This window comes from Fundulus heteroclitus, chromosome 21 (assembly GCF_011125445.2).
Source record: "Fundulus heteroclitus isolate FHET01 chromosome 21, MU-UCD_Fhet_4.1, whole genome shotgun sequence".
NCBI classification, from domain to species: Eukaryota; Metazoa; Chordata; class Actinopteri; order Cyprinodontiformes; family Fundulidae; genus Fundulus; species Fundulus heteroclitus.
The window spans coordinates 10283229-10510579 of record NC_046381.1 but is presented as its reverse complement, the minus strand read 5'-3'; the positions used below and the strand labels follow the sequence as shown (position 1 = coordinate 10510579).

At 40.1% G+C, this 227351-nt stretch overlaps 8 protein-coding genes across 11 annotated transcripts in view; 4 read left to right on the top strand and 4 right to left on the bottom strand.

Moving 5' to 3' along the window:
• Positions 1-9726: 9726 nt before the first annotated feature.
• Positions 9727-146086, top strand: plxdc2 (plexin domain containing 2). The gene is made up of 14 exons (XM_036125709.1): positions 9727-10272; positions 60827-61050; positions 78323-78469; positions 84458-84527; positions 96412-96534; positions 108961-109079; positions 110952-111051; positions 117362-117457; positions 117591-117672; positions 128257-128317; positions 128675-128828; positions 136473-136511; positions 139039-139205; positions 140311-146086. Exons 1-14 carry the CDS (start codon positions 10185-10187, stop codon positions 140428-140430), a joined length of 1590 nt encoding a protein of 529 aa, XP_035981602.1. The 5' UTR covers positions 9727-10184; the 3' UTR covers positions 140431-146086.
• Positions 146087-151960: 5874 nt separating this feature from the next.
• Positions 151961-160069, bottom strand: gimap4 (GTPase IMAP family member 4). 2 transcript variants are annotated; one of them, XM_012853173.3, is made up of 3 exons: positions 159916-160067; positions 154716-155474; positions 151961-152660 (listed from the first exon to the last, which is right to left on the bottom strand). In XM_012853173.3, exons 1-3 carry the CDS (start codon positions 159944-159946, stop codon positions 152656-152658), a joined length of 795 nt encoding a protein of 264 aa, XP_012708627.2. In that variant the 5' UTR covers positions 159947-160067; the 3' UTR covers positions 151961-152655. The 2 variants fall into 2 exon arrangements, with proteins under 2 accessions (XP_012708627.2, XP_021166616.2); XM_021310941.2 differs by lacking the exon at positions 151961-152660 and having other exon boundaries at positions 154708-155474; positions 159916-160069.
• A 1680-nt stretch (positions 160070-161749) lies between these two features.
• On the bottom strand, positions 161750-169310 carry chmp4c (charged multivesicular body protein 4C). The gene is made up of 5 exons (XM_012853175.3): positions 168930-169310; positions 165857-166034; positions 163906-164014; positions 163657-163783; positions 161750-161821 (listed from the first exon to the last, which is right to left on the bottom strand). Exons 1-5 carry the CDS (start codon positions 169147-169149, stop codon positions 161760-161762), a joined length of 696 nt encoding a protein of 231 aa, XP_012708629.2. The 5' UTR covers positions 169150-169310; the 3' UTR covers positions 161750-161759.
• A 1839-nt stretch (positions 169311-171149) lies between these two features.
• zfand1 (zinc finger, AN1-type domain 1) lies at positions 171150-176336 on the top strand. The gene is made up of 8 exons (XM_012853176.3): positions 171150-171269; positions 171633-171675; positions 172659-172698; positions 172903-173030; positions 173151-173242; positions 173575-173693; positions 174733-174888; positions 176102-176336. Exons 1-8 carry the CDS (start codon positions 171215-171217, stop codon positions 176276-176278), a joined length of 810 nt encoding a protein of 269 aa, XP_012708630.2. The 5' UTR covers positions 171150-171214; the 3' UTR covers positions 176279-176336.
• Positions 176337-180006: 3670 nt separating this feature from the next.
• Positions 180007-188547, top strand: maf1b (MAF1 homolog, negative regulator of RNA polymerase III b). Its single transcript, XM_012853177.3, has 8 exons — positions 180007-180580; positions 180841-180929; positions 185329-185460; positions 185553-185715; positions 185801-185922; positions 186003-186122; positions 186511-186603; positions 186717-188547. The coding sequence occupies exons 2-8, from the start codon at positions 180847-180849 to the stop codon at positions 186739-186741; spliced, it is 738 nt and encodes a 245-aa protein (XP_012708631.2). The 5' UTR covers positions 180007-180580; positions 180841-180846; the 3' UTR covers positions 186742-188547.
• A 1456-nt stretch (positions 188548-190003) lies between these two features.
• arl8 (ADP-ribosylation factor-like 8) lies at positions 190004-201719 on the bottom strand. Its single transcript, XM_036125783.1, has 6 exons — positions 201353-201719; positions 196473-196533; positions 196204-196351; positions 194217-194300; positions 193968-194119; positions 190004-191304 (listed from the first exon to the last, which is right to left on the bottom strand). Exons 1-6 carry the CDS (start codon positions 201396-201398, stop codon positions 191256-191258), a joined length of 540 nt encoding a protein of 179 aa, XP_035981676.1. The 5' UTR covers positions 201399-201719; the 3' UTR covers positions 190004-191255.
• A 3425-nt stretch (positions 201720-205144) lies between these two features.
• Positions 205145-214365, top strand: nsun6 (NOP2/Sun RNA methyltransferase 6). Of its 3 annotated transcripts, none has more exons than XM_012853178.3 (12): positions 205145-205216; positions 205555-205656; positions 207071-207226; positions 207303-207400; positions 207561-207667; positions 207891-208044; positions 209346-209427; positions 209588-209707; positions 211864-212008; positions 212097-212242; positions 213880-214005; positions 214084-214365. In XM_012853178.3, exons 2-12 carry the CDS (start codon positions 205582-205584, stop codon positions 214261-214263), a joined length of 1389 nt encoding a protein of 462 aa, XP_012708632.2. In that variant the 5' UTR covers positions 205145-205216; positions 205555-205581; the 3' UTR covers positions 214264-214365. The 3 variants fall into 3 exon arrangements, with proteins under 3 accessions (XP_012708632.2, XP_035980772.1, XP_021166619.2); XM_036124879.1 differs by having other exon boundaries at positions 205169-205216; positions 207306-207400; XM_021310944.2 differs by lacking the exon at positions 205145-205216 and adding an exon at positions 205304-205474.
• Positions 214366-215089: 724 nt separating this feature from the next.
• cacnb2a (calcium channel, voltage-dependent, beta 2a) overlaps positions 215090-227351 on the bottom strand; it is a gene marked incomplete in the record, with an annotated part of 79240 nt that continues 66978 nt past the window's right edge. Inside the window, 7 exon segments of the mRNA XM_036124878.1 lie at positions 215090-218787; positions 220740-220922; positions 221456-221551; positions 222423-222574; positions 224331-224440; positions 227069-227127; positions 227228-227308. Of these exon segments, the coding sequence (XP_035980771.1) occupies positions 218026-218787; positions 220740-220922; positions 221456-221551; positions 222423-222574; positions 224331-224440; positions 227069-227127; positions 227228-227308 (1443 nt within the window).

The following is a 227351-nucleotide window of genomic DNA, read 5'->3' as shown; positions in this document are numbered from 1 at the left end:
TTGGTCTCAGCCTGACCGAACCCTGCTTTAAACATCTCCCCAACTTTATCCCAGACTTCCCAACTGTCTTCACGGTGCTATTTGTTCACTAATGTTCTCCAACCGACCTCAGAGGCCTTTACAGAACACTTTTATTTATAATGAAATTAAATGACACAAATATTTGCTTGGTATGTAACTTATGAAAGCAGTTTGAAAGCAGAAAGAGAGGACTTAATACATATGGATGCCACAGTTTTATTTAAAAAAAGAATAATTAAACTATGTATTTTTGCCTTGTACTTTAAAGTTATGCACTACTTTGTGTTGGACCGTCATCAAGACCCGATAAAATATTTTTAAGTGGGTTTTTATCAAATTTTCAGCATAAGGATATTTACGTATATCACGGTCTTTGAAGAATTTATTTCCGCCTTAAGATATAATACGTTTGAGCGATAATGTATGGCTCTAAATCTGCTGCCACAAACACATTTCACACTTTTTGTTCCACAACAAGTAAAGCTGATAGAAGTTGTTGTTTTTGACGGCTTCTCAATCACTGCAGAGCCTCCGTTTAGTGTCCTCCAGTTTGATGAAAATGAACAACGCCAGGCCGCCGAAATAAAAAATTTAACCCAGTGAAAGACATTTGCTGCCAAGCCGCGGAGTTCTGCCACTGAAAAACAACAGCTCAGCCGTTTTTCAGCCTCTCCATCAGTTTTTTTTTTTTCTTTTCCCCCCACCTGACAACAATCAAACATGCACACACAAACATCAGCACCTTCCACTTGTCATGCACCGCAGAGCTTGCCTGACTGAAAACCTGCAGCTATCTGTGTTTCTGACCCGGGAAAACTCTCTCTGGTAGCTTCGTTGTTCATGCGGCTGAATGGCTCAAAGGGGAGCCGATGATCGGCGCGAGCTTTTGTTCCCGAAGCGACATCAGTCAGCTTTTTTTCCCTTTGCGGCTATTGTGACAGTTGTGCTCATCGCCGGGCTCAGTCCAGCTAAAGGTCACCGTGTGGTTTGTGCGCGCACCGCTGCACAGAGACGTCTCTGTAATGAAAAAGCGCCTGTAAAGTTCATCTGTGACCACCTTCAGGGACCTTAACGTGGAAATAAGAGTTTACTTATGTATTTGTCAACATCCGTCGCTTAATCCTCTCTTGGCTGAGTACAGTACAGTTTCCCCTCTGGACTGAGGCGCAGCCCAGACAAATGCCAGTGAAAGTTAATCTTTTTTTTTTTTTTTTTTTAGCCTTTCAGTCTCAGCAGAAAGCACAATATCTGCTTCACCTCTGTTTTCATCTAGCAGGATGCTGTTTTCTGCCCATCCACTGAGTTTACACGTCATCAACTTGACAAAGACAGAGGAAGGAGAGCGGTCAACAGTTTCTGATTGAATGTGCTGTGATTTTGGTGGCTACATTTTTTTTTTACCATTGTGCTTACAAAGATTTATTTTTGATGGGTGGCAAATGTCAACTTAAGTTCTGAATAAATCTCTAATTTTAATTATTTGTGCCTTTATTCCCATCCAAGAGACAATTTGGCCAATTATACGTTCAGATATTATTGACTTTGTGACATTTCTTCAGATGCACAAATTCAATGCCTGACCTGTTACTCCTGGATATTTTCTGCTAAATTCTTAGATTACTTAAACATGTTTCTATCTGGCTTAGAGGTTTGCAATTCAGATAACCTTTTGTACTGAAGAAAGACTATTAAAAAGTATGCTTAACAGTATTGGGGAATCTCCCAAAATCACTGAATTCAGGTTTTCTGATCATTTATACCATGTGTATAAAGTCCAGCCCCTAGCCATGAAGACCCCTAATTAAACCATAATAACTATAATTAACTTCCTGATGCTAGCTATTATTTATAGGAGCAATTGAACAATATTTTATTTGCAGTAAACTGAGTATAACACAAAAAAAATGCTTTAAACAACTATACAAGGCAAGCATGAAATGTTCACATAAAGGGTACAAATAGATACATAGTCGTTACAAAACTTCTTGTGACTGATGGGTCCGTGTCATACCTGAAAATATCCGGTTAAAAACAGCAAAATCCCAAAGCACTGATATTATCAACACTTATATGGGGAAAATGGACACCTTTGTCTGTAAACAACTGATGTACTTTTAAATCTGTTCTGTGACAATTCAACCGCTCCCAGGACCTCCAAGCCAGCAGGGGGCGAAAGTAGTTACAAAATTCTCTGCCAAAGATTGCAATGGTTTTTTTTTCTACAAGGAGCGTCATCCTTTAATTCTGCAGTGAAAAATCGCACAGGGTGCTTCTACAAGCATTTGTGAAGGAAAGTGCCGCCCTTAGCAGCTCGATGAATTCCAGCTGTGTTAGGAGGTCATCTGTGCAATAAGTCCAGTCGTGAAATTTCCTCGCTGCTAAAACTTCCACAGCCAGCTGTGGGGAACAAAAGCAACTCATTTATGAAGTGGTGGACCATATAAAATAAGGAGTGGTGCATTACAGTTTAATTCCTGTGAAAGGAACCTTCTCTTCTCCAAGTTGTGTGAGAGCAAGTTGAAGTTTTCCTGTACCAACTTGATTATGCACCAGTGCGCAAGCCAAGGGCCATAAAGACGTGGCTCAACGAGATAAAACATCATTGGGGATTAATTAGAGTGGATATTTTGAGCCAGCATCATGTCCAACATCAAGGTCTGACATCCTATTAAAACCTCTGTTTAAAAAAATTTAATGTCATCACAGTTAATGTGTGTGCACAGGCAAGTGTCAAATCAGATCACAGGTTTGATTTAGAAATAATCAGTGAAGGGAAAGTCAACAAAGTACTTAGCTCCCATAAGAACTAGATGTAAGGGTGCTTATAATTTTGATTCAATGCTCATCAAAAGGCATTCAGACATGTTAGTTGCTCCTATTACACACTCGATTAATCTCTCAATTAAACAAAGTATTTTTCCTAATGAATTGTAACGGGCAATTGTCACTCCCATCAATAAATCTGGAGATTTTCATGAAGCCACTAACTGCAGACCTATAAGTATATTACCAATAATATCAAAAATTGCAGAGAAAATAATATTTTAACTAATGATAGAACATCCTACACTGCAAAAAGGGAACTAAAAGTAGGTACAATTTTCTTAAAATTTGTATATTTTCCTTTGATTCAAGCAGCTAAATAAGACTATTTGCCAATGGAACGAGTATTTTTACCCCTAAAATAAGATAATTAGACAATCCTGCACTTCAAGTAAGATGATGGAGACGAGTTGTTCTTATTTTAAGTGCAAAAATCTTATTCCATTGGCAAATAGTCTTATTTACCTGCTCAAATCAAGGAAAATATACTCATTTCAAGAGGATTTTACTTACTTTTAGTTCCCTTTTTGCAGTGTAACTTTAGCAGCACTGGGCTGCACCCTTTGCAATTCGGGTTCAGGAATAACTATTCTACTGAAACAGCAACCGTGTATCTGATTGAGCAAATTAAATCACGACTCAACAGAGGGGGAGTTATTGGTGCTGTTTTTTTTATTTAAGTAAAGCATTTGATTTAGTTAATCATAAGATTTGAGTTTCTAAACTTGTTCATTTTAATTTCTCTGCAAAAACACTGGCCTGGGTAACCTCATATATGTCATATAGAGAACAGTGTGTTAAAGTAAAGGATCTCTGGACCGGTTATCTTGAATGTACAATTGGTGTATCTCAAGGCTCTGTGCTAGGCCCTTTATTTTTCAGTTTATACATCAATGACCTACCAGAGCACTGTGATGATATACAAATACAACTATACGCTGATGACACAATGTTGTACAGACATGCTAAAAGTGTGCCATTAGCAGCTGAAAAATGGATAGTGTGATGGAATGGCTTGCCTAGTCTTGTCTAAGTTTGAACATTAACAAGACAAAGGGACTTTTCTTTTCTAAAACAAAGGTAAATGCTCAGTGTCAGACATTTTCATCAGGGATGAAAGGGTTGACATGGTATCAAAATTTTAATATCTTGGAGTGAAATTAGACAGTCATCTTGTTTTTAAAAGGTATATCCAGAACATGAACAAAAACATCAAGTATAACTTGATAAACTTTAGGCATATTAGGCCCTGTCTTTGGTTTGCGGTAGCTGACATATTTTTGTATGCTCTAATATTTTCCCACCTGCCCTACTGTGTCACCCGTTGGGGACAGGCTGGTGAATCCACAATCAGACCTTTAGAGTCAATGTACAAGCAAGTTTTAAAAGTCCTTGATAGACAGCCATTCCAGTAACATCACTGCAGAATTTTGCAAAAATATTGCTTTATATATTGGAAAATTCTAGGCTTTTTTCAAACCCTAGTCTGACTTATAAGATATTAAATGGCCTGGCTCCAGCCTGCTTACTGGACTTTGTTTGTCGCTCTGTACGCTCAAAAAGATGCACTTGAGTAGCTTCTCCAGACGACTGTATCGTACTCTTTCACTCCTTAACATTTGGTCAGTCTGCATTTTTGGTAAAGGGCACGGCACAGTGGAACAGACTTCCTGTTAATATCAAAAGCTATGCTTCTATAAGAAACTTTCAAAATAAGCTAAAACTACTAAAAGCTCTCTCAGCACTGTAACCATTATTTTTTTCTGTCCATGGTACTGGTTTTGTGTATGTATGAATGATTTTTTGAGTGAACTGATATTGTAAGTGATGGGTGAGAGTCATAGTGAACTTCTGTATGTTTGCTGTTTTATCTGTTGAAATTGGCAGGGAGTTAATATGAATTGTGCCCTGCCAGAGGGACTCCAGATGCAAACTAGCCTTTGACTAACTCTGGTACAATGCATCAAATTATAACATTTATGTTTCAATTGGACATGGTCCCTTTTTAAATAAATAAAGTAAAAAATAAAATACTTTTGCAGTATATTTATGTTTAATAATCAGTCTGGTTCCGGGGTATGCAACATATGAGCCTCTTAAGGTTGTCCACAGTGGCTCTTAATAAACTTGGCCCAAAATGATAAATAGTGGAGCAATGTTTTTAAATAAGAAAAACTAATTTTAGTAGAATTTCTACCACAGAGTGAAACTAATGACTTGATCTGCTTTTTTATTCCCCTAATTGTTTTTATATTAACCCACTGTGTGGGTTTTGCATTTAAGAAATTGCATTTATTTATTTTTTTAATGTAAAGATTTGATGTCTTTATTCTAAAAACCTATAAATAGAACTAAAATTGCAGGTCTTTCTTTTAAATGTATGAACAAGCCAGTACAGTGGGATTCTATAAAAGGAAAAGGTTTATCTGAGGCAGTCAGACATAACTGCGTTGATCTGCAGCATGCAATGCCAATTATCTGTTGGTTGGTCCAGGTGACTCCTTTCATGCACTTTTATGTCATTAATGTTTTATCTATGCCATGCAGAAGGGATATGCTTTGTGCATATAATTGCAATGTGGAACGCTGCACTGGGTTTTGGGATTATAAATGCAAATTAAAACTATAAAATTGATTTTGAATGATAAATAACATAAGGACTGAACGGTTTTGCTTTCTCCTAAAATATGAAGTAACTGTCAGATCATTTTCAAGCAGCATCAGAAGCATTTGTGGAAATTTTATTTTAGCTGTATGTTGGGTATAAAAGAGGGAAACTATAAATTGTAGTCGTTGGCTGTGGATATCTAACTTGCTTGGATGCTTTTTTTGTCACGTGGAATCCCTCAATGCTCATTCGGTCGGCAAATGAAACCAGTAAACTAGTAGCAGTCATAGGGAGGAGTATGAGAGTGAGGTAAAGGGCAAACACCACCATTAAGGGCTTGTTTAACCGGCTGCAGAGAGGCCTTCATCCCTGATGTTCATCCAGGTTCCAGCTCGGCTGAATAAACCTGTGCAGCAGAGTTTCCACTGAACGCCAAGCTGAATGTTTTCAGGTCTTGTTAATGTCACTTGAAGACGGAAAGGGCAATAATGTGCAATGCTTTAATGGAAAGACGAAGACAGACTGCAGCTTGTTTTCCTTCAGGGGTGTTTTTTTATTCCCTCTTTTTTTACGTTTTGGTGTCCGACACACCACACGGCCTCTTTGTTCACTGTTTATTAATTGGCTAGGCATTGAAAACACTTCAGTGACAAAATCCGGCTAACTGGATTCAACTTAGTGGAAAGTCTTACACCTGCCAGCACCGTCCAAGCCAAAGGACTCAAGTTTTTTTTTCATGGCGACATCTGCAATGTTTTGCGGCTTTTTAATCCCTCCCTCCAGGGAGGATAGAGTGTTGTTAGATCAGTAGCCAAGCTAAAGTTCACAAATCTGTGAATGATTGTGCTTAATGTTGGAGCTGAGAGGTTCCAAGGACACCTTCCAGGGATGCAGAATGCTTCATCATCTACAGATGATATCCTGGGCTCGTTCTGTGGGAGATCTGCAACAATTTGACGACAGATGGTGACTCTGTGGGTCAGAACGTCTTGCTTAAAGCTCTAGAAAGAGTGTGAAGTCTTAAAAGCTGACGTAGAAAGAAAAGGATGCAGCTCTCTGGCTGTAAGTTTAGGGCATTCATCCTGCTGTATGATGAATCACCTTTGTCTCGATAAAGTATCTGGTTTCCCGTTTGCCCCGTATTTAGCTCCACCCATCAACTCTGACCATATTTACCAACTCTGTTTCAGTGCGGGGATGCTGTATGAAACATTTTATTTTGTTTCCATTTCATTTAACCATTATTTAACCAGATCAGATTATCGATTACTTGTTCTCACTTGCAACAAACGGTGATGGACGATACAGTGTTCATTATCCACACATTGTGTTTTGCATGAAGCCAAAACGTTCGCTTTTTATCCCATCTGGCCGGAGTCCGGTCTTCCATCATTTCCTGTAGCAAACGTCAAGTTGAACCCCTCATGGTTACGTTCTTGCCACTCTTCAGCAGTCGTATTTCCATAGCGCACAACAAGCAATGGTCCAGTCAAGAGATTGAGTGGCTGAATCTCTGTAGCTCCTCCAGAGATACCGTCAGCCTCTTAACTGCTTCTCAGATGGATGTTCTCCTTTGCCCAGCGTTTTAGATGGTTGGCCATCTTTTGGAAGGTTTGTTGCTACACTATCTCCTTTCTGTTTTCAGACGATGGAATAGAATTTGCTCTGTGAGACCTTCACAGAACTGATGCATTTATGCTGAGATGAAATTACAGGTGGATTCTGTCTATAGTCTACTACTGAAGGCCTTTGGTTCCACTAGATTTCATTTTTGACATATTAGATTAAATGGCACTGAATACAAAAACACTGCCATACCTTTCAGTCATCTACTATTAAATAAAAACACTTTCAAAAACACGTCTTGACTTTAATTTTGTGTCAGTTTGTTGCATTAAATCGCTCTCCGGGAACTGCTGACGTTTTCTCTGGGTACATGCACCGCTGTGGCTCCAGATCCAAAAGAGATGAGATGTCAAAGAACGGTTCCTGTTTTATGCGAAGAGACAGATTAGACCGTGGCCAGCAGCTGTCAGCAGGTCTCTGAGACGTATGATTATGAATAATCATGGTAATGTCTTCCAAAGTCCCCTCAGTGGAGAAGTTACTGTAATTCCTCTCAAAACAACTGCTCACTTCTCCTTTTCCTAAGGGTTACCATAAAAAGAAGCATAATCAGAAATGCTGTTTGTAGAAATGACAAATCTAGACATTTAATGTTATTTATTGATTTTCCTCGAATGTCTTTGCTCAAGAACTGAGGCATTCACGAAACCCTTTAATTTCATGTCTGTACATAATCCTTTAGTAAAAAGCTTAAAGAGTAGATACCAGCAAATTGCATAATTTTATGCAAGAACTTCCTTTCTTCAAACAACTTTTCCATTACTGTGATGAAGCTCCTCGACTTCCCGCAGCGAGTGTCTTAATTTGAGCAAGCATGTGGTCAAAGTCATTGTTCCTGTGCAGACGTCCCGCTAAGCAATAAAGACGATAGACTGCGGTGAGCCGTTTCACGTGACTAGACAGAAACCAAAGGATCTTTCATGAGAGGTTTACAAATCCCCCTGTTTACTGTCTGTTGATGACAGAAACTGAATTTGATAAGATCTTTTGTCTTCCTGAGGACAACCTGCATGTATATGGACATTATTTACCCCGCAATATATTTCCTCAGTTTTTGTTTTGTTTGTGGTCAAACTTCAATGTTTCACAACATCAGACTCATTTTATTTCTAAGAAAAGGATAACCTGAGTAAATACAAAACAGCAGAATGATTTAACTGTGATTAATTGCGTGGTTGTTTAAATTTACTGGACATACTCGAGGCTGATTACTGTCAAACCTGTAGGATTTAGAAATGACTTGAACTGAACCTCCCTGCTACCTAAAGTGGGCTTTAAAAGTTGATTTGAAGAATAAAAAGCAACTAATCATAGAAATTCAAGACCAGATGAGAAAAACAAAGTCATCTATATCTAGCAGTACGGAAAGCGTTAAAAAACCCTATTTAGAGCTTTTGCAATACAGTGAACCACAGAGAAGCATTATACACCAGACTCTCATACTACCACCGCCATGTTTAGCTGTTGGGATTGTCTTCTCAAAGAACCGCTAACGGTTTTATCCCAAATGTGATAGGACGTGGACATTTCAAATAGTCACACTTTTGCCTCGTCAGTCCACCAAATATTTTCCGAAAGGATTGTGAAGGTCTTTTGGCCTTTGTGTTCTTTTCGTTGAGCTGTGGTTTTCAACCTCGAGCTCCCCTCGTCAAGGCAAATTGAAACATGAAGCCTTTAAATGTTCTTCTGGTTTAATTTGTGACCTCCTGAATGAGACTTTGAGGTGCTCTTGGCAGGCTTCTCCTGGGAAGGTTCATTACTGTTTCTCGTTTTCTCTGTGCGTGGCCAATGGCTCCCACTGTGGTCCACTGGAGTCTTTGAAATGTCTTTGCAACTCTCTCCAGACCGATGCATGTCAATGACTGTCTGCCTCATCTGTCATCGAATATCTCTAGACATGGCATGAAACAATGCTGTATGCAATCCTTAAGGCCTACTTTCTAGTGTTAGGCAGGTTTTACAAGTGTTTTTTTTTTTTTTAGGTCTGGCACAAATCAAGGCAGGTAATGGCGTACTTGGAGAATGTGGTTAATCCCAGTTAAATATGTAAGTGGCCACACACTTTCTTGCGGCGCTGTAGATGAACTTCTTCACCACAAAGCGCATATTAGGATTAAGGCCTCGATGCTGCAAGACTATGAAAGTGTCGAAAAGGGAAACAGTTTTACGACGATTAAAAATGGAAATGGCATTTTTGCATTTAATAAAACTTCAATAAGCAATGTATTTTGAATTTTCTATTCATTGTGCCGCCAAGTTTTCCAATAAAAGCTTTGGATGAAAATAGATTAAATTAATCATGTTGCACCTGAAGAGGGCGTTCTACCTAACCTTTAATTTTCACCAAAGGTACAAGATGTCTGAAGACCCCTTATCATAAAAACGAACTTGAAAAATAAGAAGAGGAACCACACAGAAAGCTTTTCTTCAGAAAGCTGTAACCTTCAGTCAGAGGTGTCTTTTGACTTTAGACTTCAGACAGCTTTATTTGTCATTCTGCATGCACAAAGTGCGTACAGAACAGAACGAAATTTCGTTTGCATACAGCTTGAAAAATCACAATAAATTACACTAATTTTCAGGACAAAATTTCTAATAATTTCTGCAATTATTAGAAATGTGTTTGTAAAACATAACAGCACGCGTTTGTCTCTCATGAAAGCTGATTGGAAGGTGGATGAAAGCCATTGGCTCTGAGGAGCTGATGACGGTGGAAGCGCACCGTGTTCTCCAGGAGCGCCTGCTTCAGCTTCTCACTGCACCGAGCAGCTGCCTGGGACCACAGACCGCACCATGTGGAGCTGAGCGGCACCTTTTTTAACACGCTTTGCGCTTCCTCTTTACCCAGATATCGTTAGCTCTGGATCAATTCAGAGCGCGTCCCAGGAGCGCGCAGCGCACATTTGGAGACAAGGAGGGGACAAAAAAACAAACAAAACAACAGAGTTGAGCGCTGCGCAGGCAGGTCTTCGCTCTTTAAAAAAGCAGCAGGCAGGCTGCTGGAGAGTTATATAGGCTGTGGGTGCAGGAGCGAAAACGGACTCCGTTGGAGGAAAATAAAGACAAGCAGCGGGATAAAGGGAGAGGAAAAAATCCCAACTTGGATATGGCCGCAGTGAAGATGTCCAGGCTTCTCGTGGGAGTTGTTTTATTGTTGCTCTGCGTGTGGAATATCCAAGCGGAGGTCGGTGACGGTAAGCGAGCCCTCAGCCTTTTACTCAGACCTGTTTGTCCGGACCAGCGCTCGTCAGGGAGGAAGAGATGATCAAATGATAGGGAGGCTGGTGGAAAGTGGATCTGTTGCAGCAGGGACCCTCTTGTTTGCCAGACTTCAATAACATGTGTGCAGGGAAAAAAATCCCTCAGGCTGCTGTTGCTTTATTTTTAGGAATCATTAAACTAAAAAAAAAAAAAAGGCTTTTGTGACCTACAAACTTTCATCTTGCATCAAAGACTCTGTCCTCATCCTAATTTCATAATTGCTCTTAGTGCATTTAATTTCTTCCCTTTGCAACACATATAGTTTGACCTGATTGGATGAACAGTATTATCAGTGGTTTATTTTTTAGGTATATGGGCGGTTGCCCCAGGTGGCATTAAAAATGGGTTGGCTCACACGCGCAATATATATATATATATATATATATATATATATATATATATATATATATATATATATATGAGAGACAGAGAGAGAGGGCACTGTCTGGTGCACTTTGAACAGGTTTTCTATTTTGTTTATGTTTGTGCAGTTATCTTAGAGTTAGTGCCGCCCCCCACATGCTGTTGAGATAAGGGGGACTATTAAATGTGCTTTGTGCTGGAGATGCGCTGCGTTTGAATCATCGAGTGGTTTGCAGAAGAAGCAGCTTGTCTATATGGCACAATTTATGCATGAACTGCCACTCAGTACCATACAGTGACAGAGCTTTTCTTTCTGCACCCCAACCCGAAGTTGCTGTATCCATAGTTGCAGTTATCTTACAAACAGTCTGCATGTCCACGTGCTTCCCATGAATTATTATCTTTTTACTATAACCTTTTTGCAAATTCTTCTGCGATGCAAGCTTGCACAGAACCATAGCTTGACTGTGAATATGGGTTGCTCCATACCTCCCATAAGGCGGAGCTAAAGACAATGCCTAGGAGTCAGAAAGTCTTGTTTGTGTATCTCTTTCAGGCTTTGATGAGTTGCAGTATTTATTTATTATTACCAGCATCTTTTCTTTCAAGCCCCTTTTTAAATGCTTGTCACCGACTCCTGGCTCCACCCTCCAACAATACCAGCATCACAAATCTAAGTAAAAAAAAAATAGATTTACAGTATTATGAAATAATGGAAATACAATTTTGCAGAGGGTTAATAAAGCATGTTCTAACCAATCAAACAAGCAGCATAAAAACAGCATTAAAGCTCATGTGTTCCTTTTTGAATTGTTTCACCCTTATCCACGTCATCATACAGGTACTACTTTAGTGATTTAATGATTATGCATGTCTGGCAGTATTGTGGTCAGGGTCTGACTAGTTAAACGGAACCATTTTCTGTCACACATGATGTTTGGATAGCCTTTACCTTCAGTAAACAAAGTCAGCGCTTCAAACCTGCTTTTCCAATGTACTCATCTTTGGTGGAACATTTAGTTTCATAATCTGGAATAGACAACAAAAGCAGAAGAACTCTGTAAGGATCTGTGAGGAAAATTTGCGGCTTATCGCACAAAATACGGTTGCGGCGCTTCCTCTCCCAGTGCACGTTCTCTCCCTCACAGGAACCACAGATCCACTGTGAAGAACGGAGGCTTGCAGACACCAGAAGTTCCCCAGCTATCTAAGATCTTAATGGGATGATAAGTTTGAGTCGGTATGGATTTTGCTCACACAGGCGAGCTCTTGTTGTTTTATTCCAGATAGCGGTCAGGGAAATTCTCTTCCTCTGACAGGGACTGCAGATTAAGCTCCCATGTGTGCGATGGCATGCCTCAGGGATGTGCAGGAATGTTTTGCAGATGCTCACACATGTGCATTTTATTTTATTTTTTTTGCACACGCAGTTGCAGATTAAAGATGTTTTTTGGCAATTATGAACAGGAGGAAATCCCCGCCGCATCAACATTCGCCGAAATAGAATCCTCTCCTGGGTGAGCCGGACGTATTTGTATGTAGGACAGTATTTTTAGACGCGGCGGCGGAGGTGCTCCCCTCTTCGTTTGAATGACCTTAACCCCTGCGCAGCTGGATCGAGGAGCTCCCTGTCCTCGCTCAGATTGGCCCTCGTTAATAGTGCGCAAAATAACTTTCCCAAAATCAGCCGCTCCGCAAAGGAGGATTTAATGCACCACTCAATCCCAGAAAGATTTCAGACCCTTGGAAAAGTGTCCCAGCAGCTCCGGCAGAGCCTAAGATGTGAGGAGTGGCTGAAGAATTCATTTCCCCTCCTTGCGTTTATTAGTCAGATGAACTAAAACGAACATCTGGGTAAAATTACACAACATCCTGTGAGCTTAGTGTATCCTATTTTTCAGGTTCCGCGCTATGCTCAGCGGTGGCACTCTCACAAAATCGGGGCCGTCTTTTTTTTTTGGGTCAGTTTGCCTTCCCCTGAATGAAAAAAAAAAAAAGCGATGTTCCACTACAATCTGGAGAGTTGTCTGCCCATTCGATATGAGTGGAGAGCATGGGCTCCTTTAACGATGCGGTTTGATGTTAAGAGGTCTGTGTTGGCGGCTGTTAATGTGCAAAGGCTGCGGCTCCATGTGGAATTTCCTTCTCCACACGCTGGAGGAGGCTGAAAGAGGTTGTAGGCCGGCCTCAGACTGCAGCAGCGTGGACGTCTCCAGCTCAGTCGCTCTGTTCTTCATCCATCATGCTGCCAGGAGCTGCCTCTGCAGGCATACGAGCACATGCTCAGGCACATGGATAGTGTTTACTGCGGGCAAACGTAGCTCTATAATGAGGGCTCTAACGAATGACGTTATTGGCCTCTGTTGTGTGTAAGGCTGGGTCTAATTGGGCTTAATTAAAACAGCAAATATTACGTCTGCTTTAAAAATAATATAACATGTTGATTTTTACAGTTAGAACAATGATGTCTGTATGTTAGAAGTTTATCAAATTTGACAAAAAATGTTAAACTTCTAAAAAAAAAAATTTAAAGGTACACAAGTATTCATACCCATGGCTTAATATTTTTGCCGAAGCATCTTTGGCAGCAATAAAAATCTTGAATCTTCTTGGTTATGTCTCTACAGTCTTGGCACACCTGTTTTGGGGTATTTTCTCTCATTCTTTTCAGATCCTCTGTGGCTCTGTCAGGCTGGATGAACAGTGTAGGTAGACAACCATTTTAGGTATTTTTGTAGAGATTGCAATTGGACTTAAATCCAGGCTCTGGCTTGGCCTCTTAAGGACATTCACAGATTGTTCCTTTGTTACCTTAGCTGTACGTCAAAGTTGTGCTGAAAGATAGAAAGTTGCTTTACCTCTACCCAGCCCAGTTACTGTTGCTAAAATTACAATATCCCCATGGCATGATGCTGCCACCACCCTGTTTGACAGGATTGTGATAGCAGTTGATGAGCGGTGCTTGTTTTTGTCGAGACTCAAAGCATTCAATTTGGTTTCATCCAACCAGTTAATCTTTTCTGTCTTAGTAAGTCTTAGTGATTAGTGAAGGAGTTCATTTTTGGTTTTCTGCAGAAGTAGACCTTCTGGATGGTTCACAAGGGTCTCTGGGATTCTGCCCCTTAGTAACTATTTGGTTCCCGGTAACCTCTGACCATTGCTCTACCTTCTAGATCAATCAGTTCGGTCAGGCGGGAGGAAGGTCTTGGTTCCCAACATCTGCCATTTCCAAATAATGGAGACCTTGATGCTGGTTGAGATGGTCTTAATTGCCAAAATGTTTTTTTGTACCCTTCCCCAGGTTTGTGTTTTGACACAATCTGGCCCTCGGAGGTGTAAAAGTAATTAAACCTTTGATTCTGCTGTGAAATGAACTATGAATCAACCTTATATAGGTGCCATTTTAAATGACCAATTGAACTTGCCACATGGTCTCCAGTAAAGTTGCAGAAGCATCCCAACGATAAATAAAACTCAAATGAAATGTCATTGCAAGGGCTGTAAAAACCTATGTATCTGTTATAATTTAGAAAAAGTAAACTACTCCACTTGGATTTAGAATAAGTTTGTAACATGATAATATATCTTCATACCGGTGGCCAATTCTTTTGTAGACCTGTGTTAGACAAAAAGCTGAATAATATTTTTATATGTTCACAAACTGTAAAACAAAAACTAAGGACAGGATATTGGAAACTGGACAGTAACCACATCTGGGTGGCCAGACATATTTAATGTTTTACACTCTTAAACATCCATTTTCTGTGCTCACTTAAGGGGTTTGTCCAGGCTTCATCCCACAGGGCGCTGTTGAAAGGTTATGGGCAGCTAATATCTTACCTCAGAAAACTTTCTTGGCGTCGCCAATTGTTAATAAATCCAGATTAGCTGGTTCTGGAGGCTAAAGCTAACGGGTACCCTTAGTGATCCCAAGACCAAACCAGAGTTCTGCCAATTTATAACACCCCCAATCTATAAAAAAAAGTCAAAGCTGTCTATGTAAGCGATATTTTATGAACCCTTAACTGTCATTGTATTTTTACTAGAATATTTACAGGAAAACTGTTGATTATTTAACATAAGACATGGAAGTTGGAGGTGGTACGCCACCCATGCTCTTCCTGTTTGAAACATACACTGAAAACAGAACAAATAGAAGTGGGAAATTAATGAAATACTTTATCATTGAGACCACACCTGTGATTTACTGTAAAACTATAAAATAACTGATGTTATGCAAACCTCAAGTATAACAGCAGGGATAGGATTTTTTTTTTTTTTTTTTTTTTATATTTTCCCGCTGTTGTTCCTATTAGAGCATCAATTAATGAGTATTTTTAAAAATACAATTGTGGGCTGCTATAAAGTACTATTACACTGCTTTATGTAACTGGTGCATTCAATGCTGTAAAATGCAGCACAATAGTGATAAAATATGGTCAAAGTTTGTTGATCTTAAGATTCTAACTGGTAAAAAGTTTTGCAACCTTTGCAGATTGCATTAAATTAGTGATGTAAATCACCATTAATGCGATATGGAAAGCTGGGTAACGGTTCATAAAACAGTTTTTGTTAACCATAAACTGAAATTTTTCGTTCTGGAGTTGTTTTATGATGGCACAAATCTGACTTTCTTCGCTTGTATAAACAGCATGACCCATGTTTCACCTGTGCTGTCTTCAAAGAGCTGGATGTTGCTGTCAGTGTGCAGCCGCCTCTCACCCAGGCTGATAGCCTCCTGTCTCACATGGGCTGTATTTACCTCAGCACACAGCTCACTGCCTTTTCTAACAAACAGCCAAAGAGTCATAAAAAGAAAGTACCTAGCACACTCACCATGAAAGCTTCCCGTAATAGTGATTCTCTTGCACGCTAGCAGACATCACATATAGTGCCTTAACGCCAGTCGTCTCAAACTCAAACACACAAGGCTCGGTGTCCTGCAGCTTTTAGATGCGTTCCTTGCCCTACAAACCTGAATCAAATGGCTAAGCTACCTCACTAGCATGAGTCACGCTCTGGTAATGAGCTCATAGTGGAGTCAGGTGTGTTGAAGCATAGGAGCATCTAAGGCTACGTTCACACTGCAGGGAAATGCGACCCAAATCCGGATATTTGCTCCTCGATGAAAGGGAACAGGAGCCAACAGAGAGTACCACAAAGTAGGGAAATCCAAAAAGAAGTGACAACAGGCAATGCAGTCCAAAACCCCACTGGAAGTCTCCTCTCACTACGGCTGTCAACAATCTGGCAGTGAGCGACGGCTGAAGTCCTGCATGTAAAGGCAGCAGCACAGGTGGACGGGATGAAGGTAAACGAGCTGCCACAGGTGCAGCGCCTCACACTAATGAGCAGAGGGTTGTGCGCAGCCAGCCGGCCCAAATGATGACCGATCACAGGGAAAACAGGGAACAGAACAGAACAGGAAATAAAATGTTGGCGCCATCTCACCAGAACACCCTTTTCACACCCAGGTTTGTCCTGATTTTGTCCAGCGAAATCCTAATAAAATATATAAAAGTTAGGTTTATACCAGGATAAAATGTGAAAAAGTTTAAGGGGTATGAACGCTTTTGTAAGTCTATGCAGCTTTTTTTTTTTGAGCTGGTCTTAAGGCCTCTTGGAATTCCCTCCTCCTCATTCTTCTCTCCCCCCCTGGCTGCTATTTTTCTGACATTGCACATTTTAGAGTAACAGAATGAGTTAGCTTTCTTATTGGCCCTCTAAATGACCTGCTGAATGGAGCTGCCATGAATGAATGAAAAGGGGGGTTGAGGTTTTTTTTTTTTTTTTAAAGATGGTGAGAGACAAGGAGGGGCAGCAGTGGCGGTGAGGTTTATTGTGCCGCCCTGTATGCGGCGGCAGCGGGCCGTCCCGTATCATCCTCCCCCCCGATCCTCTCTCAGCAGCACCAGGTTCCTGCATTCGTCACGCTTTGCCCTTGTCGCTCATTTCCCCGCCCCTTTCGGTTCGGGAAAAAGCTCAGCCCGACAGCTTTGGAGAGCTGAAGCACCACATCGGGTTCAATAGGCTGAGAGACAAAGAGCAAAGAGGCCACTAGTTAATGAAGCCCAACGTATTTAAGCCCTTCTTTAGGCTTTTTCTCTCTCTCTCTCTCTCTCTCTTGGTGTTCTCTTCAGTTTAAAAGCTGTCGCTATACTCTGTCTGGGTTGCGACTTCTTTGAGGTGGTAGTCATCACTCTGGCACCTTTTCTTTGTTGAGATTTGTTTGGTACAATCAGAACAGCTGAGTTATGTTCAGAATCAGCGGAGGAGCTTTGGAACAGTCGGGGGAACAAGGCTCGTGATGGATAAAGCAGCGCGGATGTTGAAGTTTGCGGTTCAGTAAATAGCTGACAGGCATTTTTTCCTCCCATAACAAACATCCTGCTTTGACTCAGATGACTGTAAAGCTGTCAGCAGGCCAAAGTCAGGCAGTTATCTGCTGTTCTTGTCGACTCCACTAAAATAAGCCGCAATATCGGGAAAACTAGATTATCAACTAAGAAGCGGAAATGTCTGGGGAGAGGTAAATTGTTTAACTATTAGAGGAGTAAAGTTTGATGAAAAGGATTATAAAATCGACATTTTTCCTTGTTATATGACTTTGACTGTGGAGAAAGATACAATTATCGTGCAATATTAACAGAATTCAAAGTGCCTTTCAAAACTATTAATGGGTCTATATCATGCAACTTTTGAGCTTTTATCTATGTTATGATGCTATTTCTTCATCAAATTCATGCCCAAAGTGGTATTTTTATAGGTTCATGCATGTTTGAGTAATTCTGGTGAATTTTGTTCTCTGAGCAGCAGCCGCTCCCTGTCCTGGAAAATGAATTGTTCATTACTGGTCTACTGGAGCGGTCATTACTCGCTTCCTCCAGGAAGCACCTACCTTGACCACGCTGCTACTGCCCAGTAAACAACACCAATGACCGGTGATATGAGGCTGAGCGCGATCATTTCTGCTCAAAGTTGAGACGAAGTGGCTCTTTTAGCATCTGATCTGCACAGCAGCTGCTGTTTTTTTATACTGTACTGCTGCGGCTCGAGGGCGACCCCACGTGGGGAAAGGCGGCATCACAGTGAAGGCAATCCTCTTTTTGCCACATTGGAAAAACAGCACCAGAAAACAACTAATATTTCATAACAAATGAATAGTCCGTAGTGTCCAAGGTAATGTTTCATCACAGATAGGCCTGTAGTTGACTTTAGGATTAAATATGGCACCTTTTGAAGCCTCTGAACGTCTTCACCATTTGACATGTTAAGACCTCAAGAGATAAACCAACGCTAGCGCCAATCTGTGAAGTGGAAGGAATATTATGCATTGTTTTTCTTTTTTTTTTCTTTTTTTTTTTTTTTTTTTTTTTTTTTTTTTTTTTTTTTTATGCATTGTTTTTCAATTCAATACAATTTTATTTATATAGCGCCAATTCATGAAACATTCAATTCAATTCAATAAAATTTTATTTATATAGCGCCAATTCATAAAACATGTCATCTCAAGGCACTTTACAAAGTCAAATTCAATCATATTATACAGATTGGTCAAAAATTTCCTATGTAAGGGAACCAGTGGATTGCTTCAAAGTCCCGACAAGAAGCATTCACTCCTGAAGAAGCGTTGAGCTACAGGGAGAGTCGTCTGCATTGTCCATGGCTTTGCAGCAATCCCTCATGCTGAGCAAGCGTGAAGCGACAGTGGAAAGAAAAACTCCACATTAACGGGAAGGAAAACCTCCAGCAGAACCGGGCTCAGTAGGAACAGTCATCTGCCTCGACCGACTGGGGGTTACAGAAGACAGAGCAGAGACATAAGACAGACAAAAAAGCACAGAAGCACACATCAATCCAGTAATCTGTTCTACATTGGTAATAGCGGATGATCTGTCTTCCCTGTCATCTCAATTCTTTTTGAATTGAGAGAGCTTCCTGGATAAGAAGCGAAACGTCTTCAAACTACGGAAAACAAGCCCAGTTGCTTTGTTTTTTAATTTTTTTTGGAATGACCATGACCTGGATGACTGAGAATCTTCACCAGCATGTCATCTCAAGGCACTTTCCAAAGTCAAATTTGGTCAGATTATACAGATTGGTCAAAAATAGTTGGTTGCATCAAGTCTTGACAAGCAGCATTCACTCCTCCCGAAGAAGCGTAGAGCCACAGGGAGAGTCGTCGGCATTGTCCATGGCTTTGCAGCAATCCCTCATACCGAGCAAGCATGAAGCGACAATTTGTTTTAGGAATGGAAAACTGCCCTGAATTTGTATCCAGCCTTTACTCTGACACCCCAAAATAAAACCTAGTGCGACCAACTGCTTTCAGTCCACCTGTGTGCAAAGCAGAAAACATCCCCTTGCTTACACCATCCCCAAAGCTGGACATGGCGGTGGCCTCGTCATGCCGAGGAGGAGCCTTTCCTCACTAGGGACAGGGAGCTGCAGAGTATTTGAGACAGGAGCTGAGGTTAACCCTCCAGTAGGACAACGACCCTGGATACGCAGCCAGGGCTTCTGTGGGACGGTTTAGATCGCAGCATCTTCTGGCTTTAGAATGTGCCAGTAGAAGTCCAGACCTAAATCCAACGCATGTTGACACTTAGTGATGTTGACATGTTTTGCAAAGAAAGGGAGTCGACAAGACAGTTACCGAGAAATAGCAACTTTTTAGACTTTTATCTGTAATAAAAAAAAAAATTAAAACCTTGTATTCTTTTATTTCCAATGTACAGTTAAGCTCTGTGTTATTAAAAAAAAACATCCTAATGAAATACATTGTAGTTTGTAGCTGTAGTGTAATAAATTTAGGTTCAAGAGGTACTTTATACAGTTCATGATTTACAATACAAATGGTGAATAGACTGAATTTATATAGTCTTACTGACAGAAAGCACGCCACACCACACTGACACTCATGTGCAGCGGTGCAAATCCTATTGATTTGCACTGCTGACTGTTTATTCACAGTACCAATTTTTTACATATACATCTGCAATACCGTACTTTAACCGTAATATGCAATTACCTTCCACTGCACTTTAATTTAAATAGCTTCTGTCCAAACTTTATTTATACATTTTATAGTAATAGCCACCTGTATATTATGCTCACAATGCTGCCTATAGTAATAGCCATCTGTACATATATTCATAGTACATGTAAACTGTTATAATAACAATCATCTGTATATTATGCTATTGTACATATCTGTAAAACTCTATTTATAGTAATATCCACCTGTATATTATATTCGGTACATATCCAGCTGTAAATTTAGTTTACAATACTAGTTATCTATGTATTATACTGATAGGACAAATCTATCAGTAAAATTCTGTTAATAATAGTATCCATCTCTATATTTATTCAGTAAAAAACAATGTCCTGTACTTATGGAACCATTGTTTATCCTGCACTTGCTGCTATGGCACTTCTGGTTAGACCTAAACTGCATTTCGTTGCCTTGTACCTGTACCTGTGTAATGACAATAAAGTTGACTCTAATCTAATCTAATCTAATCTAAATGTGCAGACATTCATACACAGAAACTCAGAAGATTAGGAAACCATGGGTTAGGTGCCTTTCTTAGGCAAAAGTGACAGGGAAAAGCTGGAATCAAACCCACAACCTTCCAAATGCAAGACAACTACTCCAACTGAGAGACAGTCACTTTTTCCCTTCCCTGAAGCGTGAACCATTTTTCACTTTGTCTTTACTTTCTGGCACTTTGTTGGTGTTTTTACAAGAAAGTGAGGTTTGTTTTACGGGCCACCAGAGACAGAGGACGCAGAGATCATATTTGTCAGTGGAGTTATAGGTCAGATATTTACTACCGGGTCCAGAACTGGACAAATCCTGCCGTGTGCTGAGCACAACAAGTCATCCAAGAGCAGCAACATGCCAGCAGAAACCTGTCCTGAAGTAAAAGAGCTGCTTGAGTAACTGTGGATGTTTTATGATTGTGGGCTAATAAATGAGTGTGTGTGGGATTCTTCTGACATCTGGGAGGTAGCGTGGTTCTCCTGCTCAGCTGCTTCGCTTTGGTCACACTGAAGCTGCTCTCAACTGCTCTCAGTTGCCCACTTTGGGGTTTGTTGCAAAGACGCACCGATTTGAGTTTTGAGGCCAGTTTGAATGACTGATTTTACTGCTATTGCTTAGGTACAAAAAACCAAAAAATCAATATATTTATTTGCTGCCATGTTGGAGTGAGCAGTCATTATTTATGTTAGGACCATAAGGGATTTGTCAGGATATATATATATATATATATATATATATATATATATATATATATATATATATATATATAGTAGTCATGTCAAACAAGGTTTAACCGATTTTAATTAAAAGATAAAATTAGGGGTGCACAATATCAAGCAAATATATAATTATGACACTATTGCTAAAAATTGCAATAATAAAATTAATTGTGTTTAACCCATGGTTTTCCTACTCTTCTTCACCATGACATAATGTCCTCTAACCTGACTCTAGCCATATGGATTTTGTTCCGCCTAGCTCCACTTACATCCATCTGTTTAAATGTCCTCACCTCCCCCATGAATCTAAAGTATCTCAACATCTGAAAATATAAGTAAGGTTTTGGCATTAGGTGCAGTTAGAGTCTGTCTAACTGGTTAAATATATTATCTTTATGCAATGTCTGAATGCACGATACTTAAAATACAGCATTCTGCCAAATAAAAATTGTGTCCAAGCAGTTCTTGGCGTTGCCATATTGCCTTAACTAACATTGCACTGGAGATTCTGCTCTGATATAATGTGCAGCTCTAGACAAATGCATTTTGGGTTTACCTTCAAGGAATCTTTATGATACTATATTAGTGATTATCATAGTTAACAAATAGACCTTTACTTTAACTAAGAGATTTATAAAGGAGAAATCTATCATGGTCCGGTTCTGTGCAAAAGGCTACAGCAAACCCAATCTTTTGCTATAAGCTCGGTCCTTTTATATTTTTGCTGAATCAGGTCCAGGTCAGTGCGTTCCATCAGAAATCTGCAGAATCTCCCATATGTATGTGGGTATTTGACTTTTCATAATAGGGTGGTACTGGTTATGAAAGGTTAGAGAGCAGTTGCTCTTTGTTTTCGTTAATTGCATGTTTCACACTAGTCAGTTGGAAATCTTGTTGTGTCTGGTAGAGCTGCATCAAGCCAGAACCTGAACGTTTATTAGTCTCCTTCATTGTCTCGTGGGAAAAATAGGAGATTTACTGTTCGTTGGCTACTGCACACATCTGACTAACAGCACTCTTCAAAAAGGTGTGGAAAGGAGAGCGCTGCTCTGCTTTCTATAAATCTGAGGGACCTGCCCTCTCTCTGGCATATTATTGAAAGGGCTCCAAACCTCAGGAATGATATGACAGAACATATTTTAATATCCTTGAAATAAGGACCCAGACCGCTTCCAGGAATTACTTGATTATATTCTTATATTCTAGTATTAGTAACTTGGAGCCGGCACAGTTCCCAGCGATATATGTCTGCTGCAGTTATATTCATTTTGTCTGGACCACATATATTTAAAACACGCAGCATTGTTAGTGAAAGATAGATGTTAACAGCAATGTATCTTCATTTATCAAAATATAATATTTTATTCCTCTAAAGTAAATGTTTCCTTATCAACATCTTTCATTTGATACATGTCAACTGTTGCAAATATTTACATTCCCGCATTCAGCACATTTCTTTTGAGACTCTCTTTCCAATATGGGATTTCCTTGGGCGGGTCAGTTGTCTTATGAAGTTAACCCAGTTTAAGTTAATACCATTGTTATTGTCACAGGTTCCCCTTTTGAGCCCTTTTTTGAGCCAGCAGGCTGAGAACCTTTGGACCTTGGTTTTAAGGTTTAACATTTTTCCTAGGTTTAGCTGATTTTATGCTCACGCAGGATGTCCTTTATGATTAAATCGATTGAATAAAAGTCTTAGAGGGGGGGTTGAATATCTGTGCATGCCCGACACACACCAGTTAGCGGCTGGTATTTAAAAACAAAGACTTCACGGTCACGCTGCTGAATTATAGTGGTTGCCTGACCTAAAAAAGTCGGCGTCTTGTCATTCTGCTGATTTATGGGTCCCTGTTCACTGAAACATCTCGGAAAACTAACGACATGAAGCAATGATGGTTAGTTAGTTATTAATAGCACAGCTGTTTGAGCATGCTTGAGGTCGCTTTCTTTTGTGTGACTGAGGTCCAAAGCATTTAGAGATGCTTAGTAAAAACGACACCATTTTAAATCCAATAAAATGGGGAAATCGTCTTTAATTGAAGTCGCGTAACAAGCCCAGTTGCTCTGCAGATTGACACTTGATGGTTTTTTGTTCTCTTTGCTCCTACACCAAAGGACAGCAAAACTTCTAAAGATTTGGTTCACAAACTGAAGTTTAAAGCAGCAGATCCTAAAGGATGAACAAAGTGCTGACATGCATTGCTATCATGGCCAGTTGAGAGCAGTGTTACAGGCTGTCTGGGTATGTTAGATAAGGTGTTTTGATGGTAGAGGAGTCATCCAGCCCACCCTGCAGCAGGCTTTGCGTTCCAAGAACAGCAGCAGCAGCGGGGAATTGGCTTTGTCCCACTAAAGCAAGTCTCTCTGGGTTGACGGCATACTTCTACATGCCTCACACTGTTCTCACACTTGGTCTCTCTGTTTGCCTGTCTGCGAGTCCCCGCGCGGTAATTTTCACTCCCGCCGTCAGATAATCGACAAGAGCCAGGGCGGTACATGAAGGAAGTCTAGATTGAAATTTGGTGCGAGAGTCCCATTTTTAGTCTTCCATGTTCAGATTTCTCAGATCAGTGAAAATATTTCAAGCTCTCTCGCAAGCTGAGCGAAAAGGAAACCGTGAAGAGCACGATAGCAGCTCTGATTGGCCTATCCCACTATGGTATACACATGGCATGTCTTCACTAACTGTTTCACCATATGGTGTTACATCTGTCCTGTACACCTGAAGTAAAAACAAATCTGGTAGATGGCAAAAACAAAAAGAAACTCTTTGCATAAGTGTGCAGACCCTTAAGTTAATCCTCAGTGGAAGTGCTGTTTAAAATTTAGTGTTATTTGACAGGAGTCGATCAGCATACAATATCTTACCTTGACAATATTTGCCCACTCTACCATGAAATGCTCTCGAAAGCTATCAGATTGCAAGAACTTTTTCTTGTCTATAGCCATCTTTAGTGGAAACAACAGATTATCTGTTAGATTTAGGCCCCCTCCACACAGAAACCAGATCAGATGACTCCACATATGTAATTTGTCATTTAGGCAGTGCGTATCTACTGATTCGCCGTTTTGGGAGACCGTAAATGCTTATTTATGAAAAACGGGTCAGAGAATGGATGCATTTGCAATATGCCAGTTTCGTGTTGCCGTATGTCTGTGTAAGCCATGTCTTTTCTGAAACAATGTCACAGCTTCACCTCTTTCCGTAACCTGCATGCACCTTACTCACGAATAACAGAGATAGCGCCATCCGGTGTTGCGTTCATGCTGAGGCAAATATTGGATTTAATCAGCATAAAGACCAACATAAAGATGACATTGAACATGCCATGTTTCTTAGTTTACTTCACATGAGTTGTCTGTGCAAGCCTGGTGTTTTATTGCATGTTGCTGTGGCACGGTCACAGCGCCACCTACTGGCCCGGCATACCCACTACAGTGTTTTCAGTGGGCATACGAAAATTTACTGTGTTCCAGTGGCGGCTGGTGAAAAAAAATCTTGGTGGGCTGGCCAATAGATTTCCCTGCCTAACCCTGTACATGCATTGAAATTAAAAGTCGGAAAATTACTACAATTCCACAATAAGCATTTAATTAGTAAAAAAAAAAACATTGTTCACAAAGGATTATTTTGGTGTTTTTGTCTTATTAATCCTTTTCACAGACTCATACCAGAGGGTTTGCATACATTGTACATGTACGTATATTATTAGAAAATGAACGTTTACGTCTTGACTTAAATATATATCCTAATTTTTTATTTATATAATGATTTAAGTAGAACAATGACTAGTGCAAAATTAAGTTGTATTTACCGGAGCTGAAGTGTAGACTGCAAATTCTGTCGTGGTATGATGGCTCCCACAGTCGATTGTGATTGTCTGCCTGCGTCCTTTTCATTGAAATTATCCATTTCTTTCTTCTTTCTCCGTCCTTCGGTAAACGAAAGAAACGTACATCCGACGATTTGGAATGCCTCTGTGTGCAACCGGGAGCACAACAAGTCGTAGGCATTGTTTAGATTCCAAAAATGAACTAAAAGTACGCTCTAATTTAACCGTTTTGTCACGCTGGTAAGCGAAAACAGTACTGTTTTTGCCTACCAGTGGGACCCGGATGTAGCGCAGATGTAGCTCGTGACGTCACGTGTGAAGTGCACCTATCACTGTGTAGCAGGGACAAAGACTCCAGGAGCCCCAAAGCCCTTCATTTTGGCGATGCTGATTGGCCAAATATTTATAAATTTTCCCTAGCAACAGTATACGATTGGTTATTTCACTACACTTGTAGGGCGCCTTGAGTGACAGCCCCAAAAGTGTAGAAGAAGAGAAATGATACGTTCTGTTGGTGGAAATGCACTGTTAAATGATAGCGTCAATTAGTAGAAGTGTTTTAATAATTCTTATTAAATGTAGCCACGTACTATTAAGTAAAAACTGACATTAATAATACTTTTAAAATCTATATATATTTTGACTTTTCCCCTCCACACTAGGGAGGGCAGCGCCCGAGCGCCCCCTATGGGCCAGCCGCCACTGCTGTGTTCATCTTTGTATGAACGGGGCCTCAGTTCTGGCTAATGGCTAGGCCTTTCTAAAAAAAATCTTGTTTGGATGTCTGCTGGGACTCACTGTGATGAAATCCTTCTATATCCTTAGTCTTCTAGCTGACACCTAAAGGCTTTTTAGGTGAAAACTGTATGGCATTTTAAACAATTCCCAAATCCACTCTGGCAAAAACAGTACAGCGATCCACCCCAGCCGCTGATCATCTTTCATCTTTCCAAGGCTCTTTTGACAGTTTATCTTTGGAGATGTACTCCAAGTCATGATGGCCTCCTTGCCATCACCATAATCTTTAGTTTCCTCCTCAGAGTCCATATCAGATTCAAGTCAGGACTCTGTCTGGGCTTGTCTAAATTGTTAGTATTACTTCCGGTCAAAATGAAAGATTACTTTAAACCTAAATCCAGGGGTAGCATTATCTTCAGATGACATTTTCTTTTTCCTGTTGCCTGCAAACCAAAAATATAGACATCAGTTTCATTTAAGAGACATTATGATATCTGTATGTGTAACATCATGCTAACAACGCTACTTTCTATTTCCTTCCTTTACTTCTATGTTTGCTCATGCACTGCTTTGCTTCTATTTTCAGATACCTTGATTGTAAAACTGGAACGTCTTTATACTAGCTTTTAACTTTTAGCTGAATGCTTTTTTAGAAAAGCTGTAAAAAGTCACAGACATGCTGTTGGAAAAAGTACTCTGAAGTTTGCTAAATTTGCAGTGAGTCTGCAATGTTTGAGAGCTGTTAGCAGCACTAGCAATTAGCTAAAATATAAAGATGAGAGTTTTATTGGGTTCTGCTGATGTATTTTCTTCTCTTTGAGGAAACAGATTTATTTTCTGTCTTGGCAATCAGGCTCAACCCCTTTTAGTTTGTTTTATTAGCCTACTTATCATGTTATTAGCATTCTCAGCCCAAAAGCCGTCAACTACAGCTATATTTGCAACTGGTTGCTTCACCCTGTGAAAGAAAGCTCCCATTGCAATGATTAGCCTGTTAATGTTGCACACAGTTCTCAGACAATGTTTGTTGAGCAGTGCCAGGTTCCTCCGGGGCAGACATTGATGTGTTTTTCGCTGCTGTAGGTCCAACTTGGCTGCTTTTGTTGCTTTGCCCGGAAAGTGTCCCGGCGTCCTCTGTCCACATCTCTCTCATTCCCCAGCAAACTCATCCTGACAAAAGAACGTGACCGCCCCGAGGCGACTGCTTTCAGAGAGCCGAGCACACTGCAAGCTGCCACTGATTGGGGCCAGAGCAAATTTCGGGCGAAATGAAAAGTTTAGAGCCACCAGGGGTTTTCTGTCTGCGGAAGCAGGAAGTTTAACGCCAGCATCAAAGATGTTTTCTCTTTGCCACCTTGCATCCACGGACAGAGGAAATCTTTAGGTTGTGACAACTCCCTACGATGTCCTTCTCAAATAAACACGTTCCTCTTCGTACTTGTCGGCTTGCTTTGGTGTAGACAATAGACATATTTCAATTTGTGCAACACAAAAACAGAAAGAAGCGCACAATAGCTGAGACATGTCGGCTTTGCTGTAGCGTCTTACACAACTGGGCACGGTTTGTCACTGTGCTGGCTGGATAAAGAATAATCACCATTGTCCTTTTTGTTGCTAATTTCCTGCTCAAATTAGTCACAAGGATTTAAAGGAGGATTTAACAGCTCCACATCTGCCAAGCTGGTCATCATCGCATCATCCCTCAGGAATCAGAGCTGCCAGGAATGGGAGGATAAAGACCTCTTCTGAGAAAACGGCCGAGGTTTCTGGAGGTCAGGGGCAGACTTTTGTTTAGAGCACAAACTCTTGGATGAGTTTGTACCAGCTGTTCTCCCAACTTTGCTCTTCGCTCACGGTGAAGCTGTAAACAGGACGCCGCGAGGCTGGTCGAGTGCAGTAGGAGTCGGTTGCATCACTTTTCCATCATTTTTTTCCCTGTAATTTCATCATTTTTGCACCATTTATTCGTGGCAGGTGGAAAACAAACCCTAAACAAGGAAACAAGTTTTTTCCACGGTATCCGTTTAGTGAACGTATTGAAGTCAAAAACTTTTGAGCTTCAGACTTTCAGGATACAGATGTTAATAACAATCAAATCATTCAGACCAAATCCTCACCAGTTCGATGTAGCTGTCTACACTTCACAACTTACTTACAATTTAAAGTCAAGGATGCCAAATTTGAAAGAAAATAAGCATACATCAGAGCTGTTTAAAACGTGTTTAAATACAGTTATAAAGTATTTGCATCCCTTGAATGTTTCTCCATATTTTATCATGTTACAAGTAAAACATTATTGGGATTTTTATATGATAGACCAACACAAAATAGATTATAACTGAAGTGGAGGGAAATAGTGGGGTTTGCATTTGTATTCAACACCCTGAGTTAATATTTTGTAGAACCAATGGTCAGAGCAGTTACACCTGCAAATATTTTGGGGTATAGCTCTATCAGCTTTGCACATCTAAAGACTCACATTTTGTGCCCTATTCCTCTTTTACAAATCGCTCAAGCTCAATCAGATTGGACGGAGAGAATAAGTGAAACACGTTTGAAATCGTTCTCGATTTGATTCAGGTAGGCTCACTATTGAACTTGATGTGTTGTTGAAAAACTTTCCATTATAGCTCTGTCAGGAGTTGTGGTGCTGGAAGGTGGAACCTCCTCCTCAGTCTCAAATTAATTTACGGCCTCTTATGGTTTTGGCTAGGATTTTTCTGTGTTTAGCCATCTATCCTCAGGAGGTCAATCTTCCTGTCAGCTCTGTCTGGCTTTCCTGTCCCTGCTGAAGAAAGGCCACCATCGCGTTTAACAGTCAGGATGGTTTGTTAGGTTTTCATCAAACACATTTTGCATCTATAGTCCAAAATCCTGTTTTCACCATGGTTTTATTGTTAACGCTTTGTATAGATTTGTATAGTACACAACTAACGCCTCCTGCATGAACAGAATCTCCCACCTGAGCTGTGCATTTGTGCAGCTCCTCCAGAGCTACCAATGGCTTCATGGCTCCTTCTTTGATTAAACCTTTCCTTTGGGAAATTAATTGTTTTATCTGGAAAAAGTTAATATTTTTTCCCTGAACTGTGTTTTATCAGATTACATTTTATAAAATATATGGAACTCTGTGGATCTAAGATGAAAAACAAGAGGTATGGATATTTTTTTGCAAGGCAGTTTATACACATGTTTTTGATAAAAAATAGCTTTACAAACCAAAACTTCAACTAAAGAAGGAAGACATAAGGCATAAAAATCAGATTCTGGTTAAACTTGTCATAGGTGTTCACGTTTCTGCCGCTTTGCCCATGATGGCTTGCAGAGAGCCATTCCCAGAGCTCTGCACAGAAATAGGAACAAAGGCTCGCTTTGAGCCTCTGCAGCGATGGATTGCAAGGTGTACGAGACGTCCTTTGTGAGCCTGCAGTGTAAAAGGAAAAGACCGAGCAGCAGTTCTCGTTTTCTGCCCAGGTAACAATAAACTAAGGTCTTAATTGTGTTTTCTCCCAGAAGTCCTAAGGAAGCTTGCATGACGATATCAGCAGAAGTATGGGGTGTGGTGTGTGCACATATTTTAGGATTCAGAAGGCAACAACAGATCTTTAAAAAGAAAATATAAAAGCAACAGCAGATCAGAGTTTGCGGTCTGGTTGTTTGCGCGACAAACTAAATCTGTGCAAGTCTTGGTCTGAATGCTTTAGTAGATAGCAGTCTTTGTTGTGGCTATTGGGGGATGAATCTGCTTCAGAGTGTTTTGCATTTTCTTCACAACCCTTTTTCTCTCTCTCTCTCTCTCTCTCTCGCAAAAATGACAGTTTGGGTGCAGGATGAGAAAGTGGGAGGGCATCGCACAATCGTTTCCTTCCCTTTTTTCTCTCGTTTTTAAGCGTGTCATGTTTAGTCAATGAGTGTCACTGAAAATGAACGCTTTTGTGATCTGGGCCAATTCTGCTGAAGTACTTTGTCATCTCTCCAGGACTCCCGAGCTTCAGCAGAACGTGAAAAAACAACGTTTGTTATGGATTCAGAGGACGTATCATGTAGCTGTAATTGACTCTCGGTGAAATACTTTTGTCTGCTTCGCCTGAGAACTTCTCAGTTACATGTCAAGGAAATTAGAGTGAGCGGTTTCATACTGAACGTGAGAACCATTTCAAAGAATAATGGTGTTCCCTAAATAAAAACTTTGATGTTTATTAAACCAGCCAGTGTTAAATAGTAGAAAAAAATACCTTCAGGGTAAATAAAGTACAAAAGGACCAGAGATGCTAAAAATGCCACTGGACAAAAACCAAGGTCACATTTTTCCTTCCTTGTGACCTCCTATCCCTCTTTTTGACTTAATTGTGTGCTTTTCGTCTTTCGACATATACCTCCGTTTATTGTGTTCATTCTTCCTTCCCCCGTCTGCATTTTATGTTCTTTAATCTTTACCTCCTTTCCTTTTGTACTTCCTATACCTTCCCTGTTTTTCCCCCTTTCTACTTTCTTGTGACTTTCCTTACTTTGTTTCTTATTATTGTTCTTCCATCTTCCCTTTCTTGTGGTTTACCTCCCTTCCATCTGTCTTTTCTTAATCCTTCCTGTCCTATCTCCATTCCTTCCAAACACAGGTTCTCAATTTGATCCCTACAAGTAATAATAATAATAATAATAATAATAATAATAATAATAATAATAATAATAATAATAATAATAATAATATCAACAGTCATGGCTTTCACTGGGCCATTGTAATACTTGAATTTTCTCTGAATGGATCCTTTGTAGCTTTGATTGTAGGTTTATTTATGCCGTCCTGCTCTGAGGTGAGCCTCTAACAGGCCTTATTTCACCACCGCTCCATATTTAGCTCCAGCCATCCTTCCCATAAGCTCTGACCAGCTTCCTTGTTGCTACTAAAAAAAAAAAGAATATCTCTGCATCATTTTGCTGCCATGTTTCACTGTGCGTATGGTGCATTCAGGATGACCTTCAGTTCTACTTTTCATTCACTGAACATGTTCTATTTTGGTCTTTTCTGATCAAAGCACCTACTTGTTTGCCGTCTCCCCTACATAGGTTGTAAAACTGAAAACAGACCCTTTAATAAGAATAATAGTTTCTTCTTGCATCTTTTTCATAAAAGCCAAATTTTCAGGGTTTTTTTAAGAGAATTCGGCAAAATTACGTCCACCCCGAAGGCGATATCAGCGAAAACTTTTGTCTTAACTTGAGGAAATTCAGATATTGATTGAATGTGTGCCAGGCTCCGTATTCCCCTGAAGGTCTCAAGTGCCAGACAGCGCAGCGCAGATTTACTGTGTATCATTGCAGCTGGGACCTGTTTTCGACTAACCCAACTTCATCATACAATATTTATTTTAGCCATAAATAAGAAGTCATAGCTAGATCTGTTTTGATATGTGCCAAGCAATAAATATTCCTCGTCTTTTGTTTTGGAGTGATAAAAGGGAAGATCTGCTTCTCAGCAAAAACTGGAGGTCACATGTGATATTAGTTTCCCCCTGAGAGCTGCCAAACCGCTGATTTATGCTTGAAGTTGCTAAACGTGAATGCACATTCTGTATTTTATGGTTTTTGTTATGTGTTTTTTGTTTTTTTTTCTCAAACTAAGCAAAATATGCCTGCCTTCATTTTTATAGCCTCTATTTATAGCAGTCGCCCAAATATCGACAGTTTTCCTGCAAAGCTCATACAAAGGCAACCGCAACAGTGGTTGTGACAGATTTTTTTCCCCCCCTGCAGATGTCACCATGAAAGCTTTTGTGGTCACTGTAAAGCTACATGGGCAATAAATTACAAGATTATTTGGCACGGTTTGGTTATTAGACAGAAATAACATCTCGTATCTGAAAATGTGTCGCACAAAAAAACACGTACCTGAAAAATACTTTCTGAATAACATCTGGGCGTTTTTATGGCTTCTGCCTGGAAGCTTCTTTTGTCTGAGCAGGTGTAGAGCAACACGCTGCATCAGGTTACGCCATCTCTTTACATACTGTGTCGTATGTAAACATTGTCTCTGGCCACGGTGAACGTGACCGTATGGGATGAATTGGAGGGTTTATGGAAAGCTCTGGGGGATATGTGCTTGTGTTGTCTGAGTGCAGGTGTGCTTATAAAGCGCATGCAAATAGTAGTTGTGTGTCATTTGCATGTCTATGTGAAGCTTTAAAAACATCGGGTTAATTTTGAGCTCCTTCTAGTCAGAATTTCTCATATACAAGAATGTGGTCTGAAGTCAGGTCTGCAAAAGAATTAATGTGCCTTGAATTTTCCTCCAAGTTTTTTCTACATCTTTGTGCAGCTCTCCTATTTCTTCTTTTTTGGGAGATTTGGTATTTATTTATGTATTGAACAGGCTTGCAAGTAACCATAACACACACACTGAAAGTCAAACTTATTTGCCCGGTCAAAGAAGTGGGTAGAAGCGTAAACTTAGATTATCCCCCTGCCCCCTTATTCCTACATAATATACACCCTGGCTTTTTGTTTTCTATACAAATTCTTATAATAATTTATGAAATTATGAAGTATGATGTGGAGTGATTGGGTGTCAAGTAGAAGTTTGGCTTTATTGAGGACAAGGCCGTGTTTTGTTTTGTCTAAGTATTGGATGTGGGGTTTCCAGTTAACTTTGTCATCAGTATTTACACCAAGTAGTTTATGTTCCTGCACTCTACGCCACTAACCTGCATCCTTGTGTCATTATTCAATTTATAATTTACAAATATCATACAATTTGTTTTGGTTAGAGATAATTTGTTATTTTTAAACCATAATATTAATTACTTTAATTACCAACAGCCCATTTAAATTGTGTCCGGTACAGAAATAATAATGTCATCTGCAAATAGTGCAGACTTCAATCTCTCTGAGACATTAGAAATTTATCTTGTTTAGATGCCAAAGAAATAACTACAAAATCCTAACCCTGCTGCCTGAGCAATGACAGGTTATTTTCATGAAAACGTGTACCTCCTTTGTTCCTCATCAAATGTTCTGTCATATCTATTTTTTTTTATAATCTCCCAGATCTCATTGCTTGTCCTACGCAGTTCCTAATAATCATCTCTCTTTGTGCCCTAGTTTTTAATATGTGTGAGCTGAGTAATGGACTCCCTGGTGTTGTCCTGGGCCCTGGTTGTATGATCCCAATGATTGCCAGAGCAATCCTTCATCTGCTGTCAGTCCAGCAGGTTAAATTTCCTTAAATCAATAGTGAAGAAAATGGAAATTAGTTGATCATATACTAAGAATTGTACATTTGGCATTTTATTGGAATTAAACTAATTGTTAAGGTGAGGGAAACAGTGGGGATAATAATGAACAATTTGATTTACATGAAGTGAAAAATTTGCCTCTGTCCATTCTAACCTCAGTAACCCTAACCACGACCTCTCCACCCTCTTTATATTATTGCTGCACCTGAAGTAGGACTAGCAGGACTTTAAGTTTAGTTCAGAGCTGGACTGAATAAAGTTTATCATATTACTCACGCTGGCCCAAGTCATCTTGTTCAAAAATAGTCCAAGCTTGACCTTATAACCTTTCATTGGAAGTACAAGAAGACTCGACTCAAACAGATTTACTCTGCAGCTCCTTTTGGGGAATAAGTAGCTAAATTTAACAGATCTTAATTACATGATAAATATAAATATGGAAGTCCAGTTAGTCACAAAGATTTCCAAAGCTGGGGTTACACAGTCATATGCAGTCCCTTGCAAAAGTATGCACACCCTTTGGCTTTTTACCTATTGTGTGAAATTAATAAAACATGAAAAAAGGACTCTGAGGTGAATACTTTTGTAATGCACTGTATGTTGGTGTATCTAAAAATATATTTAGGTAGCATCCGACATGCTAAGGTAACTGAATCAGTGCTGAAAGAACAACTGAACAAGTTAGCATCTGATGTAGAAAAGTTATTAACTCGTCATTTCTATGATGTTGTGTTGATTTTACATAAACATTGTAGTGGTGGCACATATGTGCAGAATTGTTGCTACTACTCATGTTTTTTGACATATCAAAAATCTGCCTGGCTTTGCTGCAGATAATATTACATTTGCTGCAATATCCAATGTTTTTTGCTGGACTGTTATTTACCTGACACTATACTCCCAAGAAATGCAAAGTAGATAGCGATGTACAATAATTGTGTGACTGGGATATAGTCTCTGTTCAGTCAATGCACATAACACTTTAACATTTCTGTACCTTTATATAAACTCTAAAATAGAGCTAAAAGGGTAATTTTGCCTCTTCAGGTACAAAAGAAGTGAAGAAAACTAATTTCTGGGAAAGCAATTTCCTCTTGAAACAAATGAGTTGTGTGGTTAAGGTTGGTATTTTATTTCAAACCTGTCAGATTAATTAAAGGTCAAAACTAGAGCTTTTTCATCAAAACGTTACATTTTTCAAAAAATAATACATCCGCAGAACGTCTAGAGTGGTGCAGAATAAAAGCACTAATTTTAATGAAAAATAAATATATAGTATATAAATATTTTTTTTTATTAACGGGTCCAAAATATATGAAAATATTAACTTCCGATTATGAAGCCAAAATTGCAGAAAAAGGATTCTGCACCAATAGGAATAGTAGGTTGAAGTCACGTGAGATGGAGTTCAGTTGTTGCCAGATCGTAGTAGCTCCGTGAAATTAATTCTCTGCATTTATCCATCCTAGCGATCTAAACATGTTTTACACAAAAATTGTTATGGTGAATTACATGTGTTATCTAGAAACACTGAAAGGCTTATGATTTGATAATTAGTATACAACAAAAGACTCCTCGTTTGACATTTTTCTTCCCCTTACCACCTCCGCTGTTTGGCTGACCTAGCAACCGGCTGGCAAACAGCACAATTAAAGGTTGGAACAAGAGTGGGCGAGCACAAGTGCGCCACCCACTGGCCGGGAGGGGTTGAACTTGTAGGTATCTCCTTTAACATTTCTACTACATATGTACATCTACAGCTGGTCAGAGTAGAAATGTGGTATTTTTTAGTCGTTTTTTCTTCAGTTAACATTTGAGAAAAAGAACGGACTATTCTGATTATTCCGGTCAGATTGTACAGAAGGCACAGAAATTTGGTAGCACTTACTTACAAATTTGAGAGCAGTTACACTCGATGTTTTGTCTCAACTGTTGTAATATTGCTTTACTAATCTGTCACAAAATGAGTTCATGAGATCAAATACACGAAAGCTTCTGATATTGCTGAGTAAGAGGTACATAATTATATAACTTCCAGTCTAGATAAAATGATTTTTTTCTCCTCAGTTTGTGATGAAGTTGAACTGCTTGAATGAAAACGTCAAAAGGAATTAGATTAAATCTTAACAGGATTAGCTCATGAGCTTGAGTTACGTACAAATGTTTACTTTGTGTTTCCAGGCCTCCTCTGCAGAAATTAAGCAAATGCAACCAGGCAACCTACACAACTGCTCTCAGGATGAAAAAGCAACAACCAAATCCATTTATGCCGACTTTTCTTTTAACATGAAATCAGTAAAACTTGGTTTTCAGTTTTTTGTCCTGACAGAGCGTGCAACAGTTATTTCTTTTTTGTTTACTTGAAAATTCTTCTTAAACTTCACAGTTTTCCACCAACTATCCACATTTCCTATGAAGTCTGTTTACACACTCTAATTGAAGATTGTTATAAGGCATCAGTTGAGTTGGTTCAGCACATGTCTCCAATCTATATAGTTCAGTAAAATCTTGTTTAATCCTTTTTTATTAAAATCCCTTTCCTACTGTCCCTCAGAGCCGAGCTGGGGAACCAGAACAGCATCGTACCTGCAGAACTCCAGACTGAAAGATGCTACAACTGGGCACATGTGAATGCAACTTGATGCTCTGTATCTGATAAAACTGCCAGAGTACTGGCTGCTTAATGTTTGTGTAGTTTTTAAAAAAAATAGCGCCTTTAGGAAATGTTTCAGGCAATGTCTTAATTTTCACTTTTTGTGCTCCAGCCTGAACATGCCCACATGCCTCTGGTTGGATCTCTCTGCGCTTTTTCCTTGGAGTATTTATGCCTAGTGGCAGACCTGCAGTGACAGGTTCTTGCTGAGACATGACAGGAGGCACACTGAGGATACAATCATGTTGACAGGAAGGTAATGAAAGGCCCCCGACACTCTGATTGTCCCACTCAGACCCGGGATTGATGGGCAGAGGTAATTGGACCTTGTATCTTAAGGGTGGCTGTCTTGATAGAGCAGCATCACTAAGATGATTGTTGTTATGGGTTGGGGTCACTTATCATTTGCACAGAAGTCGGTCCTAGAATTTGGTAACGGCACATTATTTCCCCCCATCGTTCTTTTTGAGTAAGCTTGTCAGTATCATGCAACAGCTCCCTCCACATTCCTTGGCAAACTCCGTTAAAGAGTCTTTTGAATTCCTCTTTCATTGCAGCAGCGTGACCTCACATTGAACTTCAGAGAAATCAAACTTTAATTTGAGGGGGAGGAAAAATCACATTCAGAAATAACCTAATCATAAAATCACCTCTGCCCCCAGTTTTGCCGATTGCAATAAGATAAATGCAGTGGAAGCGTTTTGTACCTTCATAATTTTCTGTTTTAGAATGTCTAGGAACTTAAAATCAGTAACATAGCTTCTTGAATAAATATGATGGGACACAGAAGCCATTCTTCAAAATTTGAACGACAATTGAAAATGCCAGGCTTGCTATAAGCAGGTAGAGGATTAATATATGATGGGGGACAGTCTTTTATTCTGATCAAAATATAACCACACACGAGCTTGACCCTGTTTGTTGGAAGCTGTTTTGGGATTTACATTTTATTTAAAAGCATGACAGTTGCCAGGTTCTTATTTTTTAGCCTAAAAGTGTTTACCTTGTGTAAAATAAATGAGTTGGCTGTGGATGACATTTGAAAAGTTTAAGATTTTTATATTAGGATTGACAGTTTATTAAATAAAACTTTACAAATACTGCAAATGAATAATCCAAATTAATAATCCTGAATAAGGTAAATCTTTATCTTTATAAGTAAATGGCTGCAAAAAAAGAACAACTCACCTCTTGCCAGGTCTCTCTTGAAAAAGAGATTCTGAATCTCAATGAGATCTACCGGGATAAATAAAGGTTACATACATAACTTTATTTACTGTCAGATTAAAGTTTAAAACAAGGGAAACTTAAAACAAAGCAAACCAGAAACATGCAGTGTGCATTTGCATTCTTCTCCCCTGAATCAACCCTTTGTCAAACCACCATCTGGTGCAACTATACCTGCAAGTCGGGGTTTACCGCTATCAGCTTTCCACATCTATACACTGAATTTTTAGCTCATTCTTCTTTCCAAAACAGACCAAGTTCAGACACATTTCATGGAAATCTGTAAACATTAATTAAATTGTGCCAAAAACTCTTAAATTGGATTTAAATCTGTCCTTTGCTGGGTCGTTCTGACACGTATATGCTTTGATCTAAATCCTTTCATTGTAGCTCTGGCTGTATGTTTGTTGTTCTGCCACACAGACCATATATCCATTGCTTTTTCCTTTCGTCGTCTTTCGTTTTGTCATAGATAAACAGAAACCGTTGCAACAACAGCCCACGCTTCACATCCTACACTGTTGTCGAGAATGCTGAACTTCCTACAGTTGGCTTGTTTAAGCCTGACCCTTATTTTTCCCTCACTTCTCCCATTTCTCCTTTTCTGCACATTTGAAGGTTTTAGTTTGTCACCAAACATTCTTTCTTAGCCCTTGAAAACTTCTGCGATGTTATGCAGGGATACTTTATGTTGTTATTTTTGTTTCACTGAACATTAGTGCTACATGCAAAATCTGAAACTGGAAAATGTGTTTTTTCTTTTAGCAGTTTGCATTGCTGCACAATGGCACAGCTGGTAGCACTGTTTACTTAGAGCAAAAGGGTCCTGAGTTCAAATCCCAGCCTGAGTTCTTTCTGCATGAAGTTTGCATGTTCTCCCTGTGCATGTATTGGTTCTCTCTGGGTACTCTGCCTTATTGCACAGCCAGTCCAAAAACATGAGACCAGATAGGTCAACTTGTCTCTCCTGGATAAGTGGTTATAGATGATGGATGGAAAATGTTGCAGCTATAAAAAAAAGTTACTTAATAGATTCAAGATTTATTTTTGCAAACTTGAGATGTCCAGCTAAGAGGCTGAAACGTCTGATTTTACCTTTTCTTTTGTAAATTAATTTAAACTTTCTGAAGCTCACTTTACACTGATAAACATGTAGATAATGCCTTCAGCCCTGATATTTGTGTTAAGGTATCTTCTGCTAAAACAATAAAAGCATAATAAAAAGGCCTTCATCAATGTTTGGGCATTATCTAGGTGCTTTTCTGCACTTGAAGTAACATGAATTTGCTGTCATATGGACTAAATGGCTTTCTTTGATCTACTTTCGCTCATAATGTGATAAAAACAGACAGATGCACAAATCAACAAGATTCTTCAGGGTTCCTGCGTAGTCTTGAAAACTGTGGACTCGGCTTTTGTCACAATCCAAGCCAGGAATTAGTTTAACGGTGTCTTTGTGTCGGGATGTACTTGCTCAGTTTTCTTAGTGGACTCCGATTAACCTTTTTTTCCAGAGGTCCTAACAGCAGTATTTGTTGACCTCACTTTTTGTTTTAGGTAGACAGAGCAAATTACCACGTAAGGCTGGGAAATATGACACATTTGTTTACATTCTGTTTATGTCCGAGTTTTGAAAGAGCAAAAACTGAAACTTGAAATGAGTTCCCTCTTTTTAAAGTGTTTGGCAATACAAAGAAAGCTGTGTGTTACTAAGGAAGAGCTTGAAGGCTGAATTTGTACACCTCTCCACAGACAATTGATTTAGTCTTCTAGAAGACACATTTAACACATTAAATTAGTAATCTCCAGATCCTAACCCACATACTAGATCATGATCGCACATATGGCTTCATCAATCTCAGTAAAAACACAGAATTATGAAGCTTTGCTGCAATATTGGTTATACTGTAGTTGTCTCTATGGGCTCAAGAAAAGTTTCCTTATGCAGTTTTACACAGAGCTAGTCGTGTGAAGTCCTGGGACATGTGCTGCATCTAGAAATATACTTTAATTGGCCTACAGACGTGAAAGGCACATGGAAACTCTCCCATCCAAAACAATATCCCCTCTGCAGGTTTATCAGGTATTCTTTGGCTCTTCTGTTTGATGACACCCAATCTAATGTACTGCACTGCAAAAAGGGAACTAAAAGTAAGTACAATTTTCTTGAATACTGTATTTTTCCTTGATTTGAACAGCTAAATTGGACTATTTGCCAATGGGATGAGTAGTTTTACCCCTAAAATTAGATATACTGCACTTGAAACTAAGATGATGGAGATGAATTGTTCCTATTTTCAGTGCAAAAATCTTATTCCATTGGCTAATAGTCTTATTTACCTGCTCAAATCAAGGAAAAATACACAACTTTTTAAAGAAAATTTTACTTACTTTTCCCTTTTTGAAGTGTGAATCGCCTTTAACTGAATCCCTCTTCAGGATCGTGTTGTTTTTTTCTCCTTTCACTCCAATAAATAGCTTTGATTCCTACTTCTTTCATAACAGCTTTTGTGTCAGAGAATGAAGGTTGGCCAAGCAGAGTATAGCAAGCTCAATTCCAATTTCTATATTGGCTACGTTTGGAGAAGGACCACGCTAGACTGCTGCTTATCTGTTGTGCCTCTGCCAGCCTGAGATGGTATGCTAATGCAGCAATTATTTCCCTGTCTAACTAATGTCCTTGGCTTTCTTTTCAAAAGACAGATTTGCTCTTCAGGTGTTCTCGATATGGTTGAATGATTGCTGAAATCGCAGCCTGAATGGGTATCATTATAATCGTATGACATTGACAAATTTTTATTGGCTCACCTCTAAGAATTGGAAATAATAATAAAAAAGATGAGCGCTGGTGCCTCATGTTGTGAACTGTATGCCCTAGAGTTACTGAATATATGCTTTTTTTTTTTTTTTTACCTGCCTCTAGCACTTTCTCTCTTCTCCTGCAAGTCAAGTGGTGTGAAGTCGCTGCACGTACAGTAGTTTTCTAGCTACAGCAGCCTAGAAAGAGTGACTCAATCCAACCTTCAACCCTTCAGGCCCTCCTTTCCTCTATTTGCTCAGCTTATTCTTTGTACCGCCTTATCTCAACCCACAGTAAACTTTTCAAAGCACACGTGGATATTATGTTGTGTATCCGCCCTGTCTTGACACTTCAGATGTAAATGCTTCAGTGGGATTTTGTTCATACCTGCTCTAAAGCAAAACCATGTCTGCTCTACTTGATGATTCTAAAATATTCAATCAGGTTGTTGCTGCAGGTTTTTTTTCTCTTTTTTTTCATGTTTTATTCACCACTTCTTGGTGTTTGTTTGCAGGTATTTCAGAGAAGTGCTCAAAACCAAGCTTTAGCTGATGATCGTTGCTCTAAGTTCCCACCTTGAACTAGAAGTTAAGATGAGAAATGCGTTCAGAGAGAAAATATTTAAGCAAAGTGTTGTTCTCCCATCGGAATACCGACATGAAACCTGGAAAACTCTTTAAAAACCTGCTTTATGTATTGAAAGCTAGTTTCGCTACAACACTGCCGATGAAGTGAGGGATACATTTTGTTTTTTTACTACTGTCATGATGTTAAAGTCTTCTCTGTTTTCTTTATTTGGTTTCCCAGTTCATTCCTGTGCTCTTTGTGTGTATCTGGGTTTTTGCGTATTTTCTATCTGTTCCATTTAGGCTTTCTCCCTCTGCAATCCGGCTCATTCAGTTCACCTGCTGCTCATTATCCCTTTAATGCCACTCACCTGTTTTCCGGTTGGTCTCTTTCTGTTTGTTTCTCTCCTGCCCAAGTCTGTGGTTTTACCCTTGATCCATGCCTCATTCTCTGTAAGTTGTGCTTTTGGTTCATTAAATAATTCAATTCACCATGCTGTCTGCACTTTGGTCCTGCTACACTTTCAGATTTTTATTCGTAGCAGGTAAACTTGTACTTCTATTTAAAAAACAAATACTATCAAATAATCTCTATAACGCTGAATTCTACAGACGTACCAACAAGTTTTTTTGTTTGCCAAATTTCTGTAGACTTATTACCTGATGGTAGAGCAGTCAATGGAAAACAAGGTTTTACCATTATTTTAAAACAAAGATCAGATAATTCAAGTTTGTCAGAGTCTTTAGCTAGGGTGACCAAACCTCTTTATCTGCCTAGACATGTACCCTTTTGACAGTTTTGATCCTTTCCACAAGACCAACCAATTCAATTTTATTTATATAGCGCCAATTCATGAAAGATAGCATCTCAAGGCACTTTCCAAAGTCAAATTCGATCAGATTATACAGATTGGTAAAAAAAAAAATGTCCTAAGGAAACCCAGTTGATTGCATAAAGTCTTGACAAGCAGCATTCACTCCTCCTGAAGAAGCGTAGAGCCACAGGGAGAGTCGTCTGCATTGTCCATGGCTTTGCAGCAATCCCTCATACTGAGCATGCATGAAGCGACAGTACCAGACATGATTGGTGTGATGCGTCGAATACGACTGACGTGAAACGTCATCCCAAGTTCCTCCTATGAGGCTGGTTCTTCTCCCGTCGCTGCTGTTTACAAGATGTCAAAGCGCAAGGGTAGCTTTACAGACGAACCACAAGAAACTGAGGCTGCTAATTTTTATTTCTAGTATTACATCGCAAAGAATTGTATAACGTTTTTATACTATTTAATCTGTTTTGGCGTATTGTCAAACTCTCATAGTATAAAATTTACTCATTTTGTAACTTTTTTAATCTGGCTTTTTAGCCTAGATAATACACTTGCCCATTTAGATGCACATTAAAATAATTCTTATGTCACACATCAAACCACAAGAGATTTTTCTTTAAGTTATACTTGGAATATTTAAAGTACTTTGTATATTTATAACTATAGCACATTCATTGTAGTATGTTATCTTGCAATTGAACTCGGCTCCAGAAAACAAGAAGTGGGTTGAAGCTCTGCTAGTGCCATTGACCCTCTAGGATTAAACAATGATCCCTGGAGAAGCAAAGCAACCCAGTTCTTCTGACGGCACAAAGCCCAGAACTGTGGCATCCCATGTGGTGGTGGTGGGGGGGTTGAAGAGTGCTTAAGTACTCAACACCCAAATAGACTGAGATTCAGCAACGAATCTGCACGTATAATCAACATCTAAGTTATGTTTTGTTTTGCATGAATTTTGTTTTCCTACAAGTTTGTTGCAGTAACTTGGGAAAGTCGGATGACACTTTAAAATGAGTGCATGACACCATCCCAAATAGTCTGTTTTTAATCAAAGCTGTGGTAAACCTGGGCTCGACTGTTCAAATTAACAAGCACAATTAGTGCCTGGAAGGAACAATTATACACTGGGGTTTTTTTCCCTTTTTTTTTTTTTTTTTTTTTTTTTAGTGACACTCAGGATTGTAGAGGTTTTGTGCAAACCCGCACCACAATTAACTAATTGATAGAGGTAACAGAAGCACAAACATATTTTCTTTCCAATTTAACCTTCAGTTTAGTGTGAAAAGACTTCACCCTCGCCATGCATGTCGGCGCATGCATCAGTCTTGACAAAACAATGACTAACGGCTGCTGCGGCGGTCAACCTTGGCACATTATACATGAACTGAAGGGAAAAAACAGGCTGAGGCATGCAGACTTTAAACATTTTAAAGACCAAAGTGAGATAAACGTCTCACTGTGAAACCAGCTTTGTTATGGTTAAAAAAGGTTTCCAATTTAAACTTTAACATTTATGGTAAATGGCAAATGGCCTGCACTCGTATAGCACTTTTAGTTAGGGTCAACAGAATTTGTTGAGTCTTTATACTAAGAGTGGGGGGCCTACTTTGTCTTTCGACTTGCTGCGTCCCATTTGCTTCCAGATTCAGAAGCTGAATTGAGGAATGATGTCGTAATGGATATTTTTGTGTTAAGTGACAAGAGTAGCTACTAAACTAGAAGGTATTGTTCCTCGTTTTATGCATTTAATCACTGATGAAACAATTACATGGTGCCCGCTTGAAGCGTTTGGACTTAAGACTTAGACTTAAGATGATAACTTACTGAGAATCATTATGGGGAAGAAAGGGGATTCGTAAGGCTTTGAATGTAGCATGTTTGTTGATGAGAAATTGCTCATCTACTAGGATTTCCACACTTCACCATTTCTGGGATTCACAGAGAATGTTCCATAAAAGAGAAAATATCCAGTGTGTATCTGTGGTGTGGACAGAAGTGTCATGTTGATGTCAGGAGAATGAGATGTAGATGGGTTTGAGATTCAAAACAGGCAACAGAAGCTTAAATGATAACATATTACCTTGGTAAGTGTCCCCATATCATGCAGCATATGCTCATAAAATAGGCTTTTAAAGAGGGTACTTGCAGTGATGTCTCCAAAAATATCACAAAACTAGAATTTAAAATCAATCTCGTAGCTATAAAACCTGGGGGGAAAGCAACAGTTCACAGGTGGTAGATGCTACAGCGATGTTCTGTCACTCAATATGACAGGCTACCTGTAAAAATGTAAAGATATTTCTGTATGGTCCTTAGCTAACAATATGTTGTAAGCAAACCAATAGCTCTTCCTTTCAGTGAGATGTCCTTTTGTCTCCTAAACAAGCCACAGTTCAGATTTATGTGGCTAAACCATCAATGAAAATATTTGTATGAAAACTAGCGGGAAATAGTTGAGTCAAAACAAAACAAGCAGTCTAAGAAAAAACATTGAAAGGCAAAACTGTTGGCTAGAACAGGGGTTCCCAAAGTGGGGCTCAGGAGCCCCCAGGGGGTCACGAGACACTTCTTGGGGGTCGTAAGATGATTTTATGCTAATGTGCTAAAAAGATTTAGCATTTTCTTATTTGTGAAAACGATAAAGTATTACTTCACAAGATGCTCCACATTTCTCATTTTAACGCACAGGAAAGACTGCACTTTCTGGTAAGCGTTCTCACAAAAATATTACTTTATTATTTTAATTTTACAGTTTTATTCTCATAATTTGCAAAACAAAAAAAAAAAAAAAAAAATGGGTCACCAGCCTCTGGCATTGGTATTTCAGGGGTTTCAGGCTGAAAGGTTTGATAAACCCTGGTCTAGGCTTCAAAATTATATCCTAAGTTTTAGATTCTGGAGTTAGACCCCAAATGCAGACAGTCAGCATGGCAAGTTGAAACAGGGCATATTGCTGAGGCACAAAGCGTGAGCAAAAACAGCCGTGGCACGAACAGAAACAAAACCATCCAGCAACCAGATACCAAAAAAAAACTGGAGCTTAAGTACTGGGGAAAATAGGTGAGTCACATGAGTGATAATTACCTGACACAGGCGAGCTGAATGAGCTGGACTGCAGAGTGGCAGAGCGTGGGAAACAGGAGGAGAGAGAATAATAATCATGAATGAAGCTGAACAAGAAGACCTAGAGAAAATATCTAACTGAACCAACCCTAAATAAACAAAAAAATAAATAAAATACTAGAATGAACTGGGAAACTAAAGCATGACCTAACAGGGACACTTCAAACAAATAGCACGTAAAAGTGAACTAAAGAAGGCAAGACTTTAAAGATCACAATGAATGGCTAGGAAAAAGTCAAAATAAACCAAAACTCAAAAGATCTCAGAATCATGACCGTCCTGCTCTTTCACAGCCCAACCCAGAGCAACGACTGGTGCCGTAAAGCGCAGCTCTGTATATTTATAATGGTTTCTTAATTGAGACGCGCTGATCCAAAATACTGATCTTAACTATCAGCAGCGGGCACATCCAGATATATTTATACTGAAGCTCCCTTTTTTTTTTACCCCATTAGAGCACAGACAGCCATTTCTCCTGTCTCACTGTCTGTCTGAGACAGTAATCGTTAAATCCAGCTAAGCAGTGCAAAATAAAAACAATGAATGCAGTAATTACTTTGGAAATAACCTCTGACCTGCAGCTCCACTAAATAAAAATTAGCTGCTGAAATATACTGGTGATTTTTTTTTGGCAATGGTGTTATTGAGGGAGTAGAATATACAAAGAGAGAGGGAAAGTATTCTGTTAAGCATGCGTATTTCACAGAGTAGATATTTTTTTAATTTATTTATTTTTTTGTCACAAAGGAAGTGAAGCAGACCTCGGCTTAATTATTTTTCTTTGCCGAGTCGGCATAATGAGAAATGCATACAAGAAGAACAAAATCAATGCAAATGTCTGACGGTGCTGATTTCTGACTGAATAGAATTTTAATCAGGCGCTCGTCTTTGTGCATACTTTGTGCATAAAATGCCAGCCTGTGACAGGATTTCTGAGGGAATCAACAACCTAGTCTGCGACGCGCAGCTCCTTGGGTCTCGTTTTTCTGCACAGCTAAACTCCCGGTGAGGCGACGCGGGTTTGCTGTAAACAGTATTCATTATTGATTTCCTTTGAGATGCCCAAGTCTCCTGTGCTGAACGGCAAGAGATTGAAGCAATTAGAGACAGTGTTTGATCAGGATGTGGTTCACAGTTTGTAAGCCTGGTTTCAGAACGTCCTCCGTCTTTGTCTATTTATGCACAAAATGTAAATCGGCAGATTTCAGCGTGTATTTTATATGGCTTGGTACGTTTCTGCTAAATGCCCCTGCTGAAGATATTTTGGTGTATTCAGTGTCCCTGGTTCGCTTCTGCTGTGCAGCCTTGTGGCAGCAGGAAGGAGAATATGGAGTCTGGCAATGTTTCTTTCACTTCCTCATATTTTTTCCAACATATTTTTGGACCATTAAAAAATCCACTTCTAGGTTTACATCTGCTTTGCAGCAACCATTCAGATCTTGGCGAAAAGCTTGCATATAATAAATATAATATATAATAAATAACATTCACTTTGTGAATGTTATTTATTCATTTAATTTATAATTCCCTGTGCATATGTTAAGTTTTTACAGCCACAACCATTTAGGTTTTCATAAATAAAGATGTAGGTGGTTTTTAGTGCTGTGATATTGACCAACTGTGCCCTAAAGTAGGAGTTTGTTGAATTTCTCATCATTATCATTGACTGAATGTACTGCTGAGCGGGTATAACGAATGGGAAAAAGAATTGAAAATTTGTTTTATTAATTACATATCAATTGCCGCCATCTTGCTTTCTGATAGTTCCACGGTACTGCAAGCCGATGTCTGCTGATCGCAACCAGTGCAAAATATCTTTTCAGGCTCAAAAAGGACTAAATAAAGGCTATCAGGACGGACACTTGGTGTATATTGTTTATTTCAAGATAATGTTTTGTTTTTTCTTGTGGTTATAGACCATCACTAGGCCCTTTTAATGTCAGTAATTAGGTTGTCACTGATACAAATACTAGTGTTTTAGCACTAAGATGAAAAATATTATCTTTTTTAATGATTTAATCACATATATTCATGCGGTGTATTTATTTTTATTCATAACAGTATACTATCATAGTAAAAGCTACACATCCCCTGTTAAAATTTGGTGGTTTTATGTATTTTGTACCTTTCTGAGGTTTTTGGCTTCATGTCTTTTGGTATTAGTGTGTGCTTTTCACACTTTAGTAGATTTAAATTTGACATAATTTTGACATTTCTCCCTCATTAAGGGGGGACTCCCTCCCCCTTAATGCTTACACCTTTTTAAAAGCCTAACCAGGGACGAAGGCTGCAAATTAGCCCATGGCTACAAGCCTTATGTACTTGGACATCGGCCACCTGTTTGGTAGCAATGTTTAATTGTACTGTCCCTGTCAAATAAATAAATAAATAAAAACATGGGCCAATTTAACGTAATTGACTTTATCTAATGCAGAAAAGCAAGAATTATTTCCAAATCTTCAAAGTTTATGTAACATGTTGATTATTCATCTTACAGTATGTGACTATTTTTCTCTAACAGCTTGTTAATAAATTGACTGAAAGTTTTTTTTTGTTGTTTTTTTACCATGAATCTGTAGTACGCAGTACACGGTAATGCGTTTCTCTGCAGTTACACTACGTTCAACGCAACTTATAAATGTAAGGAAGAGTGTGATGCCTAACAACAATTTTAAATGTAAATTGACTTGAAATGAAAAGGCTGACAGCCAATCGGGATGACCTCAACCAGACATAAAAGGTGTTAATTCCACAAAATTGTGTGCATGATGAAAGGATGGATGGAGGTTAGATTTCTACAAGCAGCTGAAAACAAATACAAAGCCTCCATTTCCTATCAACCTTTTCCATAACACCTTTGCTGCCAGTGATTTTCAGTCGGCTAAGAGACTCTTTAGACAAATTGATTTTCTTCTTGCACAAACTGATACTCTTATCTGTGTATTCTGATATTTAAAGAAAGCTTTGCCAGTGATTGTCATTCTACCTCTTGCGATTACCGGGTACCTTGACTCTCTTTGAACTGTGGGGAAACGGCAGGTCCATAGAGCGGCAAGCTGGACACATGAGCGTGTGCTCGGCTGAGAGACCGCGGTGGACGGGAGAGGGTATGGCAGGCTGCAGGGGTGAGCAGATCCTTAATGGTGATGGATTAGCGAGACGGAGGAGGACAGGCCCAAGAGTCCTGTCTGGTCTCACACAGAGCCCTTTACTCAGACAGAAGTGGTAAAATACAGTTAATGCACTTGGACCGCCTCTCGATCAAATTCTACCTGCAGGAAGAGACACAGCCATGAAAAGCGCGCATACACACACACCGAGGTCCTACCTGTACAGGAAATCAATCTCCAGCAAAAGAGACGCCACATTTCTTGCACCCCCTTACGTTTGCCTCCGACTTGCGTCACACATCGATTGCCTTCAAAGAAACTGCAACGTTGAAGTGATTAATCAGCCTAAAGGCAATTTTGTTTAAAATCAGCTTGATGGTTACTACAGCAGATGTGTGTATTGGCCAATAAATGAGGTACTTCAGACAAGACAATAAATTCATTTAAAAATAATAAATCAAATGTGTTACGGGATTAAAGGAAAGACGCAACAAGACAAGAGTAGGTTTGAGAAAACCAAATGCATGAAGCAAATAAACGAGTCAGTGGTTTTCAGAATGAACTTACCTTTAAACAGCTTTAAAACAAGTAACTCACTGTTAGTGGGTGAATGGGTCATAACTGCAAATTATTATGAAATGCTGGTTCCAGGATAAACAAAAAGCCAAGCCGTACAGTTTAAAAGGCAGTTATAATAAATACTAAGGGTATTAATGTAAATTTCAGAATTTGAAGAGAGTAATAGAACATTTTATAAAAAAAAGATCTCTTAAATTATTCTTAGGAAATTGAAATAATTTAGATAATTGAAAAGGTCTGTCCAGTATTATTGTCTAGCTGTGATAAAAATGGTTTCATGTCTTTTTTTTTTTTTAATGTTATTTCTTAACACTCAATTGGGCAAAATTGTTGCCCAGGGCCACAATGGACTGTGGTCCTGATCGATGCAAATGAGAAGTAGTGTTAGAAAATATAGAATTGAATCACATTACTAATTTAGATTTGACAATTGTATCATTTCTATAACTCATCCAAACGCTTATTAACCCAGAGAAATAAACGTATAGCTTATTGCTGAGAATTTAAGCAGAGATAGCGTGCAGTAGCGACCCAGGGTGCAGATGTAATTTCTTGCTGAATCTGTAGTTAAACATGTAAGAATGCATAAGACTGCAGCAGTTGCCTCCTGACGAGTTTCTCATCAAGCACATCACCGAAAGCCAGTAAAGTTGTGAAAATATGCAAAGAAAACCTTTTGAAAGACCTTCGGAAGAGCCTCGCCAACTCCTTCTCAGAGAAACTTGAAAAGACTGCGGGAAGGTCAGGCTTCTTTGATGCAAGTCATGAATAAGCCAGGGCTGCCTAGATTTTTCAGTCCCGTTATCTGTCGCAGGGTTTTAACCGTCCAGTGATATCTCACCTGCTGGCCTTTGCTCTTGTGGTGAAGCCTTCACATCACTCTTCGTCTCCCTCTGTGTTTAGAAACATAAGGCAACAACTGTGCCAGACCGGAGCACTTGACTCCTGGATGGTCTTTTTTGTTTTTTTGTTTTTCTGGATGTACTCTTCTTCTTCTTGTTGTTGCTCTGCTGCCTGGAGTGCTCCATAACTGTCCATAACTTCTTTGGCCAAACTGTTTTGATTTATGCATCCTGCAGGACCAGTAAAGAGCCATTCAATGCACCAGTTGCACAAAGAAAGCCACGGCTGTAACGGCAGGCTTTATAATGATCGGGCAGCACCTTAAGCCCTGTCTTTTGAGGCTAGATACTTTGTGTTTAGGAATGTTTCTGGGGGTTTAGTGGTAATGGTCGTCTGAATTCCGCTGCATTAAACTCATCTTTCATTTAAACCAGTTCTGTTCCTGATATTTACAGCCTTTAGAAGCGGTAGCACCGCCTCCTTATTTCATCTCCTGACATGCAGTCCTGACACCTGTCTCATCTCAAATGCAATATCTTCCTGAGCCCCGTGGATGCGTTGCGTTAGTCATCCCTCTAATGAATTCAAGCCTCTGCAGATTATAATTCGCACCTTCAGACTTCCGAAATGAGCTTTTATTTTTAGTCTTCAACACTTTTTTTTTTTTTTTTTATCTCGGCCAGCATCGCCAGGGTGTTTGCTCATTACTTTGTGTTTGTCTCCTGAACATTGTGTGGCGAGGACCTTCTTTAGATAGAATACTAAAAAAACAAATACAAAATGTGTTTTGGAGTTTGCATCACACGTGTCGGCAGCTCGCTCAGCTGTTTGTGCCGTTTTCAGCCGTTTGCTTCGCGTTAGCACCTGTCAGCCACCGTCGTCAGGTCTGTGATGTTGTGAAAACGTTTCGGCCGGTCAGCTTTCTAAACTTTCTGGAGTTTGCATGGTTGTGTTTTCCACATATCTTCTACGGTTCCACCGCTGGACTTTAATGAAGTTGAGATCTAGACTTTGGCTGGGCCATTCCAACTCCTCGATTCTTTAATTCTTTCAGTACATTCGCTGCTTTGTTGTGAAGGTCGCTGCCCTGTTTCGAGCTTCAGGAGCCAGGCAAAGAACTTTAAGTTTGACTCCAGATTACTAATAAATAAATAAATAAATAAATAAATAGTGACTGCTAGTTCTGCAAAGCTGCAAATAATCATCCTTCCACCACCTTTCTTGACAATTGGGGTCTTTGGATTTGAGATTTCTACTTTAGTCTTTCTCTGTTGAAAGACTAAGGTCTTATGAGTTATTCAAATGCAACGCTGCAATCCTAAGTCATGCTCTAAAGAATATTTTTCCTGGTAACCCTTTTAAGCACGACTTGTTCAGTTTTTTTCTGAGCGTCTTGTTGCAAACTTTTTAAACTTGAACTTGGCCTGTAGAGACTGAGAGGGACCTCTTTGGGCTTTTTTAGTCATTTTAAACTTACCTTGGGGCATATTTGCTGAAACAAACATTCCTGGGGAAATTGGCAGCTCTGTAGAAATAATCTTTCTTTCTGTAGAACGGTAAGTGGATCAGTTGATGCTTTTATTTGCACAATTATTTTCTGTAGCAAAAAAGAAACAGTTTTTTCCCCCCCTTTCGCTTATCTGCTGCATCATTTAATGCCGCGTCTGGACTTGTTCCAGCGCACCGATTATCTCAATTTCAGATGCATTCAAATGAATCTTCTTCACTTTATGAGTTGGGTTTAAAACCGGCTCTGCTTTGCAGGTGCTGACTCCCCGGTCTACCTGAATGGTTACATTTTCCTCCAGTCAGCTTTTTCTGCACTTCTACGCGTTTGTCTAATGACAGGCTGCATTTTAAAGAGGGCATGTGTAAAATGCTAGATAAGACAAGCCAGGAAAGCACGCTTTGCATAATAGTTTCAGATAGGCGTCTGTCTGGGGGTTTGTGCTCTGCCTATGATCTCAGATGACTACTATGAATTATGTGTGTTTATTTTTACTCGAGGCGTTCTATACTTGCAGGTTGCAGAAGACTTGGATAGCAGTGTTTGGAGAAATGTAAATCTTTCTTTTAAAGTCAAACCTTTCCCATCTTAAACTAGCCTTATTAACCTAGCAAACTGAATAGCTCAGCTTATCTGTCTCTACATGTCAGTACAGGCGTGGGCTCCTAAAGCTATCAGGACTTGTTTATAAGTGTTTGTCACTGGAGCACTAACTTTGAGATAAGCCCGATGGACGTGGCCTGCAGAATAAAATCTGAAAATCTAGATTTGCAGGAGTTTACGTTGACATACTGTGTGAAGGTGTATGAAGTGGCTGCAGGGATGGGCCCCTTAAGCCTCACAATAAAGAACAAAATGGCTGCACAGTTGCATCTCGGGTCCAGTTTGTTTTCCAGGTGAACGCCGAGGCATTTAAATTTTATGCATTTTGTTTCATTATATTCTTTCACATTCAAGTTTACACACGATGCAAATTAACACCAGTAGACACGCCGTATCTTTCGGACCGTAAAGCGGCCCGGATTATGAGGCGCACTAAGCATTCTTCCCAAGTGTGTAATATCACTCTGCCCCTTCACGTACGCAGCTCTCTATCCGTCTCTATTGGGAGGACAGAGTAGTTGGACTAAACAGCCCTGTTTGTAACATAAGGCCAAAATAAACTTTCCTTCATATTTAATTAACTTACTAGGTTTATTGTTGCTAGCCCATACTCCAGGCGCAGGCTGCCTAAAGGTACTGTGCGCATACTGTGAGCTTGGTGGACTTCGTGCTGACTCTCCGTGGACGTTTTACCCTTCACAGTCGAGCGTACTGTTGCCTTCATTTCTCAACGGATGGTAAAATGTGTGATTATCTAGCTGAGCACCTAGAGCCGTTTCTTTTCCCACCTGTCAGTGAGAACAGAGAAGGACTGTGAAGCTGTGTCCTGGAGACCGCCTGCTTGGGGCAGCTCAGTGTATCAAGCTGATACCATTGAGCTGAACGGCTTTGTTGCAAACCAAAGGTGCACTTACAGGTTTAAACATTTTCAGCGTACCACATAAAATCAGCCAGTAATCATATGTAAGACACACCATCAACTTTCAAGAAAAATTAAGGATTGTATGTGTGTTATGATATATTTTTCTGGGATGAACCCGGACACAGCACGCACACACAGAGTCAGTTCTTATGAGTGAGTTTTTATTGAATAGTGTGGAAGATGGATGATGAGACCAGAGTCTTTCAACGGACGGAGGTGAAGGGTGTAGAAGCTGGCTGGCAGGAGGAGTGTGGAGAGACTGACCGGGAGGAACTCTGGAGCCGAGCACTGGAGAGCAGGACCTCTGAGCAGAGCCGTGGAGCGCAGAGCATCAGAGCCGAGCAGAGCATCAGAGCCGAGCAGTGGCGAGCAGAACGTCAGAGCCGAGCAGAGGCGAGCAGAGCATCAGAGCCGAGCAGTGGCGAGCAGAGCATCAGAGCCGAGCAGAGCATCAGAGCCGAGCAGAGCATCAGAGCCGAGCAGAGGCGAGCAGAACGTCAGAGCCGAGCAGAGGCGAGCAGAACGTCGGAGCCGAGCAGTGGCGAGCAGAACGTCAGAGCCGAGCAGAGGCGAGCAGAACGTCGGAGCCGAGCAGTGGCGAGCAGAACCTCAGAGCCGAGTAGTGGAGCACAGGACGTCCGAGCCGTGCAGTGGAGGGCTGAACGTCCGAGCCGAGCGGTAGAGGTCTGAACGTCTGAGCCGAGCGGTGGAGGTCTGAACGTCTGAGCTGAATACTGGAGAAAACAAAACTGTCGGAAAGTCTTAGGGCTGACTGTAACAAGACCAGGTGAAAGGAATCTTCAGGCTGACGGGTACAAACGGAGCTGACAAGAAAAACTGGCAGGGACTGAGCGGGAGTGAACGCTATGGACCGGCGACGGGAACAGAAAGAGGTGAGTCTGATAAAGCGGTGGGAACAGGTGGAAGCAGTTGTGGGTTAATTGCAGCCTGCCAGGTGAAACTGATCAGGCTGCGCAGGAACAAGAGAGAGGGAGAGAGGCTCAGCATGCAGCCAATAAGCTGCATCCTGACAATGTGTGCTTTATAGTCCAAAGAATACGGTAAATATACATAATAGGAATGAAAGGATAGGTTCAGCTTTCCTTCACCAGCTGAAGTCTCACTTACCACTCACTCCTCATGTAAGTTGCATTGTGAATGCACAGCACACACAACCCTTTGCAGAAACCCTTTAGATTTTTTGCAGCTCTAGTGGCTCGCTTTTATTCACAGTAGACTGACCAGAAGGGGGTGGAAAAAGGGGAGAGAGATGCGGCAAAGGACCATTGGTGGGATTTGAACCCGGGTGGACCGCGTCGAGGACTAAAGGCCTCCAAACATGGGTCGCGCTACCTGCTACGCCACAAGCGCGCCAAGGTCATTCATTTTTAAACAAATAGTTGACTGATCCTTCTTCATTCACTAACACCTTTTACCCTGAAGAGGGCTGCTGTTAGCATTTTAGTAGCACCTAGTAGCACTTGATGTCGTTTGCTAACTGACTGGAAAAAGATCTCGAGGGCTTCTCTGAAAACATCAGTGCAGAAGGTTAAGACTTATTTAACTTATTTGATTTGAAAGCTCAAATGCAACGTAAAAATGGCAGCGTACAAGAAATAGGATTCAGCGTAGACCCCCATGAGAGATTGCACCTGGAGGTAAATTTAGAGAAGTTCCTCGGTGTGGTCTGCTGTTTGGTTGATAAAGGAGCTTTTAGTTGGCCCTGAATTAAGCAGCCACCCAGAGACTGAAAGATAGAGAAATTCTCCATGTATGCACATTTTATTCCTTCCTGTGCAGAAATTAGGCTCATTGGACGCATGCAGATAAAAAAAATAAAGCAGATTCCATTTCCACGACTTTGCCAGTAATGTGTGGCAATCTTCTGCCCGCACACCGACTAAAGTGAAAACCAAAAGTAAACGAAGGAAACACGCAAGAACCTCAATGAAAAGAGCGGGAGCAGACAGCTCCTTCAGTCGGTGGTTTTACGGCCAAATCTCTGTGTCCCCTCAACGGTTCTAGGTGGAACCAAATCATGGTCCCCTGTGCTTTGTGAATCAGAGGTGTTGACAGACGTGAGTCTGGCCTATAAGGCTGCACGACAGAGTCAGGGCGAAGGTATGCCGGCGATTCTAGAGGCACTGGAAGAAATGCAGACGGAAAAGCTTCTCTTCTCACACCAGATTTGAAGAGGAGTCTGAGCCAAAGCCTTAACCTAGTGGGCGGGGGGGGGTTAGGTATCCCTTTAGGGGTTTGCCCTTGTTGCCCTCTTTAAATCTCTAACAAAGGATCCCAACTTTCCCCTGGATAATAAGATACTCAGCCATCTCTGCACCACAGAGGAGGGGCTCTCGTGAGAAATGCAGGTGCAAGTGATCCTTTTAAAGGGTGACTCACTGTGGCCATTCACAGGGAGAAAAGAGCAGCCGGTGATTCAAGCCCCCTATGTTGTGCTACCCAGCTTCTCACTGTATGTTGACGACCTGAGGAAGTTCCTGTAAAGAATAGAATCGATGTTCGTATGAAGCCGTGATGGTTCGTGTGGATGCTTCCTAAATTAACTCATATATTCGGGCCGCAGCCTGTGCTGCTTTGTCTGCATGGATGTGACTAATGGCCATTAGACACAGAGTGGGAGTCGGGAAGTATTAGAGGTATGCTGAAAATGAGACAGCAAGCAAATAGTTGGTTCGAAAAGCTTCTTTGGGGACAAAAGAGCCAAAAAGAGTTCATGCTTATGGAAGAATACCTATTCTCTACAGACAGGCTTGGTGATCAGCAGGTTTTGCTAATTAAGGTATAACTTCTTTGTAAATGCTTGGTTTTGAATACTTTTGCATTGTGAATTGTATCATGAAATACATGAAACAAAGCATAAAGTTTGGTTTTGATGACAAATAGCTCAACACTGTTGTTGTAGGTGTAGCGCAGAGCTTAAATAACCAAGTAACATAATAATGTGATAACAAACAAAATAGCATTGGGCTGGTATGAGATTGCCACACTTTGATAATAAAAATACCACGGTTTCACTTTACGAATGCATTCAGAAGCATTTAAACATAATCAAATACATTTTATTTCAAACAAAAAATCAACAATTGTTCCTCTGGCTGCATAAATGTTAGCATATTTTGATTATTACATTATTATTATTATTATTATTATTATTATTATTATTGTTGTTGTTGTTATTATTATTATTATTATTATTATTATTATTATTATTATTATTATTATTATTATTATTATTATTATTATTATTATTATTATTATTATTATTATTATTATTATTATGACCAAGTCTAGAACAATAGTTATATAACTGTGACTATTTGCAGTCATATACCATTTTAATTTTTTGCTTCTCCTTCCATAAATAGAAATTCCCACATTTATTCATTTTTATTTAGTTTCTGAGTGGGTTATTTTTGCTGTTTATGCCTGATAGAGCAATATACTTTGTGCATGTTTGTGCTACGTTTGTGCAAGAGGAGAACATTTGAACTAAAAACCAAGTAATATTCATTTTAAAATAATTTGAATAACTAATAAATAAGGTATGTACAGTCATAATCAGTTAATTAGAATATCATTGAAAAGTTCATTTAATTCCGTAACTCTATTCACTAAGGGGAAACACATTATGAAGATGTTTTAAAGCCTTTATTTCTACTCATAATTTATACCCCCAGCTTAATCAGATCAATAAATAAAAGCAATATTTTTCATGCAGAAAGGGGGGCTTAATGAAAAGCATGTATAATACCGGCTTAAAGGTGGTTATTTTCAATCTGACAAACAAGCCTTTTAGAAAAGCATAGTCTAATTAATTGAATATGACTGTTGAACGTTACACCCTGTAGAACCCAGTTACACCCGCATAAACAAAAACATTAACTAAAAAAGGAGGGGAAAAAAGGGAGATTTTTAGCAGCTGCAGCGCTTTAGTCATCCGCTGCTCGCCGATAGCCTGGATCAGTCAGGCAACCTAAACTTCAGCTGCTCCTCATGCAAAGTGCTGCAAACAATCTCCCTAACATGCAGCAGATGAGGTCACTTAAGTGAGCTAAAGCACCACATAGACACGCAATTTATAGTAAAATAGAATGAGGACATATTCCATTTTTTTAGAAAATGACTTTAAATCATAAGGTCAGATTTTCCGTGGGATGTGCTGTAGATGACGGAATTGTATACTTAGCGGGCATCCTAATGAAATACCCGACCCAGAGCGACAGATCTAGTAGCTTGAGGAGAAGCAAAACAGTAGGAAAGTTCGAAGGGGGCTCTGTTCACGATAGCTTCAATCCGCACTTTTCTGCAGTTTATGTTGGCTTTATGTTTGTTGCTGGCAGCGCTTCGCCTCACATGAAAGCCGCCACAATTTTAAAATATCACGTCATGATTTGCCGCGAATTGCGGCCAAACCCTGCTGCCAAAAAGCCCTTTTATTGACCGTATGTGAGTGCCAGCCAGATCCCTGAGTTTTCAGGTGCCTGTTGTGCAGAAGATAATCCCTCTCAACAGAGCAGACGGTCACGTGACGACGTAAGGATGCCTCATGAATATTCAGTTCTTGCAAAAAATAATAATCACATATTGATGTGTAATCTACATGACTGATCACTGAAAAGGAAAGTAGTTTTACTGTAGAAACACAAATGACCCATTCATTGACCAAAGGATATGAACAAGAAATTTTAATTTGTGGAAAACGTCAGGATACCGTCATCTCTCAACAGCTAGTCTTTTTACCCTTTTATTGAGATGTCTTCAGTGAGAAGATATAAAATGAAGTTTAACTTAAATGGTCTACCATTAAAAAGATGTTAAACTCTAAGAACATTATAAAGGGCAACCATAATGTTTTTAAAACTGAACTGATTAAAATCTTAGCATAACTATCAAGATGGTAACAGCCCGAAGTCTAGCAAGTATTGTAGATGAAGAAGTGTTTTTTCATCAGTCTGACCACCGGAAAGTTCATCTCTTGTGTCCTTGAGCCAAAAGAAAATGGCACCATCTGTCTTTTTATTTGACATTTTGTTAATCATTTCATGAAAGTGACGTTATGATGAATGGACTGAGCCTGTAAAGTGTATTTTCAGACGTATCAGTCACTCAACTCACTTTGACCCCATCAGCGTCTTTTAAACCTCTGCTCTTTTGAACGCTAACACATTCCTGGATAGTAGAGATTTGGTACCTCAGTAGTGTGAGACAGCTGCACTCTCCAGTGTTTCACAGCCGTCGCAGCACAATATGATGAGTCCAAAGGTTTTTAGTTGACAGAACACCCCCCCATCTTTGTCATGGACCTGTTTAATGATATTTAAGATCACAAGGCGGCTGCTGCTCCTATGCCAGCTGGTGTTCCAGAAGTATTAATGTAAATGTTCGCTCTAGTTTCTGTGTGCTTATCTTTATTTTCTGACCAAACCGCTAATTCAGCTCATCACTTCTGACACCTTTTGTTGCCCAGTGTCCCGTAGCTCTTCAGCTACGGGTCACTCTTTTTAATCTGTGTTCCTAGAATAACATTTGAAAAGGGAATATCTTTTTCTTTTTTTTTTTTCAAAGGAAATGAAAATTATATGTCTGAGGAGTTTCTTTCAGATTTAAATATCTCTGCTAGTGGAAGCAGAAGTCCATAAATTTTTGATAAATCGCTGTAATTTCGTGTGTCACCGGGGTTATTAAATTCGGGGCGTAAGCCTATTTCTGCTGGTAGAATTGCAGCTCAGTTTCGGAGCCTTAAAATTATCAGGTGAAGGGAGCTTTAATTATTCTCTGAAAACATTTTTTTTTTTTGTCTGCACGCTGTGACACAGTCATGTTTCATACTCAGGAGTCTGCTCTGCTAAATTCCTCCAGTCCAGATCAACACCCTTTTCCTACAAGCAAATGTATCTTCCTGCTTTTTGCTTTGCCAAGTGAATCTGTCAGCCCCCACTTTGGCTGAATTAGCATCTTAAGCCTCTCCGCCTGCTCCCACTCCTCCCCCTTTTTGGAGCACCGCTGGTCCCAGGGGCCCCGGCAGAAGGAGGAGGACAGAACTGGGATCTGACCGTGAGCGTGAGAGAAAAGAGACAAGGGGAAGGAGTTGGAAATGTGCTCCGCTGGTTAAACCCCGTGACCTCTGTCTCATGAAACAGAACGTAGATCAGTGACAGCGGAGAAATCAGCAGTTCTCTGTCCTCAAGCCAAAACTATTTGCATAAAGCAGCAACAGCATGCCAGCACTTTGTAAAGGAATTTTTGGATGAGTAAGATGAAGTTTATTACTAATTGTATTAGGGTCATGGGGGTGGGGGGGGGAGCTTAAGGTAATCAAGCATGGCGAGCATTTGAAATAAGGGGGAGATACATGGATAAACCGATCCATACTGGAATTGGTGATTGATAAATCATTAGAATGTATGAATTATTTTCGCTGGTTCCCTGACACGTCATAAAACGATTTTTTTTATCCTCTTCTGACAACATATGGCGGGTCTGGTTGCCCCACAGTGTCAGAGGAAGATGTGCTCTATAACGGGGGGAATGAGACAGTCCCCCTGTTGCATAGGCTCAGGTCTAATAAAGGAAGACATTTAAAGAGATTGATTAAAATTATACATTAGGTCTCAAAATGTTGCTAAAATTTTGTTTATTTGAAAACAAGCTGATTTGTTTGTACTGCATTTCATACCAGCCAATTAGTTAAGAGAAAACAGACAAAATAGTCATTTTCGCCAAAAACGTGGCACAATGACGGTGCGCCTTGTCTTAACTCTGTAGCCATATAGATGATAGAATATTTGTTCCTAAGCCACATAATTCTCAGGACTTAATAATAATAATAATAATAATAATAATAATAATAATAATAATAATAATAATAATAATAATAATAATAATAATAATAATAATGATAATAATAATGATAATAATAATAATATAATAAGTTTTCTGCATTTAACCCATCACCTTGCTGCTTACTGCACCAGGGGAGCAATCTGGGGCAAGGGTCTTGCTCAGGGACCCATAATGACAGTCTTCAGGGTTTGAACCCAGTACTTTCAGCCTTCGCTGATCGTAAGCACAATGATCTAACTACTAGTCAGCTCCTCCAGGCTCCTTTTAATACAATCATTCCTTGGGGGGGGGGGGGGGGGGGGCATTTTCTTACTCTGCCCCTTCAACTTGGAGAAGTCTACAGCTGGATCTGAAACTATCCAAGTTGATTCCTTGGCGACCATTTGAAATTGTTTTACGGAAAATGGAGACGTCCCCTCACGAAAGATGTTTTTAGGACATATTTTATTAGCTTATTTAATTTGAATCAAACTTTTTAATTATTTATTTTGTTTATATAGATGGTGTTTGTAACATTTTTTCTATGTATTTTCTTTGATCATAACAGGTCTCTCGCATAAACGAGATCTTGGATCTCAAGCAGAAAACCTATAAAAAAATAAAGGCTAAATAAAAGGAGGTGGAGGAGAAAACGTTCCTCCTGTTGCTGCAGTAACAGCAGAGATGAACTGCCTCCTCTGTAGATTCAGGCTGGAGGAGTTTTAGCAGCTCCTCTCTATAGGGCGATCCCAACTGGGTTTAAAAAGGTCTTCTGTTAGAGCAGATGAGTGGAATAGTTTGAATTGAAAAGGCCTAATGCTGTGAAATGATTCAAGCTTTTTTTTTATAAAGAGAACTTTTGTTTTTTCCTTCTGGGGAATTAGAATGTTGTTAAGCGAAGGCTTTTGCAAAGTTTTCTCTGGACTTTGGCTGCAATTTCACCCAGGTTTTTAAACAAGACGGTTAAACAAGCGGATGAATGGATGGATGGACACAAATTAAAAAGAATAACTTGAGGCTTTTAATTTAAAAGATTATAATAAAGCTTAACTCTTTGACAAAAAAAATTCTAATAACAAGAGGGTTCATTTAAAACGTTTGCAAATAAGTTTGCAAAATGTGCGACCTGAGAAGGAGCAGCCGAAGTTGAACTGAGAGACTAGAAATCATAAGAGATAAGATTAGCTTAGACTTGGGTTCAACTTTCTTTGCCGGGGTTGATAAACAACATGTTTTTAGGATCTAATCATTTTGCCAAGACTTAAGAAAATCGGCACGTACTTTATGAACAGGAAGAACAAGAAGTCGGGGGAGTGCAAAACTTTAATGAGACAGTAAGGTCTGAAATGGTATTAGAAGAAAAAAAGCTCTCATTTAGAGGACCAAGAGTGAACGTGGTCCCTCCAAGTAATTTTTTTGTATGTATGTGTGTGTATATATATATATATATATATATATATATATATATATATATATATATATATATATATATATATATATATATATATATGCAATGTGGCAATAAGAATTGTTGTCTTAATGCCAAAAAGAGCCCAACAGATTTTACTTTCACAAGCGGAGCGGTACTGCTTTCGCCATTGTGCTCCGCTTGATTTATACATGTAAATAGTTTTATTATAATTTATGCAGGGAGTATTTCATTTTATATGGACACTACAATGACAAAGTAGAAGAGAAAAAGAAAAACAAGGAAAAGGGAAAAAAAGAAGAAAAGGTTATAGAAAGAGGAAATAAAAGGGAGAGAATGGTCACTCTAAGTTCAAGAGCAACTTTATCAGACAGAATTTGAAGAAATGCAGTTAATACACAGTAAATTTGTCTGAGTAATATTTTTTGGGAGGGACCAAATGCTATCTGTTTCAGAGTAATCTTTTTTCAATTTGAGTAAAATTTACTCAGAGAAATGCACTGTGTATAAACGTATCTAAAAAATGCTGCTTTAGCAGATACCTTTTCATCAGTCCCAACCACTGTAGGTTTTTCTTAGTCCTGCTAACATAGAAATGAAATGAAAGCAGATGAAAGATTTGTGCGCATTCTTTGTTAGATTCACAGCCATTCAAAGCCCAGCCTGGCTGGTCACAGCATGCACTATAATATCCTATTAATATGTTTTAATTTTATGAAATTACTTTTAAACTCAGCTCCTAAGCCTTCATTAATTTCAGGATCCTGTAAGCTCATCTGATTAGAACAAAAAGAAAAATAATAACAAACATTTCTACCACACCCAAAGCTATATGAGCAGCAAATATACAGAATTGTTGCATGCTTTACATGTTTGCATGTAACTGTGTGATTGGGTCTGCCTCCATGGATACTACTAGCACAATGTATTTTTTATTTTTTTTTATCAAACACAACTCACCATCTTTAAGTGTTTAAGCTCCTTAAAGTGAAATTGTGTGTGCTTTCCTGCATTTTTCCACAGCGATCTCTTACTCCTATGGGCTGGAGCAGGATGGAGAGGAGGGTGCAGCAGTGGACGTGAGACTGTACAGTCAGCGGTGGAGGAGGTGGCTCTCCCCAAAACCTCGTAACATGGACAGCAACAGGGCCAGCCAGGAGCAGGAGCCGGAGCCAGAACCGGAGGAACCCGAAGGTTTCCCTGGCCTGCTGTCTGCGGAGGACACAGACAACAGTTCCCAGATTGAGGTAGGACGGGGAAAAATCAGCACTTCTTGTTTGGTCCATGTGGACACACCCTAAAAGACGAAATACCTTTGTGTATACACGTAGTCTCGTCTCTGTAGGGATGGGACATAAGTCTCAGAGTGTTATGGTTACCTAAAATTGCATATTTCTTTCTAAGACCTTAACTTCTTTGTGCATCTGCTTCATAGAGATGCTAGGTTACCATTTTGAGTTTGTACTATAAGTTTTAGAGCTGTTGATTGCTTATTACGTTTGTTTTTTTTTTTTTATGAACCTCCTCTCTAATTTATTTGTTATGATAATAATATATTATATCACTAGGCTGCATCCCTGGAAAATACTAAAAGCTTTAAACATGGGTACTGATTTAAATCTCCAAGTCTCTGTCTCACTGCTTCTTATCTTGCCGTGATTGGTGGCAAAGCTGAAAGCGTATTTTTATTGTTTTTAAATGTGAGGAAAAGGAAGCAGTTTTTTTTTGGCACACTGTCATAATTTTTCCCATTTTGGATGAATTGCGTGCTGTCACACAGCCGTTTGGTTTTATTTCAAGTATTTCTTTTTCCATACTTGCAGAAACTGAATCTTTAAGGCTCTGTACACAGTCTCCATGTAGCCAAATACTTATTAGATTAAATAATCAGAGAGCTGGTCAGAGTGTTGGAGCTGCTGCAACCATTTGTCAGGCCATGGTGAATTAATCTTTATTAGTGCAGACAGAACATTTGCATAGCGTCATCTGACCTGCTTTGATTCCGGAGCATTGGTACACGTGTGCAGAACACAGTTTCTCACAAAAGTGCGTAGACCCCTCACATTTTTCTAAGTCTTTTTTCATATCTTTTCATGGAACCACATTGAAGATATGACATTGTGATACATTAGTAAATTAGTCAGTCTACAGCTTGTAGAACAGTGTAAATTGGCTGTCCCTTAAAAAGCAACTCAACACACAGCCATCCATGTGTAAGCTGCTGCAACAAATGTGAGTACAGGCCTAAGTTAAAATATTTAAATCCTGCTCAAAGTGTGTGCACACACACACATGTATTGAGGCGGAGGCATATTTCAGTTGCTTATACTCAAAGTGTCTGTAGTGCAAGCTGGTCTCTTAATAACTCCTGTTTATCGTCACTTATTTTAGAGCCCAAATAAGCGACTTTACTTTCAGAAACGAGCCCAAAAAAACGCAACCCGCGACTCATGAAATTTACAAGCGACGTTAGAAAGAAGAAGTTCAAAGTCGCATAAAATAAGCGGATTTGGCAACAGTGAGCACGGGTCTGTTATGCTAGCCTCTAGCGTTCTTTGGAACTACGGAAAGCGCCAAGGGTAAAAAAAAACACAGTCGGGAGAGCGCTACTGGGAGAAAACCTTAGCAACGGTGTGTGTATTTTAACGCGTGTTAAAAAAAATTGTCGCCATTTTATATATATATATCCATCCATCCATCCATTTTCCAAACCGCTTATCCCTCATGGGGTCGCGGGGGTTGCTGGTGCCTATCTCCAGCTGTCAAATGGGCGAGAGGCGGGGTACACCCTGGACAGGTCGCCAGTCTGTCGCATACATATATATATATATATATATATATATATATATATATATATATATATATATATATATATATATATATATATATATATATATATATATATATAAAATGACATTATCTATAACAAAGTATGAAAAATTTGTTAATTTTACATAAAGTTAGGATTAACTCTGACTCTTCTAATTTAAAGGCCCATGAGGTAGCTGTAAGTTTCAAAAAAGGTTGGTGACCCTTGCCTTAAAGTGTAACTCAGCCCCTTACCAGAGCTTTACTCCACCCAATCTCATAATTCAAAATTGTGCTGAGGGAAGGCAGAGCCCGGCAGATTAGACAGGTTTAGACACAAAAGCAGGATATCAACACAAAATGCAGTGATTTGAAAAAACAACGACCAGGATATTTAGACAGCACTATAAAACAACCATGTTAACAGTTTAAAAGCAAAAAATAGTTACCCTTTAACACCAACAATCTTCTTGATTCCTACTTTACTGATGAGTCCATACTATACTAAAGTCCAATTAAGTGAGCAAATAAATCAATATACTGTACATATAAACATACACAAACACATTCACATGTGCCTACACACATTTACATTAAGACGCTTATTACTTACAGCCCACATGACCACAACCATTGCAAAAGTAGATATATACACCAATTTTAGTTTTGTTTAAGACATAGCCAACCCTCCCCTCTCTGGAAGGTTTCATCTAAGTGAGGTTTTCATTTAAACAGTGCTTAACTATTTAAGTAATGAAAAAAATATTTATGAAGAGGAGCATTGAAGATTTAATGCTTTATATGAAATTAAGCTCAGTCTTAAGGTGTCCGTGTGTGGGACTGGAGCTTTTCATATCTGGGCTCAGAGCGGACAGAGCAGGAAATTAACCCAGACTCCTATGAGGACAGATCGGTGAACCTGCCGGAGATTAATAGCCTCGCTTGACCAGTGGGTTTTGGGTCTGTGGGAATGAAGGGCATCAGCCCGTTCCTTGTTGTGGCGTCTCTTCTCGCTCTCCGCACCGAGGAGTTCAGCCATAATGACGGCGGCCACCCGGGCTCAGACAGCTCGTTAAGTTTTCCTGTGGCTTCTAATCATCTCAGGTCCACAGGCCCATGTCTCACAGGGAAGACGGAGGACGCTTTGATCGTCAGCTGTAAACATTCAGGCACACAACTGTGTACATGGACCATGTTCAACTTAACACACTAAAATACTCTGTTGAGCAGGGCTAAATGGCTTCAGAGAGCCTCTTCTCCGTGTGCAAAGTGCATGGTATTTGTTTATTAATGCTGTGACCACACTTTTAAGATCTGTACTTAGAAAAAGTCTGCCATAACGAATACCCTGTACTTTACTTGCTATACCTGTTCGTATTAAACAGTGGCTCTAAAAATAGGCTTTGAGATTTGGTAAACCAACAACGACCCAGAATAAAATAGAGAATAAGAAATCAGAAGGAAATGCAGTTGTTTCTCTTTATTTCCAATGAATGTATATCCTAACTAGGCTATTTTATTACAAGGGGGGGGGACTGTGGAGAAATGCGGCCAAACACTTCTATAAAATTCAATCTGTGTACAGTTCAGCAGCAGACCTCCATTACTTAAGCTATACAAGAAATCCTATAAAGACTGACAACATATAAGTTATTGCTGAAGAGGCTTTCATCTTGCTGTTAATCACCAGTATTTTCAAGGTCCTCTAACACCAATGTTGCAAATGGATGAACAATCTTTGTAATAGTCATCTTCCCATATAGTTACCGCATAAAGATTGCAGCTGTAGTGCACACTAACACCTCGGATCTGACCTTTCACACACATTCAGTTACTTCCGACAAGGATTTCAAAAGGCAGAGCACCTTAGTTCTGGTTAGATTAGACTCTTATCCTTCACATGATGTCCCAGAACATTCAACATATGAATGTTTAATACCGTGCAGTACTTTTTATGACAACAAAACAACAAATGTTTGTTATTTTACCAGTGAAAAATGCCTTTAAAGGGAATGATATTATTGTTATTGTTAATAAGTCAGGAAGGTTTTTAAAAATAATCCATAGTAAAATTAAACTCTGCCTCTTCATTTCTTAAAACTGCTACATGTGTAAAACCTTGAGTGTGGCAGGCTGCACCCAGCCTGAAGATGGTTTTCATCTAAATATGATAGTCTGTTTACATTCATATTTCTACATAAAATTAAAAGGTATAATGGGGGCGGGAGAAATAACAATGCAGTTTTGTTCTAATTTGACTTCTCCAAACATTTCCAGTAGTGCTCGTCAGAGATGTGAAGGTTTTGTCTGACTCCTCCCCTGGAATACAGGGTCCACAGAACCAAGATGGAAGCCCAATCCTTTTACAAAACAAGCCTGATCACCTTGCCAGACTGTGGTCGCTATAAATGTCTTTGTGTATCGTACACATTTTGTTACTTTCAATTGCTTTATGTGAGGGATATGTCCTGTTATTTCTTTGCACCTCCAACATGCTCAACATCAGTTCTTGACTTCCTCTAAAAACGTTTTGGTTTTTTTTGCACTTTGTTGTTGTCCAATTTTGCTTGGAAGTGATCTAAAGTCAGAAACTGTCCATAAAATCTGAGCCAGATAAGCCAGCCTCTACTTTCTTTAAACGCAGAACGACCTTGAGGCTGGTTCAAGCATCTGCAGGGCTGAGAATCCCTCATAGGATGAGAAATGTAAGTCAAGACAAGTCGGTCTGAACATTAAAAGGTGACAAGATCCTGACCTCAATGTAATGTGTTTTTATTATTTATGTAAATCCATGGTTTGGTCTAAGAATGTCACATATAGTCCTCTCAGCAGCTTCTTGTGAAAAACAAGGAAAAAAACATTAAAGTATTAATAATTGATTTAATATTTCTTTAGTAAGTTACCATAAAAAGGATGATGCCCTTCAAAGTGTCCATTATCAAAAATTAATGGACTTCATGGAAGCAACCAGTTTCACGCCTCCACATCATACATTAATTTCTGATAATGGACACTTCGTCGGGCGTTATCCCTTACATGATCTTTGGTAATATTTTGGAATGTTCTTTCATGTTTTTTTATTTTATGTTAGTTTATATGTTCAATTATTCATTTAAAAGTAGACTTTAGTGTAATAATGTGTGTGTGTGTGTGTGTGTGTGTGTATGTATATATATATATATATATAGATATATATATATATATATATATATATATATAGATATATATATATATATATATATATATATATATATATATATATATATATATATATATAGATATATATATATATTATATATATATATATATATATATATAATATATAATACAAATCAGGTATTTTGTGCAAGAAATATAATTATTAATCCATTTTCTTTTTTTCTTTATAAATTGCCTAATTACCATGAGAATGTATGCATACATATTTCATCTATATGAAAAGAGAATCCAAGTATGACAAGTTAGTTCCCTCATTAGAAGTCCTTTATCAGAATGATTTTTCAATATACATAAACCTGAATGATATTTGAGACTGATAAATTATCAATACACTAATATAGTTTAACAATCAATCTACCACATAACTAGCACCAATACTTTTGAAACTACGGCCAACAGAAGTTTTAAACTGCTAATGTTCTACCTTCCTGTCACAGGTAGCTGTGTTGCAGTGCTGATACTGAAGCTTGTATGTTTGCACGCACAAAAGGCAACAGTTTCAGCTGTATTATTTTTGCTTCTGGTACCCTAGAAAACATTTGGCCTCCAATCTTTGGTAAAATTAAGTCGGCATGTTCTGCAGCCCCTCCAAACTGGAGCTGTATCTGTGGTTATTACACCAGCTTCCTGATTTATTTTTTCTGAAGCAGTAAAAATGTCATGAGCTTTTTTCTGGATATGCTTAATTTGATTGCATTAAATGTGCCAAAAACAAAAGTAAGGTTCCTGTGTAAAAAAATATATTGTTGTATTAAGCTAGTTCCTTTTTTAACTCAGTTTTGAGCTTGCTAACAGTTCAAATGAAAGTAGCTAAACTAAACAAAAAAGGACTGTTTTTGAAGAAACTATGCTCAGGCAAGTCAGTTTGTTTTGTTTCCATTCCTATAAGTCAAGTGCACTTTATTTAAATCTCCTTGTTCTTTGCTCTGAGCGCAGTCTGTTTCTGTTAAATTGGTGCCACATTTTTTGTTGCGAACAATGCCTCATTTTATCTCACCTTGACATGACAGTTTGAAGCAAAGCCTTTAATTGCAGACAGTCTGACACCCTGAATGGGTTTTACTTACTGGAGGAGCTCTCCGGATCGTTAATCCACATTAAAGACCTCCTTTGCTGACTGTGTCTTTAGGTTGCTGTAAGAAATTCTGGACTAAACTGTGGGAACGGGTCAATGTCCCTGACTGTAAGCCAGGTCTCATTTTTTTCAGGGCAGTGATTTTTCTCTTGCTGTCACTAATGGCTTTTGTCAACTGTTGAGGTGTTATTCTTTTGTAAATTATTGGATCTGAGGTTGTAGTTTTTGCCTCACAATGTAAACTCCTTAAGCAGTACTGTGTAGAATTTGACCAAAGTATTAGCTTAATTTGAGGTATATTAAATGATTTTAAGGTCAATATACAACACTTGGCACATATGGATGCTCAGTGCAGGCTGCTCTTCTGAAAAACTCGTCTGTGTAACTTGAGAGGTGCAGATGCAGCTCTGAATGGGTGTTGTGAACCACAACGCCGCTTTGCAGCAGTCTGATCTCCCCTTAAACACGAGAACTAACATTAAATGCTTCTACTCTCGTCATCCTTGGGTCAAAGTTTGTCATGGCCAGGGTTATTATTATAAAATACAATAAATATAGTTCACAAACCTGCATGTCAGCTCTTCTCCTCCTGATGAAGTTTCTGCAGCCTTATATAGTCAGATGATTGAGGCCGTTGTCTGCCCCGACCTTCTCTTCCACGGCTGCTGTGGCCTTTTCTTTACAAGTAATATATATATATATATATATATATATATATATATATATATATATATATATATATATATATATATATATATATATATATATATATATATATATATATACACATACACTCACCGGCCACTTTATTAGGTACACCTGTCCAACTGCTCGTTAACACTTAATTTCTAAGCAGCCAATCACATGGCGGCAACTCAGTGCATTTAGGCATGTAGACATGGTCAAGAGAATCTCCTGCAGTTCAAACCGAGCATCAGTATGGGGAAGAAAGGTGATTTGAGTGACTTTAAACGTGGCATGATTGTTGGTGCCAGAAAGGCTGGTCTGAGTATTTCAGAAACTGCTAATCTACTGGGATTTTCACGCACAACCATCTCTAGGGTTTACAGAGAATGGTCCGAAAAAGAAAAAACATCCAGTGAGCGGCAGTTCTGTGGGCGGAAATGCCTTGTTGATGTCAGAGGTCAGAGGAGAATGGCCAGACTGATTCGAGCTGATAGAAGGGCAACAGTGACTCAAATAACCACCCGTTACAACCAAGGTGGGCAGAAGAGCATCTCTGAACGCACAGTACGTCGAACGTTGAGGCAGATGGGCTACAGCAGCAGAAGACCACATCGGTGCCACTCCTTTCAGCTAAGAACAGGAAAATGAGGCTACAATTTGCACAAGCTCATCGAAATTGGACAATAGAAGATTGGAAAAACGTTGCCTGGTCTGATGAGTCTCGATTTCTGATGCGACAGTCGGATGGTAGGGTCAGAATTTGGCGTCTACAACATGAAAGCATGGATCTATCCTGCCTTGTATCAACAGTTCAGGCTGGTGGTGGTGGTGTCATGGTGTGGGGAATATTTTCTTGGCACTCTTTGGGCCCCTTGGTACCAATTGAGCATCGTTGCAACGCCACAGCCTACCTGAGTATTGTTGCTGACCATGTCCATCCCTTTATGACCACAATGTACCCAACTTCATGATGGCTACTTTCAGCAGGATAATGCGCCATGTCATAAAGCTGGAATCATCTCAGACTGGTTTCTTGAACATGACAATGAGTTCGCTGTACTCAAATGGCCTCCACAGTCACCAGATCTCAATCCAATAGAGCATCTTTGGGATGTGGTGGAACGGGAGATTCGCATCATGGATGTGCAGCCGACAAATCTGCGGCAACTGTGTGATGCCATCATGTCAATATGGACCAAACTCCCTGAGGAATGCTTCCAGCACCTTGTTGAATCTATGCCACGAAGAATTGAGGCAGTTCTGAAGGCAAAAGGGGGTCCAACCCGTTACTAGCATGGGGTACCTAATAAAGTGGCCGGTGAGTGTGTATATATATATATATATATATATATATATATATATATATATATATATATATATATATATATATATATATATATATATATATATATATATATAAGTGCTGGGCAAGTTAACGCGTTAATTTCGCGTTAACTCATTAGACTATTAACGGCGATATTTTCTTTAACGCGCGTTAACGCATGTTGGTCACATGCTTTTATTTTGTGAAGGTCTGTTGCTGCGGTGTAGGGGTTTGAATCAGAACAGTAGCTGGCGATAATGCACCAATAACCTCGCTGTCAGCCCAGCCTCAGATTCAAAGAGGAAGAAAGGTGCTGGCCGGAAAAAAACACAGCTGACATGCGGAAGGCGGTGTTTCCCGCAGGAGCGGAGCGAGCTTAGGCGAGGCGAGGCGGTGAGTTGGCGGCCGGAACAAGTTTTGTGCGGAGCGGAGCGGGGGGGGGGGGTCTGCATCGACGCCGTCGGTGAAGTCGCTTCTCGTTTCAAAGTATCCATGTATTTTTGCCTGTTTTCCCCCTGCCATTCACTATATGCACGCGAGAAAGCAACAACAAAAAACCGCGTGTCAACGTCAAATAAACGCAAGCATATCGAGTTAGCAAGCATTTCAGTTTAAAGTTCTTCCAGCATGGAATATGACAGAAACAAGTTAGTTGGAACCACTGACAAGTTAAACTTTGGTATTGAACATAAAATGGTAATGCTGCTCCCTGCTGTTACCTCAGAAATTGCCTGTTTTTGGTAGATTTTTTCCCCATAAAGAGAATTCCCTGTCAGTGGCAATAAGCTTTAATTTATTATTATTGCTATTTTTTGTTTTACATGTTTAAGTTGAGCTTTACACTAAATATGTGTTACTGATAAGTGCTACAAATGTTACAACACTTTTGTTCATATGGCAGCAGAACATTAAAATAAAAGTGCTCTTTACACTACTTTTGAATTCATTCTTGGAGTTTGTAAATACAATGCGATTAATCGCGATTAATCGCGATTAATCAGTGCGATTAATCGCGATTAAATATTTTAATCGTTGCCCAGCCCTAATATATATATATATATATATATATATATATATATATATATATATATATATATATATATATATATATATATATATATATATATATATATTTCCTTTTAAAAGTGTTTTGATATTTGACAGGCCTTTTTTTTGTTTTTTTCTCCTCCTCTATTCCTCCTTCACCGGCAAAACTGCTGCCACACTTCTCCTCTGACCCGTATCATCAGTCAGACAGGTAATATCAGTGTTTGTAGAATCCCCAACAACATTTGGTGAAAAAATAACCACAATATTTAACATTATAGCGCCGCTGAAAAGACTAGGTGGCTTGCTGGGAATCGTTTTAGGCGTCACAGCTGCTGAAATCATTTGCCTTTCATACAAAGAGCACCCATGCATAACGTGTAGCCTGCTCGTTTTGTACTCGTGAAGTCAGGGATTTCAAAGCCTTGTCCAGCTGTTTACTGATGTTTGTCAAGTTTAACAGACAGACAAACAAACAATTTAAAGACAGTAATTTTTTTTTATTTTTTTTAATTAGACCAGCTCTTTCATTTTGTTTCTTTTGAAATCCAAATGATTTTGATGTGACAGCCTGGAGGGGGTAAAAAAACACGACTACAAACATTTTCTTTCAGGAGAATGTTAAGTAGCTCTCACAAAAAAAGGTGTTGAAAATGGAAACAAACACACAATATCTTATAATTACAGCAACTTGGCCAAAACAAATCCCCTCTAGTCAAGGAGCTGTTTTCATGCAAGCCTTGAAATTCAAGAGTTGAAGAATTGTTCTGCTGGATAATTGAAGTATACAAAGAAATCGTGAATAAATAGAAAAATGTTACATGGTCTATTTGATTTTATTTGCATAATAATAAGGCCATTGTTACCAAGAACTACCCGAAGTAGGTTTCTGACTCGAAATGAGAGGTCAGAGGTCTAAAGTTGAGTTACGAAATAGTCTTGGGAGGTACATTGAAGCTGGTAATAGTATGCTAGTAGTGTAAGGATTCATCTTATGCTTCAAGTCAGAAAACAGTTCTTTAATCTGTAGAAGATTCAGTAAGACACTCTTATTATGCACAGCACATTTATTTATTTCATTTTTTAAAATGCTCCAGCATAATGCCAAGAAAAGACGTGCTACAAAAGCCTAAGCGTATCCTTCTGTGTTTTTTTTATTATTATTTTTTAATTCATTTGGTGATTGGTGGCCTTTTTTGGCCTTGAGCATCTGCCCCCCCCAAAATATCTGTGCACGTGCCAAGTGCGTCTCTAGTTATTACTAAAACACGTATTTGTTATGCACACGTTTGAGTGTCTAAGATTGTCGTAAAGTCTTTATATTCATGTCAAAGAGAATAGATGAGCTCAGACACTTCAGATCAACAGTGGTCATCAATAAATCCAAGCCTCATTTATTTTCAGGGGAACACTGGTTTCGGCATGGCTGAGTTCGACACGTTCGCAAATCTTTGGCATAAATATTCAGAAAGGCACACGGCCCCGGGGTTTACAAGCAGCGTGTCAGTCTGAGAATAATTGTTTTTTAGCTGCAAAAAAGTGTTTTACACGTGTGTAAAATGTCCTTCCACATGTCTAATCAGGCTGCAAAATCACCTAAAGATCCGAAATGCCACGCAGACATGAAAATGAAAACCCTGACCTCGAGCCAGTTCTGTATTTCCGACCTATTGTGATATTTCTTTGCCAGAAGACATACAGCCTGTGCAGCGTTACACGCTCGGTTCAGCCGTCCAGGAGCTGCTCGGGAAGATCTATACCAAAATGATTTACAATGTGGAGAACGGATGACAAAAATTACAGAACGCAGCTAAAAGGATCTCTGTGACTGACTGAAGCTGTCGCTGTGTCAAGCCTTATCTACTCCAGGAATAAAACAAACACACTGGAAACATGTGGCTGGCTCTGAGATGACAGATTACGCAGACAGCTCCTTCTTCACATCCGTACAGGAGCGGTTTGGATGACGCCGAGGAAGACAAATGGCGTTTTGTGTTCAGATGGAAATTCCCTGTTTTCTGTCACGTCTGCGTTTTCAAAGCCGTCCCGTTACTGAGCCCTGGCCCTGCTCCTCTCTGAGATTACACGTTGTCAGCCGTTGATTCGCCTGCTTGTTTAACATGCTTCAGATCAGTGCAGTAAAGTTGATGATTGTGTGCGTTTCCAAGGAGGGAGAATCTAAAACAGTGAAGCAACAGACTGCTGCCGTGCCTCTGTTACTCTTTACCGGCTTCGTTTTCTAAAATCGATTTGTTTACAGACTCCCGCTGGATGGTATAGATGAGTAACGATATGTTTTTTTTCTGTGTTTAAAAACCTGCAGTGCCGCATACCGTCTCACACAGCTGCTGCCGCTTGGAAATGCTCTCCAGGTGAACCTGGATGTGTTCAAAGATTCATCCTCTGCTTTCACTAGAGATCATGAGCTTATGAGCGTAGGGTGTAGTGAAGTTTGTACAGCCACGAGGAGAACGCCTAAATTATACATTAGATTCTTGGACTCAGCTCGCGCTGCTTACTGAACCTTTGGAACAGAACCCATATCATTTATTAAACTGAAGCCTCTTGGTGATTTGTAGACCCCGGCATGGAACGTGTTATTTATCAGCAAAGAACCAATTGTACGATGCGTTTTCATTGTTCTTCTGAGGTAAAATGTTTTTTATATTTTGTCCATATTGGACATAACAGAGTTATATCTGTTGCTATGCAAGAAAATAAACATTCATTGCACAACAATACAGCTGTTTCTGCTTTGCTTTAGAGAAACGGGTGTACTGTGCTGCCATTCTTCCTGTTGTTGCATTTTGTTTTCTTTCTACACTGTATTGCCAGAAGTACTGGGTCACCTCTCCAAATCATTTAATCCAAGTGTTCCAATAAAATCCAGGGTTGGCTACCCATGCAGACTGTTTCTACCAACATTTGTGAATGAATGGGTTGCCCTCAGTAGCTCTGGGAATCTCATTGTGGTACTATTGCCAGATGCCACCTCTGCAATTGGTCTGGTAATGAAATTCCTTCACTGTTAAGTATTCCACTCTTATCAATTTAGGGTATTATAACAAGGTGAAAATGATTAGGAAGAACAGAAAATCAGCCACAAATTGGAAAGTTACTTAAAATCCAAAAGTGGGGTCAGCGCGGCGGATGCTGTGGAGCAGATTGCTCTGAGGTCACCAACTTCCTGCAGAGTCTAGGTTACTTTATGCTTGACGCTTGCTTTATATGTTCCGCATGGAAATGAGACATGCAGACACAACGTCTGCAGCGTTTATGCTCGGCTTTTCCTCGGAAGTAGCACTTTTCTCCTAGACTCTAGGGGGCAGCATCGTGCTCCTACACCAAGCGTACTACACCCCACTACACATAAGTCATACAGCGCCTGTGGCAAGGCATCCTGTCTACACGACGTCTGAAACCAGGATGTCTTTGAATCTTTCCACCTTGGAAATAATTTTTAGAGAAAACATTGTCGTTGTGATGTACACGAATGCAACAACACATTTCCATTTTAACCAAAAAAAAACATTGTTTGGTCCTAGTTCCAGTGATAAGACTTACCAGTTCTTCGGAATAGGGAGGCATTTTGTATAATTGTGCTGTATGCCGTTGACCCGGTGGGAACAGTTTGTGGATGTCCCCTTCCCTTTCCAACACGACTGGCCCCCAGTGAACAAAGCAAGGTCTACAAAGACATGGATGAGGGAGTTTGCTGTGGAAGAACTTGAGTGCCCTATAGAGGCCCAGATTAAAATGGATGAATTAGAGCAGAGACGGCATCAGTGACAGACCTGGAGATGTGCTTCAGAAAAAGTGGTCAAAAATACCCATAAACACACTTGTAAACCATCTAAAGCCTTTCATGAAGAGTTTAATCTATTAGAACGGCAAACATTGCTATATTAAAACTTATGGATGAAGAATAGGGTGTCATTCTATTTCATAAATGTGTGAAGCCAGTCAGTGAATACTTTTGGTGATATTTTCCCTATTCCATGTTTGATTTGGTTAGGTGTCTCTTAAGTAGTCGCAGAGAAACAATTTTTTTTTTTAGCCATCATGAAGGTTCAGGTATAATTGTGGCTGGATATTTGCTCAGTCCTCTCCACTCTTCATCTGAAATGGAGGAGCTCATTTAAAGCTGTTTTTCTCTTTAGGCATACAACCTATTTCTAATCTGTTTGAGTTGAGGGCAGTTTCTGAAGGTGTGCCCAAGTTCTATCTCACTAGCTTCACATTTCAGGTAGAGTTGAAGGATTTTAAAGTAGTCCTCCTTAATATTTAAATTTCCCTTGTGCAACGCACTTGTCCCACTGACAGTGACAATGAAAGGATACTAGAGATTATACACCAAAAATCCTGTCAGGGCTGAAGCTAAGAAAACAGCAGAAAACTTCTAATCAATGTCGTCAAAGAAGCAACAAAACATCCCAAGGTGGCTGCAAATTGACATAGGTGCGAGGACGACGCATCCTGTGGCTGATGTCTCCTTTTGAGTTTTGGTCGTTACCCAACTTCATCAAATATGGTAAGAACAAAAGTACAAAACTGCAAAGCAACAAACTGAACGCTGAACTTGTCACCCAGCGGACGTTCCTGTCATTTATCTTCCTCTGCTTATTGTTTCGTCATGTATTCAGCAGCGTCTTTTGAATAAAAGTTTATTGTTGTGTATGCATCATGACAACAACCCTCACAGTCAGTAAGTCCTGGGCGGCACGTGGTTGACAGTGGAGGGACAGTGACTTCTGAGGACTTACCGAGGACTTGTTGATGTTCAATGGAGCGTGGAAAGGACGGCAATAAGCAGGATGTCTTTTCTTGTTTCCCATGGTAATTTAGTTAGATGGAAGAAGACCTCTGAAGCTATTACCTGTGGACTTCTCAACTTTAGGAAATTATTTTTGAGTTTTATTTAGCAGTCAGATGCATTTAAAGGGACACAAATTCACTGTCTTTTTTTAGGTCAAGCCAAATTAATCTTTTTTTTTACCTGAACTTTGCACATTTTGTTTTTTGAATGTTCACCATTGGAAATATTTAAAAAAAATATTCTTCCACAACCCAAGCTTGCACAACTGGCCAGATATGGGGCGCAGCTGCAAATTACGGATTAGTAACGATTATCAGCCGAAGCAGAGCTGCAGACATGAGGCATGGGGACAATTAAAGTGCATGTTTGGGACAGTGTAGTACAACGTCACTGTATGATGCGCCTCAACCTCAACATACTAAATCATTCATTCAGAGCTTCTTTTTGTGCTCAAACACAATGGCAGCTGAGGAATTAAGATTTAAAATTAAATTTTTTTGTTGAGCTTTTTCTGTATTTTCTGTATTGGCCCCAACTTACCTTTAGACATATTTAAAAAGCCCCCCGAACATAAAAATAAATAAATAAATCTTTAAGGGATAAGGCTTTATTCAAGGTCTCTATTCTGTCGCAAAGCCTCTCAGAAGCGGAAATATGTTGGCACAGTATTCAGTCCTCAGGATAATGAAATATTGATGTAGTGGGCGGCTCAGGTGAAAGCCGCAGACAGAAATGTGTGGGAGTCTGGGGTGGATTGTGTGCTGTTTTTCTTTCCTACAAAGCTGTCGGTACATTTTCGACAATTTGCATTTTTTTTTCCTCTCCAGATCTAGTTTCAGTAATTGTGTTTGCGAAGGCCAGACTAATTCCAGCAGTACGCTGGTAGGCTCCAAGTCTCAAGTCTCGCTTTAAGCTTTTAACCTCTGCAGCTTCTGTTTGAAGCTGTGCATGTAAAATTGCAAATAAATCTGAAATTTACAAAAAATATATATATGCTATGTGCTTAACACGTGTGTTAAAAAGCACACCCAATACATTAACAAGAACTTTAGAGGGCTTTATTTCTGGAAAAATAGTAATATTTAATAATATATAATTAAAAAAAAAATTTATGGTAAAGGTCCAAATAGTAAATGTTTTATAGAACTCCCACAGACTGCTTGCCTGTATGATCGGTCTCATGGGGAATTAACATTATGCTAAATTGGCCCATTTAATTTTTGGGCGTAGCGACCACAAACACTTCCAATATGACCTTTGACAAGCTTGTAAGCGCTTTCTCCAAGTACCTTGAAAACCTCTCACATAACCCCATACTATCTACTAATAATGACATTGTGAACCATAAAATATGAATGTTGCCATGAACCTGAAGTGTTATGCTTAAAGGAAGTGTTGTCTGAATGATTCTGAATACATTGTGATGTGTTTGTTATTAGAATAATCTTATGTTGTTGTTATAGAAATTGAGGATAGCTTTTAAATTATCATTTTTTTTAGTCACTTTAAGAAGTAATCAATGTGTCAAACATTTTTTAGAATGATCGCTGCAGGATATTTTTATGTACTAAGATATTGTTTTACCTTCTCTGAGTTTAAAGGGTTCGGTAGAAGAAATAGTGGTTTCCATTTCTCTTGTTAGCTAATGGTTGCTTTAATGCTCCTTTCTATCCCCGGTGCTCTGCTCCAGTTTGTTTGATGTATAGCCGATTTCCAAAACTTTTACATCCTTTGATTTTTTTTTTACCCTCTCAAATCTTTTCCTCTTTAAATTTACAGTCATATTTGACAAAAAAAACAATTAATAACCGAACCATACATGCATACCACCATGAAACCTCCATGTTTGACTTTATGTATGAGGTTCTTTGTCTTAAAACTCCAAGTCTTGGGGATAATCACAATGATTTTGGTAAATGTGACATTGGACTAAGGGCCATCTTTGGCCTTGGTACTCGCCCATGGAGGCCATTTTTGCTCAGTCTTTTTTTGTTATTGTTGAATTTTGAAAACGGACCTGCTCAGGAGTAAGCCAAATAAGGTGTGCAGTGCTTAAGATGATCTTTTGGCTTCTTTTTGTGACCTCCTACGTGACTCATTGTTGAAATCATGGAGTCATTTTGGCAGGTGACAACTCCTAAAAAGGTTCTCCGTGTTTTCTCAGTTTGTGAATCATTTCTCTCACTGTTGTTCACTGGAGTACCAAAGCCTTGGATATGCCTCTGGAACCCTTCTCAGACTGATAGCTGTCAGTGACTTTGGTCATCTGTTCTTGAATTTCTCAGTACAGGGGAATAATTTGTTGCATTTTGAGATCTTGGTTAATCACATTTAAGCTTATCTATTTTTTACATAAACATTTGTTTGATCTGAAACATTTAAGTGTGACAAACAAAGCAAAAACAGAAGAAATGTGTAAGGGGATAGATAAATGCTTTTTCACAGCACGCAGGTCTTTTCTTTTAGCCTTTCTTGTTTAATTTTCTAAATGTAATGCATTGAGTATGACTCCTGTTTTGTTGACATGACTTATCTACTTTAGTCGTTGTGAGGAAAGATTTTTGGCTGTGGTTTTTCAGATAAATCAGAAGGAACACAGCCAACAAAACCGAAGTGATGTTTGAAGTTCAGTTGCAGAACTGGTTTTGCAACATTATCCAGTTTTATCGGATGTTAGAAGATGAATATCGAGGTTAGCCGTTAGATTAAAACTCTGCAAGACAACATTGTATATTACTCTAGAAGGAAAACTGAACTCACAGAAGAGAGATTGTGCTTTAATTCAGTTTGTCTCTTGGCGTTTTGACAACCAAAGTGAAGCAGCGGCGATTGTTAGTGCCTGTATATCAAAGCAACCGCAGAGCTGCGTGAGCTCCCTTTATTCAGATCACAGCCAGGAGAAGCTCGCCCCTTCCTGCCTCCCCATCCAGCAGAACATTAACTTTAACAGTGTTTTTAGATAAAAGACACAGCTGTTATGTATCATCATACCCAGGGGGAGAGAGATAACACAAGCATTCTTCCTAATTCAACACAGGAAACAATAAAAGCAGACCGGCTCCTGCTACATAGCTTATAAAAGTCAGTAAATGTGTCTTTTTCAAACGGCAGCCCCGACTTTGCGGTCTGGCTGAGGCTTTGGAAGAGAAGAAGAAGCTTGATTGGCTTTGTGTAATTTGTTTGGCCAGTAAAACCAGTGAAGATGCCGATTGGACTAAACTGGAAACAGAACTGACACATTGCAGAACAATGTGAATGATTATGTCACCTTCTAATCTAATTAGTAATGATAATTTGCTCTTGAGTAAAATGTGAAAGACTTAAGGTGTAGTGTAAAAACGGATGTTCCTCCTCTATTATGCACCACTTTGTCTTTGTATAGCATTTAAAATACCATTGAAATACATTTAGATTTATTGTTGCAGTGGGACAAAATGTGCAAAAGTAAAAACAGTATGAAATGCTTAGATAAGCACTGTGTTATATTGATGCTATTACATAAACTCAAAGCCCAAACCTTCTTTTGCTCTGGGATTCTTTCAGGAGGACATGGATCACAACTACTACACATCGAAAACATACGGACCCTCAGATCCTATGAGCAAAGACTTGTGGGTAAATATTGACCAGCTGGAGAAAGACAAAGTGAAGATCCACGGGATTCTGTCCAACACACACAGACAGGCGGCGGTAAGTCAACAACAGCCTGATGGGAGATTAAGTGGATGTTAAATGTCGAATTTAAGCCTTTAGTGGTCGTCTTCCCAAATTTATTGATTAAAGGTAATTTATTTGGATATTTGGAATCATATTAGCATACTGGAATTAAATAAAAGCAAAGTCCAACAAATACAAATTACCCAGCTGATATTGAAGATCTGTTTAGTTTCTACCAGCTGAGTTCTGTTTTCCCCTAATACTGGAGAAGTGGAGAGTTAGTGGTGGGTTCATGGCAAGTGACGTGAAAACATTGTCCTGTCTATCAATTCTCAGGAAAAAATTAGCTTTAGCTTGATGAAAATCTTCGAAAAGTTTAAGAATACTTGTATGGAAAACATTTAAAAGATCACATTCACTGATCAGGTAAAAATCAATGAGTTCCCCTTTAAAAACTGAGTTTCATGTTGTTACAGAAATTTTTATCTGCAAAAAAAAAACTCCCCATACCTCTTGGTAAATACCCTTCCATCACATTTTAAGTATTTCCTGGAACAATGAGCCAATAAAGTTGCATTTGCGCTCTTATAATAGAGGTGGGCATTGCAAAGGCCTCGTCAACACATACCCCTCAGATGTACAAAATGTGCTGCTTTTTAGCATGATTTAATGCAGTGGTTCTCAAATGGTTTCTGTTGTGTCCCAGATTGAAGAATTAAAACTTTTCAGGGCCCCCATCCCATCAAAATGGGTAAATAAAATGGAACTTTTATTTTATTTTCTGTTTTAATGCATTAAAGCCGTCACTCTGAAGATTGTCCAGAATCCCTTTTAAAATGTATAACAGTTCAATACTTTATATGACAAAATCTTTCAACATTGCCACACCTTCTTCTTACTATATACCAACAATGTTTAAGGTTTTTAGCCTGACTCAGACCTGCAGTCAAAATTAAGGATGAAACAAAGATGTTGTTTGCTTGTGAACACATCTTGTTCTCTCTCTGGAATGACGGCACGTTACTTTTAAATAGCCTTGAACATCATTAATACAATTCAGAAACCCAAAATTGAGGAACTGAAAATATGGCAAAACTAATATCAACCCATTAACACTAACGACAAACATCAGTTAAATTACGTTTTATATTTTTTAGGAGTTTGTTAATATTATTGATCTTCAGACATCTTTCTAGTTATACAATTAACTGCAGGTACAGACCAAACAGCGAGGGATGCTGTTGTCACAGAAGGCCTGTGTTTTCTGGACAAAAAAAGAGCTAGGCTGCATTTTTTTTAGCAGGATTGTGTTGAATGGCGACGTGTCTGCTTATTTGTAAAAGAAAACTGATAGAGCAAGGACCTTTGCTACAAAAGACCTCTTTGCAGGAAACATCAATGAGCTCCATGGAAGGACGTTTGTCAAGAGGACCCATTTTTTCCTTAACCACCAGAAACAGCGTCTCTGCTGGCATAAATTTAGTGTTTTGAATTACAGTTTTTATAAACGTAAAAAAAAAAAATGCTCAGCTGCCACTTTGGTGAATTTCAGCCAGACGGTGGTTTCCACAAAGCACTTATTAATCCATCTGGTGCTGGCTTGTTAGGTCTCCAAGTTGTTGCTCTCAGACAGCAGTCGTCGAGACCTCCTCCGATCCGTTGCATAAATTAAAATATGAACCTTCACTTTATGAACTCAAACCGAAGCTAAAAACTCTGCTGCCACTCTTTTTGTCTTGTCTTGCTGTTGGGTTATGAACTGATGCAGTTTGATGATACAAACATAATGTTGTCACTATTCTGCAAGTTTCAGCAGCGTACTCAGCTGCCTTTTGCTCACTGCTTTTTTGTATCTTCTTTTTATTTTTATTTTATTTTTTACATATTTCCTGATTTTGAACACATAAATAGATTTAACAAGAGTGGGCTACAAGCCTGAACACAGCGGAAAAGGAAAAGCTGTAAAACTGTACTTGGTACAGGGCCAAGAAGGAGACACCCAAAGTAGTTCAAACACGGTCATATTCTTTCCCCTAAATACCCCAAAGGATAAGCCTTTAATGTTTCTAAAAATAAAGTTGTTTTTTCACAAATACTACCGGTTATAGTTGCCATTTTAAGGTCTATCAAACATGGCGGACTCTATGGCGGACTCTTCCGAATTAATACTTCAGGACACAGATATGTACTTGGTCCGCCCCTCATAGCTGGCATCCTTGGAAAATAAAGAGTCATACCTTTCCAGCAACTTACCACACGTCTTTTTCCGATGTTGTCAGGTGAGAAAATGTCCACGCGTAACAGAGGTAATAAAAATTGTTGTCACTTTTTATTACCTCCATGCTTTACCCACAGTTCCCTTTACGGAACAGATATGCTTCAGCGGATTAAATCCAGATTTGTTGCACTCAAGATTTGGATCTAAAAAGTGTGAAGCTTCTCCTATATTTTCAAAAGGCTTTTCATGGTGTTTTTGCAATGTTAATTTTGAAAATGATATATATGCGACGCTCAAAAAAACATTTAGGTTTTCTTTGTTTAATCACCTGGAAATCAGGTTTAGTAACACTTCCGGCAGGAATCGCTTTTTTGGGCTTTAGAAGCGTCACCTAGCGTTAAAACAGAGCGAAGTTTTTACCATTCACATCCTTCTTTCTTTGCGAAAACCTTTGTTGAGCAGACATATGCTGACACTACAACACAAACAAAACTGTCAAGGTAAGATGAGTTTGGGATCAAAAATCTCCATGCTGTTTAAAACCCTCTCTGCAGCCGTGTTTAAAGACGCCCGGCTTCCAGGTCGGTGCAGGCAGGTGACCCACGTGAGCCGCATACTGATAAAGTCACTTAAGGCAGGAACAGCCGACCAGGGAAACGGAGCAGCATGACAGCAGGGAGAGAGGAAGTAACCTGAGTGATCCCTAATTGTGCATTCTGCTCCCCTGCTTTCAGTCAGCTAACAAAGGATTGAGCCATGCAGACTTAACCTGACTCATGCCAGGCGTACGTTGCTCTGCCTAGCTCCACTCACATACATCTGTGACATCACTCATAGAAAGTGATTTCTCCAACCAATTTTATGGTCTGGCCAATCAGGACGCAGGGCTGGAATTTCATAGATGTGACGTAGTGGAGACGCGACCGTGACGTGAGACTGTTTTGACAGCAATGGCGGCTCGTCGAGGAAGCAAGCGTTAACATTGATGCTGCTATTTCTTCCGTGTTGTCCAATCTACCTAATATTGTTTCATTAAAAGAACATCAGAGAACGGCTCTGAAGGCTTCTGTTGGTGGAAACCATGTTTTCGCCCTTCTCCCGACCGAATTTGGCAAGTTTTGTTTTCCGGAGCACGTCCCCAGCGGACGCAGACGCGCCCCGGAGCGGTTAGCTGTTAGCGCTAACCATATTAGGAGGCCTTTAGTCCTCGACGCGGTCGGCCCGGGATCGACTCCGACCCGCGGCGCTTTGCCGCCTGTCTTCCCCTCTTCCTGTCAGCTCACTGTCAATAAAACGCGTGCCACTAGAGCCGCAAACACATTAAAAAAAAAGTAGTTGTTTTTTTTCCTGCGTCGCTCTCATTAGCGTCACGGGTTAGCTTCGGTGTGAGTGCTTGAAATAGCACGTCGATAAAGATGACAGACAAGTGGCTTATCCAATCATATGCAAGGATTTTTGATAAGGCCCAGCCTTCTGAAACGCCATTCCTATGGATCTGTCCTAGATGGATGAGTGGAGCTAGGCGGAACGAGATACATCTGGCTTGAGTCAGGTTAATGCAGACTAGGGAGAGATTTTTTTCATACCGGGGATGAGACATTCCTGCTAAAAGAAGACTTATGAACAATATTGGATTACTCTCCGATTTTGGCTCAGTTCGACAATTCAGTAAATCTCCTGATTCACCCGACAGTCACAAAGGACGCATGCAAACCTTAACTCGTTCAACTAGAAGAGAAAACCCATCTGTGCTGGAATTATCCATGGCGCCGTGTCAGCGGGTAAAACACGGTCAACAAATAGTTCATTGTGGATGTGCAGTGGAAGTCCTGAGAAGCTGCTTCAAAGCTCAGCAGAACATGCTCCTTTCCAGACCCGCTGGCTGCCAGAACGCTGGCCCAGATGCGGAGGGGGAAAAAAAACTTGGCTGATAAGGTCCGAAAACAAAACACAACGGAGATCAGCTCCGTCGGAGGACTGCAGGGAAGTTAAGCTGTGGAATTGATTGCACGGTTTGCAAGATTTAAGGCGGTTTACCACAAGATTACTAATGCAGGGCTCCGTAGTTGCAGTATTAGTTGCGGCTGCCAATCTCCTCGATCGCCTCTGGCAATTACTGTGCCATATTCTGTGTATGGACGAAATGATGCAGCCATAAAACCGTGGTATGCGAGCGCCATCCTGCCAAGAGCATAGAGGAAACGTAGCGAATAGCACATATGTATGCACTTAAGTAAAGAGGAATGAGAAATCTGGTAAGTTTCCCCAAATTATTCAAAAATTATTAGTTAAAAAAATATTTCTTAAATGACCGACCAGTCAAAAGTTGCGGGATTTCCTTTAACTCTATTCAAAAGGTGAACAGCTGCTCTGTTCCTTGCTTTTGACAAACAGGAAAACATCTAAACGTATACTTCACAGCTGCTAATATAAATCTTAAACAGCATTAGATTAAGACGAAACGGCGTTGGAAACAGTTGCGGCTTGTCAATAGGGCACCCTTGACAAAACTGCAGGGGAAAAAAAAGAAATGCCTGAGGTTACGGTTCACACTGCATCCTGAAAATTGGTCATCGACAGGATGGAAAAACGCTGCTTTATCTGATGGGTCTGGATCTCCGCTGCTGTGCTCACATGGTACAGTCAGAATTTGGTGTAAAGAATATGAAAGCATGGATCCATCCTGCTTTGTACCAGCGGCTGAGGCTGGTGGTGATGTAATGGAGCGTGGGGACATTGTCTTTGCCTCCTACGCTCCCCTTTTTACCCATTTTTTTTTTTCCTGAGCATTGTTGCTGACCTCGTCTATATCTTTATAAGCACCCACCTTTTGATGGATACTTCCAGCAGGATGGTACAACATGTCACAAAGCTCAGATCGACTCAAACATATGAATGTGGAGGAGGACAGTGAACTCAGTGTCATGTTAGAGAAACTATAAGTCTAACAACAGAGCACTTCAGCGGTTTTGGTAGAGCAGGAGCTTCTGAATGTGAATGTGCAGCTGACTGGTGTGCAGCAACTGCATGATGTTTTCCTATCAATATTAATATAAATCTCTGAGGAATACTTCCAACACCTTGATGAATCTGTCTCGTGAAGCTCTAAGGTGTTCTATAGGGAAAAGAAAGGCCTAAACCTAAACAAGGCGTACCTGCAAAAGTGGCTGGGAAGTGTAAAGCTGAGTTTAAACTGTGTAAGAAGACGTTAAAGTCCGGTAATTCATATGGAAAAGTGTTGCAGTCACATGCTAGTACAAAAAAAACAACACCTACATTATTTGAGAAAGTTATATTTCCTTATATTTTACCTAACTTAGTTATTTTGTAAATTGATTGTAAGATGTTATTTAACTGTTAATTAACTTTAATTAATGTTGACTAACTTTGTGTTGCAAAATTCATATACAAGTCTTTAAATTAATTTATTGGGACTTGAAGAAGCAGTTTTTAAAAGATTACATAAAGTTAGCCTCCTTCAGTTTTAAAAGACTTTACAGCCTGCAGCCTTATTAATAAATACACTTTACTTCTCTGGGAACCAAAATAAAAAAGCATTTTACTGCCAAGATTTGTCTGGTTTTTTTTTTTTTTTCTTCTATTATCTTGAGAAATGTGTGGCGAAGGTCATCATTTATATTCTGAATCTGTGCAGTAAAAAAAAACAAGACTCCTCTTTATTTACTGTTCCCAGTTTCTCTGATCTCTATTCTCTGCTGGTTTTTAAGATAAAAAAAGCGTCTCTTCTTGGATTTTCTGTTCCTTCCTGACCTGAGCCATCTGTCTGTTTTTTCCACTCACAGAGAGTTAATCTGTCCTTCGATTTCCCGTTTTACGGACATCTCCTGCGTGAAATCACTGTGGCAACTGGTGGTAAGTTGGAATCTGCTCTCTCAGTAGTAGTTATGTCTGTAATTGTTGGACCAAGTCTGAGTTTGGCATGTTAGAGTGTAGACTGTGCTTTTTTTTATTGCTGTGAGGTTTAGGACGGGGTTATTGGGAGATTTATCAAATTAATGTGGAGTTCAGAAGCAAGCTTGTGCTTCACTATCTGCCTAAACTGCTGCGTTGAAACCAGATATTTACTGTGAAAAACCCACATAGCTGTTCTTTTTCATTGACTCAGACATTAAATCTGACTAAACTTTTATTTTACTTTATTTATTTATTTTTGAGGGGGGGGGGGGGATCAGTAAGTATTATAAAACTTAATCTTATTTTATATTCAGAGGCCCCATATGTTAAAACTTATGACTTAAAATAAATTTAGGAAGCTAAAAAAATGATTCTGTTCTAATCTGGTTAATTTGCAATATTTGAGTTAAACGGAGGAACAAGATTAATTTCAAGGCAACGCCTCAAATACTGTTTACCTTTTGTGACATTTATTTTATTTAATTTTTTAATTTTTAATTTTTTTTGCAGGGGGTGGCAAACAAAATAAATCAGGAAAGATATCAAGAAAAAAAATATGTGTGGATTTCCACAAATTTTTTTATCGTTGGATACAATTATTCAAATTCTTCGTCTGCTATGAGATGTTCAGTCATCATAACGTCCAGGGAGGACATGGGTTACGCGTCCCTGAGGTCCACTTGTTTGTTGAGAAATTTGCGTATAATTCCCAGATGCAAAAAAAACAAAAAAAATAACCTTGTGGAGCTGCTGGCTGAAGCCTTAAAAGAGTGTCATTATTCAGGGCGAGAAGAGCCGTGAGCTGGAAGGAAACTTGGCGAGGAAGAAGCCATTAACACCAACAACATGAAAAAACAGATTATAGTTTGTAAATCCACTTGGGGAGAAAGACCAGGCTCACAGACATGCCCTGTGAGCCTGAGAAAGTTACGCAATTAAGTATTCAGGTGGCTACGCCATGTTTTATGGGTGTTTTGCTGCACCAGGGGCGGGATCTCAAGACATCGGCCAAGAAGTTGAATCTTCTACACAAATTTGTCCTAAAGAAATGTACATAAGATCAAAGTTTTTGCAAAGTGTTTGAAGTCCAACTATTTTTTTTGGAGTGACCACTAATCCCTAATCTCAGTCCAGCAGAAAGTCTTTCTGCAGTGCTGAAAAGGAGTTCTACAAACATGACCCAGCTGTACAGGTTCTTTATACAGGACTGTCTCAGAAAATTAGAATATTGTGATAAAGTTCTTTATTTTCTGTAATGCAATTAAAAAATATGAAATGTCATACATTCTGGATTCATTACAAATCAACTTAAATATCGCAAGCCTTTTATTGTTTTAATATTGCTGATTATGGCTTACAGCTTAAGAAACCTAAATATCCTATCTCAAAATATTAGAATATCGTGAAAAAGTATACTAGTAGGCTATTCAACTAATCACTTGAATCGTCTAATTAACTCAAAACACTGCAGGGTTTCCTGAGCCTTGAAAAACACTCAGCTTGGTTCAGTAAACTAAATCACAAGTATGGTAGTGGTTAAGAGACGACATAAGATTCTCACAGTAACTGGTGTACTGACCATGGCATTACTGTCCTTGATTGGCCTGCCAATTCCCCTGACCTGAACCCCATAGAGAATTTGTGGGGTATTGTGAAGAAGAAGCTGAAAGAGACCAGACCCAACAATGCAAATGAGCTAAAGGCCGCTATTGAAGCATCCTGGGCATCCATAACACCTCAGCAATGCCACAGGCTGATTGCCTCCATGCCACGCCGCATTGATGCAGTAATCTGTGCAAAAGGATTCCCAACCAAGTACTGAGTGCATTAATGGACATTTTCAAATGTTTGATTTTGTTTGGCTGTTATATATTTTTTTTTTACTTGGTCTGAGGAAATATTCTAATATTTTGAGATAGGATTTTTGAGTTTTCTTCAGCTGAACGCCATAATCAGCGATATTAAAACAATAAAAGGCTTGCGATATTTCAGTTGATTTGTAATGAATCCAGAATGTATGACATTTCATGTTTTTTAATTGCATTACAGAAAATAAAGAACTTTATCACAATATTCAAATTTTCTGAGACAGTCCTGTATACCAGCAAATTGTTGTGAAAAGCTTGAGAAGGAGTCCCAAAATGTTGGACCCAGGTAATGCAGTTTTAAAGGGATGGCTGACAAGCGTTGAGAAAATCTGTAAGCTTCTCATTTTGAGGAAAGTTTTAAAAAAAAATCTCTCTCACTATCTGGCATCCAGCAAACAGAATTATTTTCTAGAAGAAGAAAAGTTTCATCCGATTCAATATTAGACACTAAGAAAAAGCGTCTTCTTTTCATAAAATGTCTGGGTTGAACTATGCATCCCAAAATGCCGCCTTTGGGGAAACTAAATTAGAAGCGTCGGGACTGAAGTGTCTCGTTTGGCACAGATCACGCAACGAATCCGCTAACAGCTGTCAGCCATCCAAGCGCCCGGCCCGATAGGAGACTCTTTGAGTCTCTCACCTCCGTGGGATAGTCTGCTAGACCAAAAACAAACCGCTCCCAACATTCAGCACCAGCCTCTCTCTTCCCCAGACGCAGCCGGAGGAGAAAGCAGACCCGTGGTTTTTGGGCTGGAAACGGCAATCGCTCTGCCAAGTCGCACCCTGGTAGCCTCGGATGCGGACGTGGGGGTATCAGACGGTGTGCGGGCGCGGGAACGCGACGCAGCAGTTGTGTTCACCGCAGTGTGCAAAGCAATTTTCCACTTGAGTCCTGACAGCAAGACCGCAAACGCCCCCGCCAGATATTATCGCATCAAAGCCCGAAGCCCAGCTTTTACCCAACTATTCCAGAGATGCAGGGCTGGCTTTCTCTGAAATAATATAGAAATGATTTGTCGCGGCTCTTATCGTCATTATCATCTCGCTTAAATCTCTGGAAGCGGGTTTTTGGAGATGCTCTGGGAGGGTGGGCACAGGCCCTGCTAGCAGGGAGGCGATAACACCAATTTGCATTCCTCCAGACAGAGATGGAGAGGCGACACCAAGCAATTGGAGGAGGAGGAGGAGGGAGCTATCTTCCTCTCACAGGCCTCGGGGGTTTTGTCTCTGAGACGGGTTCCTCTCACATCCCTCTATCAGTCATCCTCTCACCACTCTGTGATTTTTTTTTTCCTCCTTCATTCCTTTCAGCAACTCCTGGTTTTACTTAAATAATCCGTTTTTTTCACAAGATTTTTTTTCATCTGAAAAAAAAAGAGAACAGTGATTATAACTCCACTTTTCGCTCAGTGTATTTATATTCACCAACAAATATCTCCTAAAGGCATTCTCTACGCAACAAGAAACTCCAGTTTCTATCCAGCTTTATAGAGTCCAATCCTGTCCAAAGTCACAACTCAATTAACTCATTTTTGTCACATAGTGAGATTCAAATCCAGTGACATGCCACCACATTTATAAGAATACAGTTATACCAGTTGATGTGGTATTCCCAATTGGTTAAAAAAAAAAAAAAAAAAAAAGCTGTTTGTCAGGAAACCCATCCAGTTGACCTTGCGATAATCCATCACCCCGAGCAAGGATTTCAGGATGATGGATGTGATGACTTGGGGTTTAGAGAACAGGATGGAGAGACAAAAAAAAGAACCACACACAAACATATAGTAAATAGCAACATTAGTTTTACCGCTGTCTTACTCCAGATAAGAGGCACAGCTCAACCGAGAAGCACTGAGCTGGCATTACGTTCTGTGTGGAAAGACAAAGGTAAAGTGCATGGCAGCGATAATTGAAATTGCACAACTGGAGAGTTGTAAGAGAAAACAGATGAGAGAGGGAAATATATCACAGCTAACAGTAACATGATCCTGTAGCAGCAGAGCTAGGTCAGATTTACGTAAACCTCTATAACTAGCTTTATGAGAAGGAAAGTTTTAAACCGCACTGTCAAACCTGAGAGCTTGGCTCATAGTCTGGGTTTTAGGCTAAAAAGGGAAAGGAGGTGTCACAATTGCTGCTCCCCATTAGTTTATCTTCTTTCTAAACAGTTCAGGAGCCAAGAACTCGCAAACAGAGTAACAGACTCAGCCATAACCTTGCTTTTGGCGTGTGGCCTTTTCAAACGCCTCGGATCCACTTCATGTTTACATACTTGAAAATCTTGAAATACAAAGCAGCACATTTTTACTCTAATACGTAGATGTGTGTGCTGGTTAGGAAAAAAATAGCTATTTTGATGTGAAAGGAGAACCAGCAGGGTGTAGAAATGACAATAAATACATATTAATGTCAAATATTTAAAGGTAGACTTGATGAGATTAGGATGAGAAGATGGATCATTTGGTTAAAAACACCCAATTTCAAAATAGATGTTTGTGCAAACTCTCAGTCTTTTAATTTAGATAATCTACAGGGACAACAACTCTGTTGTAAGAACTCTGCGTTATCAGGTGGCCCAAAATTCCCTTTGTTACAGAGGAGAAACAAAAGGAACACAAGCACGTCGGAAAACCACCCCAGGGATGTGGTTATCCGAACTGGGTGTTTGTTAAATCGGCCAGCAAAACCAGCAAGGGAGGAAAAAAAACAACACCGCTTCTAATAGGAGAAAAGAGAGAGACGCAAAAACATTGTCATTCCATGTGTGTCAGAAGTCTCTGTGAAACTCAGAATCGTTTTCTCAAACTAGTTAAACTAGTTAATTCCAAAGACCGAACACCAAAACCAAAGCTAAGCGGCGTTGTATGTGCGGTCCGATGCAGCGAGGACTGCTCAGACTCCTCCATGGGAGAAACCAAACCGCTACGTGTTCGTCCCCCATGAATTTTTTCACATGTTTTCTACAGACTCGTTTCAACTATAGGCCAAGACAAAGTGAAAGGAAAAGAAAACGACACATGGATTTCAAATTTCTTATAAATAAAAAGCTGAAAAAATGCAGCTTGCATATGTATTTTGCCTTCTTCAGTCTGATCGGCCTAAAAAAAAAATCAAGTATAACCATTTGCCATCGGATGCAGTTAGTGAATAAAGTCCACCTGGTTTTAATATAATCTCAATAAAAATCCAGCTGTTCCGGGAAGCCTTCTGAAGTTGTTGTTTTTTTTTTTTCTTTTTAAGACAACATTAGTGAACAAACATCACAAAGACCAAGTAACAGGGGGTACAGCTCAGGGAGAAGGTTTAAAGCAGGGTTAGGATAGAAAACATTGTTCCAAGCTTTGAACATCTCACAGATCACCCTTTAAATCCATCATTTGACAGTGCAAAGATTATGGCACCATGGCAAAACTACTAAAACATCAGAAGTCGACATGAATTTACTGGTTGGACAGGAGCATTCATCAGTGAAAAAAGAGGCGAAGGTATCTCTGGAGGAGCTGCACAGTGTAATAGCCCGGGTGCGAGAGCCTGTTGACAGCATAACCATTAGTCACTTCACAAATCTGGCCTTTTAAGGACGAGTTACAAAAAGAAAGCCAGGAGAAGACTGCATAATGCTGGCTGTGGAGCAAAAATAACACTGCAGATTTCTCTGAACACACCATCTCCACAAGGAGACATGGTAGCAGTAGCATCATACTGTGAAGATTATTTTCTTCATTAATGGGTAGATGGATCAAACTGAATACAGAAGAATTAAATCCTGGTGGAAAACTTGTTAAGCCCCACACACACGCTGTCATACTTCCACAATTATACCGGACACTGGATAATATATAATATAGTCACACTACATGATGGAAGATGCCATAGTGAACGTTTTCTTGGCAGAATTGCACCAGAAAATCTGTGGGAGAGCTGCTCATGGCTGGACATAAAGCAGTTACACGGCACAATTTTACCAGAAAAACCTCTGACACTGGATGCAGTCTTCAGATTTCTATTTGGTTTAAAAAAAAAAAAAAAAAAAAAAAAAAAAAAAACCTTTTGGAAACCATGTCATCATATAATATAATGTATGATGCAAAATAATGTAGTGTAGGATCTGACATTAAAGGAGGAGGCTGGCAGATTAAAGTAAAGGAAAATTAAAAAATTTACAAATAAACATTGTCCAGGGAAAAATTCTGAATTCAAAAGTGAAGCGCAAGGAGTTAGCCAGGATAGCTGAAACTTGACTTACACAAACGGAGGATCTGACCACGGGCTGGAAAGACCAAAGACGAAACAAACAAGTCGAGGATTAACTGCTGCAGCTGTGATGAGCAGGACTCTGACAGCTGAGCGAAACTACTGCCCCGTGCACACGTAAACGGATCTTTATCAAAACAAATATCTCCCCCACACACACATCATACACACAGGATCGTTTTCAGACAGGTTTCATCCACGCAAACCCACACAAACACGCCACTGAGCGTCGTTATGCCAAAACGCATAGGGGTCAGTGTACTGCAAAGCTAAAACCCATGTCAGCCAATCAGAATCCTTTAAAACAGCCATTTGGTTTCTCCATATTGGGAAGGAGAGTTGGTGTAATACAGCCTCCAAGCGCATTTTCTCATTTGCACTTGAAGGTATTGGAGTAGTTGGGCTTGTTTAAAACAAACAAGCAAAAAGCGTCTGAGCCGATGTAAAAATAAATAAATCAGCACCTCCTATGATAGCGTTCGTTTTTCCTCCACTTCATGACCAAGTAAATAACAATGGTTAAACGTCTGACATCAGAGCCGCAGCATTTGTTGCAGACCGTGACTCTACAACTCGATTTTGCCAGGTACACAGGCAGACACATAATCATAATAATTAATTTTTATTTCAATTCTCCATTTTGGTTGGAGTTTTCAGAAATAATCGTACGTTTATCTGTTTTCCCAGATATCTGGCTACGTGTGGACTAAGCCTAAATGACTAACGGCAAAACCCAGGAACAAAGACAAAAGAAACCAAAACAACAAACAGAACAAAACATATAGAGGAATCCAGATTCTAACCAAAAGGAGACAAAGAAACTCGGAAACCGTCAGCAGAAAATCATGAAATGAATAAAACGTAGACGTTAAGGAAAGACGAGTTTTAAAACGAAACGGGAACTAAAGCGACAGAGAACTACTGCAGTCTGAGAGGAAAAAATAAATCCCTAAATAAACTCTTAGGTGCAGAATATAACGCAACAAATCTTAAAGTCAAGAAAAGAACTGAACAAATATGAAAAGGTTTTAAGGTTTGCGAATGTTTCGCCGGGCGTTTTGTGTCGGGTACAGCTGGCAACGACAAAACCTTTGATTTTACAACCAGCCGTGCTCTTTATAAAGACAAAAGTTCTGTTCCCGTTAAACAGCGACACGTTCAAGGGTATTCAGGAGCTTTTTCTCCAGTCAGTGTTCTTCAAAGTTAATCAGAAACAATATTAGTCTCCTCACACACTTTTTCAGGTCATCTAAAGTCACTGACCATCTGCTGCCTTCCAGTTTCTCTCGGGCTCATTTTACTATTTAATCCCTAACAGAGTTTTTGGATCATGAACTTCTTCATGTCCCGGGATCTGAGGGGCTGACAGAAGCGGCTACACGCAGTCAGCAACGATAAAAGGAATACAAAACAATGAAAGGAGACGTTTGATTTAGACAAACCCCTCGCAGCTATGTCACTTAAAGCCAGAAGACTAAATAAAAGGTGGGGGGGGGCGGGCGTGCGTGCCGATCCCGTCCTGGACCTTCGTCGGCCTCGAAAACAGCTGCGATAAACAGAAACCGTCTCGTAAATGAAACGAGAACAAAGAGCTTGTCTAAACATGTTGTCCAATGAAGTAAAGCTTGTAGTCTGCTGGTTCTGATCGTTCCAGCTCATGGTTTTTTTGTTTTTTTCCCCCCCCTTGGAGATATGCAGTTCAGCTCACTTTTGAAAGGAGAACACATAAACACAGTCAGGGGAAAAAAAAAAAAAAGTCAGGTTCAGGCTTCTCTCCATTACTCACGTCTCTCCATCTGTTGCTGCCCCTGATTGCTCTCCTTCCCTGTCCAGTCTCCTTCTGGTTATAGTGACAACTGTAATGAATGAATAGACTCTCTATTGAGCGGCCTGCAGCCCTCAGCTCTTTAGCGTATTGAGAGGGTGTCTGATTTTCTTTAGACTGTCTGTGTTGTGTTTGCAGGCTGGTGGAAAGCAGAAGCGGCAACACAAATAAAAGCCTTTCATTCTGGGCTTCATGTTTCCAGTCGCGTTTGTGTGGGTTGTGGGGTTTTTTGTCGAGGGCCGTTTGAACCTTTTTCTGATGGAGAAATTAAAAACAGCACCAACCATCCTCAGGGCTGAGTTAAAAAACAAGATAAAAATGGATCTGACAGTCAGCTTTTTAATTGTCCAGTTTAAGCTGTTTCATCAAAGCAATTCAATTTAATTGTATTTATCTAGCGCCAAATCATGAAACATATCATCTCAAGGCACTTTACAAAGTCAAGTTCAATCATATTATACAGATTGGTCAAAAATGTCCTATATAAGGAAACCAGTTGATTGCATCAAAGTCCCGACAAGCAGCATTCACTCCTGGGGAAGCGTAGAGCCACAGGGAGAGTCGTCTGCATTGTCCATGGCTTTGCAGCAATCCCTCATACTGAGCAAGCATGAAGCGACAGTGGAAAGAAAAACTCCCCATTAACGGGAAGGAAAACCTCCGGCAGAACCGGGCTCAGTATGAACGGCCATCTGCCTCGACCGACTCGGGGTTACAGAAGACAGAACAGAGACACAACAAGACAGACAAAAAGCACAGGAGCACACATTGATCTAGTAATCTGTTCTACATTAGATGGTAGTAGCGGGTGAGCCGTCTTCTCTGGATGATGTCACAGTTAACAGAACGCCAGACCAGGTGTACCTACTATGAAGATATAAGAGAGAGAACAGAAAGTTAAAGCAGAAATGACAACACATAATGCATAATTGAAGAACAGTAGAACTCTATAGAGTGAGAAAATTAGACCCTGATATCCTCCAGTAGCCTAAGCCTATAGCAGTAAAACTATAAAAGTAGCTCAGAGTAACATGAGCCACTCTAGTTATAAGCTTTGTCAGAAAGGAAAGTTTTAAGATTAGTCTTAAAAGCAGGCAGACAACAAATCAGTTTTCTCCATTTGCAATCATTTGTTATGATATTAGTGTTTGCTTCTGTTGGCTGTGCTGCAGTGCTTTCCGCAGCTGCTTTTTGCAACTTATTTCATGCAAAGATTAGGGAATGGATCGTCACATCCAGTTCACGAGACAATCAGACAGGAGACTTGGTTACAAAAGGGAAAATAAAAACTAGTTTACCTCCATTTTGTTGCTGCAAAACGGTCAGACTGTACCTACAGCTGAATCCATCCATTCATTGTCTATAACCGTTTATCCGTGCAGAGCTACAGAGATGCTGGTGTCTATCTCCAGCGGTCATTGGGCGAGAGGCGGGGTACACCCTGGACAGGTTGCCTGTCCATCACATGACAACACAGAGACACACAGGGCCAGAAACCATGCACACACTCACACCTACACTGCAAAAAGGAAACTAAAAGTAAGTAAACTTTTCTTGAAATTAGTATATTTTTCCTTGATTTGAACAGCTAAACAAGACCATTTGCCAATGGAATGAGTATTTTTACCCCTAAAATAAGATAATTAGATATTCTGCACTTTAAATAAGATGATGGAGACGAATTGTTCCTATTTTAAGTGCAAACGTCTTATTCCATTGGCAAATAGTCTTATTTACCTTCTCAAATCAAGGAAAAATGCACAAATTTCAAGAAAATTTTACTTACTTTGAGTTCTCTTTTTGCAGTATAAGGGCAATTGACCCAACATATGTCATGTTTCTGGACTGTGAGAGGAAGCCAGAGTACCCGGAGAGAATCCACACATGTACAAAGAGAATATGCAAAGTCCCTGCAGAAAGACCCCAGGCTGGGATTTGAACCCAGGACCTCTTGCAACAGTGCTTCCAACTATGCAGCCCCAGATGGAACTGTTTTTAATAGTTTTCTGGCAATAAATAAAAAAAAAGCTTATATATAATTTTAGGTCAGTTAGGATAACCGAAATTATTTCTTTTTGCTTTTTAGATACTTTAACTCTCTGCATATTTGGAAAATGTGCATATTTTTATTAGGTTTTAGTAGAATTGCCTTTGCGACTCCAAACTTCACAGATGATAAATTCAGTGGCGTTTTAATACAGCGAGACCTCTTTACACCCCTTCTACTGATTACTGGTACACCAGTGGATCTCCAAGCGTCTGTAATCTCTGCTCACACAGCCAGCCTCCTCCTCATTCACTGTCCAGTGAACGCTAATGTATGTCAAGGAACAGTATAGCTTGTAAAAAGAGGAAAAACTAAATGTAACCAGGGTATCTCTGTAGGATGCTCTCTTTTTTACCCCCACTCACTGTTTTTTCACGCGTTATCGTTACACAGCTAAATCAAGTCAGATGTTTCTTCTCCGCCTCTCGCTGCTGACAGCACTTTTTATCCAAGGTCTTTGGGGAAAGATTGATTCCCCTCACAGCATGCTCCGTATGTGGTTTTCACTGAGAGATGTGTTTTTACAGCCCGCCCACCACATATGAGGAGCTACATTTTCGCATGGAGTGAGCGTTGATGGGTCTGGACTTCACTATATTTTGACAACAACAAAAAAATTCACCAGCTACAACTAATCGAAACAACAAAAAATGGGACATTTTGAGAAGAAACTTAACATCTAGAGGGTGGCTTAGCCAGAGTCCGGAACTAAATCTGACAGAGAATATTTGCAGTCGCCTAAAGATGGCTGTGGACAAGACATGTCCTCACAATCGGAGAGATTTAGAGAATTTTTGCAAGGCGGAGAGGGCAAATATTGTCAAATCGAGATGTGAGATGCAGGAAAACTTCTGCCAAAGAAGTCTGAATGTTGAAATTAAATCATGAGATGCTAGAAGTGCGCAAAACTGTGCAACCAGCTCAGTTTTATTAGCCTTTCATTGGTTTTTCAGCTGAATTGTACATTAAACATGTTGCAAATGTGGAAGGTTTAGAAGTGATTTATCATTGGCTGGGTATGCACACTATTAAGAGTGACCAAATGTATCAAATAAAAGGTTGAAAATGTAAATTGGGCCTGTTGATAAAAAATTACACATTAGGAAGATCAATGCCTCTACCATGAAGATCTTGCAAAAAAAATGAAACTCCCAGTTTATCAGCTGCAGTTCAGTTAGAATCTTCTTTTTAAGCCAAGTTTATCCTTGGATAAATTGTCTGACACATGCAGTACGTCAACATTTAACCCAAATGTTGACATTTGTCTTTGTTCTATTTAAATCAGCAAGTCTTTCTTTAAGAAATGCTTTAAGGTAATCGGCGTAATCAGAGCAAAAGCTTACCTGAAAGGAATGGTTGAATAATGCTGACTTTGCCAAACTTTCCAGCCGGCAGAGAAACAAGGACCCTCCTGGATTTTGTTGTCATCTCAGCAAAGTCTTCTCCAGTAGTGATGAATAGCAGCTGTTTTATGCTTTTAATGGAGTCCATTAATAACTATGTTTAAAGGCTTTTAAACATGCAGCTCGGGTTTGTTTTGCCTTTAAAAAGTAACAAAACCAATTTTTGACGCCGTCCTGTCCTCATTAGCACACACTAGATGACTGATGATGACTCGAGAGAGAGAGCAGGGAACACAACCAGAAACAGCCCTGTGGTATTACACAACTGCACCTGCAGCACAGAAATATGGAAAAAAAGTGCTGTACTGCGTATGAAACCCTTTACATAGATAATATAATCACATTATTACAAGCAAAGTAGCAATAAATCATTGTGTAATCATATTTAAACTGTTTTCAGAAAATATTTTTTTTTCTTTTTTTTTCTTTTTGCCGATATGGACAGGTTTTATTTATACTGGAGATGTCGTCCATCGGATGCTCACAGCAACACAGTACATCGCTCCACTGATGGCCAACTTTGATCCAAGTGTCTCCAGAAACTCAACTGTTATCTATTTTGATAATGGTAAGTTGTTTTTTTGTTTGTTTTTTTTTTTGTTAAGAATTTCAAGCTGTTTGTTTTGGTTTTTTTTGTCTCTCTCATTCGCATGTATCTTAAACTTTAAGACAGAATTGAGTTATTAGAACATAGGGCTGAATGATATAGGGGGAAAAAAGCATATCGATAAAATAGAAATCAGACTGATCGATGTCGGTAATTGTCCAAAAATGTAATAAATATATTTTAAGTGTAGGCCTGGCTATTTTATGCTGTTTCTTAATTACCTATTATTTTAAATAAAGAACACTGAATTCAAACTCAACCCTTTATTCATCCACATTTTTTTTTTTTACCAAAACTGTAAGTCTTACAAAAAAAAAACAAAAAACAGAAAAAACAGGTGAACTCTTTGAGGCCTGGTGAAGGAGCTTATCTGGGTCTGGGTTTGTGATTGGTGGGAAGATGTAATGACTGTAGTATTAACCTACATGATTGGCTAGAATGCAAAAGGAAGGAAAACTGTTCTTCTATTGAACTTTTTACTGACCCATTGTTTTTCCTATGGAGCCACACGTCTATCAATCGATATATATCGTTGTTGAATTATTGTCCAGCCCTATTAGAACATAAATTGTTAAACTACTGTCACATGGTTTTTGCTGACATGTTGAAGGATATGTGTGAAGTGGGTCTAAATGCAGGTTTTGTGAAACATGAACTTGTGGCATGTTTTGTCTTGTTTTTGATCTTGAATGGTACGTATACTGGGATCAAAGGGGAGGATTTCAGTGTTCTGCTGTGTCAGGACAGGGTTTTATACTTTTGTGTGACATTACCACCTAGTTTCATTTTATTTTTTATATTAACAGAAGGCTTCCTACAATATTCCAATTTCCTTCTCCAGGACCCTGTTGTTTTAGATTTAATTTTATTAATTTGTCATTAGGTTTATCAACATTAGAGTAGACAATATTTGCCTTGGTGGTTGTAATTAGATTTTTTTTCCCCAGAAAATGCTGAACAACAGAGTTCTGAAGCGTCTTCTGACTGAGTAGTGTGCATTTCACTATTTTTTGGCATCTAGTCAGACTTAGAATGTTTAAATCTGAAACTAGATTATCCTAGATTAAGTACAGACCCTATTATTACTAGACGTAATCAGCAATACATTAATTTCACAAAATTCCCCCAAAACAAGAATTTCAAGCTAGACCCAACCCAGTTCATGAACTTTGCCTGTAGTTTTAAGCCTACAACTTATAAGTATTTATAAATTGTAAAGTCTTTTGAATGAGTTTGTCTTTTTCTGTCTGGTAAAACAACAAAAATGAAAAAAGAAACTCAAGTTATGATCTGCCAAACCAAAAAGTCATGTAACTCTTGAGATTCAGATTTGCATCTTTTTGTAATAGAACAATATCTAAAGTCTGGAAACAGAAACAAAATTTGACATACACAATTATTATTTGCCTATACTTATCTATGCAGACATTTTTGAATGTTTTAATTATAAATGATCATTGATAAGGGATCAACTGATCTTTGAATTAAATTTTAATGCTCCATAAGAGCCACAAAGTTGGTCCGGCGCTGTCATTTCAAGAGTCCAGTGCGCCGAGCTGAAAAAAGCTTTTCCACTGTGATGCATGAAACTGAGACTGTGATTGGGTCATTGCTGTAATATTAAAGTTGCAGTGGTGTTGAGTCATTTGCAGTGGTGCACATGTGCAGAAAATGAAATGGGAGCGTTATTTGCCTCTAGCATCACCTTTTCTAACCCTACTGAAACTAAAGGTAAATATAATGTGCAGAACACTTTAAAATGCTTCCTTCCAGCTGGTTAGTCAAATTTATGACTGCCACTGCAAATACTTGCTGTAAAATAGCTTGTGATCAACCCTGTAGTCAAGATTGTAATAAACTAGTCAGGATTTAACTGGATGTTACAGCAGACTGCACAGCAGTCCCTCTAGAACACTAATAAAAAGCACTATTTAAAAAAATTATGAAAACAAAACTCTTGGTGTTTGGGGTAGTGGACAGTTTGAATGGTTAATAACTTTTAAATTACTTTTTTGCCAGAGTTCTCTGTCTAGGGTCATGTCTTGGAGAGGAACAATGTGGTTGAGAAGGAGTTTAAGTCTGTATGAATTAGTTCAGGTGGTTTAATCTGGACTTCCAGGCAATCTCACCAAGTTATTTTTGGACACTAAAAATTTCTTTCTGGTTCTGAAACTGCAAGGACAAGCGATTAGCTCTCTCGCTACTGACACACTTTTAAATAAAGCATTAGGGGTGCAAATAGTCATATTTATGCATATCTATATACATTAAAGCCAAAGTAAATAGAGTTGTATTTTCAAAGACCAAAGCTTTTCCCCTCAGACAGCTTGCATAAAAGTACCGTCTGCGGAGCACAGATGGTAATATTGATGTTAAAGAAGAAGAAGAAAAAGAGGAAAAAACACCCCTCAGGGCTTCTGGCTTTACATAAACTGGAGAGGAAATGTCGCAAACTCAATTAGTCAATCTTCTATTTCAGTGAGATATATTTAATATTTTTTCTCATAGTTTGCGAGTCAATTAAATGGTCCAAACCGGGTTTAAAATCTTTAGAGCTATCTTCCTCTGTGGTGGAATGTGCAATCTGTGCCCCGCTGAATTATCGGCCTTAGGTAGACGGGAGGAGAGATGATGGTGTTGATAGAAAGGACATAACTCTTTTCATTTATTAAATGGAAATAACTTAATGAAATCAAGGTGATGCATGCGGGACATATTTGTTTAGACCAGATGTAATAATTTTACAGTTGCCTCGGTTTCTTTATTTAAATTCCTACTTTTCTCAGAGGGACTTAGTTAAAGGAATGAAACTTTCCTTCATCTATTCCTGTCTGCAGGACTTCATTAAAAGATCTACATCACTTCTTTCATTTCCCCCCCCACACACCGATTCCTGCTGAATACAGTGAGATGGTGTCATTACAGTTTTTTATATGGTTTCTTTGTCAGAAGACTGCGAAGAGCTTGAAAGAGGAAAATCAAGGATGACGCTGCGGCTTTAAAGCCTCTGGCACACTAAAACTGTCTCAGTGGAGTGGCGAGACTGAAGCCCGAGCCCATTTACATCAAAGAAGACGAGAGACTCCATGAGACCTGTTTAAAGAGGCCCTTTGCCAGTTTTGTAGTGTAAGCTAATTGTCAATATTAATAATATAAGATATCAAAGTTGATGTTTTTCTAGATTTAATTTATGATTTGGCTAAGAACTTTAATGTATCTTAGTGGGAATTTATGCAATTGACCTACACAAAGTGGAAAATGAATACATGGTTTTCAGTTGTTGTTGTTTTTTTTTTACAAATAAATAAATCTGACAAGTGTTGCATTGACTTCAGACACCACTGAATAATTTCCACTAAAAGCACCGGCCCCCAGACGTCCCTGAATTAGTAAAGGAAGTCCAGCTGTGTGCCGTCGGATCGCAGTATAAATCCAGCTGTTCTGTGAAGGTGTCAGAGGTCCGTTAGAGAACGTTATGAGACGAACAGCATCATGAAGACCGAGGAACACAGCAGACAGGCCAGAAAACGCAAACATACCGAGACACGCTGGGCCACCTAAAACTGATAGGCTGCACACGTAGAGCTTAAACCATAAACCCAGCCAAGAGGCCCGCGGTAACTCTGGAGGAGCTGCAGTGATTCACAGCTCAGGTAGGAGTAACTGCCTATAGATAACTGTTAGTCATGCATAATCTGCCGTTTAGGGACGAGTGTCAAAAAGGGAAATTATCCATAAGAAGTTCTGTTTGCAGTTCACCGTGAGCCATGTAGGTGACACGATGAGGAAGTTATGTTCAGATGAGACACAAGTTGCATTTCTTTGGCCCACATAAATAACTAAAACAACACATTACCCTGAACACACCATCCCCATTGCACAACAACACTGTGAACATCATGCATTCTCCAGTGGGTACAGGGAAGCAGCTCGGAGTTGATAGGAAGATGGACGGAGCTGAATACAGGAAAATCCTGCAGGAAAAATCTGTTAGAGGTTTTTAAACGGCATGAGATTGCACTGCAAAAAGGGAACTAAAGGTTAAAGATTTTCTTGAAATAAATGTATTTCTCCTTGATTTGAGCAGCTAAATAAGACTATTTGCCAATGGAATGAGTATTTTTACCCCTGAAATAAGATAATTAGATACCCTGCACTTGAAATAAGATGATGGAGATGAACTGTTCTTATTTTAGGTGCAAAAATCTTATTCCATTGGCAAATAATCTTATTTACCTGCACAGATTAAGGAAAAATGCACTAATTTCAAGAACATTTTACTTACTTTTAGCTCAATTTTGCAGTGTGGAGTGGAGGCTCACCTCTCAGCAGGCCATCGACTGAAAATATACTAATAGAGCTAAAGTGGGATGTTTTTCATCAAAGCATATTCATGTTTTAGAATGGCCTAGTCAAAGCCCTGAACCAAATTCAGTTTATGCGGCCGCATTTGGAACATGATATTTACGTTCGTCTTACTGAGGCTGGTCATTGTGCATCTCCATCTGTATCAGGCTGGTAGTATCATAATAGAGTTGCTCGATATCTGAAAAATCTTGCAGTGTGGATAATATTTGTAAATATGGCAAAGACGATAACAGTTGCGAAATGCAGTATCACAGCCTAATTTCTTCTATCCTCTCCTCATCTGTCCTTCCATCACTCTGTGACCTTTAGCTTTTTGGCTAATGTCCTTTGGGTCCGGCGTGAGCGTCTGCTGCCCTGAGACTCCGCCCAACTGGCTAAATATTACATTAGCACGTAAACTGCAAATTCATAACACCTGGAACATATTATATTGTACTTGAAACACTCCTCCATCCATCCATTATCTATACCTGCTTATTCATGCTGGGGTAATTCAATTCAATTCAGTTTTATTTATATAGCGCCAATTCATGAAACATGTCATCTCAAGGCACTTTACAAAGTCAAGTTCAATCATATTATACAGATTGGGTCAGATTATACAGATTGGTCAAAAATTTCCTGTATAAGGCAAACCAGTTGATTGCATCAAAGTCTTCACAAGCAGCATTCACTCCTGGAGAACCGTAGAGCCACAGGGAGAGTCGTCTGCATTGTCCATGGCTTTGCAGCAATCCCTCATACTGAGCAAGCATGAAGCAACCTCCGTAACAGGTTGGGTGTGTGCTTATCTGCAGCAGTCATTTGGCAGGAGGCAGGGTACACAGTGGACGCGTTGCCTGTCCATCACAGGGCAACAGAGAGGCACACAAGACAAGCAACCATGCGCGTGCACACACACACACACACACACACACACACACACACACACACACACACACATACAGAGCTAGGGCAATTTAGAGAGACCAATTAGTCTAACAATCATGTTTTTAGACTGTGGGAGTACCCAGAGAGAACCCACTCATGCACAGGGAGAACGTGCAAACTTGTACTGGAACAGTCCTTTGCAATATAGAGATTGCACACGCTGATATTGCGATGACGATATATTTAAAATATATTGCTGCCTATCAGCTGTAATGGCAGTGAAAAGTGGCTCTGCAAAGTAGAAACTCCCTTCACCCTGACTAAAGGACGCCTTTGTGTTGGTCTGTCACATAAAATCCCAGCGAAATACTTTGAGGCTTGTGGTCGTAATGCGGCAAGATGTGATAAAGTTAATTGGTGATGAATAGCTTTGCGAGCCAGAGCCCAACCTTACTTACTATGAACTGATGCAGACCCTCTGGACCCTCCTTTCGTGTCCGGTATTGGTCTTATCCATCACTGCCCTCATCACTGTCTCCCACTCCCCTGCAGACTGACAGATTAGCTTTGTGACTCTCTGCAGAGAAGCTCATCAGACTCTAACAACGACGGCAGACGATCGATCCGGAGCTCAGCTCGCCGTCCATCAGTCAGCGTTCTGCCGATTTGAAACAAGGACTGCACGGCCTGCTGTGCCGCGGAGGAGGCCTTCATTAAAAGTGGAAGAAGAAGAAAAAAAACAGGCGTGATGAAGCGTTCGCAGCAGAGACGAGCTGTTTGTTCACAAACAAAGCCGTGTGCGGTTTGTGTGAAATTTCACAGCGACTGCACGGAGCTCGGCTGTCTGATGATCTGTTGTGTCGCTTATTTCTGTTAATTGGAAATTCTAAAAAAAGAAGAAACATGACGGGCGAGGACGTGACTTTCACATCCTCCGCTGGAAAATTAATAAGAGTCTCCAAGGTTATTTGCCGAAACGGTAAAGTTCTGTTTTAAATGCCAATTATAATCCCTTTGAGGATCACTTCATAAATCATTTGAAGAGGTATCGTCTTGTCAGATGGAGAATTAAATGTCTTCTTAGAAGAGTGTTCATGCGGCGCGTTTTTTAAAACCATGACTCAACGGCAGCTAATGCTGTGAGACTTGTAGTTTTTCCTGGAGTCTGACATTTTGAGATGACAAAGTAGGAGGATAATAATTTCTAATAATGGAACTACAGTCAAACATAATTGCAGTCTTCCTTGTCATCTCTCTGGGGTTCATGATCTGCTGTTGTGCTCAATGACTCGCTGCCAAGGCTCAGTTACATCAGTGGTGGATCAGACAACTATTGCATTTTTTCAAATGTAGAAGTTTCCAAGGAGTTGGATCCAAATCTACTGAATCATTTTTTTTTTGTTAAAAGTTGTCAATGCCTCCACCTTTTCTGAATCAATCCCACCTCTTCTGATTATTGTTGGTACCTCATATAAAGATTGGTAGGCAGGGTTTCCCCCGCTGTATTAGAGGCCTTGGCGAGCCGCCAGGCTTCACGTGGTTGTCAAAAATAATCAGTGTCTCGATGTAATCAATACAAAAAATAACTAATTCTTCAAAGGTACAGATTTGAATAGACTGACCCATTCACACAGACACTCCCCTCTCCTCCCTGCAGCCGCACCTAACTCAAAGACATGGGCTGCTGCTGCTGCTGCTGCTGCTGCTGCTGGTGGTGGGTGTGTTTAAGCCTGCTAACATGTAAAGAACAGCCAGAAGAAAACACGCGTCCCTCTTTATGGACAAGATAAACACAGAGGCGGTGTTCGGAGAAACTTTCCCACGCAGACAGCTGAGAACAACGAAAAGCTGAACGGTGTTACATGCTAAGCTCCATAACCCCCCATCCACCTTTTTACTGGAACTACTGACAGGATTTGTCCATTTTCTGGTATATGACCTGAGGATAAAGAAACATCCTCTCTCACCAAACAACATTTTAAAAATTACTATTTTTAAGTAAAAAAAATATAAGTTTTAAGAAATGTATTACCCTACACAATGTACAATCCTTTTTCCCCCCCCAAAATGAAAGCTCTGAGTCTACTATAATATTTCATAAAGGTGGTCCTAACAATGCATCATTCAGTTTTTCACATTGTCTCTATATCACACAGACTCCATAGACATATCTTCTGCTCACCCCACAGCTGAACTGGAAAATTTAGGTTTTAGGACTGAGATGACCACTGTGGAGGGTTGACAGGCCCACAGCATCACAGATCCTCCACTCAGTACTTCATAGCAGGCAGGAGCTGCTTTTCATCCTTTTCTATGCCAGGTCCACCTGGAGTAGTTCTTGCAGAAAAGACTTGTCTCATTGTGAGGCACCATAAGTACCTTTATAGCACCATTATTATTATTATTATTATTATTATTATTATTATTATTATTATTATTATTATTATTATTATTTCATTATTATTATTATTATTATTATTGCATTATTATTATAATAGCACATAGTCCCAGTTTAAGCCCTAGTAATATTTAGTAAATTCCACAAGTTTACGTTTTTCATTGTAGGACAATAAAAAAAAATTCTCCTGGAGCTTAATAGGTTGATTTTACCTCCATTACTGTTTTCTTTAATCTGTTTGGTCATATTTTTAATTACTATATTAGATCTATATATGGGTGTGATTAGGTGAGCAGAGATTTTTATGTCACATTATCCCACCTTATAAAGCACGGCACACAATTCTGCCTTGGGAGGCATCACTGAAATCAATTTTGTAAAAGAAGACGAGCCAGAACTTCCCCCAAAACAACATTAACATACAGGAAAAAAAAAATACTTTAAAATGTTTGTTTTAAAAGGCGATTCCCCAGGCTGTCGAATCATGGGGTGTAATGTCTTTCAAAAACGGATGTTTTCATTCTGGCTTCTTTGTTGAATTTAAATCTTTCTGAATGTGTTGCACCTTAGAGCCTTTTTATTGTGTTCAGATGCATGAAAACCTGCAACTGAGCATGCTTGCATCCCTCTGTTTTGCTTGTTGGTCTCACATTCGACGTTTTACCGCCTGGATGACGATATTGTAAACGTGAAACACGCGTTCTCAGGCTGAGGGTCTTCCCTGCGCAGCGTGTGATTTATCGCAGAGGGTCCTGTGCTGCCGGTCGCCCTTTCCTTTCCTGGCTGTCAGCAGAGAGCCTAAATCTCATATTTGCTGGAGTGAATGGAAGTGTTCTGGCTGTGTAAAGGGAAAAATTGATTGGCTGCTGTGTAAACAAACTTTTATTACCCTGGCAACCGGCCAAATGGGTTTCACATCAATAGGTTCTCCAAAGTCCACAGTAAATCAAAACGGTGTTAAAAGTGAGGCAAGGCCCACGTTGTGGAGGGCAGAGATGAAGGCCATGTTAGGGAATTGTTCCTGGATTTATTCACTGCTGGACCTCTGAGTTGTTGTTTTTTTTTTTTTTTAAATAAGCATCATCGCAGCGTGCAGGCATGGAAAGGACAATAGATTTATTTATCTGGGGATTTGTTTGTCTTTAAAATTATCAATTGTTTTTAAGATAGACATCAAATCCTCTCTTTGCTGTTTAGAAACACCTGACACTATGATTTTTAAAATAGCAGAGTTTTTCCTTTTGTGCATTAAATAATTATTTCGACCTCTAAACTATTTGTGGCTACAATTTGATTCATGTTAAGAAAAACAAACACCCTTTCCTTGGAAAAAAGAAATGCCCTCTTGCTCTGGGTTAGCATTGATTTGCCTCTGAAACATGGCGAATGCTTAAACCACGAGAACTGCTTATGAACAAACAAATCCGGATGAAGGGAAATATCTGTATTCATAGATCCAGGCCGTGGGTCAGAGTCGAACCCGGGTCGACCGCGTTGAGAACTAAGGCCTCCGTACATCTGTCACATTACCCGCTGCGCCACCAGCGCGCCCCCTTTAAAAATCAACTTAAGAGATTATCCTGCCGTGTGTGCCGTCCGGTCAGACTTTACAATGCCACTGCACTGTAACCTGGTAATAACACTGTAACAACTGTGCAATAACTATTTGATACCCTGTGCAATAACCTGTGCAATAACTATTTGATAGTTTATTTTCATTATTTTCCCATCCACTGTATATACAGGGTTCCCACGGGTCCTTGAAATCCTTGAAAGTTTGTGAATCTGAAAAAATTAATTCAAGGCCCTTGAAAGTTCTTGAAAACAGCCAAAAAAACACCTTGTCCTTGAAAGTCCTTGAATTTTTTGTGGGGTTGAAAGTTCACACGGATGACGACTCGTGTCATTATTTTACTACCACACGATCTTTTAAAATTATGTTGATTCCGCAGACTTTTAATTTGCAAAAGTACGTTCGCTCTTCTTCGTTAGTTGGTAGGCTGCGGTTTAGGCCTACGTGCGTCCAATAGGTTACATTCACGCAGTGTTGCCAACTCAGCAACTTTGTCGCTATATTTAGCGACTTTTCAGACGCCTCCAGCTACTCTTTTTCAAAAAAGCGACTAGCGACAAATCTAGCGACTTTTGGAGACTCCTACGTAAAAGCACGTATCGATCCTACTCTTGTCCTCCAGCGGCAGGTACAGCCATAGGGCGCCTCCCCCTCCTAACCCCGTTCTCCCGCTCCCGCAGGAGTCCGTCTCAGCGCTGCAGTCAGAGCCACAGCATGTTTACCCTCAGCGTCCAGACTGCAAATGAAGCGCCGGGATTGACGGCGCAGGTTGATCATAAATAACTGAATTTGAAATATTTTGTCTTAAATAAATAACGGCACTTGATTCACACAGCCACATGTTCATGTTTTACCGTGATTTGTAGACTTCTTAGTGGACCACAAGAGAAAAAAGAAAATGTTAAAAAAAAGTTGAAAAGAAAAAATTTGTAACTCCGCCATAGTGTCTCTTTATGGTTCATTTTGTCGGTCTCAAACCCGGGTAAAGGAGGATTAGTAAAATGCACTGAAATTGTGTCTTTAACACAGGTAACAAAAGCCTGAGAATGATTTAAATCTATCTCTGAGCAGCTTTCTGGCAACCGTGTCACTTTAAAAAGAAGTCAAAAACTAGCTTAATCAAAGATGAAAGTAAGTGAAACAAATTGATATAATTCTGAACATCTCAATGCTGCACTTTTTTCCATAAAATTCCATGAAACGGTAGGCTAATGTACATCTTATATGTAATGTAGTATGGCATAGCCATGTACTGTGGATATAAATGTAGGCTATGAATATGATCAATATCAATGTAGGCTATAAATTAAGTCCACTTTCTTGCATTGCTTCTGACCCAACAACTTCTATGCCGTTTAGTCTTTTATTGAATTTGCATTGTATTAAAATATGATAACCTATTCAGCGGTCACAGTAGGTAAATGCCGCCACGTGTGGTCCTTGAATTTGAGGAAATTGGCCCTGGAAAGTCATTGAAAGGTCCTTGAATTTGATGTTCACCAAGGTGTGGGAACCCTGTATGTATCTGGATGCACTCTATATACTTCATGCACCTTTTCCTCCTTTGTGCACCTTCTGTTGCTTTTAGGAGCCGATGTCACAAGTAAATCTCTCCATTGTGAGATCAATAAAGTTCTATCTTATCTTAACAACAAGGACTAGACACATACATCGGTAATGAACGTCTTGCACCACTACCACACATTTGGGACATATCATGAAAAAGACCCACTTCATTTGCCTTTAGATACATTTTGTAGTGTACTTGGAGTCTCTAGGAGTGCAGGGAAGTTGGATGTAGTGCTACAGAGATTTCTTATTATTCTTTTCTGTGTCATATATTTCACGGCATTCAGTCTTCTGAATTTTTCTTTAACGTTTTTCGAACAATAACTTGGGAAAACAAGCATATTGAGACATGGCAATGCATTAACAGGAATCTTTATTCCTACTGTTCTAAAGCTCTTTTATGAAAACAGAAATGCTAAATATATTTGCAGTTGCCTTTTAGAAAGATGCCAACTGTAGTGTGGTTAAAAAAAAAAGTATTTGCTGCAAAACTGTTAATCAAGGTTGTGGAGGTCCATCTGACCGATTTCATGAATCCGTCGTTTTTATTTCTCAGAGTGATTTTGTTGTCCAAACAGAAGGAAGTCAAAGCTACAAGTGTTTGGCTGTTCATTACACCCCCCCACCCCCACCCCACCAAAGCATATTACAAAAATGACCAAACAGGATCAAGTGGAACGCTCCACGACCTGGAAGAGGGCAGGGTTTGAAGTGCATCCCTTAAACTAAAAGAAACCGACACAAAAAGAGTTGCTGTCAGGAAAGGGATAAAAAAGGAGGAATGTCAGGGAATTTAGACCCAAGCATTGCAGTTCTACCTTATATAGACCACAACTGAATGATTTTAATGTGAAAGGGAGGGAAGGCATTAAAAAGTATGAATGTAGAAGTGCATCAGGGGAAAGGAGCAGGCCAAATAGTTTCAAACTTGATGCTTTTTTTTTTTAGACTATAGTTTAACCTGCAAAAAACAGTAAGAAACCCAGTTCAACCTACTGGTTCTGTAAAGGTAGAATCATGTCTTCAGAGCTCTGACCTTTTGCCTGATTTTGGTGCATACCTATCTTTTGTATGGAATGCCTCAAATCTGAATGATCTTGTCTGAGATGAGGATGGGATATTCGCCCTGTTCTGTTACACATTTAGGATAACTGCTTTGAAACAGAGCAGTGGGATATCCTGATTGTTTGCCGTACCAACCGAAAAAGTCAATCTCCCCTCTTTCTCCACTTTGTCATTCAGCACGGTCTTCCACAGCAGGGGAAAAAACCTCTCCCTGTGGTTAAAAAAAAACGCCCGAACTCTGTAATCCTTCACAATAACGGCCGCTCTTTGGTCGGGGTTTGTTAAAAGCTGAGGTTTTGTTGCGGTTTTATTCTCCTCCAGCGGAGTCGTATGAGCGCTCGCTCTGATTCAGTGTCATCCTCTGCAGATAATCCTTTAAACAAACAAATCTTTTGGGTTTTAACGTCTTCTTATTCTTTCCCCTGCATCCATTTTCCCACCAGCGAGTGGCAAATATCGGCGTTATCGCCGTCTCCTTTAGTCTCCTGATCTTATCCATCATGTGGGGAATTATTTGTTTTAAATGCATTTGTTTCCTCTTTAGGGACCGCTCTGGTGGTGCAGTGGGACCACGTCCACCTGCAGGACAACTACAACTTGGGCAGCTTCACCTTCCAGGCCACGCTGCACAATACAGGCAGGATCGTCTTTGCATACAAAGAGGTAGACTCTTATTCACAGGTTGACCTTCTCAGCCGTTTTTTCTTATGTCTTATATTCTGTTTCATACCTTCTCTGTGAGCATTTTTCACTCTGCCAGTGTTTATTATTGTACTGCCACACAGGTCATATATATATATATATATATATATATATATATATATATATATATATATATATATATATATATATATATATATATATATATATATATATATATACTATAGCTCCCTGAATCCAGAGTTGACTGGGGAATTGTTTTTTTTTTATCCAATATTTATGTTAAAGAAAGTCCACCACTGCCGTAATAAGACATTGAAAGTTTGTTGGGACGGTTTGTCCACTTTTTCCATTGTTTTACACATGATGCTCAAAACATTACATGTTCTCCAAGCCACAAAGACTATACATCCTAAAGTTGGTCTCGACAGAAGCTTATTAAACAATATGTCAAGCAGGCTTTATTTTCCAGGGGCCCATTCAGTGTGAAAGTGACACGCTTTAATTATCACCGCGACTTTGGTACAAATTAAACTGTGACTCATTTCACACTTAAATCACACAGCTGTCATAGTCGCTTTCCATTCTGTTTCTAGCTTTTAACACTTTTTTTAAAATATCTTTGTCACTTCTTTGCACTTTAGTGAAAGAAAATGATTTTTCAAAATAATTGATGTTTGGCACAGCGAACGAAACAGCGCATTTCAACACACATCTTTATAAAAAAAAAAAGATGAAATCATTGACTTGGTTTTAGCATCTTTTTATTTTGATTTTTTTAGAAATATCAACATTATTTATTGACCTTAAGTGTTGAGTTTGAGATTTCAAATTCATTTAGTATATTTCTTCTGGTAATTTACAGGTAATGGAAATATGCAACCAAGCATGTAGTCATGAATAGCTTAAATTACTGTAACAATTGCAAAAAGAAATAAATAACTGATCTGAGACTTTCATTGCTTCTCTCTTTAAGTTAGAGCAGTTCATTTTTATTTTGCACATCAGATATTTCCTTTTTATTTAATCTCCCTTCGTGATGTGATTGGTGTATGATTCATTAGGCTGTGAAAAAGTATTTAGATATTCACAAATAGAACTGAAGTGAACACAGACATTCTTTTATATGTTTTTAATGATGAATTGTATTATTAAAGGAAGACAAGTTACCCGAACCAAGCTGGCCATATGTGAAAAAATTATTTAAGTCATGAATTAACTTTGGTAAGCTTAGTTCAATTTCAGGAGCCACAACCTGGCCTGATTATTTGGTTTTCCCCCGGCAAGCCCCTCCTTCTGATGCCCCCTAAACGATCAAAGTGCAGGAAATTATCTAAACCTGAACAAATGTAGTGAAATAAATAAAATAGTCCTCCTATTCTCAGCAGCAAGCAGGTGATGCCAGCTGACCATTACCTGCACATGCATTAAAGCAAAAGAAAACTATGTTTGCATGTGGTGCTTTTGGAGTCTCCTCCCTGCTCTCGCATTTGCCAAACAATTTCATGATCCCCAAATTTTTCCGAACATATTCTGTAAACTGACGAGACTAAAGCTGAACCTGCATTTTTATTTTTACAAGGCACGTCTAGTTTATTTGTGTTGCACCATTCATACAAAGGGGTATACAAAGTACTTTACAGGAACACAAAGGAGAGAAATAAGTGGTATTTGTTTATAGCACTGTAACATCGCATTTCTGTCCCAAATGTTTTCTTTTTCTCTGACCCACAGAGATCTACTTGCTTCTTGAGGCTCCTCTTGGAAACTGTCACTGTCAGACTTGAGGCCATTTAAACCTGTCAGGGTTTCAGATCCGCTCCGGGGAGATCTGTATTTTGCCGGAGATTGATCTTCCCTTATTTCCTTTTCCAGCTCCCCATCGAGATATCACAGATCAGTTCTGTCAATCACCCGGTGAAGGTGGGCCTGTCTGACGCCTTCGTGGTGGTCCACAAGATCCAGCAAATACCGAGTGAGTATCTGACGGATTGTTGTTTCGAATTTCTAAACCAGCACATCCAAATGTAATACATAATCTGATAGCACAAATGTGACATATATATAGAAGGTGTGTAGAGTTGGAACAGTTATTCCTTAAAGCCAGAACACAGGAGCACAATTTGAAAGAAAGGGCAAAATCCGATCTGACATTTGGTTAGAACGTCTTTTCTACCTTTTAGTTTAATTGAAACATGGGTCTAACCATGTGACTCTTTGGTGTTACAACCAGCTGACACTAGAGTGGTTTTAGTGAACAAAATATACCAATCTGCATTAAGAAACGTCCACAGTGGGATCTCAAACTGTTCAGGGTGTAAATCGGAAGTTTTTATTGCTTCCGACAGTGTCTGCATGTGACGGTGTTGACTTGGTGGTGATGTTTCAAATGTCTTTACTCCTGAATAACTCAATAACTTCTACACAATATTATTTACCTATAAAGCTGCACCATGTATTAAACCACAGTCATCTTAACCGTATCAATGTAATATCCAAACTTTAAGGTGTAACTCACCCCGACGTAAAAGCAATAACCCCGCCACCGGACAAATTTGGAAAAACGCCACCAAAGAGTGGAAACTATTCTCATTTGAAAGAGGGAAGGTCACAGAGCGTAGTGTGCATGTTGAGATGATGGAAACAAATGAGAAGCATAAGAAGACGTGAATTAATTGCAACTAATATCTATCCATGAGATTGCAATCACGTGTTTAATTTGGATGTTGTGCTGTTTTTTTGCTGATCACATTAAAGCTCTTAGTAGTTTGGACTTTCCTGATTCTATGGGTTGGTTATAAAAAAAAAAAAAATGAAATAACCCGATTTCTAAGCGTTTCCCAATCATTCAAATGAGTCCAGGAGTCCAGCGGTGGTACAGCCCGGTAACCAGAAGGAATGGTTCTGTCATCTAGGACTGTGCTCACCATTTACAACCCCGAAGTTTTCCAGTTTACAAACTAAATGAGTTTTCCATGAACAACAAAGCTTTGAGTGCCGCCTAATTTGTTATTCTTGCAATCCAACTTCAAACTCTCAAACAACAGCAAATACATGTCATTTGATTTTGATTTACTCTAATCAGTCCCTGTTAAAGTTAAATCAATTGCAAGCGAGCTGGAGACACTTCGGACTTTGTCGTCAGAACCTTCCTCCCTCTCATGGGCTCAGACTAATCTGGTGCATTAATCAGTCGTCAAACGTCAATCATTTAGCAATTTAAACTCCCTTTTCATTGCCAATGAGAACCCCAAGCTACATTTATCCCAAATAAATGTTTTAAAGTGTTTTAGTTTCTTCAGTTTGTTCCACCTAAAATGCGGTGACAAGAATGTTGCAGGTTTAGTTCAGATCTGAACACATTTTAAAATAATTACTAAAGCAGAAATGTACTGGTTTTGTCATTCTTTAACACATTTAAGCAATCAGAAAGTTGCTGCGGAAAAATCTGAACATAATTTTTTTTTTAAAGCCTTACTAAACGTATCAAACTGGGTTGACTTTGACACAGCACGATGAAAGCAGAGAGACCAGTGAGTTACAGTGTGGCGAAATTGGGAAAACAAGCATATTGAGACATGGCAATGCATTAACAGGAATCTTTATTCCTACTGTTCTAAAGCTCTTTTATGAAAACAGAAATGCTAAATATATTTGCAATTGCCTTTTAGAAAGATGCCAACTGTAGTGTGGTTAAAAAAAAAAGTATTTGCCTCCTTACCGATTTCTTCTGACTTTTTCTTTTCCTAAAATTGAAATGTGAAATGAAATGTGTTAAATGAAACAAGTTAATTTAAATGTTAAACAAGTTAATATCAAGGTATCAGAAAAGAGATAACAGTTCAATTATTGACATCTATCAGTCAAGAAAGGATTTAAAACCCAATTTCCAAGCCTTTTGGACACAAATAAGACATTATCCACATGGAGAAAATATGGAAAAGTAGAGGACCTCCACATGAAGGACCGACCTGCTGAAATTACTCCAAGATCCCATCAATGGCTCATTAAGGAGGTCCACAGAACCCTAAACAACACCTTGAGAACTGCGAATCTCACTTGTCTCAATTAATGGTCAGTCTTGTTCAGAGTAAAATCCAACGTATCATAATTTGAGGAAACGGCTGACACACAGCAGGGGACGCAATTTGAAAACTGGAGCTACAGAAGGTGTCAAAGGAAAGCACACTTAAAAATATACTTTCAAGAAAAGAGAAAATTACCAAAAAAAATCCAAAATGCTTGCCAGGAGAGCAAGTAGATGATGAAAAAGATCAGAAACCTGGTAATGGCAAAAGTCCATTGCGCCTGAAAAGCATGAAACATGTCCTGATTTTATTTGAAAGTATAACTCTAGCCGAATCATAACAAGCTATAACTCTTCCATTATCCTAAAAAGCATGTATAACTGCGCTATTGGGTTTTAGTTTCTATTAGATGATAAAGAGAACAAAGGGGGACCTTAAAAAGGGAGAATTTTAGACTGATGTTACCTCTTCAGGAAGAGCAGAAAGCAGCATTTGAAAATAGAGGATGCCATAGCAACTAATTACTCAGCATGACTGCTACTCATCCGTCAGCTGGACAAGTTCTGTTTTGTGCTGTAGTTGCATTAGAAGGACTGGAAAAAATGCTGCTAGAAGGACAAATGACAAGAAAAGCATTACCATATAAACCCCCGCTGATTCTGCCAGAGCCAGTGAAACATTAACTCCAAGATTTATCTTGTCTCCCGGCTACAGTTTCTGCAAATTTACATGAAATTTTAAAAGTTAAGTCATATATCTGCCAGAGCACATTCCAAGTTACATTTAAAGCTTATCATGCGGAGGAAGGAATATATTTTGACAGATTTTTTACATCCCTGTCACGCCAGATTATTATCTCTGCTCTTTTAACTGCACTAAGCCGTAATGCTGGAAAAGGAAACTATGACCGCTACGGGCTACAGAAAGTCTCCCTGCTGCCAATTACTGCATAGCCACTATGGCAACGAGAGGATTTTATTTAGCTTTAATAAAGCCTTTCATTTTACCTCCAGGTGCCAGACTGAGTAGAGCGAGAGAGAGAGAGAGAGAGAGAGATTTGTGGGTGTCCTATGGTCAGGTCGTGTAATTAACAGGTCAGTCGCAAGCCTACGTGACGACCGAGCTTTAATACACGTCTCTGACGATTAATTAAAATTCACTCACTGAAGGATATCTTTTTTTTTTTTTTTTAAATGAAGTCAAAACTCTTCTCCGCACTTTTAATACCTTCCTGCCTTCCAGCAGCTGGTTTCAAAGCAAGAAGCAACAACTGGAGCTGGGAATTACGTGCAGTATTGAGCAACTTTTCAATTAATACTATTAATACATAACTAGTGTAAATATATTTACTACAGTAGGTTCAAGAGGAAGGTTCCAAGGGTTGACTTGCTGCTGTCATCCTGTTTTGGATCACGTCAGTGTGTGCATTGTCTTTCATACCTGTGCATGCCCTTTTTATACTTTGTATTGTTAGGATTTTATAAACTAACAGGCCAGACAAGTAGAGCAAAAATCACAAAAGCCAAGAGGCCCCGCGGTAACTCTATAGGTCCTGCAGTGGAGGAGCTGCAGAGATTTACTGCTCAGTGGAGCAGTAGGGCTCCACTGAGCAGTAAATCTCAGGGCGATAACTTGTAGTGCGCCCCGCAAATCTGTGTGTTTTGAAAGCTTGGCAAGAGGAAAGCAATTACTGATCCCCGTTTTAAAGCTTGTAATGTGGGGGACAACGCCACAAACATGTGGAAGAAGACAGAAAACTAACACCGTCGTTACTTTAACAACACCATGAGTGTGGTGGCAGCATCATCCTGTGGGGGTGGTGGTATCCATCAGCAGGACAGGGAGGTTGGAGCTGCGCTCGGGGCAATAAGAGAAAACCGTCAAGGGTCTTTAGACTGGGCAGGAGGTACCCTGACTCTAGCCAGATGGATTTCGCTCCACCTAGCTTCACTCACATCCATCTGGGACCTCTCCCATAGAGAGTGATTTCTCCAACCAATTTTATTGTCCAGCCAATCAGGACGCAGGGCTGGAGTTTCATAGATGTGACGTAGTGGAGAGCGACTGTGAGACTGTTTTGATTCAGACAACAATGGCGGCTCGCATCGAGAAAGCAAGCGTTAACATTGATGCTGCTATTTCTTCCGTGTTGTCCAATCTACCTGATATTGTTTCATTAAAAGAACATCAGAGAACGCCTCTGAAGGCTTTTGTTGGTGGAAACCATGTTTTCGCCCTTCTCCCGACCGGATTTGGCAAGTTTTGTTTTCCGGGCGCGCCCGTGGCGGAGCGGTTAGCGCGAACCATATTAGGAGGCCTTTAGTCCTCGATGCGGTCGGCCCAGGATCGACTCTGACCCGCGGCGCTTTACCACCTGTCTTCCCCCTCTTCCTGTCAGCTCACTGTCAATAAAACGCGTGCCACTAGAGCCGCAAACACATTTAGAAAAAAAAAGTTTTGTTTTTTCCTGCGTCGCTCTCATCAGCATCACGGGTTAGCTTCGGTGTGAGTGGTTGAAATAGCACGTCGATAAAGATGACAGACAAGTGGCTTATCCAATCATATGCAAGGATTTTTGATAAGGCCCAGCCTTCTGAAACACCATTCCTATGGATCTGTTCCAGATGGATGAGTGGAGCTAGGTGGAGCGAGATACATCTGGCTAGGGTCAGGTTAGGCAGGAGGTTCACCAGAGACGGAGTTGAAATATAACGGCTTAGATAAAAAGCTATTTATGTGTTGTGCTCCAGCCAAGATCAAGACTTAAATCCAGCTGAGAAACGGTGGCACGGCTTGACAAAGTCCGTTCCCAGACACTATCCGTGCAATCCTATTGGAAGAAAGACCGGGCACCATCTCCAGAACCAGTCACCATTGATCCCTTACAGTCCTTACATCAACTGACAGCCTCAAGCTGGGAAACTAACCTTCCCCAGACCCCCACTATGTCATTAGGCACCTGATAATCTCTTTTCTTGAAGCAAGAGGAAGTCAGACACAGGAGGGGGGGCGATGTGGAGGGTAGAAAGGAAGGGTGGACTTATTTTCAGGCTGATCTGCGCTGACTCACATCTGCTTTGATCAGTTGTCCAGTGTGTAATCCAACCAAGCAGGTCTGCAGGGAGGCAACATCCCATCACATGAGGCGAGCAACACTGGGGCCGGAGCGATCAACAGGTCCCCAGGGGTGAAAGGCCAACCAAGCAAGGGAACTTAAAGTAGTTTGCCAGGAGGATTTGTCCAGGTGGAAAGATGTGAAAGAGCTGGAGCAGCGACAACCACGACTGCCCGGAGCTCTGAGGGACTCACAAGACTCAAATTTGCCATTGTGTGAACTGAAAGTGGATTTGGCGATAGTTAGCCGACTTGCATGTAAAATTGACTGTTTACAAGTTAATGAATATGAAATTAGGTGCAATTTAGACCCAAACCAGCAAAAAAAAAAAAAACGAGAGCAATTAAAACATATTAATGTATGCTTCAGATACGTCTCAAAAGTAAATGCAGTAAAAGAAAAAACATAATACACTAAACTACCCAACTTATCCTTGTGATGGATGGATGGATGGATGGATGGATGGATGGATGGATGGATGGATGGATGGATGGATGGATGGATGGATGGATGGATGGATGGATGCTTTCATTCTTTATAATGCAGGTCAAACACCCATAGTTGGTTGCTGAAATTTACTCTGCATCTCAATAAACAATTATTGCTTCCAGGAATGAGAAATGTGCATCTAAGTGATTTATTATGCAAATTTGGTTTATTTTCAGCTGCACCTGCATAAAAAAAAATATCATGTTTTTGTTTTCTTTTACAACTTGTATCTGATGTGCTTCATAAGAGTACTGTATTCCACCGCTTTATTTGATGCTATCTTCTATGCATGGTCACCAACAGTTAATGGGTTTTTCAGGACCAGCTGGGGGTGCAGTGTGATTCAGTGAGGTTGTCTCTGATAGTGTGTCCATCTTACACCATCAGATGTCTTGCTGGCTGCTATTACAGCTGACTGGGAGAGCGGACCTTTGAACAGGGTCAGACTGATGATATCGGGTTCTAGGGAAAATTGCCTCAGTCTGTTTGCCAAGTCATAGCCTGACACTTTGGGCACAAAGAAAGCAGAGAAGTGCTGCAGCAGCAATCCCATATGACCCCATTCTATCTGCGGCTTTCTTTAGAGACCTTTTTGTCCCAGATTTAGACGTTGCATTCAAAATCGCAAACTGTCTTTGTCTTCTGAAACGTAGACGTCAGACGGAGGACGATTTATGAGTACCACCGCGTGGAGCTCACAAAGACCAGGATCACCAACTCCTCAGCTGTGGAAATGATGCCTTTACCCAGTAAGAAGAATATTTCAATTTTTTTTGGGTTGGCTTTTATATTAGCTAAGGGTTATAAGTTAAATTCTTCCTATCATCTCTGGCAAAAAACAAGTCTTTTGATTGCAAAAGCTGCATCTCTTCTCATTCGCAGCCTGTCTCCAGTTCAGCAGCTGCGGCGCCTGCATCTCCTCTCACATTAACTTCAACTGCAGCTGGTGTCATCGGCTCAACAGGTTTGGCTTCTTTTACTCTCTGTCACACTCTTCCTCACAGCTTGTTTGCACTGTTATTTATACTCTAGTCCACATCCGCTGCTGAAAACACGACAAACAAAAATAAAGGCAATGATTCAGTAAGGTGCTTTTCTAGTATTGCTAGGATCTAAAGATGTTCCTTTTTAAAAATCAAACCATTCCTTTTAAAACCCAGGAGAGATTGAGTATTGAGCTTCAGAGCACGGGCCTCTGAAGCACTTCTACAACCCAGAATCAGATTAGATCAGATTCAACTTTATGGTCATTACACAGGTACAGGTACAAGGCAACGAAATGCAGTTTAGGTCTAACCAGAAGTGCAATAGCAGCAAGTACAGGATAAACAATGGTTCCATAAGTACAGGACATGGATTATGTACTGAATAAATATAGAGATGAATACTATTATAAACAGAATTTTCCTGATAGATTGGTCCCATGAGTATAATATATAGATAACTAGTATTGTGAACTAAATTTACAGCTGGATATGTACCGAATATAATATACAGTTGGATATTACTATTAGAGTTTTACAGAGATGTACAATAGCATAATATACAGATGATTGTTATTATAACAGAGTTTGCATGTACTATGAATATATGTACAGATGGCTATTACTATAGGCAGAATTGTGAGCATGATATACAGGTGGCTATTACTATAAAATGTATAAATAAAGTTTGGACAGAAGCTATTCAAATTAAAGTGCAGTGGAAGGTAATTGCATATTACAGTTAAAGTACGGTATTGCAAATGTATATGTATATGGAAGATGCTTCTTCCACCAAGTTTTTCTGGTGCCCCCCTCTCCAACTGGAATACGGTTGCTCCACAGCATCAAACGTCAGTCAGGAAGGGGACGGCCTCTACAGGATCTTGGAGAGGTCTCCTACGGGTGCTCCTGTGCATGATGGACCCTCGGCATTCTCAGATTTTTTTCAAGCACGGATAAAACTTCTGTAGTGAGATTGAGGCGCCTCATGATCTTGGAGGCATGAAAGAATCCTCGCTCCAGCTGGGGCAGAAGCGCACACCTCCAAAATGCGTGTGCAGACACAGGTTGCTGGGAGATCAAGGGAGATGTATTTCAGTCAGACAGCTCATGTGTAAGTTGGAACCTGGCCATAGCAGCAGCAGCAGGCAGTCAGCCAGGAGCAGCATAGGAAATTCAGAGAGCAGCTGGAGGTCTTGCATCTAATCATTATTAGAGCACGCTTGATATATTCTTCAGTGTCATAGATAAATGAATAAATAAATAAATGAATATTTCCATTTAGAAGTCTTGACAGAGGGGGAAATCTGTCTCTGCGTTTAACCCTTTACTCAGGGAGCCGTGTGCTGCCTACACTGAGTGGTGCACAGGGAGCAGTGTGTGGTCAAGGATCTAGCTCGGGGACCCAGAGTGACAGACTGAGTTTCGAACCGCTGACCATAACGTATGATTATACTTGAAGCAGCAGCACGACTCCAGCCCAGTGCCTGAGGCTACGTCCACATGTAGCCAAATACTGCATCCGCACAGAAACGTTTGAGCATGGATTTTATTTACATAGCGCCAATTCACAACACACGTCATCTCAAGGCACTTTACAAAGTCAAATTCAATCAAATCATCCAGACAGATTGGTCAAAAGTTTCCTATCTAAGGAAACCCAGTAGATTGGATGAAGTCTTGACAAGCAGCATTCACTCCTCCTGAAAGAGCGTAGAGCCACAGTGGACAGTCGTCTGCATTGTCCATGGCTTTGCAGCAATCCCTCATACTGAGCATGCTTGAAGCGACAGTGGAGAGGAAAACTCCCCTTTTAACGGGAAGGTAAAACCTCCAGAAGAACCAGGCTCAGTGTGAACGATCATCTGCATCGACCAACTGGGGGTTAGAAAAGACAGAGCAGAGACACAAAAGTACAGAAGCACACATTGATCCAGGAATCCTTTCTGTGTAATATGGTAATGGCAGATGATTGTGTGTGTTTGTTTCCAAACCCCCACCCAAGTGTATGGAGCAATATCTGCTGCCATTAAGGTAATAATTCATTTAAAAAAAATTGTTGCTTATTTTAGCAAAGCATCTCCAAAACAAATTATGAATGTATATGTTTAAAGTTCATCTGCAATCGAGACAAGTTGCTGGGCTTTGAAAACATTTGGAGAAGTATGAAACAACATTAATATAACACAAAAGAAATTTTAGACTCCTGTTTCCAACAATTCAGGGATATTTTTTTTTTTTTTACAGGAGAGGTGATGCAATTCAGTGAAAAACATACAGTAACCCTGTCATACCCAGACGATCTAGCATTAAATTTCAAAAATGAAGCCTCATTCGGACCATTTTAATATGTCCGGTTTCTACTGTTACAAAACTAAACTTTCTGATCTGCCAGCTTCTTGACTACGCAGAGATTTCGTTTATTCCGCTGCCTTTTCCCCGAGGAGAGAAGCAGCGGCATTAGGCGGCGGCTCATTCTGACATCCAGTCGACTCACACCTGTTCAGCCACCCTCTGCTCCACTTTCTCTCTGCCTTTATCCCTCTTGTCTCTCCGCACTTCAAAAACAAAAGTAAATATTTGAGCAGCTAAAGCAGTGTTGGCGGTCCTCTCAAGAATTTCCTGACGGCTGAAATGTGAAGCTGCGGTGCATTTCATTTGATTTAGTCAGATAGGAAAGTCTGAGTTAAAGACTCACCACAGCAAAGGGAATAAATTACGGAGACGCGACCTGTGATCTGCCCTCATTTCAAAAGATGTTTGCTGTCCTGATTACTTCCTTTTTGAGAGGCTGCTGCTTGGCCTGTGGAATGACCATCACTTCTCTTTTCTTTCTGTGTACGTACAACATTAATCTGCCACTCCCTCGTTTTTTGAGTGATGGGTTTGGGGAGATGTGCAGCGACCGAGGCCTTACAAGTCGCTTCGCATCCGACCTTCTCGCGGCTCGGCGTCTTAAATCCCGCCGGGGCTTGACGGAGACCGACTAATTTACAGTAACAAGAAAAATCGTTAATGCATTCAGCAGTTTACGGATGCGAGGAGATACGCCTGCAGAGGCAGTCTCATTAAGCTGCGTTTTAATTAATGCAGCCGACTGCGTTAATATCTCCCCGGTTCAGCTTCCCCCCCCCCCCCCCCCCCCCCCCCGTCCTCGGCATCCTCCGGCCACTTACTTTTGAAAAGGGCAAACATGCTTCTGGCGTGCACTAATTAAAAAGCATTGCGGTCGTTCCTGGCGTTAATGAGAGACGCTGACGTTGTAAAAAGAACAGCCCGAGTGAACTTCCCGTCTCTGCTGAGGGCTAGGGGGTAGCGAGCTCAGCGCCTCTTTCATGCAGCGGGTTTGCCGTGGCTGTTGTTCGCGGCCGCCCCTGATAAAGCGTCTGAATGCTGATGCGTTCGGAGGAGGCCCAGGGAAGTTGTCGTTTCCACAAAAAGGGAGAACAAAAGGCCAATGCCTATCACAGACGTTACATACCTTACAGTCAGAACCGTCTGTAACAGAATGTAGATCCGAATCAGAATCCACCAGATTCTAGCGTACAAGAAGTCAAACGATGAATTTGACTTCGGATTTTAACGCGCGCATCGTGCAGCAGGGAGACAAGTAATGCCAGGCAGGACAGCAACTGCAATCTATAACAGAAAAGACATTTCAAGGTAAAAGCAGGGGCAGTATGGACACAGATTTATTTTTTTTCCTCAGTAGTATGTCTGGCTACCCTGACTGTAAAGAGTTCATCAGAGACACAGCCTGGGGGTAGAAGCTGGCTCTGTGTCGGCTCGTTTTAGCCACCAGTGCTCTGTAGCGCCGACCTGAAGGCAAGAGTCTGAATAACCCGTTACCAGGAGGAGTTGGGTCGACAGCTCATGAATGACGGGACGAAAGGTCAAGTTTTGTGGATGAGCTGAACCACATCGAGATGGATGATGGATGACATCAATAACTTGACATTTGTTGCCTGGTTTATAAAGACGGGAAAATTTTGTTTTCTCATACAGGTCCTTAATGGTATAGTCAATAAAATAAAAAGTTATTCACGATTTGAAATTTCAGTTTGTGCCAAGGCACAACATTCAAGGTTAGCTCTTTTTTTCCCCTTGAACATCCTTCACAGTCAGAGCCAGCCCAAAGCAGAAGCAGATTAAGAGATGCTGCTTTGGTTATCCAGACCAGCAGGGGCCGCTAGAGAGCCAAACCTCTTCTCAAGATGCAATAAAAGGACAACCCAAAACTGGCAATGTTTCTTAGGAAGGAAGGTCACAAAACTACTGCTACTGCTCAATGATCCTGACTTATAATAAATAAACAATTGGGTAAATTTTATTTGTCTAGAGATGTTAAAATTCCCTAAAAAAAAATAATATTTGTTGCTTTTTCCCCTCGCTGCTAACGGGGAAAGCGTTTTAAACTTTATCGACCAGAGAACTTAGCTACCGTTTTCCAGAATGCTAACGTTTCTATTCATTATGTTTTAAGTGAGGTGTGTTTGTTCGAATTAGACAATTTATTTTTCAAATATTTTTTATTATTTCATCTGTAACTTTTCTTCACCTTCTTACAAGCATTGCACAGCACAGTGTTTTTCTGTCCAAATGATAAAAATGACTTCCTAGTTTCATTTCATTAGGCTTCACAGTGCAAATCTGCCCCTTTTGCCCAGGAAAAGCAGCTCAATATGCACCAAACAGCTGATGCAATGTGGACCTTTCAGACAGAATGTAAATATTTTCTATGCATACATTATATGATCAATCTGTGCTGCATTGTTGCTGTTTCTGTCCTGAGCTAGTAGTATGGATTCAGTGTGCGTGTAGGTTTTTTTTAAAAAAATGGCATCTAACAATCTTGATCTGTTGCACACGATTAAAACAAGTGATGGTGGAAAACACGAATCCAGATGTTTGAAATTGAGTAGCCTGTGAGCTACGCTATATGCAGATGTTTGCTGCTGAAATGGAAATCACATCAGCGCTCCTGCTGTGAGTGAGTGACCCATGGAGGTGGGTAAGCTGCAAAAACTGAGGAGGGACCGATTTTAGTCAGCAGCAGGGAGTGTTTGTTTCAGAAGCATGAATATTTGCCCTGATTCGTCCAAATCTGTGTTGTTTGAATCTGTTGGAGACGTGTGGGGTGCCGGTGTCTGTTCCTTTCAGCTTAATTGAGACTTCAGAATTCAGCAACGTTTCACAGCAATGGCATATCGATCGTTAAGTGAGGCACAAAAACTCAACACCTACCAGCAGCAACTCATTTTTCTGTGATCCGTACCACCTGACTTTGATCCCTGTTAAATTAATCAGATAAATTAGGATAAACCAACATAGCAGAAAATACATTTTACATAAGCAAGATGTAATTTTAGTTTTATACATAAAATTACAAATAAAGGCTCACTATTGTTCATTTATTGAACAAAAAAGATTCACATCAATCCTTCAATGAGCTAGCAAGGACGACCAACACTAGATTATTTGCTTTTAGTTTACATTTTCTCATTTTAAGTTTTCCTTCATTTTATTCTGTTTTTTTTACTTGCTTTTATTCTGTTTTTTTGTTTGTTTTTTCAATGTTTTAGTCTTAAAAAGCACTTTGCATTGACTTGTACTAAAATGTACCATACAAATAAATTTGCCTTGTGTGCAATTCCAGTATTTTGATTGGATGATCCGAGCTTGGGGCCGTAGTATTTGTGCCCCACGGCTGTCTACTGAGAGTGTGTTGGGCATGTGCACTGTGATTTCAGATGTTCATTATTTAAACAAACGTTGGTGGGCCGGCCCCAAAATAAAGGCTCCTCAAGCGGATATAGCCTACTGAGCTTGTTAGTTTTCTGGCAGACTTAGATATATAGGCACAAATGTTTATAACAGAATTTGACTGGTAAGCGAATCGGTCTTTTTTACAATATTACTCTATACAGAACGATCATGTCCCACTGATTATTGTGAACATAGAGCTCCAAAGCGACATCTGGTGGGGCCTGGCCCAACTGGCCCCAAATGCAGAGACACCACAGATCACATCATATATCATGATGTTTTACAATAAAATCACAATCTGAGTTGCTCATAGACTTTTGTCCAACAGAATCCTTGACAGCGAAGATCAGCAGAAGTTCAAGTTACGTATGATACAATATCAGATGTGTAGAAAAGCAATGGTAGGAGGAACTTCTCACAATCATGGAGAATGCTTTTGGTCTTAAGATTCCTTTTAAATGTGTGGCTATATATCTGGGAGAGGTATTACAAAAGTAGAATAGAAATGATAGAAAAGAGTTTGGTCTACTTTTGGCTGCAAGTAAAAAAGCTGTTACGAGAAAATGGCCAAGGATGGAGCTACCAACCATTGAGGACTGGATTGATATTGCACATATTTACATCATGGAAGAGATCACATTTTCTCTCATAGTGCAGCGAGACTACCTTTATAGAACCTATAAGACTCACCATCTTTACTTTCTAGTATCTCATTTATATTAGGGCACCCAATTTTCAAGTGAGTCTCCATCATTATCTTGTCAATTTATTCATTTCTGTCTATTTCTTCTTCCATTTTTCTCATTACTTTCATTCATTCATTCAACTCTTCTTGTGTCTCATTTTTTTTTTTTTGTAATAACAAACGCTTTGTGTTTCAACACCAGTAAAAGCAATAAAAAGAAAATGAAAATAAAAGAAAAGCGATTGTAGAACATTATTAATATATGGCTAAAAATATCCATTGAAACACAAGGAAGGTACTAAATGTTGTGACAGGAGACATTAAGATGTTTATTGATGTGTTGTGTGCTATAGGAGGTAGTAAGGACATTCTTTAGAAAAGTATTGTTTATGCATTTTCTTTATAGTTTTAGTTATTTCCTGTTTTTACTTTGTTATTAAAAACAGGAAAAATATAAGAAAACAAGGAAAAAGGGCAAATTTTTTATCCACAAATTTTCATGGAGGGGGCTGGTGCCTATCCCCAGCCTATGTTTGTCAATTGGTGAGAAGCAGAGTTCACTCTTGATTCGTTGCCTGTCTTCATGCCATTAAAGCCAAATTTATACCTTGATTGTTGACATTAATGACCTGAAAAAAGGTAACTATTTGACACTGAAAATAGGTTTATATACTTGATCGATTAAAAGTATTTCCAATTACAGTGAAGTAAACAATTGCAAAAAGCAATGCATTATGGCGTTAACTACTGTTACTTTATCAGTACCCTGCTTTTGGCAGAGCTAGCCTAACTCGCATTGTGCTGATTTAAAAAAAAATAAAGTTTTGCTATCTAATTTCTATCTTTCAATATTTGCTCAGAGCAAATTTTAAATCATGTTACTGACTCCTTATTCAAATCAGCAACCGTAAATTTATATGATTCTGATCTGTCAGACCAAGTGAAAACCCTCCACCGTAGAGGAAATGAATTAAAAGCCTCATCCTCTGGCTGAAATTCATTCAGAAGATGGATCTGATTTTGCTGAAAGAAAATAACACGGTCAACACGCATGCCAGTTTTCCCTGAAGTGATATCGCGGAAAGAAACACACACAATCAGTTCATCCTGTTGGGACTGAAATGAAAAATCTCTAAAGAAACATTCAATCCTTTTGTTTCCACCCACCATCTTTACTTTCTAGTATCTCATTTATAATAGGGCACCCAATTTTATCTTGGAAGACGACAACTGACTGAGATGGATCCCACCGAGAACAGACAAAGCTCAAGTTAAGTCCAGGAACCTCCTCGGTAGCTTTGTGCAACACTGTGCTGCCTTTGCTGCGGCCTCAGGGGGAGGAAAGCGGTCAGGGGAAAGTGAGGGATTAAATGGAGGAATCTGCTTCGGCTGATTGAGCAGACGGAGTTGGGGCCATAGTTTCATTACCATAACAATATGCTATTTGGAGAAGATGGGATCTCCCTGGGACTTTAGTGTTTTTACAGCACTTCTTCTTTCTAAAAAAAAACAGTTTTTATACATTGTGGGTCTGTTTGTTGTACCCTTCAGTGGATTTTCCGGCAAAATATACAACTCAAGCGTTTTAACTTCACCTAATTTCATATTAAGCTTTTCATCTACGGACAAAGCTTCCCCAGATTGAGACTATCTCTCGTTGGCAACATGTTAAACTCAAGGGTAACAAAGATCCTTTTTGAATGTTCCGGGATATGTGGAAGTGTTCCAGATATTCTTTCATTTGTCTCTTTGCTTCTAGACATGCTCTTAAAGCACTGCTTCTCCATCAAGTGATAAAACACAAAAAATATATACCATACGTAACAATAAATAATACGTACATTTATCACACATTCTCAGTAACATTTATTATTGGCATCCCTGGGACCACATGTACAAAGGCTCACGCCCTTTTCATGCAAAAGTTTAAATACATCAATTTGGAGTTGACGATGAAAATGAGCAGATTTGCATGCATTTGCAATTACATGAATGTATATCAAAGCATGCGCCACGTGGTGCAGAAATGTCTCTTACAACAGTTTAATTACTGGTTTATGCTTGACGCACATACGGTCCATGCAGAGATGAGCTGTGCGGACACAACTGCAGCGTTTTTTTTCTCTATGCGGCTTTTCCTCCGATGTAACTCTATTCTCCTAGACACTAGAGGGCAGCATTGTACTCCTACGCTAAGCATACTACACCCCACTACACGTAAAATTTGAAAACATAGTCGTTTCCAACATTTTAAAGCCTCCTCCTTTCTTCCAAGAGTGATGCCGATTTATGTTCAGGAATTGATAACAATTTGTTGATCACGGTGTTCGTTTTGAACCGAATCATAAAGAAGTCTATATTTATGAACCTCCGCTAGAAAGATCTCTTGCCCGTCCACCATGTTTTTTCTGCACAACACTGTCCACATAGTTAGGGGTTTTCCTTGGTGCGAGGAGAGGAAACCTTCGGCCGCGTGGAGGGGCATGGAAGCCAAAATTACGTAATAAGGTCACGCGGACCTCGTGGATGTGTCAAGCGTTATATTGAATATGCCTTACACTGAATATGGTGCAGATACGGTTGCAAACGGCTGCAAAAAAATTCCGCAAGAAGGAAGTTTGACTAGATGCCGCAGCAGCCCACGGATCAAGCTCCTGAATTTCACGAGCCAAACAGGAAACGTCGGATGCTAGACAGGATAAAGTTCCGGTGAATTTCCGAATAAAATGATCCCACCAACTTATGCTAACTTGACTAGTGTAAACAAAACAGCAACATAGAAAATCAAGGAAACTCATCCTCTTGGAGGATGAAATTGGATATTTATGTGCACGGATAACAAGTTTTCCCACAGAAAATGAAAACCATAGCTGTATTTTTTAATAATTCAGGGACAGCAACAGAAAGAACAATATGAACTTCTGTTCTCACAAGCGACAATTCCGCCCACGGAGCCGCAGCTGGCCGCTGTTTCACCAGAAGCAAAAATATTAATTGACCATGTTTTTAGAGGCCAAAAAGGTGTTTGTTGGGTCGTGAAGAAAACTGGCTCATCAGCTGCTTATGGAGAAAACTTATTGGAGTTATTCTCAGACCCGTCATAAACTATGCCGGTCCTTTCTGTGCTGACAGCTGTTTTTATACAAGAAGTTGAACAGGCCAGCATTAATACACAACTTGCAGTGAGAGCAGGTTTTCCTTATGCAATTGGAGCTGTCGACTGCACACATATTGCCATAAAAGCACCAAGTGATAAGGTCCTCTCCTACTCGCAAAAGAGGCCGGTACAAAGTATTAAAAGCAGGGATGAGAATTGCTCAGCCAGAGATTTAGTTCAAAGCAATATTGTGCACTAACTAAATGCATTCCAATTAAAGGTCCTTTTTTCTTAAATTTTCTTGTTAGATCCCAATAAAAGATGCTTTTTAAAGCTTTTTACAAATGTTTGAAGATTGACACTTAAGTCTTTGTCAAAATCACTTTTTATTTGTTGTTTTTAAAAACAAAGAATCTTGCTCCACCAAAGTGGTATTTGTTGCTTTCAAATATTTAATCATTGGATTCAGTCTGAGCATCACAAAGGAATTAAACAGTCGTGTTCTGTTAAATTGGTGCAACACAAATTTCATCCAGACAGAGTCGTCCAGACAACAGGAATGGGAAAAGTTAGCCAGTTAGCGACTTAATGGGCATAAAATTGCCCTGCCACAATTTTACTAATTTAGGCCAATTACAAAGAAAATGTTATTCGCTCACTTTTTTAAATTGTGATAATTTGCAGATTTTTTTTTCTCATGACTAAAGAATAAATGACGTATAATTATGTTTAACTATCAGACAAACAGAAAATGATATCTGAGGAACCTCAGTAAACTTTAAAGTTATTTAAAGGATAATTTTTACACCATTATCTTAATGTTGATTTTATGTGTTTATACTTTTAAAGTAACTATACACTTTTTAAAATGTGTCGCCTGCTTTTGCATAAATGGATAAAAACAACTTGTATATGTTCACAATCCTGTAAATATCAGTTGAATGCTTGGACTATAACTGGAAAACCTTTTATTTTACTTTATTTTGTCAAACAACCTTTTGTTTCCTCTACCCTCAGATGCTCCAGCGGCTTTGACCGCCATCGCCAGGACTGGGTGGATAACAGCTGTCCAGATGAGGTAAGGATTAGATCAAAAGACTTGAGCTTAGAGTTGAGCTCGATCCGATCTGGAAACAGGATCTGACCCAATACTGCCGTCATTCTTGGATCGGGTATCAGGCTGAGGTCATCGATCCACATGCCATGTTTCCTGTGTCGCTCGAGAACATTGGCCAAAAACAAGATTCGAGAGTAAATTTAGACATCGGGTTTGGATCGGAACCTAAACACACTGGATTAAAGCATCTGTACTTTATCCTGTCTAGATTATTTGGCATATTGCTTCCTAAAGGTGAAGTGCAACATAAAAATACACTGATTTCTGTGAAGTTTTCTGTTGTTCAAAATGTGACAAAAAAGATTTTCTTCCTATCAGACCAAAGACAAGATGTGCGACATAGACGATACTACGCAACTGCACCCTTTCACCACCACCATCACTGGCAGAACAGCATCGGGAAGTAAAGGAACCACAGCAGGCTGGGGCATGCCTTCCACCTCTCACACTCCCACCAGTGCCCCCACTGAAGGTAAAGTAGCAGAAAATAAATCTACAGCGAGATCTTCGTATGATCTCAGGACAACTAGTGAGTGGTGCTCTGTTCAGGTGGTAAATTATCTCAATCGTCTTGATTTGTCCTCTTTGGGACCGTCTTTCACAAAGAGTCTTGTTGTTTTGTTTTAGTTTTTTTGCTCCAGCTTTTGAACACTTGATCTGAATTAGGACAAATCTCACCAGTTCAAACCCTGAAATCGTGCTGTTCGGCTCTACAGACTAACCATATGCCATTTATTAAAATAGGCTGCAAGCTGGCAGTTTTATTTTAGGGTTTAGTCAACCTGCGTTAATAGTGCCTTACCAGTAAAATACCCAAAGGCTGTTCTTTTTTATTACAACCCTTTCAAGTGTATTTTTCAAGACTCTTTCAGGTAGTGCTACACAACATATTGAATGGCAATCTCCATGCAATACTGGGTATGCTAATATAGTTTAGGTATCATTCACACTCTGCTTGTTAACAATAAATTGGGCCCATTGGATGGACTTTCACTAACACCTGTGCCCGCATGTGATCAAGATCTTAGTGAACGAGATGCTAAAGCTCAGGGAGACTAGCGGGAACAATGCAGTTTGTTAGTGGTTTTGTTTGGAAAGTTACAAGAGTTTTTTGGGGGGGTTTTTTTAGCTTAAACGCCGTCCAATCCTAAGGCCACCAAAACGGATCCCCTCAACACCTTGGCTGCGCCTAGAAATTCTGTCCATAAAAGTTATGAACAGAATTGGTAGCACGATAGCTTAAACGCATCGTGCAGAAAACCCAATAACAAGATGAAATAGACTAGTTGAGAATGGAACCAACAATGAGAACAAATACTGTTTAAAAATATTACCTAACTTGAAATTTGATGATCCAATTTATAATCTTGCCAATTGTTGGTCATAACAGTGAAAGCTAAGAGATAGGTACTATAATTTTTAAACATAATATTCTTCTGTACATATGCTATCAACACACATACCCTTTTTGTACCGCACTATTTCTGCTGCATGCGCTTACTGCTAGTTGCACTTCTGGGCAAATGCTAAACTGCATTTCGTTGCTCTGTAGCTGTACATGCGTAATGACTAAAGCCAAATCTGATTTAATATAATCATATTGTCCATTTGATGACCTCTTGAATTATATATTGTTTTTTAGATTTGGATTAAAATTTTAGATTTTTATTTAAATACACAAAAGCTATCTTAAAGCAGGTGTGTCCAAAATATACCTATTTTTTTATTTTTTTATTTTTTTTACTGTTATTTCTGGTGACACCACTCATTAGAAAAAGAATAGCTTTATTGTTATTATATGACATAACAAAACACCAGATGCATCTTCAAAATTTGATGCATTAAGCATACAGTTTTTACAAACAATAGTTTGTAAATTGATACATGATGCATAAACACAAGATAACGGGAAAAATGCAATAATAAGCGATAAGATTGTTCGCCTCTGGTGTGAATACAAAGCGGCCTCGGACCAACTCCAGATATCTCATCAAAAGGACCGTAGGGGCTGGGCTTGGTCTAGATAAACAAATGCTAAACTACTATAATGAATGCCAAGCTAATAAACAACTAATCTGAACATCGATAGAAAGATCACAAAAGCTCACTATTCCAACTCCAACTCACTGCGCAGGCGTACGAGTCGGCAGAGCTACTGACCTCAGTTTTTGTGGGTCACAATGTCTTTTGAGCCAATACCAATACTGATTGAAAATTATAATGTAGTACACTCATTACACACGAAGGGCACCACACGGGCAGCTTTAGACACAAAAGCAGGATTTCAACAAATGTACAGTAATTTGTCAAAAGGATGACTGCACTAGATGACATCCATGTTTACAGTTTGCTCCCTCTTGGCCAGGACTCCCTTGAAAAAGAGGTTTTCAATCTCAATGGGATTTTTTTCTGGTTAAATAAAGGTTAAATAAAAAAAATAGTTTATTAGCAAACAATAGGTTGATTTGGGAGTGAGTTAACCTTTAAAAGCTAAACAATGTAGAACTTCAATTTTGGCCAAATATTGAGATGACCAATTAGATATAAAACTTAATAAATTTAATTGTCTTCAAATCAGGCAAATGTGCTAATTAGTTTTTAAAAGTAATAACTGTTGTGCCTTGACCTTAACACAACCACAATGTAGGCACAAAAAGAAGCAGCAAGGCCAGAAATGAACTTGCTTTTATTTCACTCAGCAATAACACATGAATATTATCTTTGTGTTCTTACCTAAAGTTTTGCAAAAGGCAAAAACAATCAAGAAGGTTGTGCTCCTTTGCTATTGTAATGTAGTCAGCACATGACTCATTGTACCCCAGCAGGAGACTAAACCCAAGCATAATCTCATGGCTATCTAATGCAAATCCTCTGTGAAAAAGCAGCTGACGCAGTTCTGCTGATAATAGGAAAACAGTCAAGGTGTCCTTTGAAGTTTGTTTCCTTGCATCTCTTTGACTCCCCTTTGCAGGAGTTGTGAAATGGCAAAAAAAACAAAAAAAAAAACACTGTTTACACTTTTAAGCTGTTTTTAGTTGCTGGATCATCCAGTGATTTATTTTAGCTAAAGTCGGTTTATCAAGGTAAACTCTAGATGTGGCTGGGCTGAATGTTAATGCTAGGAAGTGCCCATTGGCTACGTGACATCATGTCGCCCTAGAAACCCTTTATGATCAAAACTAAAGGCACACAATACTTTGTGCAATGTGCTTTCTTGTGCTTTTGTATTGATGTTACTCCTGCTTGACGTCTGAACTCAACAATGACTTAATGGACCTCGATTTCAGACATCCACTCTTTCCAGTCTGATGAACTAAATGCTCAGCCTTATTGCGCTGCCTTACTATACATTAATATTTTATTGCAATAGTACAGTCTCTCTGAACAGATTACTACAGTTGTTTAATGGTGAGCTTCAGATATTTTTTTTTTACCTCCCTTAATACCCTGCAAAATAAACGTGGATCCTCTCTGAGCCTTGTTCATCGCACTCATTCTGAAAAATGCAGTCGTTGCTCTGACTGTAGATAAGTTTAGCCAATTTATCCATCTACTCTTCTATAACTACATTAAAATGCTTCCATTGGCCTCATTTTTCCAGTAAAATGTTTTCACAATAAAATTACATTTTATATAGTTTACATTTACAAAGTTGTATAAGATGCCTTTTTTACAGTTCTAGACTATTTTTATCTTGTTACGAGTAACGGCAAAAACTTTCCTTTTAGATTAAAAAGTTGCCAATCCCTGGATTAGGACAGAATCAGTGTGCCAAACCCTAATTTAAATCACTGTCTCCAACCTAATATTCAGGAATTGCACCAGTATATTAGCTAACTTATTAATAGGACATCTATTACTGACTTTTCTGGTTTGTCTGTCGCTCCTAATGCTTAACCAACTGAATTTATGCTCATGGGCAATGATGTACGGCAGTTTTATAAAATAGTTGTATTAATAAACATTTAACATTTAATAAACATAGCTATTTGTTTTAAAGAAGCCCATCTGTTGCTCAGGACCAGCAAACAGTATGTCTATAATTGGTTTGAGACTTTGACTCCTCCAAAATGTATTTTTGACCTTGACTAATCTAACTTAAAGGCTGAACTTTGATCACGTTGACCTCCCTTTTTTGTGAACAATTTTGGTGTTACTACACTATAATAAACTAGACTAATGTTCTCCGACCTGGTTAAACAAGTCTTGATGGATTCAATGGTTCAGTCCAAATCTCTGAACTCAGCTTGTCTCTTTGGAAGCACGCGCTCCTGAGGGAGGAGTCGTCACAAAAGACTGACAACCCAATCAGAATCAGACTTGGGGTAGCATCGCACCTATTCGCAGTTTCGCTTCGCACTGTTTGCCTAATTTGTGCCGTTTGCATCGCTCAAAATGCGTCGTTCGCATCACCGCCCATTAATTCGCTCGTATTGTGCCTTTACATAGGGGAACATGTACATAACTTGCTCCATTCACCTTGTTCATGTTCGATGTGAATGCACCTTTAGACAACCAACAAAAAATGGATTCTCCAGTTGTTTTTTTCTTTAACACTTTCTTTAGATGTCAGGGAGAGATTGGGAAATGTGAACAAGCTTGTTCTGTTGGGCGTTTTAAAGTAGGACCAAAGTGCAGACAAGAGCTAGGAAGCAACATCATGGAAGAAGGTTTATTGAAAACCAAAGTTACAGATAAGGCCCAAGGATAACAAGACATTGAAAACGGTCAACATAAGAGTAGGAACCAGCATTGAACAATGAAACCCAGTGAACATATATACAGAGGATGCGATCATTGACCCGGTAATCAGCATGAATAATTTGCTGACTGACTTTCTGCTTTAACCTTGTCTCAGTAATGTTATTTTCCTTTAACTCTCAGTTGAGAATCTTCTCACGGTTCCTTACGTTCAGATCTCTGTTTTGGATTCTTCTCTTTTCACGTAGAGGTGTTTTCTTCCATCCCTTGCGGAGACAGAGGTTGACCTTTTTCTTCATTACAGGCCCATTGATCCTCCTCTGTGGCCGAGGGCCTTTTTAAGGATAGGCCCTTATTGCTGAGCTGCTGTGTGAAAACAATCCAACTGTGGGGATAAACACGACGAGGACCCCAACAGTTTAGATGGAAACAGGGTGTGGCGAGAGAACTAACTGAGGAATACAAATCTGTGGATACGGGAATCCAGGAGGTCACGGGGGGGTTACGCTCCGGTATGTGTAATTGTTGTGGTTGACTATCTGACACGTACAGTGGATCCGTTTCCCTCGACCATCACTTGTCGCTTCAGCTGCAGCAGATCAGAGGTCAGGTTAGTGAGCCGGGGGTGGATCATGCAAATGCAGGTAACCTGTGGCTGGATGGGAGAGTTTGCAGAAAGGAGAAGAGAGTGGAAGAGGAAAAGAAACATCCGTAAGGGAGGAAGAATGTTATAGAAGGGTGTATTGTATCTCTTCATGTGTTTGCCTTAAAATAAAGAGCAAATAAACTTTTTAAGGTTTAGATTTCTTTTTATTGTAAAAAAAGAGGGGAATTAAGAAAGATGCAAATGAATGAATGAATGTTGTTCTGCCAGAAATGGGAGGGGGGGGGGGGTTGTTTATTAGGATATCTGCTGGAGGTTTCCAACATAAGAAGCTTTAGTGGGATGCAGATGTTTCCCACCTTGTCCTTGGATACAGTGTTTATTTCCCAGGAGCTTTTTTACTTGTTTTCACATTTCAAAGACAAACTACAATATGTTTTATTGGGTTTTTATGTGACAGACCTACACAAAGGGGTACATAACTGCCGAGTGGAAATGCGTTTCTACTGATGGAAATCAGGAAAGTTGTGGCTTGCGTTTGTGTTCAGTCTTCTTGAGTCTATACCGCAGGACCACAGTTCGCTTGATATGCAGAAATGATTTGTCACTTCTATGGATGCAATTTATCAATTAATGAGTTAATCTGAGGTTTATTGATCTTATCGATTGGCTAACAATCTGAATTTTCTTTTGTATCACGAGGGTCTTTCCATAAGATAAATGGATTTTATAATATGCTGAATTTAAGAGAGGCACATAATTATTTTTTAACACTTTATTGTGCGACCTGTAATAAATACTGACTGAATAGACGAAAAACGTAGGTTTTCTTCACATTATTAAACTTAGACATCTATAAAATACAATACAGGAACCTATTAGGTTATTAAATAGAAATAAATAAGATGATTAGAATAAAACATGTGAAACACTTATAATCCCCACTAAAGCCCTCACCAATAACTGCTTACTGGCATCAGGTCTTTTTCTATCATGTTAAAACTTGAGTTTTTTTGTTGTTTTTTTGCATCATCACATCATTCCTTTCTGAACAAATCAATGAGTTTTGGTTTAAAAGTTGATGCTGCTCTGCCATGCAGTACAGCTGAATATGGCACTATTTAGGTGGTAAGTGTTTATATTTAACAAAAACTACATAAAGTGCATTTTGTCTCTGTGTCGTAATTAAATAGTGTAAAATAATCCCACAACAGACTGCGTTGGGACCGTTTCACGTTCCTGTTCTGGCATCGCTCTGCCATAATTATTTCTTTTACAACTAACATGGTCTTGCTTTGCTGAAGGATGATCAGCAACGCCCTCTTCTGGATGGTGGCCATACTACAACAGTGAAGGAATGTCCATATAGCAGGTTTTCTCACTTAATCGGATGGAACAAACTTGAATCTAATAAACCATTAACTGACAATTAATCATATGTTGATTGTTAGTCACTACCAGTTTGCAATTCGAGAGAATAATTTTCCCATTTGTTCTTATAATGATCCAAACTTAGATTAGATCCAACCGAACATCAATGTTCAAGTTGATTCGGAATAGGATTTAGGTTTTAACTTTGGTTTTTAGGTTTGAACCTAACCCTTTGGTTTTAGGTTTGAACTTTGACTAGGCCATTCTAACATCACTATACTTTGAGCTAAACCATACTATTGCACCTTAAGGTTATTGTCCTGCTGGAAGGTGAGCGTCTTCCGCAGTTTGAAGTGTTTTGCCGCCTCTGTTCAGCTGCAAACCTTAAGTGACGTAGCTTTCGTCATCGGTACATGTCTACTAGGGTTCGCTAAGTATGGACAAAAAATTGTGCCAACCAATAGGTGGCGCCAAACATAGTAGGTGAAGAAATCAGTGTAAACAAGGATACCAAAACTGATATATTTTTCAGGTATTTTCTTCTTCTGCATAAACCAGTACATTATCACCCCCTAAGAGGATACAATGAAAAGCTTATATCTCTGAGCTCAACATTGTTACGCTGAACAAAAAACAATATCAATTGCAGGCGACGCGTGGCTTTGCGATGGAGCGGGAGCTTGTGCGCGAAGTCAAAGCGGCTAACGGACGCAGAACAGTATCAAAAATCTTAAACAGGTTTTCTACCAGGCCTGAGTTGTATTTAGCACCATCTGTTTTCCCATCAACTCTTACCAACTTCCCTGTCCCTACTGGAGAAAAACACTCTTGCCTTTCAGGGTTGTGTCGGACCATCTGGCTTCCACCACATGGTTTGTGGCAAACTCAGCAACTTTTTATTGCTTCCTTATTATTCTTAGTACAGGTTCATTACCCAGCATCGGGTGTGAGATCTGCTTGGACTAAATAACTGTTGTGTTGCCTCTTACGAAACTCTTTTTAAAAACTAATTTCAGACACCAGAATATGCTTTCATTCTCCCATTCTGAAACCAGAAGCAGCAGCTCTTTCTGAATGAAGCCATTGAGGCAATAGACCTGGTGGAAATATGCCAGATTAGCATAATGTGAATGGTACGGTGTGTGGAAGTGTCTGCTACCCTGGAAGCAGAAGTGGGTCATGCTACATTTCCATATTTCACACGTATAGTTAACCCCAGACTGATATTATGTGCTGAATTATTGATGCTCAGTCATTATGTTCAAGGCATTCAATTTTAATAAGCGTTGTAAATGAAGATGGTTCGCTAATGAAAGAAGCTTCATCTCGTTTGGGGCCTTCAGGGGAGGTTCTGATGGAGTTAAAGCATCAAAAACAAACTACAAAGAGAAATTCCGATGACTTTGTCTGACTCCCGTGGTTCTTTTTGTCTCCTCGCAGATGATACCAAGATTGCGCTGCATCTCCGAGACAACCAAGGTAAGTCTTCAAAAATAGAATATAATAAGGACCCTGACAGTGGCTGCTGTTTGAAAAAGCAGTTTTCAAAACCATCTCATCAAATGTCTCATTTCCTGCTTGAGAGAAAATGCAAATCCATGGCTTTCTATCACACTTTTCAGTGCCTAAAAAAAACGCGTGCATCAAAACCAGCAGAGTGCTGGCGCTCCGAGGATATTTTTGCATTTATTCTCCGTACATTGAACCTTTTTATCACCCTATACGAGGCTGTAATGCTATTCAAGGTGAAAAGGGTGTGTGAGGAAGATGCAGGGACACACAGCTCAGGCACTGAAGGTAGGTGAGATAACCGAGATAATAGAGAGGACCGCTTCCCACCTGCCAGCAAATGTTCCACCTTTTCCATGAGTCTGGGGCTGGTTATAAGGCTGCTGCTGCTGCTGCTTAGGGGGAGGAATATTTCCAACATTTTGCCAGATTAAGAGCTGTAGGGCTTTAGGCTGTTGATTGGAAGAAAACAAGACATTTAAATATTTTAATACAAAAAAAACGAGTGAGTCAACAATGATAAAGCTTAATGAGTGACCGCTGATCTGTAGCGTTCAAGAAATCACAGATTTCAGAAAGCAATTCTGCTTTTTAGATCGGTGATATGTGCATAGACAATTGAATGATGCAAGCTAATCTAAGGGAGAGCTAATTAGCAATTGGCTCGATCCACTCAGTTTTTTCATTATAACCTGTTTTCTTTTCTTTTCGGTTTCAAAAGGCTTTGAAACTACATATTACCTCTTGTCTTGACCAAAGCTGTTAAAAGCTGTCTGTAAAGCATTCTTCTTCTCCTCCTCGCTCTTTCTCTAGTAATAAAAACTTAAGATTTTCAATGTTGGTTGAAACATTTTTATGGCATCTTCGAATTAAATGCATCAATGCCATATTTGTAATTACCTTTTTGTTGTTGGTCTCGTCACTGTGGATATTTTCTGGCCCTGATGCTCCCTTAATAATAAAATGGTTGGTTAAATCGACCAAATCAGCCAGCCTCCTACATCCCTATATCTCTATCCTGGTTTTTGTGGCTCCAGATTAAAGCGTCTCTACAGGCGTACAGTCTGAATCCTGATGGACTCCTGATTTCCGATCATCCCTGCATCTCAGTCACTCACCCCCCCTGCCATAACCTTTCAATACGGCAGATCAGAAGCCCGTTACGCAATTTGGCCTTCCTGATGAAACACAAAACGACTCTCCTACTACATATTACCGATAAACTCAAATAAAAAGAAAAGCTCTCCGTCTTCAAAGTGCAAAGTGCAATCGTTTTTGCTTCAGGTGAAGAATTTATCCATAAGTTATTAATATATCCCAGCGATTGTTTGCACAAAATGGCTGCTCTGACCTACAGTGTTGCACACTTGGAGGAATCTGTTGGACAGGTTTGATTTCCACCCTGTTGTTCTGTGCGTTGGAAATGAATGAGGCAGGGAGCCAGGGGAGAGCTCGGTGGGCTGACACGCTCTATGCTGCCTACAGCTGCTAATTAAAGGCTGAGAGAAGCCTGGGGGGAGGTTGTCAGGGGGCACACAGAGGGAAAAAAAATAGACGTGGCCTGGCCCTGCTGTACATCTGCAGAATGCATGTATTACATTATTTTACATTTTTGTTTTCTTTCTCTCTTTTACTGCATGTAAATGAGAACGGAGCGGATTCTTAGCACTAAAGGTTTTATTTTCACTGATAAATTGCAACAACAGAAAAATAAAATGCTGCAGGTGTGTTTCTCCTGAAATTAGGCTCCCTCAATTTAAAAATGATGGGTTAAGGTTTACAGGAAGCTGTATCACAACATCTGCTGATTCTAGCATCAACATGATTCTAAAGTGACCCACAGACCCGACAAAACGTTCACACTGTTACGGGTTTAAAGTCCATCTTTTAAAGGCTACAGTAGGACAACAAATCGCTTGAAGCGAGAAAAATGCAGGATACAGTTTAAGTTGCCTTTTTCAACACATTCATGTCTGAATAAATTCCTCTACTTGTAAAATTGCTGAAAGCCTGAGTTCTTTTAAATCAAGATTAAAACCCCATTTGTTTTGGATTGCCTTTGGCTGTTCTAGTTAAACTGTTAGTTGAAACATCATTATCTTAAGTTTGTAGTCCAACTATTTTTAAAATCATTAATATTTCATTTTAGTTTCCATTTTCTCATGTTTTGTTTTGTTTAAATCTTTCTACATTTTATTCCAACTTGCTTTTATTCTGTTTTTATTCTGTACCCAATATTTTAATCATGTAAAGCACTTTGCATTGTCCTTGTACTGAAATGTGCAATGCAAATAAATGTGCCTTGCCTTGAAATGCAGGAGCACCACTGTTTTCTATAGGGTGAAAATATTAATTTAAGGGCACATTGAACGTTTATTATGATTGCCCCCTAGTGGTTTTTAGCAAAACTGCAACAAAATCTATATCTTTTTTGGGGGAAAAAAGAAAAGAAATGCATAGTGGCTGCAAGAAATGAAAGTATCGGTTTCTTTGTCAGTTATGCCGGCCGACAGCGCCGTCAACAGAGTGCCTGGCACGCATCCTCTGCACACCGGCCTGATCCTCGGCATCCTGCTGGTGATGCTGGTCATGATTGCCGGCGTGCTGATCACGGTCTACGTGTACCATCACCCCACCTCTGCAGCCAGCCTCTTCCTCATCGAGGTGAGCAGTAGCAGAAACATCAGGCTAAAAACCCTGGCTGGACTTTTTACTGTCATGCTTTTATTATTTCTTAGTCGTTTCTGTCGGAGAAGCAAACGTGACTTTATTTGTTTTTTATTTATTTATTTGCCCACAAACTAATTACTACTGAGGTCTGTTTCTCAAACATCGGTCTTGCCAGTGTAATAGTAACAATATGTGTCTGTTGTATAAAATACTAATATTAAAGTGGCTGATTTCAGTTGTGCTTAGTATGATTTAAATTAAACAACATCTTATGATTTATATCTAGCTGTGGTTTTGGATACAGGCTTTATAGCTCCCTACCTTGGGTGGGATAATAATGACTAAATAAATTTGCTCAGGGAAAAAGGTTTTCAGTCTTTGCCGGGTACCGGGACTGGGCATCCCATGGCCTCTGTAAGAAAATATGGCTGCACACCACGGGTGGCTGATGATGCTGAAGTTAGGGTCTGATTTGTACCTTATGACGCAGCGCTGCATTCAAGGGCTGTTTCTTATGGCGTTAGGAGTGTATTTAGACGGTCTAGATCTTGATTTGGATTGAGTCAAGCATGAAAAACACATCATATTGACTAGGAAAGCTGTGACTGAATATTGGTAACTCAAATAAATATGTTTAAAATCTCTAAAATCCAAGATAAACCCCAAGATAGGCATTTAGGAATAGTGCAGGGGGAAACATGCTTCTGCTAAACCCTCGGCCACTTGTTATAATTGACTGAGCCGTTAGTTTTTATAGCAAAAGTCCTGAAGGAGAGCGTTGGTCCATCAGTTTGTGACCTGAAGCTGAAGGGTACTTAGATTATGCAGCAGGGCGACGACTTAAAGCACACCAGCGAGTCCACTTTGAATAAAGTAAATGTCTTAGATTGGCCTAGTAAAATTCAGTTCAGATGCCGTGGCAGACTGTTCCTCCTTGGACTGAATTAATGTTGTTTTGTATGTAGTTTTATTTTTCTTTTATGAATAAAATGACACCCCCGTTTGGTGCTCCTGGACAGTAACCTTTGAATTCTGTTTTTGTTTCTTCTTCTCTTTTCTTATATCTTCATGCGTGTCCTCTCCCACCCAACCCCCGCAGAGACGCCCGAGCAAGTGGCCGGCCATGAAATTTCGCCGGGGTTCGGGTCATCCGGCGTATGCGGAGGTGGAGCCGGTGGGCCATGAGAAGGAGGGCTTCATCGAGTCTGAGCAGTGCTGAGGGAGGAGGTGAGGCATCCTCACCCCTACCTGATCCCTCCCCCTTGACCCATCCCGCGCGGGACCTCCAGCTTCAGCAGAAGCTTCTCGCCCGGAACCTCCGGGATTGACCGACCGGTTAAGGAGCTTTGGTAAAACGCTGAATTTGGCCCTTTTTAGAGCTACAGGAAACCCACCAAACGGCTCCGGTCGGTGAGGAACAGACTTGCAGAGGACACGGGGGAGGGGACAGCACTGAGACGTCAGCATTCAGCTGGCAGCGGTGAGCATTTCTGGTTGCTATCATGCTGCCATGGAGGCATTGGACTGACTGGTTATTTTTTGTCCAAGGGGAAAAAAAGCAAAGGAAACCTATACAATATATATTTTCAGAACCAATACAGAATATGTGAACAGAGATTTCCACTTGACTGTCGGTGGAGTTATAAGCCTTTTGTATATCCATCAGGTTTATACTAGTTTTCATTTCTATTCCAGTCTGTTCTTTGTTTCTTTTGCTATTTTCAGCACGAATAGGGGTGGCGCATTTCTCCGGACGCACTGCCGGTATTGCTTTTCAATACCACAGCAGACGTAATTGACTTTTCCACAGCCTGCTCTGCTGTGCCATGCGACGTGAGCTGAACTGTCACTGAGATCAATCAGAGCTCTGAACTCATTCTTTTTTTTCTTTTTTTTCTCCAATTCGTTTTATGATGATTGGCTGGGGAAGTTTTATGCTTTTTTTTCTCGTTTGTTTTTGGGGGGTGTTTTCATGGGTGATGGGAACTTCTTTTATTTTGGGTTTTCATTACTGCCCTGCCCTTTTGTCCCCGACTAGAATTTGCACAGTTGTTTTTTTTTTTTTCCCCCTTTTCATTTTCATGCACATTTGTCGTTTTTGCAAATTTACAAGACAGGCGCTTGTGAGTGTGAATATATTTTCTGAAGTGTAAGTGATTCGTGTGTCTGAATACAGAGGAGTAGTTAACGGTACTGATGGGATATCTGCTTGCGTTATGGGTGTTGATGTTTGAGCTGGCTCTGTAGAGGGGATTTCTATATTCAGAGGTACAGAGGAGGTGCAGTCGGATCTTTACATACACTCATCATGATCATGAATGATCAAGATTTTAGACTTTTAGTATCTTTACATGTTGTACAAACAACTCAATTTACTTTTAAGAGCAGCAATTGGTCATACACGTTTGAATATACTGTAGATACTCTTTAATTCATAGTAACATTTGGTTAAACCTCAACAGGAGGCAAATTGACCACCTGCCAACAACAACCTTCTGTCATAATTCTGATTGAATATTTCATAATATGGCAGAACTGGGAGCACACTCTTCCTTTTGGGCATACTCCTCAAATTTCAGCAGGATTTATTAAGGCAATATTAGAAGCTCTCTGTTGCCCTGCTTTATTTATTCCAAAATCAGCTTTATGTGTGCTAAGGGTCACTTTCCAGTTCCATCTTGAGGTAAAGCTGAAGAAGGAAGAACTAGCTCTCCGTCGTTGTTCTATCCACCTTGTGCAATGCGTCAGTACCACCAGCAGCACGACAGCATGATGGTGCCACCACCATGCTAGACAGCAAGTGAAAATTTCTTAGGCTTGAAAGACTTGCCTCGACTCCTTCAAAGATCCTTCCGGTCAATGATGCCGGATAGTTCAACTTTTGCCTAATTTGAATTTGATGTGGATTTTTCTCTAACCCACACAGTGAAAATTATGCACACCCAAACTAATTTTTGATTAAATCTCCTATCGCAAGTTGCACCTCAATCCCAGGCTTTTTGGAGCCATCGCTAACCGTTTGGTGTAACACTGGCTGCATATTTGGCCACAAGTTCCTAATCCTAAGGGTTCAGGTCATCTTAAAGTTGACCCGCACTATTTACTCCAAAATCACATTTTATATCTGGGATCATATTGAAGTTTAACTTTAACAGTCTAACTATTGATTGGTGCTTGGTGACTGGTAGAGTTTTAATTTTGATAGCCCAAAGTTCTTGTCATTAAAGACAACGTGTTAAATCTTTCAGAGCAGGGTTTTCTATGATGATCAACACCCCCTCTGTCCATTGGGACTATGTTACTTAAAGCTGTGGACGGTAAAATGGCTGTTCCGGTTGTTTCCTGTTTAATGTATTAAGCCTGAATGGTAATGCACATCCTGAGCAGTTTTCCTGCATCTAGGGGTCACTGCTTGGTTCTTTTTCTAAGCCTCACCAAAGTGGTGGCACATCCAGATAACTTGCTCTGGAGTAAACTAGTTTGAACTTGGTAAATCTTGTGTAAATCTGCCATTTCTTCTTTATAGAGCTTCACTAAGTTCTGTGGACTTTCCCACACTTCTGCGTTTTGGTCAGTGAATCGTGTGACGCCAAACAAATCCTTTTTAAGTTGGCAAAGAGGAACTACAAGCTATAGTTGATCCTGATCACCAAACAGAAATGAATTGGGGCCTTCGGCATTACATGTTGAAAAATGTAGGTCAACATGTACATGTTTTAGCCTGCGTGTGTATAATCTTGACCATGTGTGCAGAAAATCCACAATGGAGTTTCAAAATAAGCTCAAAAATAATGTCACATTTTAGAAATGTGATGAATGTATGTGAACTTCTGGCCACAGCTTTATCTGAAAACAAAAGACTCTGATTGAAGTTTTATCAAATTCAAAAAACTGCTTCATTTTCCCGTTACACAGCAGGAAATAAGCAGCTCTGTCTGATTTTAACAGTTTATCCTCTTAAACATAAAATGTATATATCAAACCAAAACATTAGCAGATTCAGGTAACTCATGGGACACATTTATATTATAGCAGTGATGGTACTGAAAGACATTTTTTTTTATTTTCTGAGTGGCCTTTTTTTCTTCAACTTTTTTACTTAAACGTGAACGCTGTCTTGTTTGTGTTGCTGTCACAGATCAATACGTAAGCCAGACATTAATTTTTGTTGTTTTACACCAATGAATGTGGACTCATTGTCGAGACGCTCAAAATCAATATCCTGGAATTCTCTCTGCAACACAAAAAGTGCAATGTTACATCTGTTCAGGACACAGAAAATGCATAAACTTTCTAGTCGTTTTGATGTTTATTTCTGTTAACACCATGTTGCCAACACATTGAAACCAAAGAGTAATCAGCATGACAGTGGAAAACATTTTCCCTCACAGCCTCCACACCTTACAACTCAGCTGCCGTAAGAACTATGGTAGAGAACTGTTACGATAATCGGAAGCTATTTTCTGTGTAGCTAAAAAAGTATTCTTTAAATACACCTAGATACACACCAGTTGTGACTAATAACCAGCTTTTCACTGAGATTATTTTGTTCATAGGAATTTAAAAACATTACAAAGACAAGATTGACAAATCTACAGACGCCACACTATAATGTTTTGGTTAAGCTAAAACTAACAGCTTCCTGAGGGGAAAAAAAAACTGAATAAAGCATAAATCATACATTTTTGTATTCAATACTAACTCATGTTTTGATTTCAAGTCAGGTGACATTAATATATTTTTGTTTAAAGGACTTTAAAAAACAGTGAAGACAAAATTAGCTATAGCTATGGAAGCTAGCTAACAAAGCTTTTAGTTTAGGCTAATGCTAGCTGTTCTTTAAGGTTAACACAGGAAAATAACATATGTTAATATCAAATACTAGTTAAATTAAGAAAAAAAAATTCTAGGATTTTAAAGACATTATATAGGCAACATTGGCTCTAACTATGGAAGTTAGGAATCTACTCCTTTGGCTAATGCTGGTAGTGCTTCAATGTATCTGGTAAAGTTCACCAAAAACCCAATCAGTATGACCCAATAATGTGTAAAATACTGGTATTTTCACCTAAAAAAATAAATAATAATGTTCCTAAATTAAGAATGTTGTTTAATTAAAAATAATTTGCTTTTTTTGTTCTTTTGTTTTTTCAAATTTATGGCCACAAAAAAACTATTAAATATCTTGAATGGCGCTTAACCGTGCAGCAGACAAGATATTATTTACCCAAACTGTTAGGTGTATTTGGAATTTTAACAATGGATATTTTGCCAAGTTTATTTTGAGTAACCAATTTACTTTTCATCCTTTTTTTTCTCAAAAAAAATGTTTGTGACATAAAACAGAATCTTAAGGCTCCGAAATGCTTTGAATATTCCCTCTTATACAAAACTGATATCTGCTAATTATGAATATTTATGGTCTTTTATCTACAAAAAGTCATTCATGCATTCTATTTGAATTTGGAAGTCACAATTGGCCCTTGATCTTAGAGCTTTGACCCATAACATCTGATCCTCATACACTGGTGATGCCAGATGTGTCAGAAAGTATATGTCCATAATCTTTTCTGTTAAACAAGCTACACCAGGACCATCTGCCGACGTTCCAGGAAGAGTCTCCATCAATCCATTTTAAACTTGTGCTATTTAGATGCTTTGATGCTTCCAACAAAACTACCTGCAGCTGAAGTCAAGTAATCTGTTCTTTTTTCTGCGACACCAGACTCCAATGTGTGTTAAAGCAACCAAATGGCATCTTTCAATTGAGAAAACATGTTTTGGCACTCCCAATTTGAATTAACCTTGAGACAAAGTATCTCTGTACACCTATCAACGCTATTTATTTGTGTTACATCCACTAACATATCAATATTCAGTCTGTAAAAACTACCTAACAGACAGACCATCATATTTAATAGTCCTTTTGGGAAATTTGCATTTCTGTAAAGATGAAGACAATGTTCCCAGTTTTGTGGCCCTATTGGGAGCGCCACAACATTCTTAAATATTAACGTTTCCAAACGTTAGTTCATAAATCTAAATTAATCAAACAAAATACATTCATATTTTCACCATCCACTGATAAATTTAAGTTTTACTCCAGAACAAATTACACAAATAGAAAGAGGAACTAAGAGGGATGGTTTAGCACTGTTTTGTTTTTTTTATTCTTTTGTCTTCTTTACACCCAAAGATACTTAGAAATCCTGTATAAACACCAAAACTGGAAACTGCCGACTGTTTAAACTTTATGCACATCCTGATATTATATTGATCACTGAGTAAACCCATAACCCATAATGCGCGTTTAATTATGTGAAGGAGAGAGCTGGAGTTTTAGGTTAATGAAGCGGCTTCTCCATGCCTTCAGGTATGTTTTAACGGCATTACCGTGGTTCCTCTGGATAGATGGCTCCTTACAAGTGCTTGCCTCTCCTTGTTTTGCTCTTCCCCCTGAAACTGCAAGGCATTTATAATAACAGTCAAAAGGCAGTTGGAGGGAGTGATTGACGCCTCTTGTGTTAACAGACCTTTACAGAGGCTACAACACTTGATCTAACAGAAACAGGAGCTTGTTTCGCTGGAACTTGGTAAATGGATTTTACTTCCATTGTTGGAAACATCCGGCTTGACGCGTGAACAAAGTGGAGGTGAGAGATGGTACTGATGCTGTGTGTTACTTCCTCCAGTGTTAGACAAAATGTTGAGGTATGACAAATATCCACAAAAAGAAATGTTATTTTTTTCTGTGATCCTGTTTATTTACATTATAGCAGTTCATAGTACACAAAATCACTCAGTATCAGCTGTCTGTAATTTCTGTAACTACTGTTGTTTTGATTACATTTGAAATAAACAAATTGCGAAAAGCAGCTGTCTTTGAAATCTGTCCGTCTTCTAAGCCCTGTCTATATTTTGTGTAATTTAACATAAATGCCTTTGGATTGCAGAAAGTATTACCTTCGGTGTATATTTATTTTTTGCCAACAGATGTTTAATAAAGCTCAGATTTCCCTCAATTATAATGCAGGAAGACATGAAGTCAAGATTTTAGTTGCCTTAACGGCCCATAATTTGCTCATTATAAAATGTTCTAATTCTTCAAATTATAAAATTGCTCTAGAAGAGTGAGAGTGAACATTGCACAGTCTACAGGGTTCCTTCACATTTTTTATGTAAAGGTTCAAGACTGAACTTTTCAGACTCCCTAAATGGTTATTTCAAGAGAGCAGCCTTTAAGTATGAAATCTACAAAAAGAAACTAGGAGGAAGGACACAAGGAAATGAAGGAACCACAGAACAATGTAAAGGAGAAAGGAAGGTAAAGACTGAAAGGCACAAGGAAGGAAGGGAGGTAGGACCCAATCAATGGAGGAAGACACGAAAGGACGAGGTGTGTATGGAATCCCAAAATCAGATGAGCAGATGAAGTCTGTAGCAGCTTCAGGAGAACGACCTCAACAGCCCCAGAGCTGAGTAAAAAGGACAGAAGATGGAATAGAGTGCAGCTGAGGGAAATTACTAGCATTAAATATAATCTGAGCTGATGTTTTACTCCCATCTAGTGGTCAAAGCACAGAATGCTCAGCACAGTTAGGCTCTATGTCTACGTTTTCATTTTATAAATACATATATCTAAAGGGGTTTTAAAATGAATGTGATTTCTAAGCATTTTAACTAATTAGGTGGGATTCCAATACATACAACATTTAAAACAATTTCCATGACTTGAAGCCAATAATGTAGACCTGTGCGCGAGAACAGGAATAAAATACAAACTTTGATTCATCTTCAGTTTAAAAAAAACCTTGAAATTGTTACGTTTTATTACACTTGACTGCTTAATGTTTTTTTTTTTTTTTTTTTTTATCTATCATATAGTACACCTGCACTTAATTTACCTCTGCTTTACTTGTGGTGTCATTTGGCATGAAAGAAAACCCAAACCGTTCAGGAGCTTTTAAATAGTATGAATAACTCTTGACCTTTCATCGATTCATAACTTTAAAAACAGGGTTAAATTACAGAACAATACACTAATCTTTGAGCAGGGCACAGTCCATCTGAAAATGGTAATAAAAGAGCACAACTGCAACCCTATACCGAAACAGACAGACAGAGCAAGGACAGCATTAATCAGAGAAGCAGCCAAGAGACCCATGGCAACTCTGGAGGAGCTGTAGAGATTCACACCTCAGGTTGAGAGCGTTGGTCAACAGGAAAACCACTAGTTATGTACGCTTCTTTACTGAAGTGGCTAGATGAAAGCCCCTGCTGAAAGAAAGTGCCAGGAAGTCCCATTTAAGGTCGGCCAAAAACCATGGCGGAAACATAGCGAACATGTGGAGGAAGCTGATCTGGCAAGATGAGAGGTAAAAACGAACCCCATGGCTTAAATACACTATCCCAGTGAAAGAAACATGGTGGTGGCAGCATCATGCTTTGGAGAAGCTTACCTGCTACTTTGAGTATGTCCAGCAACAAAATCCCGATCAAATTCACATATGTAGACATAAAACATAAACATTTAAAGGCTGCAATAAATTCTTGACTTCAGGACTAAAGGGTAAAGTTTAATGGATTTCAAACCAGGTCTAATAAGAAGAATATTTATCATGAGGTAATTATCTGGACGTCAGTAAAACAATTGTAACACCTGGCAGGACCTGAGTACGTACTGTCAAGATATTTCAAACACTCCTTTATTTATTTATTTTTTTAAATAATATAAATCTTGGAAAACATTGTCTCTATTTATTACACATTCAAGGAACAAGCTAGAGATTTGCAGCAGCCCATAAATAGAAACTGAACTCCAGCAGGTCTCTTAAAGACAAAGTCGTCATGAACAAGAGTTAGTCTAAACAGCGTCGGCCCACAGAGCACATTCAAGGACGCAAAAAGCCTAGAAAGCAGAGGAAAATAACGTTGTCTTCTCTTTGCGTGACTGGGGAATGAGCAGATTTTGCACGCCGAAGTGGAAAAGGGTTAAACGAGCCAAATGTGTCCACCAGGAACCACATCAACAGAGATTAGCTGGATTACATGTCTCAAAGCCTTGGACAGCGTCTCAAATGAACTCAGTACTGATTCCTCGGAGATCTGCATTGGATCTGCTTCCCATCTCAGGTTTATGTCCACAGCTATGTTTGCCAGTGGCCCAAACAAGCACTGAGCCCGGCATATTTTTTTTTTTTTTATAAAAGACGACAAACAGATGCAAACCAGCTGCTCGCAGAAACAGACCGACAGGATGCAGAGAGCATTACCATAATAAAAGGCTTGTAAAAAATGCCTTGTTAGTTTACCATATGGCAGATTACAATATGTGGAAAAAGGGCTCCAGATTTCAGAGGGAATAAAAAAAATAAAAACAAAACAGCAGTCTGTGCTCCTGGGGGCAAGGATATATCGACATTTCACCACAGATGGAGGAAAAAAGACGTTCTTCTTTGAGATCCAATTTAGAGCAAACTGAATGGAGGGAGCGCCGCAGGGAGTCAAGTGGAGACAAGCTGAAGTTCCTCAAGTTCACCGTTTCCGTACCTTTATCGATGGAAACCTTTCAGTTTCTCCACACACAAATGTCTTTCTTTAAAGGATCATTAAAACAGTTTTCAACACATTTACTGCAAATATTTCTGGTCTTGCAACAAGCACACCCTGTGAAAGGAGTGAATGGATGAAAGCTTTGTTGGACGGATATTTTAATAGACAAGCTACTGGACAAAGAAATGAATGGACATTTGGATGTTAGGACACATTAAGTGGATGACTGGACAGAAGGAAGAACAAGACATATGGATGGATGGACGGTCAGCAGGGAGGATGACTGGTCAAATGTTTTTTTTTTCCCACTTTAATTTTGATAAACACTTTCAGTGGACACCAACATGCAAATACATAAAAGTGTATATCCATCCATCCATCCATTTTCTTACTCGCTTTATCCCTCATAAGGTCACGAGGGGTGCCGGTGCCTATCTCCAGCATTTCAATAGGCGAGAGGCGAGGTTAAAAGTGTATATATAACATAAATTTCACAGAAATTCGTAGCCTATATAGACCCACTTCACATAGTGTCCCTAAAGACAATGAAAAAATGAAAAGAAAACAGGGGAACTTAGAAATGGCTAACAGATGATAAATAAAAGGTAACACAACGTCTCGGTCGCAAGTGTCTAAAATCTAAAGGGTTCTTTGATAGTGATGTTGGATTTCCTTAAGTCTCTTCTTGAGGGTTGTATAGTGTTGAAATTTCCCCCGTGTTCACAAATATGTCCTCTTTTAGTCTGAGAATGAAAGTTGTTCGCTCAATCACATAAAACTTCCTTAACGATATTCAGCCATTGTTATTTTGAGGGAGCAGTTAGCTGGTTCCAGGTAATTCGCATTTTTTGCAAGCAAGTCACAGAATCTTAATCAAGTACTCATCTCCCTTACAAACATTTATATATATATATATATATATATATATATATATATATATATATATTTCCAAGATGCATTGTCTTACAATCTTTTGGTATTGGGTATCCTCATATTCTTACTATTATTATATTCACATTTCTCCAAAATAAGTCTATATATATAGGATATATATATATATATATATGTAGATGGATATATATGATATATTATATATACATATTATATCTATGTATAATATATGTAATGTATATATATGTATATATGTATATATATATTATGTATAATATATATGTATATATATATGTATATGTATATAATGTATTAATATAATATGTCTATATGTATATATATGTATGTATGTATCTATATATATGTATATATATATGTATGTGTGTGTGTGTATATATATATATATATATATATATATATATATATATATATATATATATATATATATATATATATATATATATATATATATATATACCCATTCTTCGGATATTATTTCCATTTTGATTTTTCTTCCCAGTTATTATTTTACATAAATGGCTGATGCTGCTTTATTTTCTTTTGAATTTTTATACAGTGATGTTACTTCCTTGAACTATATCCCTTTGTAGGCCCTAGAAACTCAACCAATTAAACCATATGAAGGAAGTTTTATTGCTCTCTGGAAATAGTCAAAGAGCTGCAGATATTGGGGGGGGGGGCAAACTAATCATCTTACCATCCTTAATTATAGTACAAATAGCTGTTATTCCTGTTTTCCCATGTTTTAAATATTTGATCTGTCTTGCTTGGTACAAAATTGTTACCATATGAGACCCAACGTATCATCCTGACCCCCTTTGCCACTGATTTCTGTTTTATCTTTTCAAACCACATGAATTTATTGGACCCTGTGGTGGATGCTTCTACCACCACCACCAAGTGTTTGTATTGGGGTATTTTTCAAAATCAAAATTTATTGGTTCCAGATTATAATATATATTAAGCTCAAGTTATTTTAGACATATATTTTCTAATGGGTGCACACTTTAGTTAATATCTGTCTGATTGTTTGTTACACTTGTTCTTTTTTTGAGGTCCTACAAATACAAATCAGCTGGAGGGGGAAGCCAGGGACATAGCACTACTCCAAAAGACTGAGGGGGGAGGAACTTTATTTGTTGAAGTTGACCTTAGTTCTTTTATTTTAATATTCACTTATTTGTGCTAAGTTAAAGATGATTTGGCTTTATCTGTTTGTTAGTTTTTGGGTTCATATTTTTGGTCCTCTGTAATGTTGTGCCTCCCTCATGTGGAAAGTTTAGGTCATTCCACCCCTATTTAACCAGCCTCTGTTCTTTGTCTGGAGGTCAGTTGTGTTTGCGTTTATGTTACTGTTCAGTTGACCTCAGTTGAGTTGGGCCCAAATTCATGCTATTTATTATTTGAGTTATTGTGTATTGAAGTTTGACCCTTTTGTTAACCATTACATTATTGAAGTTTTTCTAATTTTTGTAACACCTTTTGTACTTATCCAAGTCTTGTCCCTTACAAACTCAATTGGTACTGCTGTGTCTTTCTAAGTTTGTCACCCTGAGGAATGCTTTGGATCGGGACTCCGTCAAACACACTTTTGATATCTTTTCACTCAACACGATAGCTTTGGTCACACCATTTAATTACAGGTCATAGTTGTGCTGAACAATAGTCAGATAAGGGAGTATTATCCCCCCCCTGCTCCCTCGATAACTGCAATATTGAGTATTTTATTCTTGGCCTCTTCTCATTCCAGATAAACCGAGATATCATCTTCTTTCAACATTTAAATCTCTCTGGAGGGACCTTAACTGGAAGGACTGTTTCTGAGAAACTGTTTCTAAGCTTATTTGTTTTGGCTTTGAGGATTCTGCTCCTAATAGTCTCGCTTTAGGTATCAGAATTTTTTTTATCTGCCTCCCTGTGGTCAGATTGTCTATTTCTTTCGCAGTATTTTTAATTTCTTTAAGGAGCTGGATATCATGACTTGTTTAATATCCTCTCAAGAGTTTTTTTTCATTTTCCGACCAAACTGAAATATGAGGCAGCTGCCCAGCTGGTTCAATGGATAGATGGATGGATAGTTGGACATACGAAACAACGGATATTAGGATGGATGGACTGAAGGACAAACAGATGGAAAGATGGATGGTAGGATAGAAACGGATGAATATTGTTTGAGCCTCTGTGTGAAAATGTGCGTGTAAACGTTCACTTGTAATAATAAATAATAAAAAATAAATATATATATTGAGTTCTAATACAAAAATAAACCACAACCTACAGCCACAGATACCTTATTCTTGTTTATTGTCAGGAGGTACAGTTCATTTAGGACAGCACAACAACAACAGAAAGAAAACCAGCGCAGATTAACCAGTAACGCTAAATTTAGCAATTATTAGCATCCTAGGCAGGTTACAGAGGATGTAAAGGCAGCTCCACCCCCCCCAAAAATAAAAATAAAAAATTCCCTCTGTTATAATTTACTATAAACATCAGCAGAGACAAGTCAATGACTGCTGTAGTGCTTTCCAGCTTTACACAGGTGAGTGGAAGAAACCTCGCAGCACGACTAAACCAGTCACAGTTTGGTCACAACAAAAGGGAATCGTGTGAAAAAGAATAAAATAAAATCCATGTGCTTATAAACAGTAAATGCCGGTGACAGTTTCGTAGTGCGGTCATGTCGTCAGTGTCCGTCATCTCTGAGGAGTGCCGAGTTGCACCATGACGACGCCGCCTCTCCTCCTCAAGCAACACACGCCACAAGTTCATCCGAATACAATAACAGGATAAAAAAATAATCATCATCTTTGGACAACGCGTTTAAAAAGGCCTCAAGTACATAGTAACATGTCTGATTCTCGCTTTATATATTCGTCCGTTTCTCTACATTCAGTAACATTTCTTGTATTTTACAGTTGTCTGCCTTTCCGTACATGCGCCTCAGTCGGACGAAGGACCATCGGGACGCGGGGTCTCGTTAATCTAGAAGCAAACAGAGTCACAGGGTTAGAGCGGCACTTCAGCGAACACTGTGTTTCTACGTGTTCAGATAATAATAATAATAATAATAATAATGATAACTTTGTTAAAAAAAGGACGATGTACAGCTGAAACATAAATGTCACAATCTGATGTGTGGCACCAGATTATAGCATAAACTAATTTGCATCTGCAGTCCCTTAGTAGTTTACAAAAATGTATATACAATAATAAAACATTGAATTTAATACTACAAGTTCTGTTCTAATCACACGGACTTAATCACTGAGACACATTACATATCTGAGCCGTTCGTAACAATCTTTTCCAAGTTAAAGCTGAAAACTCTCAGCGCTGCAGCTCCTCTTATCATCAGGCAGTGCGTTCCAGAGTTGGAGGATTACGGAACAAAACTTTGATTTTAAAAACTAAACCTGGATGTGCAGGTTTGCCCCCCCACCACCCCCCCCCGTCGGCGTTGCAGTCGAGACAAAACAAACCAACCCCCAGTCAGAGATTCTGTGCTTAAAGTCAGAGATGTCCCCAGTTTTCATTAGAGAAATCAAATCTGGTCACCTTGAGGAGGAAATACACCGACTGCGTAACGTAAGCGGCGCAGCTTACAGCCGTGTTTTTAAAAGCGCAAATTTACACCAGACGCTGCAAAGTACGCAGCCGCGTGAGTCTGTGGTGAGAAGGACTTTCGTCATGGGTAAGTAATTAAAAAGACAAATTACCAGTAATATATGGGTATGGTATTAAATTACCAGTAATATATCCTATGTTTTGATCATTAATCATTAAAAGTCCATGTTTTGACCATATCTGATTAAATATCGCATATTTTCGTTGGTTAGCTTGTTAGCTTGTCACAACTACATCATCCATGGCGCTTTATTTTCAACCACTCTGATTTTGGGACACTTCAGGAAGTGAACTTTGACACAGAATGTTGTTTTCCCGTTTATTCGCTGCCAAACAGCAGCGTAAACGCGTCTGAAATTAGAACTTCCAGCTAATTTAGGAATTTATTGACTGATTAAAACAAAAAGCTAACCTAAGCATAGGACGCATGTATGCTGCTTTGCTTACGCACCGTAACGCGCCCCGCTGTGTTTCCTCCACATACACAGCTAGCCGTCTCTGCCGGGAGTCCTGTTTCCAACATAAGGCCAAAATAAACGTAACTTTTATATTGAATTAACTTACTAGGTTTATTGTTGCTAACATGTACTCCGGGCACGGGTTGCCTTGCATAAATGCACTTCTAGTTTAGACTTTACAGTCAGGCAGTCTGGTAGACAGCTCAGGGGTCCTATCAGGTAGTCCCACAGTGTACCATAATGCGATTGAGCGGAGTGGCTTCGTTGCTAACCAAAGTCGTACTTACACATTTTAACAGATTTTTGAGCGCATTGTACCACATAAAAATCGGTCAGTAAGCGCAACTTTAATCATATAAAAGGCGCACCGGAGTATAAGGCGCATCATCAGTTTTTGAGAAGATTTAAGGATTTTAAGTGCGCTTTATAGTGTGAAAAATATGGTGATAAATTTTTTCTTCAAAAAAGTAATTAAAAGCCCAAAATGAAAGTGGTGTGTCATAAGTGTAGTTACATGATCCATCACAGATGTGTAATTTATGTTCTAATTGCTAGTTGGTTGCTTTAAAGCTTTAAATTCGGAGATATTTTGACCCAAACATAATTCTGATTATTTTTACCAGAACCTCAGAAGAATGTGAACTATGCGATCGTAAAAAAGAGTCGCTGTGAGAAAGAAAAAAAGCAGCCTATTATAATCAGTGCCGCCTGGATGTGGATTCACCCGCAGAGAGCCGCAGTGACTCAGCAGTTTTTTCCCCTCGCCCTCGCTCGGTGTCGCCTTTCTGGTCACGTGACGGGTTTAACCAGAACGGAGGAAAGTTTAGGAGCGGAAGGCCGCAGCCAGTGGAGCTATTTGCCGACAAATAGGGAATCTGATTCTGATTCATCTGATGAAATACTGCAGATTTTGCCGCTTTGTGAGCTAACGAGCCAACATAAAACCATCACTCACTGCAGGGCTGCTCTGCCTCCAGGCTCTTTGAGAGGTCAAGTCCAGAGTTCTGTTTGGGCCGGGCTCCCAGCTCCTCCGCCGACCTGGTTGGGTTCTGGTTGTGGTCCAGAGGCTTCTCCTTCGCCTCCTCCAACGTGTAGTGGCCCCCCTCCTCCGCCACCAGCCTCTCCACCTTCTTCATCAGCTGTCCCACCTGGGGGTTCTCCCCGAATATGGAGTTGTTGACGACGAAGAAGCGCTTCTTGCACTTGCGCAGCACCCACTGCAGCTCCTTGCCCTCCCTGTGGATGTACCTCTCGATGGAGATCTTCCGCAGCACCTCCGCCCAGGTGAACACCACGATCGTGTGCGACCACACCTGCTCCCCGAAGAGGCTGACGTGCTCCTCGACGCGCGCGCGGTCCCCCTCGGTGAACATGCCCACGGGGATGATGAGCAGGAAGGCGTGGGGGCCCGGGGGGCAGAGGGAGGCGCCCCTGACCAGCTCCTGCTTATAGGAGGCGGGCGTGTCCTGGGAGGAGAACCAGCCGGGGGTGTCCACCACCACCACCTGGCGCCCCTCCACCTCCGTCTCCCTGGTGACGCAGAACTCGGCGGCTCGCTCCAGGTGGAACTCCTCCCTGCCCAGGATGGTGTTGGCCGTCAGGCTCTTCCCCGGCCAGCGCCATCCCAGCACCACCAGGCGGATTTCGGGCAGACGGCTGGCCGCCTGGACCGCGGGCTTCGGGGTCTCCTCCTCTGGTCCGGAAGCCTCTTTGTCTGCAGTCAGGAGGTTTAAAGAAGTCAGTATCAGGAGGCAAAGCTCTTGGAGCCGCTGATGAAAATTAATAGGAATTACGGCTGTGCGATTTTGCCAAAAGGCCAAAACTGTGATTTATTCCAACCATAAGGGCTGGACGATATAGAAAAAAATAGGGATGTGCATAAAAATCGATATAAAGATTAATATCGATATTTTTAAAAACGATTTAATATCGATATTCTGGCTTTCAATATCGATATACCTCCCAACCTCTAGGGGGCGTTATTACAGCGCAACCATTACAGTTCACAGCGAAGGAGAGCAAGTGAGACGAATTTGTGGAACGGCCGACAGGATTTTAGAAGCTCCTTTGTCCCTAAAATCAGATGTTTGGGCACATTTTTGGTTTCTGTGACACGTTAAATGCATTGAAGCAAATGCACTTTATTTTCCTGTTAATATGTCTGTGATCAATAAATAGAACATAAACATAATATTTGGCTGATTTTGGTGATTGAATCACTGAGCATTAATTCAAAGTAATAAATATCGATATTGGAATCAAAGCAAGCTGAGCCATGTATCGAGAATCGTATCGAATCGGCTCATCCTAGATGATACCCAGCCCTAGAAAAAAAGCTTATTGATAAAAAAAAGAAATCATATTGAACGATAATAATAATAATAATTATCAACAAATTCAAAGCATATATTTTAAGCGCAGCCCTGGCCATTTTATGCTGTTGCTTAGCAACTTATTTTTTATACAGAACACACAAACACTGAATAGGGGGTTTTCAGCTGACGTCACGCTCACGTGACTACTCAGCGCGTCCGCCATATTGGGTGGCAGTCGTTTCGCACCGTTGACCTGCATTGTATGACGCCTTAGGCAGTATTGGAAGTGAACAATGGGGAAAACGTGTTTAATGGTTGGTTGCACGGCCCGTGGAGGTGGAGATCAACGCTCTTTCTATCGCCTACCAGCCGTAATCGTGAATCAGTGTGAAAAAACAAAACAGCTGTCTGAACAACGCCGTCACCTATGGCTGACACGGATATCCAGGTCCGATTTGGACTGTGTTAAGCTGGAATACGCCAGAGTCTGCGGTGCTCACTTTGTCACAGGTAATTAACTGTTAAGTATTTAAAACATGTAAGAATATATTAATAATAGGGCTTGGGCGTTATGACTTATTACTTTCCGCGGCTGTCATGTTGACTGCCTCCGCCGCCTCTACTGCCTATTACTACCGCGTACTGTACTCCCTCTCTCAGCCATGTTTTAATTTGATTAATTTCACCTTAACTTGATTTCAACCATGGTAAACCGTTGCTGTATTGTGGGCTGTAACAGCGCAACACATGATCGTCATGGGAAAAACATAGAAAATGGGTTAACTTTCCACCGCTTTCCTGCCTGGAGGCGCAACCACGGAGAACAACTGTTAGAGATAACAAAGAGTCGTCGGCCCGCTTGGATCGCGGCTGTAAGTCGACCGAACATAACTTTCCACAGTATCCCGATGTCAATGAGAGTGTGTTCTAAACGTTTGAAACACATAGCAGCAAGTTAAAAGTACATTACATGCGCGAGTAGTTGTTAGCACTGACGGTTAGCATGTGCCAGAGCCCGGCTCAGCGCAGCTTACCTTTGAACGAGTTACAGAGATAAAAAAGAGTCGTCGGCTCGCTTGGATCGCGGCTGTAAGTCGACCGATCATAACTTTCCACAGTATCCCGATGTCAATGAGAGTGTGTTCTAAACCTTTGAAACACATAGCAGCTAGTTAAAAGTACATTACATGCGCGAGTGGTTGTTAGCACTGGCGGTTAGCAGCTACTAAACTAGCATGGGCCAGAGCTCGTCTGAGCGCAGCTTACCTTTGAACGAGTTGCTGTGTTCCCACTGTTTGCTGGCTTTATGATCTGCAGCTCCTACCGGCGCCAATACGGTAAATACAACTTAATTTTGCACTGGTCATTGTTCTGCTTAAGTAATTAAAGCCGCGAGCGGCGTCGATCGGCCCTGCAGCCAAGCGCCTTCGCGCACCGCCGGCCGCCAGCCACCGCAGAAGCATGCGACACATTTGCGTCGGATTGTTTACATTTTTACCATCTTATTAAAACTCACCCGTCCACGTATGATGGCGATTTCCTTGATGTACATAACCAGATGTGAACTGGTTGTGAGCCTCTAGACCCTTGTAAGCTCTCATTTCCTCGAGAGTGTGCAGAGGGTTTTCACCGAACACCAGGTAATGCACTATGTCGCCGTGCTCTACATTTGGCCAATCATGGAGGGCATAGGGGTCCATATGGTCGATCACGGAACATTTCCTCAGATATACGTCCTTATCTGGTCGCTCTAGCGTGCTGGCGTACTTATCCATTCGCGATACGATAATACGTGTACGACAACTAGAGATAAGGAAGTGTGCCACCCAATATGGCGGACCGGAAGTTGGCCAGTGACGTCAGTGAAAACCCCCTATTCTAAACTTAACCCTTTATTCAAACAACTTTTTTACCAAAACTGCAAGTTTTTAAAACAGATAAAGAAAGTGTACTCTCTGAACTCTTTGAAGGGGGCAGAGCATTCCTGGGTCTGCGTTTCTGATTGGTTGGGACGATGTAATGACTGTAATATTAACCTACATAGCTATTAATGCATAAGGAAGGAAAACTTTTATTCTATTGAAGTTTTTATTGACCCTTTTATTCTTATCATCGATATATATTGTTACTGAATTATAATCCAGCCCTACCAGCCATAATTACAACTTAATTTAGACTTTTCTCTGCATTAACCACAAGCAACAAAAATGTCCTGTAGATAAAGAGCTTTGTAAACGAGGACTATTTAAAACAAGAAATTTAACTGTTTTTTATTAGTGAGAATATTTTTGTTTAAAGGGAATGGCTTGTTGAGTTTGACATCAATCCTTATTGAACATGAAGTGCAGCCAACAAACAAATATATGTATTAAACAGTTTGACCAGTACTTAATGCTTCCTGAAAGTTTCAGGTAAAAAAGGATGATTATATAAACTCTAAAACAAATAATAAAATTAGATTATTATAGCAGTCACAAATGACTGGTTGAATGCCTTTTAAGTTTTGTTTGGCCTACATTTTCATTGTGATGCATTAACACTATGCATATAAATAACATAGTTGGCCAACTAGTACACTAATAACCTTACCCTGCGGTATTAAGTTTAGTGACAGTAATGCTTTATATAAGGGAAAAGGTGATGTAAAAAAAAAAGGTTAGAAAAATGTAGGTCAATTATAACCGATGCTATAACATCTCAATTATAACTTTTGATGAATGTAAATAGGAAAACAACTTTACAAAGTCAGATTTTTCAGTATTTGACGTACAAATCACTAACTAGTGCTTACTGGGAGAAAATGGACAGATCAATAACTGATTAGTTAGTGCATCTCTGCTACCTTATTTCTCCATACAGATCTATAAAAAAAAAACAGCCCTTAGTTTGAAGTCACCATGCTGGTGTTTATAATGGCAACACAGTTAAAAAAAAGTTTGCAAAAAAAGATAGAAAAAAAAATATATATATATATATATATATATATATATATATATATATATAGTGTCAACAGACACAAGAAAACCGCACAGAGAACACTGAGAGGGTCACAGCACACATATCGCGTCACCATATCACACCAGAAATCGATTACATACCAGGAAGCAATACAGATCTTATACATTATCACAATATAAATGTGTATAGTGCTTTTTAATACCGCTTTCCTCTTTACTGTAGCCAAAGGCACTCTGCGCTTTGCCTTGGTTTCCAAAGAGAGCGAAAAGGCACAGGAAATGACTTTAAAACTTTATTTTATTGGCTTTTTGCACAATAGGGAAATACCCATTAGTTTCTTGCCTTCTCCCATTTCCTGTATTCATGTCCTCAGACAACAAAGCGCTCCTTAAAGGGCATTCACTAATAATACATCTAAAACTTTTTATTTTTTTATTTTAGATAGATATATAGATAGGATAGAAACTAGCTTTATTATCAGTAGTAACCAAAACATAACTACTTTATAAACACCATAATAAACACCTAAACTTTGTTTAATGCTTAAACAGTGGGGTTTAAGACTTTAACGTGTAAAATGTAATGAATTCTAACCCCGTATGTTTAAATGATGTCATTTTTCTAAAATGGAAGGAGTTAATTATTCACAAACAAGAGCTACGGGGCAGTATAAGGTTTCTCAGAATGGGAGACAAAGTCAAACCAGCGTCTCCGATGCTCCTCGTTACAGGAAACGGGGAGACGTGTCCGACTTCTGCTCGTTTGTTTTAGTTTGAAGCCGTCTGCTAACTTTGATGCTAATTTCCCTCCCCCGCCGCGGAGACGACGCGCAATTAGTTTAAAAGTTGCCAAAACAAGCGGCTCGCAGCCGCCCTGCCTCACCTGCTGTCTGTGGCGGCGTGTTGGGGTCCATGGTCAGTTTTATCCCGCTCTAAAGTCTTCTTTTCGGGCGAGGTTATCTCCGCGTCGGGCGCCTCTCGATCTTCGAAGAACTTCCTCCCGGGTGATGAAGCAAGCTACCGGGTAGAAGTCACGTCGACGCTACTTCCGGTCAACGCGCTTTCAGAGTAAGAGCGGAGCAAGAGAACCGGATGTAAAAAAATATATAAATAAACGTACACAAACCGTGGACGTTGAAGACGCTGACACTTTTGTTTGGCATCCTTTGTAAAATTATATATAAAAAAGTATATACCCGAGAGTTGTTTTAAGGCTTTAACAACCTATTTAAAGGTCACTTGCTCATCCATGGGTTGACAATTTTCATTAGATTTTCTATATTGCTGAAAACTATTCTTCATAGTACATTATGTGAATAAACAAAAACAAAAAAAGAAATAACATACAGCAGAAAATTTCAAATAATGAAAGAGGAGCTTCTGCACTTTCAGTTGTTCACGCCTTGCTTGTCCTTTATAAGTCATTTTTTAACTAAATGGCTACCACACAAATCCAGTCATCTCATCTTTAATGTGATCCAAAGTTGTTGTTTGAGAATTTAGTTCTAAGACTACAGATACCAGGATGTTTATCTCAATGAACAGAATATATTCATTACATAAAATATTTTGCAAAAGCCTCTTGAACTTTTTCACATTGGTGCTCTGAACTTAAATGTGGTTTACTAGGTTTTCTTATGACATATATAAAAAAAAAATGTATACATGGTCAGTTTTTGTATGTACTCGGGACCCCTCAGTTGTTAACTTGTGGAGCTAATGCATGATTATTTTACCCATCGACATTTTTGTCTCCCACCTTAGCTGTGGATCCCTTTAGCTCCCCTCAAGTTACCATGGGCCTCTCTTGCTTCTCACATTAACTCTCTGCTTGCCCAACCTGTAAACTTAGGCAGATGATATTGGTATATTTGCCACTGTGAAAAACTCTTTGCACTTTTGGAAGACAGACTGAACAGGATTCTGAGAGGTGTTCAGTTTTTTTTTTTTTTTTTTTTTTTAAACCTTACATTGTCCTGAGTTAAACTTTTCAACATCATCCTTGATCTGTCTGCTGTACCCTTAGTGTTCAATGATTCTGTTTACTCATCAGTGTTCTCTTAAACTACTGAGGCCTTCACAGAACTGGTGGGTACATACCAGGATTAGATACCATCAAGATGCAGTCTATGAATAAAAATAACTTAATGTCTGCAGTTGAAACCTTCGGATTGTTTAAGAGGCAGGAAAGAGCAAGGTGATCTTCTCAAAAAAGGTTAACTATGGTTATTCTGTGGCTGTAACAAATGTCCATGGAACCCCTGGAGCCAGTTGTAAAAATAAAGACAGGGGCTTCTTCTATACTCCACCATGTTAAGCAGCAGTACTGGAAGCTATTTCTGATTTGACACAGTGTATAGGAGCCAGTTTTATTATTAGACAAAATTAAAACAGTGGTATTTACAACATTTATGGCTGAACCTGCGTTTATTTACACCTGCAGAAAAAGCAGATCCGCCCTGTAGATCAACAGATTCTTAAAAAGTCTTTGGGAAAAGATCATCTTCTTGAATTAGACAACATACATGCACATTCATTAAGCCTCTGAAACCACAAGAACTTAAATCTAAACTATGGTTTAATTCCTTCACTCATTAATCAAAAAAAGCCTTCGATATAAAATCTTCCTGAAGTTCCTTAAAAACCTTCAACGATATGGTGAAACATAAAAAGAAGACGCAAAAGGTTGGCGTTAAAGTATTCAGAGATCCTTTTTTGTTAAGGAACTCATGTTGCCCATGATGCCAGCATGTGCATGTCGTCGTCATCTTCAGCCCTTTTCTTGCTTTCTGGAAACAAAAACAAGGCAAAGAGATTAAAAGTTAACTCAGATTATTACAGATCAAAGCTATACCTGTATTTTCTATTACAGCGAGGCAAAATTATTTTTCATTACCTCCAAATTATGAGGGAAACTAAAATGGAAAGTTTTAGACTTTCTTGGATAAGGTTTTCCTTTTTACATCTAGGAAATCGTTTCCCATGTTGTGGTGTATTCTAAATGCTTAGGCCTTTGAATAGTCCAGATCACTGTTTTACCTGCTGCACTTTATGGTTTTACTTTATATGCAGTTATATCACACCAAGTATGTACTGTGAGCATGACTTGTAAAAGTATTAGCAAACTATACATTCTTCTCACATTTTTGTCAAGTTCCAACTACAATTTTATGAAATAGACCAACATAAATTGGTGCAGAATTGGGTAGTTGAAAGAAAATTATACTGTATATGTTTCTTTTTTTTTTTGACAAATAATCTAAAAAGTCTGGAGCGTATTTGTATTAGGACCTTTAATACAGCTCCAGTTTGCAAGGCAGTTCAAACTCAGTAAGACTGAATTGACAGCTTCTGCGGACATCAACTTTCAAATAATACCACCGATTCTTAATTGGATTTAGGTCTGAACTTTGACTGGGACATTTTTAAACACAAGAATCTGATAAGAACTAAAAGTTTTCACTGCTACTCTGCCTGTATGTTAAGGGTTGTTGTGCTGCTTGGAGGGTGAAAATCCACTATAGTCTCAAATCCTTTGCAGCCTTTAACAGATTTTCTGCCAGAATACACATTTAGCTTCATCCAGCGCAACAAAGTTAATGATTAATGCTTATCCCATTGACAGATTCTTCCACCTGAGCTGTGAATGTCTTCAGCTCCCCTGGAGTTAACATGTGTTGCTTGACTTTTTCTTAGATTAATGCTGTCCTGCTAGTTAGATTTGACGTCTGTGAGATTTCCAAAGCTAGAGACATAGCTTTATGACCTAACTTGTCATTTAACCTCTCCAGACCTTTCTGATGTGTTCCTTGGTCATCATGATGCTATTGTTCATGCTAATCAAGATTAAAATACAGCTCGCACTCAGTGGCGCCTCCAGAAATATTTCATTGGGGTGGCCAGATGGAGCCACTTAAACTCTTGGGGTGGCACTGAAACTTAAAGTTGTAATTTCAGGATTTTATTCTACTGTTGTAGTAAAGCTGCATGTAGAAAACAGGCAGAATCAGAAAGACTTAAGTAAACGCATACTAATATCTTATGGTTTGTAATGGTTTTCTGAAATTTTAATGTTCCTAATGATCTAATGTGCATAGCCCAATAATAGCAGAGTTAACATTTTAAGTTAAACAACAATACATTTTATTGCATAACTACATTATAAATAAGGTGTACATTTATTCATTTTTTGGAAAACAAAACAGTTACTAAGGGAAGTAGATACTGGCAGAAACAAATAAAAGTGTGATAGAAGCCAAGGAAGAGCATCTGTCTTGCTGGCTGTGCATGATAGGATGAAATGCTAAACTGACACTGGCAAGTGGGGTGGCCAGGACATGGCACATGGGGGGGCCATGGCCACCCCTGGCCACCCCCTGGAGGCGCCCCTGCTTGCACTGGGCATTAATTCAGAGTATTTCATTAAAAGCAGTCTGATTAAAAGTGTACACCAAACATTTCAGCTGAAAACCAAAAAAAGTTGTAAATGATGCATCATTTACCTTCCGCCTCACAATTATATCCTATTTTTTGTTGGTCTATCACATAAAAAGCGGGGTGTGTGAATACTTTTTCAAGGAACTATAAATACAAGCATAAATATGGAAACGCGTGGTGGACTCACTTGTACGATGACTGGGTTGTGATGAGGGCAGCTTGGAGCTGGGAACGCTCGGCAGTCCTCCCATACTCTTCATGTTCTCCTCCAGGTCCTCCTGCTCCAGCTCCTCCAGCTCTGCAAGCAGCTCGTCCTAACAGGGAGAAAGCAAGAAACATAACTAAACGATCTGTGCCCTAATGAAAAAAAAAATAAAGAAATAAAAACAGGCAAGGGAGAAATAGCTGAACGTAAATGTGGAACAAACTCAATAACCTCATCAAACTGCTCGCCAAATGGCCCGGAAATGGCCTCGCTGATTTCCCGAGCCACGTCTTGCTGCTCTGTGATGTCCTGCATCAAGTCATCAATCTTGTCGACGTCCCTGAGAAGGATGAAACAACTAATCAAACCAGCAATTTCACATTCTAAAACAAGTTGTTTCTTATAGTTCATTCCTAAGATGATATAAAAAAGAGAAATAATTCATCTATACGTTAGTTAGACAATGCACCAATCAGCCTTTTTTCATTTGGTTCAGAACTCAAGACACCAAAAACAAGTCGATAAAATCAGATTTTATTTCTTACAATCCAGCTATCCAAACTGAAATCGGATGAATTGGTTTTAAGTTAAGTAAATTAGCTATGAGGCTTAAATTGAGATGTTGTAAATGTTTATTTTCTGTTGGATTATAAAAACAGCCACTTATATTTATGGAGCCTATTACTTTTCCTGTGGAAACATCACAGTTCACCTGAAACCTGCCTTGATATTGCACCTCTCCACTCTCCTTGCAGATGCTGAGAATTTGATTTTGAAATAAAAACACCTCGTGTTTGAAAAGAAGAGCTTGGACCCCAGAGCAGCAAAGCCAGTCCTTTTCCTCCTTCGCCCCGGTGAAACGCTTCTGATATTGTCTCAGGCTCAGCAGAGATTTAACACAAAGAACAGGACAACTTTAGCCCATGTTCTGGACATTTGTGTGCGTTGGCTCTTTAGGCTACGACTCCCCTGAAATGTCCCTTCCCGTCCCTCTCAAGGTGCTGTTGTCCGTGTCGTGTGAGCACCTTTTTCTACAAAACGCTTTCTTCCACTTAACTTTCCTTTAACATTCTTGCATCAAACTCTCAGCTCCTTTAGTAACAGACAGTTTTGGCTTGCTCCCCTTGTGAACAATGTCCACAGGTATTTGCTGGATGACTGCACGACAATCTACAACAGTCTCCCTGATAACATAACTTATATCCATATTGAAAACATTTGTTTTTTTATTATTTAATGTTTTGTCTCAGAAACTCTGGGCTTTCATCATGTGTAGGCCACAATGAACCTCAACATTAATTTGAATAAATGTAACGTGTTACTCTATTTTAAACACTTTGAACTGAATTATGTACAGTACTTGTACAATTTTTATGTACAATTTTTCAAAGATATTTGAATTTTTTGAGATGCACCTTAATAGGACGTTCTGCAGTGAACACAGGTTAGGATGGGGAGGATCATTTGTACCCACTTTGACCACTGATCAAGTCCTTTTCTATCATTTACTCAGGTTTTTTTTTTGGTGTGTAAATGTGGTTATTTAAATAAAATAACCACATTAAATAATATCTGGATCAGGATGAGCTATTTTTAGTTTAATTTCTCACACTGGATCAAAACCAGAATCCGTGGAAATGGGTTACAACATAAAGTGTAAAGAGTATACAATTAAAGCTGCAGGCAGATCTGGACAGCCCTCGCACCTTGGTGCCAATTAAATAAACATTTTCTTATTGGATTCTTAGGACCAATTCTCACAATAATTCATGAAAAAAATTGTAAACTTTGAGGATAAATAAACGGATATGCAATGGCTAAAGTTCACAGGTCTAAAAAGGTTTCTTTGGGGTTATTGGGAAGAGGTGAACAGACCCAGATAAATAACAACATAAATACCCATCTGAAATCAGCCTGGTGCTGAACAGGAAACAATTGAAAAAGCAGCTAAAGTCCAAAAAAATAAACTTTGGCTGTAATTAAAAAGCCTGTAAAGCTGCTCACAGGACCAGATTACAGCTCAGACTGGCTCCTTGGGTCAGGGTTAATGCATTTATGGCAGGATGAATTAAAAACTAACTATTACATGAAAAAAAATAAATCCTGATTTATCGTCATTGCAAACCCTCTGGGTGAAATTTCATGTTATTCAGGTTTCCTCTCAGGTAATCCAGGTTCTTACATGTTCTCGTGGACCTTCTTCATGGCCTTGGCAGCGAAGCCCATGTTCTTGAGGACCTCCGTGTTGGTGTGCGAGTTCTCCAGAGCCTCCCTCTGAAACTCAATGGTGGACAGGGTGCCATCAATCTGGGTCAGCTGCTGCTCCAAGCGCTTCTTCCTCTTCAGGGCCTGCAGGGCAGCTGTTTCAGGGAGAAAAAATTTCATCACGGCATGGACCAACGACCAAATGAAGAAAACAGCAACAGACTTAAAACCATTGCTATCCTGTCCTACTCTCCCTACAGTTTACAGTCCGTAGACTGTAAACTGTAGGGAGAGTAGCCTCCAACCAGTATGCGCCCACTGATATCCTCAGAAGACTGACAAAACTATGTCAAATGATTTTTTCATTGGTTAGTGGGGGAAAGCTGTGCAAAAATATAACTATACCCCTTTGCTACATCATGATTCAACTATAATTAACCACAATTTTCTGGTTCAATTTCCCTAGCCACCCTGAGGTCTGATTACTGCTAGGCTTTTAGAGTCAATAAAAAGAAAATTACTTAAATAGAAATGATCAGATAACATGAAGTAGGCTTAAATATTTTAACAAGCAACACAGGCCAACGTCACACTTGTCATTTAGGGAAATAGGCATCACAACCTGCTTTGCTGGCCCAGACCATCACACTATCTGGACAAATGCCTGTATGAATTCTGCTCTCTAGCAGAAAATCCTGAAGGAGACCGTTCGGCCACCCGTTTGTGACCTTAAACCTGCACTTTGGTTAGGAAGCTAGAAAATAATTCAGCCTACAAATACCAGCAAGTTAAACAAAGAATGTTAAACAAAGGACGCTTTCACCATGGTCTAGTCAAAGTCCAGACTTTAATCTGATTGAGATGGTGTCTCATGACCTTACAGATGATATCCATATAAAAAAAAAAATTATATGAACTGAAACTATTCTGTAATTCAACTCAGTTTAGTTGTTTAGTGCCTATTCACAACACAGGTTGTCTCCAGGTACTTTGCAAAGTCAATTCTACTGAATCAGACAGAGCATTCACACAGAACAGTCTTCTATTCCACGAGGGATTGACTTTGAAGCAATCCCTCATACTGAGCGTGCATGTAGCGACAGTGGGGAGGAAAACTCCCCTTTAACAGGAAGAAACCTCCACCAGAACCAGGCATGGTGTTAGCGGTCATCTGCCACGACTGAGTTGGGGTTACAGAAGACAGAGCTGAGACATAAAAAAAAGCACAGAAGCACTGATCAAAGAATACTTTCTAGGTAAGAGAAATGGAGACACTAGATGCTCTTCTGCTACAAAGACTCTGACAAAATTTCCCCACAGCGATGTGAAAGGTAGTTTGGACTCATAGATCAAATCAATTTTAAAACTGCATTTTGGATGTGCTCTGGTTTTATTTACCGAATATTAAAATTTTTTTGAGGGTCAGAAACATTTAACTGTGGCGGAAAAGGCACAAAAGAAGGACCTCTGTAAAGAGGCAAACAGTTATTCACATCACTGTATGAGACAGCGTGGGAATGAAGGGAACTCTGAGATAAGATAAACAAAGGCAAGAGAATCTAACCTCGGGGATTTTTTTTTCTCTTTTTTGCTGAAACAGTCTGAATTCAAGGTAAATGTATTTAAATACATGATATTCTGCTGAATAAAAGTAGATTCACATTCTGAATGTTGACGTAAGGAACATTCAGGACTAGACATTACAGTGATCATGTATTATTCTATTAAAAAGGGTTTTTTATCCTTGATGATCCTTTTATTTTGTCTACATAAAGAAAGGGCCACTTGGAATGCTAGGGAAACTATTATTTTGAGACACAACTTGATTTTCAGAATAAGATGGTTGGTTTTGGTTGAAGCAATGACTTATTTAATTTAAACAAGAAATATGTAGCAGCCAGCTAAAGTGAGCAGGAGAGCCGAGAGTCTTCTGAGGCTTTGGTTCACGTTGCTCATTTTAACAGTACGCCAGAGGAAGTGTCTGAGAGACAGGTGTGGAGCAGAGGTAAAAGGCAGGGTCGCCGTTGCTGGCCTGGTGCTGCACACTGCCAGTCAGCCGGCTGAAAAAAGGTCACCCCACCCCTTATCAACAGAATATTTCAGGTTGTGAATCGGGACGAACCCAGTCACGTTCATCCCTTTCTGTCATTGTCTGTCAGAAAGTGTCAGGTGTGACCGAACAAAAAAAAACAAAAAAAAAGTCCCTCCCTTCACTTAGCTCCGTTTATTTTTAGGCCGAGGTGAATCACCGACACCGCAGCGGGCATAGCCGCTGGGTTTCTGCACCGATAGCAGAACTTCTAAGAAACTGCCTCTGGATTCTGATCCCTTCGCGCGTCTTTCGATCTTTTATTCTTCGTGGTGTGTTGCAGAATAGCAGGGCAGGCTATGCAGGCCATGTTTTCAGCCATCTAATGTTGCATTCCATCACGGCCTCCACCTGCTGAAAGAGCTGGGATGCAGTAAAAAAAAAAAAAAAAAAACAATGGCTGCCTTCAGGTTAGACTTGTTACAAGTTAATGCTCCAAGCAGGGAAGGAACATTAGACGGAGAAAGAGTCCGGGTTACGTGAGAAAAGCGCCGTTTTGGCTTTACAGTGAGAAAACAGCAAAATCAAACGTGCGGTTGCAGATTTTAAGTTTTTTATTTTACTACATATAGTAGAAACACCCCATCTGAAGGCTACCTGAGCTGAAGGTAATATAATCCAAAATGTGTGGTTACAGATTTTTATATGTTTCATTTACGCATTTGAGTTGTCATAAAGCTAAATTATACTGGCTCACTTGAACTATAAGTCAGGCAGATGAGCTTCCCTGGCTTTGTTTACATGACTTGCACTAAACGGGTAATGGTGACCTGAAAAGGAAGTTATTCAAAAAAAATAAAAAATATTATTTAATGTGTCCTGGTAAACTTTTGTATTATTTAGACAGTTTCAAACTTGATAATTGACAAAAAAAATAAAATAATGAGTTAAATGAGGCTAAAAGAGGGATATGGCATTTAGATGTGGTCTAAAACTCTGGACAAGCAGGGTGAAGACCTACCCCGCTTGTTTTTGGTGCCGTGCTTCCTGGCTGTGGCGATTTCTTGCTCGATCTTCTTCTCCAGGTAGTCCTGCTTCTTCGTCAGCATTTCCTCGGTTTCCCGCAGTCTGTGGATGGCCTCCTGCGGACTCGGCCCTCCTTTCGACCGGTGGTGTTTGGAGCTGGACGATGAACCCGAGCCGCCGGAGCTGCCCTTGAAAAGCTTCGAGATTTTACTCATTATCAGACTTTCCTTTACAGTAAGCGGTCTAAATGAAATTAAACTCGATCGAGTCGCTGGCCTTCGCGGACGGCTGTTGCGGATTTTCCTGCTCGACGGCTTTCTGGGTTCCGTTCAAACCAGCCAGCGAGAACACCTATACGGACACACCTTTCAGCGTTACCTGGACCCGTGACGTCATCGTGCCTTTGTCTGCCGCTTCCTTTACTTTTTGTTGTTGTTGTTTTCTTCTTTTAAAACTCTAAATTATGAAATGAAATAATTGAAAACATGAAACATAAAAGTACTTAATAAAACCAAATTATTCATTTTATTTATCATGTTCAGGTCAACCCTGAAGGGAAGTAACTCAGACAGCCAGATTAAAATATATTCATAAACAGGCACATGCACACGCAGTGTGCGTCTGCCTGGGTCACAGATAAAACCATCGGTATTTGGAGTATTGAGCGTGTTCTAAATGTACACATTGCTATGGTTGATTTAAATATTATAAACTGTTATTTGATTTTCCGTGAATGGTATCACATTGGAAATCCAACACTGTGATATAAACCTTATGTTCTTATCCACTACCAAAGCTGTTAATACGGAAAGGGGGCAGCCACAAATATTTTTTTTTTGCCTACTCCTTTTGAGCATGATAGAACATATTTTGTCTGCTAATTGTTGAACTCTGTAAAACTCTGAAAAAAAGATGATGGTAATGAAGACAAATAGCTTAAAGTATGACAAGCACCTTAAAAAAAACATTTCACACTCTGAAACTATTTCCCACTTTATTATAAATTAGCCCCACTAGAGAACTGTTGGCCTAATGGTCAGAGCTGGGAAAGCTAAGAAGGCTGTGAGTTCCATGGTTTGAATCCCACAGCCTGCCACCTGGGGTCCCTGAGCAAGACCCTTATAGCCCCAAAATAATCCTCAGTGTTGCACATGCAGTGGCAGATCACTGATCCGCAAGGGATGGGTTACTACAGAGGACAAATTTTCTTGGGATATATATCACTATGACAATTATCATTATTTATTGCAGCAAATATATCCAAGGTCACCTGTCAGAAAGTGTCTGAAGGTGAAGGTCAGACCAGGGCGTCTTATCATGGGGCCCTCGAACTTCAAAACTACAGGACATAACAGAATCATCAGGAGTTATGATTTACAAATTTTCATTACAAACTTCATTTTCTTTGGAAAAAAATTGTCTAAAACCAAATTATAACACAAAAGAGGAAATGTTTGTTTTAACAAAATGCAACATCCCAGGAGAAGAACCTCATACCAAACACCAACCACGGAGACTAAACTGTCATCGTTAGGGGATGCTTTACTGCAGCAGGCTAGCTAACAAGAGTGAATTGTGGCATATTTCAGAGGGTGCTTGGGGAAGATGTGACATCAGAGTGAGATTTATTTGCCAAGTATGTGTACACATATGGGGAATTTGACTCTTGTATTGAACAAAGAATAAATGAATAAATAAATAAGGCTGAAACATGACAATGACCCAAAACATTGCAGCAGCTCTACCAAGGACCTTTGGTAAGCTTACAATGAGCAGTCCCAGAAAGGCCTAGTTAAATCCCAGGTCTTGATCCACATGAGATGCTGTGTTGAAACTAGAAGCAGGCTGTGCAGGGAAGAAACTCCTCAAACATCCTAAAACTGAGAGGGAGGAGTGTGACAAACATTTCTCAGACTGGTAAATGGCTACAAGAAGCATTTCAACAGAATTATTTAAACCAAAAGGGGGTGACACTACATTAGAGGGCAGGGTGTAGGCAACTAAATGTTTCCTTGTTAGATTACACGTTTATTTTTTATTTCTTCTGGTTATTTTTTTGTTGCGTTTTCGGAATATATAATATAATATTGTAACATTATATTATAATATTTATTATAATATAATAAAATGTATGTATGTACAAATAATGTTGGTTTTTTTTTTACTTTTGAATTATGATTCCCCGTGCCGCTAGGTGTCGGTAGTGCACCAAGAAGTTGTTTGTCAGCCGCCAGTAAACCACAGAAGCGGACACGCTAATATGGCTAACGGTGCTAGCTAATGGCTGAATTAGAAATTGGAAAACATTGTCAGGTTAATTCCTGCAATCTGAAAGGTTCGTTTCAATTTAATCGGAACCATTATAAATAAAAAGACAACGTTGGTGTCCTTAAATACGATTCGGTAGACTTCTTCCTAGCATTGTTAGCCTGTGGTTGTTGTCTTCCTTAGCATACTTAGCTAGCAGGAAGGCTAGCGGCTAGTTAGCTTAGCTGCTGTTTGACTCCATCTTTCAATTTCAATTTTGAAGAATTTTGTCCAGACAGAGTCAAACCTGATAGTTTTTATTTTATGAAAATAGCTGAATCGATCCAGTGTCAGTTTAATTGGTTTGTAGTTCAGTCAGAGGCTTTTAAAACCTCATAAAACTAATTCATCATAACTTTGATTTAGTTTGTTTTCTGCATTCTTGTTACAGATTTCCTTCCATTTGTGTGTGATTCCTGCAGTGGTGTTTACTGGTAAGTTTAAACTCCTTAATGATGACTGGAACTGTATTTAAAAGTTGCCTAAAGTTGTCTGGGCTCAGAACAAGTGACAGGATTCAGGTCATCAGTGGTGATGGAGAAAATTGCAAAGTGTTTTTTCCTCAAGCAAGCAAAAACATAAAATAAAACATTGTATGTGTCCTGGAGTCCTGATGGAAATTAGCTCTAAGAGCTATAATGTGGTACGAAACTTTACTTTTTTTTATTTTGTGATTAATGCTGCTATAGCTGGTCCCTGTTCAATAAACCAAAAAAAACTTTTCTAATGTTTTCTTCTATACTTGTTTATTTGTCTAAATTTCTTTCAGATTTCTAAACGGTTTATAATGGATAAAGTTTAGATTTTGTTGAGTTAAACATGATGGTTAATTCTTAGCTCAGAATTTGCTTTCAGACAGAAAATGCTTTTAATTGTTAAACTATATAATAAAGCTGGGCTTAGAGTATACATTTGAATGAGTCAATGCTTAATGGAAGTTTATATTCATTAAAATCTGCACGGTGGAATTCAGTACTGTACAACACATTATAAGACGATGTATAAAACAGTAGACAGTGGTTGGAAAAGTTCAGACAAGGTTTGCGAATGTTGCACACATACGGCCAAACGCAGCTATTTTTTTTTTACTGCCCACACTGTTTTGCTTGCATTTTTATTACTTTAAGTATCAAACATGAGTCTGATCTTCATATTTTAAACTAAAAGCGATTGTATGTTTATTTTCACAGCGTGAACCGTCTTTGGCTTTTGGACTGATAGACTACTTTAAGCAATTGTAGTTTCTTCTAAAAGGCTTTTATGGGCATGAGAGGTTTTTAAAATTAGGAGAATTTTTAATCAGATTTGAGAGGGAAACCAAGCCTTGATTTGTGACGTGGAAGAAAGGGACTAACGCTGCAGTAAAATGTGTTATTTTCATCTTGTTGTTTTCTTTGTTTTTCTGCATCCTGCGCAGTCTGGAGCACAGAAGCAGAGAGGCGCACTCCTGTCCAGAGGTAGGTCACGTGTTTTCTTTACGGTGGAGACAACAGCTTGCATCAGTCTGGGAAGTGCTGCTTTTATAATACTATAATGCTGACATGTGGGGGTTTCTTTGCTAAGATTAGAACTGCTTTTTTTTAGATTTACCTAAACTCTAAATCTAATTCAAGCTGTGACGTGTTTTGCTCATACTTTTTTTTTTTTACTCCTTTCTTTAGGAAACAGCAACAAGGGAATCTCGCGGCACTGGCGGCAGCACGAGTTATCCCTGCTCCTTTGAGGGCTGCAAGGGAAAAGAACCGCTGCCAGTTCTATGTCCGCAATGTGAAAAGCACTTCTGTTTGGCGTAGGTCTTTTTTCTTTTAAGACTTTAAGCAGATCAAAGCGGAGGTGGAGGGTATGGGTTCTCTTGTGTCTCGTCTCTGAACCAAACCGAACAGCTACTTTTTTGTTTCGCGTCCTGCAGCCATCGTCACCAAGATGATCACAAGTGTGAGAAGCTGGAGGTCCAGAAGCCTCGAATGGCGGCTACGAAGGAGTTGGTGCAAAAGATTTTAGGTCAGGGAAACAAGCCATGGCATTGTTTCTTTTTCAGTAGATTCAGACTTTTTTGCTTGTGCTATCTTGTTCAGTTAAATTTACATATATTTCAACCGAGCTTTGGTGTGTTCCACATTTTTAGGATTAGTGTTTCGGGGAGAAAAAAAAACCTGTGAATAATTTTCCTGCCATTCCATAGTCATGCTCTACTGTGTAACAGAGAAACCAAATACTTTATTTGGAATGTGACAACAATTTGAAGAATGTGTGGTATGAATGCTTCTGCATGTCACTATAGATTCTATCATTTAGACACTTTAAGCAGCAGAGATGTTCCTGTTTCTGTTCAGAGTCAAAGGATGGAGCCAAAAGCAGGGGGCGCCGAGGAGCAAAGAATGCTGCCACCGCAGCAAAGGTAGCCCTGATGAAGCTGAAGCTGCATGCTGCCGGAGACAAGGGACTGCCACAGGTAAATCGCTTCCCCCCCCACCACCATCATAGCTTCAGCTGTTTGGAACTACATGTAGGATTCTTGCGCAGTTTGGAGAATTGGAGTTTGATTCTGAAAGAGAATGGGGAAAATAAAAGTAATAAAATATTGGAAAACATAGATTTTTCTTATAAATATATCTTCCTACCCTGGTTTCTTCCTCCTCTCCCTTTCTCCTTCTTTTTTATTAGTCCTTTCCTTTTCTTCCCATCCTTGTGCACTACCTTCTTCCCTTCCTATCCATCCTTCCTTGTGTCATTCCTTTCTTATGTCTTTCCTTCCTTTCTTGTATCATTCCTTCTATGCTTCCTTGTGTCATTCCATCCTTCCTTATGTCTTTACTTCTTTTCTTTCTTGTATTACTCCTACACTTCCTTATGTCCTTTATTGTATCATTCCTTCTATGCTTCCTTTTGCTATTCCTTCCTTCCTCGTGTCTTTCCTTAATTTCTTGTATCATTCCATCTACGCATCCTTGTATCATTCTTTCTATACTTCCTTGTTTCATTCCTTCCTTGTGTCGTTACTTGTTCTCTTTCTTGTATTGCTCCTTCTACGCTTCCTTGTGTCCTTCCCTCCTGTCTTGTATCCTTCCTTCCTTTTTATGAATTTAAAGTTGGAAGTGCAATAAGAGCAAAGAAAAATAACACGGGGGTCATATGCTTTTATGCGTTTTCATCAGAGAGTGCATAAAAGCATCTCATACCTACCTTTTTTGGGTCCTCCTTCCTTCCTTCCTTCCATCCTTCCTTCCTTCCTTCCTTTCTTCCTTCTGTACAGTTTTTGGGATTTGCAGGTTCCTTAAAGCCCACCCACTCTGGAAATACCTGGAAAAAATCTGTATAAAACTTTAATTTATATGTTAAAAGTTTAATGACTAAGAAGCAAAAAGTAGAGTCTGGAATAAATCTGGAATTTGTATTTGGAAAAATTTGTAGGAACGCTGAATATGTTGCAATAATTTATCCCCTGCCATTTTTTTCCCACCATTCCTTGCTCTTGTTTATGTGCTTTCCAGACGGAAAGAACCTATTTGCAGGTTTATCTTCCAAAAGAAGCCAAAGACGGCAGCCGGCCCATGTTCTTCTCTTCGAAGTGGAGCGTGGGTAAAGTGGTGGATTATGCAGCCTCTTTAGCCGGCCTCAAGAACAACAACAATGTTCTGACAGCCAAGGTAAACAAAGAGGGAGAGATGAGGATAAGCCCAGGCGCGGTTTTTTTTTCTTCTTTTTTTCTTAACACATGAGAAGCTCCGGCTTCAAAATAAAGCTAAGCTGCAGGGAGCTGAATCTAAGCACAATTAAATAAAAGCAAAATAATACTTGTTTTTCTGTCCGTTAAAAAATGTTTTTGTGTTCGTGCTGAGCTGAAATTAAAATTTCTATAAAGATCTGACTCAATGCGCAGCCCTATTGGAATGTATTGCCGTTTTTTGGATATGTTGTCTGTTGACTGATTGTCTGAATATCCCCAAACCATTCCTGGTTAAATGGAAAATGCTGCAGACCTTCACAGACTGGTTTATTGTCACAGAGATGGTCCCAGCAGAGAGATGAAGACATGGACAGGATTAAAGGAAAAGTTTCATTTGGACATTTGGGAAAGATGGAAAAATAAAGGCATACTGCTTGTGTGTTAACACTCCTAGAGCAGGGATGTCCAAAGTGAGGCCCGGGGAGTCTTTGAGGCCCTTGGACTGATTTTTGTGCGGCCCCTGATCGCAATAAAAAATAATAATGCTTTTTTCTTATTTTTTTTTAGTATCAGTTCCATAAATTTCCAGCAACAGGGTGCACTCAAACCCTTCATTTAGTTGATTTTTTTTTTTTTTAACTTGGCCAAATGTAACAAACATTTGGGATGAAAGAGAGACGGAAATCCACTCTTATTGCTGAGAATAGACAAAAATAATAAAAATCAGTCGATCCCCACGGAAAATAGACAATTGAATTGTGTTTCTTTTATTAAGGCAAACCTACAAACCCCCTTTTTATTGTGCTTTGAATCTACAGCGTTTTACACATCCCTTCTCCTCAGAAATGACTATTGTTTTACTCGAGTGTTTACGCGTGTAGTTTACTGTTGAGCAGGTGCTTTTGTGGCCTGCCAGCACTTCTGACTTGATGATTTTTGGCCCTTGTGGGTAAAAAGTTTGGACACTGCTGTTTTTGAGAGTAAACTAAAAGCAACGTGGCTCCTAAAATAAAACAGGGGGAAAAATAAGCTAAAGAAGAGTCATTGGGTCTCAATTGTAAGACGTCGAGCATGCAGAAATCTCCATTCTAAAATATTAATAACATCATTAGAGAGAGCGTAATGTACTCAATGCCCCTGCTCTGTAGCTGGGGGTCATCAGTATTAACATCAACCCATGTGTCCATGTACAGAAGCTGCGTCTCTGTCATCCTGAGACGGGCCAGGCCCTCCAGATGGATGACTCCCTGCTCTCTCTGCTGGCTCACCCAGAAGCTCCGCTGCATAACGGAGGCAATGTGATCCTGGAATACCTGGACAACGAATGCACCGGAGTAGAGGACGTTTCTGATTACATTACCCAGACCTGACATGGAGGATGTGTGCAAATTTGTATTTATGTGAATAAAAATCGATCATGTTTGTGGATTTGGGTTTTACTCTGACGTGTGGCAGAAGTTAGTTGGATATACTTAATAGTAGCGCTAGATTTGATTTGAGGGTACATGGAAGTACAACATTTAGGAAATAAAGTACTGAATTTTTTACTTTTTTATTGGCAATCACAAACTTTTTTTTTTTTTTTTTGCCCTTAGATTTTTTGATACATTAAAACAAAATTGGAAATAAGATAAAAAATAAACACGAGTTTAGCTCTAAAGAGCACAAGTATGAAACAGAAAAGTGGGGTTTGTATTTGTATTTTGCTTCCTTTACTCTGATACCTGTAAATAAAAACCATTTCCTTCTGAACTAAACCGGTTTCGTAAACAGTCCTGCTTTGTGTTTTCGTCTCACCCTTTGCACACGCTTATCAGGCGAGTTTGAGGATTAATTTTATTATTGAGCTGAGGCAGTGCTCCCAGTCAGTCCCAGATGTTGACGAATCCCAAACCCGAATGTTTCAGAGGTTAAAAGACAGATTTTGGCTTTCTTAAACTGTTTCGAATGTTGTTTTAATATATACACCTCATGTTATTAAATGTGATTCTAGGGCCAGCATTTGCATTTACGGGGCTATAATTGACCTGAAGTCACAGCCACAAAGTTTCCTAAAAAGAAAAAAAGAAGCCTGTAATAGTCTTAAGACACGTGTGCACAATTATTAGGAAACTTCATGTGCAGGATGATCATGTAACTAAGTGAAAGTGTTCCTGTCGCACTCGTTTATTTTAATCTGAACCGTGAGAATAACTCAAACTTTAAAAAGAAATGTTCCTGACATTTTCGAACATATGATTAATGAAACCCCCTTCTTAACAACAACGCTCCCTTGGCATCGGTTCATGGAGTCTTTAAGCTTCTTGATCCGTTGAGGATCCATTTTTTTTTGCTCTGTGTGTGTAGTGGCAACAGCTGCCTCCCAGGGCCTGTTCAGAAAGATGTTTCCCTTCACTGTAAGTCTGCTTGTTAGGAAGGGTCCACAGGTTCTCCGTTGTGTTAATGAGGAAGGGGGCGATGTTGTTATTCATTCATCTTTAAGGGCTTCGGTGGCCAACCAGGCAGAGGAGTACAGGGACGCATGTGATGAGAGTCCCGCTTCAAAATCAAGCTGGAAGAAAGTTCTGATACAAAGTGGCCTATAATTGCTAAGTTATTGTTAATTTTGAGTTCCATCTTGAACCTCTGGCTCATCTTTACTAACACCAGCCGATGCCTCATCTCCACCCTTCTGGTGTCTTGCTGGAAGTGGAGCACCGTGGCCGTTACTGACCCAGCCGTCAGGCCGTTCGCCTGGTCTGTCGGGAGTCGCTCTCATCGTCTCAGTTCATCAAACTTTTAGCTGATCTGTCATTAGATAGTTCTTGTCAGGTTTCAGCCCTCCTTACTCTGTATCTCTGAGCCCTGGACACCTTGTGCTTCTGGCTTCTCCGGGTTGGCTGCAGCTCAGGAGGAATATGACACCGCGGCAGGAGAGTGGGTTTCCTGGTGGCTTCACGTTTGTTTTTCAGAAACTAAAACGTTTGGTGCTTCCCTGACCCGAGCCCTGGTGCATTATCATGTTCAGGAGTACTGCATACCACTGAATTTGACCATATTTGACTTTTCCGGTCAGTTAAAGCTATTCTTTGGGCCATTTTGCCTGAGAAATCGAAGCCACCTAAAAATGATGCACACCTCGAAATGTGTTGATCTACTAAAGCGATTAGGATTCAAGTATAAAGCATCTGGAGTTGGGAAAGATCCATGCAATTGATAATAAAGGTGAAATGCTTACAGCCTAAGAGTGGGCACAAGTGTGCAGCTTTGTTGTGATGGCTGCAGAGGTTGAAAATTAGTAAATAGTAGTGAAATTAGTGAAGGATCTGATATGCGGACAGTGGACATTGTTATTTCAAATACAAGGTTGAATATGCCAAGACCCACACGTTACTGTTTATTTTTTAACCCTCTAAGTAGATTTTTTTTTTAAATAATCTAGTTAGCACTCTCTTTTTACTTTTTGCAAAAATACACCATGATTTCAGGAAACATCCATGGAAGAACAATGTGAATTGGAGTGGATTTTGGGAACACAAGATCTCTGTTATATGTTTCTTCTGATGCCATTTGCCTGGAACCTGTAATATTTGTGGCAGTTTTGAAGCACCTCCTATGTTTGGTATCTTTCTCGCTTCCTTTTAACCTTTTATCCAACTCTAGGAGAGCTGGACAGGGCCGTCAGAGGTCCTTAATCCCTCAGCAGGACCGGCATCTGCTTTTTTGCGGAAGGAGGAGCAGGATGAGCACTGCTAGAGCTCTTTAAAGGGACCCTCAGCTTGGTGTGAACGTCTCTGACCAAACCATTAGAAATTCATGAAGGTGGCCTGACAGCCCAACATCCTCCAGTAGGCCCTGTGCTCACTAGCCGGCACCGTGGAGCTCGACTGGCATTTACCAGAAAGCACCAGAATTGGCCGGTTCAGCACTGGCTCCCTGAGGGTCAGTGTCGGTCCATGCAGACCTGTACAGGATAAAGGATGGTGCCCAGGCTGCCATTGGGTATCAGGATGAAAGCCTCAGAACCTTTATTAGATTTCCTGGAGGGATTAATACCACTGACTGGCCCTTTAGCAAATTGCACCAAACCATGTCGGGGACAGAGCAAACGTGTGGAAGACTGTGCTCTGATGTGATGAAACACAAATATTAATATTTTTGGCCAACATACCAAACGCCACACAAACTAACACCTCAGACATTAGTGACAAATGCCTCACTGACCTAACTCTTGTTGGGGTTGTGGTCTCATTAATACGTTACATTTTTAATTTGTGCTTTCACGTCCTTTTATGTTATGTAACTAAAATTAGCTTTGCAGATAAGTTTTTTCTTTCTTTCAATTTCCTGCACAAGACTGTAAAGTATTCCTTGTGAATACATAAGTAAAGAAACGACATGGAATATCATGTACGCAAACACATTTGGGACTTTTCACGGACTGGGTAACTGTTTTTTAATTTTTTTCCTAATGTACTTTCAAAATGAGAAAGTTCAACTGTGGTGGAAAACTGACTACACATCACCCTGTCCAAGATTAAATGTGGTGGCGGTGGGCAGCATTATGCAGTGGCAATGATTTCTTTTTTCTTTTTCAGAAGGGACATGGAAGCTGCTCAAAGTGAAACCTCTCAGAGGTTCCAAAGGATTTGAGGTTAACTGAGGTCGAGCTTCCAGCAGGACAGCAGATCTGGTGTATCCCGGCGTTAGAATGGCATTCAGTCAAAGTCCACACCTAAATCCGCTTGAGAACCTGTGGTAAGGTTGAAAAATGTATTAAAATGTGTAATATTTTTATATATATATATATTTTTACTTTCTAACTTTTTACTTTTGCAAGGAACTGTAACACAGCAGAGGGGGGAATTAAACACAAGTTGTACTTCTTCCTATTCAAGTAAAAGATTGACAGAGTTGTGGCCGGAACCAGAAAACGTCTACAGATATTTCCTTTTATGACATTAAACATTACTCTACTGCCTCACTTGTGTTAACCAATCACATTTCACGCTACGCATAGCGACAGGCTGATACAGCCAATCACAAGGGTCCATAAAAAAATGGGCGGGTCTCTACCGATGTCTGTATATAAATGGGGGGAAAAGGGGCGGGACCATCAGACAGTAGGTCTTGTTTTGATGAGAGCAGAACGGCTCTTGAAGGTTATCGATACACAGCAGGAACAATAGTCCGTTGTGATTTTTTAAAAATATATTTAATAGGCTCAGTAGCTTTTTTTTTTGCTACATTTCCGATCGAGTCGCCGAGAAAGGAGCGACTTGATCCCCATCCCGGTGTAGGTGGTTTTGTGAATCCAGGTCGAAAGGGATGCCGCTGCAGACAGACTCCGACGGACGCCAACAGTCGCTGGATTTAATCTCGTCGCATCTAATCGGGAAGAGCAGCTTCTCTATAAACTTAAAAGGCCTCAGAACGTCCCCCGCTCGACCGAGTGCTTCCGTGAGATACATAAACTCCAGTTCACGGTGTTAAAAACAACAACAACAACAAAGTGTCGCTTTTTCGGGGGCGTCAGTCTTCAAGCTAACGGCTAGCGTTAGCCGGCGGAAAAAAAACAAAAGCGCGGATCGCTAATCCCCGGGGAGCGGCTCCGGAGAAGCAAGGCGGCCGTCTAACGGTGCTACCGAGGTCCAGCCCGCTTCAGCCTGCCTGCGCGGAAGCTTATTTGGTCGGTAAGTGAAATAATAAACATGGATGGCGTTGAACCAGGAAGGCTGTATGTGTGTGGGGGAGGGGCGGCGTTCGCTGTTATAGAGGAAACGAGTGTTTTGGTCCGTAATTCATCCGAGAGGGGCGCTGCTGCTACGCACTTTCATCCCCCGGCTGCCAAGTTTCCTCTTCCCGACTGCCAAGATATTTCTGATATTTTTAAAAGCGTAAAAAAGGGTTTAAAATGTAATTTTTGTGTATTTTTTTTTTTTACCCCCCTCAGGCGACCATGAAACTGCTGGAAAACTCCAGCTTTGAAGCCCTCAGCTCCCGGCTGTGTGTTGAAACAGGGGAGTCCCGCATCCTCGGCAGGTAAATTAATTTTTATTTATTTATTTACTGTTTTTTAGAATTTTATAGAGCTGCGGATGGAGTGTTGACCCCAATCAGTTGTTTTTTTTTAACCCCCTTCAGCTTGATTAACCCTGACCATTGGCCAACAGGGTCAGAAAATCCGATCAGGGAGCGTTTCCAAGGGCAGCAGACTTTAAAAAGCGGTGCTAATAATGGATTAACCATCCATCCTCCACGTTGGCATCTTTAAAATGCACCTTTTGGTTTCAGAATGACAAGACTAACCAACGCCTGATCTCTTATTATTCTTTTTCTATACATATTATTGGAAGGAGGCTGTTTTTTGTTTTTTGGGATTAAATGTCTGTAAGGGCTTAGAAACTACATGGTCAGATCAACTGTGAGTTGATATTAGGAGTGGGCGACATGAACTTTTACATTTTACATTTTGTGGAACTATTGTGAAAACGCTAAAAGCGTCGATAGACTATTACAGGCTTCTTGTTTTCTTTTTAGGAAACTTTGTGGCGGTGACTTCAGGATAATTATAGCCCCGTAAATACAAATGCTGGCTCTAGAATCACATTTAATAACATGATTTCGAAACAGTTTCATCGGGACACAAGTTGCTCAAAGAAATGTGATTTATTTTTTTTTTATTACAAAACTTGCATTCAATAGGATTTTTTGAATATTAAATGTTTGTTGATACTCTGAGGAAGCAAAACGGTGGAGAAAATGGCTAAAATAACAATCCTGACAATACTTGCAGTTTTTGGGGTTTGCAGACTAATTGCTAATTGGAATGTATCGATAAGTCCAAATTCTTATAAGAGAGGTTTTCCACGATGGCGATAAAACGATGCGAGCAAGGCAAAGCAAATTTATTTGTATAGCACATTTCAGTACAGAGACGTTGCAAAGTGCTTTACATGATTAAAATATAGGAAAATAAAACAGAATAAAAGGAAGTTGGAATAAAATGTAGAAACAAAATAGAACATGGGAGAATAGAAACTAAAAGCAAACATCAAAAACAGTTGGACTACAAAGTTGAACTAATGATGTTTCAGTAAAACAGTTTAACTTAGAACAGTCGAAGGCAATCCTAAACAAATGTGTTTTTAATCTTGATTTAAAGGAACTCAGGCTTTCAGCACTTTTACAGTTTTCTTAAAGTTTGTTCCAGATAAGTGGAGCGTAGGAACTAAATGCTGCTTCTAAATAAAGGCCCGGCTTTGGTTGATATCTCTGTAAATAATTGTTTAACATGGACAGGTGATATCTCCTCCGACCGGTCGCAGGCTTGTGAATCGGCTTCAATGGAAATCGTGTCGTGACAGATCTTTTTTTTTTTTTTTTTGCCGTCGGCAATCGTCGTCCAGACGAGTCGGCGTACCGTCGTGTCGCGTTTAAAGCTGGTGATTTTACGCCCCTAGCTGTAACTGAAGGGGAGGTTTTATTCCCACCCGTGTCCTGAAGTCTGGCTCCAGTTGGTATCGAAGCCGCAGCCCAACGCAAAAAAAGGGAACTAAATATACGTAGAATTTTCTTAAAATGGGAATGGGAGTATTTTTTGTTGATTTGATTAGGTAAATAAGAATTTTGCACAAAAAATGGGAACAATTCATCTCAATCATCTTATTTCAGGTGCATGGTACCCAATGATCTTATTTTAGGGGTAAAGTACTGTTTCTATTGCCAAATGGTCTTATTTACCTGCTCAAATCAAGGAAAAATACACTAATTTCAAGAAAATTCTAATTTGTTCCCATTTTGCAGCAAGGAAGGCTTCCTTTTGAGCTGCTTTGGACCCGGGTCAGTTTGTGGGTTGGTTTATTATTATTTTCCCAGTCTTTCCTCAACATGTAACCCATTGCTGCGCCGTGTCGGACAGCCTTGTTCTACCAGGCCTCGTCTTCTGGATGGAGAGGTCCGTTGGGTGTAGAGGAGTCAGTCAGTCAGTCCTTGTCTCATGTTTCTCTCAGATACAGGGGAGAAAAAACGACACCACGGAACAGGACCGCTGAAAGAGGTCACTGACCCCGCGCTGAGTTAGGGCTGTAGAGCCGCGCCGAGCCTTCTGCAGGTTATGCAATATAAAAAGCTTTTACTGCTTTCCAAGCGCGCAGCCAGCGATCACAGATAAGCGCTGGCGCTCGTTATTCACATTGTTGCTGATGTCGAGCAGATTTACAAAGTCAAGAGATGAAGGTAAAGATCAACAGTTTTGGTAAATTAGCCCCCCCCCCCCCCCCCCCCCCCCATTAATAAACACACCGGTCTGCTCTGTTGTTGCTGACGGCATTCAAACAGGTCAGCTGTGTTGTGTTGGGAATGCCGGCGCTGCTATTTCCACTCTGTGCTCCGTGGATGTTCCTATATTTAACCCGCCGGGCTCTGGAAGGATCCTCGCCCTCCGTCTATCCTTGGCCGCGTCGCCTCGGAGCGCAGCGGCGGAAAACAAACAACCTTGGTGTGCTGCGCTCTGGTACAGCAGCCGTCTGCCCCAGATACGTGAAAGGCGGCTGACCTTTCTGCGACCCCCGCAGCACACGGCTTCCAGGGGTTCTCCCGGGCCTGACGAACGGGCCTGGAGAACTTTCCCCAGCTTTCGGTTTCTTTCCAGCAAATCTTCCTGGATTTTACGCAAAGGCAGTTTGATGGATTGAGGCAGGGCCGTTCTGGAGGAAATGCCGTTAGGGGCGAGAAGAAATTTTCCTCCCACTCCCACTTCAGCCTCTCATCTGGTAATCTGATCTTTTCTCTCTCCACCACTCCTAACCGATGTCCTGTCGATCTCTCCTCTGCTGTCTCTCTCTTAGCTGACAGGAGGTCTTCTCTCTCTGAGAGATCTCCTCTCTCTCTCTCTCTCTCTCTCTCTCTCTCTCTCTCCTCTCTCTCTCTATATATATGTATATCTCTATCTCTCTATATGTCTATATCTCTCTCTGTCTTCTCTCTCTCTATGTCTATCTAGTCTCTCTCTCTATATATCTATCTGTCTCTCTCTCTCTCTGTCTCTCTCTCTGTATGTATCTCTCTATGTCTGTATCTATGTCTGTATCTATGTATGTCTGTCTGTCTGTATATATATATGTATCTCTCTCTGTCTCTGTCTCTCTCTCTGTCTGTATATCTATGTATCTATATATGTATCTGTATCTGTCTCTATCTCTGTCTATGTATATATATCTATCTCTGTCTCTGTCTACCTGTCTATCTGTCTATATGTCTCTCTATATCTGTATACATGTCTATCTGTATATATCTCTCTATCTCTATCTCTACCAGAACACAGAGAATACAGCCGGAGCTACAATGGAGTGGTTTAGATCATGATCGTTTCTCTGGTCCACCACGCCTGAACCGGATGATTGCAGGACCTCCTCGACAGCATCAGGGGCTGCAGAGGCCTGTTGATCAGGCGCGTGGAGGAAGGGGAGCGCTAGGACCGCAGGGCTGGACGATAATTCAATAACGATATATATGGATCGATAGACGTATGGTTCAATATAAAAAACAGGGGTCAATAAAAAGTTCAATAAAAGAACAGTGCATTCTAGCTTACCGTGTAGGTTAATACTACAGTCGTTACATCCTCCCAGCCAATCACAAACGCTCCATCAGCCTTCAGAGAGTTCAGAGAGCACTTGTTCTTTTTTTATTCTTTTTTTAACACTTAAAGTTTTCATAAAAAGTTGGTATAATAAAGGGTTGTTTGATTCTATTTGTTTAAAAACGTCACTAAGCAACACCATAAAATGACCAAGGCTGCACTTAAAATGTATATTTAGAAATTTTTTGATAATTATAGATATCGATCAATATCATTTCTATTTTATCAATATGCTTTATTTCTATATCGTCCAGCCCTAGATAGACGGATATCAATGATAGATTAGCATATCATGTAGGTTAATATTACAGTCACTACATCCTCCCAACCAATCACAAATGGACCCAGGAATGTCGTCACTTAGCCCCGCCCCCTTCAAAGAGTTCACAGAGCACCTTTGTTTTATTATTATTTTTAGCTTTGGTAAACGTTGGTTGAGTGTGAATCCAGTGTTTGTGTGTCTGTATCTAAAAGTAGGTTGCTAAGCAACAGCATAAATGGCCAGGGCTGCACTGCTGCCTTCGATTTGTTGATAATTATCAATATCGATCAATATAATTTCTATTTTATGGATATGCTATATTTCTATATCGTCCAGCGCTACTGAAACCTGGCAAAACTCTTAAGGGCTGCAGGCGAACCTCAAGCCTTTTGGGCTGAATAACAATGTTCCCTTTCTCCAGGTTCTAAGGCGCCGTCACGTCTCAGATCATTTTTTTATGTCGTCCGTCTCTGCTTCACGCGTTTTTATTTAATATTATGGGATGCATTGATGTTTCTCCTCCTGTCGCCCCGCAGGATCGAGAGCTACTCCTGCAAGATGGCCGGGGACGACAAGCACATGTTCAAGCAGTTCTGCCAGGAGGGCGAGCCCCACGTGCTGGAGGCCCTGTCCCCGCCCCAGTCCGGCAGCGCCGCCAGCCCCTCGCAGTAAGCGCGCCCCCCCCCCCCGGCAGAGATCTTGGCCGAGCGGTCCCGGGACGCTTTCAGACTGGCTAAACGCTGCCGCTGCTGTGTTTCAGGCTGGGGAAGAGCGGCGAGGACGGCGAGAACCCGCTGAGCGACAAGGTGTGCAGGAAGACGCTGTTCTACCTCATCACCACGCTCAACGAGTCCTTCAGGCCCGACTACGACTTCAGCGCCGCCCGGGCCCACGAGTTCAGCCGGGAGCCCAGCATCAACTGGGTGAGTGCGTCCGTCGCCGCGGCAGCAGCGGGAGGAGGGATCGCTTTTAAAGGAGCGGCCGTTAACGGCGCGGCTTCCTCCTCAGGTGGTGAACGCCGTCAACAGCAGCTTGTTCTCGTCCGTGGGCGAAGAGTTCAACTCCGTGGGGCCCGAGCTGTGGAACGCCATCGACCAGGAGATCCACCTGCAGAGCTGTGACATTTACAGGTCAGTGTGCGGTGTAGTCCACGCCGCCGCCGTCCCGTCCTGACCGGAGACCTTCTCACCTCTGCCCGTTTGTTCCTCAGCTACAACCCGGACCTGGACTCGGATCCTTTCGGCGAGGAGGGGAGCCTCTGGTCCTTCAACTACTTCTTTTATAACAAAAAGCTGAAGAGGATCGTGTTCTTCACGTGCCGCTCCGTCAGGTGGGTGCCAGCCAACGCCGGGGCGCTAGACGGATCCCACGATGAAATCCGCGTACAGACGGAGCTATTTTCCTTTTATTGGCTCTGATCGGTGACCATCAGGCCAGACAGTGATTTTTCTTTACCTCATCAAAGCAAAGATCTCCCGTCATTTAATTAAAGTTAATTAAAGACGTAAGTAGACGAGACCTCACAGAAGGCCGTTAGTCGGTATCGGCTCCCTGCCGGCTCTCAATCGGTCCAGTTGGTTCTCCTTTACCGACTGCTCCCACCTTTATTTATTTCTGCCAGCGCTGTTCTCAAACATGACTCGGCGGTTTTGCAGCAGCCGTATATAACATGAGGGCGCATCGCTAACGTTTTTTTTTTTGTTGTTGTTTGCTCGCAGCGTTCTCAGCGGCTACGGCCGCGGTTGCCCCGACAACGAGCTGGACATGGAGCTGGAGGACGAGGAGGAGATGGACGGCTTCACCGAGGGAGGGTGAGATGAATAAATCGTCTCCAGCTTTACTTTCTTTTTTAAATGTTTTTTTTTTAATGCAAAGACTGCTTCAACTTCCTTTTTTCTTTCTTTCTTTTTTATCCCTTTCTCAGGTGTCCCAGAGCCCTGTGTGTGTAGATCCTGGACCTGCATCCAAAGATCACCCATAGCCGCACTCTTGCTCTCTTTCCCTTTTTGTTTTGTGTCGCTCTGTGAGAGTTTTACTGCCCCCCCCGCCGGAAGCTGCGCTGCTCTGCGGGGAATGACGCATGTTTTAGTCTCCTGGCGAACTCTGCGGACGTTTGTAGGAAAGGCGCCCCGCTGCCACGAGAACTTCCAATTTTGTTGTCCTCAACATCGTTTTTGACCCTTCGGCTCCTCTCCGTGCATTTTTATTTTATCTTTTTTCTGGAAGAGACTTTGTGACGGACGCCGGAGCAGAAGTGGGTTTATGGCAGAGAAAGATGTCAAAGACTGCCGGGGAGTTTGGCTCCAGATCACACCAGCAACAGGCGTTCCAGGTCCGACTTCCGGATCAGACTGAACGAACGGCTGACGTTGTGTCTTCAGCGTCTTTTTATGTGTGAAAGTGATGCTACTGTGAAACGTCTGACATCCTAAAAAAAAAAGAAGAAAAAAATAACCTTTTATTACTGAAACTGATCTGATGGTAGCTGTTTCCTTGCAGGCTCTCCTCTGAACCCATCCTGACAGCGAGGGGTTGGCCTCTGGGCCGCAGCTCAGATCATATCGGCTTTTATTAGACATTAACTCATACGTCCTGTTGGCGTGTTTTTCCATTTTTATTTTCGTTCTATTCTTCAACGTGTGTTCCTGCTGCTGTTTAATTTGCTCCTCGCCTCGTTGCAGCGCTTCGTTAAAAGCCGAATGTGTCGTACAGGTTGGACTTTTTTTTAGGAAACCGCTCGGCCACTTTTACGTCCATTAAAGGATGGGATGGGTTCCGTGTCTTTAAGACCGCCGGGCCTTGTTCTGATTGGCCGGTGGTGCAGACCTTGATAAACTGGTGTTTATTTCAGAGCGGACTGAGTTTCCTCTGCCAGGAACAGAACCGGAACGACGAAAAGCTTGGCTTTAACGGACTTTTTGATGCGCAGGTTCAGCTCTTGGGATGTCATCTCCCCCCCTTTAATTCAATTTAAAATTTAAAAATTGGTATTTAGATTCATTGAAATGTTTAAATTGTAAGTGCTAACTTTGATTGCAGCTTTTTTCTTTTATTGGGGTGTTAATAGCCCAATCCAGGCATGTCCAACCTGCAGCCATTTCAAGAGAGATTTGGTCCACTAGCACAGCTGGCTGGGGTAGATGGGAACGTTTTATTTTTAATTAAAGCGTTATTAGACAGGTTAAAAACTTACAATTGAAAATAAGCACACGTTTTCCAATTAACTTTGATTTGACAATAAATCTAACCAGCAACTTTTACTCAATTGCAGACTTTTATGCATGGAAAATTTTATTTGGTTATTGAAATTGGCAAAACAGTGTTTTCAAACAAATACTGAACCAAGTCCTGTTATGCTTTATGTTACTAGACCAAAGAGAATGTACTTTCCTTTTTTCAGTCAAACCCCAAATAACTTTTGAGTCAAAAAGCCTTTTAATAAGACAAATGAGCAAAACCGTGTGTAGGTGGACAGAAGTAATTGATTCTATGTATTCTGATTGTATAAAAGTAAAACCCAGAGTTTTTTTTTTTTTCAGCTGTAAACCCCCCGTTACTAAAATTAATAGAGTTAAAGTACTGGATTGTCAACGTCTGTAACAGCGGCTATATTCTGAGTTTGAAAAAACAAATCCTGATTTGAGTTGAACATTTGTCGCACAAAATGAATATCCCTGATGTTTTGGAATGATGATTGTATTCACAGTGTCATGAATTTATTCTTTACATGTCAATAATATATTCAGCTTGCTGGACTGAGTCTCACTGGAGTAGATGCTCTCACACCCGACACCGAGGGTTTGGCGCACAGAACGCTGAAACGTTTAGGCGGGTCACAAACATGAGCGTCGGTTCCTTACAATGATTGGGAGAGTATTGTCCCATTAGCTGCTGGGGGCATAAAGAGCACTGGTGAAATATAAAAGACTGGAAATGATTAGCCTATACACGATTCAGATTAGATTATATACTACTGAAAAAAATTAAACAGAGGAAAACATCGGATCTTGGACATAAATCCTGCTGGTATCCATACATTTATTGAATGAGTAACGTGTTTAGGAATAAAGGGATTTGATTAAATGATCAACCAATAGAGCTTAAGCCAAAGCACTAGTGAAGAGTCTTAACAGATAAAAAGATGTCATCTTGATACTTAATGGCAGTCAGGGTACCATCCTGCACTGGTCTGTACTTCTCCAGACCAACGCAAATGCTAAACAGTTTCTGTTTCTGGGGTCGTCTCGTCACCCGTTTAGTTTCGTCAACCTCCTCTACTACTGCCCTGACCAGATCAATACTCCACAAGTTTCACTGACTTTATAGAATACTCTGACTTTAAAGTGCTCCGTTTAGGTTTGAGCAGATTTTCCAGATTCAGACCATTTGATCCTATTTCCCTTGGCACCACAGCAACCGCCGCCCTTGCTGGTGGTTTTTCAAAGGGGCATTCTGGGTAAGCCCAGGCTCTGTTCAAAACGTTCATCCTCTAGGTCAGGGGTCACCGACACAATACCCAGGAGCCTGTTCCAAAACAACCACAACCCACAAAAACTTTGTTTTATTCCATTACTCTTCCTGTTTATTCACACTTTCTTTTATGTACATTTAAAATTGACAGAGCATGAAAAATGTATTTATTTTACATAAAGTTAAGGTGAACTTTGACTCTTCTAGGTCAAAGGTCCGTACTGGTAGCCCTTTGTATGACAACACCAATGAAGTAGCTTTCAGTTTCAGAAAAGTTGGTGACCCCTGCTCTAGGAAGTGATTTTGGCCATTCCCAAATCTGGATATGGAAGTTATTTCTAGATTTATCAATTTTCTGAATAATTCTTTGGTCTATCTTCCTTTTGTCCCCCCTCCCTGTATGCCCTTCCTCGTGTCCTACCCTCAGCCTCGTCCCCATTTATCTCCTTCCTTCCATCCTTATGCCCCATCTCCATTTTATCTTCGTTTCCTTTCCTTCTTGTTTATGCACTTCCATATTTAAAGCTTACCTGTAGAGCTCTTTGCCATTAAACTAACTGAACTTTGGTGTCGGAACATTGTAAATCCATCATAGGGATGACTATTCATGAAAGTTGAGTCTGAAAAGGACATCCAGTTCCCATGAAAAGCCAGGAACCCTCCATTGTGTGAACCCCACCTGCCTGGTGCAGCGACTGATGAGATCCCCGTCTGGGAAGGATGACAGAACACCGGTTCAAAAAAAAAAAAAACAACCGTTTAATGAGAACAATGCAGTACATGATCCAGACGAGATGTCAGCACAGTACGCGACCCGTTTCCTTGCTTTGTGAGCTCCGGCTGAGGCGCTGCGAGCCTCTCTGCTGCAGGGTGTCAACAGGCGCACGCCTCAACTTCCTGTTCCTGCACCTCCTAATGTGGCCACTTCTGAACCAGCGTGACGAGGTCTCAAAGTGGCGCGTGCATAGATGCGACGGCGAAGTGAAGGGTTCTTCTGACGAGCCGGACAAGGAAACGGACCGGGGGCCGACCACAGAGGTCCTGTTAAGGCTGAACCTCCAGCACCGGCTGACGTATCGGGTCAGCGTCGGCCTCGGGATGACGGCGACGTGACGTCACTGAACGCTACGCTGCGAGCGGTTCATGAGCAACGGCTTCCTGGAAATGCTTGGCACCTGGTGGGTGGTGATCCCTACGTTTAAAAAGTACAAAAAACAGCCCAAGATACAAGCTTCGAGTAAAAGTCTAGACGCTAACCTATAATATCCACTAAAAAAAAAATCACTATAGAGCAAAACAAATTAAATAACGCAACGCATCCCTTATAAAATGCAGAAAAATACTGTTAAAACCAAGCCTTGGCTTGCCGTCAATGTGGTGTTTTAGCCTCCCCCCACCATCACCGAAGTTTAGCACGTCGTCAGTCTGACTCAGCATAGTCAGGTTAATTTATGGCCCAAAATAATAATAATAAAAAATACCCAAGAAAGGAATAACATGTTAAAAACTCCCAAAGAAAGCGAGACACACAAATGTAGCTTATGAAACTGAATTTGAATGCAACACACCAACATCTGGGCTCAGAAATGAGAACTAAATAAAACAATTTAATAGAGCAACTTAGTGTGAATATAACTATTAAACCTGCTTTCATAATACTGCGTAATTCCCTCAGTTTGACCTGAACGAAAGCTGCACCTTATTACCGTCTCCTCGTACTCGGCTCGATGAGAAGTAATGCGACATGATATGGATGTAGCGGAAATTGTCCTTGATTGACATCTTCTTTTGCAAGTCTGTTTCAGCCCCGACTCCCCCGTGACGGATCATTTCATGGCGGTCCGTCAACGCTGCTGTCCTGATGTAGTGTCGTTGACAAAGAGGGGGGCTGGGGGGGGCTGGGGGGGTGAGCCAGTCAGGACAAACACGGTGGGCCACCTCAGAGGGGGAGGAGGTGCAGGTATTCAGGCATCGATGGCAGGAGAGAGAGGGGCTATCTGAGTCCAGCTCTGGAGGTCATCCACTCGAGGCCTTGGCATAAACTGGGAAGTACAAGAGACACAACGAGGCTCAAAACCCACAGAAACACTTTAGGTCGGCCAGTATTTTCCGCCTGCTTACTGAAGAGCGTATTTTGGCTTACAAAACACAGAAACTACATCTGGCAGCTGACCTGACTCCTTCTCAAACTGTTTCAGAGGATTTAGCTCAGTGAAAACAGCGACACCTGGTGGCTGACGGCCCTTCTATAGCAAGACAGATTTAAGCACCTACAGTTATAAACCCGAAAGTCAACCTAAATCTGCCAGGGGTACGACTGAAGTCATCGGTCGTTATAATTATCGTTATAATTATCCTTATGAACATGCTGGAGAGAGTGTGAAAGGAGCTGAAGGTCTTCCAGCCTGGAAAACCAGGAGTTCATCCTAGGCCTGGGCGATAAACCGAAAATATACAGAGGCCGAATTTTACGATAAGGGCCGACGTTATTTTGCCCGTGTAGGAATTTTCGGTGTTAAAAAATGTAAGAAAAAGTTTTTTTTTTTTTCTTTAACGGTGTGATCAGGTCCCTTTAAGACGCTGCGCTACGTGCATATGGTCTGTAGTCACGTGACTCCACCCCATCCAGTCTGAAACAAGAAGCGAAAAATGTCGAGGGTGAGAGAAGGGAGGGAATTTCAAATGTTGAAGCAGCGGCGGCGATGGAGCCGGTTGAGGAGGAAGAGGAGCAGCTGTTGAGTTCGTTCATTAGTCCGACCCTAAATTACAGCAGTGATAAAACCGTGCACCAGAGCGCTCGAGTGTTTCATAGCTGAGACGACATAGTTGGACAAGGTTTAAACGCGATGATGTCAGCGTGAGACATACAAGGAAGAAGTCCTAGTCGCTATGACGACACAAAGAGTTAAAGCTGCTGAGCTCAATAGATGGAAGCGAGGTTCAGTGTTTTGGACAATTCGTGTCCCCTCTTGTGTGAATTCCAAAAAAGTAAAAAGCAAAACAAGTGGACTTGTTTTCCGTAGTTGAAGACGTTTCGCTTCCTCTCCAGGAAGCTTTCTCAATTCAAAAAGTCTGGAGTAGTGATGAGTACCAAGCTTTATACTACTGCTAAACAAAGGCCTTGTAATGGCTTACAATGACCATGACCTGAGTGACTGAGAATCTTCACCGGCTTCTTGGGTGAATTGAAATTTGACGTCTAATCTACTAAGAGTAGAAATGATTTGGGTTTAAATTTTTGTTTTAATACCTGTTCAATAACACCTTTAAATTATTTCCAGACAGTTTCGTAGAAAATTTTAAAGCCTTGAACTTTACCTTTTGACAAAGAAACTAAACAATTTTTTTGGTGGATTTTATGTGTTAGAGCAACACTCATTAACCAGCTTCCTTGTCCCCGCTGAGGAAAATCTCCTGAGCATGACGCTGCCACCATGGTGACGTTCCAGGATGATGTCCAGTTAGCTGAGCGTAGCATTTTGCCTCTACGTTCAGCGTTTCTTTGTTCAGGAACTGAGGCGCATCTCAAAGTTGCAGGACACAGACTCTTGTGGCCTGGACCGGGAGATCCCTGGCTTCAGTGGACACCCGCATCTCGCCTGGCTTGGAGTTATGCAATACTCCGCACCATTTTCTAGGTCGCGTACTGAAGAGGGCTCAGAGATGTTCATACCGATTAATATTCTTTTATAACCTAGCTAGGGCTGGGCAATATGAATTAGAAATAAAATCTCAGATTTTATTATACCAAATCCATTTAAAAATAGATTTTTTTTCCCTCAGTTTAGTTTCACAAAAAGAAATTTTAAGAACGTACTTTAATGTCAAGCATTTCGTCTTGGAGTTGACGTGAACTGAAAGTGCAACTAAATCCAAGCTGTGAAACATGCTTGCAATACAAGATGGCGGCCCTGCCGTTGTAAACAATAAAAATAAAATATTTACTGCTGGTGGCATTGCACAATGAGCTAAAAAAAAAAAAACAGGCTTCACTTCACTTTAGTAACTTCAAACTAACAAAATAAATAAATACATACATACATGACTGAATTAAAGTGCCTGGTACTATTGTGAAAAAAGTTTCCTCTTTACAATAGATTTTCCTAAACAGACTCGGCATTGCAGGCCATTTTTGTCATTGGACCCCAATGAGGGCATTTGCAAAATAAAATCCAGATTTTCCGAAAATTAAAGCCTTGAAAAAAAATAAATAAATGGAAATTCAAACTAAATTGATTTATCGCCCAGTCCCAATTCTCACCACGCTTTAAAATTCTCTAACTTTATATGCCTGACCCATCTGACCAGAACTGAGTTTTATTTAGGGGCAACAGACTAAAAGGGGGCTGAATGCGCACTGCACTTGTTGATTTAGGTTTTGTTGTAAAAACATGAAAAACACATTTTTCCTTCCTCTTCACTATAATCACTACTTTGTGTTGGTCCATCACATAAAATCCTAATAAAATTCACTAAAGTTTGTGTTTTCATCTGCAAGTGTTTAAAAACGTTCCAAATGGTATGAATATTTGAACATAAGCATTTTCCATTTATCAATCCTGATGGGAAATTACGCTGAGCACCGTTACAAATATCTGCTGCCAGACAGGACATCCTAAACAATAAAAATCTGTTCCATCTTGTGACGAACGAAACGGGGGACCCTTGATTATCTGGTTTCTGCAGAACTAGCAGATCATCTCACCCCTCTCCCGTGAGAGCGCAGCAGGACTGGATGTGCCAGGGGTGATCTTTGATGGAGCTCAGGGTGAGGTATTTGGAGATCTCCGCTGCCGACATGCAGTCCTTCATGTCCTGCTTGTTGGCGAATATCAACACAGCTGCCTTCCGCAGGTCCTGGGGGGGACAATCCAGAGAACAATGTTGCATCTATAGTATCGTATAGAAACAAAAAAAAGCGAGGCTTAGTTCCTTCCTGAGGCGTCAGCTATACCTCATGAGCCAACATCCTGTAGAGCTCCTCTTTAGAGATGGCCAGCCTCTCTCTGTCGGTGCTGTCCACCACCAGAATAATGAACTGCAGGGACAAAGAGAACACACACTGGGTGACTTCTTTTACAGCGACGAGATGCAACACAACGGGTGGGCATATCCGGGCCAGGAACAGATCTGACCCCGATGCTAACGGAGCCCCCTCTGAAGAAGAAAACGGAGCCACGGCCGACGGCAGACCGAAGAAATGTGCCGTTTGGAGAGACGCGGCATTGAAACAGAAGACGCGGCTCAAGAGGAAGTGTGAATGGGTCGACTGCCTGACTCGAACGACGGGGGTAAACCCACATTCAGGATGCAACAGAGAATATGGAAAAACACTTAAAAAGCTGTAACCTTACGTTTAGATAACAGAGGATTCTGTTGCCCTGTTAGCAAATCCTGACATTTCTTGTTGATGAACCCTTTTAAAAAGGCTCACAATGCACCAGAAAACTCTCCGTTGATCATAGTCGACAGCTTGAGCAGCTTCATTGGTCTTTTTTGACTTACGGGTTACTTGAAAAGTCAAAAACAAACATTTTGCAATTGAGCTTTCAGGCTCATGTTGGATTTTTTTTTTTCAAAAGAGGCATCTGAACTGGGGTCTGGGTTATGCAAACCATGCCAATCGTCTACATCACACGTTCAAACTCAGGGCCCGTGGGCCGAATCCGGCCCCTCGAGGCAATTTATCCGGCCCTCGAGAGCCAAAAAAGGCATATCATGTCAAAGTAGAGGTATATATTCTTTTAAAGTGCCTAAAGTGGCTAAAACTGAGCCTCCTGTAGCGAATGTTGTAGTAACAGCATCCTGCTAGTAGATGTCAGTTTTCCCACAACACATTAAAATAACCCAGAAATGTCCAACAAGAGAAGAAGTGATGCAGAACGATGAGTTTAAAGTTTAACTCACCCCCAATATCAACTTTCTTTGCACATAAACTGCATAAACTGGGCATAAGGTGCTACTTTTATGTTACTGTGCATTTTTTATATTTCTATGTGAATTGAAATGAAATAATGAAATCAAAAGTATAGTTTATACATGAGCAACCGGCCCTTTTAATGACTTCATGACTTTCTATATTGGGCCACTTTGGCCCAATATAGAAATGAGTTTGACACGCCTGAATTTCATGCTAAAGATGGTTTAACTCCATTGTCATGCTGCTGTTTCAATGTAAAAGTGAGACTGCTTTACAAGAAAATACTTTGAAAGCTGTTCGTTTTGGCTCCTATAAATACAAACCAGAAACGGCTCAAATCTACATCAGCAGTTCAAAGCCAAAAAAAACCCCAAAAAAACTCCTAAGTGCATCTCATGGTCATTTTATTGTTGATTCTAAGCATGTTCAGTTCACAAATCGTTAAGAAACATGGTAATCTTCAACTTCAAGACCGTGTGGTTCAAATAAGCAGTGTACAAATATCAGGACGTTTTAATAAATGAAAAATCAAATAATAATAAAAACGTATATCATGTAAATTCTATTTTTTTCCCCTTCCAAAATGTAGTGTAATTGGGATTTTGTCCTAAAAGCCGACCGTGCACTGGTGTTGAAAATCAACACTTGTGCTAACACTACCACGGCTGTACAGCTGGTTGCTCAATTTATGTGATGCCCATATCAAATAAGTGAATAAATAAAAAAATCTCAGGAACACATCTGGTGTCTTTTCACCATTCTCCTCCAAAACATCTGTCTCTGTTTTTTTTTTCTTCGCCTTTGTATTTCCAAAGCACTATCGGCTGACCCCAACTTCTGCCTCTTAGACGGACCCTTTTGTCGAAACGCTGACCCGTGACGCCGACGACCCCCGCTGCAGTCTGTGCTCTGAATGAACGCAACAGCTGCCACCCGCACGAGAAAGAAAAAAAACAAAAAGGGCAACAAAAGTGGTGGGAAGAAGTCAGAAACTGTGCTAAAAACGTAACGTGGTCCTTACCTCTGTGTTGGAGTAATAGGTGTTCCAGGAGGAGCGCAGAGATTCCTGGCCGCCGATATCCCACATCAGGAAGTGGGTGTTCTTCACCACTATCTCCTCCACGTTGCTCCCGATGGTGGGCGACGTGTGAACGACCTCGTTCATCAGGCTTCACGGTGAACAGATTAAAATGCATCAAAGCAGGGAAGCAACGAGTTTAAAAAAAAAAAAAAAAAAAAAAAAAAAAAAAAAAAAAAGGGGTCTAGGGTAATTTCACAGAGCGTACTCACAACTGGTAAAGGATGGTGGTCTTGCCCGCATTGTCCAGACCCACAATGATCACCTTGTGCTCTGTGGCAAAAACAAACGGTTAACTGGGATTCGTTTCGTGACCCGCTGAAAGACAAACTGTACTGTTTACTGTAACAGCACAACAACGCGGAGAGAGGGGTGGTGGTGGACACTGTTTTCAGTCAACACAAAACACTCCTTACACCCACACTGAAAATAAAAAAAATGTAATAATTATACCAACTGAACTTCCTGCCTCTGTCAGCACTGACCGGCCATATGAACCGCTGGGCTGAACGGACGCAGTGAAGGAGTTAACATGCAGGAGGGGAAACCTTTGCGCCCCTTCTGAGCCATGAGAGGAAGGAGGTTCTGCTGGTCAGGATGAACTGAGCTGGTTTCTGCAGGATATACATTGTGTATTGCTTCCGTCTTGGTGTGCTACCAACAGGCTAAATCTCTGATCTGCCTTTTCGCAAGGCTACGCCACAACGGGAGCAGATTTTAGTCCCCGTCTTTGACCTCCTGGACCAGCCACGTAGAGAAAGGCAGCGCCTGACGGAAGGGTTCACGCTCCCTGAATAATAATAATAATAAAACTTTATTGATCTCACAATGGAGAAATTCACTTCTGCATCTTAGCCCATCCCCTTGGGGAGCAGTGGGCTGCCTGGGGAGCAATTGGGGGTTAAGGGTCTTGCTCAGGGACCCAGAGTGCAGGCTGTGGGGATCGAACCGGGTACTTGCAACCTTCTAAGAACACAAGCGCGCTGCTCTAACCACTCGGCCACCACTCCCACCAACCTCAAAAGGTGAACTCTCACCTTTTGCTACGTCACAACCACAAACCGGCGCTTTATTGGGATTTCATTTCAAGTGGGAGGAAAAATGTAATAGATTTTTTGAATTCTTACACAAATAAAAATCTGCTGTGCATTCGCAAATAGCAAGGTGAACCCCAGTTTCATCTTTGACCCCACAGCATGATGCTGCCACCTCTGTGTCGATCGCATAAAACGCTGAATAAAATACACATGGAGGTTTGTGGTTATAACATTACAACAGTTCAAGGAACAATGTATATATAAATAAAAAACTTTTTTATTGATGTTCATTAAACCATTGTATTTTGTGGCAACAAAAGAAACTAACGTTGTGAACAGAAAAACTGATTTAACCAGTCCTTGTAAAGCAGATCTCAAAAATGTTCAAGCAGTTGTAAATAGATGTAGGTTCCAGCTATGCGGTTAAAAGGTCAGTGTCTTCTGTGCAATCGCTGTAATGACTCTGCAGACCCTTCAGAGAGACATGCAACCCCTATCCAAATATTGGCCATCTTTCATATTTGACGTTGGCAGTCTTATTCACGACTTTGGCCAGTACAGATTGATGGATTTTGCCTTCATGCCATTAGCTAAACTCCCCCTGCGCTCCTCTTTCACTCACCGTTTCAGATTTCTCAACATTTCTCTGCACGCCGCCACTTTTGTTTTCTCTGGACCCGCCCAAAGGGAGCGAGCCAATATCTTTGCAGCACAATTACAGAATACTTGGGATACTTTCATCTGAAAGCTTTTTATCTCTGGGGCCCTTGTTTCCTGTCCATCTGGTGCAACAACTTAAGGTTTCACAAGGTAACTTAAGGGTTGGTTCCTTTTAATTCCACAGGTCAACAACCATCATCAGAGAATGGAGATTATGTGGAGCAGCTATTTTTATCTTGCATACCGTAGTTTGAGAAGTTGGTTGTACTTTTATAGTCTATTTCAGTGCTTATCTTTTGTTATAATCTCAGTCGCTGTATAAGTACAAACACTGTAATTGCTGTTTTAAAAAATAGGTGCGCTAGCAGCATACATTTTTGGTTTAGTAAAAAACAAAAACTATATAGGATGACATAACTTTAAAAAAAATTAAAAACAGAAAACCAAGAATTAATCCCACAACCACTGATGGGGGGTAAACTATAGATAATTATACTTCTGCTTCTTTAATCTAGTGCAATTTTAACAAGCTGATCATAACTGTATGTACATAATGTACCCTTTATTTGCCATCATTGAAATTGCTCAAAACATATACAGGCCCACCCACTTTTGTCTTCACACTACAGATGGTGTGCTGACATTTGGCTTCAGGTGCGAACACGTTAAGTTATCTATTTCCTCATATCATAACCATGTCCTCTGACCATTTTTAATAACTTAGCCCATGAGTTTAATTCAGCCCCAAAGAAAATGTCATCATACTAGATTTATCAAACAATGCGACAAGGCTGTATGGTATCCCCAAACCTAACCAAATTTGATCACTGCCTCGTCATTTAAAGATATGATTACTCTATCCTTGATAAAAGGATATGTATGAGAGGCTTTTAAATTAACTGCTATTGAACCTTTACTTAAGAATCCTCGGCTTGATCAAGATGACTGAATAGATTACATACCTATTAAATTATTAAATATTCTGTCCAGGAGTGATGCTGAAAAGCTAATTTGTGTATTTGTTACTTCAAGGCTGGCCTATTGTAGTTCTTTACCATCAGGAAGTTCACAAAATGCAGTTCGAAACCCCCAGCTGATCCAAAACGTTGCAAGAGTTCCGATGAAAATTAAAAAGAGCTCATATTCCTCCAATTTTAGCTTCCCTTCATTGACTCTCTGCTAAATCAAGAATATAACTTAAAATTCTCCTTCTCACTTATAAAGCCCTTAATAATCAGGCTCCATCATACATCAGAGATCTGATTGTGCCGTGTGGTTCCAGTGGGTGGTAGAGTTTCTAAAAAAGTAGAGTAGGAGGCAGATCTTTTGGTCGTCTCTCCTGTGGAACCAACTTCCAGTTTTTCTCTGTAAAGGCAGACACCCTGTCTACTTGAGTCTAGGCTTCAAACTTTCTTTTTTGATAAATAACTTAAACTTAGAATGGCTTAGGTTATCTTTGTAGTTACGCTGCTGTAAGACATAATGACCACTTTCCCCTTCACTCTGCTACATTCTACCCCTCTACTATTCTCCAGTTTTACATTATTTGCCGTTGTTGCAACGTCATTTCTCTTTGTTTTTATCTTAATAGAAGTTCCACTTCCTCGAAGGGGGTAATCAGCTGAACCACTGCTGCTGAAAACCCCATCTTCTTCTATAGTCGATACCCTCGCCTTTCTTGACTGCCCATTGTCGATGTATGCTCACCCAGGAGGAGTGAATGCTGCAACTCAATGACCATAAAAACAAACAAAAACAAAAAAACGATTCGAACTGCACAATTAGCTGGTCACTGCAATCAGATCAACACAAACACACCTTTTAGATTGCTGTCACTTTAAAACAGCGCCAACTTAGCAGGTGATGGGAGGCAGTGCTTTACTTTCCACACCATGACTATTTGTTTTCCTTAACTGGAACCATTTCCAGCATCTTGCCTTGATTAGTTGAAGGAAAAGTGCAGCAGCCCTCTTTCAGCCAGCTGACAAGCATTGCTGCACATTGTGTTCCCCATACAGTTACAGACAACTTAGATCATGCACATACTTTCTCTTGAGTTTCATGAAAAAAAAAGGGCAAAAGATAAATTAGTCTTCAGTAAAACCCTGGTGTTCTTGACTACCCATCTTCATGGTGGCTACACCAGGACAAACTGCATGACAACCACAGCGCTAAAGTTTCAAAGACCATGTAGAGTCACAGGTCACTCTTGGCAGAACCTGCATATTTGGTTGAGCACTAAAATAGAAAATATAAACACCTGTTGATATAAATCAAATATTAACATAAAAGAATGACATTGCGAAGGAATATATCTGACATGGTCAATATTTTCATGATTATGGGAAGATATATACATGTATGTAAATGGGGGAAAAAAAAAAATCTAAAATCTTCACTAATATGTTTTAAAAACAAACTCAAAATCTTCTATTTCTCTTTATCTTTTTTAGCCGACAAATATGGACATATATAAAAAAATATTTGTAGTGACATGTCACAATTTCTGGTGCTTTGACTTGACAAAATGCTAAAGTTAACCTGATGCAAGGAATTGTCTCCTTTCTGAAATGGGTCTGTCTGTTAAGTGTTGATTTTAAATTCTTATGTATTTATACTTTTGGAGATTAATTGTGTATGCTTCCACTGGTTTAAATGTAAATGCCTGTTTATTTATTTTCCTTTGCCTTGCAAAAGTTAAGTTGATCTCCTGCACGCAACTGTTTTATTTCTCTTTTTTGTAAGAATGCAAAAGTGGAGATTCTTATTTGAACATGTGATTAGTGTTCTGATCAATAAAGTTGTTAAAGAAAAGTTTCTAAAGACTTAATAAAAAAAAAAGAGTTAACTGTGTTTAAATAAACACAACTAAAATGCATGGCGCTGCTACTGAGGGCGTCTCGGGATTTCTAACTTTTAACGATGTTCCAAATTAAGAGTTAAACTTTCGTTAACCTTATAACATCAATTCTCCCAGGATTAAATATGATCTGATCACATCAACGGTGAGCAAACTCTCAGTAAAAGCCCACGACAACTTATGCAATGCTTTGTGTCCTGGATATCGAGCCAAAGCTGATTGACAAACTGGATAAACCGAGTGCAGGCTCTCGGTAACTTAATGTAATTATGTCGTCCGACTTCGCGTTAAAACAGATTAAGCGCCGCGGCGGAGACTCGGACAGACACGTCGGGAGATTCGAGCTGTTTTGTCACTCGACCCGAACAAAGAAGAGGACACATCCGAGTCGAAGAGCTTGCGCGGCGAGATAATTCACCCCTTTTCGTCCGTTGTCGCGGCTCACTTCATGCTAACGGGGTCTCGTTACCTCCGGTAGACCGGAGCTTCAGCGAACCGCAACAGCGTCCTCCGATCTCCAGACAACGACACCCACCTTGGTTGCAGAAGTAGCTCCACAGTTTGGCGAAGATCAGCCCCATCGTTCGGGTCGGTTTCGGGGATGTTCGGCCAACTGCAGCCCTCCCCAGTTAGCCTCTCCTCTCCGCTCCCTTGCTTGTCCACACACCGCGCGGCGACGGTCCGAGCCTGGCTGCGGCTAGCTAACACTAACTGCACATTCTCTCAACAGCAAAGCGCCCCACCGACACCATAAGTACGTTTTTTGTGTCGGGTATATCTGGCGAGAGGATGGAAAACCTGATCTAATGAATAATCACTGATAAAAACAAACGTTGGAGAGGCAAGAAATTGGACAAACGGCTGTGCAGCGGCAGCCGTTCACACAGCTGGTTAGGACTTCTGCCAGTAGACCCTTTTCACAGTGACGTCATGCAACTTCCGTTCTGCGGTGAAGCAGGGTATCTTTACTTCCGCTTTCTCCGCGAGCAGTGTTTTTACATAGGGAATTCACACAGTCCCTCACCAATCTACCCAAATTTCGTTTGGGAGACGTGCACAGACTGGCACAAAAGCTTCCGGCCACACCAGCCTCCAAACTCGACAAAGATGACAAGTTCTTTGTGGAACAGTACCTTTTCGATTATGAAGGTAAGAGCTTTGTCTTCTTAGCTCTGTTGTTAGCAAAGATGCTAGGATAATGGTAGCTATGCTACCAACAGGACTTTTGTCATTTATTAGTTTTCTATTTCTCCATTATATTGCTACGCTAGCTTTATTGCTATATCAGCTATTCTGTTTCACAGCTTTTAGTCAATGAGTCACAGCAGGGATATAGTTGATGTATAATGTTGAGCCTTTTCATACTTTGTTTTGGAACAGTGTCAATGCTGTTGGCCACTTGGTCACAGCTCTATGAATAAAAATGAGGAGCCTCATTCCCTCCCGTTTTTTTTTTTTTTTTTTGTGTAGTATTTTACTGAGGTTGCAGACTTTGTAGTATCCCACAAAATTCCTCTGTGGGTTCAGTGTGTTTCTCAGTCTCGTCAGTAGATCTGGAGCCTCAATTAATAAAATAATTCTGCCCATTCCTGTTAAAACTGTGATAGTTTAGGACATCATAGACTGAGAAAGACGCTGTCAATAATGTTGCAAGCACACTGCATGCACACTAATAATCAGTTCACTATAGTATTTATGGATTATGCTGCTGTCGGGGCAAACCCCTTGTGTCCTATACTGTTATTTTTCAGGAACTGACCAAAAAAACATGGATTTAAAAAAACTTCAGACATCACACTTCATATATTTTAGTTATTTATTACATAGATACTTCATAGCAGCTCTGTCCATTTTACCTTTTACCTGTCCTGTTTATCCTGCTGCCTTGCTTCGGTTCCCCTCTGCCTTACAGAAGAGCCTGCTGCCGAGCTCTGGTGGGTTCTCCCCTGAACTGTCAATTCTCTGCCGAGGTGTGGACCTTGCTGCCTGATCCTGGTTCCAAGAAGTCTCTCTCCGGTCCGTCAGCTCCTGCCAACACCATCACCCTGTTCCCGTGCAGTTCTACCTCGCTGGTTACATCACCCTCCATCCCATCAAACCTTCAATAAAGACTTTCATTTTAAGTCCCTTGTGTGTGGTTCTGGGTTCATCCATGGACAAATTAGATTTAGACAACTTTATTTGTCATTATGTATGCACAGAGTGCGTACAGAACGAAATTCCGTTTGCATACAGCTTGAGAATTACAGTAAATTACAGCAGTGATTTAACAGTAAACAATTGAAATGTAAACAATGCAGGAGAAAGAGACAGTGTGCGATCACAGTGTACAGGTGAGTATTTTTAAAAACCATTTGTATGTGCAGAAATTAATTAATTTCTCAGATTAATTTCCTTTCATTAACAGATTGATTTTGACAGCTCTAATAAAATTTTACGTGGTGAGCCACTGAAATTATCTTGGAAATAGCTAAATTAACTTATAACTCAATTATCTTTAAGAAAGAATGATGGAGTTTAATTTGTTAAAGACCACTTGCAGAAACGTAGGTCTCCTCGGAAGAGAAGTGCTGACTGCAGGCGTAAGTGCTGCCACGAAGGATTTTAAAATTTGGCCCCTCGTCTCTTCTTATTGCCGTCACCCAATGGGCTCCAGTCTCAGCATCAGCCGGGAAGTCATGAACACTGAGATATGGAAAGTTTTTTTTGTTGTTCGAACACTGTGGGACACTGCAGTAGCGGTTTCTCTGTGATTGTGCCATGCTTGGTGAATATGATGCTGCTGAGAGATGGACACAAGGGGAGAAAAAAATAGATTAAGTATAATACTTTTTAAAACCTTTATTTAACCAGATAAACTCCCATTGAGATTAAGATCTCTTTTTTAAAGGTTGATCTGACTAAGAGGTCAGCAGCACATGTCATTACTAATACAGTATAATAAAAACAATTTCAGGCTTCTACTTAAAATATACAGTATTTTGCACAAAAACTAAAAAAAAGTGCATTAATATAAGTGCAAATAATATTATGAAGAAAATTCATTATAATACACAGAAAATTCAGAAACATAAGTACCGTCCAATAGACCCACGGTAATTTTTTTTTTAGGAATGAACAAAAAGATTCAAATGGAATAAGATCTTTTTAATTCAGTGACTGCAATTATATATATAACACGTCACCATAATCAAGTAAAGGGAACAATGTAGCAGATAAATGTCTCTTTTTTCACTCAGTGAACAAGATTTATTTCTATAATAGCAAAGCTACAGTAATCATTTTATAACATCTACATCAGATTAATGACAGGTAAAGTGAGCTAACAAGCTGCTGCATGTTAGCTTTGATCTTCATGTTACTGTCCCAATCAAAGCATCTTTATAACAGCAATGATCGCTACCAATACTAAGGAAAATAAAGATAGTCAATAAGACACGTTTAATATTGTGCTCTCAGTCTTACCTAATGAAATCACGCTGATTACTGATAGGTAAAAGTTTGGTAAGCTAAGCTAACAAGCTGCTGCATGTTAGCTTTGATCTTCATGTTACTGTCCCGATCAAAGCATCTATATAACAGCAATGATCGCTACAAATACTAAGGAAAATAAAGATAGTCAATGCGACACATTGTGGTCTCAGTCTTACCTTATGAAATCGCGCTGATTATCACTGAAACACGTCTTCACCTCCCGAATTTTCTATGTAAAAGCATGTAGCCGGAAGTAAAGATACCCTGCTCCGCTTCAAAACGGAAGTTGAGTGACGTCATGTGAAAAGGGTCTGTTAGCTGCACACACTGGGAAAAGCAATCCCGACTGTTCACTTATCAGTGTTACGTCATGACGTAACATACGTTAGATTTTAATTTTTTTTACCTGTACTTCATGTTCGTTCAGACGAACATAATATGATTTTAGACTTTTTAGAATCCTAATTTATTATTAGAATTGACTAAATAGTGGCATATTATTGCAAAATAAAAAAAATAAAAATACAAATAAATGCTTATACTTCGTTGTTTATATATATATAAAAATCAAAGCACATTTTATATAAACTAAAGCACTTTATTATTATTATTAGATTAACGAAAACATATGTATTATTTAATTATTGATTAAACATGATACGTCAAGTGTGCCGTTATCATCAAAATAGTACACATATTTGATAAATTAAGGACAATGGGAAGTAATTCAAAAGTACACTGATGAAAAATATGTATGTAAATTGAGTAACTTAAAGAAACTAAAACAAATTTTTTATTAATTTTATTTTTCTTAAATTTCCATTTTAATAATACAAGACGGGGGGAGACGTGTATTTGTCATGTGACTTTTCTAGTGACGCATGCGGAAGTAGTAGCCATAACAACCGGGGATCTGATCCATGCTGTAAGTATATGAAGGGTGGGTTTTAGTCAAGTTTTCTGGTTGAAATCGATGTTATGGTTTGTTGTCCAAACATCCATAGAAGGAGGACGTGTTAAATTGGTCAGAAGTGTCGTTTAGTGCAACATTTCCTTACAGAGGATCTATGTTTGCAAAAAAAAAAAAGTGACATAACCATCGACCACATGGTCCTTTACAACATGCAAACCTGGAAAGATTTACCGCCTTCAAGTCTTTGATAGATTGCTAGAACAATCTTCAGTCAGTGAGATTAGCCGTATTTCAGATATGCTCAACACGTTGTCCTACCGTTTTCACCCACCGACTGTTTTTGTTTGCAGACGCACGTCCTGACGCACACAGGGGAAATGTCAGTGTTTCCAAGAATCTCCCTGAAGCCCGAAGTGACAGAGTATCTTAGAAGTGCCTTCCTAAACAAAGAGGTACGTATTTATCTGAAACAGATGATGGTTTTGACTTAAGACAGAGAGAGAAAGAAAGAAGCGGTAATTTTATGTCTTTAAATTTATATCTTCGTTAAATTCAATACTAGATTTTTTTTTATTGCCCCCTTTGGTGGCAAGAACTGCCATCAAATGTACGAGATAACTAGCAATGATTATTTTACATCAATGTCCAAGAATTTGTTCCATTCCCCTTTGAATACATGTTTCAATTTAGCTTAGTTTAAGATTTTTTTTACCACATAGCTGCCTGTTGAAGATTATCTGTTTATCGCCAATATCTGTCTGATTTAATTCTGGACTTTGACTAGGCCGTTCTGGAACCTTCATTTTGTGTCGTTTTGGAGCCGTTTAGGGTTAGACTTGCTTGTGTGCTTTGGATAATTGTCCTTCAGCGTGCACTCAGTGTACTCGAGCTTAAGGGCAGGAACTGATGGCCGGACATTCATAATTTCCCAAATGTCTTGGGTGTCATCAAGATGATTCTTGGCAAATGTGAGACGATCACTGGTGTGTTGTTTTTTAATTTTTTGTCAGCAGTGGTTTTAGCCTCAGAAGTCTCCAGTGGATGCCATTTTCACCCAGTCTCTTTCTCTTTGTTTACATGATGTACATTATTGCTCTTTCAGAGTCGTCAGTGCGCTTTTGGAGTAGGTTTTATAGGCTGGCCACTCCTGGGAAGGTTCACCACTATTCCTTGGCTTCTCTATTCACTTTGGTACACTTCTCTGGTAGAGCTGGTGAAACTGGACCACATAATGTGGGGAATCACAGATAATGCATAATTCAAGGCAGAGTGGCAAATTATTTGTGTTTTTATGTTTTTCTTTTCTTTTTTTACAAATGGCCTGATTGTTTTGAGTTGTTTTTTTCCCTTCAGTGAATGAAATCATAATTTAGAAACAGCTGATTGTGTTTACCCTGGTTATGTTGGTCTGGTATTAAAATCTGTTTAGCGTAGGAGATTTAAGCGTGAATAAAAAGCAAGCCAGCAGAAATTCATTAGAGGATAAATAATTTTTCTCTGGATGCTTGGAGGAGTCAAAGTGAAGCTCTCAAAAGCTAAAAACAACCTGCCAAACATGGCAGTGGTAGCGTCACGAAGAGGACCTGTGTAGCCGAAAGTGGCACTGGTGCAGTTCTCAAAGTGGAATAATTAAGGAAAATGTACTTTATATTTTAACTTCACCTTAAGCGAGTAGCTAGATGGCTGACACGGTTGCGTTTTCTAGCACTTTTCATTAAAAACACATTAGCCTCTGGAGTAGGCCGGACCTCAACCCCCCGTTGAAAATGTACAGACTGTGTGTAAAATCCTGATCCATGCCAACCTGTTCAGCCACCGGTCCTGAAACGAAGACGTTTGTCACGTTGTCTCTCTAAATTTGTTCAGGTGTCGGCAGCCGGGGGGCTCCAGGAGGCCGAGCGTCGTTTCCAGAAGCTGCTCACCTGTTTGTCCCACCCGCCTTCCTACACGTGCGTGCGAGCCAGCACTCACCTGGCTCCTCTGGAGGACATCGGGCTCAGGCTGACGGAGGAGCTGAGGAAGGTGAGCAAGGAGGCGTCTGTATGTTAAAAAATTGCCACCAGAGTCGCAGACGAGGGACTTATTCTGATTTCTGTAGCAGCAGAAGTGCAACTCGTCAGCAGAAGAGCTGTCTGTTGGCATCGCTCCACACCCACGGCTCGCAGATGTGCTTCTGCTTCCCGTTGACGGCCCGAGGTATGCCTGGAACGTCGCAACATCATCTTCCCGAAACCTCTGCAGCTCGCGCTCGATGTGAGCCCGAGACGTTTAGCTAGGAGATCAAAGGGAAGAAATGCATGTATGAAACGACCAAAATCCACATCGTGCGTCTGCGTGTGTTCCCCTGTGTCCCCAGACCGGTGGAGCGGCTGAGCTCCGAGGTGGTGGTGGGCGCTCAGTGCGGCAGCGCCGTGCTCAGAGGGGCTCACGTCTTCGCCCCAGGGATCGTCGGCAGCCCCAAGTGTAAGACGGCCGTGTTTGATATCGCTCGTCTTCAGGTCCTCCAGCTGCTCGTCAAGACTTTGGTGCAATCAACTGGGTTCCCTTTATATAGGAAATCTTTTGACCAATCTGTATAATCTGATTGAATTTGACTTTGTAAAGTGCCTTGAGATGACATGTTTCATGAATTGGCGCTACATAAATAGAATTGAAATTGAACTGAACGTTGCGATTGTGTCTCCAGACATGAAGGCGGGAGACCCGGTGTCCGTCTTCTCCGATTTAGAGGGGAGGTGCACACGTGGAGCGACGGGCTTCCAGGGAAACAAGGTGTTCGTGGGGAACGGAGTGGCCCAGATGGATCGCTCGGCCATCTTCGCCACAGATACGCCCGCCAGGTGGTCCAATGTTTCCTTTAGATTTCGTTGTCGATTTAAGCGTGTCTAGAATTACTTGTTAGATATTAAGAGCTTTGCCTAAAATATCTTATTTCAGGTCTTTCTGGACCCTGAAATATATTTGCAGGTTTCCTCCCATTTGGTTTGCAATAAAAAACATCTGGATCAGTTCAAGCAGAATGGGTCTTCCAGATGATTTGTCTTCATTACTGGAAACAATATATCCGTGCAAGCGACCGCAATTTTTTTTTTTAACGTCGAAGAGTTTTTCTCGATGAACTTGTAAATGAGCGTAAAACACCCTTGAACTTTTTAACATTTTGTCACATTGCAACCCGAAACTTTACTGTTGTTTCTCTGGGACTTGGGACAGTAGGCCAACAAAAACCAGCACATGATTCATAGTCTTTCAGTTGTTTTTTTACACATAACAATCTTAAAAGTGTGGCATCTATTACTCAGTTCCATTTACTTTTATGTCCCTGAAAAGTTCCAGAGCAACCGAAAGCCTGAGGACACCTAATTAGTAAATAGAGTCCACCGGTGTTTAATTTAAGCTCCGTATAAATCAATCTACGTTGTTTGTTCTGAGTCGTAGAACAAACAACTTCATGAAGCTCAAGGAACACACCAGATGGGTCAGGGTTAATGTTATGAAGGCGTTTAAAGCCGGGCTTAGAGCTACATCCTAAGCTTGCAATGCATTTTGTCTAATGTCTCTACTTGCAGCACTTTTTAAATAAATAAATAAACTTATCATGCTAATTTATTAAGAAAATCTACAATACTGGGCCACAACCCGTGCAATAATCCTGATGTAGTGACTTCTGCTGCTATCACCACCTGAACATATGTCAGTACACATGTATGTATGTATGTACAAATGTATACACGAATGTATATGCACATATATACATGTAGGTACGTATGTATGTAGGCATATATATATATATATATATATATATATATATATATATATATATATATATATATATATATATATATATATATATATATATATATATAGATAGATAGATAGATAGATAGATAGATAGATAGATAGATAGATATAGATCACTATGAATGTAAATAAGACACCATATGCCCATTTCTATTTCTTTTGTAGTCTTTTGATCCATTGTATATATGAAGATTCACTGTATATAACCAAATGCACCTTTCCTACTCTGCACCTTCTTGTGTGAACCGATGTGGCAAGTGAATTTCTCCATTGTGAGATCAATAAAGCCTTTCTTATCTTATCTTATCTTAATAGGCTGTATTCATTTTGCTGTTTTTAGAGGCGTGGGTGTTCGGATGGTGGATCCACTTTACCAGAGTCCGTCCTTTGACGGCGTCCTGCCCGGCATGGTGTTCCTGCAGGTATTTCTGTCAGAGCAAAGCGGGGAAGATACATTTTTCATCTGTTACACTCAGGCACTGTCTAGCTTTTATTAAATATAGCCTCTTAATGTTTCTTGTGTGCATAATCTGCAAACGTAACCGCTTTGTTGTTGTTTTTTTTGTTTGGCTTTGTTTGCAGAACCTCCCTTCTGTGGTGGTGGGCCACGTGCTCGGGCCCCGGCCTGGAGAACGGATCCTGGATATGTGTGCTGCTCCTGGAGGGAAGACTTGCCACATTGCTGCTCTCATGGGCGATAAGGTACAGCAGTGTTTTATGATACGCAGTTGTCCAGGGGGGCTTTAGATGTTGGGCGCACCAACTCCGAATAAAAGAATTATGCATCAGATGCATCTCCCTGCTGCTCCCTGAATGAGTTTTCTGTTGCCCATTTGTCAATATATGAAGTGGGGGCACCTGATTTTGTTGCTGATATGGGAGAGAACAAGCGAGGTGCTTTGTACAGTGTTTTGCACTGTAATGCCTCTTTATTATTATTTTTTTGGATCTCACAATCTGTGAGGATTTGTGCCATTCTGAGTGGTTTAACAGTGGCACGGTTGTGTTCGCTGTGATTCAACTCGCGTCCATCTGGGGTGATAACCAAACATGTCACGTCTTTTGTGCCTGGGACCTTTTCAGTGTAGGCCTGTTCAGTGGAAGCAGTAATGGGGCATGTAGCCTGCAGATCAACTGGAGCTGGACGTGCTGCAGATGTGAGGGTGTCGCTGGTGAAGAGTGTGATTTAGAGCAGGGGCGTTCCTAACGTGGGGGCCAGGATCCCCCGGGGGGGCTCTGAGACACCACATGCAGGCTGCCAGATGCAATGTCAGAGATATACTTGCTTTAGTATAGCAAATGTATGCCTTTATTAATAAAAAATTATTTTGTCTTGCAAAAGTATGGCTTTTTTTCCCTTGGAAATATGGTGAAAAAAAATCTGTTAATCTCTAAATTTCTGAGTTTCTTTGTTGAAATGTACTCCTTTGTAACCAATAATGTATTATCTTTAACCTGCAGTTTTTCTTGGGGGGTAATTATGTCAATAAAGTAATAATAGGTATACAAGAATAACGAACATTATGAGAATAAAGTTGCATACAAGAATTAAGTCAAGATTTTAGCCTGACAAAGTCATAATATTGCGAGAATAAATTCACACAGTCGTTTAAAAAAAATCAATTCAAAGCCCTGATACTCATAACAATTTGATGCTGATGTGCTAAAAAGAGTCAGTATTTCCTTATTTGGGAAACCAATACCAAAGTATATCTTAGCAAGACGCTCAACATTCCTCACTTTTACACGGGGGAAAAAACAGCTCTTTTTGTAAGACTTAAAATTACTTACTGTTCTCATGATTGTAAAAACAAACAAAAAATAATATAAAAATAATATATTCCCAACAACCCTCTCACCCCGCTCTATCATTGTTATTTTGGGGGTCGCATGGCTAAAAAGTTTGGGAACCCCGGGTTTAGAGGTAAGAGGGGTGTGGCTGATCATAGAATTAAACAGCGGCGCTTTGCAAGTATTCGTACCCCTCACAACAGCCCTGGATGTGAATGTTCTTTATTGGGCCTTTATGTGACAGATCACCACAAAGCTGCATGCATAGAAGAACATTAATATAAAGAAATGATATTTTCTTTTTTTAACCAAAAGAAGAGCATTTTTAGATGGTAATTCTTGCCCATTCCTCTTTTGGAAAACTCGATCAGATTAGATGTAAAGTATCTGTGAACATCAACTTCAGTCTGGCGTTTGAGGACTGACTTTGGACACCGCTGAGCTAAACCATTTCAGTTCGGCTCTGGGTGGATGTTTATGGTCATCGTCCTGCTGGAAGGCGAATCTTCAGCCCAATCTCAAGTCTTTTTTATTTAGCTCCACCAATGATCCCATCAACTCTAACAAGCCTCCCTGTCCCTGATGAAGAAAGCATTCCCGTAGCACGATGCTGCAACCACAATGTTTATGTGGAGGTGTTCAGGGCTCTGAATGCAGAAATGTTGAAAGGATATGAATATCTTTGAATGAATAAATAAAAATAATTTTGTTACTTTTATTGTTGCTGTATGAAATGTATGAAACAGAGTTTAGTTTAACAGTCTTTAGCAGTAAGGGTGTATATTTTCTGTTCATTTCTAATGAAATGAATTCTGCACAGTGAATTTCATGTTAACTAACAATGTTCCAGTCTATCCATGTGTATTGCATATTGAGCGGATAATATTTAGAAACTTGCAGGTTAAGAAATGTGATCCCGGTCTCAATAACTGGTTTTTGAATAGATAGATATTTTAAATAAAAAAAAAAAAAAACACAGTACTGGTCCAACTTTTTCCTTTAAATACTTGAAGATATTTTTAAATAACTAAAGTATATAGTTAAACGTTAGTGTCTGTCCCAAACAGGGAGAGGTTGTGGCCTTGGACAGAATCCGAAACAAGATCGACCACATTCGTCAGAACGCACAGATGCTGAGTCTGCAGAGCATCAAAGCTTACTGCTTCAACAGCACTCATGCTGTAAGCGACGGCCCGACCCACCAAGCTGAAGGTAAAACCAGGCATCTTTAAGCTCCTTTGTGGGTTTCTGGTAAAGTCGGATAACAAGTAGTGTAAATTTTCTGCACATCCCACTCCAGGACCTCCTTTTCCTCCGGAGAGTTTTGACCGGGTTCTGCTGGACGCTCCCTGCAGCGGTCTGGGTCAGCGGCCCAACATGGCCTGCAAATGGAGCCTGAAGGAGGTCTGCTCCTACCAGCCACTGCAGCGCAAGTTGTTTCATGCTGTAGGTATTACTACGTACAAATATAACACTTCTGCTTCTCGGTTCATGACATGCTCCCACCATTTTGAAATGCTGACGTTTACTCATTTTCACCTGTAGAGGGCAGCATTGGACACCAATCACTGCAGTAAAACAGCCTCTATAGGAAACAAGGATATTTTTCTTTTTACCCCTTTTAAAAAAAGCTGGTAGAGACAGAACAGACTTGCTCCTTTAGTTGCAGTAGAAGGTGGTTCTACAAAGTATTAACCACGGGGACCAAATGAATACACATGGCATTAAAAACATGTATAACCTACCTTCCATTTAACTCACATTTTACTGGTCTATCACATAAAATTGACATTGAAGTTTCTGGGGTTGTTTTGTGACAAAAGGTGAAAACTTTTTCAAGGGGTATGAATACTTTTGCAAGGCTCTGTAGCTTTTTTTATAGTTTGGGACAAACTGCACCACTAAACAATTTTTTTTTTATTGAAAAAATTTATCAAATGGCTAAAAGTCGTAGGCCACTGCCGTATTCTGTCACACACATTTTTTAGGCCACAGATGGTTTAGGATGATAAATCTGTTGAATTCAGGTGGTCATACTTATTATAAGCCTTCTGAGCATATTTTTAAAAAGGTGGCTGATTGTAGATTTTTCCTGTTCTGCTTATTTGCCTCCATGTTTTACCCCGAAATCAATGAGCAATTTCTTGTGTTTGTTTACACACAAAAACAGGCAAAAAAAAAAACAGAAGTTCAAAATTATTCCAATATAAATATTTATAATGGATGCCAAGTGGTGCGTATTGCTCAGCAAGATATTAAAAGTTTAGTTGTAGTCGGGCCCAAAATGCTACCTCTTGGGATTTTAAAATCTGTCGTCAATATCCAACATGTTAAGAATTAAATCAGAAACTAGCAAGACTTTTATTTGGTCAATGCCAACCGATAGCACTCATTGTTTGCTATACAGCAGATAGGTGTTGCGCTAACATTATTTAATAAGCTGGAGTGACCTAAAAAGCTACTTATAGCATGTGAGCTAGCAGTAGCTAACTGTCTGGTATGCTAACATATATGCCCTTTATCCATAAAATCATAACATTAGCATGTTTGGGGATCTAGTCTAATACATTAATTAATATTAGCTTGTCATTTTAGTCATTTTGACTAACATTAACTTTTCAGTATGTTTAAAATAGTTCATATGCCGCCATTATTTAGAATACTAGCAGTACCAGCTATGCTAGCATTAGGTATTACGCCTACAGCTAATATTCCAAAATTAGCATGTTATAAAAAACTAACATTTTCCTTTTGAATTAGATAAGTATTGGCTGGTAGGATTGACTTGGTAAAAAACAGACTTTTCTCTAATAATTTCTGTGGCAGGTAAATTTTTATTGCATTTAATATATTCATTGTATTTTTTTTAAGGAATTAGGAAGCGCGCTTTGACCTGGTTCAATTAAGTTTTGTTTAATGTTTGTACACTGAAAGTAGTTATCTTTCATTAGGAAAATAACACGAGTATCTGGCCAGAACAGCAGGATTATGTTCTGAAAGTCTCTCTAAATCAGGGTTCCACCCAGTGTTGATTATTGCTGCTTTGAGTTTAAAGAGTGCATTTGTCTTTGCTGCTGCTGCAGGCGGTGCGGTTGTTAAAGAAAGGTGGAGTTTTGGTCTACAGCACCTGCACCATCACTCTAGCAGAGAATGAGGAGCAGGTAGCCTGGGCCCTCGGTGCTTTCCCCTGCCTCACTCTGCAGCCGCAGGTAAGATAATCTCGCTGCACGGACAGATTCAGAGCTCCGTGATATGAAGACATGCCACTGAGTCTTCCTGCTTCCCAGGAACCTCACATCGGTGCGGAGGGCATGCTGGGAGCCGGACTGTCACCCGAGCAGCTACGCGTCCTCCAGAGGTTCAGCCCCGAGCTGAGCTGGGATCAGATAGAAACGACGGCCCCCCTCGCCAGCAGGGCCGACAGGGACACCATCGGCTTCTTCATCGCCAAGTTCCTGAAAACCTGACCGCCAGGATGTGTTTCCTCGCACCCAGACGGGGGAACTCTATCGTTTACACTGAGACGCTGTGTATACTTTTGATGGGCCATATAAAACGGGCGGACTTGCTCTAGTTTACAGCTTCCGCCTCTTAACAGCTGCTCTCTAAAACTGCGGGCCATATAGGGCTAAGCTTTACAAACACAGAGAGCAGGAGAGGGAGGGAGGCTGAAGGAGCAGCAGCAGCAGCAGCGCTGTGGTCGCCGTGACAACAGTGACGACACAGCTGCCATGGTGACGATGGATTCACTGGATTCAGGAAGTAGCATGCAGAAAGAGGTCATACGAGGTATTAACGATTCATTGGCGCCGCAGACAAGCAGGAGGTCCAATTAGTCCGTCGGATGTCTCCATGCCAAAAAAGTTGATCAAATGCAGTCCAGATTCCTTAGAAACAGGGAAACCAGCTTTTAATTTCGCCCCCAGGTAGGGATCTCGCATCAGATACCAAATTCATTATCAAGCTAAGCAGCCACTTTAATCACAGTACTCACACGGAAACTTGTTTTCCTCCAAAGACTCTTTCCACCCCTTGACCTAATTGCACCCTGGGCATTAGTGAGAGCGCCTATGTTTAAAAAAAATAAATAAATAAAAAATACATGGCTGTGTTTATAGATCAATAAATCAAGAGTAGTGCTTTTCGGCTTGTGCTGCGTCTAAATTACTGACGGATTAAGGTCCGTCCATCTCCTGCTCCAGCCTTCCATCACTTGTGAACATGCCTGGTTGAGGCAGCAGCTGAGCCCAGCCATGCAGGGCCTTAAAATTACTGAAGCATTTCTTATTTATCTTTTTTTTGTAACAGTGATAAGGATTTTGATTGCTCACAGTCAGTTATGCAATTAAATCTGATCTATGTTTGTGCAGCAAACTTTACCTGGGTTTTTCTAAGCATTCACAAAACCACTATAAGTCCATCTGTATGGACTTATAGTGGTTATAGGTACAGAAGCAGCTGGACTGCTGGTGTTATTAAGAAGGTCCGATCCGCTGCATCTGTATAGGACGACTTGTGTGTTTAGGCGGCAGCTCTGCGTGAAGACGCGCCCCGCTATTTTAGACGCGCCGTGTTGTCACTGATGTAGAGGTTGTCATGACGACTGGGCGGGGAGGGCCGGTGAGCCTTCCTCTCTCATCTTTTTTTTTTTTTTTCATCAGAGTTTCTCTCGACTATTTATAGACGCAGCATCCCTCGTGAAACTGACTCTTCTGACAAAGCACACATCAAAATCTTCCCTCGCAGTTACAGTTCTCTGTCGTCGACTTTATTCTTCATATTTATGCGTTATGTACATACACATGTACACTAATATAAAATCTGTGGGGCTACAAATGTAGCATAGAAATAGTTTTTTTTTTTAATATATAATAATTACAGTTATCAGGTGAGAACGAAAAAGAGGGGATGGAGTGAAAACAGAGGAATCAAAATGGGAAGAAGAAAAAAAAAAGTGTCAGCATGTAAGACACAGCTTGAGCAGAAATATTCGTTGGAAACTGCACTGATCAGGTTGGGGGAGTGAACAGATGGCAGATAAGAAGATTTAAAACGACTTGTTTTATGAATGCATGTTTTTTTTTAAGTGCAGAACATTCTGGACAACATTTCCTGTAAGTAACATTCTTTGTACTGTGAGGAAGAAGTGGGAGTCCAGGTGGGAATTAAACAACATTCGTTAGAAAATGGGTCAGGCTTGATAAAAGATGAACCCGAATGGAGATTTCCAACGCGTTATATCAATCCTCTTCTGTCTGAAACCAGTATGAATCGGAGACAAAATACAGGATAAAAATGGGTTGTACAAATGGCAGAAAATGTTTTTGGACCCATAAGAAGAACATCACTGTATGTCTAGAGAGGAAGTTACTGTTGAGCTCATTTGTCTCATAGAGTCCGCCTTGAAGGAGGCATAAATACATCAAAACTAGATGTCTGAAACTGTGGATACAGAAAGAAGAAGAAGAAAAAAAGGAATTGAGCAGGTAAAATTGAACAGAACATTAAAAGTAGTCTGACACTTTGGGAAAAATGCTCTCTGTGTAGGTGGGTATGTTCAAGTTTCTGGTCAATCTGAAGCCTAACGTCAGCTTATGTTCCTGTAAAGCCCTACTGTCACGTTTTCCTGCAGATTAAACAAAGCAAGATTCACTGAGAGTACGTGTTTGATCTTTTTCAATGGATAAGCTGTTGAAGAAGTACCGCAAAGAACCTGATGTGTCTTAGCATAAAATAATACAGTCAAATGCAAATGTTCTGCACCCAATCATAAAAAGGTTTTTACTGCAACCCTTATTTTTTTTTCCAAGTTGTGACTGAGATTTGAGATTTATATATATATTTTTTTTTTATCAGTAGCTGCCTCTATCTCACCTGGGTTTTGTAATGTTGATCAGTACATCCCTACATAAGACTCTCCGTTTAGGATTGCAGCAACTCTTTAAACTCTTTAAAGACACAATTTTGTCATAAGGTTTTTAAAATCTTCTTAATTTTGTCTTTTGAGTGATATTTTTTTTTACGAAGCATATTAAAAAGACAAGCCCAAATTCATTGGAATAATGCAAATAGATTTGGAGATATAAATGTTATTTGATAAAAAGTGCCGTTTGTTCACGAGTGTATCAAACTTTCAGTTTAAGTCATATATAAACTCAAAACCTTAGCTCGGTAGGTGATTTTTAGTGAAAGATCAGATATAGTTTGTTGCTCATGCCATGCCCTCCTTGTCAAGGGTAAGCCTGGCATCTGAGAAAATCTCCCACTATAACCATCATAGTAAAAGGGATCATACATTTCACATCTCTGGGTTCAGGATGAAAGATCTTGCCGTTTTTGGTTAAAATGATATTAGAGTTAAACCCACATCCCTCCAAACCAGCTTCAACCTTCATAACAGGAATATTTCTCCAGCAATGTAGTATTAGAACATAGTTGTGCAGATACACCTTCTGGGCGTGGCCTTCTGTAAACCACGCCCCCATTTGTGATAAATGGGCGTGGCTTAGCACGTGCATCTCTTAAAACCAGCATCCATCTTCAGTAATAGTTCTGGCAGTACAGTTGCATTAGAACAAAGTTATTTCAGGTAAACACACAGTTGTTTACTCATCGACTTGCCAATATTGGTTGCAGAACTTTTGCACTAGAAATAAATAATCCAGCTGCTTTTTACTGGGTTCTGATCCACGCGAGCAAATTTCCCAAACTGACAAACTAATCCGTAACCACAGCATCAGACTGTTGTGTTGGCTCGTAACACCCCACCCACCCCCACCCCGCAGTAGTCTGAAGGAACACGTTATTCAAGTGGTAGCAAGCAATAAAACTTAACAATAATATTAAAAAAAATAATAATAAAAATTATAATGCTAATCACAGAAAGCACAGCTCAGTACAGAAAAAAATTCTGCTTTCGTGTCATGCTTTATCAAAACATAGGTTTAAAATATGCATATTTGAAAATAGTCATGCATATCCACACATAAACGACGTCTATGCATAGATACACACATACGTATATATATATATATATATATATATATATATATATATATATATATATATATATATATATATATATATATATATATATATATAATATCTATGTAATCAAATCCTGTAAAAGATGTGAGACCATTTACAAAGAAGGGGAGAGGAAGGGGTTGCTTTAGGGTTTAGCAGCATGATGGGGGAACGAAGAGTCCGGAGGGGCTTCAGCAGGTCTGTCACTGATGGATGTGAGCGTCTCTGGACCACACCTCGCCTGCCTCGCCTCTCCGTTTGGGAGCCACCTCCCCCTCTCGGTCCCTCTCCCTGTCCCGCTCGTAGCTGTGGTGGTGGTTGTCACGCGCCGGGCGGTGGTGGTGGTGGGAGCGCTGCTTGTTTCGCTCGTTGTGGTCCTGCTCGCGCTCCTTTGAGCGGTGATGTCCCTGCCCGGCCTCGTCCGCTCCGCTGCGGTGATGGTGGTGGTGGTGATGGTGGTTGTGGTCCCGGTGGGGCAGCGGCTCGTAACGGTGCTGCCGCTGGGGGTGCCCCTCCCCTAATTCCTCCTCGTCGTCGTCGTCTTCTTCTTCTTCTTCTTCCTCGTCTTCTTCCTCGTCCTGGTGGCGGAGCGGAGCCCGCGGCTCGATGCGAGCAGAGTCCTTGCTCTCCCGACTCTCTCGGCTTTCGGGGGTCTCCGAGTCCAAAGTCTCCTGCCGAGAAAGGCCCCTGGCTCTGCCGCTGTGGTGGTGGTGGTGATGGTGGTTGTGGTGCTCAGTCCTGGTGGATGAAGACCTGTGGTGGATGTGCGGCGCTCTCTTGCCAGACTCTGTCCTTAGAGGTCCCTCCTCCTCATTGCTGTCCCCCTCAGCCTCAATGTCTGCCTGGTCCTGGCTCTGGTGGTGGTGGTGGTGGTGCTTGTGATGGTGATGATGCTGCTGGTTGTCTTCTTTGGACTCCTTCCTCTCCGCCGACGCCTTGTCCCCTTTCTGCTCAGTCCCGTTGCCCTGGAACCAGCGAGACATTATTAACGAGGGACGAAACAAACGAGAACGTCCACGAAAAACGTCACGGCAAACTCACAAAACGTTCCTCACCATAATCCGTTCGGCACACAGGCCGTTAACGTCATGCGCAGCTTCACCGCATTGACCATCACACAAGAGCACACAGGTGTTTGTCAAGTCCGGCCAAGGTTTCAAACTACACCGCACTCCTCAATTTCCACCCCGGTAGCACGACGTCGCCACACTTACCACATGAGCAAATATCAGCTCACTCCTGATCCTCATCGACATCGCCATTGTCCTCATTCTCTGTCTAATGTGTCCCAATGTGATGGCAGTGGGTGGAGAAAGAGTTCTAATAAACACTTTTTACAAGCTACTCTGAATACCCGTCAACAGGTAGAGGTACAGAAACATGTAGTTCACAGCGTCTGCAAAAGTATACGTGATTTAACTTTAACACATTTTGTTACTTTACAGCCACAAGCTTCAAGGTATTCCATTGGCGGTTCGTGTCAGGTCAACATAAGGAGTGCATGGTTTAGAAATGGAAGTAAATATGAGCTTTTTAACCCCCCCCCCCCCACCAAAAAAAAAAAAATAAAAATATCTAAAGTGTGTGGAATTTGTGTTCAGTCCTTAACGTGAGTACGAAATAGAGTAAAAAGTGTGTAATTTTATATCAGTGTAAATTCAGCCCCTGAAGGCCTCAGAGGTTTGAACGGACAGCATCACGAAGAGCAAGAAAAACAGCAGGTAGGTCAGGGAGAAAGTTGTAGAGGAGCCGGTTCACACGGCAGGATTTTAAAATAAGTCGGCCGATTTTCAAAGCCAGTGACGATAAAAGATCCAAGATAAAACGTTTGGTCGTACAGTGTCCTGTCAGACGGCAAGCTCAACACACCGCACACGCACAGATTTCGCTTAAGATCATTCAGATGTCAGACGGGAAATCTTACGAATCCTCTCAAGAGGTCAGAGTAGATAAACATGGACGACCAGGAAGAATAATAGCGATAGTCTGTGGACTAATTTGAATAGAGAAAGAAAACATGACAAAAAGAAAAAAGAAGACGAGACCAGGGGGGTTCTACGCTTGATGCAATATGATATGGAGGTGAGTTGTTTTGTTTTTTTCTCTCTGGGAATCCCTCGCCGTGCTTTCTGATTGGCTACACGTCACATTCAACTGGCTCTGTGCTCGTTTGTCTTCAGGAGACACCATAACACACGGTAGGATATCGGGCCAAGACAATCCAACATGTTGAATATCCCTGATTTGAGATTTGATGTTCTACCGAGCGGACCCGATCGCTCTTAACCCACCACACATGGTAGGATAATCTCTTAAGATTATTTTAAGAGACACGTTGATAGTCGGCGCCTCTCAGAAGGGGGAGATCGGGGCAAAAATCGAGTTTAAAATCCTGCCGTGTGAACCAGCCTTAAAGCAAAGTTCAGTAAAATGAAAAGCAATGCTCCAAGCTATTGTAAGGACAGTTAGGGGAAAAAAACACTAGAAAAGATTTAATGTAACTGAAATATTAGGCTTGTGTTTTTCTTCACAAACAGGGCCTATTTAGAAAAAAAAAAAATCGTAACCATAATTCAATAGTTGGAGATTCCGGTTCTGGGCCAACAAAACTTTTAGTTTTTTTCTTTATTTTATATTATGATTTAAAACATGTTTTTCCTTCCACTTCACAGTTATGTTGGTCTATCCCATCAAAACCCAGATAAATAAAATGAAATATGTAGTTGCAATGTGACAAAATGTGATGGTGTACAAATACACCATCAATACAATGAATATAGCAATACACTATAGACACAAAATGACATTCCATCAAGCCCCTTTTTATTACTCTGATAACACTTGTGATTGACTCTAGTTTCTTTTTCCCCGAAACGTCAATTCTGTGTAATGGTGGCGGACTCCTCTACGTTCGTACCTGCACGCCGGAGGCCGGTGCGGGCGCGTTGGGCAGGGCCGCTGCGGGTAGGTTCGTTAGCACTGGGTCTGGGGGGCTGGAGCTGGTGGGGTGAGTGCTCCTCCAGTAGGCTTCCAGGTAATCGGCCATGTGCTCACACGCGTCTTCCAGCTGGTTCTCATCGAGGATGATGTCAAACATCTCCTGGGAGAAGGAAAGACGGTCGCGGTTTAAGGAAACGAAGCAGACACAGGACTCGGATCAGGTCAGGAAATATCCGACCGTGTTGCGGAGGAATTGGCCGTTGGCACGTCGTGAGAAAAACGACGGACGAAAACAGGCACGCTTAAAAAACATGCGCTGATTTTCATGAATAGAGAATGTCAGAGCTAATGTTAAACAAACATCCCTCTGAACGACATATCCCAACTTTAGCGGTTAATTCTCAGGCAAGCCTTGAATGGCGATTCCCCGAGGACACCCAGAGCTATTTTGAATTAAATTAAGCCCGCTCTTTGGCAAGCCGGGGGTGCTCGCTTCACTTTCAAAAATAATAGCTAAGCAGATTAATGAGGAGTGGAAATAGAACTGGTGAGAATTAGAAAGCTTTCAGCAAAAGAAACCGCAGCGGGGGAAAAAAAAAACCCCAAAAAAACTTTAATTTAGGGCCAATAAAGCACCGAGCCGAAGGTAATTTAAAAGCCCTGTCCCATCAGAGATGATCTGGCTGCACTCACGGAAGGACACTGAGCCAACTTGTCGGCGGCCACCATCTGGACATTTAGGTGTTTGGCCTGAGACTTTCCCCTGGACTTGATGAGCCGCTGCAGCACCTGAAGGCAAATAAGGGCAGAAGACAAACTATTGTGTTAAATCGACACTTGGTGCGAGGAAACGCTACAGTACATTCCTGTTAATCCCCCAAAAAACGATGTTCTGGTGATGTTTGAGTCAGCATGAAAATCTTTACCAACTGGCTTAAAGGCTGCTGGATCGGACAATAAATTAGTAAAAAAAAATATAAAACAGCTAAAGCCCAGGGAAAAAGTTTCAAAGGATTTTAGGAATCCTAAATAAATACTGGTCAATACCACTTTAAAATATTAGAAAATCTAGCCGACTGGAAAAAGAAAAAGTACTGAAGAAGTTTGGTTTAGGTCAAAATATGATCATTTGTTTAATGGTTTTGGTGCATTGAAATAATAAAACATAATTTATTGGTTTGACTACTTCTCCCCTCACTGTTTATTGCCAAATTGAATTGTGCGTAATAAGCCATGAATTTCTCTTTAGGTAGGTATGCGGTGGCAGACAGGACAGAAATTAAAAGCAATTCGTTACATCTCTCTTTGAAAAGCATCCACAGATTTAAAGCTGCATCGTTTTTATCTTTAGCAGCGTCTTTTCTTTTTTTTTTCTTTTTGCATTACTCACACCCCTGTTTCCATCAATCTCTGATTCAAGAGGTCCTTCTTTTTTTTCTTCTTTTTTTTTTTTACACTTGCTGAAGGTCAGAGCGATGAATCAGTCCTCCCTTACATCTCTTTCCCGCATTTTGCCAGTCCCGCCTGACATGCTGGATTTAAGATTATAACCAGGGAGCGGAGAAGTTACGGGAAGAAAACACAAGCTGAGACACTCTGAGAGACGAGGAGGAGAGCAACGACCTGCAGAAAGATGCGATTGGGGCTGCTTTAGTCTCACCTTGGGGGAGGTGATCTTCACGTAGACGATGATGGGGGCGAGCGATGTCTTTCCCAGCTGAGACGGATGGTTGATGGTGTCGGCATCCAGAACCACCAGCTGCAACGTGCGGGCCAGTTCAAAAATACGCTCGATCTCACTTTGGACTTCGGCTGTAAGGATAAGATTTATTTAAATTTTTTTTATCAGGACTGTGGGGAAACGTTGCTTTATGACTGCTTTTTGGTTGAGGGTTGTGCAATAAGTGAAACGTGAGTTTTAAAACATGAGGACCTGGGGGGTGGTTGGGGTTCTGTTAGAAACTAAGAGCTGCAAAAACGGATCTAAAAATAAGTAAAATGTTCTTAAAGTTAGTGTATTTATCCTTGATTTGAGCAGGTAAATAAGACTATCTGCCAATGGAACGAGTATTTTTACCCCTAAAATAAGATAATTAGACATCCTGCACTTGAAATAAGATGATGGAGATGAATTGTTCCTATTTTAAGTGCAAAAATCTTATTCCATTGGCAAATCATCTTATTCACCTGCTCAAATCAAGGACAAATACACTGATTTTAAGAACATTTGAGTTATTTTTAGATCAGTTTTTGCAGTAAAGGAACTTTCATTTACTTTTTATTTCAAAGTTCCTCACTTTTTCAAGTTTTCAGGACCTTTTGAGCCATTTTGAATTCATTATTGTCTGATGTTTCCAAAAACTACAAACCGGGGAGACAAATGGAGACGGTGGAATGAGCAGATGGATGGAAGGATGATTGGACGGACAGATGGATAGATGAAAGCAATAATGAATGGACATATGCACACAACAGGAATTTGTAATATTTGCAGTCCTTTATTGCTTTTTTCCCATGCATACCTAAACTGGAAATATTTAACTCAAATCTCATGCTTCTTCTTTGCTTTTCCAGGCCAGAAGAATATTTGAATGAGTTCAAACTTTTAAGAACCAGCCTCATTGGCTAATGCTACACATTACAGGATGCAAACGACTCTGACATTTGAGATTTAAGCCGACTGCAAAGCAAGGAGTAAAGGTTCAAAACCACCAGCAGCAACCAGGTTTGAAGTAAAAACACGAGAAAAAGGGTCTAATCCAACTGTAGGAACCACAGCTCCTTCAAAGTGTGATTATCCTGACAAAATAAAACAAAAAAAAGCAGAAAAGTAATTCCACTCGTTCTCAATAACTCTTTTACCCAAATAGATTTTTTAATCTTCCAGTGATTTTCTTTTAAGCCATCTTATTATATTCAATTATTTCATAAAGAGAGGGATATTTTTGCTGGGGAAACGACTCAATAGGACTCAATAGATCTCATGTGGGACTCATTAAATATAAAGTAAACACAAGCATTTGCTTTAAGTATCCGTTCTGTCATGTTCAGTTCAGAAACCCATTAGAGGCGCTTAAAAAAAAAAAAAAAAAAAAAAACAACTACAAGAAAATGGCCAAATCATCATCAAACGGTGTGGCGACTCTCTTAATTGACAAGATCTTTAAAAACGCTTGATATAATAACATGTTTTGCCTCCATTATTCACTTTGGCCAGGGTTCCAAGTGCTGCTGTAGCTGCTGGCTGATGCTTCTGCTGATAAATAGCCGAGATTAGCCTCCGTTGCCTCCATTTCGCTCAGGAATCCCTTTCATTCTAATCACATCTAAACTCTAATCAACCTCAGTCATATCAGAGCAGCTGTGGAGCTCGTTATCGTAACTTCGTGCTCAAGCTTTCATTCCCCAACAAAGGGGGGGGGGCAGCAGAGAGCTTTTGGGAGTAATTGTTCCTGTTGTCAAGAGTTGCTATAATTGTTTCCTTCCGTCTCTGCGTCAACTTTTCTCCTTAAGCACATTATGAATCAGGGAACCCAGATGTTCCCAGGCTGATTTAGAGCAAACCTACCCAGGTTGGAGCGGGTGTTGGAGCGCTCGATGATGGCGTGCTTGCTGGGGTTGTTCAGGACCGAGCGTTTGGCGAGCGAGATGTCCGCCGTGACACGGGTGATTGAAATTCTGAAAAAAAAAAAAAAAAAAACAAGATTGAAACACAGGTTTCAAATTTCCGACTTGTGCTCGAACGCGTTCTATGAACCAACACTTCAAGCCTCGCTGCATTTAATCTAAAGCACAGAAATAAAGCGTTCTGGCATGTGTTACGCAATAATATGGGGATAAAACACCAATAATCTGGGAATTGTCTTTTCCAAACAGTGCAGAGAGATTTATCTGTGCTGACATCCTCTCTTTGATTAGCAGCATCAGGGCCAGTGGCATAGAAATGGTCAGGCTAATGAGAAAGGCTCTGGAGATGATTGTGCAAAGAAGGATTCTTCATAAAACGAAGAACATTACAGACAACCCTGAGCGTCATCTTCATCAAACTGTTGTTTTCAGTCAGAGGCTTCTCCTGACACACCTCTACCGGAGATCCTTCCTGCCTGCAGCCATCAGCCTCTACAACAAACCTGAATAGTATGAGTTATGAGAACATTTAATTTCCTTTTAGGATCAATAAAGATTTTTTTTTTTTAGGTAAAGAAACAACAGTTAGAGATTGTAAAATACCCAAAAGCTCCATTTCAGACTCTATTGGTCTGTTTGTAGGGGTTGCAAGGTCAAAGCCTATAATTTCTCAGAAGAATATGAAAGCATGACTCAAGAAAGCAAAGTTGCCCCCCCCCCTACTTCTTTTTCAATCTTTACAAAATCCTGAGGTAGAACCCTAAAAGAGCTGTGTAGAAATGAATGTCTGCAAAACTCCATTAAACTGAAACAATGTTGTAAAGAAACAAAGGAAAACTTGCCTCATAATGATCCCATATTTATTCTTATTTGCTGCTTCGAGCACCAATCCAATCCCATCATGTTCAGTTATAGTGAAAATAACGCAGATTCCTGTTTTAGTCATTTCTGAGATACTTTTTGGCTCACATTAAAGCAAACAAGACGGCTAAAAAGCAGAACAGATGATCAAGGAACTACTCTGTGTTTGATTTGGGCAGAAAAAAAAAAAAAGTTTAATTCCTCAGATAGTTTTTATACCAGTTGAAGACTCAATGGATGCCCAGTAAAGCAAAGTGTGCCTTACAAGGAGATCGCAACATGTGATAAATACTGGAAACCTTCTGCAGGATTTGTGACCTTAAACCTTTTTTCTATACAACTGTCCACACTAAATTCCTCAAACTGACTTGTGTTTGGATCATGTTTATTATTTTAGCGCATTCAAGGTAATGAAATAGTAGTAGAATGGGGCACCTGTGATGTTTTTTTTTTGTTTTTGTTTTTTGTGATCACGTGTGAAACACTCCCACATTTCACATTTGAAACATGCTTGGACAAGGTTTTCAGGTATTTTACCCAGAAGTCAATTTGCACATGTGAAATGTTACAATATGTAGCTTACGCATGTGAAACGTGTGAAAAAAATGTTTAAAGTCAGAGGATTTTACACACTTTTCATACATAGTAACATGTACTAACATTTCCCATGTGGAAAGTAACAGAATTTTCAAATGGGTAGAAGAAAAAAAAACAAGGAAGAATGCTTCACATGTCAAAAGTTTTTACAACGCAACAGGTTCCACATGTGAAACTCGCTGCAAAATGTGCCGCGCCAATGCGTTTTTATGCTCGTTTCACATTCTACTCTACAACAAAGGTTCCACGTGTTAAAACAACTGAGCATATGTTCCAACCGTTAAACGGCTATTAAACGTTTCACGCGTCACTACACAACATTGTCTCCAAATGTAAAGCTTGTGGACATTTTTCCCACATGGTTTTATATTTGTTTCACTTTCTAACCACATAATACAATTTCCACATATCAAACGCCTGTGGAAATTGGTTTCAAGCTTTTACACGTTTTTTTTTTTTACGTCAATAAACAATTGCCACAGGTGAAACACGTACAGAAACATTGCACGCGTGTTTCACATGTTACTATAATCTAATTTGCGTATGCGTGGTAGTGGTCTTGTAATCGGCAGCTGAGAGTTTAAATCCAGCTGGTGACTTATACGAGCATCCAGTTATTCTATACTTCGCAGATGGGCGTCACTTATAATCTCACGTAGAAAACTTTACTTGTGTTCCTCATGTACTGGAGGTTTTGAGAAGTAAAATCCTGTCGACTTAGCAAGGCCGCCGCTATTTTGTCTGAGGGTGATTCTTCTGACACGTGTTGCATTCAAACACAGTCCACATGAGCAACGGATTACGGTGAGAAGATGTTTTCTGTTTTGAAGGAAAACAGTGGGGGAAAAAAACTAGAAAGCAAAGATGGCAGGCCAAATGGCATCCTATCATTATCCGATTACAGTCAAGTGAGCGGCGCTCTTCGCTGCCGCCGACAGCACGAGTTAAGCTCAAGTAACTTCATTGCTTCAGCGCTGAGTAAGAAGAGTCCTGCTCTGCTCCAGGGCTCACTATGGCCTATTAAGGACATGAAGAGGGCCTATTTAAAGCAGCAGCACACATCTCCAGGCCAAACAAACTTGTTACACACTCCCTTCTCTAACCTCTGGGGACGGATAAATACCGGCCTATAGACAGGGAGAGAGGAAGTGAATCCAGGAAGGAAGCGGGATAAGATACATGTGTTGTTTTTTTTTTTTTATATAAGTTGAGGGAACTCACCTTCCCTCAAATCTGTGTTTCAGGAAGTCAAACAGTGCTTTTTGCATCATGTCCGTCACCTGTTGACAAGGGATTCACAAGAGAAGGCGACTGAAGACGACGGTTGTCTCACAATGATCAGACAAAAGGAGTTTTAAATGCAAAAAAGCTTCGCCGCACCTCGTAGCCCTTCAGTGACGGTCCAACCAGAACCACGGGTCGCATGGAAGGCACAACGTCGTACGGGGGAATGTGCTCCGTCTTTTAAGACAAGCGGAAGGAAGGGAAAAAAAGTTTTTACACA

Excerpts from the sequence above, each read along its gene's own strand:
- plxdc2 (XM_036125709.1), top strand. The coding sequence starts at position 10,185 with ATGGCCGCAGTGAAGATGTCCAGGCTTCTCGTGGGAGTTGTTTTATTG. Across the intron at positions 78,470-84,457 it reads ACACACACAGACAGGCGGCG|AGAGTTAATCTGTCCTTCGA; the intron begins GTAAGTCAACAA and ends TTCCACTCACAG. Across the intron at positions 96,535-108,960 it reads TGTTATCTATTTTGATAATG|GGACCGCTCTGGTGGTGCAG; the intron begins GTAAGTTGTTTT and ends TTTCCTCTTTAG.
- gimap4 (XM_021310941.2), bottom strand. The coding sequence starts at position 159,946 with ATGGACCCCAACACGCCGCCACAGACAGCAG. Across the intron at positions 155,475-159,915 it reads CACGCCGCCACAGACAGCAG|ACAAAGAGGCTTCCGGACCA; the intron begins GTGAGGCAGGGC and ends TCCTGACTGCAG.
- chmp4c (XM_012853175.3), bottom strand. The coding sequence starts at position 169,149 with ATGAGTAAAATCTCGAAGCTTTTCAAGGGCAGCTCCGGCGGCTCGGGT. Across the intron at positions 166,035-168,929 it reads CGGCACCAAAAACAAGCGGG|CTGCCCTGCAGGCCCTGAAG; the intron begins GTAGGTCTTCAC and ends TCCCTGAAACAG. Across the intron at positions 161,822-163,656 it reads ACAACCCAGTCATCGTACAA|AAAGCAAGAAAAGGGCTGAA; the intron begins GTGAGTCCACCA and ends TTTTGTTTCCAG.
- zfand1 (XM_012853176.3), top strand. The coding sequence starts at position 171,215 with ATGGCTGAATTAGAAATTGGAAAACATTGTCAGGTTAATTCCTGCAAT. Across the intron at positions 172,699-172,902 it reads AGGCGCACTCCTGTCCAGAG|GAAACAGCAACAAGGGAATC; the intron begins GTAGGTCACGTG and ends TCCTTTCTTTAG. Across the intron at positions 173,694-174,732 it reads GAGACAAGGGACTGCCACAG|ACGGAAAGAACCTATTTGCA; the intron begins GTAAATCGCTTC and ends TGTGCTTTCCAG.
- maf1b (XM_012853177.3), top strand. The coding sequence starts at position 180,847 with ATGAAACTGCTGGAAAACTCCAGCTTTGAAGCCCTCAGCTCCCGGCTG. Across the intron at positions 185,461-185,552 it reads AGCGCCGCCAGCCCCTCGCA|GCTGGGGAAGAGCGGCGAGG; the intron begins GTAAGCGCGCCC and ends GCTGTGTTTCAG. Across the intron at positions 185,716-185,800 it reads GGGAGCCCAGCATCAACTGG|GTGGTGAACGCCGTCAACAG; the intron begins GTGAGTGCGTCC and ends CTTCCTCCTCAG.
- arl8 (XM_036125783.1), bottom strand. The coding sequence starts at position 201,398 with ATGGGGCTGATCTTCGCCAAACTGTGGAGCTACTTCTGCAACCAAG. Across the intron at positions 196,352-196,472 it reads ACCACCATCCTTTACCAGTT|CCTGATGAACGAGGTCGTTC; the intron begins GTGAGTACGCTC and ends TTCACCGTGAAG. Across the intron at positions 194,120-194,216 it reads ACAGGATGTTGGCTCATGAG|GACCTGCGGAAGGCAGCTGT; the intron begins GTATAGCTGACG and ends TGTCCCCCCCAG.
- nsun6 (XM_012853178.3), top strand. The coding sequence starts at position 205,582 with ATGTCAGTGTTTCCAAGAATCTCCCTGAAGCCCGAAGTGACAGAGTAT. Across the intron at positions 207,668-207,890 it reads GATCGTCGGCAGCCCCAAGT|ACATGAAGGCGGGAGACCCG; the intron begins GTAAGACGGCCG and ends TTGTGTCTCCAG. Across the intron at positions 208,045-209,345 it reads GCCACAGATACGCCCGCCAG|AGGCGTGGGTGTTCGGATGG; the intron begins GTGGTCCAATGT and ends TGCTGTTTTTAG.